The sequence below is a fragment of the Ctenopharyngodon idella genome, chromosome 11, assembly GCF_019924925.1.
Source record: "Ctenopharyngodon idella isolate HZGC_01 chromosome 11, HZGC01, whole genome shotgun sequence".
Classification (NCBI taxonomy): domain Eukaryota; kingdom Metazoa; phylum Chordata; class Actinopteri; order Cypriniformes; family Xenocyprididae; genus Ctenopharyngodon; species Ctenopharyngodon idella.
In genome coordinates this window covers 10493602-10781959 of record NC_067230.1, presented here as the reverse complement: position 1 = coordinate 10781959, position 288358 = coordinate 10493602, and the positions used below count along the sequence as shown (strand labels likewise).

General features: G+C 38.3%; 16 protein-coding genes and 1 long non-coding RNA gene across 27 annotated transcripts in view; 10 read left to right on the top strand and 7 right to left on the bottom strand.

Annotated features, from left to right (window-relative positions):
• The window catches only part of agtrap (angiotensin II receptor-associated protein), a 24405-nt gene extending 2760 nt beyond the window's left edge, over nt 1-21645 (top strand). The window contains exons 4-5 of one of the 2 annotated variants that reach the window (XM_051911560.1): nt 1-72; nt 20460-21645. The exon at nt 1-72 is cut by the window's left edge and continues 127 nt beyond it. In XM_051911560.1, the coding sequence (XP_051767520.1) occupies nt 1-72; nt 20460-20584 (197 nt within the window). In that variant the 3' untranslated portion in view covers nt 20585-21645. Of the gene's footprint in view, nt 73-8643; nt 10354-20459 lie in introns of those variants that run through there. The other variant, XM_051911561.1, reaches the window with a different exon arrangement.
• A 7492-nt stretch (nt 21646-29137) lies between these two features.
• On the top strand, nt 29138-46206 carry ctbs (chitobiase, di-N-acetyl-). 3 transcript variants are annotated; one of them, XM_051911548.1, is made up of 7 exons: nt 29138-29388; nt 29992-30130; nt 30736-30944; nt 31034-31205; nt 32950-33047; nt 44530-44691; nt 44860-46206. In XM_051911548.1, the coding sequence occupies exons 1-7, from the start codon at nt 29272-29274 to the stop codon at nt 45046-45048; spliced, it is 1086 nt and encodes a 361-aa protein (XP_051767508.1). In that variant the 5' UTR covers nt 29138-29271; the 3' UTR covers nt 45049-46206. The 3 variants fall into 3 exon arrangements, with proteins under 3 accessions (XP_051767508.1, XP_051767509.1, XP_051767510.1); XM_051911549.1 differs by lacking the exons at nt 32950-33047; nt 44860-46206 and having other exon boundaries at nt 44530-44671; XM_051911550.1 differs by lacking the exons at nt 32950-33047; nt 44530-44691; nt 44860-46206 and adding an exon at nt 31532-32943.
• spata1 (spermatogenesis associated 1) lies at nt 45086-52062 on the bottom strand. Of its 2 annotated transcripts, XM_051911542.1 has the most exons (11): nt 51890-52051; nt 51660-51766; nt 50859-50976; nt 50492-50545; nt 50095-50398; nt 48558-48654; nt 48371-48425; nt 47983-48079; nt 47784-47909; nt 46201-46385; nt 45086-46041 (listed from the first exon to the last, which is right to left on the bottom strand). In XM_051911542.1, the coding sequence occupies exons 1-11, from the start codon at nt 51926-51928 to the stop codon at nt 45856-45858; spliced, it is 1368 nt and encodes a 455-aa protein (XP_051767502.1). In that variant the 5' UTR covers nt 51929-52051; the 3' UTR covers nt 45086-45855. The 2 variants fall into 2 exon arrangements, with proteins under 2 accessions (XP_051767502.1, XP_051767503.1); XM_051911543.1 differs by lacking the exons at nt 45086-46041; nt 46201-46385; nt 47784-47909 and having other exon boundaries at nt 47986-48079; nt 48371-48654; nt 51890-52062.
• A 1309-nt stretch (nt 52063-53371) lies between these two features.
• On the bottom strand, nt 53372-69527 carry rpf1 (ribosome production factor 1 homolog). The gene is made up of 9 exons (XM_051911552.1): nt 69215-69527; nt 68410-68466; nt 61859-61939; nt 61667-61762; nt 61390-61543; nt 61175-61257; nt 58509-58690; nt 54019-54145; nt 53372-53902 (listed from the first exon to the last, which is right to left on the bottom strand). Exons 1-9 carry the CDS (start codon nt 69458-69460, stop codon nt 53861-53863), a joined length of 1068 nt encoding a protein of 355 aa, XP_051767512.1. The 5' UTR covers nt 69461-69527; the 3' UTR covers nt 53372-53860.
• A 132-nt stretch (nt 69528-69659) lies between these two features.
• Nucleotides 69660-72287, top strand: LOC127522039 (uncharacterized). Its single transcript, XR_007932515.1, has 2 exons — nt 69660-70419; nt 71516-72287. It is a non-coding gene; the product is annotated as an uncharacterized LOC127522039 (long non-coding RNA).
• A 10055-nt stretch (nt 72288-82342) lies between these two features.
• On the top strand, nt 82343-92812 carry tmem38a (transmembrane protein 38A). Its single transcript, XM_051911554.1, has 6 exons — nt 82343-82605; nt 85803-85959; nt 87274-87458; nt 87577-87664; nt 87936-88053; nt 92127-92812. Exons 1-6 carry the CDS (start codon nt 82482-82484, stop codon nt 92340-92342), a joined length of 888 nt encoding a protein of 295 aa, XP_051767514.1. The 5' UTR covers nt 82343-82481; the 3' UTR covers nt 92343-92812.
• Nucleotides 92813-96764: 3952 nt separating this feature from the next.
• On the top strand, nt 96765-112644 carry thop1 (thimet oligopeptidase 1). The gene is made up of 13 exons (XM_051911534.1): nt 96765-96905; nt 97600-97806; nt 99430-99578; nt 99885-99992; nt 100088-100190; nt 100750-100910; nt 101037-101172; nt 104482-104848; nt 108459-108660; nt 108749-108935; nt 109318-109446; nt 112054-112190; nt 112272-112644. Exons 1-13 carry the CDS (start codon nt 96893-96895, stop codon nt 112431-112433), a joined length of 2061 nt encoding a protein of 686 aa, XP_051767494.1. The 5' UTR covers nt 96765-96892; the 3' UTR covers nt 112434-112644.
• A 179-nt stretch (nt 112645-112823) lies between these two features.
• LOC127522028 (NACHT domain- and WD repeat-containing protein 1-like) lies at nt 112824-115312 on the top strand. The gene is made up of 3 exons (XM_051911556.1): nt 112824-114504; nt 114659-114775; nt 114918-115312. Exons 1-3 carry the CDS (start codon nt 114421-114423, stop codon nt 115284-115286), a joined length of 570 nt encoding a protein of 189 aa, XP_051767516.1. The 5' UTR covers nt 112824-114420; the 3' UTR covers nt 115287-115312.
• Nucleotides 115313-115646: 334 nt separating this feature from the next.
• nwd1 (NACHT and WD repeat domain containing 1) lies at nt 115647-132449 on the top strand. 2 transcript variants are annotated; one of them, XM_051911519.1, is made up of 15 exons: nt 115647-116954; nt 117481-117684; nt 118422-118581; nt 118678-118795; nt 121177-121341; nt 122398-122595; nt 122721-122843; nt 124590-124792; nt 125971-126231; nt 126309-126399; nt 129051-129199; nt 129290-129563; nt 130470-131023; nt 131878-131983; nt 132128-132449. In XM_051911519.1, exons 1-15 carry the CDS (start codon nt 115648-115650, stop codon nt 132436-132438), a joined length of 4224 nt encoding a protein of 1407 aa, XP_051767479.1. In that variant the 5' UTR covers nt 115647; the 3' UTR covers nt 132439-132449. The 2 variants fall into 2 exon arrangements, with proteins under 2 accessions (XP_051767479.1, XP_051767480.1); XM_051911520.1 differs by lacking the exons at nt 115647-116954; nt 117481-117684 and having other exon boundaries at nt 117691-118581.
• Nucleotides 132450-132596: 147 nt separating this feature from the next.
• Nucleotides 132597-142104, bottom strand: zgc:113223 (uncharacterized protein LOC541424 homolog). The gene is made up of 9 exons (XM_051911555.1): nt 141825-142104; nt 141619-141703; nt 141283-141340; nt 138363-138487; nt 138174-138248; nt 137970-138065; nt 136589-136717; nt 135839-136000; nt 132597-133020 (listed from the first exon to the last, which is right to left on the bottom strand). The coding sequence occupies exons 2-9, from the start codon at nt 141688-141690 to the stop codon at nt 132913-132915; spliced, it is 825 nt and encodes a 274-aa protein (XP_051767515.1). The 5' UTR covers nt 141691-141703; nt 141825-142104; the 3' UTR covers nt 132597-132912.
• Nucleotides 142105-144500: 2396 nt separating this feature from the next.
• On the top strand, nt 144501-157021 carry reep6 (receptor accessory protein 6). Of its 2 annotated transcripts, XM_051913482.1 has the most exons (7): nt 144501-145406; nt 146137-146230; nt 146391-146529; nt 154077-154245; nt 156180-156256; nt 156378-156401; nt 156479-157021. In XM_051913482.1, the coding sequence occupies exons 1-6, from the start codon at nt 145280-145282 to the stop codon at nt 156396-156398; spliced, it is 627 nt and encodes a 208-aa protein (XP_051769442.1). In that variant the 5' UTR covers nt 144501-145279; the 3' UTR covers nt 156399-156401; nt 156479-157021. The 2 variants fall into 2 exon arrangements, with proteins under 2 accessions (XP_051769442.1, XP_051769441.1); XM_051913481.1 differs by having other exon boundaries at nt 156180-157021.
• Nucleotides 157022-158164: 1143 nt separating this feature from the next.
• On the top strand, nt 158165-163024 carry c11h19orf25 (chromosome 11 C19orf25 homolog). 3 transcript variants are annotated; one of them, XR_007932641.1, is made up of 3 exons: nt 159957-159986; nt 160325-160381; nt 162357-162526. XR_007932641.1 is itself a non-coding variant. In XM_051912775.1 (2 exons), exons 1-2 carry the CDS (start codon nt 158354-158356, stop codon nt 162553-162555), a joined length of 327 nt encoding a protein of 108 aa, XP_051768735.1. In that variant the 5' UTR covers nt 158165-158353; the 3' UTR covers nt 162556-163024. The 3 variants fall into 3 exon arrangements, 1 of the variants encoding a protein (XP_051768735.1); XM_051912775.1 differs by lacking the exons at nt 159957-159986; nt 160325-160381 and adding an exon at nt 158165-158495 and having other exon boundaries at nt 162371-163024; XR_007932640.1 differs by lacking the exon at nt 160325-160381 and having other exon boundaries at nt 159951-159986; nt 162371-163024.
• Nucleotides 163025-163693: 669 nt separating this feature from the next.
• apc2 (APC regulator of WNT signaling pathway 2) lies at nt 163694-209633 on the bottom strand. 2 transcript variants are annotated; one of them, XM_051912774.1, is made up of 15 exons: nt 209510-209633; nt 197118-197276; nt 193109-193199; nt 186779-187043; nt 182217-182325; nt 180745-180858; nt 180275-180370; nt 175552-175641; nt 172478-172859; nt 172285-172383; nt 172049-172188; nt 171638-171715; nt 171371-171487; nt 171033-171247; nt 163694-170940 (listed from the first exon to the last, which is right to left on the bottom strand). In XM_051912774.1, the coding sequence occupies exons 2-15, from the start codon at nt 197259-197261 to the stop codon at nt 165369-165371; spliced, it is 7512 nt and encodes a 2503-aa protein (XP_051768734.1). In that variant the 5' UTR covers nt 197262-197276; nt 209510-209633; the 3' UTR covers nt 163694-165368. The 2 variants fall into 2 exon arrangements, with proteins under 2 accessions (XP_051768734.1, XP_051768733.1); XM_051912773.1 differs by lacking the exon at nt 209510-209633 and adding an exon at nt 205249-205371.
• Nucleotides 209634-212372: 2739 nt separating this feature from the next.
• Nucleotides 212373-220943, top strand: diras1a (DIRAS family, GTP-binding RAS-like 1a). Its single transcript, XM_051913178.1, has 2 exons — nt 212373-212603; nt 218524-220943. The coding sequence occupies exon 2, from the start codon at nt 218577-218579 to the stop codon at nt 219162-219164; it is 588 nt and encodes a 195-aa protein (XP_051769138.1). The 5' UTR covers nt 212373-212603; nt 218524-218576; the 3' UTR covers nt 219165-220943.
• A 10478-nt stretch (nt 220944-231421) lies between these two features.
• Nucleotides 231422-235871, bottom strand: ifi30b (IFI30 lysosomal thiol reductase b). 2 transcript variants are annotated; one of them, XM_051912572.1, is made up of 8 exons: nt 235767-235871; nt 235116-235210; nt 233708-233896; nt 233546-233614; nt 232143-232232; nt 231873-232025; nt 231691-231759; nt 231422-231587 (listed from the first exon to the last, which is right to left on the bottom strand). In XM_051912572.1, the coding sequence occupies exons 1-8, from the start codon at nt 235825-235827 to the stop codon at nt 231528-231530; spliced, it is 786 nt and encodes a 261-aa protein (XP_051768532.1). In that variant the 5' UTR covers nt 235828-235871; the 3' UTR covers nt 231422-231527. The 2 variants fall into 2 exon arrangements, with proteins under 2 accessions (XP_051768532.1, XP_051768531.1); XM_051912571.1 differs by having other exon boundaries at nt 235678-235813.
• A 1968-nt stretch (nt 235872-237839) lies between these two features.
• vtg3 (vitellogenin 3, phosvitinless) lies at nt 237840-256631 on the bottom strand. Its single transcript, XM_051913036.1, has 28 exons — nt 256472-256631; nt 256277-256297; nt 255968-256119; nt 255568-255819; nt 255299-255460; nt 249538-249686; nt 249304-249454; nt 249035-249192; nt 248793-248958; nt 248592-248717; nt 248240-248458; nt 244254-244471; nt 244067-244164; nt 243856-243977; nt 243674-243775; nt 243470-243589; nt 243171-243360; nt 242987-243074; nt 241447-241632; nt 241218-241356; nt 240966-241128; nt 240774-240880; nt 240615-240680; nt 239963-240172; nt 239744-239889; nt 239497-239635; nt 239302-239385; nt 237840-239214 (listed from the first exon to the last, which is right to left on the bottom strand). The coding sequence occupies exons 1-27, from the start codon at nt 256509-256511 to the stop codon at nt 239305-239307; spliced, it is 3771 nt and encodes a 1256-aa protein (XP_051768996.1). The 5' UTR covers nt 256512-256631; the 3' UTR covers nt 237840-239214; nt 239302-239304.
• Nucleotides 256632-258402: 1771 nt separating this feature from the next.
• Nucleotides 258403-279739, bottom strand: adgrl4 (adhesion G protein-coupled receptor L4). Its single transcript, XM_051913035.1, has 16 exons — nt 279617-279739; nt 278677-278817; nt 276719-276868; nt 276471-276620; nt 276209-276279; nt 272026-272193; nt 264965-265148; nt 264141-264257; nt 263844-264043; nt 263569-263745; nt 262841-263044; nt 262498-262718; nt 261980-262046; nt 261686-261777; nt 261297-261465; nt 258403-258777 (listed from the first exon to the last, which is right to left on the bottom strand). The coding sequence occupies exons 1-16, from the start codon at nt 279660-279662 to the stop codon at nt 258715-258717; spliced, it is 2220 nt and encodes a 739-aa protein (XP_051768995.1). The 5' UTR covers nt 279663-279739; the 3' UTR covers nt 258403-258714.
• Between the last annotated feature and the right edge of the window lie 8619 nt (nt 279740-288358).

The window sequence follows — 288358 nt, the reverse complement described above, 5'->3', positions numbered from 1 at the left end:
TCAAACCTGTTTCCTGTTTCTTTGTCTACCAGATGTACCGTGAGCGGGGTGGCGAATACAACATCAACTTTGGTAAGTTGGTGACTAAAGGCCCAAAGGATAAAGAGTAATGGGTGACTGATTAATTTTGGTCCAGAGTGCTTTGTGGTGCATGTGAAAGTATTTCCATGAAGTTAAAATGTCAGCATTGTTTGCTCTGGTTTGTTTAAAGCATTATTGAGCCTGTTTTAAGCATTCTGTGTGTCTGTGGACACTGACTGTGGAGCACAAGCAGAGTATTTCACTGAAAATGGCAAAATGAGTAAAAAGAGGTGTGGGTAATTGAGTTTTACAGCTAGTCACAAGACACATGCCTGACAGAGTGGCCCACAGAAAAGAAAAGAGACAGACAGCTTGACTGGTCTTTGAAGAACAGTGCGTGGGCCTAAAGGGATTAGGCCAGTTTTGACTGATTCCTCACTGTAAGATCTTTATGAACCTTGGGGCACATTCAAGCTCAAACCAGTGCGCAACGTTTTCCTACGGTTTCCGGGTTGAACGACATGTTTCCTGGAAACGGTGTGCAACGGGTTTGAGATACGTTTTCTCTTGTTTGGTGGGTGTGTCAAAAATGTCAGCCCAATCAGCATCAACATGCATATAAACCACGCAGTATTAAAGAAACAGCTCGTAAATGTAATTAACATCAAAATAAATTCACAAGAGCAAGTATATTGTTTGCACATGTTTATTTACATTAATGGCAAAATAACTTAAATAATAAGAGCACAAGTATAGATCTGGAACTTCTTTAAGTCTGTCTAAATATCATTTAGTAATTGCAATGTCTTCTGGTCCATATCCTTTCCTTAGGAAAGTGTGCTAGACACTGATTAATGTAACATAAAAATACTATACTTATATATTTTGCTATTGTATTGTGGAGTGATACTTTCATAAACTTTCATAAACATAAAGGCAAATGTTGGATCACAATAATTAGGAACCACAGGTTCCACAAATCCTTTCACTGGATTGGGATGTTCTCTTTTATTCTGGACGGCAAGGGCAGTGACTGTAACATCGAGCGTATTTTGCAGTATTAAACATGTATTTATACCGACTTCATCAGGCTCTGAAAATTCTTCGAAAAGAACACAAAGAATGGCCTTCTCAGCTGCCATAGTTGCAACTCTTGCGTCATCAGAACAAGGTGTTCAACGCACCATTGTTTCCGTTTAAAAAACGTTTTGCAAGGTTTTGTCAGGGCTGAATGCAGCCCAGATCTTAGCTGTTTTGATGAGGTCTGAATCCACTTCTATAGATTTAGAGGTCCCACTTTATATTAGGTGGCCTTAAATGTACTTACATCAAAAAATAAGTGCAATGTACTTATTGGGTTCATATTGAATTGCAAAACACTTTTGCTGCTATTGAGGTGGGATACGGGTAAGGTTAGGGAAAGCTTTGGTGGTATGGGTAGGTTTAAGGGTAGGGGTAAGGTGTAAGGGATGGGTCAACAGTGTAATTATAAATGTAATTACAGAAATTAATTACAGATGTAATTACATGCAGGTGTTTTTAAAATATAAGTACAATGTAAAAACATGTATGTACACAATAAGTGCATTGTATCAAATGATTAATTTAAATGTAAGTACATAGTAGTTAAGGCCACTTAATATAAAGTGGGACCGAAATTAGATTTATTTCATTAGGTCTGTTATTAACAATGTAAAGCTTGACACGACAGGAAGAGTATAGAAAACCTTTTAGACAAAACCTTTGAACCTTTAGACAAAATCTTAAAAAAAAAATCTTGTATATGTGTTTTTGTTAAGTATCTTATTTGATACATTAGGCTTTTTTAGCTCATAGAGTAAGAAATATGAAAATGTTGAGCTCATTCTTGAGGAGGAAATAAAATTAGCACAAATTTGCAATTTGGTGCAGCTGCTTTTTGTACAGAAAGTAAGATCACATTCTGCTAGCTTATAATGTAACAGTATAGCAGATGACTTGCATAAGATACATATAAATAGCCTTTTGTCATTTGTCACACTAAGATGTCACACTAAGATGACATTTAAACACTGTAAAAAACAATCAATGGAATTTAAGGTAAAAACCTGGCAGCTATGGTTGCCAGAAATTTAACATAAAACAAACACGGTAGCGACATTTTATTTTTACAGATTTAATTTAAATTTACAGTAAAAAAAAAAAATCATTAACTGATATAGCCTAATTTTAATATAACAACCTATACTAATATCTGTTTTGTAGCTTTATAATACACTGACAACCACCAAAAACAGGTGGTGATGAGAAAGTCACATGATGATTCAAAGCTCGTCACAAGCAGCTTTTCCACGAGCTGAGAAGGAAAATACTAAAATAGACTTTATGTAGCCCTGGCCCTTATTTGTGCTTGTTGTGTTCTGTCTTCTGGTTTGTATTTCCACAACATAAAGGTAAGATCTTACGAATTTATGAATGAACTGCTCGTTTTAAAAACTTCCCGGTCCACTGACCTTTATTATGACATCTGCTTTAAACATTACACTGCCCATGATAACTTTCGTTAACTCTATAATAAGTAAATCCACTTCAGCTAATTACTCTTTGACAGATTTTCAACCAGATGGAACTAGATTAAGTATTTTGAATATTTTGGCTCCGATCCCAGTCTGACTTCTGACTTGTGATGCTGCCTGAATCATAATCGTTTGTTGGCCAGAGGAGAACTGAACCCCGACTGAGCCTGGTTTCTCCCAAGGTTTTTTTCTCCATTCGGTCACCTGATGGAGTTTGGGTTCCTTGCCATTGTCGACCCTCTGGCTTGCTTAGTTGGGTACAGTTAATATTTAACAATGTTATTGATCTGACTGCATTGACACTATTGTATAAGAACTAAACTGAGCTTTATGAGCTGGATGACATCACTGTTTTCCCCACAGCTGCTGTATAGATAAATTAACTAAATTAATACTAATGATTTTTACAATGGAAATGAATCAACACTGAACTTACTTAAGCTGGACAATGACACTATTTTCTTCTAGAGCTACTGTACAGCCGAAACAAACATTGTTGCATAATTTTCCTGTTATCACTTTAAAGCTGCTTTGAAACAATCTGTATTGTAAAAAGCGCTATATAAATAAAGGTGACTTGACTTGACTTGACTTGACTTGACAGCTATGCCATACAGAGCTACCGCAAAAACGGAAGTTTAAACACAAAATCCTAAAGATGGCTGCATACTTGTCTATAGGGAAGGTGCACAGTGTCATTCATACAAATACTAAACACCATCATGGTAAAACACAACAATAAAAAATGCAATAAACATTATTTTAACAACATTAGATAATAACATAAAAGCCTAATGTACATAACTGTTTAGAAAAAACTAAGAAACATAGTTCCCTTTCTGATGGTCACTTTTGATGTTGTGTCGAAATACCGACACTAGGGGTTGCCCTTGAGAGCCCCATACGGGTATATAAGGCAGCTGGCATGCACACACACTTCAGCTTTATTCTTTAGAGCCTAAGCCAGCGTCTCTTGATTACTACGAGAAGCAATTTCCATTGACCTTTGCATAGAATGATTGCTGTTAGATTCTCAGCACAAATCAGCGGTCTCTCTGAACAGAGAGCGCCTCTGGGCGCATTAGCAGCATTCTAAAAGAGGCAATTTCCATTTCAAAATAGAAAATTCCTCTAAAAGAGCTGCGCAGCGTATCGTGTCTTTTTAAAGATGCCATTCCGGCTGTGTTCTTCTGGATGCAGGCAATTTCTCTCTCTATGGGCATGATCGCTGTCTGCACTTTTTGGCCATGCCCATACTGAAACAGCATTCATGGATGGTTCATGCTCTCACTGCGAGAACATGCCCACTGAGACGGTCACGACTCTCATACTTCTTCAAGAGGCCGAGAGCCTCCTCACCTGTTTCCTGTCCTGGTCCTTCTACCTCCAGGCACGAGACCTCGGTGGCGAAAGAAGAGTGCGATCTGGGAGCTAATATGAGAGACCTGCTGCCGGGTCAGTCCCCGTGCGCCTCTCATTCCTCAGCACGCTCGGTCCCCCTGATCGAGTTTCTGGATGAGTTTGGTGGATTTCTCATTCGGGGCTCACTTGGGTGGACTCCTTCGCCCTGTCCCGAGTGCTCAGGGCTGAACGATTGATTCCTGGGGTGGGACTGTGACGCTCACCTGAGCTCCACTCTGGTTCCATTTTCCCCGGAAGTACATAAGGAGATCTTGAAGTCCTGGAAGGCACCTTTCTTTGGCAGAACATGCTTTGCAGGCTCCTCCGTCCTCATTACCCTCGATGGTGGGGCGGCATGGGGGGTGCTTGGATGTTCCCCAGGTGGAGCATGTGATTGTGGTGCATTTATGCCCATAAAACGCCGCCACTTGGCGGAATCTCCTGAGGCTCCCATCCAAAGCACGTAACTTTACTTTGTTTCTCATGGTGAGGGGCTTACAATGCTGCTGGCCAGGCCGCCTCTGCCTTGCATGCGATGACCATCCTGCCAAAGCACTGAAAGATCTTAATGAAGGTAGTCCTTACCCGGAAGTAATGCAGGAACTGTGTTTGGCTATCAACTATGCCCTTCAGACAACTAAGGTGATGAGGCAGGCCCTGGGTCAGGCAATGTCCATGTTAGTAGTCCAAGAGCAGCACCTGTGGCTTTACCTTGCGGAGATGCGGGACACAGAGAAAGCGCACTTTCTCAATGCCCCAATCTCCCAAGGTTGCCTTTTCAGCAACACTATCGAGGACTTTGCGCAGTAGTTCTCGGCAGTGAAGAAGCAGACAAGGCAATCAAATACATTTTGCCTTGGCAGGGGTCTTCCCCGAGAGCCCAAGCTCCACCTGCTCATCGCCACAGCAACAGCCTGGGCCGTCAGTGCCTGCCCATCGACAGGCAACTAAGAACCCTCACAAGGAGTCAAAGCGTTCCTGAGATAGGTAACCCAGGAAAGGAAAGGCTGCGGACCTGTTCACCTCAGCTGGGGTGAGCCTCATTCCTGGTGGAGGAGGGAGTGAATTTTACACAGTCAATGTGTTCATGGCCCAAATTTTCACTATGGCCAGACATCAAGCACTTTCACCAGAGCCTAGGTGGACGCAAGCATGTTGCCTCCCCATGTTCTGTTGCAACAGGTCTGCACACAGCAGGTAAGTGTGATGAGTGTCGATGAGGCCTAGCCCAGTTGTGTGCACACAGGAACCTGGTCCTCGAGCACCTGGCCTGATTGGAACTTCGAGTCAACTGGGAAAAGAGCAAGCTCTTCCCTGTGCAGAGCATCTCTTTTCTCTGTGTGGAGGTGGATTTGATCACAATGACAGCGCGTCTTTCACAAGACTGTGCACAGTCAGTGCTGAACTGCTTGAGACTGTACAAGCACAAAACAGTGGCACCCATGAAGTATTTTCAGAGGCTCCTGAGTCTAATGGCTTCTTCTGCCAAGGTCAAGCTGCTGGGGCTGATGCATATGAGACCGCTTCAGCATTAGCTTCAGGCTTGAGTCCCAAGATGGGCATGGCACCATGGCACACATCAAGTGACCATCATACCGATCTGTTGCTGTTTATTCAGACCTTGATTTCTTTGGGCAGGAGTTCCCCTAGAACAAGTGTCCAGGTGTGTTGTTGTCACAACAGATGCCTCAGAGACAGGTATATATACAGGTACACAGCCTTGGGACCCTGGACGGGGCCCAAACTGCACTGGCACATCAACTGCCTCGAGTTGTTGGCCATGCTACTAGCCCTATGGAGGTTTCGACCGTTGATTCAGGGCCAGCATTTAATGATCCGGATGGACAACACAGCGACAGTGGTATATATAAATCTCCTGGGTGGCATCCACTTCCGTTGTGTGTCACAACTCACCTACTAGCTTCAGCAGACTGAAGCCGCTGCGAGCCACCTCAATCACACAGCCGATGCACTCTCGTGACAGGTTCCGCTCTGTGGAGAGTGAAGACTCCATTCCCAGGTGGTATGGAGTTGATTCTGGGAGGTACAGGTAGACCTGTCTGCAGTGGTCAGTATCTATAAAAAGTGGTCCAGGGAAGGAGCAGTTTTGAACCGGCGACAGGGTCATGGGCGGCCAACAGATGAGCAACTGTAGCTCAGATTGCTCAAGAATTTAATGCAGGTTCAGAGCAGACCAGTCAGGGTGCTCATGCTGACCCCTGTCCACCGGCAAACGTGCCAACAGTGGGCACATGAGCATCAGAACTGGACCACGGAGCAATGGAAGAAGGTGGCCTGGTCTGATGAGTCATGTTTTCTTTTACATCACGTGGATGGCCGGGTTCGTGTGCATTGCTTATCTGGGGAACACATGGCACCAGGATGCACTATGGGAAGAAGGCAAGCCGGCGGAGGCAGTGTGATGCTTTGGGTATTGTTCTGCTGGGAAACCTTAGGTCCTGCCATCCATGTGGATGTTACTTTGACACGTACCACCTACCTAAGCATTGTTGCAGACCATGCACACCCTTTCATGGAAACGGTATTCCCTGGTGGCTGTGGCCTCTTTCAGCAGGATAATGTGCCCTGCCACAAAGCAAAAATGGTTCAGGAATGGTTTGAGGAGCACAACAACGAGTTTGAGGTGTTGATTTGGCCTCCAAATTCCCCAGATCTTAATCCAATTGAGCATCTGTGGGATGCGCTGAACAAACAAGTCCGATCCATGGAGGCCCCACCTCACAACTTACAGGATTTAAAGGATCTGCTGTTAACATCTTGGTGCCAGATACCACAGCACACCTTCAGGGGTCTAGTGGAGTCCATACCTTGATGGGTCAGGGCTGCAAAAGGGGGACCAACACAATATTAGGAAGGTGGTTATAATGTTATGCCTGATCGGTGTATAAAGCCTATTAATATATTAATAATGTAGAGACTACAATATATTAACTATGAATTAACTATAAAAAACTGTTTGCAAATGAGTAAGTACTGTATACTTATAACAATTATATAGGACCCTATCGTACACCCTGCACATTGCGACGCCAGGCACAACACAAGTGCTTTTGCTAATTTCAGCCCAAAGCAGTACAGTATCATTTTCACGTCCAGCACCACGTTGTTTAAATAGCAAATGCACTCGTACTCATCTGTTCTGTCCCATGGGCGTGCTGGTCTGAAAAAGAGGTGTGTTCAGGCGCATTGTTGGCGCATTGCTATTTTGAGGCAACTGAAAATGACTGCACCATTGACCAACAAAAACCTGGTGTAAAGTCAATTTTTTTATTTTTTTTTAGTATTTTTTTATTTTTGGTTTATTGCATGTTACACCAAAAACACACCCATGACTCATTAAGAGACTAGGTTCAACCATTTTGGACCATGCGCCGACCATTTTTTTGTCGTTTAACTAGCAAAAGAGGATTCAGACACGCCCTAAGCTTCAGATTAGATCATTAAAATAAGGCCCATAGTGTAACAATTTTTTTATTATTTGTTGCAAAACATATAATGCAATGCAGTATAATGATGATTGAGAGATGTACAAATAAATGATCCTCAAAAGCCTTATGTATTTTATTTGATACTCACATTTTAACATGATTAAAAAGACACATGAAGGGGAATGTTTTTTTCAATATTACAATATAAACTTTCAATCATATGATAGAAAGCATGTAGAAGATTATGTACTACAGTCTTTAGTAAAGTTTTGGTCATGATGATAATTTTATTGGCCTTAGAAAATTGTGTATCAAATGTGATACAGTAGGCTTTATTTTTTTTTTTTTTTATTTTTTTTTTTTTTGTCCACACAGAAAACGAAATGTCGAGCAAAGCATCAAAATCTAAGCCATTCAGAATCATCATGCCCATATTTTAAAGAAAATTAAAATATGAATAATCATAACACAGGTCATTTACATATTTAAGACTTAAGAGTGTAGTGACAAAAACATCCTGTTTAATTCTGAAGGTCAGCGAGAAGGCAGAAATGGAAAATGGAAAACTAGATGTTTTTTGTGTGAGATACCTTGACATTGTAGTCATAATCATAAGTAAACTTTAGTGAAAAAATAAAATGTTACAAAACATTGGAATATTGCCCCTTTAAAGACCTCAGGATATCAAAGTTGGACAGTTTGTGTTCCCTGGTAATCAAACCCAAAATTTACATTTACATTTTACATTTACATTTGATCTTCAGGCAAAAAAATTGTCTAATAAAATCCTCTTTGGAATATAAACATTTCCTTTTCCCAAATTGTTAATTCCACCTGCTCCCTTTTCAGTTTGCCTAGGTTGCATTTATTTGTTGCGAAGAAAGAACGGAATAACTGCCCTCTGTCTCTCGAAATCAATATTTAATCTACATCTGTTTATTTGTAAGTAGTTATAGTGTATAATAAACACAATGATGTACTGTCAACTGGGGATTATTGTATACAGAACATATTATATACAGTAAATGAGTTCCTAAATAATTCCTTTACTTTAAGACACATTAATTATTTCAGTTCTAGATTCAGGCCTGTTTTTCATGTTCATTATTCATCTTTCTTTGTTGTTTTTGTTCCTGTTCTTCATGCTCTCTCTGTGACTTCCTGTCTTTATTCACTATCCTGCTTGCTGTCTCGCTGTATCTGTCTTTGTCTCTCAGACCTGGAAACATCCGTGGACAGTCGCTGCACCACAGACAGTGCTGATAGCACATTGCTCGGCCGTCGCTACTGAACCTTCGCTCCTTTTCCTCCTGCAGTCCTGTACAGCTTCCTCTAAAACAGGAAGTTTTCATCTCTGAGCTGCTGTAGTGAATTGTTGTGGACTCCTTGCTCTTCTTCAAATTATGTCTTGGTATTTATGTTTTGCAGCACTTCATATTACTAGTTCCTGTTAATATCCCTGCATTTGATTATCTCCTGCAAGTATTTCATTCTTTGTGCTTTCCTTTTGCTTGATGTTCATGACATTCTTTTACTCTTTCTCTTTCTCTCTCTTTCTGTGTGTGTGTGTGTGTATACTTGAGGTTTCAGAAAAATAATCAATTGTGTCAAGATTTTAATACAGAAAACACTGCTGTGTCAAGATTTTAATACAGCAGTACACAAAAGGTTTATAAATATATAATGGTTTAATATGAAATATTTGCTGCGATGGACTAACCACGCATCCAGGATGCCCAAGACACTGGGATAGGCTCCATGCATCCTGTGACTCTACATAGGAAAAGGACCTTAGAAAATGGATTGATAAAATATTTTGATTAAAATTCATTTCTTAATGTGCTTTATTTGTTCATTAACTTTTCTACTATTCTATTAAGTGTTTAACTATCATTAAACAGTGAGGAATCCAGCACATGGTAAAAGATGTAAAAGTAAAGTTAAAGGTGCACTCAGTCATTTTTATGGCCGATATAGTTGTCTTGTATTTGTACAGTAGCAAGTAGAATACAGCATTGTGCAAAAGGAAATATTTCCAGTTACTGATTGTAAAAATTCAGTCATTCAGTAATCCATGAGTGAAATTATCCAATAACAGAATGTTACCAAGAATAGACAAGTAGTATTCAGTTGGTCATGTTACACTGAAAAAATGGTAACCTAAAAATTGTGCTTCATGTGGTAACATCTGAATTAATTGGTTTTATTTAAATTTCTGAATCAACCTAAATATATTAGGTTACACCAACAAAACTAAATTTTAGGGTAAGATCAGGTAGAAATAGCTGTTTAACGTATCAATTGCAGGTTGCCACATTTTACAGCATTTTACAAAATTAGCCTACTATTAATATATTAAACATTTTTATTGGGATAAATAAAATAAAAAAAAATAAAAATAAAAAAAAGACTGAGAAACAAATTCATGTTGTTATTATTCTTTTTTAATGTTATAATTGAAGTTATTATAAATATAATTATTAATGCTGTCAATAGATTAAAAAAAAAAAAAAAGAATTAATCGCACATTTCTCTGTACTTAATTACGATTAATAGCACCTAACATTAAAGTTTTTAATATGTTTTTATATTGTCATACTTCCACATTGAATATCCAAAATGACGTAAACAACATTTGTATTGTGTTGGTTGAGGGTCTGGTTCTGTGTCTTTGTGCCTGTAAAATTTGAAACCTCCAAGAAGATCATTATAAACCACACCATGTTTAACACAAGGCTTTATCATCTAGCTGTTGGTAGTATTTTCTGCTTGAATGGTCACATAAAGTGCTGATGTACTGCACTGTAAGCAGTCAATATTTTCCTGAGTTTTTATTGCACAATATAAGGGAATTGTGTTATCTTAAATTATTTATCGACATAGGATTTCTTAGGTAGTGTTTTAATAAATGGATGCAATAGCAAATTGATCCTTTTTTCTTTAATGATGTTTTTGTTTTTTGCTTTGCCTGAATTGCCCACAATGCAGTGAAAAAGTAAGTGGCCATCTCCTAATTGGTATTCTGTTGATATGCAATGGGATTTCTTCAGTGAGTCTGTCATAAGGGAATCTTCGGGCTGAATAAAGAAGATTAGGATGGCATATTGCTCTAGTGCTACATGTGTAAATCACATAAGCTGCAGGGTTACAGTTTATTTCGATGGTCCACTTTAGAAATTGTACTAACTATAAGTAACTTTGCAACTACATGTCAACTAACATTTATTAGTAGATTAGGGTTAGGTGTTAGAGTTTGGGTGAGTAGAATAAGTTGACACAAGTTGAGTTGTAGTTGCAAAGTTACTTATAGTCAGACTCAGTAGAATGTCTGTTGGGGGAGCATCAAAATAAAGTGTTATCAGATATTACAGTTTTTCTCGATTGCTTAAACACATTTCTTGAAACTATGCCTCATATTCTCAAAACAGTAAACACGAACCCATAACTTCTAACCCAATTCCCCAAACATCCTATTTTCAGGTCAAAATGAAGCTCTACACTCAAAACCATTCACTCTTGCTGAAAAACCAAACTTTGGCCTCAGACATGACACACAAGCCCTAAAAACACACACACTACAACATAGTCTTACACACTAGTGAGATAAATTCAAAACAATACTACAAAAACCAAAAACAAAAACCAGTAATAAGTTATGTTGCTTGTGGTTCTCCCCCTCAAGGAACTTTTCACATGATGAACACATGTATACATTTGCAAATTTTTTATTCCTTAATGTACTGTACAGTACAATACACCAAACAACAACAAAAAATATTCTGCCCTAGCATCACATCTTTGGTCTGGGACAGGCCAGAGAATCTCATCAACATCACAGGCTATACTGGCCCTAGCCAGGCAGCGGGGGGAAAATCGTCTTGCATGCCTGATCCACCCCTGGCACGCATCAACTGAAATGTCTAGTCGGGCTTCTTCCATTTCATCGTCTATGTGCCCTACACTGTAAAAAACATTAAATAAAATTTACTTAATTTTTCTTTCGCAAGTTTTTGCACACATATTTTTTAAGTAATTTTTTTAATATGGAATTAAGTTATTCTACTTAACTAAGTTAAGTAAATATTAACAAAGAAAAGAAATAATTTTAACTTGGCCAGTAAAAGGTTGAGTAATTTTTACTTAGTTGAAGTTTCTTTTGTAATACATTTTACTCAAACAATATAAAACACCATATCTACATATTAGGAGTAACAAAGCATCTGAACACAAGAGACCTCAATACTTGGTACACAATACACAATGACGGTAACATTGTGGATCGTTTTTGAGTGTGAATGTGCCATTTTCAGTAGAAAATGAACTCCAAATGTCACAAAATGGCAAGCTACTAAACATAACCACAAAAGCAATGATAAAACAGTGTAAATACAGCTGGAAAACAGCAAAAAATCAACCTTATTAATTATTCAAGGCCCAGTGCATGATAGGAACACCAGTATCAGAAAAGTTGAGTAGTTTTACTTAATTTTTATAATGTTGATATTTAAGCTTTAATTTCTACAAGCTTAAATTGAATACTACTAGAATTTACTTAGTTTTTTTAATTCTTGCCTGAACTAACTTTTTCATGTAAAAATTACATTTGTTTTTTCTGTAGTATTTTTCTGTAGTATGTACACTGAGGTACACCTACCTGTTTTCCTCCCTGAAGGTTCTTATGATCGAGGCGATGGTGAAGCAACTTAAGTTTGGCTGAAATCTTTGCCCAGCCTCCCTCATAGTCATACAATGGACAAGGACATGGTCAATTAGTGGCACGAATTTCATCTGAGACTCCTTCTCTCCTTGCCCCTCATCCTCATCCTCCTCCTCTTCCTCCTCCTTCACTTCTTCCTCCACTCTTTACTGTTCTTGCTCATCCTCTTCCTCCTCCTCCTCCTCCTCCTCTTTCCTGGTGTCCTCGACCTTTTCAATCACATCTCTCTGGATCCATTGTTCCAGAACTGAATGAACTGACTTGGGCTCTTTTATCTCTCTATTGAAGGTTCTGATTGGTGTGTGATAAATTTTGACTCTTAGTGTTTCCAAGTGGGTAACTGTTTGCTAATTGAGCTCAAGCTATGCTGACTTGAGTGAACAATATTTAATGTTAGTGCTTTCTAAATGACAACATGGTGTAGGCAATGAGAAATGAAGGGATTTGTTTGTAGAGTTTTGCAGTGACAGTTCAACAAATCTGATTCATGTGACAAAAAGGGGAATAGTGTTTATAGTTTAGGGAAATGGGTGTGCTTTTTGATAAATGGCGTTATGGTTTTGAAATTTTAGTTCTAAAGCCTGGTTATAGTGTTCAAGTAATCGAGAAAAACTATACTATATACTATATTATACTATACTATAATACTATAATGAGAGTTAGATGACATAGTCTTGTGTAGCCAGACCTTCAGACTGACGGCAGAAGGTCTGGACTCCAGTGCATTGTCAGGACTGCCCAAGATGACATCTGACCGACATCTGACCAACACGTAAAGCAACCAATTACAGTTTTTTTTGTTCCACATCATGTTTAGGGGCATGAAAATGTGAGAAGGATCTGGCTGCAGCCTGTAGAATGGGGCAAGGCTACATACTTACTCTGATTGGCTTGGTCATATTTCATAGGCATACATGATAGGAAATATGTTCGGAGTTGTCTTCACTATAATGCACATACAATATAACATTAGCCTACATCCCGCAATGGCAAGATAAATTAATTATGAAAGGTTTATTCATGGTGGAATGTGTACACAAACCATGTACTGTAACATGTAAGTTACAGTACAGAGACACTAATAAAATATTTTCCCAGTAAAAGTAATGATGAGGTTTCTAATGTGACACAAGATAGACCTTATCTTATCTGCAAATTTAACTTTCTGGATCAGTCAATTTCAGAAATGAACCGCTAAATGTTATTTGTGAACCATTTGATTGAAAAGAATCATCTCAAAAGATTTGCTCACGAAATGGACATCACTATCAGGTCTTTGAGAAGATCTCGATTTCTTCACTTTAAAATAACAAGGAAAGTTATTGGGTGCCTACTGCACCCAACATGCCTTATAAAAACCAGTAACACCTTCTGTAACTATAAGTGTGTCTTGCCATGTTATTAAAATTAAACTGATACTGATACATCTTTTTACAACTGCTTACACACATTTTCAAAACTTTACCTCTTTTTTTTCTTCAAAACTTTACACACAAATCCAAGAATTACACACACAAAATCCAAAATGCCTCACATCTCTTGCAAAATGAAACACTGCATTCAAGATATCACAAACACATCTCAAAAGCAAACATCTGTCTTACATTGCAAACACCTTTGCCATAATAATCTATTTTTTGGATATATCATATACACACAGTTATTCAAAACCTAAAGCTCTTCTTTCATGAGCTCCTTTGTACATTTCTGTACAAGAATGAAAATAATTGGCAGAGAGATGTTGAAAAAATCATGGTAAACACGATTATTTACAGTTTTTTTTCAACTGCTTACACACATTTTCAAAACTTTGCCTCTTTTTTTAAAAACTTTACACACAAATCCAAGAATTACACACACAAAATGCAAAATGCCTCACATCTACGAAGCACTGCATTCAAAATATCACAAACACATCTCAAAAGCAAACATTTGTCTTTGCAAACACCTTTGCCATAATATTCTATTTTTGGATATATCATATACACACAGTTATTCAAAACCTAATGCTCTTCTTTCATGAGCTCCTGTGTACATTTCTGTACAAGATTGAAAGTAATTGGCAGAGAGATTTTGAAAAATTCACAGTAAACAGGAAAGAAAGATTGAAAACAAATTATTTATTTTTTTATTTTATTTTAATTTAAACCATAAGCATTTGTGGTTCTAAATACAGTATTGCACAGTACGTAAGAAAATAAATACATCAACCATGTGTAGTTGGAAAAAAAAAAAAAAAAAACTAGCAACCAAAAAAAATTTTTTTTTAATTTTGCATAATTTTGCAAAAGGTGAATATTTCAAAGGAATGTGTGTATGTGTGTCCTGGTAGGGGACCAAATGTCCTCACAAGTATAGTAATGCCAGTGCATTTTGACTTTGTGGGGACATGTATGTATGTAACCCTGGTTCCCTGAATAGGGAACGCAACGCTGCATCGAGACGCATTGGGAATGCTCTTGCATGATTGCGTCATGAAGCACTTGTGAAATTGAACCAATAGCGTGACGGAGCGTCAGAGGCGGGTGACGTCACAGACCAGGAAACTATAAAGCATACCCAGAACAAAGAACGCCAGCTTCTGATCGGCTGAAGCAATGCGCTCACAGGCACGCAGGGAGTATGGCAAGGCGACGCAGCGTCTCATTCCCTATTCAGGGAACCAGGGTTACATACGTAACCCGAGACGTTCTCTTTCATGGAACTTCGAGCTGCGTCGAGACACATTGGGAACCCTATCCCAACTACGCAATAATGCCAAGTGCCTGTCTGTTAGCTTATGACGAGAGCACAGCAGACCCCGGAGTGGAGCCTAAGTCAAGGTTATAGAACCTGATGAACGTATGCTGAGAGGACCACCCAGCCGCATCACATATATCATGGAGGGAACCCCCGAGATTAAAGCCTTTGAGGCAGCCATTCCCCTAGTAGAGTGTGCCCTGACAGCCAAAAAAGAGGGCTGTCCGGTAGATTTGTAAGCAAGTGAGATAGTCTCGACCACCCACTTGCTCATTCTCTGCTTAGACGCAGGGCCTCCCTTCTTAGGAGACCCGAAACAAATGAAAAGTTGTTCGGTTTTACGCCACAGGGCAGCTTTGTGGACATATGTGTCTAGTGCCCTAACCGGGCAAAGCAGTTTTTCCTGATGGAGGAGGACAAAAGGCCTGCAGTACAATCGGCCCTGGGACGTTGGTGGGGACCTTAGGTATGTAACCAGGTCTAGGATGAAGAAAAGCCTTAAACATACCAGGCGCAAATTCCAAACATGAAGGAGCAACCGAAAGTGCTTGAAGATCTCCAGTTCTCTTGAGAGATGAAATAGCTAGCAGGAAGATAGTTTTTAAAGTAAGGAACTTTTCCGAAACCTCCTGCAGAGGTTCAAAGGGAGCAGATGCTAACCCCTCCAAAAGGATAGTCAGGTCCCAGGCTGGAGTCCTTGTACGTAGAGAAGGCCTAAGCCTCAGAGTACCATGAAGAAAGTGTATGACTAGGGGGTCTCTTCCCACAGAAGAGTCACCCAAAGGAGCATGATAGGCGGATATAGCCGCTACATAAACTTTTAAGGTGGAAGGAGACAAACCTTCTGAGAACTTCTCTTGGAGAAACTGCAGCAGTAAGCTGACAGGACAATGGACAGGATCCAACTGACGTTGTCTACACCAGGTAGAAAACAACTTCCATTTATAAGCATACAACTTCCTCGTGGAGGGAGCTCTGGAGTGGAGTATGGTTGAGAGACCGGATTCTATGAGCCTAGCCCCCTCAGAGCCAAGGCCCACAGTTTCCCAAACTTCGGGTGGGGGTGAAGTATTGTGCCACCCGCTTGAGACAGGAGGTCCTGTCTGACAGGGATCTCCAGAGGAGAGCTGTCGAGAAGAGACACAAGGTCCGCAAACCAAACTCGGGTTGGCCAGAACGGGGCTACCAATATGAGAAGGACCCTGTCCCGGCGAACCCTCTCCAAAACTCCTGGGAGCAGAGCAATTGGGGGAAATGCGTACAGACGTAGCCTCGGCCATGTCTGTACCATGGCATCCAGACCCAGAGGGGCTGGATGTGTGAGAGAGAACCACATTGGGCAATGAGACGTTTCTTTCGAAGCAAATAGGTCGACTTCTGCTTGACTGAAGTTTTTCCATAGGAGCTCCACCACCTCCCAGAGACCCTGAGCCGAGCAACCACTCATGATTGCCCCCCAGCTGTGAGGGATGCATCCATCGTTAGCATTATGCGACGACAAGGAGCTCCCAACACAGACCCTAGGGACAGGAACTTTTTCCACATGACTATGGCACGAAGGCATCGCTACATGACCTTGATAATGCGAAACGGATTTCCCCCCAGAGAAAACCCCTTGGTCTTGAGCCACCACTGTAAGGATCTCATGTGCAGCAGGCCAAAAGGTATCACATTGGACGCAGCTGCCATTAGACCCAACAGTCTCTGAAACTGTTTTACAGTGAGTGACTGGCCTAGTTTCACCCATTCACGGCTGAGAGAATGGAATTCACACGAGCAGGAGATAGATGTTCCTGCATCGTAGTTGAATCCCAGACTACCCCTAGATAGCTGGTAGTTTGAGCTGGAAGAAGCACACTCTTCTTGGCATTGAGTCTCAGCCCTAACCTTCTCATGTGAGACAGAATGACATCTCGATGTTGAACTGCCATGCACCCGGATTGAGCTAAAATCAACCAATCATCGATGTAATTTAATATGCAAATGCCCTAGAGTCTCAAAGGAGCCAGAGCTGCATCCACGCATTTTGTAAAGGTGCGGGGTGAAAGTGCTAGGCCGAAAGTAAGAACCCGGTATTGATAAGCTTCGACCCCGAAAGCAAATCTGAGGAACTTCCTGTGCTGAGGATGGATGGATACATGAAAGTAAGCGTCTTTCAGATCTATTATCACAAACCAGTCCTCAGACCTGATCTGTGGGATGATCTGTTTGAGTGTAAACATCTTGAACTTGAGCTTCTGAACAGAGCGATTTAATACGCGTAAACCTGGAATCGGACGCAACCCTCCATCCTTCTTTGGAACAATGAAGTAACAGCTGTAAAACCCTGACAGCTTGCTGGGAGGAGGAACCCTTTCTATAGCTCCTTTTTCCAAGAGCGTCAGAACTTCCTGTTCCAATACCAGAGACTGCTTGGGGTCCACCACCGTAGGGAGGACCCCGTTGAACTGGGGCGGGTCAGACCCGAGCTGAATTCTGTAACAATTTTCTATTATAAGCAGTACCCATTGAGAAATATTTGGAAGAAGTTTCCATTCTGCCAGAAATTCTACTAAGGGAACCAGTCTCTCGAGACTGGCCTCTGGTGTTTTTTGAGCATTCGACTCGGGAACAACCAAATCAAAGCCTTCCTGGCGATGATGACAGTCCTCAGATCTGCCTTATCCTGAGAAGGCTTAGGCTATGTCGCCTATCCCTGTCCCCAAGCCTTTTGCGGGGGAGCACGGGTGGCGACACTCTGCTTTTGTTGCGCTCGGTGCGCTGAGGAGCTGGTTGACGACCGAGGCTGCTCCCGCCCAGCAGCCTCGGGGGGTTGAGAGCAGCGGGAAAGAAATCTTTGGAAGGCTGGGAGAAGGGGAAGGGGAAGAAACCGCAGCGCGTGCTTCCACCACCAGACGAGAGACACTGGGTCTGTCAGGTGAGGGCAGAGAAAGGGCTGGGCCCGTCTCTAACCCCTCTGTCAGATCCATTTGTAAACCCCACGAATGAAGCCGCCGCTCTGCCTTAGCAGAAGCGGGACCCGATCCACGGGGAACACTGGCCAAGGCGCCCTCCTTATCATCAAAGAGCACCCGGCGAGAACGGAGTTTAAGGACAGCTTTTTGCAATGCACACAGACAGCTCCCTCGGGAACAACACACATCTCGTGTGTATCCCCACCCGTAATAAAACGAGGGCAGGGATGAACATACTTAATGAACTGCTGTTTGCTCGCCATTATAGTGTCTTTTATATATATATATATATATATATATACATAAGACACACGAAAACACAGAGCGCTTGCTGAAGACACAGAAGCTGGCATTCTTTGTTCTGGGTATGCTTTATAGTTTCCTGGTCTGTGACGTCACCTGCCTCTGACATTCCGTCACGCCACTGGTTCGATTTCACAAGTGCTTCATGACGCAATCACGCAGGAGCATTCCCAATGCGTCTCGACACAGCTCGAAGTTCCCATGAAAGGGAACCATTACGCCTATGGAATGTCCTCATAGAACATGGAAACCCAACATGTGTGTTTTGTGTGTGAGTTTGTTGGCGGGCGAGATGGTTGGGTGTATCTAGGCTCCATCTCTCCTCCTGGCTGGGTCCGGCCACAATACTTCATCCACGTCACATGCTATGTTCTCTCTTGCGTATCCAACCTTGGATGGAGGCAGCGTCAGTGTCTCCACATGCCTCCTCCATTGCCTGGAGAAGTGTTATGTTGACTTAGGGACAACAATCATGGACTTTCCAACACCATGTGGAGAAAAATTCCTCAATAGGGTTTAGAAATGATGAATATGGAAGCAAGTAAACAACAGAAAAGTTATAAGTTAAAAACCTATAACTTGACCTTTGGCCTATTTATAGGCCTATTCTAAAGCCATGATCAGCTGGTGTTGAGTAAAGCAATGAGTGTTTGCACATGTGAGGAGTTAGTGTGAGGCACTGATGAATTAGTTTGGCATTTTGATTGGTTGTGTTTGAAAAAGGAACTCAAGATACTTCCTGTTAGATTTTTGTGGGTTACATAGAGAATAGTGTGTTGTGCTTTGCAAAAAGTGTTTTATGAAATTGAAAACTGAGTCGAAGGCCGAGAATTAGTATATGGTTTTGCAAATTTGGTGTGTGGTTCTGCTGTTCGAGTATCAGGTTTCAGAAATTGTGTGACAAGTAAAGATTTTGTGTGTAAGCAGTTGAAAAAAACTGTATTATATTACAACTATTATATTACAACTATTTATTTTTTTATTGTAGACATTTGTGGTTGTGAATACAGTATTACACAGTGCGAAAGAAAATAAATACATCAACCATGTGTAGTTGGACAGATAAAATGGTTGTGTTTGAAAAAGGAAATCAAAATACTTGCTGTTAGATTTTTGTGTATTACATAGAGAATTGTGTGTTGTGTTTTGCAAAAAGTGTTTTATGAAATTGAAAACTGAGTCGAAGGCTGAGAATTAGTGTATGGTTTTGCAGATTACTGTCATTTGCTTTCTCGTACTATGGTGATATGACATAATCACATTTCATGAGTCATTTAATTCATAATTCACTCTTCTACCTGAAGACCTGACCGTCCTGCTACGGATAATCAACCAATACATTTTTGTTTAAATGTTGTGGGGTTGTTCGTGTGTTAGCCTAAAGACCAGCGTAACACAATAATTTCAGGGACGCTGCGAGGTACTGGCTTTGTGAAACTGCACAGCTTTTCCAGTTCATATAGATTTGAATGACATATACTCCATCCTACACCGACTACGAACACATTTCCTATCATGTATGTCTATGAAAGATGATCGAGCCAATCAGACTAGGTATGGGGTGGAGCGACACGTGCAACCTCGTCCCAGGTGCAACCCCTCCTTGTTCTGCAGTCTGCTGTTGTTTTATTTTTTTCTGTACAGCACTTTGGTCAGCTTTGGTTGTTTTTAAATGTGCTTTATAAATAAATACTGTAAACACAACAGCTTTTCTCTTCCATGAGGGGGTTTGGCTCATGATGGCTTTGTTTCCAGGTGGACCGTTAAAGAACATGATTCCTGTAGAATCCAACCAATTAGATGACAATTTCGAAACTCCCTAAGTGTTTCCCATTTTGTGTGCCATATGCATTATATATTATATTATATTATATTATATTATATTATATTATATTATATTATATTATATTATATTATATTAAGCCACGTAACATGGGTTTAGTTAGAAAGGCATGCTAGTACCAGGTGTAAACTGTAATGCGTCTTGGATGACCACATTTTGATCAAGTTACTTCTCTTTCGCTTGCTCTATTTTTTCGGGATATAATAATTGCAGGCATCAGGGAGTCGCTATCATGCGTGAGCCTCCTGGAACTTCCGGGAGAGGTGGGATATCTGATAAAGTGTTACCCAATTAACTCATGTCTTTGTCTGAATATTCAACTTGATCTCACAGAAACAAAACTATTTTACAAGGTGGCGATTTCATATGAATTCGTACAATGTGAAAGTATGATTTTTAGAATGTTTTAGAGACTGCTGTTAAGTATGCACAGGTCCTGTAATTCAGAATTTTTCTGATCTTATCTTTTACTTTCAGGTATCCCAACAATAACTCGAAACAGAGATGCCTACCAGTCCATTGACCATCAGGATCAGTCTGGCAGCTCTGCCAGGCCCTTCAGCCAAACAGAAGATAGCAAAAATGGGCCACGTTCCTACTAAATAATGACCAAACCCAAAATATAACCAACCAGCTTTCTGTGCTGCCAAGGTCATAACGTATATGGACTTTTTGTTTTAGAATGGTAATTTTTGTAGGTCATGAATATACAGTACAAGCTCCAAAAGATTGAATGAAAATTTTGAACAAATTATACAAACAGTTTTACATTTGGTTATGCAGAAGATGTTTAGATGATGTGGTCTGGTAATTGAGAGGTCCATTAAGCCCCTCTTAAAAAATCCTAGTGTTCTTCATCCTGAGGTCCATGTTATGCTCTTTACAGCAGGTTATATATCTTTGTGCAAGATGTTAGCTGTTTCCAAAGGTTTTTAGTTTCTTAGAAAGGTCTCCTGAAGCTGTGATTTTGAGGTGTTTAGAAGCTCTCCTGCTAAGTGTCCATCTGTTACTGTTGGTGAGTTGCAAATTGCAATCACTTCTGGTCCAAAACAGTTTGATTTACTCAGCATATGTCAGTGTGGTTACACATGTATTTTTTTCATTTAATATTTGCAGCAGGACTCCAACATTTGTTTTTGTGACTCCTTCAAAGATTCAAAAGATTCTTGCTAATCCAAATTCTATGCAACCTGTTGTGTATTCATGTAGTATGATTTATTATATCATGCACACTGGATTATTTTTTGCTAATGGTAATGCTAAAGTTGGACATCTGCAATTGGGATTTCCTATCAAATATTCCTGAGCCTGTTTGAGGCTGTTTGCTTAAGATATACTGCTTTGTCTGTTAGCTGTTAGCAAACTAATCTGTTACATAACTATTTCAGTTCTGTTTAATCTAAATCTTCCTTTTGTTTAAATTCTCTTTATTTCCTCAGTGGTAAGAAGCCTGCAGAGCACCTCAAATATCTATTTCAGATTAGTTCCCACTGCTGGTTTTATATTCCTATTAGTGATATTATATGTTGTCATAGAAACACCACAGTGCTCATTTAAATTATCTTTTGGTTTGTTCCAGTTTTCATTGGCAAGAAGGATTATGTGGGTTGATTATATTGTAAATATATAATATTGTAAAATAAAATCAGGGTGGTAAAAGTTATTGCATATTATACCTATTGTATTTTTGGTCCATTTTAGGTCCATATATATAATTGAATTTTCCCCCCAAACCATTAAAAATCCATCCAACTGAAAGCTGATTTATACGTCTGCCTTAGCCTGACTTGCACCTCTACAAAATGTAAAGGGCCCAATATACTTCTGTTAGAATTTTACTGTAGACATTATATACACTGGTTTCTCCTAACCAAAGAATTAGTAGGTGTGTCCAAACATCTGAATGTAGTGTTTAATATATTTTGACCTCAGGAAGGCAGTATCTTGTCATAAATGTCACAAGAAAGGCATAATTATAGTTATTAAATCCCCAGAGAATAGTTAACTTCCCTGTTCTTGTATGAGGAAGTTCAGTGTGCTGAATGAACTGAAACCAATAGAATGGCTAATACAGCTATACAGAAGTGTGTTTCTCCTGCAGAGGGCGCACTGTGGCTCATAGTGCCCCATTCACACTATAGTGGGAGGATTACATTTTTTTTTTTTTTTTTTTTTTTTTACAATTGCTTACACACTAAAATTAAAAATAGCACACAGTTACTGAAACTCTACACTCAAGGAGCAAAACCTTAGCCCAGATCTGCAGAACTATAAGCACATTCTCAGTCTCACACTTTTTGCAAAACACTACACACATTGTTTTGCACAACACTAAACACACTTCTCTACATTAGACACAGAAATCTAACATAATGTCACTTCTTTGCCATTTCAAGACACTGCTTTCCAAAATATTTTGAATGTCCCAGGACAACGTGATGGTAACATCACAATGTATGTTGCAATCACGCAGAATGGGGTCCTCCACCAGCATGCCAACTTAGGCCCTTACGGCACGGCCCACATATTCACATTTTAGACAGACTACACAAAATTGTCACAGCAGAAGACCAAATGAATGCAGAGCAGATGAGATACATTGTCATGGTCCAAAACTGGTTTCATTAGCGTTCGCAATTTTCACTCCAATACATCCCACCATACTGTCCCTTCCTTAAACCCATTGAGGAGGGTTTTTGTTTTGTTTTGTTTTGTTTTGTTTTGTTTTGTTTGTTTTGTTTTGTTTTGTTTTGTTTTGTTTTGTTTTGTTTTTGACATGGAAGGTTTACAATCTCCAGCACTATGTCAGGATTTGCCTCCTTCAAGAGTAGGCCTGACCAAATTGATGCAGGGTCTGTGCAAGGATGGATTCGCCATTCAAGAAGATTCTTCCCTCGCTGTCTTGCGTGAGAGGACAACGCCTGTGATGTGGCCTGTGATGTGGCTATGGCCAGATCCAGATAGGCCAAGAGATGATGCTCAGGTGTTTTTTCTATTATTATTATTTTTTTTTTTTTCCATTTAAAATCATGCTTTTGTTTTGTCTCCACAAATGTTTTTGTTCGTGTAATTTATTGTATTTAGAATATGTTCTGATTTTCAGTGCAAAATGTAACCTTTGGAAAGGCATGGATGTATTGAATGGTTTTACAATGTGGTGAGAAATAAATATTTTCATCAATGTGCAGTACTGATCTTGTGTGTTTTTTTTTTATCAATATATTCATACTTTACTCTAACAATATCTCTGAAAAAATCAAACCCAGACTATATCATTAGAAAAGTATAAAAGTTACAAGTGTTTAAGATTGAGCACAGCAGTGTGTAAATGAATCAAACAGAATCAGAACATATGAACCGTGTTCCATACGGTGTCAAAGTTGGGTTTTGTTAAATGAATGTAAAGTTTTGAATGAAGTTTTTCATTTTGGAAAAAAACTGAAGTGTTCTGCTACTTGTCTGTGTGGATCTGTGAATTGTGTGTAGTGTTTTGACAAAATGAGCCTTGTTTTTAAAATTGTGCTTAAGCAATCGTAAAAAAACTGTAATAATCCTGTTCCTGGAGATCTACCTTCCTGCAAAGTTCAGCTCCAACCCTGATTACAGTAACTGAACCAGCTAATTAAGATCTTCAGGAGCACTTTATAATTACAACCATTAGTTCATGTTTTCCACTTGATCCACTTATTGGTTACTATAGAGATTCATTAATCATCACAGGTGTTTGTCATTATTTACCCTCATTTACCTCCATTCATGTTTACGTATAGCAGCTGTGTATATTTGCTTATCTTGTTTTGTATTACCTTCTGAGTGGATTATTAAAGACGTTATTCCTGATCTTCATCTTCATCTTGTGCTCCTTGCAACTGTTGCAAGGAGATGGCTGAAATGTTTTGAAATCACTTGTACCCTACCTGATTGAGAGAAAAAAAAATCCAGTCTTTCACGCGATCTGCCTGTGTCCGAGTCTTTTCAAATAGCACACTAGTCAGCTCGTTATCGTTGGCCGGCAGAACTCTTTTGAAGAGCTCTTTTGCAGTTGACTGAGTGTGCTCTGTTCCCTTATACTCAAACTGTTTAGTTTTTTAGTCTCTGACGCACCTCAGGCCAGCTCATCTCCACCTCTTCTCTGCTATCTCCCTGCATGTGTTTTAGCAGAATTAAATCCATGACTGCAAAATTCTTGAAGGAATTCTTTCACCACCCTGATTTCTTCCCTCACAGTCTCGACTGAAACTTTGGGGCTCTGCAGAATCTTACTCACTTTGTTTATCTGGAACAACACATTGTACCACACTATGGTGCTTACCATAAAAGGCCATCTCTGAAGCTCCTGGCAGATGCTTTCAGCTGTTGAGACAACATCTGCATCTCGTTTCTCTGCAGCATACTCCTTTAGAGCAGTTAATGCCTTCACGATTTCAGGCAGCTGGTAGCGAATAGCTTTCACAGCTTCAACTCTGCACTCCCACCTGGTTGTTGACAATGCTTTAAATGTAAAATTCTTGACGTGTTCTTTGAGAATGGTCCAACGGTGAACTGAGGAGCTGAAAAGAGTGTAAAGTCGCTGTAACAGCCCAAAGAAGCTGATGGACGACACAGAGGACTTGGCTGCATCACCAACAACAAGATTCAGTGTGTGACTTCCACAAGGAACATATAACGCTTTGTCGTTTAATTCCAGTACTCTATTTTGGACTCCCTGCTTTTTACCCTGCATGTTGCTCCCATTATCGTAAGACTGGCCTCGACAGTTGGAAAGATCCAATCCTAGCGTTTCTAGGTGGCCTAAAAATGTCTCGCAAATGCCTTTTCCTGTTGTGTCAAGTGCCTGAAGAAATCCAACAAAGTGCTCATGGATGGAAACACCCTTTGATAACTCACAATTTACAATTCGTAACACCACTGAGAGCTGCTCATTGTGACTGAGGTCTGGAGTGCAGTCCATGATTACAGCGTAGTATTTGGCTGTTTTACTCTCTCTACAATTGCATCAGTTGTACATTTCGCCACAAGGGAAATCAGTTCATTTTGAATATGCTTGCTTAAATAAGTGTCACTTAGCTGTTTTGCCTGAATTCTCCTCAAATGCTCTTGCATCACTGGGTCAAACTGAGCCATTAATTGTACTTGTCCAAGGACATTTATATTACCAGGCTCAAACAATCTGTCTGAGTGGCCACGAAATGCAAGATTGTGTCCTGCCAGATGGTTTACAATTGCAATTAGTCTTCTTAAAATCTCTTTCCAGCGGTTTACTTCAAAAGCAATTAAATCTTGGTTTACCTGATCTATAGCTGTGTTTGTTTGAAGTGTCTGTGAAAGATTGCGGCAAGTATCCATGTTTGTGATGTGTTCTACAGACCTCTCATTGCTGTTTCAAATGGGCTGAAAGATTTTTCCAGTTATTGAATCCATCCCCACTTAGCTGAGTGCCCTTTTCTTGGTTACCAAACAGACGGCAACAAAAGCACATTACACAGTCATTTTTTTCACTGTAAACGAGCCAGGAACTCTTTACCTTTTCTCCATTTTTCATTTGCAGATAATAGTTGCTGCTTGTAAATCTTCGCCCCTCTTGATTTTTAGGATAAATTCTGTCCTTGATCTGAACTGGGCCTCTCTGCACTATTGAGCAGCGCTCTTTGTCAGAGATGTTTTGGCCAGAGTGCTGGGTCATCCTTAAGAGTAACACATTTGTCAGAATTACTGCTAGTACTCACTAGTTAGTCGTCTTCTTCGTCATGGATGTCATCATCATTATCATTGAAAGTGAACGCAGAAGTTCTGTTACCTGCAGTTGAAGGATTTTCATCCTGTAAAGTTGACTTGCATGTAGCAGCAACATCGCTTGAGCAGCCTGGCCTGGCACTGTCGGCAATAACGGGTAACTCCTCCTCGCTAGCAGCAGCAGTGCAAACTCTCGTGGTAGCGTTAGCCTCATCAGCAGGCATCAAAAGGTTGTTACCTTCGGAAATTTTGCTAAAAACATTTTGCTTTCCTCCCACTTCCTCCTTTTTTCAGCACCGCTTGGGTAGTTTTGCTTCATTTTTGTTGTCTACTCTGTATATTCTGTCCGTCAATCGCATATATTCTTCTCCTACAAATTTTTTTGCCGTCTTGCAGCCTTGTCAATCACTTTTGCGGGTGCGCAGTAAGTGAGAGATAATGTAATAGTCCAATGTAGTGGGGTGGGGGCCCCCTTCTGTTTGCGCCTGTGCGCAACTAATGATTTAAGCATTCGGATGCAATTTTAGTGAATGGAGTTTTAGAATTATATAATTTTGCGGAAAGTAAAAAAAAAAAAAAAAAAACTTTAACCATAAGTTAAAGAGGCATTTTGGGGGTCCCTAGGTAGCTCGGGGCCCAAGGCAAATGCTGGCACCCCCATATCTCGTTTCATAACACCTCTGCGGAGATTCGACTGTGAGATTGGCATTCGAATCAGGCTCCTCCTATCGAAGCATCGAATCGTCGACTATTCAGGGTCACCCCTAATATATATATATATATATGGAAAGGGCTATACAGATATCTAGTGGCTATACAGTATGGTTTTACAGATTATTTTCTTAGTCATTTGATAAAGAAAGTGTTTTCGTAGCTGGAAGGCAGAGTTTGTACAACTGTACAACCATGTTGTTCACATTTTCTTCTTTGAAAAAAGAAAAAAAAATAGCAGCGGAAATTCCATGAATTGAAAGCGTTTTTCTCCGCGGGCATCATACTTTCAACTAGCAGTGATTCAATCTGCGTCTGAGGAGATTGTAGACAGGTGTTATTTGCGCATGCACCAGCGGGTGGCTCGCGTGAGTCATCAATGGCAACAAAACCAGGAACTACTGTATAATCAAGCAGCGCTTAATATAGTGTTATTATGGCAAAATAATGATTTATTTAGTTTTAAATGAAACCATTGTAATCCTGATAGTATTCCACCTTTTTTCAAAATATAACTGTAATCTGCTTACTACGTTTTTTGACGTAACTGTAACGAATTACAGTTACTGGATTTTTGTATCCTGATTATGTAACGCCGCTACATGTATTCCGTTACTCCCCAACCCTGGATGTACGAGTTAGGTGAGAGTAGACACCTTTCGTGGTTCAAACGAATAGGGCTAGGCAACAAACTCAAGCTCCTCCTTTCTTATGTCGAAATCATCTGACATTTCTCTTTAAAAATTCTCATTTTAGACTTATAATTCGTGACTGATGTTTTGTTGTGCTCTATCCCCTGCACTACCTCATTCGTCAATATACGTCATGCGTAGGGTCAGAAGTCACTCTTCCGCCAGAACTGGAATTGCGTACGGCCTTTACCGGAATCCTGTGATTATAGTTTATAACATTATAAATATGGATATTTTTCTTACAAAAACCAATTGCTTCGCTTCAGAAGGCCTTTATTAACCCCCTGGAGTCATTGCGAAATCTGCTTGGGGAAATCTTTCGTCCTCGCACAAAATTCCAGATTGCGTGGGTTCATATTGAAATGACTGGATTTTGTCTGCAAAAATTTGCTGAAAAAAAACGGTAAATGTGACAGCACCTTTATAGTTAAAACCAAATTGAATTGCAGGTGCAATATGTAAGAATTTTGCAGTAAAATATCCAAAAACCACTAGGCCAGTGTTATATATTTTGTTCAATTGAGTATTTACAATATCCCAAATGTTTCCAACTATTTGTAAATCATGAGACAATTGCAATTTTAACCAAGGCTCCGGGACGTGTGAGGAGTCGCCTGTCAATTGCACCATACCCGCGTTACACTCGGTTTCCGGTTTTATTTTGTAGAAACCATGGAAACACCAAAGACGCTTTAATACATGTTTTAATAGACAAGGGAACAACTGTTTGGTTACATTTATAGACAGAAAACTAATTGTTGTTATATAGCTCAACACGTTCAGTTTTATTGTTTAAATCTAATTTTCTTGATTTTTTGCGAGTACCATGCTTTACCATGCCTCAGAGAAAAACACTATTTTGTGAAGTAGCTAACATATCATAATCAGATGCAGCTTTATTTTTAGTAACAGTAATACAGAATTTTCTCCATCATACAATACGTTTTAAAATTATTTGCATGCCATTTATCAACACAAGCCACCCAGCATTTAATATGATATTCTTAAATCAATCTAGCTCACTGCAGTGTGTAATAGTGTCTCACAGCAGCCGCCGAGTGAACGTACAGAGTAACATTATAACATCATTTTCAACACACTCAAATGTATCTAATATGATCAACAGAGCTGCGTTACCTCATACTCATGACCGGAAAAGCAGAAGCGGCGCTGGTGACTGCAGCATAATAAAAGTTCCGCTGCTCATGGCGTGTGTTGCGCAATCGCTCCAGCGGCCTCATTCAGCTCCAACAACACTCGGACCTGCTCTGCTTCAGACTACAGTAACGTTAATAATCGCATCCATGAACATGATTTCTGCTGAGTCCTATCACCAATTGTTTTCCACCGGCTTTGAGATGAAGACCACATGTCCCAAGATTCTGCGCTCAAACTTGGTGTCATCAAGCTACGCCTTTGTTTTGAATAGGCCCCTGGCGACCTCTAGCGGACAGAAAATTTTACATATTGCACCTTTAAAATGGGTCAAACACTTTAGTATGGGGTACACATATTCACTATTAACTATGACTTTTCCCTCAGTAAACTCATAATTTACTGCATGTTCATAGTTAGGTAGTTGTTGTAGTGATTAAGTTCAGGTACTGGCTAGAATTAAGGTATGTAGAATATGGTCCTGCAGGATAAGGCATTAATATGTGTTTTATAAGTAGGCTACCAATAAACAGCCTATAAGCAGGCTAATAAGCAAATAGTTAAAAGTGATCATTGTTCCCCATACTGAAGTGTTACCAAAAATTTAACAGTTTTATTAATATGGCTTTATTTAATAATAATAATTTAACAGTATGATTTAATGATATCATCAGCTTAGAATAGCGGTGCATTTAGACGGTAAATAGATAATATTCAAAAAAAGTCACAACTAGAATTATCTATAAAACGATAAAAATCGTCTATTTATCACGTAACATTTCATGTCATGGGAATCGTGTTATCGAATATGGCCAATGAAAACAGTCCAATAGACAGTTTACCCCGCCCCCTTTGTGACTCGGTGTCTTATGTATTTCTCATCTATCGCTTTTATTTCTTTGGTGTCACATGTTAGTATTGTTTCTCTCTGTTTTGATGTGCAGACAGAAGTGATTTTCATTACAGTGTTTTAACATATAGTTTAGCATCAATAAACAATGTGGATTTCTGTGTCACTCTTCGTGCTGACTTTGTCCGCACAGGTGTGGTCCAACGTTTGTCCTTGTGCACGGGAAGAACTCTGTCAGCCCATTCGATCGCAGCCGGCGTTCGAGGTGAGTGACAGTCATTCTGAACACATTCAACGATCATCTGTTACCGTCGTACTATGTAATGTTAAATACGGACACTTAAAAATGTCTGAATTGTATTGATAGCAAAATATTAAACCATGTGGCATTTGCAAACAGAATATGCCAGATCATCACTCAAAAGTTTACTCACTGAGTCTTGTAATGATAATATTTTTTTCTTAAAATGAACGCCATTACATGCATTTTATGACACTGTGTCTACATCTGGGGGGTCTCTGTAGAGCTTCTCTGTGGCACATAAAAGTACCAAAGAAAGAAACTTAACTGCTGTATATCTTTAATTTTCCATCTTTTTTTGAGCTCAGTCACTCACAATACTTCACCGTGACCGATTACTGCTGCATTAGGTTTTACTCCGAATTTGATAAATAACTGAATTGAAAAGAATAATTTATAATCACAACCACATTAAATTTAATTTTAAACTTTAAACTCTTTTTTTTCTTTTTTTCTTTTGTCAGAGTAAAATACACTGTAACATTGTATCATGTGATAAAGACAACAATCTCTTATCAAATCACTTTATTCTAGAAAGCTGCCTAACACAAAAAGTATCTTTTCCAGGTTTTTGTATTTGATGTTGGGAAAAAGGCTTGGAAGTTTTATGACTGGACTAAAGTGACAACAGTTGCAGCTTTTGGACAATATGATGCTGAACTCATGTGTTACGCTCACTCTAAAGGAGCTCGATTGGTCCTGAAAGGTAGGGTTCGACTGGACATAATATCAAAGTTTTCAGTCTTTTATAAGCATGATGTAGCCTGCATTTCAAATCAAACAAGATTTTTACATTTTCTCAAAAACATGTGTTGTGCTTTTCCTGGCAAAACCCACTACCACAATGCTGGAGTATTGTGGATTATTGCCAGGGCTTTGCTATGTAGTTGTTATAGTTTTATAGGCTGCTCTGTTTGATTGCTTATTGCCTCAATTCAAAACAGCCACCCACTATTATCTATAATATTCTAGTCTGTAGATATGGCCTGGGTCCTTCCTTCAGTGTAAATCTATGGGATTATTTGTGCTTTTTTGTTCTTTTATGCCTAAATCAAAACCCTTAAAAATATTAAGACCCCTATTCTCAACTAGTCTCATGATTTGGGATATCATTCTTTGCCTTTAGCAGAAAGAGTGCTAGGCAATATATGTGCCAAAGTTCAATACTTAAGGTTGGGGGTTTCTTCAAATCACTAACCCAAAGTATGAGCAATAGTAATAGTGACTTGATCATTGATCAATTTTACATTCTTCCATTCAGTTGTTCTATTATGTGTGATGGATGAAATAATAAATGTAAATTCTTTACAGGAGATGTGCCACTCCCAGATATTGTGGATCCAGTAAATAGGACAGCTTGGGTCCAGGCAAAGGTCCAGTTGGCAAAGAGTCAGTTCATGGATGGAATAAACATAGACGTTGAGCAGGCGGTGGAGACCGGTTCCCCTGAATACTATGCTTTGACAGCCCTTGTCAAGGAAACCACTGAAAGTTTCCACACAGAGATCCCAGGCTCTCAGGTAAAACAGCATATCGCAGGAAATTATGTCATGTAGCATGTAGGCACTTTCAAAGGCCCTGACATACATCTTTTTATTTTTAATCACAGGTATCATTTGATGTGGCTTGGTCGCCCAAATGCATCGATAAGCGTTGCTATGACTACCTTGCCATTGCCGATTCATGCGATCTCTTGTTTGTTATGTCCTATGATGAGCAAAGCCAGATCTGGGAGGATTGTATAGCCATGGCCAATGCCCCCTTCAATCAGACATTGACAGGTAAGTGATTTAAAAAAAAAGGTAGTCCATTTGGTTTTCGAAAATTTGATCGTGCAAGGCATTAAAAAAATTCACTCTGCACTTCAGAACTTTTATAGATGTTGCAAAACCTGAACGAAACCCAATTTTTGTACTTGAGAGCACACTTTTCTAAAAACTGTTTTTCTAAATAGTTTGCCCACTGCCACAAATGTCAGATCTGACATTTCTTAGTCAAATATAACATTCCCTAAATATCCTTTCTCTGCACATCACTGCATATTTATGAGACTTTTGAAACACACTGTTTGTATTATATTCATTGAACAACAGTTCTCTATCTGCAGGTCACTTCGATGCTGTGTCGATGCACTGACACTAGGGGTCGCACTTGAGAGACCCAAACACCTCTAATACTTTGAGAAAAGGCCAATGAGAATTGGCGAGTGGAATTTGCATGAGCCACTCTCCCGAACATAAGAGCATAAAAGATGGTGGCGTGCATCCATTCATTCAGATTTATTCTTCGGAGCCGAGCGATTGTTGAATGTGGTCACTCAAACAGTCATTCACCACTGCAAGGGAATCTGCATGACTGGTGTTTACGGCACATTGCAGTGAGAGACTTCTTTCTCCAACACACGGATAAATGCAGAGAGCTCTCCTGGGTGCTTCAGTAAAAGGAAAAGGAATTTCCCCTAAAAGAGCAATTACAGATGGAGAGTGTCTTTTTAAAGATACCTTTCCGTCTGTGTGTTTCTGGGTGCGGTTGATATCTCTCATCCTCGGATGACAATCTCTGCCTTACGTGCTTGGGCCATGCCCATGCTGAGAAAGTGTTCGTAGATGGATCATGTCCTCATTGTGCATGAACATGAACATGACCATGGCCAGTGGCCACGTTGCGCTCGCAACTCTCTTTTCTAGTTAAAGAAGGAGTCACTTCAGTCACTCCTTGTCCCGGTCCTTTTGTGATGCACATGGCCACAGCAGAAAGTGCTGAGGGTGTAATGGGGGCAACAATGGGAACATTTCTGCTTTTGGGGGTCAGCAGAAGGGGAAGGCTGTCTTTAAACAGAGGATGGCCCACTGGATTGTGGATGCCATTGCCTTGGCATAGCAGACCCAAGGCATACTGTACCCCTTAGGATTGCAAGCACACTCCACAAGAAATATACCCGGTACAGTACGGTTTACGCGATGGTAGACCTGTTTCTTACCCTAAGCAGAGCGCTGCTCTGCCACCTGTTACTGTGTTTGTAAAGCTCCTCCCTTTTCAGGTACCTCAGAGTCTTCTTTCCAAATGTGGTACTTCCCGGTTGGTAAGTCCATGTGAAGTATTTTCCACATGTTAAGATTCCCATCAGGCAGGATGTGGCCTCTGTAGTGCCTTTTTCTCTACACAGAGGAAGAAGTGCTTCCCCAATGCTAACTTCCGGTCTGCGCAGCTGTGAATTAAATAAATAAATAAAAGAGAAAAGGTGAAGAAATAGCTGAAGCAACCTATTGTTGACTGTAAGTATGGTTCTTACCGCCTAGGTTAAGGTTTCTAGGTTACAACGTTGCGACAGAACTTGTTACCCGGCATGCGGTAGCTTGCTGACATCTCCATGGCCAAAACACTGACACAATGTCTCATTCCCTTCGTCAGGGAATGGAGGTTACAATAGTAACCAAGACGTTGGTTTGACCATAACATTATGAATTATGTTTTTATATTTCCGTTTAAAAATGCACACCTAAAGTTAAGAAATATGTCTTTCAGCCTATGATCAATACATCAGCATGAACATAGAGCCAAAGAAACTTGTGATGGGTGTTCCATGGTATGGTTATGACTACAGCTGCCTAAATTTCTCAAAGGTAAGAAATTATTTTTCAATATTTTCAGTACTTTATTGAAAATTACATGCAGCTTTTTGATATGGAAGAAAGTGCAATATGCAATGCAATAAACTAATAAATATGTCAAATCAATTGGTAGTTAAACACCAAAGAACTTACTTTGGCAAATATCTATACTATATATCTATACTTGCTGAGTTTTTTTTTTTTTTTTTTTTTTGGTCAAACACTGCTCAGCTTGTTGTGCTTGGATTGACCAGAGAGGTCTGTCATATTTTCTCTATGAGTAGCCACTGTGATTTGCATATCACTTCTCATTGAGGTTTTATGTTTGGCAACGGTTCTTTTAACCCTAATAGATGGAGTGTTTTTCATTTCTTAAACAAACATGTCTGAAGGTCTGTCACGGCCATATTCCAAGATGACAATGCCAATATTCATTAAAATTATGAAAGAATGGTTCAGAGAGCATGAAGAATCGTTTTCTCACATGAATTGGCACCTCTGAGTCCTGACCTTAACCTCAGTGTAAGTCTTTGGGATGTGCTATTTTGGCTGGGCAGTATATATGCGTGTATGTGTGTGTGTATACAGTCAAACCAAAAATTATTCAGACAGTAGATATAATTTATTATATTTTTTTTACTAGTGGGTGGAGGATACTATAGTTCATTTATGTAAGTGAGGATAGCAAAATAAAGTAAACTGACATATTATACCCAAAAATTCTTCATACAGTGGACTACCAGTAAAATTGATAAAAATTTGGGACCAAAAATTATTCAGACACTTTGACCTGAGTGTTATCTGACATAATTAAGATTAATGTTTTCTGACACAGTTTAACTCTGAGATCTTGTCATATTTTATTACCATTTTTTAAACTATAGTGAATAAACTGTAATAATGAATGAAATGTTCAAGGTGTCTGAATAAATTTTGGTTTGACTGTGTATGTGTGTGTGTATATATATAATATATATATATATATATATAATATACACTGATCAGGCATAACATTATGACCACCTTCCTAATATTGTGTTGGTCCCCCTTTTGCTGCCAAAACAGCCCTGACCCATCAAGGCATAGACTCCACTAGACCCCTGAAGGTGTACTGTGGTATCTAGCACCAAGATGTTAGCAGCAGATCCTTTAAATCCTGTAAGTTGTGAGGTGGGGCCTCCATGGATCAGACTTGTTTGTTCAGCACATTTCACAGATGCTCGATTGGATTGAGATTTGGGGAATTTGGAGGCCAAGTCAAAACCGCAAACTTGTTGTGCTTCTCAAACCATTCCTGAACCATTTTTGCTTTGTGGCAGGGAGCATTATCCTGCTGAAAGCGGCCACAGCCACCAGGGAATACCATTTCCATGAAAGGGTGTGCATGGTCTGCAACAATGCTTAGGTAGGTGGTACGTGGATGGTAGGACCCAAGGTTTCCCTGCAGAACATTGCCTAAAGCATCACACTGCCTCCGCCAGCTTGCCTTCTTCCCATAATGCATCCTGGTGCCATCTGTTCCCCGGGTAAGCGACACACACGCACCCGGCCTTCTACATGATGTAAAAGGAAATGTGATTCATCAGACCAGGCCACCTTCTTCCATTGCTCCGTGGTCCAGTTCTGATGCTCACGTACCCACTGTTGGCGCTTTCGGTGGTGGACAGGGGTCAGCATGGGCACCCTGACGGGTTAGCAGCTATGCAGCCCCATACGCAACAAACTGCGATGCACTGTGTATTCTGACACCTTTCTATCAGAACCAGTATTAACTTCTTGAGCAATTTAAGCTACAGTAGCTCGTCTGTTGGATCGGACCACATGGGCCAGCCTTCACTCCCCGCATGCATCAATAAACCTTAGCTGCCCATGACCCTGTCGCTGGTTCACCACTGTTCCTTCCTTGGACCACTTTTGATAGATACTGACCACTGACCAAGTCATCTAGCCATCACAATTTGGCCCTTGTCAAACTCGCTCAAATCTTTACGCATGCCCATTTTTCCTGCTTCTAACACATCAACTTTGAGGACAAAATGTTAACTTGCTGCTTAATATATCCCACCCACTAACAGGTGGCGTGATGAAGATATAATCAGTGTTATTCACTTCACCTGTCAGTGGTCATAATGTTATGCCTGACCGGTGTATACATACATGCATACACACACACACACACACACATATATATAATATATATATATATATATATATATACAGGTGCTGGTCATATAATTAGAATATCATCAAAAAGTTGATTTATTTCACTAATTCCATTCAAAAAGTGAAACTTGTATATTATATTCATTCATTACACACAGACTGATATATTTCAAATGTTTATTTCTTTTAATTTTGATGATTATAACTGGCAACTAAGGAAAATCCCAAATTCAGTATCTCAGAAAATTAGAATATTACTTAAGACCAATACAAAGAAAGGATTTTTAGAAATCTTGGCCAACTGAAAAGTATGAACATGAAAAGTATGAGCATGTACAGCACTCAATACTTAGTTGGGGCTCCTTTTGCCTGAATTACTGCAGCAATGTGGCGTGGCATGGAGTCGATCGGTCTGTGGCACTGCTCAGGTGTTATAAGAGCCCAAGTTGCTCTGATAGTGGCCTTCAGCTCTTCTGCATTGTTGGGTCTGGCATATCGCATCTTCCTCTTCACAATACCCCATAGATTTTCTGTGGGGTTAAGGTCAGGCGAGTTTGCTGGCCAATTAAGAACAGGGATACCATGGTCCTTTAAACCAGGTACTGGTAGCTTTGGCACTGTGTGCACGTGCCAAGTCCTGTTGGAAAATGAAATCTGCATTTCCATAAAGTTGGTCAGCAGCAGGAAGCATGAAGTGCTCTAAAACTTCCTGGTATACGGCTGCGTTGACCTTGGACCTCAGAAAACACAGTGACCAACACCAGCAGATGACATGGCACCCCAAACCATCACTGACTGTGGAAACTTTACACTGGACCTCAAGCAACGTGGATTGTGTGCCTCTTCTCTCTTCCTCCAGACTCTGGGACCCTGATTTCCAAAGGAAATGCAAAATTTACTTTCATCAGAGAACATAACTTTGGACCACTCAGCAGCAGTCCAGTCCTTTTTGCCTTTAGCCCAGGCGAGACGCTTCTGACGCTGTCTGTTGTTCAGGAGTGGCTTGACACAAGGAATGCGACAGCTGAAACCCATGTCTTGCATATGTCTGTGTGTAGTGGTTCTTGAAGCACTGACTCCAGCTGCAGTCCACTCTTTGTGAATCTCCCCCACATTTTTGAATGGGTTTTGTTTCACAATCCTCTCCAGGGTGCGGTTATCCCTATTGCTTGTACACTTTTTTTCTACCACATCTTTTCCTTCCCTTTGCCTCTCTATTAATGTGTTTGGACACAGAGCTCTGTGAACAGCCAGCCTCTTTTGCAATGACCTTTTGTGTCTTGCCCTCCTTGTGCAAGGTGTCAATGGTCGTCTTTTGGACAACTGTCAAGTCAGCAGTCTTCCCCATGATTGTGTAGCCTACAGAACTAGACTGAGAGACCATTTAAAGGCCTTTGCAGGTGTTTTGAGTTAATTAGCTGATTGAGTGTGGCACCAGGTGTCTTCAATATTGAACCTTTTCACAATATTCTAATTTTCTGAGATACTGAATTTGGGATTTTCCTTAGTTGTCAGTTATAATCATCAAAATTAAAAGAAATAAACATTTGAAATATATCAGTCTGTGTGTAATGAATGAATATGAATATATATAAGTTTCACTTTTTGAATGGAATTAGTGAAATAAATCAACTTTTTGATGATATTCTAATTATATGACCAGCACCTGTATATACAGTGCCCTCCACAAGTATTGGAACAGTAAAGACAAAATTGCTCTGTTAGCTGTGGTGTCAAGACATCTATAAATATGATTAAAAGATTAATATGAGGCAGAAGTACAGAATTTCACATTTTATTACTGGCTGTTTCAACACAAAATGTTTTACCAACTAAGAAGAACAGGACTTTTAGTGTTTCATCCCTCTGCCTAATGTGAGCATAAGTATTATGACGGTTTAACTTAAAGCAAATGTAAAAGTGTAAAAGCTAATATTTAATTTTAAATCCCTTGCAAGCAATCACTGGAGCGAGTCTGTGACCCTTAGACATCACCAGACTCTTGCTTTCACATTTGAAATGCTTATCCAGGCCTTTAATGCAGCCATTTTCAACGGTTGCTTGTTTTGGGGAGTTTCTGCCTTTAGTCTCCTCTTCAGCTGGTAAAATGCTTGTTCAATAGGATTTAAATCTGTATACTTGGCCAATCTAAGAACCAGAATTTCTTTACCATGATAATTTCCTTGATTGAGTTGGCAGTACTAGTGTTTTGGGCCATTGTCCTGTTGCCATATGAAGTACTTCCCAGTGAGTCTGGTGGCATTTTCTTGAACACTGGTAGGCAGGGCTTGACATTAACTTTTTTGCTCACCAGCCACTGTGGCTAGTGGTTTTCCAAAGTTACTAGCCATTCAGCATTTCCACTGTCCACAATTTTGCAAATCAAAACTACATTGTATATCAGATGGTATGTACAGTTGGGCAAGGGGTGGGCAATATAAGCATAATATGAGAAATTGTATATGTTATTTTTGTTAACATATAAAAAGAACAAAGAAGCAAATTACAAATAGTAAATTTAAAAAAATCTTTTTTCAGATACAGTAGGTTTATTAAACATGTATACATTTATTTAACATCTTTTGTTTTTGATTAACATTAATGACAGACTGGGCTGCTGAATGCATGGACATAATATACTGACACATATCCAGTTTTTACCCACCTGTTTACATCCGCTTAGGCCATAACCGGCTGTATTGTATTGTGTTTTTGCAAATTCAAATTGCCTTTCCTATTTTTGGTACTGATCAGATGTTTGATCTTACTGTGTATCTTCTGTAAATCTGTTGGTGAAGTCTCCTGTGAACAGCAGATTGTGAGAACATCACCCCAGCTTTCTGGAGGTTGCTGTTGATTTTGCTGACAGTTATTTTAGAGTTTTTTTTTTTTTCATAGCCCTTGTCATTTGTCTAGTGCTGTTGATTTTCTCAGCTGACCTGGTCGTTGTCGATTGCTGAAGCTTGCCAGTGGTATCTATCTTTTTCAGGACATTCCAAACTGGACATTCCAAGTCAATCCCCAGATTTAAATCCTGTTGAACAACCATTTTACCAGCTGAAGAGGAGACTAAAGGCAGAAACTCCCCAAAATGAGCAACCGTTGAAAATGGCTGATTAAAGGCCTGGAAAAGCATTTCAAAGTGTGAAAGCAAGAGTCTAGTGATGTCTATGGGTCACAGTTTCGCTCCTGCGATTGCTTACAAGGGATTTACAATTAAATATTAGTTCCCTTTCGAAAGGGAACTCGTACTGCATCTAGCGCTATGGGGACCGCCTCCGCGGGAACCGGTGTCTGAAACGCTATCAAATCACGACAATTGGTCCTGTGGGAAGAGGGACAATCTTTTGTGCTCTGCGCACAGAAGAAGTTGGACTGAAGTATTTGTACGTGTTTATTTCATATGCTTCAGTGGCTGACGAGAATGTTGTGCTGTTTGAGGATGAGTTGTCTTTTGCATCAATATCGGCAGACTGTGCTCTTTTATGTTCAAGTGATGTGTGGATTGGTTCAGGTTTTTGACACTTAATTGCACACATTACTTGTGTGTTGTTTGTTTGGGCAAGGAGCGTGCGCATTCAGATTTTGAGGAAACTGTTTGTTCGCGCTGTGTGTGTTTCCCATGGCAACCCCAGTCGTTTGTTGTTTATCTGCACCTGAGTATATGAGCCTTCCTTTCCCTTTTTGATCTCCACTTTGAGATCGACAGGGTGTGGAAGAATCTGTTTTTGTCCCACATCCGTTAACATCAGCATGTAATTTATGTAGATGTCGAGGGGTTGGGTGAGCTTAGATACGTTACATTTTTAGCGATCTCAGCTCCCTACAGAAAGGAATAAAAGGGGCATTTATTCATTTCAGGCACTTTTACATCAGGCCTGAGGCTGGACCGATGATGTGTTTTTTCCATCATTTGGAACGCTTCTGTGGTCCGGCACAGAGCTTGTTAGTGAGCGCATCCTTTCAGACTGCAGAGTATGGCAGGCCACTTTTACATTTTAGGCCTCTGCTCTTTAAGGTCTCAGGTTGAGCTTTTAGCTTACCTCTCCTTTCGTGAGAGCCGTTAAAAATTCAGTGACCTCAGCTCCCTGTAGAAGGAATGAAGGGGGTGTTTATTCTATATTATGTGTATAGATTACTGTGACGAGCAGGGCGGGCGAGAGCCGTGAGGGAACGGCGCGAGGAGCGACGACAGTGAAGGACGAGAGAAGTCCAGGCCTGGTCCTCTCTCGTCCTTCACTGTCGTCGCTCCTCCTTTTATGCTTCCGGAGCTCCTCCGTGAGAGACTCAAGGCCGGTGCGCCTCACAGGTGGAGCTCGTTAACCCTCGCGTCACCGGCCTCGCGCCGTTCCCTCACGGCTCTCGCCCGCCCTGCTCGTCACAATTACGATATATATATACTTATGTATTGGGGCACTTAACTGGGGCCCTGGAGCTCCCATGATTAGGGAAGGTTATCATGACACCCTTACTATGTGCTTCCTCTCTTTGTGAGGCTTTTATATAGTGGGTAACATTTAGAACGAAATATCACCTGTAGTGAATGTCATGGCCTCCTCTTGATCTGAGAGTCGGTTTTCTAGGCCACTGCTCATCTGAGCCTTCGGGGCCGCCCTGATAATCCTTCTGGTTGAGTGAGTTGGCTTCCTCTCGTTGAAGAGAGCCGTTTTGCTGAAGCCACCGCTCTGCTGAGCTCCAGGTAATGTCACGATTTGAGGTGTATGGCCTTTGTTAGGCCCCCTTGATACCTTCCCTAGGTCGAGTGGTTTCCTCTCGCTGAGAGAGTAAAAGGCAATATGCTGAAGCCTCCACTCCCCCGAGCTCCAGATAGATCATGACTGTAGGTGTCGGCCTTCTCTGGGCCGCCTTGACATTATCCTGTGGTGAGTGAGCTGGCTTCCTCTCGTTCGAAGCTACCGCTCCATTGAGCTCCAGGTGGTGAGTTCACCTGTGTGTTGTGAGCCGGCCTCCTTTCTTTAGAGTTGTTAGGCTGAAGTCTCCGCTCCATTGAGCTCCAGGAAGGTCATGAGTGCGTGTGTGTCGGCCCTTCTTTTTGGGCCGCCCCTATATCCGGCCTAGGTTAGTACTTTAGGAGTGTCTTTTAGACAGAGGCGGTTATGCTGCAGCTTTCCCGCCTCCTAGCATGCCATAGCTCAGAGTAGGCTACTCCTAGGAGAGCCTCTCCAGCTTAGGACTGGCAGCTAGTGATCCTAGTACGCCTCCTCTCATTGTGAGAGTCGTCCCCGGCCGGGGCCCGCCTTCTGCATTAGGCTGTTAATGCAAGCAGCAGGCTTTACGGCCTCCTTAATTTGCCTAGGTTGAGCTGAGACTCCTCTTGATATTAGAGTGAAAGCGATATGCTAAACTTCAGATCCCTAGAGGTGTTAAGGCACAGACGGATAGCCAGGTGTTGTAGGCTTTAGTAGAAAGTCTCCCCGGTGGTTATCCGTGAGCGTTGCTAGACCTCTTGTTTAGAGAGTGGAAAGCACTATGCTGAAGTCTCCGCTCTCTAGAGCTTTGGTAGTAGCTTTATCTGGCTCAAGCTTAGAGTAATCTCTCAGCCAAAAGCTCCTTGATTATTATCAAGTCACAGGGTCGAGTGTTGCAGGCCCCTCCTGTGGAATCTATTCCTACTGAGGCCTCCATTCCTCCAGAGCTGAGCTCAGACGGTCGTTCTTGTCTTGGAGCAAGAGTTTTTGCTCAGGCATTCACCCTTGAACCTTTTCTCAGGTTTGGCTCACTTTGCTTCCAGAGCTCTGTGCCCCATATGTGCCCATCACCAGTGATGCTCAGGTTGAGCGTATCGAGTACTCTCTCCTTTCAGGGTGAGTTGAGCACGCTCCCTTAGAGCTCGAGCATTAGCCCTGGTCCTCGTAAGCCCGGTCGCATAGATTTGTACTCCCCTTGTTTTAAGGGTAGAAAGCGTTATGCTGAGTACACGGCTCGTTATGGCAATGCAAATGAGTATTCCAAGCCTGCAGTACCTCTAGTGGCTGTTTCTGCTGGAGTTAGATTTGCTACCAAGTAGTTGGCCCTCCTTGGGTCTCCTTGAGAGCGATCCTCTGGGTTGAGCTAGGTTCCTGAGTGTCCTAGTTCCCTAGAGTTGAGCAGACGATTATCAGGTAGCTCAGGCTCCAGTGGAGCCTCCCTGATACTAGCCCTAGAATTCTAGATCTTCTAGCAAGTAGTTGGCCCTCGAGCGGGTTACCTTGAAGGCGATCCACTGGGTCAAGTAGGTCCTTAGCACTTCCAGCTAAGTTAGTATGCTGACTCCTTAGAGTTATATCAGAGTGTAGGCTCTTCAGGAGCTTCCCTGATACTTCCGTTGAGCTTGGTCAATACTCATCTTGGTTGAGTCTAGTTGGTACTCCCCTCGCATTGAGGGGCGTTCCTTAGAGTACAGTGCTCCCGAGTTCTGGTCGGAAGGTCGAAGGTCTCTCGTGAGACCTCCCTGGTAGATCAGTATTTTAGGCTGTAGGTACTCCCCTCTCTTGTGTGGGTCATCATATAGAGGACCTCGCTCCCTGAGTTGGTCTTAAAGGTTAAGAGCTTAAGAGATTCTTTTAGTAAGAACTCCCTTGGTAGATCAGCTCCTGTTGGTGCTGGAGGTATGCCTCTCATTAGGGACCCTATGTACAGTACTCAGCCTCCAAAGTGCCTTGGTTAAGAAGCACTCTGTAGATCCTAGGTTGAGCAGAGTAACTCCCCTTGAGTGCAAGGGTTTTAAGCGCTATGCTGAGTCCTGCTCCCCAGGATGCCCGTCTCTACAATCCGGTCTGAGTTGTTTACTGCCAGTTTGCAGACCCTCTTTCTGGACACCTCCTTTGGAGGCAAGTGCTTTAGAGACTCTGTTTAGGTAACAGACAGGTTGCTGGCCAGACTAGTTTACTAAATTAGGACCAAATCGGCCTCCCTGGTGGCATTAGGGGTAGACTATGCTCCCCTGAGAAGTGACCGGCTGGGGATCCTTTCGGCTCCCTGGCCATATTCCCTTAAATGGACTCCTTCTGTTTGAAGTTGTTGGTTCCAAGCCTTTGAGCAGCCTTGGTAGGCCTCTGGATATTTCTGGGGGCCTCTTTGAGGCTTATAGCTTGGGTGTTGGCCGTAGGGAATGCTGTCACTGACAGCCTATTAGACCCGTAGGAGGAGTGATTTTAACATTTCTGTTGAAATTGTCCATCTGTTTTTTGTCAGCCATTCTTTGGCATGAACTCAACCTCAGCATGGCGGCGTGGGTATTTTGTTCCCCATAGTGCTACACGCAGTGCGAGTTCCCTTTCAAAAGAGAACATCTCATGTTAAGCATGTAACCTTGGTTCCCTGAGAACAGGGAATGAGACACTGCGTCTCCCTGCCATGCCTCGGGGCCACCTGCTGAACAGTCCCTTCAGACGATAAGTGGATGACTTGTTCTCTAGGTGCCCCTTATGTGCGCAGTGTCTCGTTCCCTGTTCTTAGGGAACCATGGTTACATGCGTAACCTGAGATGCTTTTACACATTTACTTTAACTTAAACCGTCCCAATACTTATGCTCACATTAGGAAGAGGGATGAAACTCTAAAAGTGCTGTTCTTCTTAGTTTGTAAAACATTTTGTGTTAAAACAGTCAATAATGAAATGTGACATTCAGTACTTCTGTCTCATATTAATCTTTTATTCATATTTATAGATGTCTTGACACCACAGCTAACAGAGCAATTTTGTCTTTGCTGTTCCAATACTTTATGGAGGGCACTGTATATATTCATTTTCAAATTATTTATTTCTAATGTATTAAATATTAACTCAAATAAATATAAAGCATATACAGTGTATATATACATATGTATATATATATATGAATTGAATTAACATTTAATAAATTAGAAATAAATAATTTAAAAAAGAATTAAAAATAAATTATAAATTAAACAGACTGACTTTAGATGGCAAATTCTTGATTCTGTAATCATATTATAGTACTTTTCACAAATATAGAAATTGAAAAAATAGGAACAAAAAGGAAGTGAACACTTTAATCAACAGGGTACTCAGTAATCTGGTAAGTTTGTGCTCACTGGGAATCATATTTTTCAAAATAAACACAAGGTAACACTAATTTACAGCACACAGTGAAAATGACATGATTATATGACATAGTGGGCAATTGAATATAGCGCAGCAAAGGGTTTAAAGTTTGTCGATCGTGCGTCTCCAGTGAAGCTGAACAATGAGTAACACGTTCACGCAGGCAAATGCGCTCTTCAGAATATCTGACAGCTGGATTTGACTAAGTCTGCAAGGTTTGTGAAATTAAATGTTTATTATATTCAAAGATTTGTTTTATAAATGTGCATTTGCTGAAAGCTGACAGTAAATGATAAAGTATATTGTTTGCCTTTCTGTTTCTAATAATATAAAAGCAAACACTATAATACTTTTTTGTATAGTTTACTTTCTTTAATAGTTAAATAATAAAAATCCCGCTTCCAACTCATCGGCCAAACAAAAAATGTATCAGCCAATGCTGATATTAAAAAAATTTCAGTCATAAATATCAGTCGATTTGTCATAATCTACATAAAATTAAGTTATGTAAATTATGACACTATTTGATGAGAACTGAACTGAGCTGTACGATGACATCACTCTTTTGTACAGAGCTCCTTTATAGCCGAATTGAACTAATTTAATAATTGATGATCTTTTCAATGGAACTGAATCAACACTGAACTGACTTAATCTGAACAATGACACTTTTTTTCTTTTTAGAGCTGCTTTACAGCCGAAACTCTGTTTGCAACATTGAATCATTATTTCCCTGTTGACCACTGTAAAGCTGCTTTGAAACAAGCTGTATTGTATAAAGTGCTATAAAAATAAAGGTGATTTGCCATTAAATCTGTGAACGCATCTGTTAACACACTTTCTGGTCATATCGGTTTATTTTTTGATGGCCAAGATTTCAGCCTATTCATATAATACATCATAATACAATAGTTTATTTGTTTGCTTTCAATTGACCATATTTAAAATGTTTTACACATAAACAATTGACTTAAAGTGGACAAAAATAAGGAATTGACTATGATCCTAAACTGACCCTTGCCTAAACACAAATACACATCCATACAGAGGAGCAATGACACTGACATTTTTCAAAACATTTTTTTGCTATAGTATTTATATAGTAAATTGTTATAGAAATGTTGTTACACTTATAAGTACAACAAAAACTTTAATGTTATTAATGTTATGTAGATTACGATGAGTTGGGTAGACAGTAGAATAGAGAAGTTATAATTGCTTTATCTTATATTCTGTTTGGCACTCTCTTTGTTATTCTAACAGGATGGAATATGTACAATTCCAAAAGTGCCATTCAGAGGGGCTCCATGTAGTGATGCATCCGGCAAACAAATTCCATACAGCATCATGATGAAACAGATCAACAGCTCCATATCAGGAAGACTGTGGGATGAGAACCAGCGAGCTCCATATTATAATTACAAGGTACAGTATCAATTCTAAATGTCTTATCACAATATTTACTGTATAAAGTAAATACACTATAGAATACCTTTACAAACATTTCAGTGATCAGTTTTTTATTCATCTTAGTGTGAGGGATATTGAGTTTATATAAGGCAATGTATATTAGACAGACATGTTATATTACAGGACACAGAAGGCAGGGTCCATCAGGTGTGGTATGATGACCCAGAAAGCATTGCTCTGAAAGCTGTCTATGTGGCACAACATGGTCTGAAAGGAATCGGAATGTGGAATGGAAACCTCCTGGACTACAGCAGTGATCCAATCGCCCAGCAACAGACTATGGACATGTGGAACGCCCTTATACCCAAATGAACACAGGGAGTCTGCTGCTGTCTCATAGGATTCTCTGTTTCTTTTTGTCAATATTTGCATAAAAAATTTTATTGTTTTATTATAAACCGAATAAATGGCACATTACTTGTCAGCAACCCTACTAAAAGCTTAGATTTAATTGAACTTTAATTGACATTGGCACATTTATTACATGTAATCATTTGCATGAACATAATTTCCCTAATTCAGTACTGCGTATCATGATTCTAAATCGGAATTTTGTAGTTAATATGTTAAAGATGAAGAGTGTCATTTTTTTTGGATGTCGTAACCCATCTTAATGTCTGCAATCAATTATAAGTCAGACATTCATAGGTTGGTTTCCCCAAAATGTGTAAACACTGTGATGCTTTCAAACCATTGCTGTACATCCTGAGCTCAACCATCTCTTTAGCCGATCACTGGAGGAGAGAGGAAGTGTTCGGGAAACTAATTATTTTTGTACATTTGGTGATGTTAATGGTGCTGCAGATACTACATACTTCATTTTTAAACAGCCAGACTAAATCCAGGAAGCAGATTTACACATTACTCAAATTGCAAAACAATATCTGTCAAATCTCTTAAATACTATCTTTTGTGCTTTGTGTAAATGTAAAAAGTCTTTTATACATAATTTCATTATTTTCAGTGAAAGCTGAATCACAACTTTTGTCCACAAAGAAATTTAAATTCTAAGAAATCTAAGCACATAGATGTGTATTCTGTGTTTCCTTAAAACTGAGCTCTCTTTTGCATCAGTTCTGCTCTCAGGGATCGTAGTTCTGTGGCAGCTTGCTTTCTCAACTAGACAAATAAAGATTGATAAATAAATAAATAAAGTGCAGAAAGTAACAACAGAATTAACCAGGGCATGTCTGTTTGGTACAGTACCTTGATCTCTGTAGCCAGTTTCATTTTAGCATCATCCACATTTTTCCACAGATTATCAATTTCACTGCTCTCCATCATAATCTGGATTATCAACTCATTCTGTAAATGCAAAGCATTAAAGCAGTTTTTGCTTTAATTGATCAAAGTATTAAATTAAGAAAGAAACGGCAGTTTCTTCCCTGTTGAGGAGTTCTATAAATAAAGCATGATTGGGTCATTATTTTACTGAAATGAGAGTAATAAAATGAAAAAAACTACCTTCAACTTTGTGCTTGATTGTTTCCTTGCTTGCATTCGTCGTTTTGCACCATCTCTGGCTTGGAGTTGTTGTAGCATTTTACTGTAGAAGGTTTGTAGTTCCAGTTGTACACTCTTAAGTGCGTCCTCCAGAAGTGTTGTTGCCTTCTTAGTGTCAAAATATTGCCTCTTCCACCTGTTGCGTGCTTCAGAGGCAAACAAAAAAATAATCATTCATACACCCTAACCTCACTTAACACCCATTTCACAAACATGAAATCTGACAGATTTAAGAGAGACTAATCCTAAAATATCTTATATAAAGACAGACAGATCATTAAATATTTAAAATATTTTGGTTACAATTTATTTTAATGGCCCCCTTTAGACATTTTGTTGACTATAAGAAATGTTCATATATTAAGCAGACAGTCTACTAATACTCTGACTGGTAGTTGACATGTAGTAGCAAAGTTCTAGTAGAATTATAAAGTAGACTATCAAAATAAAGTGTTACTGACTGTCCAGCTCTCAGAATCAGAAAGTTTTAGTTTTTAAAGATTATATTCTTTGCATAACACTGACACATATAATGTGCAATTATAATGCCACAGTATGCCCAATTAAATCTGCACAAAAGCCTACTAGTGATGATCATGAAGATGTAACAGATGATTCACAACATGCAATAATGTATCATTTCTCCCACTTCCATGATAGATATAGAAGAGTGGTTTTCACTCGAGGCTGTCCATTGTTCACAACAATATTTAAATCACCCCCACCATCCCATCATCGGTTCGACTCCTACTTCCCCTTTCAACCCATCAGACGACCTTTTAATTATTAAGTATCCTAGATGATCCTTTTCAACTCTGGAACAGTGCTTCACGGGCAGATGAATCAAAAGTAGAACATTTTTTGAAGTAGAACATTTTTAAAGACATGGATTATGTTTGTTGAAAACTCCTGCATTTCATAAGAAGAACTTCACAGCAATAAACAAGCACATTGATGGTAGTGTGATGGTTTGGGGATGATTCAAAACAATATCAGGACAATTTGTAATTATTTTATGCTTGGTGAATTGGTGGATAATTTGTATGAATTTGTACATCTCATTCATACCTTTTACCATTCATACAATCTGCTTACGCCCCACTGTTGGTTAGGTTTAAGGGTGGTTAGAGGTGTACCTTTTTTCTTCTAAAAATCGTATGTTTTCTTATGAATCACATAGTACAAATTCATATGAAATTGCCACCTCATAAAATAGTTACATTTTCTCATGAGATCAGATTGGATGTTTTGCTGCATTAGGATGCCTTTTCATCTTTGAAAGAACTGTGAATTTAGCTCTAGTTCACAGAATTCTCTGAAGAACATTAGCCATCTGTCTGTGAACCGAAGCTGAGCAGAAAGACAATGATCCGTCTACCAGAATGGTTAAAACCTACAAAAATGTAGGGTTTATAAGTGCCTAGTCAAAGTCCAGACTTCAACCCCAGACTTAAACCCCAATGAAATGCCCTGAAAGGTACATTCTTGCACATTGCATATGGTAGTTGGGAAGTGTACATGTGTAATTGTAGAGGACATTATACCTTGGTTCCTGCGATGTCTGTTAAGAGCTAAAAGTTCTCTACCCTTTTTCAAAAGCTCTTGCCTTGTTTGTTCAAGCTCCTTCCTTTGCTCTTTGAGTAGCTTGAGTTCCTTTATCAGCTCATTGCCTAAAAGCATAAAATGTTGAATACAGTATTCAAGAACAAGAACATTTGTTAGTAACTGCTAATATTATCTTACTAGTGGTAGTTTGTTGTGTATAAATTTCCAGGGAATAGACAGACAGAGGAGAACTGCTCTCTGCTGGGAGTGGAGAGGTTGGTCTACTCATAAGAACCTGTGAAAACATATAAAACCTACACTGAAAGCAATGTCCAGAACACACTGTTCAACCGCCAGCTGCGTGAGGAATTTTACTCAACCAATAAACCACATGGTGTCTTAATGAGGGTAGGTTACTTCCTGTTTTGTCTGGACGATCTCTACTAAACCCTCAGAAACTCTCCACAGGATTGTGGGTCTGAGTGAAATTCTTAAACTACAACACTGTACTCTGTACAAACTTGAATGACTTGAAAGATGCACTATTGGATTTATCAAATATGAGACCAATAAGATTATGCCTTACCATATCATCTGTTTTTTCTTCACTTGATTTCAGTGTCAGAGAACTATTGAATTTCCTAGATGCATAAAATAGGGTTAGGCAACTAAATATTCCATTATAAAGCTAAACCTTTTCATATTTATTACCAATAAATAGTTAACTATTAACAGTCTTTTCACAATGGCAGAAGCCAAAAGAATCAGGTTACCTTGCCAGTCCTTGGGAATCCCCAAATGCCTCTGGAGCTCCAGAGTTTCTGTTGTTTCTTTTAAAACAATGTTCCTTTTTTGCAGTTGTATCCATTTCTATTTGAAAAAAGCCACCCTGTTTAGTAAGATGTCTGTCTACATTGAACATAAATGAATAACCTGACATAAGTACCCAATATTGTTGTATTACGTATTTAAGTAAAAATATAAGTATTTTGTACATTATATAAAATGTTTTGTCACAATCTCAAGGCAGTTCGTAACTATTTTATGTTTTTGTGTATTTGTGGCTAATTCGTATGAATTTGCTCATTTGTACGTTTTCATACGATCTGCTTATGCCCCATGTGATGGTATGAGGTGGACTTCATGCTTTCTTTTAATAATCATATTTTTTGTACGATTCATGTCATACGAATTCATGCGATATCGCCACCTCGTAACATAGTTTAGTTCCCCTGTGAGATCAGGTTGGTAATTAGCACTTCACATGAATGATCATTATAAACGATCATTATAAAAATGACAATTTTTTACATGTCTCCTTTACTGGACACAGCAGTTCTGCTTAGGCCATAGAGTATTTAGCTAATCAGCAGATGAGTTTATTCATCTGGGTTAAATAAGGGAGACTGGGGAATCTCCAGGAACAGTTTGAAAACTTTGGGTAGACGGTAGGGTTGCAACAGCCGTTGGTAAGTTCTTACTAAAATTGGAATGTAAAGTCCACACTAGATGCCTAGTAACTGCTAACTTAGTACTTTACTCGGCTGCACCATTTGTTCTTGAGGCAGAACATAGCTAGTAAAGTAAAATAAAGGTCTCCGTAATATAATGCATAGTCACATAATATGACGTTTATCCAATCTGCATATGCGATGGATATCGGCAATGTTCATCTTTGGTAGCTCCTTTGAAGTCATCCTAAGTAAAACAGTTTTATATTTAATTATTGATGCAATTCAATCAATCTGCTACTTGGTTCAAACCGTTAACTCCTGGTCTGAGACTTCTGTAAATATTAGAGTTAGGTGTAAATTTTAAGTTTTAGGTGCAATCCAAAAATATTTAGTAGTGCATAAGTTGTAACTTAGGGGGTGTTTACACAACACCGTTTAAAAAACAGAACTGAAAACGGAAAAGTTTTTTGTGCATTTTTGCGGTTAATTTACAATGGTGTTTTGTGGCCTGAAAACACGAAGTGTGGGTTTTAATGTACAAGTTTTTGAAAACGATACCATTATCGTTTCTGTGTAAACTACAAAAATGCAAATTTGCTGTGATGTCATCCACGTGTATTAGTGTTCAGTAGGTGCGTAGTGTTTCTTTACAAAGTGACATCGCCAACTACTGGCTTGGCATGCATAATACAGCATTTTTAGCCATTTGACAATGTTGTCATCTGTACCGCAAAACTTTTAAAAAAATGCAAAGGGCTGAGAAATTAGGCTAAGTTTTAACTTACGCACAGATGGTGTAACCATCCCCAGGTGTAGTTAGTTATCAAGAGTGCACCTGTTCTTAGTGTTTTCATACCGGGCTGTTTGTTTACAGGTTCCATCTGATCTCGTGAACTGTATGTTAGATGAGGAGTGTCAGTGAATTCTGCATCACTCTTGTTCTCCTCTGAATCCTGCATTAGGACAGATTGCTGAGGCCCTTTATTGATTGAGGGGAATTTAATAGGCTCTTTTATCTTTCCAGGTGCACATGATGGTCTTGGCAAATCGTGACTGTGATGGTCAGTGTTGCTTAATAAAGTATCAGGGGTCAGAGAGCTGGAGCAAAGGCCACTGTCATTCTCTACCACGGGTAAAACGTAGAGCTCAGGAAAAGGAGCCTAATGGGGGCATGGAAAGAAGACAGAAACCATGCATTAATCGGTTGATTACCACAAATAAAACTAGACTCTCTTTATATCACGAGTACTTACAAATGGTGGAGTGAATGATTTTACTGTCAGTTCTCCCTCTTGTCTGAATTTAACCTGAGATCAAATGACAGGAGTGGTGACAGTTTATTTTAGCTTTACATTTGCTTCTCAATAGTAATTATGCATCTGTCTACATATTCATAGCTCACATTTTGCACTTGTAGATTGCCTGTATTGAGAGTGAAGTATTGTATTTTTGTCCTGTGTTATTTGTACTTTCAAACTTTTAACCAGCACCATCATCATCTTTACACTTTGTGCTTGATGCGGTGTACTGTAAATAACTCCAACCTCTGGTTACATTAATTTTAGGTTACTAAAATCATTAATCTATTTCATTAATTATACTGGAATGGTAGCTACTCACCAGTGCCAAACTTCTGCCAACGCATTTTAAAAAAACATATCTCTCTGTGATCCTGTCCAGCCCAAGAAAGGATCCAAGATCAGATCTGAGATCAGACAGACTCACATCTGAATCCACTCTGAAACAAAAAGCACTGACATCAGACAGACTCACAACAATATGAATAAACTGAGTAGGGGAGATCAGCACTTGGTAAGAATTATTATAATCTTTTTATTTGTGGATCAAAATTTATTTAATTGGAAATATTAAACAATACTAACGCTATAGTTTAGAGCTTAGTTGTCACAATATCTGTATCTCAGTAACTATAAGATTTAGAGTCAAAATTACATAAATTCTTGTTTTTTGGGGTTTTATTTATTTATTTATTTATTTTTTTTCCCCAGCAGTGTTTTTTTTATGTTACTTTTAAACACAAGTTTAACACTGTCTTTAATTAGAACATTTGTGAATTTGGTCCTGCAATTGAAAATACAGTACAGATAATACAGACAAGAATCAAAATATGATGGTGGGAGATTTTAACAGAAGCTGAACTGTGTTCTAAGGACAAGGTTTTTTTTTTTTTTTTTTTTTTCATAAATATCAGGTCAAGGTAGGTTGTCACACATGGTTTATATTATTCTCGGAATTTTCTGCTTTGGTAATTTGGTATGTTGCCTTTTACTTTTTTTGCTGCTTAATGACTAGAGTTTATTTTGTGGTCAAGAGAAATTATAACTTCAAAAAATATTTACAAATGTATAACGTGACACCTAGCCGGCGTAGCCGCAGACTGCAATAGACAAAATAACTGACCTGATGAATCCAGCTGAGATGAAAGTGTCCATAGCTTCAGCTGAAACTTTATTCAACCTCCGATCAAACTGATCATCAGGTACAAAAAACACATGCAGCTCCACACGCTTCAGTAAAAATAAAAAAAAAATAAAAAAAAAATCGCACACTACAAAAAAAAAACTACATGCACGTGGAATTAGTTGCTGAAATTACATAAATCATACAGTCTAATGTTATTTAGAACATACCTCTGTGGTTTCAGTCCGCTTGCCAGTAAACCCGCTCATGGTCACCTGATTTCATTTGAGAGTGTATGGTGTATGGCGTGAAGTGCTAAGTAACGGTATCTCGAGTAATCAAACAGTACCAGGGTGAACAGAACACTCATAAAACCCCCAGAGCTTCAGTGTACAGGACATTGTGTGAGCGTTCCCATACATATGAACATGTGCAGCGTCTACACACGTTCATATTTATGGGGGCGTTCACACAATGTCCTGTACACTGAAGCTCTGGGGGTTTTATGAGTGTTCTGTTCAATGTTTACCCGTTATACCCATCCGAAAAACAAAATAATAATGATAGTAAATTAAAAAGTTTTATATTAAAAGCTGTTTTATATTTTATTATTTTTAATTATAGTAGAGACGGAACTTTATATCACTCGTCTTATATCGTCTTCAGTCAGTCTGCAGGTTATACTGTTACACCACTAGTTGGCGACAAGTGACTGCCAGAATGTATTGGTGTGATTGGTCTGTTTTCTAAGATTTTTTTTTTTTTACAGATACTGGATGAGAAAAAATATTGGTAAGAGACAAGTGAAAGCCAAGTATGGTAACCCATACTCGGAATTTGTCCTCTGCATTTAATCTTCCAAGTTAGGGCACACACATTAAGAGTAGTGAACACACACACAGAGCAGTGGGTATCCCTTTTGCTGTGGCACCCGGGGAGTGATTGGGGGTTAGGTGCCTTGCTCAAGGGCACCTCAGTCATTTTCTGTCAGTATTGAGAATCGAACCCACAACAAGTCTGACTCTCTTAACCATTAGGCCACGACTGCCCTGTGTCTTAAGAGTGCTCTGAAATGCTAATTGCATAAAAATGGGAGGAAAAAAGTGAAATAAAGACGTATATCTGGCCCATTGTTCATGACAGTATCCTATTATGTAAAACATGGGGCCAGCTGCATAAACAACCATTATGTTTATCCATTACTTACTTTTCAGTATCAAATCTACATTTTTTATATCTAACTCATAAAGGTTATGAACAATCTTAAAGAAAAAAGAAAAAAAAAAAAAGACTACATTTTAAGACTAGTCTTAGCAGTTTATACAACATGCCCCAGATTTGTTAATTCACACTGTGTCATACTTTCCTTAAATATCTTTTTATTTGTGATCTGTGAATCAAGGGCTATGTTGGTTTCCACAAAATTGCTTTATGTGTGCTGTACATTTGATTTGAACTTTTGTGGGGTTTTTGTGTATATAATGATTTTTTTGGTTTGTGTACATGCATGATCTTATATTCAAGTACATTACTTGAATAAGACATTTAGCAAAAAAATACATTGAGATTACTTCTGTGGCATAAACAAACCATGTTTTCGAATTACTTTATAACTATAACACCTAATCCCTCAACAACTCTGTCTTCACAAACTTGCATCCAATCTTTCATTTTTTTTTAAGTGCAAAACCTTGTAAAATAATAGTGACCACTGTGAGAAACCAGTTTTTATTTAAAATAAAAAAAAGTCTACAATGACAGTCTAGTTTTAAATCTTTCCAAGTTAATTTTTGCATTTTTGAAAGTATTTTGTATATGCCATAAGTTAAGTGTTGCAAAATTAAGACAAAGATATCATAGTCTTAATTACCAGAAATTTCATACAAACACACCCCAAATGACCCATCTTTATAACTCACCATTTACAATTCATACTCAATACTTGAGTAAAGGAATACAAGTATTTACTGAAGTATTTAAACATGCCTTGATTCATTTGTCATGCCTCCAGCCAAATCAAATATCTTTCTGTCCAGCCATGTTATAATATTCTTACGCAAATTAATACAAGATAATATAATACAGAAAATCCACAGCTTGTGTTTCTATAAACACTTTATATTTCATTTCATAACATAAGGTTTTTTTTTTTTTTTTTATGAAAACGTCAACACGGTTATCATGTGTTTCCAGTCTGTCCCTCAAAGATGGAATTTTCTTCTGCTGGAATCCATTTCATGGCGCTGAAACACAGTAAGAATCCGTTAAAAATGCATGACTGCCACAAATAACTGACAAATCACAGCACATTTAAACAACCTATGTTCTTCATAGGTGAGATGTCAGATTTAGAACTTACTTTGTGAACCCATTCATATTCCCCAAACTTTGAGTCAAAGGTTCCTTTCTGTAAGGAGCGAAGTTTAAGAGTGAAGCGAGGTCCTATTTCCTGTATGCCCACTTTCTTTTCATTCTTGAAGATGTACCTGAATGAGAGAGTTTATTCAGTCATGTAGAAACTATTTTTTTTAATTTATTTTTTTTAAATGTAACAATGTAAAATAGAATTCTGACAGTAGCTGTGTCCGAAACCGCTCACTCGTTCACTAATCCCTATATAGTGTATGGCATTTGAGTGCACTATATCTGCATGGAGTGAACGAAATGAAGTGAGTGAATTCGGACTCTGACGTATAGACTGTGCGTCGGACAGCAGGAACTGTCGCAGAAATGGTTCGACACGCGATAAAACTATTTTATCCTACATGTTACTTACATTGTAAAATAATGTTAATAACTGTAACAATCATAATGACTTTATTTTGTAATCATACATGCCCCCGTGCCAGCTTTGTAGTTTCATCGATTGTATAATTGGTTTGTCAAGCTTAATATGTGTTCATAGTCATTAAATACTATAAAATACTGCAAACGAAAATAAACACATTAACAAGTGTACATTATTTCATGTATTTATTCTTTTTAATAAAAGTTTTTTGGTTTGTTAGAAACTCTCATGCTCACAGATGACGTGGTCGTTGAGCACCCTCACGCGACCGTTATGATTTGAATACGCTACCTACAGATGAGATGATTAACGATTTTTTTTTTTTTTAAATCATCCACTAAATCATCATCTCTTAAAGTTTAATGAGTTGACAACGCCACAAATTATCAAAACACCTTGCTGTTAGTAAAACACGTTAAATTGATTTAATGCCTACATAATAAATTAATAATAAAATAATAGCCTATATTTTTACCTTATTAATATAATTTCATTTTTAAAATTCATCTAGTAGGTTTTATTTAAGTAATGATTAATTTTAAAAAAGGTTAAAAAAATAGAAATGACATGAAATAAATGTTAAAGCAGAAATAAGAAAGCTGTACAGTAATCTCTGGATTACACTCGCTCGCAATTCCGCTCTTTCACACGCATGCTCAGTCCTCTGCGCATTGGATTTTGGGAGATTGTACACTTGCTGAAGCACTTCGAATGTACACTCGAAATCAGAGAGAATTGTGGGTATAAAGTAGTGAACGAATGTAGGGAATGAAGTCGATCACTCAGAATTCGGACACCACTACAAAATGGCCAACACCCGATATAGTGGACTATATAGTGAATAGGGAGCAGTTTCGGACACAGCTAGTGTCACTACTCTTACTACAATGCATTCGTATGTCTCTATTCTGTAGATCATGTTCATATTTTAAACAAATTTGATCATAACAGGCAACATAACAGGTCTCCTCGTGAAAATACTTGCACTAACAAACCCTGATTGAGTGTATTTTTCAATTAATTGAATGGAAAATATTAGACTTTGTATATACAGCCATGGCCAAAAGTATTGGCAGTGACAAATTAAGTTTCGCAAAGTTTGCTGCTTCAGTATTCAGTATGCTTGATATCAGCTTGTGGGCCAAATCCAGACCGACAGATTTCCATTCTTGCCTTATTAGTGCTCAGAGTTGATCACAATTTGTGGACTTCTGTTTGTCCACTTGCCATTTGAGGATTGACCACAGGTTCTCTCTGGGATTAAGATTTGGGGAGTTGCCTGACCTCAGATCCAAAATTTTAATGTAATGATCTCCAAGCCACTTCATTATCATCCATGTCTTGTGACATGGTGCTCCATCATGCTGGAAAATGCACAGATCATCACCAAATAGATCATGGGTTGTTGGGAGAAATTGGACTTTTAGGACGTTTTGATAACATTCTTTATTCCTGGCAGTGTTTTTGGGCAGAATTGTGAGAGAGCCCACTCCCTTGAATGAAAAGCAACCCCACACATGGATGGCTCAGGATGCTTCACTGTCAGCATGACACAGGACTCATGGTAGCATTCACCTTTTCTTCTCCAGGCAAACAATTTTCCAGATGTCCCAAACACAGCGTTCGTACACATTTCTACCAATAAATTTACATGACTTTTGAGGCAAATATTCATTACCTAACATTCCATGGAACGTCTGTGTATACATGTAAAATAAGAATAAAAATCCATGTTAAAATTTCAAATCACAGCATATCTTAACTAATTAATGACAAACTATGTGGTTTAATAAAAAAAAAAAATAAACATTTATTTAAATAATGCTGACACACCAGTAAGACGGTTAGATAAAATACTGTGTCTGACCCTCAGAACTCCACTGTGTAGCAACGGATTAACATACATCAATGGGAGGCAACAATGTTATACTATATTTACAATAAGTAAATAAAAGTGTCCAGTAACACTGAGAGTAACTTTACAAGGTGGCAGTGCCAGAGACAAACTGTTGGAATAAAAAAATTGGTAACTAAGGGGTTGTTCATATATCGCATCTTTTGCACGTTCAAGTTTGTTATTTCAAATGTAATAAACAGTCGCAACACGCAGGCTGCTACCAATAAAATTTTATCATTAACAAAAGCCATCTTTACACTGCAAAGGTGGAACAGAAGCTCCATTTGGAATAGCATAAATGTTTATTTACACAGACAGTTTAATGTTACTCATGAATTATAAAAATTAACAGAAACTCATTACAGGGCCATTCATGTCAATTAATGCTCTAGATATTGTAATAATGATTATTAACACTGATTAACAGAATTCCTAAAAATGTTTTTGTGTTCGGGAAAAACTGCACGTAATATTCAAATCTAAGACAAATCTACAAATCTAAAACAATCTAAGAACCATTTATGAATTATTTTAATGCTTTTCACACAGTAAATAAAGGCTTCACATAATCTTATCAGCATGATGAATAAATTATATTGACTGGAATAAACTGTATACAGAAAGGGAACAGAGAATGTGACCGATTGTGAAGCTGTCCATAACTTGGGTCTAACGCGAATTTAAGCGCACTCACAAACACTCCCGCCGTTAAAATCGTGGAAGCGGACTATACTGCGACATGAATCTCATACATCGAATCTGCACTTTGTTGTTTATGATGGGAGAATTCAAAAGTTTCAGTTAGAATTCAGTCAGAGAGCGTGTGCACAAAACAAAACTCTTAATTTCAGCCATAACTAACCTGAATGCCTCTGATTGGCCATCACATTCATAAGCTCAATAGAAACGTGTGTGATTGGTTATAATGCCTAATGCTGCAAAACGAAATCTGTTGGATGGATTGAATGAAAGTTAAGTAGTAGCTTGTTTAACCAATATTATCACTTAAACATATATTCTATTATATAAATATTTTGGTACAAATTTCCATGACGTTTCCAAAACTTTCTGTTCTTATTTATTTTTCCAAAACTTTTCCAGGCCTGGAAATTGCCATTTTAAAATTCCATGACTTTTCCAGGTTTTTCATGACTGTAGAAACCATGCAAACAATAAGAAGGGGGCTTCATCAGAGAAAATAACTTGCACTAGTCTTCTGCTATCCAATCCTTGTACTTCCTGCAGAATTTTGGTCTGTCCTTGATGTTTTACTTGGAGAGAAGTGGCTCCTTTACTGCCCTTCTTGACTCCAGCTGTGCGTGCAGATGCACTCACACCTGCTGCCAATATTGAGCAAACTCTGCACTGGTGGTAACACGATTCTATAGCTGATACCTCAGAAGTAGATAGTTCTGGCACTTGCAGGATACTCTGGGACATCCTGAAGCCTTTTTCACTGCAGCTGAACCTCTCTCCTTTAAGTTCTTGGTGATCCGGTAAATTGTTCTTCAGGTGCAATATTCTTTGCAGTAATTTCCTCACATGCGAGATCATTTTGATACAAATTGATGATAGGTGCTTCTCAAATGGAAGGCTGCATCCTAGTGAGGCTGTGTCCTTCCTAGTCCAGTCCTTCAGAGGCTTGTAGGCTAGAGCCCTCCTTAGCATTAAACGCTAGAATAGCAGCTGAGATATGCAGCCTTACTAGGACGCAGCCTTCTGATTGAGAAGGACCCGATAGCTGCACATCTTTCTTTGGATGTAACCATTGCTAACACAATGTCTAGCACTCAGTCTGCTTTATAATCCAATCAGAATGATAGAGTGATTTCACCCGACTAGTACTTGTTGACACTTTCCCATGTGCTGATGATATGATTAGAGAAATGATGCTAGCTGGACATTTAAAATAAAGTTCCTTTTTTTTTTAATTAATTAAAAAATTTTTTTTTTTGGCCAATGAAGCTTTTTGCAATTATTTAAAATCCATCTGATCACTCTGCACAATAATCTAGAAACAATGTAATCAATGCATAAAAACTGAAGCAGAAAACTTTGCAAAATCACAAAATTAATGTCACTGCTAATACTTTTGCCACGGCTGTAAGCCGGATTACGCAGCCTCATTTATTACCTTCAAACTATTCAAATGAGGAACACTTACCTGTGAAACCTGAAAAAGATGAAGTCTCTCTGATTGTGAAATGTGGCAACCTGACGGCCCACAAACTGTGGATCATGAGGAAATAGAGCAGCAAACAGCCGGCCGATGGAGTGACCGAGTCTAGTAGTGAAGTTGTTGAGGATGACTTCTGGGACGTGTTCTGTTGGGTCCTTACCTCTTCTCTAGTGAGGAAAAACCGGAAAAGTTAAGGATAGGGTTGTGCGCCTTTCAGAACTGACAAATTCATATTAAACTGACCCAATTCCTGAATTTGAATTGATGTAGCAAATTAATTAAATCTTCAAATGAAATTTTGTGGTGCTATATGGCAAAATTTCTAATGGCTTTTAATCAGTTTGACACCACTGAACTTTAACTATAGACATGAGAAATAAAATTTTTCTTGGTCTTGGCATATAAGAGGTCTTTGTATCATTGTTACATCCTGCAAGTTCCATAACTTAAATGTCCTCATCATCAATAAAAAACAATCAAGCTGTAAAAAAAGCTTAATTTGGAACAGAGGTGGCATGTGACATCACAGGGGCACAATCATTTGCATACAACTGCCTCTGGAGCAAGACAACGCCTACTTTTACATCATTGCATTGCTGTCCCCGCCCAATGATGTTCAGTCAATGAGCAGCAAGTGGATCTAATGTAGGCCTAGTTGTTTACAATAAGATTGTGATAATATGCAATGCCACACAGACATTGTGCTGTTCCTGGCTGTGGTAAAATATCATCTTTGCATAAGCTGCCGAAGGATCCTGATGTCAGAGAAAAATGGATTCAGTTTATTTTTAACAAACGTCCTAGTCACGTCAGTGCTGACTTGCATGTTTGTACTGTACATTTTACCAGTGACTGTTTTGAGAACAAGTTGCAATACGATACTGGCTTTGCCCAAAAAGTTTTGCTCAAAAATCAGGAATAAACTGTTCTGGAATCAGCAAGGACCCTGCAAACTGCATTTCATTTTTAAACCGGTAATGACAGTTACATTCATAATTAATATTCAAAATGCTGTCTTTATAATGGCTGAAGCTGTCGATCACGCAGCGAGAGTTTATATGGACACTTGCCAAAACTCCCGTCATAGCGACACTCTTACACTACACAATGATTCTCATTGTATTTAAATCGTGTTTACATTGTTAGTTACATTGTTAGGGTGAAAGCATTTCGTGAGAGTGCAGAAATTGCATTGCAATGACGAGATCACTGCATTCACGAGATCAACAGACTGTCATCTGCTCAATGTTAATCACCGCAACCTTCCATGTGATAGGAATAGATTTAAAATATAATGCAAAAATTTGTTAATCTTGACGGCTATAATAGTAAAAAATAGAGGTGCACCGATATTAAATTTCTCTGCCGATACCCGATTATTCAGAATGATATCGGCCGATGCCGATACCAATACCGATAGTTTGGTTTTTCTTAAAGAAAAAAAAATATCTCCCAAATAATGTTACAAACTAAACAGGGAACCCTCTCATTTGGTACACTACATTATTAGAGGTTACAATTAACAACAGAAGTTTTATATTCAGCTGCTGTTTATTTTCAGATATAATAATTACACTCAAATAAAAACTGAAATGTTTGTATAAAACTTAGTATCACATAAGGTAGTTTTCATAAGCACTTGCTGTCTTCATGGCAAATTTAATTAACAGTAAATAAGCTCCTCTCTAGTGTTATATATATATAGCCGAGGAACTGTGAACATTGGAAAACATTCCTGAGGTAAATTTGACATGATGTGACATTGTTCACAAGCTGTTTTATTGACGTCTTTCCGCGGTTGAAGCACAAATAAAGCGATTACATGAGACGTGATACATTCTGGTAAGTTGTACTAGGCTATATCTTTCAACATACCTTTGATAATGATGCATGTTTTTCGAGATATAACTTGTATTGAATAGGAAGAAAAGACTCGCGCTCCGCGCTGCCGCCTGAACTAAGCATTACAGTGATCTGACACGTCACATTTAAGAGTGTCAAAACGCTATTTATTGTTTGAATTTAATGATAAAATGGACAGAATTTGAAAACTGAAACTTTTATTCGTATCAGAAGTAACAAAGCACAAAGCCTTTTGCGATTATTGGACGGGAAGCGCTACAAATAATATTTGATGTAGCAAACAATAAAAATAAAAACGCAGACCTGCAACCCTGGATTGAAATACGGGTGATTCAAAAGGTCAAGAAGAGCGTGCTTTGGCGTCACTATTTTTAAACTGTTAATGAGTGATTTTCTTCAGACACAGTATGTATGAGTTGCAGTCTGAACACGTTTTTTTGCACCCTTTTGATTGATAGGATATAATCGGCAGTGTTTAAACAATCGGCCGATGGCCCATAGTGATAATAATAGCTTTTATCGGCCGATACCGATTGTTGGCCGATACACCGGTGCATCTCTAGTAAAAAATGTGGTAAAAGTATTCAAAAAGGATTCCACATGCAATACTTATTTCAATTGCAAAGATGTCAGCCAATCACAGCAGTAGGTGTTTACAATGAAGTCATAATGATGGAAACATGTTGCCACATAAAACATGGACCAGCAAAATCCCTTGTGTGAACGTATTGAATTTCTTAGAATTACAAGCAAGCTTAAAAAAAAAAAAAAAAAAAAAAATCACTAACCTTCATTTCCTTGCGAAGACGAACACTACTGAGTTTGAAATGTGCAGTTGGCCCATCAGGAAGGTGACAGAGAACCAAACCATCTGTGGCACTTTAAGTGAGGGAAAATCCTTCATGTAGAATTCAGCGAGTGTTTCTAATTAATAAGCAGACAATTCAACCAAATCTCACATAACAAAGAAGTGGTTATATAATGAAGTCTGAACAAAGGATACTTGGCACCTTTCTGTCCTCATTGATCACCATCAGATAAGTGAAACCTCTAGATATACACTGTGGGATGACTCTCTTCAACGCCAGACCTCTTCTGTAGTAGACATGTGCATGTGGGATTACAGTTGCCAGCTGATCACAAAACCTCACTGTCCTCTGAAAACAGGCAGAAACAAACCCGTAAGAGCAAAATATTTGAAGGATATTACTACTCTTAAATTGTCAACTACAACAAGAGTGAATTAGAAAACAGAACTGTAAACAGAAACTTGAACTCACTCCTCTGGGCCTGTCTGAAGTGGTGATGAGAACTTTGGGGTTTGTCAGCCGATTGAAGTAAGCGGCGAACTCATCGGTTCCTTCATCAAAAGCCACCTGGATTTTAAAAACAAAATTAACAAAAGTTACTTTCGAAATGGTAAATGATGTCTACAGAAGCAGGCAGCAGGTGGAATAGGGTTCACAAATCACCTCCTCATCCTCTGGGTTGACTGTAGTTTCGTCGTATATTCTCTGGTTTTCTATTGTCTTGGGAACTTCTTTAGGTGGGGCCTGAAAATAGAAAATACAAGGAAACACCAATAAAAAACAAGAAACAAAATCGAAATTTTCTGACAGTGACTTGAAACAAACAGTTTAATTTGCCACAAATTAACTGCAAATGTAATGCATTTGAGGTGAGCAATATACCTGTTAAAAATGGTATATTGGTAGAAATGGGATAAAAAGATCATGTATAGCAAGAATGAACAGTTTCTTTTAATGAATCATTCAAAACAACTCAAAAGCTACTGTTTAAATCAGTCTGACAAATATTGAATGAATTCACTGAATCCGTCTTCAGAGTGGTTCCTGAATCAACATCTTACTCACTCAGCTCCAGCTTTTCATTTTTTCTAGTGATGTCCATCTTGAAATTAAGCCAGTTGTGTACTTGAGGTTTGTGAAACTTATATCAGTATCATTATTGTGTGATTCTTCATGAGACACTGTTAATTATCTCAGAGAGTATTGAGTAATGTAGGCATTAACCATTAAGAATTATCGTTTCCCATTCACTATTAGGGTTGCAAAATTCCGGGAATTTTCAAAGCTGGAAACTTTCCATGGGAATTAACGGGAATATATGGGAATTAACGGGAATATATGGGAATTAATGGGAATAAACAGGGAATTTGCAAAATTGCAGGTTAGCCTATAACAGGGTACTTAAATGTAGTTGAAAAAAAACATCTTGCAGCATAACTTTGGTTAAAACAACCAGTTGAATTTTTACCCTGACATTCACACAGCACACTACTTACAGCAGGGCTATTGAGGCCACACCCCCTGCATGCACTGTGCATTCCCCCAGTCCATAACATACACATTTGATCAAAAATATAGAAAAAAAAAAACGTAATATTGTGAAATATAACCACAATTTTCCATTTTAATAAACGTTAAAATATAAATTTATTTCTGTGATGCAAAGCTGAATTTTCAGCATAATTATTCCTGTCTTCAGTGTCAAATGATCCTTCAGAAGTTATTCTAATATGCTAATTTGATACTCAATTATCAATATTGGAAACAGTTGTGCTGCTTAATATTTTTTATAACCTGTGTTACTTTTTTTCAGGATTCTTTAATGAATAAAAATTTAAAGAACAGCATTTATTTAAAATAGAAATATTTTGTAGCAATATACACTACCGGTCAAAATTATGGGGTCAGTAATTTTTTTTTTTTTTTTTTTAAAGAAATTAATACTTTTATTCAGCAAGGATGTGTGAAATTGATAAGTGATATTAAAGTGATATTGTTAGAAAAAAAATTCTATTTTGAATAAATGCTGTTCTTTTTAACTTTTTATTCATCAATGAATCCTGAAAAAAGTATTACAGGTTCAAAAAAAAAAAAAAAAAACTTAAGCAGCACAACTGTTGACAATAACTGAGTATCAACTCAGCATATTAGAATGATTTCTGAAGGATCATGTGGCACTGAAATAAATAACATAATTGCTGCAATAAAAATATTTATTTTACATATTTACTAAATTAGAATTAATTGAATGCGAAAAAGAAATTTCATGTTTTGACCAAACAAAATGTTTATATTTATGTTTGTATATGATACATTTTATATAAATATTATACATTTATATAAATTTCCCAAAATTTCCAATAAATACCCATAAATTCCCGTAAATTCCTGTTAAGTTTCCAAACTGGAATATTTCCAAAATTCCCCAGGTTAAGTTCCTGTGGAAAGTTTCTGGAAATTTACCGGAAACTTTCCGCCCCTTTGCAACCCTATTCACTATAATACTAAAATACATTAGCTTTTCAGCAAATAGAGGAATGGAGCATATGAAATATGTTTTGAAATTAAAATAAACATTACATAAAACATTTAATTCATAGAGAAGGTATAAATGTATTTACACAGGAATTACAAAAACAGGAAACAGTTAATTTTTTTTACATAACATTTTTTCAGATATCCTAAATAATCTTGTGCTTTATGTGGGAACATCTAAATTTTTATACAAGTCAATTTAATCTGACCATACTGACCTCACAAATTACATAACCTTAAAGGGTTAGTGCACCCAAAAATGAAATTTCTGTCATTAAGTACTCATCCTCATGTCGTTCCACACCCGTAAGACTTTCATTCATCTTCGGAACACAAATTAAAGAGGTGGTTCACTGTTTTTTTTCTAGGCTTGATTGTGTTTATGGGGCGCAGTTTAACATGTCTTAATGCTTCGTTTAAAAAAAAAAAACAAAAAAAAAAAACAAAACGTATTTTTCATATATTTTACCTTCATTCTACACCGCTGTTTCCCTTCTAAAAATGCTCCGTTGAGTTCCTGGTCCTATGAAGCCCCTCCCTCAGAAATACACGAAGGGCTCAGATTGATTAGCTGGCCCTGTGTATTGTGATTCACTGTCCGGAATAAGTTGTCACGATTCACGTTGTCCGGAAACGCCACACCCCTTACCATTATGGGCAAACGTTGCATTTGCTTCAGTCAAAGACCAGTCTTTGCTTCGGTGGAAATGTAAATAATGGCGTCAATATTGCCGTACCAATTTGAGCCCGAATCAGACCCAGAGAGCAGTAATGATGAAGAGAGTCAAGCAGAACCTCTGCAAGCACGGCTTTTAATGGACATTTATGAATGTTAAGTATTTTTGTTTGTATTTGTGTCAAAGTGTTTAGATATGCTGTCACTTGTAAATGTTACTGCTGCCCCTTAGTGTTCTGATTAAAGCTTTACTGTAGCTGAATACATGACTGAGTAGTAGCATTTTTGTAAAGATATTGTTTAATTTATAGCATGAATGAGCACGTGGGTAAACACAACATAAAAGCCGTAATGAAACAATGCTGTACACTGATAACAGAAACGTCAACAAACACCAACAGAAGTTCGCTGGTGTGATCACATAGAAGTTTGTTGGTGTTTGTAGGAGTTTGTTGGAGAAGTATGCAATAGAACTTAGCTAACTGGCTAGCGAAGCCAAACCGTGTTGGTCTTTGTTTACATCCCAAAAACTATTATATACATTATATATATATATACACACACACACACACACACAGGTGCTGGTCATATAATTAGAATATCATCAAAAAGTTAATTTATTTCACTAATTCCATTCAAAAAGTGAAACTTGTATATTATATTCATTCATTACACACAGACTGATATATTTCAAATGTTTATTTCTTTTAATTTTGATGATTATAACTGACAACTATCCTGACTAACAAAATCCCAAATTCAGTATCTCAGAAAATTAGAATATTACTTAAGACCAATACAAAAAAAGGATTTTTAGAAATCTTGGCCAACTGAAAAGTATGAACATGAAAAGTATGAGCATGTACAGCACTCAATACTTAGTTGGGGCTCCTTTTGCCTGAATTACTGCAGCAATGCGGCGTAGCTTGGAGTCGATCAGTCTGTGGCACTGCTCAGGTGTTATAAGAGCCCAGGTTGCTCTGATAGTGGCCTTCAGCTCTTCTGCATTGTTGGGTCTGGCATCTCGCATCTTCCTCTTCACAATACCCCATAGATTTTCTATGGGGTTAAGGTCAGGCGAGTTTGCTGACCAATTAAGAACAGGGATACCATGGTCCTTAAACCAGGTACTGGTAGCTTTGGCACTGTGTGCACGTGCCAAGTCCTGTTGGAAAATGAAATTTGCATTTCCATAAAGTTGGTCAGCAGCAGGAAGCATGAAGTGCTTTAAAACTTCCTGGTATACGGCTGCGTTGACCTTGGACCTCAGAAAACACAGTGGACCAACACCAGCAGATGACATGGCACCCCAAACCATCACTGACTGTGGAAACTTTACACTGGACCTCAAGCAACGTGGATTGTGTGCCTCTCCTCTCTTCCTCCAGACTCTGGGACCCTGATTTCCAAAGGAAATGCAAAATTTACTTTCATCAGAGAACATAACTTTGGACCACTCAGCAGCAGTCCAGTCCTTTTTGTCTTTAGCCCAGGCGAGACGCTTCTGACGCTGTCTGTTGTTCAAGAGTGGCTTGACACAATAATGCGACAGCTGAAACCCATGTCTTGCATACGTCTGTGCGTAGTGGTTCTTGAAGCACTGACTCCAGCTGCAGTCCACTCTTTGTGAATCTCCCCCACATTTTTGAATGGGTTTTGTTTCACAATCCTCTCCAGGGTGCGGTTATCCCTATTGCTTGTACACTTTTTTCTACCACATCTTTTCCTTCCCTTCGCCTCTCTATTAATGTCCTTGGACACAGAGCTCTGTGAACAGCCAGCCTCTTTTGCAATGACCTTTTGTGTCTTGCCCTCCTTGTGCAAGGTGTCAATGGTCGTCTTTTGGACAACTGTCAAGTCAGCAGTCTTCCCCATGATTGTGTAGCCTACAGAACTAGACTGAGAGACCATTTAAAGGCCTTTGCAGGTGTTTTGAGTTAATTAGCTGATTAGAGTGTGGCACCAGGTGTCTTCAATATTGAACCTTTTCACAATATTCTAATTTTCTGAGATACTGAATTTGGGATTTTCCTTAGTTGTCAGTTGTAATCATCAAAATTAAAAGAAATAAACATTTGAAATATATCAGTCTGTGTGTAATGAATGAATATAATATACAAGTTTCACTTTTTGAATGGAATTAGTGAAATAAATCAACTTTTTGATGATATTCTAATTATATGACCAGCACCTGTATGTATATATATATATATATATATATATATATATATAAAAATGAAAAAAATTAAACAAATAAACATACTTGCAGGTTGGGGCCCATAAACAGCAGCTTCTGCTTTTAGAGTGGGAACTGCTCCATCTTTCAATAATAGCCTTTGTGCAAATCCAGCAATGAACTTGTGTAGATTCTGGAAGCTGTCTTCCGTAAAATGTGCAGCACAGACAGCTAAATTAGCATTATAATTGTCAGGAAGAGAATTAAGCATAAATTTTAAACATTGTTCCCGAAGTCCAGCGTCCCTAGGAAGACGACTTGTATGCACGCGACATGGCCTCGCCCACTTTTTTGAGTGTTCCTGGGGGCAGTGTTTATGTTAACTGCAGGGTTTATGATGTCACCAACCCGGGAAGAAGCTCGTTGTAGTCCAAACCAGTCGTTTTTGTAGGCATTAAACTGCCATAACTTTAAAAGACAATATCTCCGTTTGCATTGAACTTTCAGCGCTGTAACTTTACAGATACCGTTTATGCTCAAACAGCAACATTACACACACTAACTAAAGTTAAAAAAGTGAAATCACAATGAACCACCCCTTTAAGATATTTTTGATGAAATCTGAGAGGTTTTTTATTTTTATTTTATCCACTATAGAAAGCAAGTTTATTACCACATTCAAGGTTCAGAAAAGTAGTAAAGACATCGTTAAAATAGTCAACGTGACTACAGTGGTTCAACCTTAATGTTATGAAGCGATGACAATATTTTTTGTGCGCAAAAACAGAACAAAAATAACAACTTTATTCAACAATTTCTTCTCTACCCTGTCAGACTCCTATGCTTTTTACGTTGTATAGACAGCGCAGGCTTCCGGGTTCTACGTCAGAACGCTGACTCAGTATTGGCCGACACTGTACGCGTGAGCACCACGATGCATGCGTGTGATGCTGCAGGAGGCGGCCAGTACAGAGTCGGTGTTCTGACATAGAACCTGGAAGCACTGCACCGTGTTTACAATGTAAACAGCATAGGCGAGTGACAGTGTAGAGAAGAAATTGTTGAATAAAGTCATTATTTTAGCACACAAAAAGTATTCTCGGCGCTTCATAACATTAAGGTTGAACCACTGTAGTCACATTGACTATTTTAACAATGTCTTTTCTGGACCTTGAATATGGTAATTACGTTGCTTTCTATGGGGGACAAAAAAACCTCTTGGATTTCATCAAAAATATTTTAATTTGTGTTAAGATGATGAACAAAGGTCTTACAGGTGTGGAACGGCAAGAGGGTGAATAATTAATGACAGAAATTTTATTTTTGGGTGAACTAACCTTTTAAGTAATTTTGCAAGAATCTAAAAATAGAAAAGTCTCACTGCATGCAATGAAAAAATAATGTAAAACCGCATTATATTTATTTACTGTACATTGAAATGAAATAATTATTACATGACTGTTATAAAATATTTTTTTCAAAAGTTTTTAATCGCTTTTCTTTAAAAATGTTAAGTGTGGCAGCGGCAAAGGTCACATGGGCCACATCTGGGCCAAATACAGCAAGCCACAACTCACACTAAAACCGGCTTGATGTGTGTGGGCCAGATACGGCCCATATGACCTTTACTGCTGCCAGAACTGAGCCATATGTGCCATAGTTGGCCCTGATGAGCCCGGGTATGAATGCTATCTGGGAAGTTTTTAATTTAATGCCAATCCCTACATGCAAAGAAATCGTTTTTGCAAGGAAATGAGATTTACTTGATTATCTAATGTAGTTGACTGAGATAGACGGATGCTGTGAAATACAGTACACCAAACATACCTTATCACCAAGAGCTTTTCTCTCCTTTTTTCTTTTCTTTTTCAGTTCCAACTTTTGCTGAAAGACACAAATAATAGCTTTAACATATAATATAGAACATTTGGGAAATGCTTTTGATTCTATAGCTGACTCTGTCTCAGACCTTAGTGAACTACACACGTAAAAGTGGTGTTTTTAATTATTCTTTAAAGTGAACGAAAAGCACAAAAGGCGCTTTTGTCCTTTTTGGCCATTTTAGAAACATTCTGTCTTGATCATGATGCCCAAATGGCTGTATTTTCCTGGCAGCTCTTTAACCCAGGTGAAAAAAAAAAAAAAAAATTCAATAATGTACTTAAAGTGCTCTATTTTCGTACTTAATATACTAAAAATTCTTCTTTAGTACTTCTTAAGATAATCTTAAGGACATCTAAGTGTACTCAACAACTGTACTATTTTGAGACCATGAAATATGAACTAAAATGTGCTTTTAATATACTATCTCTGTATTTAAAAATATATATTTAGTTACCGCTTGTAGTACACTATGGGTTTAAATGTACTATAAGTAGTATCTAACTACATTTTTTAAATACAGAAAAGCACATTTTAGTTCATATTCCATGGTGTCTCAAAATAGTACACTTAGATGTTCTTAAGATTATCTTAAGAAGTACTAAAGAAGAATTTTTAATATATTAAGTACAAAATTAGTGCACGAAAATAGAGCACTTTAAGTACATTCTAGAATTTTTTGAAACACAGCCAAATTGTGCATTCATTAACGATTCAATAAGAGTGTAAAGTTATGTCAGTGAGATATCACCTTTCTTTTCTGCTCCTTAAGTTTAAGGAACATCGCATGTCTGCGCTGCTTGTTTTTGATCTCGGACATGCTGAATGTTGGAGGAAAACACGCTTCTGACACTGGTTTCTCGTCTGTTACTTCACCCTTCTCCGGATCCATCTTCTCCACTGGAGCTTCGTCAGGTTTCGCCTTTCGTTTCGGTTTTTTCGTTTTCCCCTTTTTCTTAGAAACACTTTCTGAAGTTGTTAACTCGGTAGAATCCATTTTCTGTTGCTTCTGTCTTCACCATAGACTTGTCTTCACGTGTGTGAGAAACTCTACTTCCGGTTCAACTGGAAGTTCTTTCTGCCACGTGAGTTGGTGTTGTGTTTAGCGTCTTCTAGCGGATAGTCATAATTGTTCAAAATACGAATAATATAATATAATAATAAATATAATATAATATAATATAATATAATATAATTTAATATAATATGTTATATTAATAAATATGTTGCTTCATTCATTAATGAATTGTTATTATATTTTGCCATTTCATATGGCGATGGCGCTAGTCATCACACTTCAGATAGAGAACTGCCTCTTGCTGTCACTTATGACAAGGTACTTAGCTATAATAAGTGGATTTGGAACACTACTCTAAATGCATCCCCCGAGGGCCTATATATTTAAAAACAAAACAAAACAAAACAAAAAAAAAAAAAAACATGAATGTAAAAAGAATAGTTTACTCTAAAAGAAAATTCGGTCATCATTTACTTTTTTTTCTCAATTTACATTACATTATAATTTACATTACTACTATTACCTAATATTAAAGGGAAAGTACAGCCTAAAATAAAAACCCATACAGTATTTACCCTGATTTCGTTCCAAACTGGTAGGCCTAAGACATTTTTTTGAAAATTTTTGAAAAAAAATCTTTTAATCAACATCATCATCATTATCATTATCATTATTATTATTATTATTATTATTGTCCATACAGTACATACATCAAAACTGTTTGGTTACCAACATTCTTCAAAGTATTTTCTTTAGTGTTATTTTGTGTTTCCTTTTAAGCAGCTATCACCGTCTAGCCCAAGACTGGTTTCCTGGTTCTGAAGCTAAGCAGGGTTGAGCCTGGTCAGTACGTGGATGGGAGACCTCCTGGGAAAACTGGGATGCTGCTAGAAGCACCACCAAATAGCACCGTCTTTCAGATGAGACGTTAAACCAAGGTCCTGACTCTCTATGGTCATAAAAAGTCCCAGAATGTCAATCGAAAAAGAGAAGGGGTGTAACCCCGGCATCCTGGCCAAATTTGCCCACTGGCCTCTGTCCATCATAGCCTCCTAATCGTCCCCATATACTGATTGGTTTCATCACTCTGTCTCTTCTCCACCAATAAGCTGGTGTTCTGGCATAATATGGCTGCCATCGCATCATCCAGGTGGATGACGCACATTGGTAGTGGTTGAGGAGATTCCCCCTTCCATATGTAAAGAGCTTTATGTACCCAGAAAAGCTCTATAAATGTAACAAATTATTATTAATAACAATAATAATAATAATAATCTAAAATCATCATGACTTATTTTATAATTTATGTTCCAATAACATAAGCCAGCTGGAAAACTTCCGGCGAAATGTCACTTATTGGTGTGGCGGTATCTTCGATGTCCTGAGGTAGCTTTAACAGCATCAATAGTCTAATACTTAGTATATAATCAGAATAGTCTCTTAAATAGTCAGGCCTAGCATTAAAAGGTTAGTTCACTCAAAAATGAAAATTCTGTCATTAATTACTCACCCTCATCTTATTCCAAACCAGTAAGACTTTTGTTCATCTTCGAAACACAAATGAAGATCTTTTTGATGAAATTTGAGATATTTCTGTCCCTCCATAGACAGCTACGCAACTGACACTTTGATGCTTCAAAAAGTTCATAAAGATATCGTAAAACTAATCCATATGAATTGAGTGGGTTAGTCCAAATTTTCTGAAGAGACACAATCGCTTTATATGATGAACACATTTAATTTAGGCTTTTAATTTAGGCAAACATACACAGAAGCTCAACCAAACCTGAATGACGCACAAGAACAAACCTCTTCTGGAAGCTCAAGCGTGCTGCGTAACCAATGAGTTTCATTCTCGTGTGTAATTGTCATGACCCCTGTTCTGTGTCTTTTGTTTTGTATGGACTTTTATGTTGAAATGTATTCTCTGTTCTCATTGTATCTGTGCACACTTCCTGTGTTTGGTATGTGTTTCTCCTTGGGTGCTTCTCAATTCTTATTTGTGCATCCTTGTTTCCTTTCCTCGCATCTTAGCTCCACCCCTTTAGGATGCAACGGAAGGACACAAGGAAAAGATGGGAGGACAGAGGAATTTAATCAAGTGAAATGATATCCTCGCTCCCTTTATCGTCACTTCAAAGCATCATCAGCTGCACTCGAGGGATCTACCCATATGTTGTTAAAGTTTGGTTATTTAAAAAATTATAATAAATATTAATAAGGAAAGATGCCCCATTAAAATATGTGAGATGTAAAGTTTATTTAAACTGCAAAAGTAAACCATACATTTAAATGATTGTGACAGATATGAAGGGGGAGGAGAATTTATACGTGCCTCACGTTTCTCGACGAGAAAGACTTCCGCAAAGGATACACCTGTGTGTCCTCGCTCATGACTCCTCAGGAAGCTTCCTCACTCCTCGTTCCTCGCCTCCTCGCGGTGCAATTAGAGAATTGAGATGTCCTACAAGATGGCTGAGCTTGATCGGTTTCCGGGTCATAGGATGGAGGACGGAGGAGCGAGGAAACAAGGAGGGATATTGAGAAGCACCCCTTGTCATATTAGTTACTATAGTTACCATTAGTGTTGTAGTACTCAAGACCGGTCTTTGTCTTGAGACCAGTCTTAAGACCATTTTTTGAAGGTCTTGGTCTCAGACTAAAAGGACTCTGGGTTTTATTTCAAGACCACTCAAGACCACAACTGCGGGGATATCGCTAACTTGCTGTTGCATTGTCTGATTTCTTTGTTAACATCATTAATTTGATTGGATATAAAACTTCCTGCTTCAAATGCAATCAATAACTTATTTCATTTATTTTGTTACTGTTGTGCTGGGTCAGAAATCAACAAGGGATTGTGTCAAAAATGTCACCAAAATTAATACAAATGGCCGCAAAATTCAAGATATGATTGCAGAAAAGTACTTGTATAAGGTCTTGGTATTTATATTATAACATATGATAATTAAGCAATATCACAAGAAAGACAGCTGTTTTACAAATATGAGCACAATTGCAAACATGATATTGATTTTTTACAAATGTTATATATATATATATATATATATATATATATTTTTTTTTTTTTTAAAACATTAATCTCAACAATATTTATGCATTTGTAATTGTATCAATTCAAATGTAACTTCTTTTCCACCTCTGCAGTGTAAAGATGAATTTTGTTGTTAGTGATTTCAATTGATTGGTAACAGCTCTATATAGTGTCTTATTATTCTTATGTAATTATTGATTAAAATAAGACATTTCTCAGGCAGTAAATGTGGATCTTTCAGATGAATTTGAGGAGTGCTTGTCTGGTCTTGGTCTCAACCGACTTGAGGGGTGGATGGAGCTGTCTGAGCCGCTCTCATTCACTCTGTACCCGTCACACCGGATTTTCCAATCATTATGGCAACCACGCCATTGTCTCCAGTTGTCATGGCTGCCACGCATGAGTCTTCAGCCAACATGTCCGCCACAACAGAGCCTGTTCACAACATGGCTACCACGCCGGAGCCACACCAGAACCTCCAGCCATCACGGACGCAATGCCAGAGTCTCTGGTCGCCACGGATGCCACGCCAGAGTCTTCAGCCATCATGGATGCCATGCCAACAAGGTCCATTCGCGATCACGTTCCAGGGAGAATGCTTAAAGGATTAGTTCACTTTCAAATGAAAATTAGCCCAAGCTTTACTCACCCTCAAACCATCCTTTCTTCTTTCTGATAAACACAATTGGAAAAATATTAATATATATCCTGATACATCTGAGGTTTATAATGGCAGTGAACGGGACCAACGAGTATGAGCTGAAGAAAGTGCTTCCATCCACATCCATCCATCATAAACGTGTACTCCACAGGGCTCCGGGGGGTTAATAAAGACCTTCTGAAGTGAAGCGATGCGTTTGTGTAAAAAAAAAAAAATCCATATTTAACAAGTTATGAAGTAAAATATCTAGCTTCCGCCAGACTGCCTTCCATATTCAATGTACGAAGAAAATGTAACTGGGATGCAGCATTGGTGAAATGTCACTTGTTGGTTTGTTGAGCATCAACAGTGTAATACTTAGTTTATAATCAGAATATAGTCACTTAAATAGTCAGGCCTAGCATTAATTTAGTTATTCAAACGTAAGATTACATTAAAAAAATAAATAAATAAAGAAGTACCTCGACCATCATTTTTCACACTTTTGTGTGAAAAAAAGTGTCAACACACTGTAAATTAAAGATTTATTGTGCACTTCAGTTAGATTCATTAAATAAAATGTGAGTTTTCACAAGTGTGCCAAAATCATTGAGCTTGCGCTGCACTGACGGATAGCTGCTGTGATTATAAAGGAAGAGTGCGGTGCTCGCTTTCTGTGTAATTCATTGACAAGAAAAGTTATTGTTTTTCATGAGATTTTGTGAGTACTTCACTTCACCTTGACAAAATGTATTTTTAAACCTAGTGATTTTATAAATGTTTAATATTAATTCAAAAGCTAAACTAAGCGAAAAATATTACAGGAAATGGCTAATATTTGCGCAAATAAATGCTACTCTGCCGCCATCTGCTGGTTATAGTGGTAATTCATGTCTTTTTATTTTCAAATAAAATAACTTTTCTATCAAATGTCATGTGCGTGTCCAATTACAAACACTGCATTTCTTATTCAAACGTTCCCATAGTGTCATCTTTAATGCAATCAATAAAAATTTGTTTGTCAAATTAGGCAAGTGTGATAACTGCATTAAAATATAAATACAACATTAAAAAGTCAAACATTGATGGTTTTGTGTCAATGTACAGCAAGTACAGAATGACAGCTAACAGTTCACCGGAAATGCCCAAGCTGGCTTAACGACAACCAGAAATCGTGCATATGGTCAATTATCCGTTCACTTCGTACAGCTTATAAAATCTCAGAATGCGCGATGTATACAATTAATAGTCTGATTCTAAGTTTCGGTGTGGGTGCGCAGAGTACCGGCAACATGAGAAGTTCCAGTATGCAAGAAAAAGTAAGGGTAGCCTATGCTACTAATTAAAATAGAGAAGTGCCGGTACCGGTGCGTACCGGCCCACTTCGAGCACTGGCTGTACCCTCAAATACCCCTATTTAAGGGCACAGGGGGCAAACAGCCCTAGTATCCTAATGTGTGCCAGTTTGTTTCCCTTTGGTTATGATTATGCTCCCCTGTTGTTCATTTAGTTTCCTCATTACCTCTCTTTAGCTGCGTCTCATTTTGGAGGCTGCGTCCTCCGGAGGTGGCATTTGAAGGCTGCATAAGGATGTCTTATTTAAGAAAAGTAACCGTAATAAAATTGTCTGTTATTCCTCGTGAGGTGTAAAATACTGTATTTTCTTTCTTTGCAATTTTGTCTATGTCAGTTTATTAAAGACTATGTCTATGTCAGTTTATTAAAGACTTTATCGTAGGGGCAGACCGGAGATGGTTTACAAATTTACAAGTTACAAATTTCACGAATGGACTTATTGCACAGGTGGCAACCTATTATGGTATCACACTTGAATTCACTGAGAGCGATCCATTCTTTCACAAATGTTTGTAGAAGCATTCTGCATGCCTAGGTGCTTGATTTTATACACATGTGGCCATGGAAGTGATTGGAACACCTGAATTCAATGATTTGGAGGGGTGTCCCAATACTTTTGGCAATATAGTGTATATAAAAATATCCTCTTTTATGCATTATAGCTTAATTTCACTGAAACTGACTGTCCAGTCTTCATTATATTGACCTTAACGGTTTTTTGCAACTTTTTGTTTGATTAATTATTAAATTGGCTAATTTATTATTATTTTTTTTAATTACAAAATAATATTTTATGTAGGTAAGTGTAGGCAAAGTGCAATTGACACGATCTGAAGACAATGATGACTAAACAAGCTTGTCTATAGAAATGCCTCAAATGTTTATAGCGTACATTTGATTGGAACTGATGATTAGCTGATCCATACAACAACAAAAAAATAGTTTAATTAATAATAATAATAATAATAATAATAATAATTATTATTATTATTATTATTGTTATTATTATTAGGCTTAATAATAAATAATAATAATGTTTACACAGTTATTAGTGTTACACTGTTTTGAAGTATTAGTGTATATATCTATGATGGAAACCAAACAGGAAAGGAACACAGACACAATGGAAACTCAGAATGCATTTCAACATAAAAGTCCTTTAACAAGACAGAACAAAAGACCCAGATCGTGACACTATGTAGCTTATAACAACACGTAGCTATATAAATAAATTATAAAAAATGAAAAGGGCCTTAAGATAAATAAGGTTTTGAGCTGCAAATTTTCTTCACATTAATTTGAAATTGTCCTGGTACATCCTTATTTAAGAGAAAAAGCTAAAAGGCACGAGAGAAAAAGCTAAAATGACGGTGTTGAAAAAGTCATTTCCACAATTCAAAACAATGTGCACATTTCACGTACATTAAATTATATTACATTAGGAACGTCTCCACAATTATTAACCAAGAAAAATAAACCAAATCCATGCTTGAGAAGAGTGGTTTTCACAATTCCCTATGACAATGAATAATTTTCACGTTCTAACTAGCGAGAGTAATTGGAGACAGAACCTTTTTCGTACTCCACGCAAATCATAAACCGTTGAAATTGGTTGAGAAATGTAAACTTTATTGTGATTTTGTCTATAAAAGCCGCAGCTCCCCATTTACTTATTTGTTTATAGAGCAGTTTTGTCTGGACTAATATGGTGGGACTCATTGACGTATCGCAGCAACGGTCCCTGAAGTCCTGGAGGTGACTGGCAAGTGAGCAGGGTGGTGCAGGCAGATAGGGAGCCTCCAGGGTGGCTCCGGGAGCTCAGGCGACCAGGGCGGATCCGGCAGTTCAGGGCGCCATGGTGGACAAAGACTGAATTGAAACTGAGGGCTTATATACAAAGGAAACAAGAGCAAACAAGACTAATTAACAAGAGACAGCTGGTACAAATGAACTAATGAAGAAGGTAACCATGGAAACAAACAAGTGGCGGGAAACAAAGGGAGACATGTGACAAATGAAAATGCAAACAGAAAGTCCAAACACGTTACACGCTGGGGGAGGTGGAGGATTTCAGAGGAGCTCTAACAGCGCACTGCAGGACCAGCTTACAGCTGGCACTGAACCAGACTATCAGCTGAGCCAATCAGCTTGTGCCATGTAGTAAATGTTGTATATTTTGTACGATAGACATGGTACTTTTACCATGGTACAAAAACGTTATGGTTACTCATGGAACCCTGGTTCCCTGAGATAATGGGTTAAAACAGAGGTGAAGAATATCAGAAAGCACTTAGCAGCCAAAAAATACAAGTGCTGACAGACAACTTTCTAAATAACACCTAAACGCACACCAATGAAGGTGTCAATCTTGCTGTCAGAGATATAAATTACATATTTGAAAAATCAGCAAAACAATCCAAATTGAAAAAAAAAAATGAAAAAAAAAAAAAAAAAAAATCAAATACCAAAAAATGACAAAGGACTGCCGAACTAACTAACTAACTAGAACATTGTCAAATCAGAAACACAAAGATCCAAATAATGTAGAGATCCGCCTTCTTTACAGTGAAACACTACAACAATACAAACATACACTCAGAACCAAAAAAGCACAATACACCCAAAAACAACTGACAATAATCGAGAAGTCAGTAAACACAAACTAATTTTGGGAAGATTGGAACAATCTGAAAAAAACTGATCATGAAGAATTAACAATCTAAATCCAAAAAGGAGAAATATGGGAAAGTCATTTCCAAACATTGTTTAATAAAGTACAAACAAACACAAACTGTAAGCAAATTCAAACAATCAACCAATTGGAAAAACTAGAATTAACAATCAAAGATAACCAAAACCCATTAGATTTCCCAATAACTGATAAAGAACTTAATGAAAAAACTCCAACACAAAAAAGCATCTGGACCTGATGGGATATTAAATTAAATGATAAAACACACAAGCAGTAAATTCCAATTGGCCATTCTAAAACTATTCAATGTGGTTCTAAGTGTAGGTTACTTCCCTGACATCTGGAATCAAGGCTTGATAACACCAATCTTTAAAAACGGAGATAAATTTGATCCTAACAACAACAAAGTGTGTGAGCCCTAACCTGGGAAAGTTATTGTGTAGCATAATAAATGCTTGACTATTAGACTTCATCATCACACACAATGTACTGAGCAGAAGTCAAATCGGATTTTTACCAAATTACTGTACATCTGATCACATCTATACATTACATACTCTAATTGAAAAACATGTTAACCAAGATAAAGGTAAAATATATGCATGCTTTATCGACTTCAAAAAGGCTTTTGACTCAATTTGGCACCAAGGACTATTTTACAAAATTATTGAAAGTGGCATAGGAGGTAAAACCTATGACCTTATCAAATCAATGTACACTCAAAGTAAATGTGATGTAAAAATCAGCACTAAACATACAAGGTATCTTTCCCAGGAGCATGGAGTGAGACAGGGCTGCTGCTTAAGTCCAACATTATTTAACATTTACATCAATGAACTGGCGAGCAGTCTGGAGCGATCTGCAGCCCCTGGCCTCACCCTACACAACTCACAGATCAGATGCCTACTGTATGCAGATTATCTGGTTCTGCTGTCTCCCACTCAACATGGTTTACAGCAGAACCTGGACCTGCTAGAGCAATACTGCCAGACCTGGGCCCTGACAGTCAACCTGAATAAAACCAAAATTATGGTATTTCAGAAAAGATCCAGATCTCAGGGAACACAACACACATTTACATTAGGCACTAACCAAATAACACACACACACACACACACTACAACTACCTGGGTTTGAAAATCACATCCACAGGAAACTTTAATAATGCTGTGACAGAACTGAGAGACAAAGCACGAGGGCCTTCTACACCCTATAGAAATCCCTATTAGAATTTGGCTGAAAATATTAGAATCAGTAATTGAGCCCATTGCACTCTATGGCAGTGAGGTGTGGGGTCCACTGAAAAATTCAAATCAAGATCTCACCAAACGGGAAAAACATCCAATTGAGATGCAGAACTCTGTAAAACTATATTACACGTGCACCGGCATACAACAAATAACACGTGCAGAGCAGAATTAGGCAAATACCCTCTAATCATAAAGATACAAAAAAGGGCAATTAAATTCTGGAAACATCTGAAACTAAGTGACCCCCAATCATATCATTATAAAGCCCTGAAATACCAATAGATGGGCAAAGAAAGCAACCCCTTTCCCTCAGCTGATCCAGAGCTTCAGTCCTGATGTTTCATGAACATCTACTGATGCTCTGAATCACAACATCAGAATCAATCAGATTACTGCACAAATGAAACAGAATTACATCACTCACCGGCAAACCCAAACACAACAACAGAGTAAAATGCAATGCTATTCGGCCCTAAAGAGAGAGTACAGTATGGCAGAGTATCTGTACACAGTGTCAGATAAGAAACTCAGAAGCACGTTGACCAGATACAGACTCAGCGGACACAAGCTGATGACAGAGACGGGCAGACACAGAAAAACATGGCTGCCCCCAGAGCAGAGATTGTGTTCACACTGTGATCTGAATCAGATGGAAACAGAACTGCACTTCCTAACAGAATGCTCCAAATACACGGACATACGGACAGTGTTCTATAATAAAATACAGCAGATCCATCTGACATTTAAAACTCTTTCAAACCAGGAGAAACTGCCATATCTGTTAGGAGAACGCAAGAACTGCTGTTTGTTTGCTGCTCAATATGTGTCTGCCTGTCACCATAGAAGAGAAAACATTCAATCTGCCCTGATCTGATGTTTCCAGCACATGTAGATTATATTAAACCGTATTACTCTGTTATATTACTTAGATGTACATCTTCTATGTTTGCTTCTGTAAACATGTCTAATCCCTCATTTTTTTTCTCTTTTCTAGTTTATATACTTACATACATTAGTAATTCATTTAGCACTACATGCTTAATACTTTTATATATTATTATTACTATTATTATTCTTTTTTTCTGTTAATACATATATGCACTATTTGTAAGCAGCCCAGCTGCAATTGCTTTGGCAATACAAATGTATAGTTTTTGTCATGCCAATAAAGCACACTTGAATTGAATTGAATTGAATTGAATTGAATTAATGGGAACGAGTATTGCATTTGCTGTTTAGCTGAAGCTTATGGGGAAAACTCCTTTTTTATCTGAAAAGAAAAAGTTGCACAGACAAATGGCGTTTCAGCCCGCCAGAATGGGCGGGGTTGACTGCTATAAAGGCACACAGAAACACCACTATTTCAGATCTTTCCACTGAGAAGTTGGTAGCATAACTCACTGGGCAGCGTAGTAGCACGTCAAGCTATGCAATGCTTGTTCACGTTATCTCAGGGAACCAGGGTTATGTAAGTAACGAGGGCCCCAAGACCTGTATAAGGAGAGACTCGGACCATGTTTTAAACTGACAACACCCGTGTTTAAAGAGCAGTGATGTCCAGGTTATAAAATCTGATAAAAGTGGACGCCGAGGACCACCCGGCTGTCGCTCGAATATCTGCGATGGAGACCACGCCCAAGAGGAGGCCATACCTCTAGTGGAGCGGGCATGACAGTCCACAGACTTATAAGCCAGTGCTATCGCATCCACAATCCATCTGGTTAGTCTTTGCTTCGAGACTGGAAGCCCTTTGCTGCGGCCTCCAAAGCAAAAAAACAGCTGCTCTGATTGCTGAAACTGGCCAGAATGCTTGATATACATTCTCAATGTTTTGGCACATAGCCTTTTTTCGGCCTAAGGACCACTTTAATGTTGTAGGGGCCGAATTCAAGGAAGGAAGTTTCCACAGATAGAGCCCGCAGATCACCAACATGCTTGACTGATGCTAGAACCAGCAAGAGGGCAGTCTTAAGCAAGAGGGACCGAAGGTTGGTCATCTCGAGCGGCTCAAAGGGAGGGCCTCAGAGTGCCCTAGGAACTGTGGAGAGTTCCCAAAGAGGGCGGGGAGGATTCATCCTCCTGGCCCCTCTGAGAAACCGAATGACCAGGTTGTGTTTCCCAATTGATTGACCAGACACCGGGGCATGGTTTGCCTTAATGGCTGCCACATACATTTTGAGTGTGTTTCGTGGGAACTCTCTCCACGGCACCTTTTGCCAGCAGAGCCTGAACCTCAGCTCTGAGGACATGAGAACTGCCATCTGAGACTAAAGTGTGAATCACGCCCATGGAGCGAGTGACCTCATTCTATTATCCCAAAAATCCAGTTCGCCACTCAGGGGATGGCCTGCCATGCCCAGAGTCAAGTAGAAAATACTACAGGCTGCATCTGACGCTGAAGTGGGAGAACAGCGCCTTTTACAGCATTGAGAGGAGGAGAAATGCTCTTTTCATGTAAAAATTTTGTTGGGGTCTTTATAACAGCAAGAAGGGGTCTGGGTATGCAGACTGATGGGATGGGCTGAGAAATGGCAACAAACACATCGTCTCCAGCGCCCTGAGCTGAAGAGGGGCTGGAAGAAGGCCTTAGTGGGACTTAACCATTTCCTCCTTAATCTTAGTGGAACTGAGCTATAAGTGGTGCTCCAGCACTACTAGACTGGCCATAGTGCAGCCGATGGCTTGGGCGGTGGCTTTGGCAAACACCAGTAAAAACAGCTCTTTGAACGTCGCAGGGTCAGGTTTAGACCTGTCCGTGTCATGGAGAAACTTGGCCTGATGAAGTTGAAGCACCGCCATTGTATGTAGTGCAGAGGTGTTCCTAGAGAAAGCAGTCGGCAAGTGCAGTGAGGCTAAACTTGCGCTCTTGCAGTGAAAGCATCCATCTTTGATAAACGCGGCTTTGTAAATGCCGTGCTTAAAGACGTCGCTGTTGGCCACTTTTGAGTTCCTATTCCCGGTGTGAATGCAACCAGGAACATGGCCTGGGGGAGAAATTAGTTCTCGGGGAACTATCCTAGTGGCTAGTTCCAATAACTGAGTTTCTAGAATTATTAGGTGCGAAAACCCCTAATGAGGCTCGTTTCCATGGCGAGAAGAGCGGCTTCAGTCTTCTTCGGAGCAGCAAGATGATCTTCGCGCTAAAAGAGAAAGATCTGAAATATAGGCGTTTCAGCGTGACTTTATAGGCGGTCAACCCCGCCCATTCTGGCAGGCTGAAGCCATTTGTCTGTGCAACTGCACTGACGTGAATCAATCAGGCTTTAGAATTCGAAGAAAGCAGGAGTTTTCCCCATAAGCGTCAACTAAAAAACACAATGCGAGTGAAACGTATCGAAATGGAACAGTGTAGCTATTACCATCGGGAAAGAAAGCACATGAATTTCCCATGTTTTCCATTCTAAATTGATATATCAATGTTCACCATGTTGCATGCCCAAAAATCATTTCACCATGCTACTGAGTGATTCACACAACATGGCACTTAATAGAATATCACTAACATGTCCAAAAGTATATATTCAAAGAATAGCATACGATCCATATCTAGCTAGCCTGCTTTCTCTAGGAATTTCAGTTTAATCAATTTATCCTGTTAGATTTACAAATGTTTGAAGCAAAATCATTTCGTTTGTCTCGTTTTGAGAAGAAATAGGTATAAACTAAAGTCTATTGCTGGTTTAAGATTTTTTTCAGCAGGGTAGGCTATAAAACGAGGTGATGACCATGCAAATTTGAAACCATTACAATATTTATTTATTTAGCTAGTTTTACGATCGAACAGGTTTAATTGATCATCGTTAGGCGAGCGAATGTCGCGGTCATCCAGTAAGTGGCAGTAGCCTACCACCTCAGCGTGAACAGCGTCCGTGTGTGTTGATTTCACCTCAATAGTGCGCCTGAGCTTGTGCTGTGTATTAATAGGCATCTGCATGTGAGTGGAGCCTTTCACTCGTGCATACGGCGAGTCTCTTGAAGATCTGTTCATGTGGTAGGGTCAGAACATCATGGACGTGCTAGATGTCCTTAATCTGGGCGAATTTGCCCAGTATTTCTCGAAAATGGCGATGTTTCCAGTTTTTGATCTCGCTTATTATATCGTGTCAATACTCTACCTCAAATACGAACCAGGTAAGTTGAATTGTTATTTAGGGATAACAGTAGAATGTTGCACTACAGCTTTATTTGGGTCAAAATAAAATTTTAAAATATTTATTATTCTTTGCATTTACGCGTGGATCAGTATGGCATGGGCAATAAATTAATCAACAGCGTTAAATATGAAACAATTCATTTTCAAATCATATGCTAATTATTGTTTTCAGTGAGTGTTATGTAATCTGTCTCAGGGTTCATTGTAACACATTGTTTTTGCAATAGAATGCAGAGTCCTGTTCGTGCGTAGCTACTCAATATTTTATCCACGTCTCAATCAGCATTTTCATTATTTTTTCGGGGGGGAGTGAAGAGTTGTCTCACTCTTGAAGACCCTACTCGAAACACGATAGAGTCCGTGCGCATTCCACTGCGAGTCTCACTGCAATAAATAGAAGCGCCCTAAATAGACAGCAGCAGAGGAGAGGACAAAACGAAGCCCAGTAAATTTGTTAAGCAAATTCATGTTGCTCAGGAACGTTTTACTACGACTCTGTAATTCCTATTATTCTCAATGATGATTCTCTACCTGGACACTTAAATGAAATAATCAAAAACAGAATAAATTTCGAAAAGTTCAACAAGAAATAGCATTATGTATATAAGTTTTTCCAGTTTAAGTAACATATTTTTGTAGGCCTAAAGAATTTCATTATGGTAATGAAAAGATGTTATGTCAAGAGGAATTAGCTTTTTGGCATTACAGTTATGAGAATGATATATATATATATATATATATATATATATATATATATATATACATATATATATATATATATATATATACATATATATATATATATATATATATATATATATATATATATATACATATATATATATATATATATATATACATATATATATATATATATATATATATATATATATATATATTTATTTGCATTTTAAATTTTAGTTTTAAATTTTAGTTTTTTGCATTATGGTAATGAGAATGAGAATGAATATTATACTGTGAATTGGGGGAAATGTGCTTAACTGTTATTAATTTTGTGGCAACGTTTGACTAGTGCAGTTCACACTTTGGTCGTCATCCAGTATTATAGTTTTAGGTGAGATTTATTTTTCCATGCTTTAATATAATGAGCTGTCTGATGTAAACAAAGTAATAATTGATCACCAAAACTTGCCATCACTTAAAATGGCATCAAGCTTTCATATACCAGTGCACAGTTATAATAGAATATAACTCTCACCATTTACACACCATTCACAAACTTGTGATAAAGCACACTGATGATGAAGAATGTGATATATATATATATATATATATATATATATATATATATATATATATAGACCACTTTGTCCAAACATTAGCCAGTTGCTAGCTGAAGCTCATCCTGTCAGCTGTTTGTGCGTGTTGGATATCGTGGTGTGAAACAGCCCTGCAGTTTGAGACGAACAAAAAGCTTTAGGCTTCTGTTTATTTTTAGGCCACATTTGAGAGGATCGTTTTTCATTCAAAATGCCTGTTAGATGCGTAACTACCCAAGCTACACCTGTTCTGTAAGATGTGTTCATCCCTGGAGGTGTCAGAAATCATTTGGTAAACCTACCACTGCTTTAGAGAGTAATGTTTTTGATGTTACACTGTACATTTTTTTTCTTTGTAATTTTAAAAGTAAAAGACTGTAGAAATTCAGCAGTAAATTAAAGGGATATTTCACCCAAAAATGAAAATTCTGTCATCATTTACACACCCTCAAGTTGTTCCAATTAAACCTGTATTAATTTCTTTCTTCTGCTGAACACAAAAGAAGATATTTTGAGGAATGTCGGTAACCAAACAGTTGATGGGCCACTTTGACTTCCATGGTATGGAAAAAAAAGAAAAAAGAAAAAAAAGTCAATGGGGCCCATCACCTGTTTGGTTACAGACATTCTTAATTTCTTCTTTTGTGTTCAGCAGAAGAAAGAAATTCATACAGGTTTGGAACAACTTGAGGGTGAAGAAATTATGACAATTTTCATTTTTGGGTGAATTATCCCTTTAATTAATTAACACTAAGTTCTCTTACTTTATACAGTGAAAATCTGTAATAGACCTAATGGAACATTTCATGTAATATACAGTTAAATGAGTTTTTGGAAGTGAAAAAGAACAAATCATCTTAAAACTTTCAGTGAAAAACTATAAATTGACATATAGAAAAGCTCACACTGAAATAAATATATTTCTTCTTAGTTATTTCTTATCAGTTGTGTACATAGGGTATTATGTTACATCTTATGTTGTTAAATTAATATTTATTGCATTATTTTAGTGTCACTGTGCACCTTCTGTATATAAGGATTTAGCTCAGCTTGAAGAAAAGCTACTTGTGATGAACTTTTACTTATCATGTGGCTTTCTCTTTACTACCTAAGGTGGTTGTCAGTATATTCTAAGTTTAAAAGCGAATTTTAGTAATTTGGTATATTAATATTAATTAAACAGTTTTTACTGTAAATTTAAGCTATAGCTAAATAACTTAAAATGTTGCTACTGTATTTTTTATGGTTAAGTTCTGGCAACCACAGCTGTAAATTTATAAACTTCACAGTGGGCTCCAAAAGTCCTCTGAAACACTAATTGCATATTACAGCATTTTATATACAAAACCGTATGTATTTAATATACATTATTAGATACTGTACACAATGAACTTAACAAGTTTATTCAAACCCGATGATCCATGTTATCCCAAATGAATTCGTTTTTTTTGTACAAACGAACATTTCCTCATTATTTACTCAGCCTCATGTTGTTGTTGTTTTTGGAATAGGTTGAACTTTACAATGAACAGGGTCTGAGACTTTCTGGCTGTAAAAATAACAAAATACCATCATAAAAGTACATGAGAAAAGTCAAATCATTTCAATAAATCAGTTAATGCAGTTTTTAGGTTCAACTGTTCCATTGATCCACTTCACTGCAAGAGAATATTTTCACTCACTGAATAATATTATAAATGTATCACTTGGCAAAGAAGTCATACAGACCCCTTTTATGTGTTTTGTGTTGGAAGAACAGAATTTAAATTTTTAAATTAAAGTCAATGGAGTTTTAGATCTTTGGGGTTCACTATATATAAAAATATATACACGTAAATGTTAAGTGTTGAAAAGTCAAAATGTTATTGTCATATGTAATGGTCTGTGTTGATCAGGTGCTGTGGAAGTGTCCCGTAGAAGCCCAGTGGCCTCATGGCTCTGTGCGATGCTCTACTGCTTTGGGAGCTACATACTAGCAGATATCATGCTTGGTGTGTCTCCCATCGACTATTTCCACAACAACAGTCACATCCTCCTGGCCTCAGCTGTGTGGTGAGGATCATTTAAATGGTTCAGTGCTTGTACACTTTGCATATGACACTGAAGTTACCCCAAAGATAATTCCAAGACCTTTAAGACAGACCATGATATGCTTTTGCATGATGAACCAGTTTATAACAAGATAATAGCTTGATTATAATGTCATTATAATGTCAACTCATTGTAATAAGTTATCTTATCTTATGTATGCATATTTTTGAATTGCAGTAATGTTATATATAATAAAATAGTTATTGTCGCTGGAAATGTAACAAAAAAAGTTAAAGTAAAAATAAAATTATAACAATTTTTGTTTTGTTGTTAAATTTCCAGCTAAAATAATTATTATTGATAGTTATGGTTTATTTTTTATTTTAATATCCATGTCTATTTTTGATAATCTAATGAATGAATTCTGATTTGATATTAACTCTTAACTTTTCAAAGTGCTGATAGTACAGTTAAACAATAATATTACTAAGAGGAAAACTAATATTATAAAAATATTATGTTCTCACTGTACATTCCGATTTGATTAGACACATCTGAAGCCATTATAAACAGCTAATATACCCACTTGTTAGCGCACATCAGTTGAACTCTATATTAATGTGGTAAGTTACTAAGAATATAATTGTTATCCTTTAATAACAACTTTGTCCTCATCTTGACATCGGATAAGTCCCACTCTGTATTTCCACATTTACTCCATGTTTCCTCATCAATTACATGTGCAAATAATGTAAAGCAGTTCTGCAGACTAATAGCTGCGTAAATATATCAAAATATATAGCAAAACATCGGCCAGTTAACACATTTCTTCCATGGCAAGGTATATACCATCATAGCCAAGTCAAGTCACCTTTTTTTATATAGCGCTTTTTACAATGCAGATTGTGTCAAAGCAGCTTTACATTGATAACTGGTAAATAATTTTGGCTGCACAGCAGCTCTTAAAGAAAATTGTCCAGTTTAAGTAAATTCAGTATTGATTCATTCCATTGTAAAACTCAATAGATATTAATGTAGTTTGCATACAATGGTGTCAATGCAGGCAGATCAAAAACATTGTTGAATATCAAGTGTCCCCAACTAAGCAAGCCAAAGGCGACAACGGCAAGGAACCCAAACTCCAACAGGTGACATCAGGTGATAAAAATGGAGAAAAAACCTTGGGAGAAACCAGGCTCAGTCGGGGGCCCAGTTCAGGCAGCTATCATACTACCCAACCTTAATGAAATCCTCTTACCAACATGTGAAACTGTAAACAACAGAGTTCTTGTGGGAATATCTATTTATAAGAATTTTTTTCCTCTCTTTTTTCAGGTATTTGATTTTCTTCTGCCCTCTTAACCTGTTTTACAAATGTGTGGCATTTCTGCCTGTGAAACTCGTGCTAGTGGCCTTGAAAGAAGTGGTCCGGACCCGTAAGATCGCTGCTGGAGTCCATCATGCTCATCATGCGTATCACCATGGCTGGCTGATCATGGTCATTACTGGTTATGTCAAGGGTAACTATATATCCAGAGGGATTTATTTTTGGGGGTCATGTAACACTTCCATAAGACCCTTTAAAAACTCTTGCTCGGGCGATCTGTGCCGCTCTGCTGATTGTCTCTCTTAATACAGGGTCTGGGGTCGCTCTAATGTCCAATTTCGAGCAGCTGTTGCGAGGAGTCTGGAAGCCAGAGACCAATGAAGTTCTCAACATGTCATTGTGAGTGGTCTGTTCACTGGTGAAAACCTTTAGTGGTAAACAAAACAGATTTTTTGGAAAGTCATCTCTTTCTACTGATATGTTATAGTGACCATATCTGTTTAAATTAAATTCTGTTTAAAAAAACAAAACACCATAAAGTAGCATAAAGGTAGTCCATATGACTCATGCCTTTCATTCCATCATTCCAAGCCATAGAAATTATGAGCTGTTCATGTTTTAGATGAAAGAATGATATAAATGTGTAGAATGTGATTCTTGTATTTCTCAGCCCTACCAAGGCCAGTCTGTATGGAGCCATTCTGTTCACACTTCAGGAGGCTCACTTGCTCCCTGTGTCAAAGAGCACGCTCATCTGTCTCTTCACACTCTTCATGGCCACATCCAAGGTAATATTCAGCCTCTTTAAGAGAAATTCATTCAATGAAACATAACACTGTCAATACCTGCACAGCTCATTTAATACGGTTAATTAGAACCAATAATGTAAATGTCAGTAAATACAACTGTAATTCAGTATATATACTGTATGCTATTGAAATCCATCTTCTAAAAAAGGAATTAAGAAAAGTAACACTTTTTTTGTTCTCTGAACAACTGTCTTAAAACACTACTTTGTTTTGCCTATCTGAATTACTTTATTATTTTAGAAACAATTTAAAGAATCTTGTAGCTCTTTGCCATACAATGAGGAAAACATTTTCTTTTTTTCTTTTATTTATTGATTTTCACTTATTAGCAAACAGAAACAAACCAGAACCCCCTCAAGCTCAAGTGAGGAAAAAAAAAAATACATATCAATACTTAGCATTATACATCATGTACTGCTCAGAGACGCAAAGGTTGAGGATCCAAATGCAGTAATTTATTAGGGTAATCCAGAATTGTAATCCATAAACAGGCAATAGGACAAGAACACAGGCGATATGTCAAGAACACATGCAAACCATCCAAACATAAAGCATGGTCAAAGGGGCACAGGCAGAAACAGAGAAATTCAAGAATAATGGGCAAAAGATAAAAAAAACAACAAAAAAAAACAAACAAGATACATGAAACCAGGATAATGCTCAGAATTGCAGTGTGACACTAGGCAATACTTCACAGAGAATGACTGAATAAACCAGATATATATAGACAGTTAACAAGGATAATGACAAACAGGTGGAAGAAATCAAACAATAACGAGTCTAGGAAATGGGTTATGGGAAGTGTAGTTCATGATGGTAAAGCCAAAGAGACAGGAGGAGTGCCCTCTAGTGGAAATCAAGGGCACTCCAGCTGATGGATGTAACATAGCCGCCCTAAAAGGAGCGGCTTCCAGACACTCCAAACACAACCATAAGTCCAGGAGGGAGGTGGAGCGGAGGCAGACCAAGGGGAGGGATGGAGGGCCAGGTCTGTGGAGTGAAAGTAGGACTAGGGACTGAGATGGATCAAGGAGACAGGGCAGAGCTGGCAGGACTGGTGGCCAGGGCAGAACTGACTGGGCAGTTGACAAGGGCGGAGCTGATTAGACTGAAGAGAAACTTAGCGGAGCTAGAGACCACCATGGTGCAGCAGATGACGACCACAGCAGGGCAGATGGTACTGATGACCACCACAGCGGAGCTGGCAGGGCTGAAGACCACCAAAGTATAGCCGAGGACCACCAAGACATAGCCGGCAGGGATGAAGTCCACCACAGCAGAGCAGAAGACCACCACAGCAGAGCGGATGGGTCTGAAGATCCCCACGGTGAAGCAGAAGACCACCACAGCAGATCAGGCAGAACTGGAACACAGAGCATAGAGAGGTTATGGTTGGCCTCAAGGGCCCTGTCAAAATAGGCAGAGAGTTCTGTTATGGCCTCAGTGGCCAAAACTGGGCCAGAAGGGTGTTCCAGGTTGCCCTCTGTGGTCATCTCAGTGCAAACAGAAAGTTCATGAATGACCTCCGAGGTCATGTCAGGGCAAACAGGAAGTTCATGGATGAACTCCATGGTTGTGTCAGGGCAGACAAGAAGCCCAGGGACGACCTCTGTGGTCATGTTAAGGCAGAAAGGAAGCTCAGGGACGACCTCCATGGTCATGTCAGGGCAGACAGGAAGCTCAGGGACAACCTCCGTGGTCAAATCAGGACAAGCAGAGAGTTAATTGACGACTTCTGTGGTTATGTCGAAGAAAACAGGAAGTTCATGGGCAGATGCCGCCACCTTAGGCAAAACTGGATAAGGTGCCACCACCTCTGGAGAAACTGGAGAAATGTACACGGCCCAGACACACAGAATGGCCATTACCGTAACGGAGTAAAATTGACAGTGGAAGAAACTCCAAGATCCCCTGACTTGCTACCACAACAAAGATGCCAGCTGCTCTCACCAACACCAGCTGTGTGTCCGTTAAACTGGAAGCCAGTCTCAAATGCCTAGGGACCACCTTGGAGACTATGGCGTGACAGCCATGACGGCTGGAGGCTCTGGCGTGGTGGCCATGATGTGAAGAGGCTCTGGCATGGTGGGTAGAGTGTGAATGTTACATTCATCCTCCACAACACCCACAGTAAATCAGAGCTGCTCAGCTGCAATCAAGATCTATATAATGTTCCAAAGTCCAGTGAGGATCATGCAAGGGCATGAGCGAACTGTGGGGCTCAGATAGCCCCCCTCGAAAAAATATCATGAGGCATACTGAGTCCAATGAGGTTAGATCTGCCAGTTTGATAAAGTCTTTAACATAGTCCTCAATTGGTCGATCTCCCTGTCGGAGACGCATAATTCTCACTGCTGGATCCATAGTGGGCGAAGTCTTCTGTCATGTACTGCTCAGAGACACAAAGGTTGAGGATCCAAATGCAGTAGTTTATTAGGGTAATCCAGAATCATAATCCATAAACAGGCAATAGGTCAAGAACACAGGCAAACCATCCAAACATAAAACACGGTCAAAGGGGCATAGACAGAAACAGAGAATGATCCAGAGATAACCCAAAGGTTCAAGTTCAACATTTTTTTGATAATTATTGATCTAGAGAGTCCAGAGAATTGTCCTGCACTGGTTTTGTTCCGATTGGACGAAAAACCTAGGACTAGTTCGCAAAAGTAGGTTTCTCAGATATTCCTGAATAATTAACGAACGATTTGATTGACAGCATTGGTTCTTGAGGCAAAGTTGTTCAGCATGAGGAGATCTATCAAATGATATGCATATTGTGTGGATCTGTGAAACTGCACGTGATTACAGAGGCGTAAAACTCATTAGCGCAAACTAGTGGCCAATTTCTTTCAAAATTCTTACAGACCTCTAGGAGCTTGAGTCGAACGTGGCCACCGAGTTTCGTTCCGATTAGCCTCCGTTAACCTTGTCTAATAGGTGCTCAAAATTCTTTGGTCGATGGCGGCCATGTTTTTTGAGATACGCCAATGTCCTCATAGACTATCATGCCCCCTTGGACCGAGACACTGCATGCCAAATTTCAAGTCGATAGGACTAACGGTTGCATAGTTACAGCTGTTTTTTTTTTTCAAGTTAAAGCACCACGTAGTGTCCAATCGACGCAATATTTTATCGTGACCAAAGATTGAGGCCCTACACATGTGTACCGAGTTTGGTGCAAATATCTCATTTCGTTCTTGAGTTAAAGGAATTTTAGTAAAAGTGGCTCCGCCCTCATCGTACATTTTGGCGCCCCTTGGTCTGCCTGATCACTTTTAGGGGAGAATGCTGATCCTCGGAAAATTTAACAATTACAATAGGGTTTCAGCGCTAAGTGCTTGAACCCCTAATAATAAAAACAGTAATGTTAAATTAAACAACCCTGCCCCAAACATTACCCCTACAGAGGCAGAGTATAATGAGGAGAATATTTTCAGCAAATTACATGTATTTTTTAACGTAAATTACGTATAATTTGTTCCTCACCCATCATGTACAAGCTTGAAATGACATTATTATGAGCAAATAATGACAACATTAAGCCTTTGATGTATGTTCTTTAGATTTATAAACATCATATATACAAAATTTTTGCTCCAACTTCCAACCCTACGTATTAAAATTCTTTTATTCCAAACTTGAACTTTGGAATGCAGCAAATTTTGCATTAGCTTTCCTTTCCTGTCTTCGCATGTGTATGAATTGAAGTCAGCGGAACAAAATGTGTGACCACCCCTTAACGTGTAATGTACACATACCCTAGTGTACGCATACCAAAAACTAAGTATACTTTGTGCTCTGGCAACCAAATAGCAGTGCCCTGGCAACCACCCCCAACCCCCATTAGGTCTTTGACTTTTTGCTCAGGCAAGCACCACTAAAATTTTATTGAGAAAATGTAGTAAATCTCAATAACTGAGACATTTCTACTGTCATTACTCAAGAACTATTACTTTTATTTTGTTTCATTTTTTTTTTCTTATTTGTATATTGTTACATCCACCAGCTGGAGTGCCCTTGACTATACTATTATTTTATTAATTATACAGGTGTTTATGACGGCCCAACACTCTCACGGATCGCCGTTTGCCCTCATTGAGTCCTGGGTGTGCCACTTGCTATTCGGCTCCCCCCTTGGTATTGAAGATGCCCATGATCACCATCACTCCGCACCAGCCGCTGCTGCTGCTCCGCTGTCTCCCGCCAAAACCAAGGAGGAACTGAGTGAAGGAACCCGCAAGAGGAAGTCGAAGAAAGCCGAGTAGAGTTACAACACAAAATCATCAACCCAACCTGTGATATGACAGAGCTGCCCGGCTCTGCTTGAGAAAGGAGGGAATATGATGTTAAACCAATGCAAGTTTCTCTTTCAATGGTGCTTTTAATGACAGACATGCCACATAGGGACTCTGTAAATAGCTTCCCCCTCTTTGCCAACATCCTTGTCTTTATTTATTTTTCGTAATGTTTTCCATCATTGAAGTCCCATTTACACTATGCATCTGATGATGTGCAGTATGTCAAGAACAGATGAATGAATGAAAGGCAGTGAGATGAGTTGTTTGAGTTCAGACTTCACTGAAGGGTCTGTCCAAATAACTTGATGAGACTCGTAGTCCACCGTTGGTTGACCCCATTTCCACAGCACACTGCTGCTTTTTACATCTAGTGGCACTGAAAAAAATATATTTTATCAAGAAATAAATTAAAATAAATTGTTTTTCAGCCAAAAGCACACATTGTTTCAAATTCTTCCAGATGTTTCTGCTGCTGCATTTTAAATATTTTTGGGTTCACATGACTTAAAGTCCCCCTGTAGTCAATAATTTTATCCATTATAACTCATCTTTAATTACCAAAATGACATATTTAAACGTTTTTTCCTGTGAGAAAAAAATTCTTCATGCCTTAAAATAGTTTGAATGTAACTCTACACCCTTGCTTCATTTAGTATATGCGGACTCATGAATATGCAAATTAGCCCTGCCTCCACTCACTCACACCAGCTCAGATTACCTGATCCACTCAACTTTACTGTAGTAAACGCTGAAAACTGGCAAGGAATGGCAATGGAAATACTGGTTTAATTCAGCCATATATGTTTGAACCAGAAACTAATTTAGAAGAAATGGAAGAGTAAATTATACAGGGTCATCTACAAAGTCGATGTATCAGAATGGTGATGCATTTTATGTATATCTACACTGTCGGACACATAACGGTAATTATTATATGATTATATATTATATGATTAGTCTTTTGCTTGACTACGTTATCAAACAGCTAATAATGTGTTACTAATGTTATGCAAACCATTGCCATCTCAGAGTCAGACAGCTGCCTTTTAAAAATCAGTATCCTTAGAAACGCTTTGAACAACTTAGAACATCAGTGGAGATATAGTTCATCATAACATCGTAATATAATATACATAATTCACCCCCTATATTGCCAAATGTATACGAAAAAATATTCTGGGACAACCTGGTCTCCAACGGTTGGAGTTAAAAATCATCATTTGTGTTCTACTGAAGAAACAAAGTCGCCTACATCTTGGATGCCCTGGGGGTAAGCAGATAAACATCAAATTTACATTTTTGGGTGAACTATCCCTTTAATGATATGCTAAAACCTGCCGGCACATTGACGTGATTGGTTACAAGGTAGTTTGTGACGTAAGATACACCAGCGATTTCAAACCGAGCAATGGTGCTGACTTATGAATTTGCACATGGTTTGTCTTAAAGCATATTAAAAACACCACATAGACATATAAACATTAGGGGACTTTAAATCCATGGTTAAATCGCACTGTGAAGTGGTCAAATAACTGCCTTGACGTCATTGCAAGCCAATTGCATGACAAATGAGAGTTTTGAGGATACAGACAAATAAAATTAACATCTTTTTGTTGATCACTTCAGAATTTAGTTTTTCACACATCAAACATAATGTATAATTTTTTACAAAAACCTATCTACTTTGTCAAGTTTATTTTAATGATGAAATTATTTGAATGATTTTCATGACATTTAATGGGTAGGCCGAGTTGAATAGGTTTCTTCCATATCATCAAACTGGTTTTTAATTATAGATTAATAACGTTAACCTGTCATCAAGATAACCATCATTTCCGAAAGTATTTTTGGTCATTACTCATTACCACAGACTATTTTAACATTAATAAACTTGTTTGTAAATGTTGTGGAAATTGAACAAATTGAAAATGAATAAATGACTACATAGAAAAAAAAGTGTGAATAATAAGGTTTAAATAGATTTGTGTGTAGGTGGAAAATCACTGAAAAAAAAATTCCAAAATGCCTGAAATTACAGTTATCACATATGACTTGATAATCAGTAAGAATAGGTAGGCTAATGTTAAAAATGAAATATTTGTTCACAAATTTTGAAGCTATGAGCACTAATATTGACTTTTATTGTCACAGCCTAGTTCTCAGTTTTTTTTGTTTTTTTGTTTTATCTGAGTGAATGGTAAGCCCACCCAATATATATAGGCCTATACCAGTCAAACATTGCTATTTTTAATGTTTTTAAAAGAAGTCTCTTCTGCTCATCAAGCCTACATTTATTTGATCAAAAATACAGAAAAAACAGTAATATTGTGAAATACTATTACATTTTAAAATAATGGTTTTCTATTTTAATATACTTTAAAATATAATTTATTTCTGTGATGCAAAGCTGAATTTTCATCAGCCATTACTCTTTAGTGTCACATGATCCTTCAGAAATCATTCAAATATTATCAATTTATTATCAATGTTGAATGAAAACAGTTGCTTAATATTTTTTTAATAACCTGTGATACCTTTTTCAGGATTCTTTGATGAATAAAAGGTTAAAAAGGAACAGTATTTATTTAAGATATAAATCTTTTGTAACAACATACACTACAAAAGTTCAAAAGTTTGTGGTCAGTCATTTTTTTTCTTTCTTTCTTTTTTTTTTTGGAGGAAATTAATACTTGTATTCAACAAGGATGTGTTAAACTGATAAACAGTGATAGCAAAGACTTATATTGTTAGAAAAGATTTCTATTTTGAATAAATGCTGTTCTTTTTATCTTTGTATCTTTTTATCTTTATTTAATATACAGTATATATGTAACTTGCATTACTTATTTGAAAAAGTAACTTAGATATTTTGTAGTAAATTGAAAAAGTAATGCGTTACCTTACTAGTTATTTGAAAAAAGTAATCTGATTACGTAATACAAGTTACTTGTAATGAGTTACCCCCAACACTGTTCATGTTATGTTGCTGAGCATTTGGAATAAATGTTTTTATGAAATGTCTTTACTCTATGCACATTAGGCAGATTAGGCCTATAGGCATCACTAGGGCCGGGGAAACATTACTGCAGAGATGATAGATCATTTATCAAAGAAACTATTAATATTAATAATAATAATAAAACACATATACTTGTCTTGCCAAGATTCATCACGATTAGCAGTAGCCTACTGATTTAAATTTTAAACTGTCGTGTCAGTCTTACATCATTCTTTCTGCGTGTTGTAGCCTGTCTGAAAAAAAAAAAAAAAAAAAATGTCTGTAAACATAGAAGGAGGTCCGGTGTTTATGAACAATTGCTGTTAAACTCTATGCATCAGTCAAGACCACACTGAGCTTGCTGTTGTTACACAAAACCTGTAAATAATGTGACCCATCTAGCGCTTTAACGGATTATTGTCCTTACATCTGAACTGACGCCTTAAATGGTTCAGCGAAACCAGTAAATTCTCACCTTGCCAGCAGATGGCCCCAGACCGCAGAGATTATAGTCAGTGTTATAATCAGGTCAAATCAGGGTTTTTTTTTAATTTTTTATAGAGCTTTTCATAATATCATTTTCAAAGCTTCACAGAGTCTCAAATAGGCTATGATGCATTGTCTTTAGACCCTACCGAACATCTAGGTCTTTATGTAGCCTACCCTGTTCCCGCTTTTATGGAAGTCAGCAACGTTTCCACGAATATTCAGTATTTTCTAGATTTGGTCCTTTTCATTATGTCCTTTTTTCCCTTTTAATTATAAATTTACAGTTTTCTGCAGGTAACACCCTCATGTTTAGGGCAGTTAGACTAATGACTATTGATTATCTGTTAATCTGTTGAGTAATTATTTAATTAATCGACTATTTCACATCTCGCTACTATATAATTCAAGTAGCCTAATGGACAAATGTACACAAACTTTTGGGGAAAAAAATAATTAAGAGAAATTGTTTGGTGTGGTGGAAAGGACAATTAAAAACAAATAAAATGATTTATTTTCACCGAAATATTGAAATAGCATAGTTTGTGTTTACTTCACTTTGTTTAATGAAATGCATATGAAAAGTAGCAAAATTAAATCATGATGGTATCTTCATATAGCCTATAAAAATAAATAAATAAATAAAGAGTAGAAATCTGTTAGGCCTAATAAAAAATCAACCTCTGCCTGAGCATAAAACCTGAAAAAGCCCATGAATCACTGGCACATAATTTAAAAAAAAAAAAAAAAAATGTCATTACAAAATGATGAATAATGTTTACAAATAACTACTTATTACTATAATTACTATAACACTATTATTTCCCCACAAATTAGTGCGGATCGAAAATTGTCACGAACGATATTATTATTATTATGAGGCTACGATATATAATTGTAAGGTTGCAGAAGTCTCCAACCAATCGCGGGTTCCACAAAGGGCCATGTGACCGGAGCAGGAAGAGTGACTGAGCGGCTATTATAGGTTCTTTGAATCGTCGTTGTTACACGCGGTGTTCTGACTGAGTGGAAAATGGCACCTACAGGTAAGAAATAGAAGAGCGCGTATTATGCCGCTAGAATATAAGAACATGAACATAATTGTCTGTTGTTTAAATAAAGCTTAAGTAGTATCGACGTGGTGTAGATCGTTAGCGCAGTGAGCTAATATTCGGTGGGTCAGCTGTGAAGTTCGGTCAGCTGGTGCCGCTCGACTCCACATCCGCCATCTGGTTCCGACAAGTGAAAACACAGGAGACTTCGCCGTTCGTCCCACAATGACAGGGCCCAAGTTTCATAATGCAGGAGACTCATTAATCTTCATGATTTCTCCATTTACAAAAACATTTCTTCAATATTCTTCTGATGCTGTTTTTCTATTCATAATGTTGGCTCAACTTAATTAGATTTGTCAAGTTCAAGTAGAGCAAGGTTGGCTGGTTAACCTTTAAGCTCTAAGATTTAATAGCAAACTCCTCGCACACCCTTAGCAATAGACTATCATTCACAATAAATGAAATGAGCAGATATCAGTTTTCATTTGGCGTTAAAGGGGATTGCGATAAAACCTATTTGTTACTTAAAGGTCTTCCTGAATGTACTACCAGGTAGTAGAGCAATCGTAAATTATGTGAATTATTAACAGAACACGTTTCTATATCCACATTTATGTTCAATGTGATACTCATACTATTGTATTATTCAATCTAAACATTCTAAGTTGTCATCTTCATTGTTCAGGTGAAGTTGTGTTTGGCTCTGGGGATCGGGTCTGTGATGACAACCGTTTGCGCTGGGACCTCACTCCTGACCAGATCCACCAGCTTACTGAAGAGCTTATTGCCAAGACCAAAAAGGTGTATGACACTGTCGGTGCCCTGGACTTGGCCAGTGTCAGCTATGAGAACACCCTGAAGGCCCTGGCTGATGTGGAAGTAGAGTACACAGGTAGAAATCAATTGAAACATTATTATCATGGTTTAGTTGTTATTATTATTAAATATTATTTTGCCTAAAGAAAATAAAGCCTAAGACAGTTAAAATTTAATGGTGGCAAATGTGTTGTACACAATGATTTAAATTTGATGTAACACTTATTTTACACAACATGATACTGATATTTCTGATATAATGATATTTCACTGATAAATAGAAATTTGTCACAACACTTCTGTTCTTTGGTTATTTGGTTATTGTTTGTTTCTGATTACTTTTAACCTAATATTTCAGCCCAGAGGTGAAACTTACAAAGTAACATGCCAGGTTTCTCTATCTATCTACATTTGTAAGGTCCATAGAAAAAAAAGTCTGAGTGTGCAGGAAAGCTGTGTGCAGTGGTATATACCATTCAGCACTTTTTGCATAATGACATGTTGACCAGCCTGTGCACTCCCCACTTTGGTTCATTGTTAAGGTGTTGAATTAGCTGTTTTTTTTATTTTTTTTATTCCATCTAAAGAAAAATTAAAAAAAAAAAAAATGCCCCTTTATTTTTCTTTACATTCTTCATAAATAAATGTGTTATATTGATGTTATGTTGAATTCAAAGAAACGCACATATAATTTAAAATAGGGATGATGAATCTGCCAAAAAAAGCAATATTTTTGCTATCCCTAATTATATCCTGTCATTTAAAAAAATGTGTCAGACTGCATTAACAGTTTAAAAAATAGCGATGTTAAAGCAGGCTCTTTTTAACCTTATGAATCGCCCATAGTTTAAGCCAGGTCCGCTTTTTTTCCCTACACCAAACATTATTTGTAGTGCTCCTCCCATCCAATAATCGCAAATAGCTTTGTGTTACTATTACTTTTATGTTACTAGCATGTTATAGGGTTAGTTCACCCCAAAATGGAAATTCTGTCATTATTACTCACCCTCATGTCCTGCTAAACCTGCAAGACTTTCGTTCATCTTCGGAACACAAATAAATCTTTTTGATGAAATCAGAGAGAAGTATGTCTCTCCATTGACTGCCTTGCAATGATCACTTTGACGCTTCAAAAAGTTTATAACGAGATTGTAAAACTAATCCATATGAATCGAGCGGTTTAGTCCAAATTTTTGAAGAGACTCGATCGCTTTTGATGATGAACAGATTTAATTTAGGTTTTTATTCACATGTAAATATTGAACAATGAACATAAGCAGAAGCTCACCCGAACCTGAATAATGCATAACAAACCTCTTCCGGAACTTCAGATGTGCTGATTATTCTCAAGCTGTTTTATTGATATCCTTCAGTAGATGAAACTGATTGAGAGATTGCATTTAAACATATCGATCAATCGTCTCTTCTTCTTCTGCACTTTTTACTGGCAGTGTTGCATTACCGCGCATATCCCCCTTCTGGATTGGAGTTTGGATCACTTGTGACTGACTGTATTCATTGTGTGACTGCATGAACCAAACTGTTACATCCGTATTGTATGGTTCAGACGAATACATGTACCGTTACACCCCTAGCTATTAATATCGAATAAACGTAGTATCAGTGCATCTCTAATCTAAAAGCCGATTATTTAAATTGATTCATGTTCGTTCAAATTTTTTTTTTTTTTTTTTTGCAGTTCAGAGGAACATGTTGGATTTCCCTCAGCATGTGTCCCCCTGTAAGGACGTCCGCACGGCCAGCACCGAAGCCGATAAGAAGCTGTCAGAGTTTGATGTGGAGATGAGTATGAGGGAGGATGTTTATCAGAGAATCGTGGCTCTGGAGGTGAGCAGGGACTGAGCACTAGCACATCTCTCTCAGGAACTAAACGCTAGTATCTCTCAGGGACTGAACTGAGCTTTGAGAAAGCTGAGGAAACCTGTTAACTGACTTTACCAAATAAGACACACATTAGTGTGTGGTTCCACCAGCATGTGCATAATTTTATTAGCCATGAATGATATAAAAACAGGTAAAGGTGATGTAAGTTTAAAACACCTTCTCTAAACATCTCATCCTCCCATAGTTTTTTTTTTATTTTTCATTTTTATAATTTTATTTTTATTGTCTTTTTTTCTTTTTTTTTAACAGGAGAAGCTGTCAGATGAGAGTTTGACACCCGAGGCCAAGCGATATATGGAAAGACTCATAAAGCTTGGGAAGAGAAATGGCCTTCATCTTTCCAAAGAGATGCAGGAGGTCAGATATTAAGATGTTCCTTTCAGTTTGCCGTGTAACAATAGCGCAAACACTCTTTTCTAGCCTGTAACTGAGTTTTGTCTTCACTGTAACAGGAGATCAAAAAGATCAAGAAAAAAATGAGCACTCTGTGTATCGATTTCAACAAACACCTGAATGAAGATACAACTTGCCTGTATTTCTCTCGAGAGGAGCTTGGTGGGTGGGCAGAGTACTTTCCTTTCAGAGACATTGAGGATTTGATTTAGTGCTTCCTTAAGTCAGTTATGATCATTTTAATATTATAATAAAGTGTAATGCAACTTTGGGTGAAGGATGGATTAGTTTACCCTAAATGCAAAACGCTGTATTTGCAATGTGCAACTAGGTCAAAGCTAGTCAATTTAATTTAATTTAAACACAGTAACTATGCCAACACTTAGAGACATGTATTAAAATCATACTTGTCAATGCAAAATGAAAGGGGGGATATTAGACTTTAGGAGTTTGTTTATTGCCTCAGCTTGATCAGCTGTGCACAATTCATTGACAAAAAAAAAAATCAACATCACACATAGTGTTTTGTCACACTACACTTCAACATGTTGAGGAAAAACTGCATTGATTTTAAAAATTCTGAGCATTTTTTTCAGTTACTAGCATTGCTACTTTTAGTTCCCTGATAAACAGTGCTCATGTAAACAGTTTTTTTTTTCTTTTTTTTTTTTTTTTTTCTCCCTGTTACATGTAGTTTTGATAAATAATACATGTTTTTTAGGTGGGCTTCCTGAAGATTTCCTCAACTCTCTGGAAAAGGATGAGTCTGGAAAACTAAAGCTCACTCTGAAGTATCCTCATTATTTCCCCACCATGAAGAAATGCTTTGTCCCAGAGACACGGAAGAAGTTAGAGGAGGCTTTCAACTCACGCTGCAAAGAGGTTAGACATCCCTGAAATCACCTGTAACCAGAATTAGAATGCTACCCGAAAACACTATGAGGAAGATGCTTTAAAATAATGCAAATGATAATTTTAATAATGTTATTGTATTGATTCCCCTGACAGGAGAACTCTGCTATTCTGAAGGAGCTTGTAGAGTTGCGCTCTAAGAAAAGCAGCCTGCTGGGCTTCAGCACTCATGCTGACTTTGTGCTTGAGATGAACATGGCCAAGGCCTCCAAGAAGGTTGCAACTTTCCTCGGTAATGACTGCTGTCTTTACATGGAAAGACGAGAGTCTCGTATATAAAAGAATAGAGCTGAGATTAGAGCTGAATCTCTTTTAAAATGCTGTTATAGTGAGTAAAAGCAAATATTTGAGAAAATCCTTTATTTATTTTAGTTTTTTTTTTTTTTTTTTTAAATAAATAAATACTTTTATTTAGCCAGGATGGATTAAATTCATTAAAGGTATGTATAATATTTCTATTAAAAAAAAAAAAAAAGCTGTTCTTTTGAACTGAAAAATGTCTCACAGTTTCCACAAAAATATTAAGCAGTACAACCATTTTCAACATAATAATAAATGTTTCTTGAGAACCAAATAAGCATATTATAATGATTTCTGAAGGATCATGTGACACTGAAGGCTGCTGAAAATTTACTATCACAGGAATAAAATTTTTAAACATATTAAAAACAGACAGTTTTAGTTCATGTTGGTTAATACATTAACTAACAATGGGTGATTAAATTATTACAGTATTTATTAATCTGTTAACTAGGGCTGCAACTAATGATTATTTTGATAAGCGATTGATCTGTTGATTTTTTTTTTTTTTTTTTTTTTTTTTTTTTTTTTATTAATCGGATGGAAAAATTGAAATATTATTCAATATTATTTTTAATTAAAAAATCATTTTAATCCATTATTTTAAACAATATTATTCCACATCTTGCCCCATGCTGTCCTCCAAACAATGTGTAATATAAAGACTATGAAAACAAATATAGTCAGTGTAGGCTATCCTGTACATTATAAGCAAAAAAGGGTAAAATTACAAACATTACATTCTAAACCTAAAAACAAGTGATTGCTTACTATTTTAAAGCAGAAATTAAAATGACTCAATTTAAAATGATAAGCACAATGTTAACTAAATAACGAGATCTAAAGAACACACACATTCACTCGTCTGAACATAATTATATTACATTAAAGGGATAGTTCACCCAAAAATGAAATTTCTGTCACTGGTGCTTAACCAGTGCTTAATGTCATTCCAAACCCGTAAGATCTTTGTTCGTCTTCGGAACACAAATTAAGAGATATTTGATGAAATCCAAAGTTTTTTTTATTTTTATTTTTTATCCCCAATAGAAAGCAATGTAATTACCATCCTTCAAGGTTCAGAAAAGTAGTAAAAACATTGTCAAAATAGTCAACGTGACTACAGTGGTTCAACCTTAAAGGGGTGGTTCACTGTTTTTTTTCTAGGCTTGATTGTGTTTATGGGGCGCAGCTTTACATATCTTAATGCTTAATTAAAAAAAAAAAAAAAAAAAAAAAAAAAAAAAAAGGTATTGTTTAATTTACAGCATGAATGAGCATGTGGGTAAACACAACATAAAAGCCGTAATGAAACAATGCTGTACACTGATAACAGAAACGCCAACAAACACCAACAGAAGTTCGCTGGTGTGATTACATAGAAGTTTGTTGGTGTTTGTAGGCATTTGTTGGAGAAGTATGAAATAGAATTTAGCTAACTGGCTAGCGAAGCCAAACCGCGTTGGTCTTTGTTTACGTCCCAGAAACTATTGAACTTTATAAAAACAAATAAAACATACTTACAGGTTGGGGCCCATAAACAGCAGCTTCTGCTTTTAAAGTGGGAACTGCTCCATCTTTCAGTAATAGCCTTTGTGCAAATCCAGCATTGAACTTGTGTAGATTCTGGAAGCTGTCTTCCGTGAAATGTGCAGCACATACAGCTAAATTAGCATTATAATTGTCAGGAACAGAATTAAACATAAATTTTAAACATTGTTCCCGAAGTCCAGCGTCCCTAGGAAGAAGACTTGCATGCACGCGACATGGCCTCGCCCACTTTTTTACGTGTTCCCGGGGGCAGTGTTTATGTTAATTGCAGGGTTTGTGATGTCACCAACCCGGAAAGAAGCTCGTTGTAGTCCAAACTGTTTGTTTTTGTAGGCATTAAACTGCCATAACTTTAAAAGACAATATGTCCGTTTGCATTGAACTTTCAGCGCTGTAACTTTGCAGATACTGTTTATGTTCAAGCAGCAACATTACACACTAATTAAAGGTAAAAAAGTGAAATCGCAATGAACCACCCCTTTAATGTTGTGAAGTGAGAATACAAAATACAAAACAAAACAAAAATAAATTTATTCAACAATTTTTTTCTTTTTTTTTTAACCCTGTCAGACTCGTACACGGTTGAACGCAGTTCAGCACTTCCGTGTTAACGTCCGAACGCCAGCTGTTCACATGAGCACCACGACGCATGCGTATACTCATCACTTCATAACATTAAGGTTGAACCACTGTAGTGACATTGACTATTTTAACGATGTCTTTAATATCTTTCTGGACCTTGAATGATGGAAATTACGTTGCTTTCTATGGCATAAATAAGATGAACGAAGGTCTCACGGGTTTGGAACGACATGAGGGTGAGTACTTAATGACAGAAATTTCGTTTTTGGGTGAACTAACCCTTTAATGGACTATTCCAACAATAGTGCCTTTACTGTTACTGCTCTCATAAATATGATTGTTACATTTATATTTTTAAACCTACACTTAATTTCTAACAAAACATATTTTAGCAAAATGTGTACGTCTGTTTGATGCACATGCGTGCACCGGCACTCGTTCGTTGAAGTCTGTAAGTTTAACAAGACTCTTGTTGTCAGAAAATGCAACATGGTTATACTTTGCATTAAACAGCATATGCATCTGTCAAAGCAAGACAGGCAAGATGTGATAAACGCTTATGCTTTTGTTTGAAGCACTTATAAATATAAAGCATTCTCATGTTTCGGACAACTTGGATCATGTACCTTCCCTGTGTGTCCTCTGCTATTTTTCATAAGCGTTTTGTCCATAGAAATGGGTTATTCTCTACTGTAAAGCGACGTGACTGGCTGATGGCTTCCCGGGCACAGCACGCAGATGCGACTAATCGATAATCAAATTCGTTGTTGATAATGAAAATAATCTTTAATAATCAATTTTATCGATTAGTTGTTGCAGCCCTACTGTTAACTTTATTTAATAAAAATACAACTGTTCATTGTTAGTTTGTTAGCTCAGGTCCATTAAATAATATTAACAGATACAACTTTTGTTTTTAATGTATTTGTAAATGTTGAAGTTAACAAATGTATAGAAGGTTTATTTAATAAATACTGTATTTTCATTGTTAGTTGATGTCAACTAATATATTTAACTAATGTTAACAAATTTAACCTTATTGTAAGGTGTTAATTTAGTATATCTTTGTGCTATTGTGTTTAACCCTTTGTTCTGCTTCCTCCTGTAGAGGATCTGGCCCATAAACTAAAGCCCCTGGGTGAGGAGGAGAGGGCTGTTATTCTGAAGCTGAAGGAGCAGGAGAGCCAGAAGAGAAATTTGCCCTTCACTGGAGAACTCCATGCCTGGGACACACGCTACTACATGACCCAGGTGGAGGAGACCCAGTATGCTGTGGATCAGAACCAGCTAAAGGAATATTTCCCAATGGAGGTGGTTACCAAGGGTCTTCTGGACATCTATCAGGAGCTGCTTAATCTCACCTTTCAGCAGGTGGAGGGAGCACCTGTCTGGCATGATGATGTGACGCTGTACTGTGTTAAAGACCGCTCTTCCGGCCAGGTGGTGGGCCAGTTTTATCTGGATCTTTTCCCCAGGTAAGCACTCATACCTGGTTTCTACAGAAATTGTTCTGGTGGGGATCTGAAAATCTTTATTTCTTAAGAATACAATTCTTCTTAACTGCTATCTTTTATCTTTTTTTTTTAATGTAAGAAAAAAAAATCAGAATATTTATTCCTAAAAGTACTTCTTAAGAATGTTCATTTTTTTTGTTTGTTCTTATGACAAAACTTAAGACGTATTCAGATTCTTAAAGAATCATAAATAACTTGTCTTAAAAGGTTAGTTCACCCAAAAATGAAAATTAATTATTAATTACTCACCCTCATGTCGTTCCAAACCTGTAAGCAGGGTTTTTCCTGGCTCAAAACGATGCAGAGGTGGTAAAATCCTTGGTCCCTCTAGGGGGTCCGGGCCCCCCTCCCGTAAGAAAATGTTGTACATTTTAAAGATAAATTCATTAATCTGGTGCACTTTGAGAGTTCAAAATAAAGACATCCAACCCATCTTCAGTGTGCAAATTGAACAAAGAAAAAGTCTGTGCATTGACTTGTACCTGAATCCACTGTTAAAAATAAATCATCCACCTGCCAACCGCCCGATGATATTCTCTGATTTTAGATATCTGCACCTGATCACATTACAATTATTCAAATTCCCAGTGTTAAGCATGATGATATGGTTACATATCACACTGAAGTAGGCTTCTTAAATAAATAAAATAAATTAACATATATTTAAAATAAAAGTTCTTCTTTGGCTAAATTACATTTTCTTAATATTCTAAGCACAGGCTGTGCTGCCTGTCTGAGTTTTGTTGACAGCCGGAGGCTGTTTTTGACGTAGGCGGCCGCCGGCTCGTAATTCTCTATGTAGAAAAAAACCTTGCCTGTAAGACTTTACTTCATCTTCGGAATGCAAATGAAGGTCATTTTGATGAAATCTGAGAGCTTTCTGTGCTTCCATTGACAGCCTGACAACTTTAAAGCTTCAAAAAGTTCATAAAGAGATCGGAGTACTAATCCATATGAATCGAGTGGTTTAGTCCAAATTTTCTGAAGAGACTCACTCGCTTTTTATGGTAAACAGATTTAATTTAGGCTTTTACTCACATATAAACATTGATCAGTGAACATACACAGAAGCTCAACCAAACTTGAATGATACGTGAGAACAAACCTCTTCTGGAAGCTCAAACGTGCTGCATAACCAGTGAGGTTCATTCTCGTGTGTTACGCAGCAGTTTGAGCTTCTGGAAGAGGTTTGTTCTTGTGCGTCATTCAGGTTCGGTTGAGCTTTTGTTAATGTTCGATGATCAAGGTTTATATGTGAATCAAAGCCTAAATTAAATCTGTTCATTATAAAAAGTGATCAAGTCTCTTTAGAAAATTTGGACTTAACCGCTCAAATCATATGAATTAGTTTTCCAATCTCTTTATGAACTTTTTGAAGTGTCAAAGATCAAGTTGCAAAGGCAGTCTATGGAGGGACAGAATACTGTCAGATTTCATCAAAAAGATATTCATTTGTGTTCCGAAGATGAACGAAAGTCTTACGGGTTTGGAATGACATGAGGGTGAGTAATTAATGACCGAATTTTCATTTTTGGGTGAACTAACCCTGTGTTTGTCCAATAATTATATTGGTAATCTGCAGGCAGCGGAAATAATAGACTGCCTTAGAAGTTAGTAATGCACCCAAAATATATATATATATATATATTTTTTTTTACCAAAGCACTGAAACCAAAATTGTTGAAATATAATCGTTTAAATGATGGCTGCAAAAAAAAAAAATTGTACTGTTTCTTTCTACATACCATCTGAAGTTGATGTTTATTTGGTTCTATAACTAGTAGTAAAGAGGAAGAGGGTTTGGTGGAACTGACGGAACGGCAGTTTCTTTCAGGTTTTTTTCCCCCTCTATCTGGCTTAAAATACTGTGTTCGTTGTCCATTATATTTAGTTCGTGGCATGAAAGGTTGCAGAGATGAACACTGTAGCTGATCACAGACATGTTGTTGAGCACATGAAAGCAGTGATCTCGTCATTGCAACTCAATTTCTGTACACTAAAAAATGGTTTCATCGTCATTAACAGTGCAAACGCAATATAACTAAGAGATTCATTGAATAAAACGGGAGTTTTGCCGTGTGTCCAGAACTCAGTTACTGATAAACTTGCACTGTTTGACAGCTCCAGCACGCGCTGTTTGATTGACAGCTCCAACGATTGCTAAGGGATCGTTCTTTGATCACTTTCTTTATATAATTTAATCGCCATTTAAATAACAGATTATTTTCATCCTCCTAAGAAAAAAAACGTGAAGTTGACCGTTCACTGCTTTGAATTACTGACAGAGAGAAAAATGTCAGTATGTACATGAATCATTACATATCAGATCAGGCATTAGAACAGTAGGAGTAACTCAGTTACTTACATGTTGTTGCATTACTGTCGAGTCCATATCATCTTTGCAGTCTGTTTGCAAAGCCTGTTTTGCAATGATGAAGTATTCATTGATTTCTTCTGTGGAGGTGGCGTTTCACCTATCTATAGATAGGCACAGTCGTTCAATGGGCCTGGTCTCAATAAAAGCTTTTATTGGACTAAAAAGGAAGTTTTCAGTTCTGAACAGGATATTCTTATAGTACGATGACCTTATATATCAAAAGCTCAAGGGAAAAGTTGATTTCTCAATTCATGACCCCTTTACATATGCAACTTCACTGGCTAATGAATTCATTAGTGACCCACTGAATATAAACTAATGCAAATAGATGGTAACAAGTGTGCCATTAAACATTTGGGTCAGATTTGTGTGTTTTTTTTGTCACATTGTGAGGTACTACTAACATTAGCGTCCTTTCAGCCTTGATGGCAAACAAAGACTACTGCTGTTCTTTTTCTGCTAATGCAGCATCTAGTCAGCAAATTAATTACTTTTTAATGATATGACAACATGTACTGTCGTGTTCTGTGTTCATACCGTTTCGCTGTCAGTGTTTTAAATGCGCATCTGGAGTGTCAACACTCTCCGCACAGCACTCAACCTCATGCGTAAAAATAAACAGCTGGAGGCATCAGTGATCCCACCTCTAGAGGCCTGCTCTCATACTGTATGATGACAGCAGACCCTTTTCAGCCGCTCCAGCCTCCCCATATAGCTATAGCAACGGACGCAACCCGGAACAACAAATCGCCATGGATTTTTTGCCAATAACCGATTGTTCCACCACTGATTAATCGGCAAAACCGATGAATAGGTTGACCTCTTGCCAACACCATTATGACTAAAAGTTTGCTAATAAGTAAGGCGGTATTTGACTCTGGTTAAGCGTATCCATAGCAGACTGGTCGGAGTGGCCTTGGATGGCAATAAGTTTTCCTACCTATTTGGCAAAAGGGAGGACGTTTCCTCTAGTTGGGTAGCACTGATTTCAAAAAGGTTTTTTTTGCCTTTCTACTGTATAGGCAGCCAAGCTTTATTGAAAGCCCATTTTGCCAGCTGTGAAGTACCCCTTTAAGGGTGGACAGGTATCTTCAGTGTAGGATTTCTGAGACCTAGAACCCATTCATATCCTGAGCACAGAGCCTCCGTGGCAGTTCAGCTGGATTAATCGCTAATTCTCCCTTATCTCTGTAGGGAGGGTAAGTATGGCCATGCTGCATGCTTTGGCCTGCAGCCCGGCTGTTTGCTCCCGGACGGAACCAGGCAAATGTCTGTGGCTGCCATGGTGGCTAATTTCAGCAAGCCCACCGCTGACGCGCCATCCCTGCTGCAGCACGACGAAGTGGAAACGTACTTTCATGAGTTTGGACATGTGATGCACCAGCTTTGTGCTCAGGTCTGAATGAAGGCTTTCATTGTCACTTAGGTTGCAGCTATTTTGCAGTGTGTGAAGATTGAATATGGATGTACTTTTGTTTGTTCAGGCTGACTTTGCAATGTTCAGTGGGACTCATGTTGAGAGGGATTTCGTGGAAGCTCCGTCTCAGATGTTGGAGAACTGGGTCTGGGAGAAGGAGCCACTGCAGCGCATGTCCAAGCACTACAAAACAGGAAACCCCATTCCAGAGGAGCTTCTGGACAAACTCATCAAATCCAGACTTGCTAACACAGGTGACCATAGACAAAACACAGTGGTCATTTTCACAAACAAAAACCTGAACTTATCACCTGCTAGCTACAAGTCAAAATGAAATAAAAGTTTACACTGTAATTACTAATTTGACACTCAATATCCTAGTCTTATTATGAATGATTCTGTCAATGTAAATCCAAGGGAAAATTGTCTTTGTAAGCTGTTTATTACAATGTATTAACACTCAAACAGTTTTCCTTTTTGGCTGACATATTTTTATTCAACCCCTCCCTTACAACCAACAACTCTATTTTGGTAGGAAATATGTCAGATTGCTGTGGAAAAATGTCCTCCAATATTCACAGATTTCAAGATCTAATAAGAAGTCTGGCTTTTTAAAGTATCCTTCCTGTTTTTCAGGGTTGTTTAACTTGAGGCAGATTGTTCTGGCTAAGGTGGACCAGGCTTTGCACACAAAGAATGGGGTTGACCCGGCTGAGGAGTATGCCAAACTCTGCTTGGACATTCTGGGAATTCCTGCTTCACCAGGTATTTGGGTCTCAGTAATAAAATAAAAATATTTTCACAAAATAAACAGTGAGGAATTACTAGTTAATTGTACATATAGTTACCACCGGGAATGAGAAGCACTTTGGTTTCATAATCTGTGCAATTGGACTTTTTTTTTTAACTTTTGAGTGACCGGCATAAAGGGATGATCACACAGAATGCATTTTTGTCCTTAAAAACATGAGACGCATAAAAGTTGATGTAGTACTGAAGTTATTGTAGTATGCAATAGTGAATGCAGAGCCCCAGCCCTGATGAATAGAAAAGGCTGGGTCTCGAGCTCGAGATGCATCTGTCTAGCACATGTTTACTTAGAAAATTAAAAGCAGCGAAGCTTACTGCAAACAGCTCCCACAGGACTTTATGATTGGCCCAAAGCAAACTTCTTACACCAGCATGTCCTGCCCTCATACATGCTCATGACTGTAATCTTATTCTTTGTTCACACATAGCATCATACCGGTAATGTACTGGTAATGGTAACCCTAACTTCTCATACCAGAAAATTGATTTACCAGTATTTTTGAAAAGGTCCTGTTCACGAAATGTCTCTAAATTTACCAGACATTTAAGGCTGTATGTGTGAAAAGGGGCTATTGTAATACAAAGCACTGTTTACTTTTGTATATATTTATGCCATGCACAGTAAATGTATAATGATTTTCAGTGTTGCTTAATTTTATTTCACCTACAGCAGTGGTTCCTAAACTGGCGTACGCGTACCCCAGGAGGTACGTAAGGTGACAGAATGAAATGCAGAGTTTTGCTGTTCATTAATTCTACCCCACCTTAAAATAACATTAAAACCCTGAATGGCAAAATGCCATAAATACATGACATCCAATCAAATGACCTATTTTTTCAGTCAAAACTGACTGCATCCACTCAAGCAGTGTGCAAATATGATGGGTTGCATGCAGGGTATGCTGCCTTAGCAATTCGTGCTACATTACTGCCATTCTCTGTAGCTTGCCTTTGTAAAACTGGGGATTTTGCACTTACTAGCATGAAGAACAAATATAGACACAGTCTTTGCATAGAGATCGATTTAAGGCTCAAACTCTTTGATACAAAAGCATACTCTGTGAGTTCTTGTTTTTAATGTTGATCATATATTACATGAGCAAGAATGCAATTTTTCCCAAAATATCCACGATTGCAAATGTGACATTGATTTTATACAACAGTTCAGTAAACAAAAGGGTAATATTAGGTGATGTACATTTCAAACTACTACTCTATTGAACTTTTTTTTTTTTTTTTTTTTTAAACATTTATTTTATTGTATTATAAAGGGGAAAAAATGCACTGGAAAATCAATTTAAGAGGGCAAATATTGTCCCTTAATGGAAAAAGTTTGACTGCAGTCTAAGTGGAAGAGAGAGGGGGAATGTAGAAGGATGTTAAATGCCTCAGGGGGTACGCCACTTTAAAATAGTTTGGGAACCACTGACCTACAGCTAAATTAGCACAAATCAGGGTTTTTCCTGGGTCAAAAATGGTCTTCGGTGGTGACAGATATGGTCATCCACACAAACAGTAAAAAGTGCCCTACCCACATGATCTGCGAGCCCAATACTGACAATAAAGTACCCGTCACTCACTGTAATTCTTTCTTGCCCTCTTTGCAAAAAAATCTGTGATTTCATAGCTTTGTAAGAGAAGATGCTTCTTTGCTAGACCTGACAATTATTTTGGTATGTATAATAATAATAATAATAATAATAATAATAATAATAATAATAATCAGTATTAAAAAGTAGCATTAAAAAGTTACATTAACTAATAATTTTCTACCATATACAATTGAATGCACCTAGCTAACAGCAACTTGCTTTGTTCTGGTTTCACCTCACTTCAGTCTAAACTAACTGGGTAGGCCTAATTTACTACACATTGTCATTTAAATAACCTGAAAATACTGTGGATTATTAAGGCTAATTTTACTAACCACTCTTGCTAAATGGGGTAAGCACACTTATGTTCTCATTTCAGAGTTGTTCGAGTAAATGATTCGTTATAGACCGTGTGGGCAGATCAGTTGTTTTCATGATTCATTAAAATAAATCTGTTCAAATGAGTCATTAGGTCGCGGACGTTGACGCATTGCGTGCAAATGGCGATTGTTATTAGGACATCGCAAAAGATTTGTCAACACAGAAAACACTTCATCACTGGATAGGATTTTCTTTTTGTTTACTGAAAGTGTGGTTTATGTCAGCTGCATGTGCGGGACGCCTGTGATGATGTTCTTTTGAGCACTATTCACACCCAGCGGTTGTTCAGGAAAAACATTCTTCGTGCGCACAATGGAGGAGCTCTCTGCTCGTTCTGTCCGTCAGCGCAGCAATCATCTGCATCACTAATAAACAACTCTCAATAACTGATCAAATAAGGCTTTGGCGGAACAAAAATTTGTTTTGGTGACTGCCAAAAAATTTTCAATGTAGGAAAAACCCTGCATATATATATAATGAATATTTGTAAACGTCAGCTCTATTAGCAGAATAACATTGCTAAAGTACTGAGTGCGATTTATTATTATTATTACCTCATCAATACCCCCCCCCCCCGCCGCTCTTACAGGGACAAACATGCCTGCCACCTTCGGTCACCTTGCAGGAGGATATGATGCTCAGTACTACGGTTACCTGTGGAGTGAAGTCTTTTCCATGGACATGTTCTTTGCCCGTTTCAAACAAGAAGGGATCATGGACCCTAAGGTTAGCTTAACCTAAAGTGCTTGTGGGTCATGTGCATAAATATGCCTTTTGTATGTCTACTCATGTGTCCATGTTAAACAGGTGGGTCTGGACTACAGGAAGTGCATTCTGAAGCCTGGAGGCTCTGAGGATGCTGCTGACATGCTGAAGAAGTTTTTGGGAAGAGAACCAAAGCAGGATGCGTTCCTCCTGAGCAAAGGACTCACGGTTGAGCTGGAGTCTGGCACGCCCTGTGCCTGCTGACTACCTGAATGTTAGGCTAAGCCGTTAGGCTAAGAGCTCAGACTGATACCTCCTAAGAAAAACCCCCAAAAGCTCATTAATTTATCACACATTCTCCCAAAACCCTGCACTTGTGTAAGGAGCTTTCACTATGGATGTTTGAAGCATTGTTTTAAAATTGAAAGTTGTATTGAAATTTGTCCAAAAAAAAAATATATATCTCCAAATGACACTTGTCAACTTGTTGTGTTTTAACTGTTTTCTACACAGCTTAATGAATTCCCTGTAGAAAATGCCAAGGAACTGCTTCAGTGCACTCATAACAGAAAATCTGGCTGATGTCACATATGGGATACCAGTTACATGATTCACAACAGGTCACTGGGAAAACATTAACTTAATATTGGATGAATTTCACCCCAAAATCTAAAGAAAGAAAAACAAGAAGTTATATTTTGCTTAAAGAAAATTAAGACACATTAAGCACATTTGTCTCCATAAATATATATATATATCATTCTTTAAAAAATGCCACTGTTAAAATGGCAGCTTAATCATTTTAGATCTTTTTCCACATTTAATGTAATATTGAAACCATAATTCTTGTAAGAAATAAAGTGTTTTTCATGTTAATATATTACATAAATTGCACAATTTTGCCTGGGGCAAAGTAAGTTTTGATCATGATTTAAAGCATCAACCTGACGCCTGATTCCTTGGTGAGCGTAGACTTAGGTTATTCTCTCTCGGGACTGAAGGGTTCTGAGCGCATTAGAGAGGCTAGAAACAAACAACACAGAGTAACAATGAACAGATGCAGAGGTTTAGTTAACGGCGCTATAAAATCACCTGCTCCTGTGGGGGCATTCTCAGTTTATTAAGTTAATGTGAATACTTGTCATTTACAATCATATTATAATTATTTGTAAAGAGGCAAAAATGATTCCAAGGATCTTTGACTCACAATCAGAAATGAAAAGCAACAGTAAATGCATTTATACTCGTCAGGTTAATTAAACGTGTGGCAGCTGCTCCTGGTCTCCAGGGTCTGATCTCTGCTGCAGGCGGTGGGTCGTAAACACTGTGTCTCTCTCGGCCTTCCTGATCTCAGTGGATAAAATGACGGGTACAGAGGAGAACAAACAATTGTGCTGGAGTGCTTCGCAACAGAGCTGTTTTCTTTTCTTTATAGTGGAATACTGTGGAAAACGTATTTTTCATCTAGGGGCTCAATTAATATTCGGCTTTTAGATCTTTCACTTCTCAAACTAAGCAGTGATGCTCAGTAGTTCTGCAGCTCAGTATTCAATGCTGTAGATTTTTTGGGGGGTCACTAAGATTTGAGTGGGTTATGAAGACAGGAGCGCAGGCGACTATATTCTGGATTTATTAAAGTGTGTTGGTCAGGATGGCTGTGGTGGAGATGAGCGAAGCTCTTAGATTGGAGGCATTACAGGGACAGAGCACTGATGCTCTACAACCTGTTTCCAGAATGGTGCGGTTGTTCATCAGCTCCACACACTCAGGTACGGCTTGCACTGCTTGTTTTAGTCCCCTTAACTGTTTTTTGCATGCATATATATGAGTTGTATAGACTTATTGATGAATTAATAAACCTCACATCTTATCCGCACATAATGTTTTTATATATATATATATATATATATATGTGTGTGTGTGTGTGTGTGTGTGTGTGTGGTAATTATATCTAGGCTGCAGTATTTCTACATTTAAGTTTTGTGAGTTAAGGAAAAGTTTGTTTTTGTAGTAATACTGAAATAGAATAATCCTGATCAAGCAAGATTGTATTTTTGAATAATGATGCAAAACCGTACAAATGACTGTTGTACCAGGCAATCGGTATCCTACATAATGCTACTGTTTTTAAAAAAAATCATATTAATAGTGTAATAACTGTGTAATAAGCGAGATGACATACAATATTAAATGGCACAAAATAAACTTCTTCAGGACCTGACATTATTAAACTACATTTTATTTGACAGACATGAAAAATGAGAGAAATGCATTCTGGGAGAAGGCCTATTCTGAGTTGCAGGCCCACTGCCAAAGTTTGGGTCTTGTCTTTGAGGTTTGTGTTGAAAATGTAGTCTTGTTTAATTCTGGTGGGAACGCTTTATTTAGAACTATTTTACATTTTATTTTACTAAACATATCACCTGGTCAAAGAGCATAATATATATTTTTGGTATGTTATTGTGAATTTTCTTTGGTTTTTCTCGCAGTTAGTGGATCTCAGATGCGGAGTGCGTGACCTTATCGCAGCGGATCATTTGACAACGGAACTGTGCATTAAAGAAATTGAAACCTGTCAGAGAATATCAGATGGACCGACTTTTATTGTAAGTGTCATCAGCGACATTATTACATTTCATTCAGTCTTTGCCATTTAACACCTTTAGGTCATCAGGCTTGTTTTAGTTCTCATTTAAAATTCCTAAGTGTAATGCTGTATCTCTGCTTTGCACTATTTATTTTTGTCAGGCTCTGCTCGGTAATCAGTACGGCCATCGCCCCATCCCACACCTTATACCAGAAACGGAGTTCAAGTCGCTGGTATCAAAACTTTCCAAAGATTCAGAGAGTTTAATGCTCCTTAACCAATGGTTCTCCAAAGACAGTAACTCAGTCCCACCCACATATATCCTCCAGCCAATCACAGCTCACTATCCTCATTACAATGACAGGAGTTCCGAGAGCGGACAGTTGCGTGATAATGATGTCATATCCTGGAATCTGACAGAGTCACGACTGCTGCAGGCTCTCCGCACTGCTGCCCAACAGGCTGAGAGAGATGGGGATATAAGTGTTGACCAAAAGCACAAGTTTTTCAAATCTGGTGAGAGATTATGAAACTTTCCATGAATATGGTGCAGAATTAGGCCATTTTTTTGTCATTCCAGACCTGTATGACTGACTGACTTCAGCAGAACAGACACAACAAAATACATTTTTGAATAATGTTTTTATCCAAACAGTCACTGGGTTCCAAAATGACACTGGGTTCCACTGACTTTCATTGTATAAACTTAAAGTAAAGTTTAAAGTGAGTAGTAAAAGATGTTAGATTATAGTTTATCTAACAATTCTTTAAAAAAAAAAAAAAAAAGGAGTGTTATTTCAACTTCTAAATATTAAAAAAATGTGACCCAATACCATATTTATGGAAAGTGTCTTCTAAGTTTATTGAGTCCTGTCCTAGATTTCCTTTTTAATGGTTATCAATGTTCTTTACATATGTTTCATAGTGTTAGAGTATGAAATGGAGCAAGGATTTCTCAAGACTCAAAGGGATGCGTCAGCTGTGCTGTTTATTCGTGAACTGCCTCGACTTAGTAAAAGAGACTGCAAGAAAAACTTCGCAAAGTTTCTTCTGGACGTCACAGCTGATGGCTTGCTTGACACAGAAGCCCGGGAGCTCTTGGCCGACCTGAAGCAACGCATCTGCAACACAGGTCTTCTCCAACCTCTCTGCATGGAGCTCAGCAAAGGAGCTATGGACCCGAGCCGCAAAGAACACAAGGAATACCTGGGAAAACTGTGTGAGCAGGTAACATCTCAAATAAAGGAACTGATCAGTAGGAACGCTCTGCAAACTTCAGGAGGTTGTAGCACAGTAGATCCAAGATGGTCTTGGTTGAAACAGGAGCTCTTCCATCATGCCATGCTGAGCGAGGAGAAGTGTTCTGTGTTTAAAGGGAGGGACAGCATTCTGGGAAAGATCTGCATCACCATATGGGAGTCCACTAATGCTTGCCATGAACCTCTTCTGGTTCATGGACCTTCAGGGGTTGGTAAAACAGCTCTGCTTTGCAAACTGGCACAGGAAATGCGAGGCGTTGTTGATCATCGGGGAGTTGTGGTGCTGAGGCTGCTGGGAACATCTCCACTCAGTTCGGATGTTAACTCTGTTCTCAGAGGTCTATGTCTTCAAGTGTGTGGAGCTTCAGGGTTGAAGTTCCCCCACCCGCATATTGCCAACACGCATGAAGAGCTAGTCCGGTTTTTCCATTCCATGCTGGAAGACGTGTCAAAACAAGGAGACACGCTCCTGCTCATTCTAGACTCAGTGGACCAGCTGTTAGAGGCAGACAAGCCCCATAAACTAGACTGGATACCAAAAGCAATCCCACCTAATGTACATATTGTGCTCTCCACGTCTGATGACTGTGTTGAGAAATGTAAATCTTTGGTTTCAGCAGAACAAAACATCTTTAGAGTGGAACTTCTCACAGACGATCAAGGGAAAGATGTCATTGATGCCTACATGAGCGCAGCTGGACGCAAGCTGACTTCAGAACAGCTTGACACCATCTTACACAGCTTCCAGCAAAGCGGAAGCCCTTTGCATCTGAAACTCATACTAGACATTGCCAAGCAGTGGTCTTCCTGGACCTCCATGTCTAGTGTTAACCTGGGCATCTCTGCACAAGAAGTGATGACACAGTTTGTGCAATCACTTGAGGAAAATCATGGGAAGAAGCTAGTTAGTCATGCTTTGAGCTTCATATTGTTATCAAGGTAAGTCATATTGTGTTATGTTGGTGTAGCAAGAACTTTTTGATGATGTTTCGTTAATTTAGTATAATGTGCTGTCTCTCCTCCAAATTATGTGTAAAAATGCATAAAAAAATGTACAAAAATATGCCAAAGTAGCCTCAGAACCACCTTAAATTCTATAGTTGTCATGACAGGCAGTCATTCTGTGGTTGTGCATGAGAATCAACACTGAGCTTGTCACCATCATGTCATAGATTGTTTCCTGTGTAAATACCAAGGTTGTGCATCATTCAGAATTGAACTGATAACACATTTTAAAAAGATTATTTTATTTCTAGTAATAATAGATTTTTTTTTTATGGTTAACATTTTATTAAGTAGCATCTGTGCCACATTAAGAAGTCTGCACAAATGCACTTGTGGTAAATTTGCCACTTTAGATGAGTCAAATACTAGCCTTCATAATTGGTAGGTCTAACTCTTACATTTCACACTGTAATGGAAGTCTACATTTTTAAATGAAATTATTTGTATACATATTCAACAGATATGGACTATCAGAGGCAGAGTTACAGGATGTCTTGTCATTAGATAATGATGTTCTGGCCGAGATCTATAAGTACTGGCTTCCTCCAAGCCACACACTCCTGCGATTCCCACGCCTTCATTGGTCACGTCTCCGGCATGACCTGAGAGCTCATCTGGTGGAGAGATGGGAGGGGGGTGTTATTCTACTGGGTTTTGCTCACAGGTAAAGGTTTGCTTGGACCTTTCTGTTTGCCACCGACATGTTCAGAATTCAGCACCCTGCTACTAAAATCTGTTTTTTACCTTTAAAATATGCTGACAACCACCATAATAATGCAGGTTGTAAAAGAGGAAGCCACACGAAGAATCATGAAGTTCATCACAAGTAGCTTTTCCACAGGCAGAAGCATGTGCTAGTATATAGAAGGTGCACAGAGTCATTCACGCAAACACAAAACACCATCATGGTAACACACGACACTTGAATAATGCAATAAACATTCATTAAACAACAGAAGATAACAAAAACTATTAAGAAATGATTATTTAAACAAATTACCTTCAAATGTGTAGTGTCACACAGGGAATTATTGGAATGCCAGTATACCTTTTTTTTTTTTTTTTTACTGTAATTTTTTACTTTTAAAAGCAGTACAATTAACAGAATTTTACTGTGAAATTAACAGTCCCCCCCCCCCCCCCCCCCATTTTTACAATATTGTACAGTTAAAATTATGTAATTTTTTTGCAGTGAAGCAGACAGAGAAAATTTAGATATCGAATATGAAACTACTTTTGAATGGGATCTACCAGCAGGGGCTAACTAACCAATGCTAACCAGTCGAAACTTGACCCCTTGACAGTCTCTAGTCTGGAAGTCAACAGCCCTCTAGGAAAAAATCCTAGTGCTCTATATGCCCATTCTGTCAGTGTTCTCATCTTAGCCTTTACTTTTCTTAGGCAGTTCAAAGAGCTGGTAAGGAAGAGATATTTGTCACGCAATGTGAAAGCTGACATGCACGCCATCCTCGCCGAGTATTTCTCAGGACAGTGGAGTCAAGGGCAGCTCAGGCCTATTCTTCTGCCCTCGCTAACCACACTGCTAAATGCTGACAGAAAGGTATTGTTCAAGGTCACAAAATCAGCATTTAGATGTAAGTAACTTATATATTTACAGTTTTTTTTTTTTGGTGGTAAAACATGCTATATTTTTAAGGTACCACCCCAGCCCTTGTGGTTCACTGGAGAAATTGCCAATTTACGGAAGCTTCATGAACTGCCCTATCACCTCGCTCATGCAGGCAAATGGGAGGAGCTACACAAATCAGTGCTTGGTGAGGTTTGGATAGGTTTACACTTTTTTCGATAGTCCAATTTAGACATTCTACTAACTATAAGTAACTTTGCAACTACATGTCATCTATCTCTCATTAGAGTATTGGCAGACTGAAGTAGACTGTTAGGTTAAGGTTAGGTGTTAGGGTTCAAGTTAGTAGAATAAGTTGCCATATAATTGCAAAGTTGCTTATAGCCAGTAGAATGTCTGTTGGGGGACCATCAAAAAAAGTGCTAGCAGATATTAAGCAGACAGTCTATTAATACTCTAATGACTGCTAGTTGACATGTATTTGCAAAGTTACTTCTAGTTAGTCAAATGTCTAAAGTGGACCATCAAAAAAAAGTGTTACCTTGGATAGCAATAGATAGGTTTTTCAAGGTGGTGGAGGAAAACAAATCCTGGTTACCAAAGTGAAACATTCATTCCTGTAGAGTAGATTTGGCTATTTATTTATTTTTCTTTCAAAGAAAACATTACAAAACTTTTTGGCACTTCAAATAAAGCAAAAAAAAAAAAAAAAAAAAAAAAAAAAAAAATCCAGAACCGGCTTTATCATAAAAAAATATTTTAATTGAATATCTAGTTCTACTCATGAAGCTCTAGATGGTGCAGATTGATAGGACATTTTTATGCAATCTGCTAGCATTACTACGTTACAAACTGATTGGCCTCTGCTGATTCTGCAGCCAATGAGCTTGCCTGCTTAACATTTACAGAGTCTGGTTCAGTGTTCGCTCTAAGCTGGTCTTCTGTAACCTTCCACCTCCTCCAGCTCCACCTGTCTAGATCTGCTATAGGATTTACTGTATGTATGTCTGTTCATGCAGAGGCATCATATCTTACATGACCACAGCAACATATCTGTGTTTCTGTTGGCGGTAGCAGCATAGATCTACTCCGCTGAGACCAAATACATGGATATTGTCATATCCATAAACATGCTAAAACTATTCAGAGTAGTCATAATTGAAATAACTTTAAATAAGTCAATCTAAAATAAGATGTGTACATGCAATTCATTGATGAACATGTAGACTTTACTTTGCATAAATAAATAAACATGTAATAAATAGTTAAATAAAAAGTTGAGCCAGATAATGACTTTTTTCCACTAAAAGAAGACAGCATAACACCATTTTGAGTTTTGCTAGGTTGTGTATTATCCAATGGGGCCAGTTGTTCAAATGTAATCTGATCGGATTTCACCTATCGGACTGGATCAAATCTTGAAAATGGGTTGTTCAAAAGGAAAAAAGGATTTTGAAATCAGATTAGATCACAAAATCCAATCTTGATTTTGATCTAGATAAAATTATCAGTTTGTGTTGATCAGAACTTTTTAGTAAGATTGGGATACCTTCCAGTAGAAGGTACTGGACCATCAGAAGATTACCCTTAGAAGATTTTAGGAACAAAAATGTAATAAAACATTCAAAACTGGTAAAAAAAAAAATACAACATTTTTATAATGTAATATACATACACATATTTTTTTATTTTGCTCTTGATTAGTTTAACTGTTGAAGTAGAAGCAGACATTAGGCTACATATTTAGTTTTTCGATAACCTACTGTAAAGTAAAAAAAGCCAAAAAATAATCCCCAAACAGCTGTAAATATCAAACAAAAATCTAATATTTAATTCAAAGTGTTTTTTTACCACTGTTTGCAAACTACATTGGCACATTAATTAGAGATAAAACAGTCAAAAGCAAAATTTCTCGGGTGAACGCTATGTTGATCTTTTCTGAGAGAACACAAAAGCAAACTCCACCCTCGTCTTGAGAGCAGCAGCTCATTTGCATTTAAAGGGACACACACAAAAACTGAGCATTTTTGCTCACCCTCAAAAAGTGACATTTAACATGCTATAAAAATGATCTGTGGGGTATTTTGAACTAAAACTTAACATACACACTCTGGGACATCAGAGACTTATTTTACATCTTATAAAAGAGGCATTGTATGACCCCTTTAAACTTTTTGAACAACTGGCCCCTGTATTATTTTAACAAAAGTGATCATATGGTCTGTTTGAACAGTTATTTTACTTGTAATAAAGTATGCAATTTACTTGTAATAAGATACAGACATGTAGATGATGTGAAATTCCACCGTCTCTTTTCATCTGATCACAGTATTGCTTGTAAACTGTCTAAATTTAGCATCCTTTTCTTAAAAAAAAAAAAAAAAAAAAAAAAAAGCCAAATATATTGTATATTCTCTCAATTTTACCTATAGAAATGAATGTTAACAGTATAGTAACCCTATACTGTGATCCCATCCGCACTACATGACCAACTGTTCTTTGTATTGTGTTTTATGTTTTTGTGAACTTTAAATATATGAAAACATATTTGTGCATTTATTCTCACAGGCAGTCTGGATTGGTTGTGTTGTAAAACTCTGCAGTGTGGCGTGAGCTGTGTTATTCAGGACCTGTCGCTTTGCACTGACCTCACCGACTGTCCTGAGATACAAATGCTGAAAGAGACATTTCTGCTGCTTAAGCCCTCATTAGATTTTAGCGATGGCAATGTGGGTAAGTATGGGGCTTCCGTAGGCTAATAATATTTATTTAATATATGGAAATAAGAATCTATTTGTAACACAATATTAAGCTTGTTTGTTTAAAAACATTAAAATCCACCATGACTCACAATTTAAATTTCTATCTCTAAATTATTTACAGGATTGGGTTTCATGTTTTTTATGAAATTGTAATTGGAGTTTTGTAGCTTTCAGATTACGTTAGCTTAGAGGTCATCTAGAGGAAAGAAAACTACACTTCACAAGCAATTTCATAGGGTCTTTGAAGGTGAAGTGTGTAATTTCTGTGCCATTACTGAACTGTCATTACACCCTTCATCTTAAAATTGAATAAGTCAAAAGTTTATTGGTTGCTTCTGCATGATCAACTTTATTTTGGGGGGAAAAAAAAAATCAAATTGATTTATTTGCTATTTTATTGTTAGTTAACTACATTTAAAAATATCGATTAAACACACAAGTTTAAATATGACTATTCACTTGTCAGTTTTTGGAGCACTCTTAAAGTTCACCAAAAAATGAAAATTCTGTCATCATTTACTCACCCTCAAGTTGTTCCAAACCTGTATGAATTTCTTTCTTCTGCTGAACACAAAAGAAGATAGTTTGAGGAATGTCGGTAACCAAAGAGTTGATGGGCCCCATTAATTTCCATAGTATTTTTTTTTTTTTCCCACACTATGGAAGCTAGTGGGGCCCCATGAACTGTTTGGTTACCCATATTCTTTAAAATATCTTCTTTTGTGTTCAGCTGAAGAAAGAAATTCATACAGGTTTGGAACAACACAAAATGATGACAGAATTTTAATTTTTGGGTGAACTATTCTTTTAAATCCTCTATAAGTATTAATGTGGGAATTTACATTCAAAGACATATTCCCTTTATATAGTCACAAGAAAACCAATCACACCAATTCATCATCCTTCCACGTTCCATTTAAATATTATGGGCAGCTCAAGAAACATTTAAAACATAATTTAAAGCAATGTAAACATTTTGTATTTTTCTTTTAACTTGATCTATTCTTTTATCTCACTCTTTTATAAGATCCCTCACTTTTGGTCACGGAGATCTTTGCCAGGCTGCAGGGCCTTGCTGATCTCTACCCCTCTATGATTGGTCAGCTATGTTCTCAGTGCGTGGACTGGTTTAGTTCCTGTACTGACCCAGTGCTTGTGCCCAAATGCAGCTTCTTTCAGGCCCCTGGGGGCCCACTGAAGAGCACCCTCACGGGGTTCACTAAAGGTGTAAAGGAGCTCAATCTTGCTTTTGTTAAAGTATTTCAAGTAAACAAATCTTTCCAGACATGCTACTGCTAATTGGCTCAATGTGATTTCATAGCATCATGTGTGTTTTCTTGCCTTTTGAAGGGGTAAAGGCTGTCGTGCTATGCTCAAAGAGGGAGCTGCTGGTAGCAGGTTCAGAGGATGGGCTGATCATAGTCTGGAGTCTAAGCCATCTACAGACTCTTCATACTCTTTCTGGACACACAGGTAGGTTTTTAGCAATGTAGAAAACAAGGGTGTAGCAAATCGGGGAATGTGGGAGAAATGCCTCGTCCACTTGATTCCAAGCAAAACCTGAAAGTGAAGAAATCTGGGCTCAACTTTTTTTTACTTGAAGTACCCCCTGAGATATTAAATTAATATTTCTATAATTTAATGACACATAGGTATATTCAAGATTCTATGATGTCAGTTAGTGGTCACACAACAACCATGCATTAGATTAAATATTTAAACTTTTTTTAATTGATTTATTTTGACTTTGTTGCTGGACTTTAAAGTGGACTCAAACCTGTTTAATTGTGATAGTTTACATTACATTCACACTGGTGTTTTAGGAATCATCATAATAATAATAATAATAACAACAATAACAATAACAATTATAATAATAATAATAATAATAATAATAATAATTGTTATTGTTATTGTTGTTATTATTATTATTATTATTATTATTATTATTATTAAAGGATTAGTTCACTTTAAAATGAAAATTACCCAAAGCTTTACTCACCCTCAAGCCATCCTAGGTGTATATGACTTTCTTCTTTCTGATGAACACAGTCATAGTTATATTAATAAATATCCTTGACGCATCTAAGCTTTATAATGGCAGTGAATGGAACTAACAAGTATGAAGCTGAAGAAAGTGCATCCATCCATTAAATGTACTCCACACGGCTCCAGGGGGTTAATAAAGACCTTCTGAATCGAAGCAATGCATTTGTGTAAGAAAAATATCCATATTTAACAAGTAAAATATCTAGCTTCCACCAGACCACCTTCCGTATTCAACTTACGAAAAAAGTGTAACTGAGGTCGCGTCAGTTATGCTTTTTTGAATATGGAAGGCGTAGGATGTAGCATAAGTGCTTTGAACTGCAAGAGGTGTTACACTTTCTTCGTAGGTTTAATACGGAAGGTGGTCTGCCGGAAGCTAGATATTTTACTTTATAACTTATATAATATGGATATTTTTCTTACACAAACGCATCACTTTGCTTCAGAAGGCCTTTATTAAAGGGATAGTTCACCCAAAAATGAAAATTTGATGTTTATCTGCTTACCCCCAGGGCATCCAAGATGTAGGTGACTTTGTTTCTTCAGTAGAACACAAATGATGATTTTTAACTCCAACCGCTGTGGTCTGTCAGTCATATAATGCTTGTCAATGGTAACTCCATTTAAGTCCATCAAAAAACATGCACAGACAAATCCAAATTAAACCCTGCGGCTCGTGACGACACATTGATGTCCTAAGACACAAAACGATCGATTTGTGCGAGAAACCGAACAGTATTTATATCATTTTTCACCTCTAAAACACCACTATGTCCAGCTGCCTTGCATATCCTGTTGGTGAGGTCTGAACGCGCTCTGACAACGGAAGTGATGTCTCGCACTCATTGAAGTATAAGGGCGAGACATCACTTCCATCAACAGAACGTGTTTTTAGACCTCACCAACCGGATGCGCAAGGCAGTTGGACACAGTGGTGTTTTATGGAGTACGTTTATGATGGATGGATGGCTTGAGTAAAGCTTGGGGTAATTTTCATTTTAAAGAGAACTAATCCTTTAACTCCAATTACAAAAATATATAGAACTAGAAACCAATATATTACTGTTGTAAATTACAATTGTACTATAAAAAAAAATGAATTTATAATTTATTTTTAACTACAAGTTACAGTCTTAAATTTTACTCTTTATTTTCTCTTTTTCTGTATAGCGGGGGTGCTGTCCCTGAAGATGGTGGATAAAACCAATAACTGTCTGTCTACTGCACTCGATGGCACACTGAGAAAATGGTGTCTGTTAAGTGGACAACAGCTTTTCTGCATCACTGATGCAGTGTCTGTCCAAACACACACCCCTGCACATGTCCATTTGATTGAAGAAAAGAAGATTATCATAACCAATCCAAGCAGCCTAGTATGAAAAAAATTTATATCCAATCTTTTTTTTTTTTTTTCTTAAAGGAACAGTTTATACTGTAATGAAAATTGTGACCCTGGACCACAAAACGTCATAAGTCGCACGGGTATATTTGTAGCAATAGCCAACAACACATTGTATGGGTCAAAATTATCGATTTTTCTTTTATGCCCAAAATCATTAGGATATTAAGTAAAGATCATGTTCCATGAAGATATTTTGTAAATTTCCTACTGTAAATATATCAATTTGTTTTTGGGATATTCATTGCTAAGGACTTCAGTTGGACAACTTTAAAGGCGATTTTCTCAATATTTAGATTTTTTTGCACCCTCAGATTCCAGATTTACAAATAGTCATATATTGTCATATCCTAACAAACCATACATCAATGGAAAGCTTATTTGTTCAGCTTTCAGATGACGTATAAATCGGAATTTCAAAATATTGACCCTTATGACTGGTTTTGTGGTCCAGGGTCACAATTATGTCATTATTTACTCACCCTCATATCGTACCAATCCTGTATGATGTTCTGTGTAATAGTAATAAAACATTTTGGGAAAGGAGATATTCAAAAGAATCTTTATGCTATGGAGCTCCTAAAAGGGACATGGTGGTGGAAAAAAAAATAGAGACTGGAGGAAAAATAAGTCGTCAATGCTTTTGCGTTCTCTTGCAAATGTTTTGCTTTCCCCCGAGAAACTTTGTGTTTGTTCACAAAACCTTTTGAGCTCTTTGCAATCAAACGCAAAGCTTCTTGGGGGAACGCAAAACATTTGCGAGAGAACGCAAAAGCATTGACAAATAATTTTTCCTCCATCTCATTTTTTTTTTTTTTTCCTTCACCATGTCCCTTTAGGGGCTCCATATCATGCAGATCTAGTCATATGAAATTATTTAAAAACAACAAAGACCAAAGAAAATTAACAGACTTTTTTATTTTATTTTATTCTATTGTGAGAAAATAGTCTCAGGAAACTTTTTTTCCACATTGTAATTTATTTACACCTTGCGTTCTTCTGTAGAAAACATATGTGAAAAGTTTATTTAAAAAATAAAAAAAAATAAATGTAATGTTACATTGTTACATTTTTGGGTTCCTTTAAAAATTTATATAACTATGTAGAATGCTGTTTGTTTATAGTTTCTCCTTCCCATCCTTTCATGTATAGGTTAAAGCTTGGCACTTGGACACTGCTGAGCCTCTGTATGAGGTGACAGCAGGGGTTTGTTCTGTTCTTGGTGTAGTGGGAGATGCCATAGCATGCATATGCAGTGAGGGGGTGCTCTGTTTTTATGACACATCCACTGGCATGCAGAATTCCCAGACCCCCCTACCCTGCTCTGCTGGACACCATAATATCACCTGCTCTCTGACACTCACCAAATACGCCAAGATACTCATTGCTTTTGGGGAAGGCCGTCTACATTCGGTATGTACCCTGTTTCAGTAAAGAGCAAGCAAAATGTAGAATTTCAGCTTTATTAGAAGGTGTTTGTGTGTGTGCAGGTATGGAGCCATGGAATTGAGTCTGTCGTTGATCTTCCTACTCCAGCTTTGTTCCTCAGAACATCTGAGGATGAAAAACTGCTGTTTGCAGGTGCCTTTACACATGTCATTGTCTGGTTATCTTTTCTCATTTATTAATTAGGGTACAATGGGGCTAAAGGCACAACCTTAAGAAAAAATGTGCTTTTCATTGCGCCCATAGTGTATGATTGCAGAACAAATATATATGTTTGTATTGAACCTTGATGGAGCAACAGATTTTGTGTGAAAATTAAATCTTATAAATGTTTGTTTAAAAATCTTTACAATAAGGTTTTATTAGTTAACATTAGTTAACTAACTTAGTTAACATGAATTAAGAATGAAAAATTCTTCTACACCATTTATTAATCTTAATGTAATTTCAACATTTACTCATACATTGTTAAAATCAAAGTTGTTCAGAAGCAGTTTTGATTGAGGCTCACCAGCATGTGACAAATGGCACAAAGTATTTAGTATTTATACAAATACTTGAGCTAAAACAATGTTTTTAAGAATGTCTGAGTTAATACTTGTTCAAAACAATCACTTTAGCAAAGTTTGTACTATTTCCTGTTTATTTTGATAAATAAAAGAATTATTTTTTGTTCAATATATAGATCACAAGATAATTTAACATAGCTTTACAGTAGTAACAACAAATAAGATATTTTATTATTATATGATATATTTTTAAATATGATGGTTTCTTAATAAATATGGTGACTATCTCTAAGGTGGACACCCAACTTAATATATATTTTCCATCTGAATCTAACCATGTCATGTCAACAAAAGAAAAAGTCAGCCAGCTGTTTATCATGTTAATTATTGTGCCCTTCTCCCCAACAGCAGGGGTGCCTTTTACCTCAAATACATATTCTTCCGTTATTGCAAAACTGTTTCTTTAATTACCTTGAAAACTGAAAATCATTAACAAGACCTTTGTCTCAAAATATTTTCAATAATTTTAGCTATTCTCATTTGATACTTAAATCTACAACAAATATTAGATCAAATTAGCACAGAATCAACTTTGCGCTGCTACCTGTGATCACGTCAAGGATCAGCCAAATTTCCATGTTCATCTTGATAAGCAGATGTTTAGGAAAGTGCTGTGGCAAGTTTTTGTGCAATCTAGTGGTTTAGAGAAGGAAAAATCAAATGCACTTATAGCCCGGTTGTACCCTACTCTTGAAGTGTACGTGCACCACTAACATCAAACTGCTTCCGAACACCACCCCCCAATTCCTCTACCATTAGTTACTGTTTGAGCAAGAGTGTTGGGTCGCTTAAACAATGGGTGCTTCTCAATATTCAAATTGATGCTTCCTCATTTCCTAATGATACACAGGTGTATCCTTCCCTCGCATCCTAATGGGGTGGAGCTAAGACACAAGGAAAGGAAGCGAGGAAAGGAAACGAAGATGCACAAATTACAAATGAGAAGCACTCAATAGCTGTGTCCCAACTGAGGGGCTGCGTCCTCCGGAGGTTGCATTTGAAGGCTGCATACGTCATCAAGTCGGTCTCATTTAAGAAAAGTAAGAAAACTTTTTTTTTTTAAATGAGACCGACTCGATGACGTATGCAGCCTTCAAATGAGACCTCCGGAGGACGCAGCCCCTGAATTGGGATACAGCTATTGTTTTGATTGCACCAAGGCCCTGTCCCAAATGGAGGCGGTCTTTATCCAAGTCCACATTTTCATGAAGTAATGCCGACTGTCGGGTAGAAGTCTGCCTCGGAGCTTGCGCATAACGACTCCAAAGGGGGCGCTCATGAGCACCCTTCGGAAACCTAAAATGACAAATGGGACACCCTACAGACTTGTGGACTTAACAGACTTGCGCACACGGTGGCCACTGTACGTCTGCGAGACTGCAGGACAGGGCTTAAAGACCATGTTTACTCTTGTCAGCGAATCATGATATGAATGGCTGAATTGTTCCTAAGATTAAAATACCCCTTCACATTAGGGGTACATTATCCCCTTCTCTCTGTTTATTTTGAGAACTTTCAGAGCTTGACGCTGCACCACATTATGAAAAATTAGTTTATATTTCTCTAATACTTGTCAAGAAAGCTATTGTTCACATGGCAATGGAAAAATAGCTGCCATAGCAAGAAAAAGCACTAGTGCCTATTTGGAAATGTGGTCCCCTTTTATAAGCTTTTTTGGAGTAAAGGAGTGAGTATCCTCCTGATAGTTACTTTTGTAAAAACCCTGTTCAAACGTATGTATCATTTAAATATTTTTAATAACCTTTTTTGTTTTTGTTTCCTTTTTTAAAATTTAATAAACTGAAGTACATTATATATCACTCAGCTATCTAGTTTAGTATGAAGTTTTGATATTTTTGGTATTTAGTCTGGACCAAATTATGGTATTTATCTTCTTATAAACAAAATTGTAATGCTTGTTTGATCATTTTTTGGCAACAGGGTTGAATAGCTGAGTTTGATTATTGTAGAATCAGAGCCCTCTTTGGGTTGCAACCTCCAAAAAATTAATATTACTTTTTTTGGTAATCTAAATTAATTAGAGTTAATTAGTGTAATAAATATAATAAGTTAAAAATGGCTGAGTATCATGATTTTCTGTTAAATAAGATTTTATCTTTTCAGAGAACATAAATTTGTGTCGATAAACCTCTTCGCTTATGTGAAATTCACTTTGTTGATGTACCTTTTTTTTTTTTTTTTTTTTTTCTGTTGAAGGATGTGACAGAACATTGTGCGTGTTCCTTGTGACACTGACTTCAATGCAGAAGGTTCTGAATCTTCACCATGATGCGTCTGTCCTATGTGCCGTCTCAAGCAGTGAAGGTAGCGAAATCATCACAAGTGCCCAGGATCGGATTATACGGGTCAGTTTAATCCCTTTCTTCCCAAACAGGTACGGTTTCATCTCACTGCTATTGTCTTGAATGGAAGTTGATCTTCTTGTACTATTCAAGGTGTGGAGTGTAACCACAGGAGCCCTGCTAGACTGGATCGGTGTGATGGATTCTGCTGTGTCCACTTTGGCTGTACATCAGCGCACTATTATATCTGCCTCTGTTATTGCCAACCAGCTTAAAGTATGGCAGCTGGACTACAACACCAAACACAGGAGCAAGAGTTTCATCCCAGCATACTGCCCGCTAGTGGTCCTGTCGAAAGACGGTGATACTGTATTCTATGTCAAAGAGGGAAATAAAACAGAAGTTTTCACCTGGAGCTGTTCGGAAGGTGAAACATGTAATAAGAGGATATTGGGTTTCATTGTTGTAATTATGTTCAAGATCTTAAAAGTATTAAATTCCAAAAAAGGTTCTCTATACTGTAAACTCTACACATTAGTTGGCAAAACTCAAAAAATTTGAGGTAATCAGCAACATGTTTCATCAACATGTTTTAAGTTAAGAAATTCAACGTTTTAGGAAGCAGAACTGGCAGATTATTATTTTGCACTTAAATTTTAATTGCTCTTAACTTGAAATTTAAGTAAAGTAATTCATTCATTTAACTTAGCTATCTTAACTAGCTGATTCAGTAAATGATAACTTGCTAATAACACAATGCTTTGATAGCATTAGCATAGCATAGCAAATTCTGAATGAGTATAGAACATTTAACACTATCTGTTCTCAAACTAAGCTCACGCTGCACTCATCACCATGATGTTACCTCCCCCCCAAAAAAATAAAAAATAAAAATAACCCAACATAGCGGTAACTCTTCTAAATTAGCTTAGCAAAACATTAAATGCTACTACTCCCACTACTTAAGTGCTACTTCTGCTCCCACTTGCACAAAAACAAACAAACAAACAAAAAAAAAAAACACTTAATTTTAGCATTTACTCTCCCTTTCGAGTGTCATGGCACAGCATGCTGGGAAATAGAAATCCAGTTTCAGTTAAATTTAAGTTTGTCTAAATTAAAAGAAACAAGCTCATAAAATTCAAAACAATGAAACTATTCAGATTACTTAAAATGTGTCCATTTTGTGAACTCAAAAGAAAAAAGTTGTAAATATAAGTTAATTTGACTGAACTAATTTGTTTAACTCAAGTTTACCCTACTCAAACCAATTAATTATTTTGAGCATTAGGGTTTACAGTGTAGTCAAAGTTCACATTCACATGTTTCACAGGTCTACAGACAGACAGTATGGACGTGTCCTCAGAAGTGTGCTGCATGGAATTAGCCCAGCAGAAACATCTACTCTTTTGTGGACTGCGGACTGGTACCATCCTTATTTACCCACTGGACTTTGCCCTAGAAACCCTGTGCCTGCCACCTCCAGAAAGCCTACCGACGGTGCGCAGCATGGCTATCAGCCCACGGGAGGATAGAATGGCCGTGGCATATGAGGATGCGGTCTGTCTGTTTGAGATTACAGCGAGGGACAGTTTCCCCTGTGTGGACGGCCCATTTGAGAGGTACTCCTTGTGCCTACTGCATTCCCCAATCTCCGCCATGGCTCTGTTGTCCGACTGCAGGCTGCTCTATGGGACCTTTGGTGGTGAAGTTGTAATCTATGACTTTAAGAGCGCCACAGCAGCTGAGCTGGATCACCACGGTGCAGCCATAACCTGCATCACCATGAGCAACTGGGACGCACAAGCTTTGATTGGCTCTCAAGACTGTGTCCAGAAGTTGTGGAATCTGAGTCCTGTCTTGTTGAATCACACCATGGAGTACAAGGTGAGGGTTCACCGTTGCTATAATTTATTGAGCTTTTTAAAATTAAGCCAGACCATTTAATTGGCTTATAGTTGGGTCTATTTTTATTCTGATAACAAATATTTTAAATAGTTTATTGTGACCAAGCTGCTAGGCTAACAATGTGATACCTGAATAAGCATTGGAAAATGCGTAATACTGACAAATACAAGGTAAAATAGTCTATTAAATTATAATTACCTGTATTTTGGTCTTTTTTTGGCTCTGCTCACAATTAGCTTTAATAGAGTTTTTTGTTAGCATGTTGCAAGCTAACAGTGTGATACTCGAATAAGCATAAAAATACAAACTACTCACAAATGCTAGGTAAAATAGTATATTTAACTATTTTTCAACTATAATTTGCCTGTGGTTGGGTCTATTTTAGCTCTATTCACTTTTTTTTTTTTTTTTTGGAATTTGTTATTAGCATGTTGCTACGTTAACAAAGTACATACTTCTCACAAATAGTTATTAAAAATATGTCAGGGTTATATTTAAGTCTGTTTAGTTTCATTGTGTTTTGGTTTTGTTTTCCCTGTTCCTGTTTTGCCTGTGTTCCTGGTCATTATTAGTTTCCATAGTTCCTCTCCTGTTCTTAGTTCTATGTATTTAAACCCTTAGTTTCCTCTATTCTTGGTTCTGTAACATTTTGGTTTATGTGGTTGTGTACTATATTACTCTGTGTTATTTCCTGTGTGATCCCTTTTGGATTAGAAATCAAGTCAACAAGAAGTTATTTTTTTAGTGTATCAAGCCTATCATGACATGCTGCCAATAAACAAATGCTGTGTGACATTAAAAGGGCATGTGTTGTTTTTTTTTCCATCCATAAGGGTTTCTATTTTGAAGGTGTCCTTTGTGCTGTCTTCTCGATAAATGATAAATATGTCTTCACTGGATCCCTGGACAAAACCATCAAAGTCTGGGATGTCTCTAGTGGTGAGGGCTGTTCAGTGTTGTACATGACAACTAAATGTTTATGACTAAAAAGTTTGTGGAAGATTCACTTTAATTTAAAATGTATGTCTTAATAATGTCTTTCATGTCTGATTCAGTTTCTTGACTTTGGTCATTTCATTACAGGTTGTTTGCTATACATCCAGTACGTCTACTCTCCAGTCATAAAGATGATGCCACACAAGGACGGGTTTGTAGCCATGTCCCAGCATGGATCTTTCATCAAGGAAGGCTTCCAGTGTCCAGACACTCTCAAACCTGGATACAACCCCCTCCGTAACTTCCAAGCACATTACCGAGTCACCTCTCGGGAGAAAAGCCTGAATGCTCCACACACCATGATCAACGAGCTGCCAGATTATAACCCTGCTCAGTTTAATTTCATTGGCATCGGTTTGATGAAAACCAAATCATCCAACACATGTGTTCTCCTGTAAGTACGTCCTACGTTCTCTTACGACCCAGCACCCCACAAATTTGTACAAAATTAGGCTTTACACTAGGATATCAGCTGTGTAATTGCATATATGTAATTACATAACAATAACTGTAATTACACAAAAAAATTATTTAAGAATAATAAAACAATTGACTATTTAGTCATTTTTATAGCAATTTAATCAATTTTACAATTGTTGTGTAAAAAGTAAACAGCGTGTAAAGGTCAGCATGTTGTAAAACATATTTTAATAACATTACAGATAATATAAACAAAGACAGGCACTGGAAAAATAGATTTTTTTTATGTTAGTGCTGGATTTAATCACAGCTTTTGGCTCACAGTATAATAAAGGTAATTATCACATTCTTTGCATCTAACTTGTAACGTGTTATAACTTGGTATTTCAATAGCAGTGCATCATTAAATTCCAATACAAGCACATGGTGAAAAGTGGTCGTAATAAAACCTGTCACGACTTTCTGTTGCAACAAAGGTTTTGGGTCCTGTTAGATTTCCTCTTCTGTTGAACGGTTCTGATTTGACAGAGCTGTACTGAAGCCAGTGACATCATACATATCTGAAGAACAGACAAATCATTTATCATCCTCAATGCAAAGACCTTGTTCGTTTTGTCTTTCTGCACATGCATTTAGTGTATCCTACACAGGTTATGAGCTGTAAGTCAGAGATAATGTTTCTATGGTTGTACTGTAGTGGCTCAATATTAGTGATCGACCGATATTGATTTTTTTTTTTTTTTTTTTTTTTTTTAGTACCGATTCCAATACTTTGTGTGTTTATGTGCCCGAGAACCGATATTTATTTATTTACTGTTATAATTCTGTTTTTGACACGATTACACCACCACTGAACTGAACAAACCATTTTATTTATAACAATCACTCCCTCCTTGCATAGAAAACAAAACAAACCTTATTTATACATCAATAAATAGAGGGGTCTGAAAGTGCAAAAAATAAAGTGCACTGTTACTAAACTGTTTTTGTTGAAAATTAGTAGTCTTTAATTTTAATTTTAATCTTCATATTACAAAAATAATTTCATTTATAAAAGGCATCAGCAGCAACACTAATGTTAACAATAAGCAAAATAAATGTCTAATGTTTTCAAATGGAGACAATAAATTAAAGACAGGAGTCATATCAACTTTGCAGAAATGTAATACTTCATTTTAAACTACTGTTTTAGTAGATTTATAAGCTGTTTAATAGGCTAAAGAGTGAAGAATAATTCACTGGATAATGTTAAATAACTGAATAATATTCTCTGGAATATTGGAATATAACGAACAAAACATCGTATTTTATTGCATTTCTCAACTGGTATGTTATATCAGAATTATTAGCCTAATAATGTTTTTGTCGTTCTAGATTATGAAATATCTGCTGAAAAAGCGCTGTTTATCATTATGCATTTACATAGAACTATACTCAAACTGCGATTGCTTGTGGAGATATTAAATAATTCATTTCCATAGAGTTGTGTTTACTTGGATGTTTATTAGCGAATTAATGGTTATATAGTAAATGTTTATATAATTACGGTGTTTTAAACAAGTGAATCTTGTTAAAAGTTACATGCGGTGGCTGTGCTGGAGCATTTCCTGAGCATCAACCTGCTGAGTGAACAGCAAAATGCAGATGACTTCACAAGACTAATGATGAGCATAGACAACAGAGAGAGAATAAAATTCAGCGCTTTTATTTCCAACATGTGCTCATTCATGGCTGTATTATTTATTTCATGCAAAGTTACATCTTTATTGGGACAGGACTTGACGGATTATCTTACGTGACTTCGTGAGCTTGTCTCTCTTAGAGCTGCAACTAGCTACATTTCAGGCATTTATGTAACACATCTGTGCATTAATGGCTGTTATGTTAAATCAAGTTTGCTAATTACAGCAAAGCAGGTAAGTATACTTTACCTGTGCACGCCGTTGTCTCGTCTCCCCTCAGATGCGCTGTAATGGCGTTCAATGGCGCACAATTCTCAAAACACCCACAAGATGGCGGCGTTTATTGGTAAATTCGATATTACAAAGCCGATATCCGATTATGGTAAAATGCTTAAATATCGGGGAAAATATCAGTAAATCAAATATATCGGTCGATCTCTACGGGTTTTACTGTGATGTGACATTGGGTGGCTGCTCATGTGTCATTAATTGATTAATTGTAATACGTTTAAGAGAGTCCTGAGTCCTGTATGAAGAGATCACTTTATTTTTTAACTGAAATAACAGTGGGATCCAAAAGACAGATGAAAATGTTTCTATTTTGCAGATTTTTTATTTATTTATTTTTTTAATGGTTACGCAAATTTTGGAGAGAATTTTTGATGTGTCATCCTTTTGCTGTACTGACAGCAGGCACTCAAGCTGTATGTACTCCACAATTTGGGGCAAAACCTGATGATCCACATCATCCTGATTTTAAGAATGTTCTAAGAAGCATCAATGGAAGCATGCAAATCTGACTTTTTGTACTAAGGGAATAGATTTTTTGGGTCCACTGTACTCTTTGTAGTAATGTAATTCATATCTAGAAAGAGGAAAAATAATATATTTATAGAATCTGTATTTTAAAAAAGCATTTGTTTCTTTGTAATTTATTTGTGTGAGGGAATTACATATAGTAAATTAATATAGTTATGTTAGTTATTAAATATGTTATATGATATTGATCAAATTTGTTATTGTTACAGATTAAAAATAAATAACAGTAGTAGATTTACCATCTATATGTTTTGCTGAAATTTATTCTCTCACATGCAGACAAACTCTCCCTAATATATTTAGAAAATTAATGATATGCTATAACTTAACATAGGAAATAAATGGAACAAATTAAATTACACAGTGCTGATATGTACAGACCAATATAAACTATTAATCAATGGAGAGCCCACATCTACTCACCTGAAGAACTTCATCCTTCACTCTTTCACTGTTGCACATTTCTATTTATCTATGGCTCTGCTGAATAGGCTTTGACTTCTTTCGAGATCCTTGAATAATTTACAAATTTAGCTAAGTTTGAAAGACTCTCTAGCTGTCTGTGTACAGTATATATGTATTTAAGTCTGTCTTTATACCTTTAACATTGACAATAAGCAGGCATGACATACTAAAGTGATACTGAAAGCTAATTAGTTGAAAAGGAACAACAGTGCATTGTAACTGATTTTAGATGATAAAATTAAGTATATGTTTATTTACAGTACATTTTTGAGGTGGCCGAAATTCCACTGCCTGCCCTAAACAAGACGCAACCAGACCTGATTTCATGAATTGAAAAATTACCAAAAGCCTACATATAATAGTGTTGAAAGGACTTTCTGTAAGAAAAATAAATGTGTGGTGTGCACCTCACCTCAAGGAACAGTAGGACGAGGGTCATCCCTCCGACCAGCAGAAGGTTCTGTTTTCCCCACCAGACGATCTCATCTAGACAACCACTGGTGTAGACGAGCTGTTTGGCCGCATTTTTCTTCATCTTCTGGGTCTCATAGCCACACATAGAGTTGAATACAGTCTACACATAAATGAATAAACAGTCATGTAGTGTAGAAAGCAGACAGCTTTTCAATTATTTGTCTAATTTATTAAAAAATGATTACAAATTTATTACACTAAGCTGGGTTGTCCTGCATGAAATCTCATTGCTTCTGCTCCACATAACTGTATATTAAATACAAAATATGCTTTTTGATTTACTGTGCTAATAATGCGGTAACACTTTACAATAAGGTTCAATTCGTTAACTACATTAGTTAACATGAACTAACAATGAGCAACATTTCTACAGCATTTATTAATCTCAATTAATGTTCATTTCAATATTTAATAATACATTATTAAAATTGAAAGTGTATCCATTAATATTATTTAATGTACCTGAGCTGACATGAACTAACAATGAACAGTTTGTATTTTTCTTAACAAAGATCTAATAAATGTATAGCTTATTGTTAGGTGAGGTTAGTTAATGCATTAACCAATGTCAACTAATGGACCCTTATTGTAAAGTGTTACCAATAATTCAGTATGCAAATATATATACAAAAGAAGACCAATCAAAATTCAGTATGCAAATTTTCAATTGTATTTGACACATTCTGACCTCATTCTTCTGCCGTTTACAGCAGGAGAAGGGCACTCCGTAGGCCTCCAGACTGGGATTTTGGTCTGATGAGTTGAAGTACATGTTTTTAGACCAGTCTAAAAAGGAATCCACCCCACAGCACTTGAACTACAGGACAGAGAGAGATCAACAGTGTGATCTTTGAGCTCTGCCATTTCATGCACCAGCCTATTATGCTTAACTACATAAATTACCGTTCAAATGTTTGGTGTCAGTATTTTATTTATTTATTTTTAAGAAATGAATAGGCTACTTTTATTTTAGGAAGGAGTGTAAAGACAAAATGTTACAAAAGATTTCTATGTCAAATATATGCAAAATTATTTTGAACGTTCTATTTATCAAAGAATCCTGAAAAAAGGACCATAGTTTCCACAAAAAGTATTAACCAGCTGTTTTCAACATTGATAATGATAAGAAATGACACTAACGGCTGCAGTAATGATACTGAAAATTCCGCTTTGTCATCGCAGGAACAAATTACATTTTAAAATAGATTACAATGGAAAACAGTTATTTTATTTTAAATCGTAACAATATTTCACAATATTACTGTATTTTTTGTACAAATAAATGCAGCCTTGGTGAGCAAAAGAGACTTCGGTAACACTTTATAATAACTGCACACTATGAAGCATTAGTTAAGCATTAGTAAACAGTCAATTCATCATTTATAAAGCATTAATAGACATTAATAAGCAGTTTATAAATACACCTATAAATGCTTTGTTCTTGATTTATAAGCATATCTATGTGTTTAATAATTGTATTTTCATACTTTATTAATGATCAATAAAAGCTGTATAAAAGCTTTACGAGGCATGAATAGTCCTCACTTTAGATGAGCTCACAAAAAGTTAACTGACAACTACTAAATGTTTTATAACTACCTGAATTAATCATGAATTACAGTAGGAATATGTATTAATAAAGCATTTATTAACACACTGAGTAACTATTACTATATGTCTAAATAATAAGATGCATAAATGTACATTTAAATTGTTTATTAATCATTTACTTACACTTTATAAATGATCTTATAAACCACTGACAACTCCTAAATAACTGGTTTGTAAATAACATACTTTTGAAATTATAAATTGATCATTAATAAAGTATGAAAATACATTTATTAAACACATTATATGCTTATAAATCAAGAACAAAGCATTTATAGGTGTATTTATAAACTGCTTACTAATGTCTATTAATGCTTTATAAATGATGAACTAACTATTTACTAATGCTTAACTAGTGCTTCAAAGCGTGAGTTATTCTAAAGTGTTACCGAGACTTCTTTCATAAAAAAATCTTAAAACTTTTGATCGGTAGTGTATATAAAATCAAGTTCTTTTACCTTTTTCTGTACAAAATCAATAACATTTTCCAAGTCCTGGTCATCACGATAGCGCACAATCGCCTTCATCATCAGCTTCTCTGTCCTCTCTTGAACCTACCAACAAGTTTTGAAAGTAATCGTAGTAAACATCATTTTATTTCTTCAAGAAGGGATTTGGTCCAAAGATAAAGTTTTTTGCTTGTACCTGTGTGAATTATTTACCTTTTCAGAGAACAAAAGGCCCAGAACAGCGGCTGTTACTTGCAGCAGCAGAATGACCAGCAAAATTCCTACAAACTGGACATATATGATTTATAAACACTGTATATTTAGAAATATTTAAAATACATTTCCATAGCTTCTGAGATACAGCCTTTGTGACAACTTCCTCATGTATGAACTATATCTGACCATGTTGAGCAGCAAGGAGATGTTGCGCAGAGCTCCGAAACAGCCAAAGAAAGTGATGGTGAACATGAGAGAACCCACAATGATCAACAACAGCGCTGGATCTGCCATCAGTGTGTCCACTACATCTGTCAAGCATTAGTAAAGAAAATATAAAGTAACAAAAATGTTTTTAAGCCAGTTATTTATATCTTTTTCAGTAGTGTGTCAGTAGGAAACATCAGTTTACATTTCTAAACATTCATTTTGCCATTAATTGTAATAATCCAGTGAGATTTTTGAATGCACAAGGAGTCTGACAACAGCCGGTGCTCCACACTGAGATCTGATCGAGTCTGTCTGTGATTACACATAGAAACAGATGAAACTGAAACAAACTAAATCCAGAAGAACTGTGGCCGTGTCTCCAAGACGCTTGAAGAAACCGACCTGCAAAGATACCTGAAAAACAATGTGCAAGTGTACGTGGACACACCCTGTTTAGTTCACCAAAAAATGAAAATAATTTCATTTATTACTCACCCTCATGTCGTTCTGCACCCGTAAGACCTTCGTTCATCTTCAGAACACAAATTAAGATATTGTTGATGAAATCCGATGGCTCAGTGAGGCCTCTATTGAGAGCGACTTATAACAAGTTTTCAGCAATATCTACAGGTGCTGGTCATATAATTAGAATATCATCAAAAAGTTGATTTATTTCACTAATTCCATTCAAAAAGTGAAACTTGTGTATTATATTCATTCATTACACACAGACTGATATATTTCAAATGTTTATTTCTTTTAATTTTGATGATTATAACTGACAACTAAGGAAAATCCCAAATTCAGTATCTCAGAAAATTAGAATATTACTTAAGACCAATACAAAGAAAGGATTTTTAGAAATCTTGGCCAACTGAAAAGTATGAACATGAAAAGTATGAGCATGTACAGCACTCAATACTTAGTTGGGGCTCCTTTTGCCTGAATTACTGCAGCAATGCGGCGTGGCATGGAGTCGATCAGTCTGTGGCACTGCTCAAGTGTTATAAGAGCCCAGGTTGCTCTGATAGTGGCCTTCAGCTCTTCTGCATTGTTGGGTCTGGCATATCGCATCTTCCTCTTCACAATACCCCATAGATTTTCTATGGGGTTAAGGTCAGGCGAGTTTGCTGGCCAATTAAGAACAGGGATACCATGGTCCTTAAACCAGGTACTGGTAGCTTTGGCACTGTGTGCAGGTGCCAAGTCCTGTTGGAAAATGAAATCTGCATCTCCATAAAGTTGGTCAGCAGCAGGAAGCATGAAGTGCTCTAAAACTTCCTGGTATACGGCTGCGTTGACCTTGGACCTCAGAAAACACAGTGGACCAACACCAGCAGATGACATGGCACCCCAAACCATCACTGACTGTGGAAACTTTACACTGGACCTCAAGCAACGTGGATTGTGTGCCTCTCCTCTCTTCCTCCAGACTCTGAGACCCTGATTTCCAAAGGAAATGCAAAATTTACTTTCAGCAGTCCAGTCCTTTTTGTCTTTAGCCCAGGCGAGACGCTTCTGACGCTGTCTATTGTTCAAGAGTGGTTTGACACAAGGAATGCGACAGCTGAAACCCATGTCTTGCATACGTTTGTGCGTAGTGGTTCTTGAAGCACTGACTCCAGCTGCAGTCCACTCTTTGTGAATCTCCCCCACATTTTTGAATGGGTTTTGTTTCACAATCCTCTCCAGGGTGCGGTTATCCCTATTGCTTGTACACTTTTTTCTACCACATCTTTTCCCTCCCTTCGCCTCTCTATTAATGTGCTTGGACACAGAGCTCTGTGAACAGCCAGCCTCTTTTGCAATGACCTTTTGTGTCTTGCCCTCCTTGTGCAAGGTGTCAATGGTCGTCTTTTGGACAACTGTCAAGTCAGCAGTCTTCCCCATGATTGTGTAGCCTACAGAACTAGACTGAGAGACCATTTAAAGGCCTTTGCAGGTGTTTTGAGTTAATTAGCTGATTAGAGTGTGACACCAGGTGTCTTCAATATTGAACCTTTTCACAATATTCTAATTTTCTGAGATAGTGAATTTGGGATTTTCCTTAGTTGTCAGTTATAATCATCAAAATTAAAAGAAATAAACATTTGAAATATATCAGTCTGTGTGTAATGAATGAATATAATATACAAGTTTCACTTTTTGAATGGAATTAGTGAAATAAATCAACTTTTTGATGATATTCTAATTATATGACCAGCACCTGTATATGGGCCGATTTCAAAACACTGCTTCAGAGCTTTACAAATCGAATCAGTGAAGTCACATGATTTCGGCAGTTTAGCCATTTGATAGGAGTTCCGAATCACTAATTCAAAACAAAAGATTTATAAAGCTCAGAAGCTTCATGAAGCAGTGTTTTAAAATCGGCCCATAGATATTGTTGAAAAGTCTTTTTTTTTTTTTTTTTTTGGCGCACAAAAAGTATTCTTACCGCTTTATAATATTAAGATAGAACCACATGAACTGTTTCAAATGTTTTTAGTACCTTAATGGACCTTGAGAGTTTGAATGGCTTTGCTTTCAATAGAGGCCTCACTGAGCCATCGGATTTCTTCAACAATATCTTAATTTGTGTTCCGAAGTTGAACGAAGGTCTTACGGGTGTAGAGCGACATTTAAGTTGGTTGTGCAATATGTAACATTACATTTAAAAATATAAATATTCCATTTAGTCTCAATTAATATGCCACTGTGGTCATGAAAACTATGATATTTATGCAACAGTTGGAAACGTGGATCTAAACTTGTTGGCATTTTATTTAGGCTACAAATAAATACTGATATGGTAAGCATCATTTAATGTAATATTTGTGAAAATGTTGCCATTTATAATCGTTTGCAAGCTTCTTTAACAAGAGATGAATAAATATGGTGAATGCTGTTTAAATACCTGACTCTTTGGCAACTTTGGCATAGATTCCAACAGCAATTAGGACAGCACTGAACACCTTTAACAACAACACTCATACATTTAAAATATCTGCAATACAAATACAGTTCCATTAAAGTATAAAACAAAGCCAAACACAGGATTTGGACAGATTTTATCAACAACATACAGTAAGCACACAGTTAAAATATAATTCAATATGTTTCACATGTAGACGTAATGTAAGCAATAATAATAATAATAATAAACCCCTTTTCCGCATATAAACAACACTATAGCTGGCATGTTTGCTCAATAAATCAGCAGAAATACATTGATTCAAAGGCATGCTCTTACCCAAAAGATGTAGCAAAACACAAATAACGTGTATTTCACGGCTCTGAATGATTTCTTCCTTTTGGTGTTCATGTTATCTGTGTCACTGAAAAGCAAAGACAGCTTTTACTCTTCCGCGGTAACTTCACATTAGTGCTTTAGGTTATATCACCTTGGTTTCGCCATAACGACGTGTTAGTGCTTGTCTGCTCAAGGTATTCACATACCTGTCTGTCTACGCTTTTCCAGGTCACCGTGATTTTTCCAAGTAAGACATGTTCCTGCATCAACATATTTTGTTGATCCTGGAACAACATTCCTATCCGAAAATTTAGTCCTAACCTTTTCCCAACCCCTAACGGTCCGTGTACCTTCGGATAATTTGTTTTCTCGTTTTTGTGTTCTAAACGGAAAAAAACGAAGAAACCATTCATCACATATTCGACCCTCCTCATGAGCATAAATAAACAAATCTCGAGTCGTTTTTTCATATTATATATAAATATTATAAATAGATAAACAGCTTAAATATTCGATCTATACATGGGCGGGAATAAAACGCCCCTTTCCGCTGATTGGTCAACCAAAGATCAAGTCGTGTCATCAGTTCTTAGCTCCAGAACTCAGCTCCGCTCAACAGAATATAGTAGTCTAGCCTATATCTATCCGATACATTTGTACGGATTATTACAGAGTTTATTGCAACTACATTTAATCTCGTTCTCATCAAACAGCCAGACTAAATAAATGGCTCGACACAACCCGTGCCAGGGCAGAGCCTAGACAGAGCTTTCCTCTGTGTAGGCTACGCATAAATTCAAGTGCCGTGAAATACTAATTTATCGTATTAAATAATAATTTACGTGGCATCTGCTCTCACAACTAGCCAACCTATTTGGCACACTTATTAGCCTTATTTAGCTGACCAATTCTCAAAATCTGTGTGCCGGAGGCTGCGCGCCGCACTTGACAGCGCAGAAAGAATGCATAAACCAGTGAAGCGCAGAGCAGAATCGATTCAAGGGTCAAGTCATCTTCATTTATATAGCGCTTTTAACAATACAGATTGTTTCAAAGCAGCTTCACAGTGATAATAGGAAAATTAATAGACAGAGTTTGTTTTGGCTTTACAGCAGCTCTAAGATAAAGTTTATCGAGCTAAAGATTTTGATTGAATCACTTTCGTTGTAAAAATCATTAATTATTATTAACTTAGGGGACGCTTAAATGACACCTTTTTTTAACTGAAAACAGAACAGAAACAGAAACTTTTAATGCGTTCTTGCCGTTCATTTACGTGTTTAAGGGTAGGCTATGAAATAACACTTTGAACAATAAAGCTAGAGATGAATATATATTTTTATATTTATTGCCTTATTAAAGTTACTTGTGATTTATATTTATTATCTTATTAAATATAGGCCTATGCCATATTTAAATTTAAAATCTTAAATTTAGTCAATAAAATTAGAGTTTGACACCATTTGTTTCAACCAAAGGCATCTTGCGCTGCAAGAGGTGGCATAGCAGCATCTGAAGTTGCTTTTAGATGTATTTACACAATTTAATGCTGCTCAGAGAGGTCCGTAAATACATTCACACAGCAAATACATAATGCAATGACATTAATTTTATGTTTTAAACAAAATGCTTTGAATACAGAAATATGAAATAAATTACAAGATGAAACGAATATGAAATATCGCCAGTAGGTGGCAGCAAGTCACTGTGTTAATGAATGAGTAATTTTATTCAATCGATTCGCTCGAAACGCTGATTCATTCAGTAATAAAAAGGCTGTATGGCTGGTAAATCACCGATTTTTTAAAAGACTCGGATTTATTCACGAATTAACTAGGCTACTCTGTGCGCCTTATGTTGCGAGTCGCACAATGACCTGTGACTTTGCTTTAGAAATTTAGCTGGCAGAAAAAATAAAACATTGTTTTGAGGGACATCAATTAATACTCAGTGTTAATTAAATAAACTCAGTGTATTGCTCAAAACATGTAACTACATTCTCTCTGCACAGTTCAGTGAGTCGCGCATTTTTGGCACACAGATTTCAAGAGTTGATCAGCTAAATAAAACAGGCGGTGTGCCAAATAGGTAGGCTAGGGGTAGTTGTGACAGCAGATGCAACGTAAATTAATTAATATTTAATATGATAAACTAATTCCACCGCACGCAAATTTATGTGTAGGCAGAAGAAGGCTAGGTGGCCCTGTAGGGTTTGTGTCGAGCCATTCTTTAATCTGGTTGTTTGATGAGAAATAGACCTAGATGAAATGTCCGAGTTAAGAATCCATACAACTGTAACTGATGAACAATTCTGTTGCGCGGAACTGAGAAAGAACTGCTGACAGCAACTTGATCTTCACTGTAAATACATTCTTAGCTCCAGCAGAGATTTTTAGAGTTGTTCAGCTAAATAAAACAGCGGTGTGCCAAATACTATATAGTTGCATAGGCTATATATAGTTTTGAGAGCAGATGCCACGTAAATTAATATTTAATACGATAAATTATTTCACAGCATTAGTATTACACAGAAGAAAGCTCTGTCTAGGCTCTGCCCTGGCACGGGTTGTGTCGAGCCATTTATTAGTCTGGCTGTTTGATGAGAACGAGATTAAATGTAGTTGCAATAAACTCTGTAATAATCCGTACAAATGTATCGGATAGATATAGGCTACTATATTCTGTTGCGCGGAGCTGAGTTCTGGAGCTAAGAACTGATGACGCGGATTGATATTTGATTGACCAATCAGCGGAAAGGGGCGTTTTATTCCCGCCCATGTATAGATCGAATATTCAAGCTGTTTATCCATTTTGGTTTTATTGTTTTTCCATTTGGCGGATTAGAACAAAGTGTGATGAAAACAAAAATATGAAAAAACGACTCGAGATTTGTTTATTTATGCTCATGAGGAGGGTCGAATATGTGATAAATTAATGGTTTCTTCGTTGTTCAGTTTAGAAGACAAAAACGAGAAAATAAATTATCCGAAGGCACACGGACCGTTCCAATATCAGATTTCTGTTGCAGAACTAACTGACACAATGCCAAGTGAGCAGCGACCCCTAGCGGTTACAACTGCTCAGTAACTCACATGCATAGGTTTACATATTATTTGCAGCCACATAATCAGTTGTAGGCTACGCACCTTCACCAAACTAACGTAAACATTAGCTCTTGATAGCATATTCTTTTTTTTTTTTTTTTTTTTTTTTAATTCACCACAGATATCATATTCTAAATTAATTTTAGTTAATTTTTAAAAGATACCCCCTATTTTCTCTGTCTTGTACCTAATTATGCTGCCTTCACGTGCTATCAGAAATTTATGCTGCCTTCACGTGCTATCGGAAATTTGATAATTTCCACTTCTGAAGTCGTGATTACGAGCTCGAAATGGGAGGGCGTTCATGTGCAGTTTTTACCTAGACAACTTGTATTTACGATAATTCCGACAGCATGTGAAGGCAGCATTAAGTCTCCTTGCTGTCAGTCAGGAGTCTTGATCCTCCCCACAGACACGTCACTAGTCTGACAGTCTGACAGTAAGCGGATTGAATCTGTTCAGTCAGCGAAACTACCTAGAGAAGACACAACCATCCATGTTATCAATCATACACCTTTATTTAATAGCATAACGTTACGCTTTCCTATTAAGCCACGATGTTTGCTATATTTACTAAGATAAAGGACCGCATTGAGGCTTTTTTGAACGAGAAGAATATAGTCACTGACTGTCTTAATAAAGTCGAAGAAAAAACAGGCATAAAGAAACGTTACTTAGTGCTCGGTAAGTCCTAATTTTATCTAAAGTCTGTTTCATGTTTTATATAAAGTGTTTTGTGCAAATATAGAGTAGGCTACCGGGGCCGTATAGCTACTCATATAGTGATGTAACAGGTGGACACGGGTCAGTCGAAGCTGCGTTGCTATGCTGGCGTGTAAAATGACAAATACCATTGCTAAAGAGAAATTAAAGGCGAAAACAATTCAGTTGGTTAGAACAACTTCAATAATAAATAGCATATGTAGCCTATATTTTATAATAGATCACACACAATGTGTGTGATTAAATATTTAAGGGCAATACACGGACTTGATGGCAGTTGTTTCCTTTTGTTTTTAATGGAAGAAAACTTTTTGTATTTAAAAAAAAAAAAAAACATTATTTATTTTATAATTTTTCTAAATGAAAACTTCCCCAAATTGAGATTTTGTCTGACGTTGGCTACTGTCTCTAGCTAATGTCTGTGGACAATTTTCTCCTTTAAGTATGTACACCTTCCTAAAACACACAGTAGGCTACTGGGAATTCACCTTCATTCCTCAACATCTAAATCGATTATACAGCTGTGATTTATAATGGTTTTGTTTCAAAAGCTGTCTACGTTAAAACATTGTGTTAAAGATTACATTTGAGGCCTCATTCAAACACAGTTGCCCCTGATTAGTGACTTAATTACAGTAATGTTACTTGTGATTCTGCAGTTTACACATCTTCAGTATTTTTCTCTCAACAGGTGCTGCAGGTGTGACTGGAGCATATTTATTATTTGGATACGGTGCTTCTCTGCTCTGTAATCTGATTGGTTTTGTTTATCCTGCATATTTCTCGTGAGTTATGTCCTTTTAAGATTTTTCACAAATCAATAGTTGTCTTAACTTAACTGATTGTTTATTATGTTTTTGAGTGTGGTTGTATTTGAGTTTGGTTGCAGTAAACTTGTCTTAACTGGCATATCTTTCAAATTCCTTTTCCATTTACATTTTTTAGTATCAAAGCCATAGAAAGTCCTGATAAGGAAGATGACACACAGTGGCTGACGTATTGGGTAATCTATGGCTTCTTCAGTGTGGGTGAATTCTTCTCTGACATATTTCTCCACTGGTTTCCTTTCTACTATATATGTAAGGTAGGTAGAACAATGCCAGATGCTTTCTCTGACTAATATCCGATTTAAGAGGATTAATTATTACCAGCTTCCTTCTGCTAATTGGCACAAAGACTTCTGCTTTCCTTAGTCATGCCCCATGTAAAAGGTTAAATAGTTGTTTGGCAAGCAGTTTATTTTAGAACAACTCTGTCTTTAGACATCGGTCAGTTTGTCAATAATGGTCATGGGCATAAGTTTTTAGAAGTTTTAACATTGTTTTTAACATCAATCAAAGATGCACAATGTTTTTTTTTAATTTATTTTTTATCTTTTTATTGGAATTATCTGTTACAGTTGGTGTTAAGGCCCATTCACACCAAGAAAAATAATGATATAGTTCTAAAAATCTTTCTAAATATAAAAGAATATCAGTACACATTACAACTATAATGATAATGGCACAGAGAAACAATATCGTTGGAATCACTTTCAGAATGATTTTTTCCCTAGTTGATAAACGATAAAAGAAGCTTACGACATAACTAACAACCCCACACTCTTAAAACAATACACACACACACACACACACACACATATGTAAAAATAAATAAATAAATAAATCTTTTTGCATTTCATCTGTTCTCGGGCTGATTTTCTAATCTAGTTGTCTAATAAACCTGGTATCGTGTACTACAACAAATGTAAATAAACAGAATGATATCATCCGCTGGTGTGGACGCTAATAAGTTTATCGTTATAGTTATCTTTATAGTTATCGTTCTTGCTGTGAATGGGCCTTTAATTCTTAACCAAATCTATTAAAAATTATTTTGTTAATTGAAATAAAGCTGGAATAAGATATAATATAATTAATTGATAAAAAAAAAAAAAAAAAAACTTAAAAATAGGAAATGTTGCCTTGGCAACTACTGAAATAAAACAAGTTTAAGATGAAGTAGTAAATTATTAAAACTAAACTTAATTAAGATAAATAGAAATAGTGTTTCTTATAAAAAATAAAAACACTAATAAGAATGACAAATATACATGCACGAAAATAGCATGCTTTTCCCTTCACTCACTTCCCTTCACTGTGTGTGTGTGTGTGTGTGTGTGTGTGTATTTATTATATTATTTTATTTTAATTAACTTGTTTATTTATAATGTGAACATAAATGTGTTTTAACTTGTTTAAATGCTAATATGGGTTCATAAAATACAAACCCGATTCCAAAAAAGTTGGGACACTGTACAAATTGTGAATAAAAAAGGAATGCAATAATTTACAAATCTCATAAACTTATATTGTATTCACAATAGAATATAGATAACATATCAAATGTTGAAAGTGAGACATTTTGAAATGTCATGCCAAATATTGGCTCATTTTGGATTTCATGAGAGCTACACATTCCAAAAAAGTTGGGACAGGTAGCAATAAGAGGCCGGAAAAGTTAAATGTACATATAAGGAACAGCTGGAGGACCAATTTGCAACTTATAAGGTCAATTGGCAAAAGGAGTTTGAAGTTATCATCATCTACAGTGCATAATATCATCCAAAGATTCAGAGAATCTGGATCAATCTCTGTACGTAAGGGTCAAGGCCGGAAAACCACACTGGATGCCCGTGATCTTCGGGCCCTTAGACGGCACTGCATCACATACAGGAATGCTACTGTAATGGAAATCACAACATGGGCTCAGGAATACTTCTAGAAAACATTGTCGGTGAACACAATCCACCGTGCCATTCGCCGTTGCTGGCTAAAACTCTATAGGTCAAAAAAGAAGCCATATCTAAACATGATCCAGAAGCGCAGACGTTTTCTGTGGGCCAAGGCTCATTTAAAATGGACTGTAGCAAAGTGGAAAACTGTTCTGTGGTCAGACGAATCAAAATTTGAAGTTCTTTTTGGAAAACTGGGACGCCATGTCATCCGGACTAAAGAGGACAAGGACAACCCAAGTTGTTATCAGCGCTCAGTTCAGAAGCCTGCATCTCTGATGGTATGGGGTTGCATGAGTGGGTGTGGCATGGGCAGCTTACACATCTGGAAAGGCACCATCAATGCTGAAAAGTATATCCAAGTTCCAGTACAACATATGCTCCCATCCAGACGTCTCTTCTCTTTCAGGGAAGACCTTGCATTTTTTAACATGACAATGCCAGACCACATACTGCATCAATTACAACATCATGGCTGCGTAGAAGAAGGATCCGGGTACTGAAATGGCCAGCCTGCAGTCCAGATATTTCACCCATAGAAAACATTTGGCGCATCATAAAGAGGAAGATGTGACAAAGAAGACCTAAGACAGTTGAGCAACTAGAAGCCTGTATTAGACAAGAATGGGACAACATTCCTATTCCTAAACTTGAGCAACTTGTCTCCTCAGTCCCCAGACGTTTGCAGACTATTATAAAAAGAAGAGGGGATGCCACACAGTGGTAAACATGGCCTTGTCCCAACTTTTTTGAGATGTGTTGATGCCATGAAATTTAAAATCAACTTATTTTTCCCTTAAAATGATACATTTTCTCAGTTTAAACATTTGATATGTCATCTATGTTGTTTTCTGAATAAAATATTGAAATTTGAAACTTACACATCATTGCATTCCTTTTTTATTCACAATTTGTACAGTGTCCCAACTTTTTTAGAATCGGGTTTGTAATTTTTAAGTGAACATTGTCACGTTTGATCTATGTTTGTGTTTAGATTTGCGCTGTTCCCAGTTCAGTTTCATTCGTCTTTGTTCATCAGTTGCCATGATTTTTGATTTGGCCTCATGTGTTACACCTGTGTCTTGTTGATCCTCTTGTTTGGTCCCTAGTGTGTCCCCGTGTATATATAGCCCTGTGTTCGTTTCAGTCTTTGTCAGATCTCGGGCCTGTACCATGATGGTAGTTGAACAAACTCAGGGTTATAGGATTAGTTTCAAGTTGACAAAACCAAACCACTCCAATCCGGCTTTGTTGGTACCATGATGCTGATCATCAACTTTCTCTGTCAACTCAGGCTTTGATCCTGAGTTGCACATGAATGCGTGACGTGATCTTGCTCTATCAGTGCAAGTGAAACTTGTGAAGTTAGTTTATATAGTTGATAAAATATAGTGATAGAGACTCAAACATGTAAGGTCACATGTAGTCATTTTTAAAGAGTTATCTATTGATTCTGCAGCTTATTTATATTACATATGATCTGTATATATTATTATTCATTTAAACTAAATGCTTAATAATAACTTAAACTAAAATTGCTTGTGTTTAATGGATTAATAATAATATAGATCATCTAATAATTATATAAAATGTCATTGTTAAATATTTGTTTTATTATATAGTGACCTTTAATTTGGAAGAAGAAAAACTGGGGGAGTGACTTTATTGCATTGAATGTGTCAGTGCTCACATTTAATTGGTCCAATTTTTGGTTTTGTTCTCTTACCCAGAACAAAACCTGCTCCAGAGCAGGTTAGCCATGGAGCGTAAGTTAACACCACTAAAAGCCAAGTCACTTTCATGGTACCTAAAAGCCAGGATTGGCGCAAACTAATCTGAAACTTACTTGGCTAGCCAGCTAATCCGGCTTCATGGTAAAAAAAAAAAAACCAGAGATAATACTGATAAACAAATGATAAAGCTTGGGTTGCTGAATATTAGATCCCTTTCTTCAAAAGCACTTATTGTAAATGATATTATCACAGACAATAATCTAGATTTGCTGTGTTTGACAGAAACCTGGCTAAAACCAGACGATTACATTACTTTAAATGAGTCTAGCCCTCAAGGTTACTATTATCGACATAATCCTTGTCAGAAAGGCAAAGGGGGAGGTGTTGCTGTAATTTATAGTAATGTCTTCAGTATTACTCAAAAGACTTTCAAATATAATTCCTTCGAAGTGATGGTGCTTTATGTAACGTTATGTAAGTTGACATTTGTGCTGGCTACTGTATACAGGCCACCAGGGCACCATACAGACTTTATCAAAGAATTTGCTGATTTCTATCAGAGTTAGTACTAGCTGCGGAAAAAATCCTTGTTGGTGATTTTAATATCCATGTAGATAATGATAAAGATGCATTGGGATTGGCATTTACAGACATTCTAAACTCTATTGGAGTTAGACAACACGTGTAAGGACCCACTCATTGTTGTAATCATACTTTAGATCTAATATTGTCACATGGAATCGATATTGATGCTGTTGAAATTCTGCAGCAGAGTGATGACATCTCAGATCATTATTTAGTCTCGTGTATACTACATTTAACCAAGCCTGCAAAACCACCACCCTGCCATAAATATGGTAGAACATCACTTCTACTACTAAAGATTGCTTTAAAATTTAATCTTACTGATCAGTTTCATCGCCTTAGCATACCAGATAGCTTAGAAGACCTTGATGTTGCAACAGAAACTATTGACTTTTCCAGCACATTAGACTCAGTTGCTCCTTTGCGCTTGAAGAAGATTAAGGAAATGAATCCAACGCCGTGGTACAATGAGCACACTCTGGCCCTTAAGAGAGCAGCCAGAAAAATGGAGCGCAGCTGGAAGAAAACAAAACTAGAAATTTTTCACATTTTGTGGAGAGAGAGAATGATTGAGTACAGAAAGGCCTTAAACAATGCTAGATCTACTTATTTTTCAAATCTCTTAGAAGAAAACAAACACAGCCCTAGGTATTTATTTGATACATTGGCTAAATTAACGAGAAATAGAGCTTCAACTTCTGATGTTTCCAAACAGCACAGCAGTAATGACTTTATGAACTTCTTTACTTGCAAGATTGACAATATTAGAGAGAGAACCATGCAACCGTCTACTACAGTATCACGTCAGACAGTGCACCGTAGTGTCCCTGAGGAAAAATTCAACTCATTCGCAGCTATAGGAGAGGAAGAATTCTCTAAACTTGTTAAATCATCAAAATCAACAACATGTATGTTAGTCCCTATACCGACTAAGCTACTGAAAGAGATGCTTCCAGAGGTCATAGATCCTCTTCTTAATATCATTAATTCATCTTTATCACTAGGATACGTACCGAAAACTTTTAAGCTGGCTATTATTAAACCTCTTATTAAAAAACCACAACTTGATCCTAGAGAATTAGTCAATTACAGGCCAATCTCAAATCTACCTTTTCTGTCAAAAATACTAGAAAAGGCAGTATCATCGCAACTACATTCCTTCTTGGAAAGAAATGGTATCTGTGAGGATTTCCAGTCAGGATTTAGACCATACCATAGTACTGAGACTGCTCTCATTAGAGTTGGCATTAGTGGAATTGCATTGGCATGGTTCAAATCATACTTATCTGACCGTTATCAGTTTGTAGTAATAAACGAAGAGATGTTATATCGATCACAAGTTCAATATGGAATACCGCAAGGCTCAGTACTAGGACCGTTGCTTTCCACTCTACATGCTACCCTTGGGAGATATCATTAGGAAGCATGGCGTTAGTTTTCACTGTTATGCTGATGATACTCAGCTCTATATTTCTTTAAGCCCTGACAAAACTTACCAATTCACAAAATTAATGGAATGCATAGCTGACATAAAAAATTGGATGACTTTCTTACTACTAAACTCAGAAAAAAACAGAGATTCTAATTTTCGGACCACAAACCTCTGCACGTAATAACCTAGAATACTGTCTAACACTTTGATGGCTGCTCTGTTAAGTCTTCGTCGTCATTTAGGAACCTGGGTGTGCTCTTTGATACCAATCTTTCATTTGAAAGCCATGTTTCTAGCATCTGTAAAACCGCATTCTTCCATCTTAAAAACATATCTAAACTACAACATATGCTCTCAATGACAAATGCGGAACAGTTAGTTCATGCGTTCATGACCTCAAGGCTAGATTACTGTAACGCTCTACTGGGTGGTTGTTCCGCTCGCCTGTTAAACAAACTACAGCTAGTCCAAAATGCAGCAGCTAGAGTTCTTACTAGAACCAGAAAGTATGACCATATTAGACCGGTTCTGTCAACACTGCATTGGCTCCCTATTAAACATTGTATAGATTTTAAAATCTTGCTACTTACTTGCAAAGCACTAAATGGTTTAGCTCCCCAGTACCTGAGCGAGGTACTGGGGATTATGCATTATAATGCATTATAGTCCTTCACGTCTATTGCGATCTCAGAATTCTGGACAGTTGATAATACCTAGAATATCAAAATCAACTGCAGGCGGTAGATCCTTTTCCTATTCAGCTCCTAAACTTTGAAACAGTCTTCCTATCACTGTTCGGGAAGCAGACACACTCTGTCAGTTTAAATCTAGACTAAAAACACATCTCTTTAACCTAGCATACACATAACTCATTATCTACCTCTATAATTCAAATCATGTAAATTGTTAGGCTGCATAGATTAGGTCAGCCAGAACTGGGAACACTTCCCATAACACCTGATGTACTTGCTACATCATAAGAAGAATGGCGTCTACGCTAATATTAGTCTCTCTCTGTTTATCCCGAGGTTTGCCACAGCCTGCCAGATCCAGGCCGTATCCAGATGAGATGAAGGATCTGCATCTAGACATGATGATAATGCAGCCCTGACGTTTCAACTAAACTACCCCCTGCGAAGGCCTCCTTCCCTTTCCTTTCCCTATGTATAGATAAAACGTTATCAAAATTATTCCAGTTCGCACAGATCCGCAGACACAACTAATATTTCTGTATTATGCGGACCAGACAAGTAATTTGGCAATATCACTTTTTAAAAAAGACCAAGCTTCTGCGCACATACACACTCAAACACGCAAACCTAGACTAAACACGTAAATGAACAGCAAGAATGCATTAAAGGTATTCGGTTTTCAGTAGGAAAGGTGTCATTTAAGCAGCCCCTAAAGTAATAATTACCAATTTTTACAACAGAAGTGATTCAATCAAAAACCAACTTTAGCTCGATAATATATATATATATATATATATATTGTTTCTTAGCGCTGCTGTAAATCCAAAACAATCTCTGTCAATTCATTTTCCAATTGTCACTGTGAAGCTGCTTTGAAACAATAAGTATTGTGAAAAGCGCTATATAAACGAAGATAACTTAACTGACTTGATGGTACAGACCTCTCATCTCAGGTGTTGTTCTGTTTCCTGTGTTTTTATTTCCAGATAACCTGAAGAAGTGTAATTTTGATATCATTATTAACAAAACTGCTTGCAACTAGATCCAGCACTTTTATTTAACTGACTCTAACCCATTATTCAACCCCTTGCTGACAGGCATACTAAGGCTCTAAAATATAAACTGTAAAAAAATACATAATTTAAGGTCAGTAAGCCAATCTAGATTGATTCTCTGGTTGTTATGTATGTATTTATTTTTTTGTTGTTTTATTGCATATAACAGTAAACTATTTAATTTTTTTTTTCTGGGAAGGTAATTGTAAAGTTCAACAAACTACTTTCTTAACTCATTGCCGCTTCAGTTTCTTAACTTTAATAGGAACAACTGTATGATCATATTAGTGATAATTTTTCACACTAGATAACCCGTTACTTACTCTAACTTGCCCTTTTTCATGTCTTTGTTGATGTTTAGTGCCTGTTCCTGTTATGGTGCATGGCTCCGGTCTCCTGGAATGGTTCTCAGATTCTGTACAGGCATGTGGTGCGGCCATTTTTCCTGAAGCATGAAGCCACAGTAGATGGGATGGTCAACGATATAAGCGGGAAGGCCATGACAGCAGCTGAGAAAGCCACAAGAGAGGGTATACAACATAAGACTGTCAGTTTTTTGAGGTTTTTCAAAACACCATTAATTTCCATAATTTTTATAAAGGGAAAGACATCTAAAGCTTGAAATATACTTCAGTTTTTATGTGTATGCTAGGGTATGGGTGCTGTGTGTGATGTAAATTTCATCATCAGCACAGTACTCATGTACTGTACTTGTGCAGCCAGATACTTTGTATGCTCAGCTCACACATGCACTTTAAAATTTTCTGTACTGATTATTAGTGTTGTAGTCAAGACCACCTAAACCAAGACCAAGACTTTGAGGGGCTGAGACCAAGACAAGACCAAGATCATATTCATGAAAACAGCTCTTTTGCTCTTATGATAATGCATAATTATATCATGTTTTATGATTTCATACAAGTACTTTTTTTTGCAATCATGTCTTGAATTTTGTGGGCATTTGTATTAATTTTGGTGACATTTGACATAATCCCTCATTTTTTGATAACAAGAGAAATCAAATTAGAAATTTATTAAAGTTATTGATTGCATTTGAAGCAGGAAGTTTTACATCCAATCACAGATGTCAACAAATAAATCAGAAAATGCACTGTCAATTTAGTAATATCCCCACAGTTGTGGTCTTGAGATAAAATCCCGAGTCCTGAGACCAAGACAAGACCGTGAACATTCATAGTTGTTTTGCAGTTGAAAAAGACAGAACAAAATGACAAACTACTGATGGCAACAACAATAGATGCCAATGTTGACGAGCACTTGTGTGAGGGGGTAAAGATATACCTACAACTCTAATTTAAAAGGCATTTTTATCAGTCGTAACTATTGGAGAGAAATAGCACAGACACGGAAAAAGATGAAACTTTCTAGTGCACATGTGTTGAGCATTTGTGTTCACATGCTATAAAATGGAGTATACTTGAAAATCTATTCGTTTATGACAAAACAGGCTAACAATGCCATTTGGCTGTCTACCTAATATTCAAATAAACTGTCAAAAATTTTAAGATGAAAAATACTACATTATGGTAGTCAACTGTAGTAAATTGGTAGTCAACCAATATTTTACAAAGGTCGATGCTGATACTTCCCTATAAAGTACATAATTCAATTTTATGACAGCAAATGCAAAATTGCTAAAATGAAACAAATTCTTATTTTATGCAATATTTAATCTAAATTCACACACACACACAAAAAATGAATTTTTATTAAAAGCAATACATAGATTTTGGAACTGACACAAGGAAACAGTAACACTCCTGTTAATCAGCTAAATGGACATAGTTATTGGCTATTGATCTCAAAAAGCACAAATATCAGCCATGGGATAATGGCTGATTGTGAAACATCTGTGAAACATCTGAAATTGTGAATCATCTGCATTTTTAGATCACACCTAATGAAAACTTCTGTCACACTAATAATAAAAAGTAAAATATTACATTCATTGAAACTTATTATAAATTGAAATAAAATATAAACAGCTTTTTTATGCCACTATTCATCTGTGATTGGCCAGCATTGTATTGAATAAGACAACACATGGATTAATTCTGTTCAGTGAGGTCACATTTCAGCAAGTGGACAATTACCAAGCTGCAGGTTACATTCCAAATAGAGACTGAGAAACAAACAGATTTAGATGGATCAAACCATCACCCAGACCAATTTAACACATTATGTAATATAAACATAATTGTTGAATCATTTTAACAAGCATTACTATATTATAAATGTTAGAGTAATGGAGCATTATTTATTCACACTGCAAAACTTAGTTTCAGTTCCAATTTAAAGGTGAATTAAATAGTTTTAATGACATCCCTGATTGAAGTTAGCTCATTGTTTGCCTAGATGAATATAAATGTTTAATTTTTTCATTATATTTTTTCTCATCTGTTCAAGTTTTCTCTTGTTCTATCCATCAATCTTTCTGTTGCAGTCCTTCACACTCTGGTGAGAAACCGGACTATTGGCCCAGCTGAGCCTGAAGCCAAAACACTGCCCAGTTCTGCTCCTGTATGTCATCATATAGCTAATAAACCAACATTTGCCAAGACACAAGTTTTTCCATTCTTTGGTTTTCTACACATTAATCTATCTCTCTATACTGTCTCTCCTTGCATGTCTCTGTGTGTAGACTGAACCTACTGTTGATTAAATGGTAAGTTTTTAGTTTGTGTTTGTGTGTGTATGTTTTTTTTTTTTTTTTTTTTAATATATGTATGTTTGTACATACAGAAATACAGGTGGCCAGAGTGGTCTGAGGAGACAAAACATGCAAGAGATGCAGCATCATGTAGAAGACTTGACATGACAGCAGTATCATAGTCTCAATGTAAAGGCCTCAGAGTAAATTGTAATTCATCTTCATCTGCATGATTTTCAGGCACTCGTTGTCAGGAGTGCTTGGACTTAGTTTAATAATCTGGTATATTTTATTTATATTTCTAAACTGTAATTGTGCTTAACACATTTATGTCTGTTATTCTTTGCTCACTGTTCATATAAAAATTCTACTAAATGTCTTTGGCATTTACAGTAAATGTAGCCAATTAGAAATGTATACAATTCAACAGAAATGATTGTATTTACAGTATTCTTTGTAGCAATAATTTATGTTGTATTTATGGCATTTGTCAGGGATTTTGTAATCTTAATATTATTATGAAAAAAAGTCTTCAAACTTTCAATAAATTTATTTTGTGTTCTACATTTGAAAAGACAGAATTGTGGGAATGATTCTTTTCTCATACCACCGACCTCATCAACTTAAAACCTAAAACTGAATGAAATATGTCCAACTATTGGGTTTAGAGAACGTTTAACATGTTAACTCAAATACTTGTCAAATGTACAATAACGAAATAGAAATTTTCATTGTCTTCATGCTCATTTTTTTTTCTAAGAAATAGAAAAATGCATATTCTACAAATAATTACGAGATACTGTGAAATTTTGATTAATAATTAAAAAGATGAAACTTTGTTTAAAATAAAATGCATGATTCATAAAAGCTGCATATTTATAAAATGGAACTGTCCAAGTATACAGAAAATGTTTCCGTATACATTACATTAAATATAATATTTCAAGACAGTAATAAGACAACAACACGGATAATCTTGTACCATATTGATATAAAAATACAAAAGGAAAGAAAATATATTCCATTCTTTGTTATCAAAAACATGTATTTTGTTTACCTGCATGTCATGTTGGGGAATCCCTGTATTGGTTGTAAATTTGTACATTTTAATGTGTTTGAAAGAAAGCCTTCCAAAGACAGTAATACATGGTTAAATGACTTACTGAGTGATAATTCAAATAATAATTAATGTGTTTGTCAGGAGCTGATTAGATATGCAATGTTGAGGAAAAAAAAAAAAAAAAAGTGAAATGATTTCTATAATTGCAGTGATCAAATGCTGTGTGGGCCTCAGTTTTCAGTGTGTGCGGTTCCACAAACCTGGAAGACCTGATAAATGTATTTAAGTAGTAGGCTTTTTTAGAAAGAAAAAATTAAAACATAAAAAAAATAAAAAATAAATAAGTAGTAGGAAAAATCAATTAACTATGAATAATTTACTGCCATTGTGAGAATAAAATGTAATCTTTGATTACAAGTGTTTTATAACATAATAGAATCAAATTACTAGTTTTTGGAATCTGATCACGTAATCCAGATTACATGTAGCCTAATAGACCCCTCTCATTTTATTTATTTCTAGTTGTGTGTGCATTATGGTTTATTTATATGTGTTGCTGTAAATTAATCTCAACCTGTAATGACATGTATTATTCTGAATTTTTGCTTTTGTGCTGTGTTATTTCAAATGTTAAAATGCAACAACCAACAATTCTCTTGAAATGCTGTTTTACTCCGAGTCAAAAGATGGCGACAATCATCACAAAGATCTTCGTTGAAACGTCATCCTCTGACGTGTCAGCACTGAGTGCCATAGTAAACACTTTACGTGTGTAATATGTTGTTCAGTCATTTACTAGAAGGTTTTGTTTCACAGTGTACAGATTCCCCATTAACATAAACACTAATGCTTTATAAAACGCATATCCTTGTTGTTTAAAACTAGAGCTGGTACGTTAACAATCAGGATGAATTTTAGTTCCAAAGGCAAGAAGCGGATGGTTCTTCCGACCCGACCCGATCCGCCGACAGTAGAACAGATCATGGAGGATGTGAACCGAGCCTATCCCAATGATCCAGTTTTCACTGTTTTACACGAATCTGCTGAAGGTAGGCTATCGGACAGACGAGAATATTTCAGCACAATATTAAACGCTGGTTGCTGAAGGCGCAGTTTAATACAGCAACAGAAAAGTTACTACAGTGAAAGTAACACATCTATCTTAACAAGTTAGTGTCATTAGTTTTTAAGACACTTCACATAAAACACATTTCGCGTCGCAAATGCAGTTAAAAAAAGTGACATATGGCCACCAGTCTCATGCTTACCTGATATATGATTTGTTTTCAGTCTTTCTTGCTTTTCGTTTGCGCTATTTTATTTTTTAGTGTATTAAATAAATAAATAAATAAATAATCCCTGATCCAAATTGTAAAAATGCAGATAGTTCTCTGTTAGGGTTAAGTTATGGGAAAAATTATTTTAATAATAGGCCTAGTTAACTATCTCTTATATCTTGACACTGGCATCATGCTTTATTTGATTTCATTCTTGTTCATCATTTATTCTTTTTTGATTATTTATTTTTATATATATATATATAAAAGAGAGTTTTTAGAACAATTTGTTTATCCTTAGAGATTGAGTGTGGGTTAGGGTTAGGCTATAGTAACTAGCTGCATATAAAAACAATAGAATGTACCTATTTAGATAGCTAAGTAAACGTGTGTGTGTGTTACCTTATTTGTGAATTTGTAGTCTGGACTGAATGTAATGAGATAAAACTGTGCCACAAAATAATGGCAGATCCTGACACAAAATATATTTCTGTATGTACGTAATTGTGCAGGAAATATTGAGCATTAACATTTTTCATGAAGATGTGAAGCGTGTATTTTATTTCCTGATGTCTTTTATTGACGAACGTCCACTTCAAACTCTAGGAGCACTTGGAAACAATTAAAGTTAAAGGGCAAATTCTCTGGCTTTTTACTAGCATGTCAGTTTGCAGGAATTAAGTGTTATATTTATATATTTTAATGTATTATATGTAAGCAATACAGTACTCGAGGCTGTGCTGAATCGTGAATAAGTCACGGCTGAAGGGCATTGTTAGGCACGACGCAAAGTGGAGTTCCTGCAACCCCTTCAGCTGTGACTTATTCACGATACAGCACTAGCCTCGAGAACCTTATTGCTTTTATAAAACGATTACCACACAATACAAATATTAAAGCCAAAAATATGTATCAATGCAACTTTCATGAAGTAAACTTTCACTAAAAACCTTCCTTCCGCCGGTAAAAAATAGTCCCTGACCATGAACAGCAACATAAGTTACATTATTACGCCTTTAGATGGCGGCAAAGACTGTCTTTATGAGTGTGTCAGTCAGTAGCAAAGACTTTTACATTGAAAAGACTGAATTGTTGTGAACACGGAAATAGACGCAACTGACAAATGCTTTGACTATAGTGCTGTCAGTCATGGGAAAACTCCTTAACTGTTAAAAGGACAAGATAATACGTCAGCCATTTAAACAGATTTTTTTGTCATGAACATAGGACTGACCTGAAGGAAAATGCTGAATCTGAATGCAGGTAATAAACTCGCTCACTCGATCTCTTTCTCACAATACTCTTCTACATAATACAGTAAGCTTCAATGAACAATATCAATTGAGAACATAGTGTTTACGTTGCTAAGAGTGGTTGCTAAGGGTGCTGTGTAGTGATACACAGAACCGTTGGGTGAAGCGGTCATAGCTGTGTTTATCGTGAATAAAACACAGCTATTGACCAATCAGAATCAAGGACAGGAACTAACCGTTTTATAAATTGACTTAAATCAGGGTTGCAAACATGCTCTTATGCTACAAATTGTAATTTAATAAAAATTAAATTAATCTCTCCCTCTCATCACCTTTTTCTCTGAACAGAAGCAGGTCAGTGAGTTATGATTACAGTGGCATTGTGTGAGTCTCCGCCGCATTTAGGTTAGTAACTAATATGCTGTGTGTAGCTTATAGAAACAAGAACGCATTAGAATAGTTTTTTGTTTTAAACTTACTGTTACCTAAACTTTTTTTTTTTTTTTTTATAACACAACTTTTTTAATAAGCACCACGCAGGGAAAATTCCCAACTTTAAATAAAAAAAAAAAAACCTTTTACATGTTTAGGACATTTGCGATGTAAGAATGTACAGGGAGACTTCATATATAAAAATTAAAAACACTAACTTGTTAGGTAATGTTTTCTCATTAAAATCAGATGATTTCCTATTAATTCAATAGAATGTGTGGGAATATAATATAGCGTGCGGTGGCTTCACTTATGAGCTCAAGAGCAATCCAGTTATTTATATAGATCAGTGGCTGGAATACACTTGACAACTTTTAAAATCTGAACAACGAATCCAACAATCCTCAAAATGGAATCCAACACAGCATGCCGCAGATACACAAACTGCGCGTGCTTACTGTTTTGAATGTCATTCATCCTGATTACTTTCTTTATTCCACTCGTCTCATGTTGATGTTAAAATATTCGCCCAGGAACACTCAGGTAAGATGACATAAAATTATAACAGCCTTCTGTCTGTACCGTCTTGAATCTTTGCTGGCTGTTTTGCTATTATTCCCGTTCACTGACTCGTTCACTAAACTAAACAGCCAATCAGAGTTCTCTCTCTCACCAACGGCCTGACACAGATTCTACATGCTGAATCGGCCCCCCAAAAAACCAGACGGCGTCCGACTAGGACGACGATTGGCCGTTGGGCCACGTTGGGCCGTTTTTGAGCGTTGGCCGACTTAGTTTTTTCGGTGTGTTCCGCACCGTTGGCTCTGGCTTGGTGTATCCCGGGCTTAAAATGTCCCACAATGTACTGTGAATACCAGGGAGCACAGATGTTTACAGTAGACCCTTTTCACATTTCCAGTAAGCTTGAGACTTGAATGATTTGTGCAAATAGCAAAAGAAAAACTCCACAATAGTATTTTCTTTTCAAAACACTTTTTGAAAGTGTTTTAACTTTCAAAAAGAGGAAAAAATAGCGATTGATAACGGCAATAAGAGAAAAAGATGTCATCACTCCCATAGCCGCTGTATTAGAAACACCTTCACAGCAGTGTTAACTAGTTTTTTGTACTTGGATGCAAAGGTAATATAATACTAAGTATAGTGTTATAAATGTACATACATTTTTTAAAAAATGGAAACTTTGCAGGATTTAAAATATTGATGACCATTAAAATGCGTCATCACAGTCTGTGAAAAGGGTCTATAGCTGCGTCTCATTTCGAAGGCTGTGCCCCATAATCACATCATAGAAATCCATACAAAATCGGCACCGTCTCATGAGACTGGGTTGGACGTTCGGGAATTGACATAGATTGCTCCAGACTGTGGTGTAATGTATTCCAGCCTTTACTGCAATTTATCATATCAAGTGATGTCAGTCTTGAAATGACACAAGTTTTGTGTACCATTTAAATAACAGAATCATGCAAGAAAATATTGTGCACACTAAAATGTACTGGGGAGCATATAGAGAACTTCTTGATTACATTTTCTTTTGACGAGAACATACTAATTTCCTTTCAATAGTGTTGTTTGTTCACCTGGTAATGTTAATGCCATTCATTATCTCATTGGTAACTTGAAGTTCTGTCCTTTTGTGGTTTGTTTGTTCACCTGGTAATGTTAGTCCCATTCATTTAGAGTGTTGTTAGAATGGTAAAGTTGTCTGTTTTTTTTAAGTTGCTGTCTTTGTTACTTGTTTCAAGAACTGCAATTTTTCCAAGAAAATAATAGTTGGGTAATTAAAGAATTAATGATTGATTACAGAATTGTGTTATTGAATACTGCCTCATTGCTACCCTTAGCAGTGTTGTACATGGGTATTAGCTAGTGTGACTACACCTTTGCATGCATGATGGTAACTTTTGGCCTTGACCACTGATTTTAGGTGTCATCTTTCAGATTTGAAGTCCAGTTCCAGCAACAGTGAAGTGGAGGTAAGATACCTGCAGAGCAGACGCTACATAAAGCTGCATGAGCGATTGCAAGAGGAACGTGGCAATCTTGCTCGGCGGAGAGACGAGCTGCGTGCAGCTGGGGAGTCTTTGGAACACAGTGTGACGGAGGTGAAGAGGAGTGCAATGTGACAACTCGCAGGGGCCTGCAGAACATTCACGCCCGCATCTTATGAACTTAAGATTTGCTTATTCAATAGTTGATTGTCGAGCATGGCACTTGTGAATATAACAAATTAAAATTAAATTCAGTAGAATACCGAGTGTTTTTCCTGTTGGATGTTTGATGCATTTATTTAATGATTTGTTTGTGATATTTTTGGCTGATTTTTTTTTTTTTGGTCAATGTTAATGTGTGTTATGTGTGTTTAAAAGAAGTACACAGTCCATTCAACAAGTTGTGCAGTCTTTAATGTATTTTATATTATTTAATGTCATTTATATCTAAATTTTCACAATACAAGATTCCTTGAGTTTATGATGAATGGAATTTTTCAGTGTTTACAGACAGTACAACTTGTTGAATATATTGATGATTGTACAGCTATTCTTCACTGGTTAATTTTCATTTGCATTAAATAATTTGTGTTAAACAGCCCAAGGTTAGTCCATTTTTTTTTTTTTTTTTAAATTTTAAAATATGTAGCATGATGTAAAGATCTCTCCACCCTCAAAGCTTAAGTGTGTAATTTCTTTGGCATTAGCACATTGGTTCTCAAGCTCTGGTCCATGATTGACTGATTAAAAAAATGGTTAATTTACTGAAAGCAGTAGCACTGAATCTGAACGAATTAACTATTAACTATTGTTAACACAATCAGTTGATTAATATTCATCAATCAACTGATTGTGTTAACAAATTTATGATATTTTTATTCTGTAACATTTAGCATAACATTTATTGGTCCACCTTTTTGTTACTGAACAGATATTTCATTTAGGTTCATTAGTCAGCAGTCTTGTTAATAACAATGAAATATGTAAGAATGAAGCAAATTATTGGCAAAGGTATGGCTATTTCACGAGAGAGGTAAGAGAATTTCATGATATTGTATATAAGGATCATTTAAACGCTGAAATTAGTTGGGATATAGCGTTCCACCTGTGTGCAATGGTTGGAAATAAGTAAATAAACTTGTGCTGTGTCAGAATGTTCAAACAGCAATAAAGGTAAGTACAAATGACTTGGATGTCTGTGCATATTAAGTTGGATGTAAGTATCTACCATTGAATAAATCACCGTTCCACTCAGAAAAATAAAATACATACACATTTTTATGAGATTGTTTATTTGAGGACCCCAACCCCTGGCCATAGCTGTTTGTCTGTAACTGTTAGTCTACACAATATTCTATCAACATTCTGAACCCAATTCATGCTTTGACCTCTCAAATATGCATAAAACTGTACCTAAATGTCAATTTGAGTTTAGCATTGCGTCATATTGCTTTATCCTGACCACCACTGTTATGGGTCATTAGACATTACACTGAGCTCTGTTACTAGTCAATTTCAATATCTTCAAATATAATCAGACATTAAGTCTTTATTCTGGGAAAACCAAATGGTATCAGCACTCAGCACATCTGAAATACAGTTCTCTATCATTTTCAGAATTTCCAAAGGCTGATGTGGGATCCATGACTTTACTTTTAAGAAAGAATGCATATTTTCTGACTAAAGAGACAGATTGAGTGAAGCCATTATATCACAGTAAAACTAAGTCCAAGTAAATACTGCACCTCACCAAATAAGACACACACTTTTTGTGCTGGCTAATTGGCCATAATCCAGCCTACGCTAATATTTGCAATATTTGCTTGTGTAGCTGCAGTTTTGGCAATGGGCTTTGGTTGAATGGAAGCCATTTTAAACATTCTACATTTAGAATTCAGCCCAATTTACTGTTAATGGCAAGTATTTATCTCAAACCACAGAGTTGCTACTCATTAGCTTGCTTTTAGATACTTAAAGCATAATGTGACTGTACACAAAATGACATTATGAAAGCATTCATTAAGCAGGAATATGTACAGCCACTTAATTGTATTACATACATTTGCTGAACACTCAACAGTTACAACAATCTTATATTCAAAAATGAAAATGTGTGGGTAGATTGATGGTTGTACTCCTAGTCTGTCATTTTCACTGAAAAAAGAAACTGCAAAGTCAACATCACATGTTTACAGTGGATAAGTGAGTATTTAGCATGCTATTTGTAGCAATGGCAGGATTACATTTTGCCTTCTGGGAAGCATTAAACTACAGTTTTAAATCAGTATTTACAACAGTATCACTAAATATCCATGACGATTACATAGACATTTTGTGCAGATTTTACCTATTGTAGCTATATTTACCTGCAGTAATAATAAGTGAAGGCAATAGGCTGTTTTAACCTGTCAGTGTGGCAAAAAGGCATGTGCATACATGGTTCTCATGTGAGAATACAACAGTCTTTTCCGGTTTGCAGGTGGCACATGGTCTTTTAAAGTATTTGTCACTGTTTTCAGAGAATAGTTTGCATATTGTTCTGAATGCGGGCCATAATTTTTACCAGTGGATGACACACTCCAAGACAGTCTTTCTCATGTTTGATTAATTGTCCAAGTAGCACAAGCAATGATTAATATCACTGTACAAAAATATAAAAAAAGAAAAAGAAAAGGTATACCCTCACTTGTGGTGTGGTTAGGTACAAGTTGTAAATACAGTGAGATTCCAGTACATGGCTAATTGTTCACATCCAGATTAAGTTTTTTATTTCTTTTTTCTTTTTTTCTTTTTTTTTTTCAAATAGGTAAATCTTCTGATGCATTGGCAAGCACAAGACTCATTAAATATCCGAGGTAAACAGAACGATATCCATTACCACCTGAGTTTTTACAGCATCAGGAGCATAGTACTTTGTCAAGCCTTGAACTGTGGACAGATCACAGGTTTTATGCTTCATGCTTTTCCCCTGTCTTTTCAGGCATTGTCGTTGCTTGACCCTGTGTCTGTGGAGAGCAACAGACCATGGGGCTGGGGATGTAGTTGAAAGGAGTAACTCTTACGGCTTTACTAGGAGAGCTTTGTCGGAAATGGCCAACGCCACCACTGTGGGTACTTTCCACTGACTGAAAGGTGGAGGATGATGCTGTGCTGTAGTTTTTTAGAGATCCATCTGAATCCCCATCTTGGAGGGTATTCCCAAAGGCCATGCTTATTTTTCTGGGGAGGGCCATCTTTGTGGCCTCCTCTGAAATGCTAAGACCTTTTTCAATTGTGGGAGAGGTGCTTGAGTTAATTTTGTTGGCTGAGTAGTCTTCAGTTTGAACAGTCGCGTCACTTGTTTTCCGTGATGCCAGTGTAATAGTAGGCAGTTTTCCTGGTAGTTGTGGTGGCATCTGTTTGTTGCCATCAGGTGAAGGTAACAGAGGCAATGCAGTGGAAGGAAGGGTGCTCTTTAATATCTGGGGAACATCCTCATCACGAATCCTTCTCCAGGTCACTTTGTCAGCATTACGTGATCCAACCCTCTGCTGCCTCTGATTTGTGTTCCTTTCACTTTTAGCTCGTCCACTTGAGTCAGAGGATGAAGAGCGAAGAGAGGAGCGGCTAGTGACACGACTCAAGACATTTATGCTTGGTGAGGACGAATATCTTTTGAAGGTATCATCCCTTTTTTCTCTTAGCTTTGGTCCAGGTGTACTTCTCTGTGAGGCCCTGCAAGGACTTTCTGAGCTTGTTCGTCTAGCTGGACGTTTCACAGTGACATCTCTATCAATGGAGGTGGCTCTTGATAGAGCTATGTCCTGTCTGAGAACCTGTTCCTGATCTTGTCTTTGTCCTTGAGTCACAGGCATTCTTCTTGGACCTTGAACTGCTTCCTTGAGCTCCTGACAACGAGAAGAACATAAGAAAACTGCTGGGGCCCCTGGACCTGCTCTTCGGGGTGAGGCATGCTGCGATGTTGGGACAGAACGTGAAAAAGGATCACGTCTTGAGACTTTTGACGATTCTTTGATGAATGTCAGTTGTCTGAGAAAGCCATTACGATCTGATTCACCACTACTTGAATGAGTAGATGTCATGCGAACCAAATCCAATCGGTTTGCTGGTAGGATTCTTTTCCCTGACATCTGTGTATTTTGTCTGCTAATGCTACTGGGCTGGTTGGTTACTAAAGGTGAAATGTTTCTTGTTTGCCTTGATGGATTCTGCATGAATGGTATTCTAACAGGGGATTTCTGTGTTTTCCTGTCAATTGGAGATTTTGAATTTTGATTGATGTTTGAAGTGCTTTTGTCTGGTGGACTGCATGGTGCTGATGCCACCTTCTCTGGACCTTGTTTAATGGTTTGGGTTGGGGAGGTTACTTTTTTCTGAGGATGCCTGGAAGGTGTTGAACTTTGAGATGATCCTGAAGATGAGCTCTTTGGTATCCTGGCAGGTGGTGTTGAGCTTCTTTTGGGCAATGACAACTGAGTGGAGTCCATGGGGTGACCCAGTCTGTGAAGGCTTCTTGACCTGTGTTGAGCTAGATTTGGATTTTTAGGAGCATCTGGTTTTGGTATAATTTTTTTAGGTGGTGGCCTTTGAGAGAGAGTTGTCTCCTTCTTGGGTGTGTATATGACCGTTCTACCCCTGAAGACCACAGGCAAGTTTGGAACAGGTTTACGAGGGGCAAAATCAAGTGGTTTATTAGCCTTTTTGTCATCTTTGTATACCTTCTTCTCTTTAGGAGTAAAGCTTGATCCAGACATAAATGACAGAACGGATTCAGACTCTGATGAGGGTTCTTGGGACTTTGAAGCTTGTAGCTTGGTAATGATTGTATTTGCTCCTTCTTGTATTGCTCTCCATTCAACACTATTGAGATCAGAGTCTTTGTCGGATGCCATTTCATCACTGTCTAGGTCAATTTCAGGGCTCCACTCCTCTGTTGTTTTCTGAAGAGTAGCTTTCTGTTTGTGCTTTTTCTCAGCTTTCCTTTTTCTGGCAGTTTGCTTTTTCTTGTGTTGAGGCATAGCAGATGTTATGCATTTTATCAACAGATCATCTTCTGAATCCATGCTGACTGAGCTTGGTGAGCTGTTCTCTTCAAACTGGTTAAGGTCTTGCTGTGATTTAGAAGGGCATTGAGTATTGGATTGTCTGTTCCTTATCCACGTATGGTGAGGTTTATCATGATGTTCCTCAAATTCTGCATCACTCAAAGAGCTAAGGGAGGAACTCAAAGAGTAACATGGAGGTGCTTCTTCTAAAATTAGATTTTGCTTGATTCTGTGAAAACCCTTTTGATGGGACTGGTAACTGTTTACTTGATCTTGTATATTAGCATTACGTATTACATTAGTCTTGCTTGATTCATAATGTTGTTTCCGTCCAGTCCTATTCATCAGTCCATCCTGTCTGTCTATTTTATGGCAAATGGCCCCTTCTGTAGTAGTTGGGTGGTGCCTGGACTGAAAGGATAAAGTGTTTTCCTGTGAATGACTCAGAGAGCAGGTTTTCTGATTTTGGTACACCTCTGTGCTTTGTTTTCTTATGGGAATATCTAACTGTGGCATGCTTTTTGACAGATTCTGTCCTTGCTTTTGAATTTGTCGAACTGGAGACTGGCTTTGAATCCTTTGCTGGGTCATTTTTGCTGCCATCTCTTTACTTTGTATAAGTAATCTCTGAGTGGGCACCATATGTCTGATTGTTCTGTTCAGTTGGTTTGCAACTGTATGAGACTGACATGTTATTTTAGTTGGTTTGTGGAAGCGAGAGAACATGCGTAGGTCTTCAATTCTCTTTGCCTCAATATCAACAAGCTCTTGTGTCTCTTTGTTTCTTCGCCAGTCTTTTATTCCTTTATTTCTGACTGGATATTGGAGTGTTTCATCGCTCAAGGAAGTGGTGCTTGAGAAATTGATGGGTGTACCTTCAGCCGAGTCAGTGTAAGAGGAATCATCATGATAGATGTCTTTTGAAGACATTCCAAGCTTTTGTCCAGTAAACATTTGACTGTTTTTATTCTGCAGCACCATATACACTGGTAATTGCACTGATTTTCGAGCCTGCATGTTGAGAACTTGGTTTGAGAGGTTGGGCATCACAGTGGGCCTTACCTTCTTAAACCTGGAAGGCATGGCAGAATTAATGCACTCTTTGAGAATTTCAATGTCATCATCTGAGTTGCCTTCACTGTATTGGTCTCGGTCATCCATATCCTCTTCCTTTTCAGAATCTTCTGGATCATTGTCTAGTTGGTTTAGCAAAGGAGTAAGTTTGAGCTCTACATCTTTCTGAACATAGTGTTCATGCAGAGGGAGGGCACTCAGACTAGAGGCACATGAGAAATTCTCAATTGGTTTTTCCACAGTGAAATAGATCATTGTGTCCAAATCTGGAGGTAGGTTAAACCTTTCTTTAAAGTCTGTGATTTCCATAATTTTGCGCAAACTGCTTTCCCACTGGCTTCCTACACCACTAAGCATCTGTGTCTCTGGTCCACTTGATTCTGCACAGCATGGAGTTTTGCTGCGACTCGGAGGCATTGTTTGTCCTGGGCTGTCTGGTAGGTCACTGGGGCTAACAGTTCCACTTATCATTTCACTACATGGATCACTCTGAATAGAGCTGGCAATTGAAGGAGATTCAAAACTGCCAAGTGAGCTCACTGAACTACAGCGGCTCATTACAAGAGGTGTTTCGTGAATGTAGTTTTCTGAAGAGCTGGATGGTGTCCTGTCCTCAAGAATGATTGGAGACACTCCTCTAAGGAACCTCTTCTCATTTTTGATTGTACAAGGGATCTCAGTTGGATCAGAGCTGCTTATTTTCTGATCAGTTACTAATAACTGACTGTCACTCAAGTCATCAAGTGTCTCATTCTCATCCTCTTCATCTTTTCTCTCAACATTCACATCTTCCACCTCTATGATTTCTAATGAGGAGTCACTCTCCAGCTCATTTTCAGTCTGACTCTGTCCATCAAGTGCTCCATCCCCAGAAGATAAAGAGGACAGAGAACTGCAGCGAGAAAAGCATATTGGAGTGTTCTCTACAGAATACTTCTGAGGGGTCTCCAGCTGTCCTATTGTGGGACTTCTTGCAGAGCATATTGGGGAAAACTTGCTAATACTTCCACCAGTCATCACTGTTGGAACCCAAGCTTGCCTACGCATTGCTTGAGCTGCCTGAACATTAATTGCAGTCTTTGCAACGCCAAACTTGGCAACACTCTGGATCAGTGGAACATGCTGATAGGAGGGAGACAACTTGACAGTTGGTATACTGGCATCCGAAGACACCTTGGTTGATACAGTTGCGGGTGTTGATATAAAAGGTTCTTGACTCTTCTCTGTATCTGTGGAACCTAAATCAGGCAAAATAGCATCTTTGTTTGTCTCAAAATCTCTTTCAGGGATCTCATTTTGACATATGACTCTTGAAATGTGTACACCACTGTTCAATGGTTCCTCGTGAGCTACCTTCAGGTCAAGTTTATTTGGACGTCGTTGTTCTGTTGGTCTTGCAGAGGTGTGAGTCTGTTCCTGACTGCCACAATAGCCATCACTGGTGCTTCCACTATTAAGGCTGTCATTGGATAAACTCGAGTTGGCTGTTTTAAGACGCAAGAAGGCATGCGCTCTACTGAGACGCTCTTTAGGTGAGAAAGAGCTGGTGTCAGAGAGATGACAAGGGGAACATGAAATAGCTCGTGCCTCATGAAGCTCATCTGGCCCATAATTCCAATCCACAAAATGATCTTCTGAACTGAGGCTGAAGCTGTCCTCTGAGGATGTATGCATGGTAATGTCTTCTACCAGTTTGTCAATTTTAGCCACTGTGTTGGTGATCTTCTTGGCTAATTTCTCAGCTGCCACAGTCACTTCATCATCAGGGGGTTGTGACCTTTTATTATCAGTTTGAAAGGTTTCAATGTCTTGTTCAGGCTCCCCCTCTCGCTTACGTGGCTGAGTATTCAGGAAGTTAGAATTGTTCAAGAACATGGACAGCATGGAGAAGGTTCCTGTGTCCAAGCTGGTTGATATATTAGGTGCCTCGTCATCATCAAAACAACCAGAATCTGAAGCATAGTCTTTTGCTAGGCTTTCAATGTGCCTCAATGGTTTGTTTATACTTTGATGCTTGAAACTTTGCTTCTCGATTGAATCAAATGTTTCTGCCAGATGCTTCGCATCTAATTCAGCCTCTAATGCTTTCTGTTTCCTCATGTAGAGGGATGGCATGCAGGATCCTGGGGATATAACAGCAGTATCTTTATATTTGTGTGGGCGATTTGTGAGGAGGTTTCGCAGAGCTGCAGCACTTCCCATGGCTATCATTTTGTGCTTTGAGTGGATGAGATTGCGCAGCATGCTTACAGCTCCCAGATCCCACAGCAATTCCTGGTCCTTCGGACTACGTGCAGACAGGTTCCAGAGGGTTCCACATGCATTACTCACAATGGTCAGACTGTGAGATCGCAAGTGCTGCAGCAGAGTCTGAAGGCAATTATGATCCCTGAGGATTTGCCTGAAATATGCAAACAGGAAGAAATTAAGTGATGTCATTGATACTTTGACCAAGACCTCTGCTTAATTTGTGAATGTGAATAAACATGATACCTGTAATCATCTCGGGTAGCAATAAGACTGGACACGTTTCGCAGGATGCCTCCACCGCTCTCAATAATGGCCAATGAGTTGGTTTGGCATCGATAAGTCAAAGTGCTAACCAAAAAGCCAAGAGCACCATCAACAGAACAAATTGCTACCTTATTCTCAGTGCTGTGTGCTGACAAATTCCACAATGCACTTAACACACTCTTTAAGGTGGATTCCTGTGGGAGAGACCATGTAAAATCACATTACTTACTGAGTGGTTTTGGAGCACAAATGTCACTAGATTAATGGGTACATCAGTTATCTTCACTTTTATGTAAGCAAGAGATATTTGATTGTACCTTTGTAGCCTGCAATGCACATGTCATAAGTGCTGACACACTGCCGACATCTCTCAAAGCCCTTTTACTGTTGATATCGGCACGCCATGACAAGTTTCTCAGTATACTTGACACTACCTAAAAGTAATGACATATAATAGAGCTGATGTGGGCCAAATAATTACAAATGAGAGAAGTAAAAAATACTATTAAAATGAGCTGCTGTTATATTTTTCTGTACTTAAAGTTCATCTAATGCTTTGCTCTTTCGAGAAGTAACTTATATACCTGCTGTAATTCCTCATTATCAGATGCAAGCTGTGCAACAATGGCTTGAAGACAGTTTTTCTTTGAGCAAAGAGTAGCCTGAAAAAGTAAATAAAGAGGATTTTGTTAACATCAAAAGAAGCATAACATCAGTTATACTTTTGCCTGGTAATGAATGTATGTATTATCAGAATTGCAAAATTAACTAACAATGATCACATTTATATTTTGTTTAATTATTTAAAAATATACATTTTGTATATATTTCAGTAAAAATATTTTTGGCCAGTGTGGCAATAACTTAATATTGAGCACTGATTATATAATTATAAATGAATAAAATGACTGTTCAAATAGAAATGTTGTTTAATAACCCGATGTCTTTTATTTATACATGATTCTACACTTGTATGCAATAATTTGAACATTTACCTTATTTACAACATCTCCATATGTAAGGTTAGTGAGTGCCATTCCTGCGTAACGCCGGAGGGCCATATTGATTGGCTCATTGTGCATGCCATACAGTTCTTGGTCCAGCTGCATTAGCTCTGCAATGGCTTGTAAGCCACCTAAAAGATACACAAACAAGTTTTCAGTGTTTTCACCTGCAGAATACACTATTGCTCTTAGTCTTTGGTCTATTTAGAGAAACTGCATTCACGTACCTAGTTCATTCATTGCCCTGCGGTACTCTTCCTCAAAAGATAACTTCATTATTGCGCACAAGGCCTGGCACATCTGGGGATCCACTGGCTCAGGGATTTCTGAGGACATCAAAGTAAATGTATATTTATATGAATAATTTTATATCATTGTATCAATATGTATGACAATTTTTTTTACTTAACTAGTGCTCACCTGTGGTTTTTCCACCACTAGGTGAAGGGGTACTTAAATGATTCTCAATCCAGTCCCAGCCATTCTCGCAGTGCGAGCGGATCTGCTCTAGCACATGAAGAACTCTCATCTCGCGTCGTGCTTGGCCCTCATCTGGCTGTGAGTACACAATGTTGTGAAGGGCAGCACTGGCTCTGGAACGGGCTTCTCGACTATAGCCTCCTGCCCCAGCTGCCTCCCCAGTGCCTCCCTCATGTAGTATTTGCACAAGCAGTGGGACGCAGCCAGACTTGCGCATAGCAATGCAGCTTTCCTGTGAGCTTGACATTGCCAGAAGGGTGCGGGACATCTCTTCCCGATCTCTAGAGGCTAGCATGGAAAGTAGCCAAAATACCATCTCCACCTGCAATCCAAACAGTATAACTATAGTTGACATATATTATCTTACAGTTCATTATTGCACTATTATTTTTGATGACAATATGTTCAAACTAAAACTATATGTATACCGCATATAAGGGTCAGAAATAAAATTGCGATGGTCATCAATAACATCAAAAGTCATGGGTTAATTTAGCAAATTAATTCACTGTAAAATAGGAACCAGACAATTATGTTATGATATTTTGTGTATTATTTATAGATATTTTGTGTTTGATGCTGATTTTAAAGGGGTCATGAATTGAGAATTCAATTTTTTTTGACATATAAGAGGTCATTGTACTATAAAAATATCCTTAAAGGGTTAGTACATTAAATCTGTTCAGTGTATAAAGTGATCAACTTTTCAGAAAATTTGGACTAAACCACTCAATTCATATGGATTAGTTTTATGATCTCTTTATGAACTTTTTGAAGTGTCGAAGTGGTTGTTGCGTGGACTGTCAATGGGGGGACAGAAATTAAAAAATATCTTCATCTGTGTTCCGAACATGAACGAAAGTCTTATGGGTTTGGAATGACATGAGGATGAGTAATTAAAGGATTAGTTCACTTTCAAATGAAAATTACCCCAACCTTTACTCACCCTCAAGCCATCCTTTCTTGTTTCTGATGAAGACAATCTGAGAAATATTAATAAATATCCTGACGCATCCGAGCTTTATAATGGCAGTAATGTGCTACCAAACGGGTATGACCTGAAGAAAGTGTCTCCATCCACATCCATCCATCATAAACATATTCGAAGCAGTTTCGGAGGGTTAATAAAGGCCTTCTGAAGCGAAGCGATGCGTTTGTGTAAAAAAAACATCCATATTTAACAAGTTATGAAGTAAAATATAAAGCTTCCGCCATACCGCCTTCCGTATTCAAATTACGGAAAAAACGGAACTGGCGTCGCGTTAAATAGGGAAGGTGAAGGACGTACAGCGTAAGCTTTTTGAAGAATATGGAAGGCGGTCTGGCAAATGCATCACTTCACTTCAAAAGGCCTTTATTAACCCTCCGGAGCCATGTGGAATATGTTTATGATGGATGGATAGAAGAGACAGTGGAGACACTTTCTTCAGCTCATACTCGTTTGGTAGCGCATTACTGCCATTATAAAGCTTGGATACATCAGGATATTTATTAATATTTCTCTGATTGTCTTCGTCAGAAACAAGAAAGTCATATACACCCAGGATGGCTTGAGGGTGAGTAAAGCTTGGGGTAATTTACATTTGAAAGTGAACTAATCCTTTAATAACAGAATTTTAATTTTTGGGTGAACAAACCCTTTCAGTTTCAGAGCTCAAAACTTCTTTGTTAGTCCAAAAATAGCTTTTATTGGAACCAAGCTGCCAAAATGCCTTGTTTCAGATTTTGTCTCAGTATGACATCATAGTGCGATGAAAGACCACCTCTGCAGAATATAATCAATGCCTACTTCTATATCATTTACTCTTTAGCCCCGCCCACCGATTCATGCATGCTTGTTTGTTGGCTTCATTTTACTGCTGTTTCCTTTTTTATCAAGACATAATTCGAAGCAGGATTTTCCAAGAGACTGAAAATAAAAGATGATGCAGGGCAGACTCTGGCTCAAACATGTATGGCTGAATTTGACCGGTTGCCATTTTTTAAAATCTTAAGTTTTCAAAACAATTCCACATGTGTAATGGCGGTGATGCAGATAATTATTTTAATATGCAAAACTGTTTCCCAATCATAGCAGGGGGTGTTTACTTCCAAGTTTTGAATGCGGCACGCCGATCAAAACGGAGTGCTTCAAAGAGAGGGCCAAAAACAGGATAGAAAATAACCTATTACTTATAAATTATGATGTTTTTGATATAAAAATCTTGCTAACATTATAAGTGGACATCAGAGATCTTTATAAAATGTTTTTAAAAAATGCAGTTCATGACCCCTTTAAAGGCAACTATCCATCCATTCTAAAAACTGCTTGTCCTATTTAGGGTCACAGAGTTTGACCCTAGAGCCTATTTCAGCGTCACGGGATGAAAGCAGGAAACATATATTCCAAATGGATGGCCAGTCCAAGACAGGGCTAACACTTATGGATATATTCACATTCACACCTATAGGCAATATATGGCCAGATTTACTAACAGCTTGAGGCATTAAAAAACTACTGTCAGGATTTACTACAGACATGCAGTGAAAAATTAGCGCTGAAAAGACGTGGACACAGTTATTTTTGTGGCTGACCTTATTGCATTCGTATTTGGAGTTTCCCTTTCAGACGCAAAATTTATGGGAGGAGAGTATTTAAATGAATCATGCAAGGTGATTAACTAAGGTTTGCGCTAGTCAGTGTACTGGTATTTGCACCATCCGGCTGCATCTGTTCTTTTAATTTGCGCATTGTCAGTAGATCATGCGCAGAACTTTCCACTCCCATCAGCGTTTTTTTTTTGTTTTTTTTTGGGAATTGCGCTCTCACGCTAATTTGCCCTGTTTAGTATCTGGCCCTTAGTGTCTCCAATTCACCTTTCCTGCAGTGAGGTGACAGTGCTACCTATTGAGCCACTGTGCTGCAACCATAAGCGCTCAAATTTATTTCAATGCATATATTCAAATATGAGGTACAAATGCATAGACCAGTATATATATATACACACACACATAAAACACAACAATGGTCTTACTTTGCTTCCTGCTTCTCCAGGAGCATCCAAGGTACCAGCATTTCCAGTATCCATGTCAGGGACAGATGTTTTTGAGAGGCACTCGGTGCTCTGTGAACACAGAGAATATGGTTTATTATTTGTTCCAATATTGTACAGCAGGTGCTTGGAAATTTGGTTTATATGACTTAACACATTAGTATTTTTCAAAGCAGCAAAATAAATCTATTGATAGGGTGTATATTCTTCAAAATAAAGTACCAAATACTTTTTGAAGCAATTAATTTGTAGACAATAGAAATATATTTTTATAAATATTACAAAATATATATTTTTGTTTAAAATCTGTTTCTGTTTGATTTAGCATTTGCACTCTATCTGCATGAGGAGAGTGAATCACCACCAGTGCCAAAGCACTTGATTCATTCTTGCATGGTCAAACCCATCACTATAGCAACGTTTGGCACCAGTGCAACAAATACAATCTCTAGACAGCTAGATTGCACAAAAAGAATACAGATATAACTCAAATTATCTTCTAGAGTTCTCAGAATATCATTTTGTAGATTTTAAGAGTTCAATATAAGTAGTATTCAGTTAAAAAAAAAAAAAATACCGAAAGGCTTAAAAACTTAAAGGGGTAGTTCGCCCCAAAATGAAAATTTAATGTTTATCTGCTTACCCCCCGGGCATCCAAGATGTAGGTGACTTTGTTTCTTCAGTAGAACACAAATAATGATTTTTAACTCCAACCATTGCAGTCTGTCAGTCGTATTATGCATGTCAATGGGAACACAATCTATAAGAGTCAAAAAAACTTGCACAGACAAATCCAAATTAAACCCTGCGGCTCATGACGACACATTGATGTCCTACGACACGAAACGATCGGTTTGTGTGAGAAACTGAACAGTATTTATATCATTTTTTTACCTCTATAACACCACTATGTCCAACTGCCTTGCGCACGGCATCCGGTGCGTGAGGTGTGTTATAGATTGTGTTCCCATTGACATGCATTATACGACTGACAGACTGCAACGGTTGGAGTTAAAAATCATCATTTGTGTTCTACTGAAGAAACAAAGTCACCTACATCTTAGATGCCCTGGGGGTAAGCAGATAAACATCAAATTTTCATTTTTGGGTGAACTATCCCTTTTAAACACAACCATTTATAACCATTAATTGTGAACATGTAAATTTATTTACAAAACATTTGATTTATTTATTTTTATAACAGGACAATGAAGGAAAAGCAGCTACCGAGAGTCACTGTGGTTTCACCAAGTAAGACATGTTCCTGGATCAACATATTTTGTTGATCCTAGAACAACATTTCTATCCGAAAATTTAGTGCTAACCCTATCTCTACCCCTAAACCTAACCCTACCCGTAACTTGTCCCTAAAATCAGAGGGAAATGATAGGTGAACAACACTGATTTAGAAGCATCTAACTAACCCCTTAAAGGGTTAGTTCACCCAAAAAATGAAAATTATCCCATAATGTACTCACCCTCAAGACATCCTAGGTGTATATGACTTTTTTCTTTCAGTCAAACACAATCACAGTTAGATTTAAAAATATTCTTGCTCTTCCAAGCTTTATAATGGGAGTGAAAAGTAACTGATATTTTGAAGCCCAAAAAAGGCACATCCATCCATTATAAAAGTATTCCACATGGCAGGGGGTTAATAAAGGCCTACTGAAGTGAAGTGATGCATTTATGTAAGACAAATATCCATAATTATAACTTTATTAACTGCAATCATTAGCTTCTGGTAACGTTCATCCATGCGTTCATGAGAGAGTCGAGTTCTGGCGAATGTCGTAGGATGTAGGAGTAGAATAAGCTTAAGTGAGAGAAACCGCCTCTCGCGGTTCAAACAAATAGGGCTGGGCAACAAACTCAAGCTCCTTTAAAAATTCTCATTTTAGACTTCTAATTTGTGACCAGTGTTTTGTTTTGCTCTATCCTCTGCACTTCTGTGTTCGTCAATACGTCATGCGTCAGGCCAAAGTTCACTCTTCCACTGTACTCACGTACGGAAGCCAGTGGTTCTAGTTTATAAAGTTATAAATATGAATATTCTTCATACAAAAAATGCATCTCTTCACTTCAGAAGGCCTTTATTAACCCCCTGGAGTCATATGGATTACTTTTTTGGGCTTCAAAATTCTGGTTACTATTCACTCCCATTATATAGCTTGGAAGAGCCAGAATATTTTTTAATATAACTGTTATTATGTTTGACTGAAAGTCAAAGGCGGGATTTCAGTCATATTTACCTAGGATGGCTTGAGTGTGAGTAAATTATGGGATCATTTTCATTTCTGGGTGAACTAACCCTTTAAGCCTCAACTTGACATAAACTGTAAACTTGTCCTTCAAATCTGATTGGTTGATTGGAATGTTGTTCCAGGATCAACAAAGATGCTGATCCAGGAACATGTTGTACTTGGTGAAATCACATTCACCAGAGTAAAACATACGGTATCCCAGGATACATCTCATGAAGGTTGAGAGAATGTCCAGTGTACAAAGCTTTAATCTAGACAAAGGGTGCCTAACATTATGCTATTTCTTTACATTATATTGTTTCTTAGTATATAGGTTTGATTTAGTTCACTGCATAATCCACATACTTCCACATCAATTCATAGTTTTGATGACTTTACTATTATTCTAAAATATGCAAAATAGTAAAAATGCAGAATGAGTTGAAAAGTGTAGTGTAGGTCCCTAAAAAAAGCTTTACTCATTGCACTCAAATTAAATGGCAAGTTTGGCAACCTTGTACTGCAGTTTTCATTATATCCTGACTTTATCATTTCAGATTTCTCAGCATCATTAAACAGTACGTAGTTCTCAAGAGCTCATTGTCAGTCTGGTGCAGTGTTGGGCAGACAGATGACTGTGCTGCGGTGGGAATCCCTTAGTCTCAGAGAGCTATGCTCCAAATTACAGCTTCACACTTGCCAAGCATCCCAGTTACGGAGCAGCCAATAGAAGGCAGCTTGCAGAGGGCATACCCTGTTTTCTGCATAGCAACATTCAGTGCCAGCCTGTGCTGTGAGACAGTGCCAGGTGAGATTGGGCAGTGCAGTTGTGCAGTAAAAAAAAGAAAAATCCTAGAAGAATAACGCCTCCGATTTTCATGAGCTGAGTAGCCATGGCAGAAATACAATATGTTACTGTAAAGACTACAACATAATTCCATCAGTAAAACACTGAATTACATGTTTTATTAAATTACCATAAATATTCAATATAATAAGTTATGTAACAGAGCAGTCATGATACACTACAGTGGAAACCACATACATTTCTAAATCATTAAGACAAATTCATGCTAAGTACAATTTATAATTTTCAAAAGCAGATTAAAATGAGCAACTACTGTACTAGCAACCCAAAAAGCAACTTTTACTTTTAGCCCAGTTATATAATGTAAATTGGCATGTATAATGTTATATAGTAATTCCTATTTACTACCTCAATCCATTACCTGTGCCATTAATGTCACATTTTTAATGTGACTTTTCCAGCACACTGGTTCAGTCAACATTGTTCTCTGTGGTTTTGTGTTGCCCCTGGTAATGGCAAACCCTCACTAGTTTACAGCATCTATAAATTGTTCTGTGAAAATGCCTCTACTGAGAGATAAAAAACAGTGGAGAAATGTATTTGTAGCATTTTTATGTTACCAAATAATTCACCAGAATTAAATCATAAAAATGCCATTTCTTTCTACCAATAATGACTGTGACTGTAAAAAGTTCCAGTCTTCACTAAACTATCATAAATTACAAATTATTATTGTTGTTGTTGTTGTGAAAGTTCATATATAAAAAAATATTTTTTAAGATTTGTAGTGTTAATATCAGGTGGTGTAACTATTAAATATAATGTAATATATTTAAAATGATCATAACTTTCTCTGGTGTGATATTTAATGCCTTGGGACACTGTTTTATGGTTACATGTTGGTTATGCCTCATTCGCTTGCCTTTGATTTAGCAGACAAAACATTTTTAAAATATTAATAAAGTTTTAAAGGGATAGTTAACAAAAAAAAAAATGAATATTTTGTCATCACTTACTCACTCTCATGTTGTTCCAAACCTGTATGAGTTTCTTTCTTCTGTTGAACACAAAAGAAGATATTTTAAAGAATATTGCTAACCAGAGAGTTGATGGTAGCCAGTGACTTCTATAGTATTTTTATTTTTTTTTCCTACTATGGAAGTCAATGGGGCTCATCAACTGTTTGATTACCAACATTCTTTAAAATACCTTATTTTGTGTTCAACAGAAGAAATAAACTCATACAGGTTTGAGGGTAAGTGATGACAATTTTTCCATTTTTGGGTGAGCTATCCGTTTAAAACCAAAGTGCTTCACTTATTTAAAGTTTACAAAAAAAAATCAGTAATTTCAGCCTTTAAAAAAAGATGCTTTTAAATTAAAAACTCCAGACAGTTATCTGATTTTTTTTAACACTCTGACTTTTAAAAAATATCAAAATGAATTTTATTTCAGAAAGTGAAAACATTCATTGTAGAAGAGGTCTTTTTATTGTGTGTCTCATTTGCCTTTTTTTTTTTTTTTTTTTTAAGTGTTTTTGAACATTTTAATATATCTGGACAAAAAAAAAAAAAAAACCCTGAGTGGCACATCATTAATCATTTAAGGCATTTTATGATTCAGGCTCAAATGGAGGACAGGGGAGTATTGTCACCTGAGTCTCTGGTAGAGCACTCTTCTCTTGAGGACCACGTGAGCTTTGGGCCTCATGAAGCTCTTTCTCTAGCTGCTCCAACCGAGCAACACGGATCTGTAGGCAGAAACACATACAGTGATTAATAATATCCTCAACATTCTAATGCCTTGATAGCGATTCTTTGAAGGCACATTTTCATACACCACTTTAACATACACCATATTATCTCTGCTACAAAGCCCAATTTAGCCATACAGTTCATACAACATGGTTTGACCAAGGATGTCTTGCTGGTTAGGAAGGTTAAGAAGCCTGGTTGGGACACCAGCATCCAAAACACAGCATAAACTGTCCTGAATGCTTGAGTGTTATATTTGCAGTTGATAAAAGCGTGATGTGATTGTGACTGACACGTGACACTTAAGCTGGATTTACAGCTGGATCTTTGTAGATGAAAACGTGGCATTTAATCTATAATCTGTTCTTACTTGTGTTCTCTGAACCATCTCGTCACTGGTGCCGAAGCGTTCCTCCATCACGGAACGCAATTGCTGAGCTTCAAACTCTAGCTGCTGACGAATAAAATCCACCTGCAAGGAGAACTGTGAAGCACAGAAAAATGCACAAATATCATTTGTACTGCACACATACCATTGTTCACCATTCAAGGAACAAGAACGAATTTCCAGAGACATGAAAGTATTTTAAAGACTAAACAAACTAATCTATACTATAAAAGCTATTCTATAAAAAGCTTATTTTATTCATATTTTATATAAAAGAGCTGCATAATATAAAATTCTGATAAACTTCCCCTTTTGTATTCAATAGAAAAAAGGCAGTCAATACTGTTTTGGAACGATGATGTTAGTGAGTTTTCGGTTACACTTTATTTTGTGTCCTTGTTACGGTAGCTATGTTTCCATTACCCTGTTTTTATGTTTTTGAAGTATCGCATCAGAAACGAGTAATGGAAACACCCAATTTCGAAAAAAAAAAAAACCCTTAATTCACAAAAAAGTTTTTTCGCTCCCTTGAGGTGGTTTTTGACTTGTGCGAAAAAGCGTTAATGCAAATAATGGCAGATGGAAACACATTTGCCGAATTAATTCTGATGTAGCGAACATTAAACCCTCGTGACTAATCATCTGTTTCCGCTGATGGTGTTGTAACAGACATGTTATACATTTATGTTTGATTCTGTTACGCATTAATTCTGGATGTACTGGAACTCGTTTTATATGTGTGTATGAAATGCATTTTCCCTTTGGTGCTTGCCATAGAAAGACAAGAGTCGTGCACTTTTGTACTGGCGTATCGTGGGTTTTTCGTTGTTGTCCTCTCATATGTGTGTGACGCTTAATAAAGTCGAGAAGAGTTCAGGCAACTCTTGTTTATTGTTTTCATATTCATCAAGTGTTTAGGCGAAGCTGTCACGAACGCTTGGTCACAGTGTTTTATTTACTGTTGGTTACTAGGTTACCATACCACCATCATCTGCTCGAACAACTTGATGGAAACGCACCTAATTCGCATTCGTTTTTCTTTCTTTTTTTGCGAACTTTGAAAAGATTCACTTCACGTTTGGATGTGAAGTGTAACTATATATTTAAGTACTGAGTAATATTAAATAACAACATGTACTTACTATATAATTAGGGCTAGGGTTAGGTTTAGGGTTAGTTGCTTGTAATTATGCATAATTTACTGTTATTACTACAATACGTACATGTAACACATGTAACAATGACAGTTTTCATTTTTGGCTGAACTATCCCTTTAAGAATCATAGCCGTTATTTCAAACTAGACAGTCAAGGGGATTACCTGACTCAAAAAAATCTACATTTAGGACAGTCTGTGGTCATTAGCAGCAAAACCAGGTGACCTCATTTTTGGCTACAGATGGCACACAGTCCTATCAGTGAGTAACTGGGGTGGAAGTTGTTTAGGCTGCTTACCGTATCGAGCCGTGGCAGTTCAGCCAGTCTCTGAGACAAACCCTGCAGCTGTGAGTAATACCATCGCCGCTCTCTCTCTTCTTTCTCTATTTCACTCAGCAACATGGACCTACAACACACAAATCACATTCCTGAAATTGCTGTACTCAACAAGAGTTGAGAAGAATTCAGAATTTAAGAACTGAATCACTTTAATGAGTGTGAATTTAAATGGAATAGGCCATAGCCCACAGGATGATGAATTAGCTGAACTGTATTTCATGTTCTTGCATGTTTTTTTAAAATAACAAAACATTTGGAAAACACATTGGGCATATAAAAGTTGTTGTTTGCTTCTTCCCTAGCATATTTTAGAAATTACACTCACTTGATTAGGTACACTTGATTAGGTACACCTGCTTATTAATATAAATATCTAATCAATCAATCACATGGCAGCAACTGAATGCTTATAGGAATGTAGACATGGTCAAGATGATCTACTGAAGTTCAAACCAAAGAGTATAAAACCCAAGAGGTGAAACTCTGATGCTTTTTGGGTAACAGCCATGAGGAGGCGCTTTGGTAGTGTGGCAGCCATTTTGGGGTGAAAATGCCAACTGGACAATAGAATCCATCACATCTTACGCACCCCAAATCGGTGAATCTCACAGCCAAATCAGAAACGCAATAGAAAATTTCTCAAATTCAGTAAATTTTATGACACCTACAGTAAATGTTGTATTGTCTTAACCTATATATGTTTCATGTGATCAGTTGTGGAATCCAACCATTACACATCTGAGGTAACGTAGTTAGCCTACTTTATTGAGTATTTCCATTTTATGCAACTTTACATATTTACTATTAATAGTAAATTAATAAATTAATAATTAATAAAGTTAAGATCATCATGTTTGTAGCGTGATCCAGGGGATTAAAATGTATATAGGCAGACCTAGTGGAGTAATATAGTAATAGTAAATTACTCCACTAGATCTGAAATACGTTTTAATCCCCTGGATCACGCTACAAACATGATGATCTTAATTAATGTATGTTTTTTTTTAACAATGCAGCTGATATTACCATAGAAACTAGTGGACTGCCGAGTCACTTTCACCCCAAAATGGCAGAAACGCAGGGTCTGCGTGGGACTGTTTTTTTCGTCCCACTCCCGCCCGCTCCCACAAGGTTCTATTCCGCATGCACCCGCTCCCGCCTAAAATTCACTCTGTGTTCACCTGCTATCCGCATATAATGATTTTCTTCCCGACCCGACGGGTCCCGCTAAATTTAGATTGTTTCCAGAATCTCGCATTTAAACTTCCCCTAAAGAAAGAGAGTGACTGGGGATAACAATGCAACATGCAAAATGTTGCATAGCATATACAAGGTTTTTATTTGTTATTTGTCTTATGATGCTGTCAACACCCTAAAAAATGTCAGAGAAAAAATGTCACAAAGAATAATAGGCTAAATATCACAGAGAAATATAGGCTAAATTAAATAGCCTACAACATGTCCCTCTAAACTATAGGCTAAGCCAAAAATACACATAAACGAAAACTGTTGGCTTACTAGCTATACTGCAGAATGAAATCTTTTTTAACATCCACGCAAGAACAGAATGGCGCTGACTGAAGACTGTTTCAGAACGTCTCTCCTCCAAAATCCAATCACAAAGGTTGAATGTTCTCTGAAGGTGCACTCGCGCAGACCTCTAATGCAAAGAACATATCTTGCCAGGTTTCTCAGGACAAGGAACTGGGGACTGTGTGAACGCCACCACTGCAGAAAGTTTTGTTCACTTCAAGTTCACTTCAAGCACAGATGCACTGATGTCAAAGCATCTCGGGAGTGACCGGGTTATTGTCAGACCGCCTGCTCCCGCCTAATGTACACTATAGTTACCGACCGCAATCCGCTTTTCATTCAAAATGTAAACCTGCGAGAGCCGCAGGAATGCAGACCTCTAACACAGGGCTGCTGCTGGGCGCCGGTGTTGCAATGGAACATTCTATTGAGTTTCGCTTCTTGTCAGTGTATATTCTTTGTTCAAACTGAGCATCAGAATGGGGAAGAAAGGTGATTTAAGTGAGTTTAAATGTGGCATGGTTGTAGGTGCTGCACAGGCTGGTCTGAGTATTTCAGAACCTGCAGATCTACTGGGATTTTCATGCACAACCATCACTAGGGTTTATAGAAAATGGTCCAAAAAAAAGAAAATATCCAGTGAGCAGCAGTTCTGTGGGCGAAAATGCCTTGTTGATGCCAGAGGTCAGAGAAGAATGGCCAGACTGGTTCTAGCTGATAGATGGGCTACAGCAGCAGAAGACCACACTTGGTGCCCAATGTATTTATAGAACACACTATATGTCCATTGTGTTTTCCAAATGTTTTGTAATTTTAGGCACCTAATCCCCAATTGCTCCACAGCAAAAAAATGGATGCCCACTGCTCTGGGTGTGTGTCCACAGTTTGCAGTGTGTGTTCACTACTCCTAATGTGTGTGCACTAACTGGATGGGTTAAATGCAGAGGATAAATTCTGAGTATGTGTTACCGTACTTGGCCTTCACATGTCGCTTTCACTTTCAAAACTATACAATAGAAGATTGGAAAAATGTTGCATGGTCTGATAAGTCTAGATTTCTGCTGTGACATTGAGATAGTAGGGTCAGAATTTGATGCAATCAACATGAAAGCATGGATCCATCTTGCCTTTTATCAACGGTTCAGGCTGGTGGTGGTGGAGTAATGGTGTGTGGCACATTTTCCTGGTACACTTTGGGCCCCTTAGTACTAACTAAGCATTTTTTAAATGCCACAGCCTACCTGAATATTGTTGCTGACCATGTCCATCCCTTTATGATCTTCTGATAGCTACTTCCAGCAGGATAATTTGTCATGTCACAATGCTCAAATCATCTCAAACTGGTTTCTTGAACATGACAATGAGTTCACTATGCTCAAATGGCCTACACAGTCACAAGATCTCAATCTAACAGAGCACCTTTGGGATGTAGAGTGGAATGGGAGATTTGTATAATGGATGTACAGCCGACGAATTTGCAGCAACTGTGTGATGGTATCATGTCAATATGGACCAAAGTCTCTGAGGAATATTTTTGACAACTTACAAAAGGGGGTCCAACTAGCAAGGTGTATCTAATAAAGTGGCAGTGAGTGTATATGCATTTGAAATGTCTTTCTCTTTAATTCTCTTATATTCAAGTAAAATCTTGCATTCACGGGTGAATTCCAACTGTTATCCAGTTAAATGCTCTCTGGGAGCACCAATTTCCTATATTACTACCTACTTTTGACTAGCAATAGCAAGTATTTATGGATCATGGATGTGACCTAAACTAAATGCCACTGGCTTTTAAAGGGGACTAACCCTCTAAGGCAGGGCTATTCAATTGGTGGCCCACGGGCCAGGTCCGGTCCACCAATCATCTACAACCAGCCTGTGGGCACCCACACCACTAATTCTACCCAAGGCTACCATATATTTTCTATGAGATTACACGCATGTACTATTGATACGCATTCTCATGTAATTGGGTTGGGTGGCCACAGTGGCACCTGCAGCTGCACTTTTCGTACCATGCACGCTCCTCCGAGTGACCTGAGAAATGTTTTCCGTGCGAATATTTCGGCAGTTATTATGTGTGTCCCGTATTTCTGTCGACTGAACCAGTGATACCAATCATTCCTGAATTAATCATTGTTTTGTCTCAATTCTTTCTTTTCAGTGAATTGGCCAAATGCGCTTGCATAACTATCTGAAACGATTTGGATTCGTCACCGCTCTGTCACTGAATCATCTGAAGTTGTTTCTCAGTCAGTAACAACAAATACAGAACAAATAGTGCTGTTTTCAGGTGTTTCACTAGTTTACTTTGAACTATGCAGCACGGCGCAGTGGATAATGGAACGAAAGCTTAAAAGAGTTGCGTTTATTCCCGGTCACCATTATTAAACAGCGTTGCGACATCCAGTAAGAAACGTTTCAATTCGACACACGCCTCTCGGTTACTAACCACAAAACACTAGATAATTAAACTAGTTTTAAATCGGATAAAACAGCCTCAACATTCCCAACAATGAGGAAAACAGGAGAAACGCGCCATGAATGAAGATAGAAGACTTTTAAATCCCAAAATCCCCACACTTACAAACATTTACCATGAATGAACTGTAGTAATTTACTATGGATTGTGGAAATGTGGAATATTTATTTTGAATACCATGTTGTAGCCATTTATATTGCTATATGTTTATTAGGTGGGTAGGGGAATATATAATTCATTTCTTTGTGAAGGTGTGTATAGTTTTTTATAGGCCTATATAACATATCATAATATAATATGGTAGTAGTGAGTAGCCATGTATGGTTTTACCTGCGGTTACCAAGTCTGTCTGAATATTTTCATTTAAGCCTATATTAATTATAGATAAAATAATTCTTACCAATAAGAACTCCTCCGGCCCTCCTCAACTTTTTGATTTGATAATCCAGCCCTCGAATGAAACCACTGATGAGTGATGATGAGTGTTTAGATGTGATGATCTTACCTCTCTTTACAGAGTTCCTCTAAGTGCTGGGCAGTGACACGGCCTTCTCCAGTCGCCGGATAAGGGTGTCCAGGGTGCATGGCTGTGCCCTCTCCAGATGCAGATGAAGACTGGCGGGACGGTGGACAGATGGGACTCCTGGCCCTGCCGATGCTTAGTCTCTCCTCGCCTTCCCCTACCTGGCTAGCCATCGTCTCCGGAAACACACGCAGGTTGTGAGGCTGGTACTTGAGCTCATAGTAGTTGGTCAAGTCCATATGCAGCTCTGTAAAAACAAGGAAAGTCAAACATTTTTTTAGGTCTTTTTATAGTTTTCTGCCAGGACTTTATCTGTAGTTTTACGGAATTTTCCATTCATCCTTAAAACACAACCTAATGCAAACCTTAATTCAAAATACAGGTAAATCACCTGTAAAATACCAATATGGAAAATTCCTTCATATTTATACAGTACATTGTGCCCTATTTTTACAGACTTTTTTTACAGTGTAGGTCTGGTTTGACAATATTGAAAAATCGTTTTGAATCGATCTTCATTTTAATGAATCAATATCGATTATTAAATCCCAATATCAATCTTTTAGCCTATGCTGTTTTCTGGTCATGTGTCAACAAAACTTTACTAAACATTATTTGTAGCGTGAATGCCATCTAATAATTGCAAACAGCCTTGTGCTTTCTTATTTTTAATAAAAAACTAAGTCTCAATTTTCAAATTCTGTCAATTTTATAATAAAATTCAATTTAATGTGGTCTGACAGATCGCTGTAGCCACCACAGTTCAACTGATCAACTCTTCCTCTTTACTATTAGTTATAGCACCAAATGATAAATAAACATCAGAAGGTATGTTGAAAGAAACAGTACAACTTAGTGAAATGTGTCATGTCTCATGTAATCAGTATTTAAACCATGGAAAAATGTCAACAGCTTGTTAATAATATGTCACGTAATGCTGGGTGTTGCCATAGCTCCACAAACATTTCCTCCATTGTAAAATCCCACCTAGCAGGAACGATACCATTGTCTCTCTTTCGTTTCAGCATGTTTGAAAGCATGTAGGAATGCGCTTCTGTGCTTCTATTGGCCAGTGTTACACATGTGACGGAACTCGAAAAAAAATGACCGAAAAAAAATTAAACATGCTAGTCTTTCATCGGTTGTCATCCACTATGACACACTACGTGAGCTGATGTAGCGATTACATAGGTTCGCACCTGCCCACTCTAAGCAGGACGCGAACCCGGGCCCTTCTGCATGGGAAGTGGGCGCTCTAACAAGGAGGCTAAAGCATCAGTTGCTAGAGCACCTCTTGAGTTCAGGGGAGTGAGGTTTACACGCACAGCACTTACCAGCCTATGTCTGTTACACTGAAACGATCGAATCTTGCGTCCCGACACTTACTTGACCTGTTAGCGATGTCTTTATTTAATGTATGCTTGAATAAATATGTAATGAAAAACATTTTTTATGATAGCCACAGTTGAAATAGGTAGTACACTGTTGTCGGAACGTCATAGGCGGGTGACGTCATGACCAGGAAACTATAAAGCACACCCGAACCAAACAGAGTTAGCTTCTGTATCTTCAGTAAGCGCTCTCTGTGAATTTGTCTGTCTTATTTACTGTTGTTTGTCTATCACGTTATTCAAGCACTCAGAAAAGATAGTTATATATATAGTTATATAATGGCGAGTAAGCAACAATTTAGACCGTGTGTCACTCCTTGCCCTTGTTACATCACGGGTGGGGATACACACGAGCTTTGTGTTGTGTGCTTGGGAGCGGAACATGCCCAGGCAGCCCTCGAGGGGGCTGGCTGTGAGAATTGCGAACAGCTGTCTCTTAAGACGCTCCGCTCCCGCCAGGTGCTTTTTGAGGAAAGCGGTTCGGCTCGCGTTACCCGCGGCTCGGGCACCACCCGAGTACGAGCTCCTCTCACAGGGCGCAACAGAAAGTGAGTGTTGCTTCCCGTGCTCCCCCACAGAAAGATTGGGGGGCGGGGCAGCACTCACAACCGAAGTCTTCTAAGGATAAGACGGATCTGAGGACCGTCATTATCCAACGGAAGGCTTCGGGAAAGAAGTCCCGACGCCAGTGGTGTCGGGTTTCTGAGGGCAGTCCCCTCCGGTGCGAGTCGGTTTCCACCTCATTATACGGTGCCCTCAGGGGGGCGTTCTGCCAACCCTGCCACCTCGTGTGCTTCAGGGCGCAGCGGTTCTCAGCAAACGCATATCTCAGTGTCCACCCAGCAACGTAGTAGCGCTGGGATGTTCGCTCCCTCCGAGGAGGGATCAAAAGTGGCCAGTTCAGTTGCTCCCTGCTGGTTTGCCGTTTCAGGGCACCGGGCTGGTCACACAGCAAACACCAGAGTTCAGTCTCGAAAGACTGATTCCCTTAGTAGACTTTCTGGCAGCGTGGAAACTTCTGTCAAATGTATCTCAATGGGTCCTGCACACAATAGAATTTGGGTTCAGAATTCAGTTCGGGTTGCGACTGCCCAGGTTCAACAGGGTTTTGTTCACCGAGGTGAGCCACGAGCAGGCTCTGGTTATGGAACAAGAAGTACAGACTCTCTTGCGAAAAGAAGCTATAGAACGGGTTCCTTCTCCCAGCAGGGAGTCAGGGTTTTACAGCCGGTACTTCATAGTTCCGAAGAAGGATGGAGGGTTGCGTCCTATTCTAGATCTGCGCCTACTAAATCGCTCTGTCAAGAAGCTCAAGTTCAGAATGCTCACTCTGAAACAGATCGTGTCACAAATCAGGTCCGAGGACTGATTTGTCACGAGAGATCTTAAAGACGCATACTTTCATATATCCATCCTTCCTCAACACAGGAAGTTCCTGAGATTCGCTTTCGGGGGCGAAGCGTACCAATATCGGGTTCTTCCCTTCAGCCTAGCTTTATCACACCGCACCTTCACAAAATGCGTGGATGCAGTTCTGGCTCCGTTGCGACTCCAGGGCATCCGCGTGTTGAATTACATAGACGATTGGCTGATCCTGGCACAGTCAGAGGAGTTGGTGGTTCAGCATCGAGATGGTGTTCTCGCCCACATGAAGTGTCTGGGGTTACGGATAAACGCAAAGAAAAGTGTGCTATCTCCAGCTCAAAGGACCTCTTTTCTGGGCGTAGTTTGGGATTCGGTCTCGATGCGAGCATGTCTATCTCTGGTTCGCATAGAGACGATTCTCACAGCCGTAAACAAGTTGAAGCTAGGCCAGTCACTCACTGTGAAACAGTTTCAGAGACTGTTAGGTCTGATGGCAGCTGCGTCCAACGTGATACCTTTTGGCCTGCTGTACATGAGACCTCTGCAGTTGTGGCTCAAAACCAAAGGGTTTTCCCAGAGGGGCAATTCGTTTCGCATGATCAAGATCACGTGGCGTTGCCTTCGTGCTTGTGTCATGTGGAAAAAACCTTGGTTTCCTTCCCAAGGGCCGGTGTTGGGAGCTCCTTGTCGTCGCGTAACGCTTACGACGGATGCGTCCCTCACCGGCTGGGGGCGATCATGAGTGGTTGCTTGGCTCAAAGTCTGTGGAGGGATCATTATCTTTCCTGGCACATAAACCAGTTGGAGATGATGGCTGTGTTCCTGGCACTCAAAAACTTCCTCCCAGATCTCAGGGGCCATCATGTGTTGGTCAATACAGTGGTGGTCTCTTATATAAATCATCAGGGGGGTCTGCGTTCGCGCCCCTTATGCAAGTTGGCACACCAGAGCCTCCTGTGGGCCCAAGGGAAGCTACTGTCAGTCAGGGCAGTATACATTCCGGGGCGTCTGAATCAGGAAGCAGACATCCTGTCGAGGCAGGGGCTGAGGCCCGGGGAGTGGAGACTTCACCCTGAGGTGGTGGAGCTCCTTTGGGAGCGCTTCGGGAAAGCAGAAGTGGATCAGTTTGAGTCTCGAGAGACGGCTCACTGTCCACTGTATTTCTCCCTCACGTATCCAGCTCCCCTGGGGTTGGATGCGATGGTGCAGACGTGGTCGAGGCTGCGTCTGTACGTCTTTCCCCTGATTGCCCTGCTTCCGGGAGTTTTGGAGAGAGTGCGCCGGGATGGGGTCCAGTTGCTGTTAATAGCCCCGTTCTGGTCGGGCCGAGTTTGGTTTTCGGACCTGATCTCTCTCCTCGACGGCTCTCCCTTCGAGATTCCGGTCAGGAGGGACCTACTCTCACAGGCGGGGGGCTCACTCCTTCACCCCCGCCCGGAGTTGTGGAAACTGTGGGCATGGCCTCTGAGGGGGCACAGCTTATAGATTCGGGTCTCCCTACCGAGGTAGTGGAGACCATGCTCCAGTCCAGAGCTCCCTCCACGAGGAGGCTATATTCCCTGAAATGGGACGTCTTCTCTTCTTGGTCTAAAGAGCGTATGTTTGACCCTGTTAACTGCCCGGTTGGTACAGTTCTTGAGTTTCTTCAAGACAACTTCTCTTCAGGTTAATCATCATCTACGCTAAAGGTCTATGTGGCGGCCATTGCGGCTTACCACATTCCTTTGGAGGGTGCTTCTTTGGGAAGACACCCGTGGGTTTCTCGCTTCCTACATGGTACTATGAGGCTGAGACCTGCGGCACGTCAGAGAGTTCTGACTTGGGATTTGGCCATAGTGTTGGAGGGCCTGTCCATGGCTCCGTTTGAGCCCATCGAAGAGGTTCATGAGAAGTTCCTCACTCTTAAGACTATCTCATCTCTTAAGAGAATTGGAGACCTTCAAGCCCTTTCGGTCTCTCCCTCTTGCCTGGACTTTGCGCCGGGCATGGTTAAAGCCTTCCTCTTCCCTCGGGAGGGCTAAGTTCCCAAGGTCCCCACTAATGTGGCGGGCCCCATTATGCTGCAGGCCTTCTGTCCTCCTCCTTTTCTAAGATCCAGACCAGGAGAAACTTAATCTGCTCTGTCCTGTCAGGGCTGCCCTGTGGCATAAGACTGATCAGTTATTTGTCTGTTTCAGGTCCCCACGTAAGGGGCACCCTGCATCTAAACATACACTAAGCAAGTGGATAGTTGAGGCTATCTCGCTGGCTTATGAGTCGGCCGGCCAACCGTCACCTCTCAAGGTCTGAGCCCACTCAGTATGGCTGCCTCTCTGGCATTACTCTCTGGAGTGTCCCTCCAGGAAGTTTGTGATGCGGCGGGGTGGTCCTCGCCTCACACTTTCGTTAGGCTTTATAACCTAGACTTGGCCTCGACCCCGGGGTCACGAGTGCTTGTGTCTTACTGTGCGCATCCAATTTCACACAGACAGGCACTTGGTTTTATGGCGGCATGGGTATTTCATTCCCAAAGCGCTTGACGCAGCACGAGTTCCCTTGAAAGGGAACGTCTCAGGTTACATATGTAACCATGGTTCCCTGAGAGGGAACGAGACGCTGCGTCACGTTGCCATATTCCCAGCATGCCTGTGACCGACTTACTTCAACTCTTCAGAAGCTAACTCTGTTTAGTTTGGGTGTGCTTTATAGTTTCCTGGTCATGACGTCACCCACCTATGACGTTCCATCACGCCATTGGACTGATTTCACATGTGCTTCACGACACAATCACGCAGAGGCGTTCCCAAAGCGCTTGACGCAGCGTCTCATTCCCTCTCAGGGAACCATGGTTACATACATAACCTGAGACGTTTTGATTTCTGCAGAAATTGGCCTTAATTGGTCGTTTGATCTTCAAATAAGTTGCAGTAACAGACAAATACAGTCTGCTTAAAAAAAAAAAAAAAAAAAAAAAAAAGAAAAAGAAGAAGAAAATAAAAAAGAAAGAACATGAACATGTCTAAACTGAACACACCCTCAGTGACCCAAAAGTACATCAACAACAGAATGGCTTCAACAGAAGAAAATAAACCTTGACTGAGATGCCGTGCTTGAACCAAGAACTGTGTTTTAACTGATGTTTTACTGAAATCGTTTGGAGGAACGTTGCAGAATTCCTCTTGACTGTTGTGCAGTTCTAATCCGCATTTACAGGACGTGTTTGGTGGAGGTTTATTGGTCCCAAAGAAGCATTAAAAAATTATTAAACCTATTGTGTTAAACTTGAAACTTAAGTTTTTTCATCAGATTTGTGTAACAGACTGTGTAACTTCAAATTAAATTTGACCAAAGACCAATTTATACAGAAATCAAGTGTACATTCAATTCCTGTTTAATTCTGTGATATTTTTATGGTAGTTATTAAAATAAATATTATGCAAAATATCTTGTACATTTATCAAAAACATGATTAAATAATTGAGAAATAAAAAAATATATATTACAGTTAAAAGACAAATGCTACAGATAAATGAACTGTGACAGCAATTTAGAGAAATGTATAAATTTCTTGCAGTACCTTTGAGCTGGTCCAGTACATCAGTTCTGCCTGAAGAGGCAAGAGTTCCGGCCTCCTGCTCCAGTTTGCTTTGCAGCTGCTTCAGAACCTCCTATTATGGCAAAATAAAAAATAAATGAGCAGTCATTGTTTGCCAGTGGAGCCCAGTTTAGTGAAAAAACAAACGTATATATTTTAAAGTAAAAAGAGATGCTTCTCTCATATTGTGTAACCGGATGACCTCATCTTTATAACGCATACATCAGCTCTGTTTGAGGAGAGAACAGACTGTGAGACTGAAAATCTTTGGCAAGGATTATGCTCAGCATGTGGGACACAGTGGAATCATGGGATACTGAATATGTATCACCTATAATCTCATGGAAGCAGTTGTTGAATCAGTTTCCATCAATGGTTTTGTGTAGAGAGCATTTCTACTGCATAATTAAATGAACCTTCAGAGTTAGGCTGTATTTTTAAGATGGATAGTTAAAGGGATAGTTCACCCAAAAATGAAAATTCAGTCATATATATATACTCATGTCCTTTTTAAAGGGCCCGAATATACTCATATTATTTTTCGTTCTTTGCTTGGGGTAAGATGAAGTTCGCAATACGTGACCAGCGATATACTGTTAGCGAACATCCCGATGCCGCCCACACTGCCGAGAGCTACGTTTAGATGAATATGTTAATATATGCTGCTCTCAATAACAAAATAAGCATACAACAAAAATGAGTGCACAGGAGTTAAGAAAGCATCCGATCATAGCAACTTTTGTTTACACAAGCTCTGGAGTTCGTCACTCTAGTCATGTCACGTTTATTTATATAGCACTTTATACAATAGATTGCTTAAAAGCAAGCAGCTTTACAGTATTAAACATGAAAAACAGTGTCAGTGTCTCATTTCATCAGAAGTACAACTTCATTTTCTACTAAGCAGCTCTCCAGATTTATGTATTTCTTGTTCTGCAGAACACAAAAGAAGATATTTTGAAAAATGCCTCTGTCAGGGTTCTTCAGACTGTTTATTCTTGGTTTGGTGACAGAGCTCTGACCCTCCTTTTTTTTCTTGTCGCTGTGAGCATGTGGTTTCGAGTTCGTGCATGTTGTGTTCTGTGTAGCATGCGGTTTGTGTTTTTATCAGCTGTGTGCTTTCTTGTTGTCTTGTACTGTGTAGCACGTCTCATGTTTTTCATCGGCTGTGTGCTTTCATGTTGCCATGTTTTGTGTGGACATGCAGTCAGTGAGAGCTCTCACTGGCTGCGTGTTCATGTCATGTTTTGTTTGAGCACATGGCTTGTAATTGTGTTCAATTACAATTACACAATTGTGTAACTGGCCATGTGCTCTTCTTTTTGTCATGTTTGGTGTGAGCACATGGTTTGTCATGCTTGTTTCTATGTGCCATGCCTATTTTACCCCACCCTACTTGTTATCTGATTATTGTTTTTTTTTTTTGTCCCACCTGCTCTCCCTTGTTACCCTCTTTATTTCCTTCCCTGTTTACACGACAACAATACACTAAAAGCAGAAAAGTTTTTCCCTTTTGTTGTTTGCATACACGACAACGTTGTCAAAATGATCCTCGCTCAACGGGATCCACAAAAACGAAAAAAAAAAAAAAGCAATATTATGCATGCCAGGCCAGTAGTTGGCGATGTTGGCATGATGTCAACATTATCACAAATTCTTGTGTGGTTTACACTGAGAAAATAACAGTATCGTTTTCAAAAAGGTGCACTTTGAAACCCGTTTTCGAAAGTTTACATTTCCAGGCACCCCAAAAGCTGTTGTCAACTAAATGAATGCATAAAAACGCATAAAAGTGTTGTGTAAACGGCCTCTCTTGTGTTTGCAGTCCTGTGCCATTTCGTTGTCATTATTTACCTTTCGTGTCCTGCCCTGCCTGATGCTGTTTACCTTGTCCAGTCTTGCCTTGTCCAGCTGCCAGTCCTGTTTTCCCCCACAGGGTAGTTTTTGTTTGTTTTTGTTTTATTGTTAAATAAAAGCCCATTTTCTCTCCATCTCTGAGTCATCCATTCACTCAAACCAGACAGTCTCAGTGTTTATCGTCCATGTTGTCTTTTCTGTTCAGCAGAAGAAATACATACATACAGTACAGGTTTGGAATGGTATGTTTGAGAGTAAATGATGATAAAATTATAATTTTTTGTGTGAACAATCCCTTTAAGTCTCTAAATTCTGACTCTTAAGTTCCTCAAACTGTACAACTTATTAATATGCTTAGCAACTGTAAACAGTCTAAAGACAAATAAACATGGCAAAATAGTTGTATATTCTGATTATTACTAATAATAAATAACTATTTGTTTAACAATGATGATTTGTATCAAAAACAGCATTTATTTGAAATAAATTTTTAATGAAATGTCTTTACTGTCACTTCTGATCAATTTAATGCATACTTTCTGAATCAAAGTATTAATTTCTTAAAAAAAAAAAAAAAATCTTACTGACCCCAAACTACTGAATGGTAGTCTAAATACAATGCACATTTGTAGATTTTTTTATATATTAATGTTGCAACTGTTTTTTACATAATTTAAATTAGTAGTATCTGTAAAACAAACTCAAACTGACAGAACAAAGCTACTGATTCCTAATGAGCTCTTCAGCAGTTTTACTTCCTACAGGATTAATGTCTCCAAAGCAGTTAAACTGACAAAACAGGCATGAATCTGCAGTATTTAACCCACACAACCTTTTAAGAGTATTTCTGATGAATTTCAATGCCATCTTCAGTGGATTTATGTGGTTTGTTGGTGTGATTTCATGAGCAGAATATGATAGGAAAAAGACACTCCCATTTTACTGGAACACGAAAGCTGAACCGACATCACTCTCATGTAACACATCAAACATTCTGCAATTTAAGACTCAGGGTCAATAATAAAATAAGCTCCATGGTCTAATGGTTGCCTTTTCTGCTCAACTGAGAGCTGTAATGGACAACAGTGATTTAAAATGTGCTCGGACATCATTCAGCTCAGAGATGCTGGGCATTCATCATTAGCGTCTCCAGACATTTTGTGGAAAGTAGGTCATGACTGATACAAATGCATGCAATGGAGACTTGCTCTTGCCAAGCAGATCTACAACACACTGCTCCACATGACCAACAGTATTACAAAATATTTATGTACTTCATATAGAAGATAACAAAACACAAATCACAAATACTGACCAGACAATATTCCAAATGATTAAACTTGAGTCACAATACTTTTTTGAGGTTTAGACTCAAAACTTATACAATGGGTTAAAAAAAACAAATATCCAAAGTCCAAAACCACATGTAGTGTCAACAAGAACCGACAAGAGACTGAACTAAACAGGTGGTACTACACACACACACACACACACACATATATATATATATATATATATATATATATATATACACACAGGACTACACAAGTAAAATACTATTTTTATACCCATTTTTATTTGCAAAACAACAAATTTAGCCATTCTTAGGTTGACTTTGAAAACTGTAACTATGTTTTTCTGTGGTGCTTTCAAAATACAGCTTTTTTTTTTTTTTTTTTTAACTATTCAAAATGTCAACTTATGCCAGGGGACTATAATATACCTATAATAAGTCTTTTACCAGAAAATTGGCTGGTTTGTTTTTAAAGCAATAAAAGATAAGAGCAGTACAGAGTTTATAGCAAACCTGCTTGGAAATTTTTGAAAATTGCTTATTTATTATTTTTGCAATTTCGTTTCGTGCCACTAATGGTCCACACACACTGCACCATTATGTTTATCATTCTCAAACATTACCCTGACGTTGTGTTTCCGTTTCCTGTTTCTGTTTTACGATCTGTTATGTAAATTCAGAATCAGATCCAACACATCTAGAATAAAAGTTCTAGTATCAGGTCTGACTCCAGTTTATGGGCCATGTTCATAATTGGGTGGACCAGTGACAGGCCCAAAGACAGCTGTGGAGCCAAGGCTGTCAGTTTAATAATGTTGTGATAATCTGAGCTTCACTTACCTTCATGTCAGAGGTTTCATTCTCCAGCTTGGACAGGTGGTGTGAGTTGTCCTGAAGCTCACGGCGCAGGTGAGAGTTCTCCTTACGGAGGTCCTCCACCTGCCGCACCAGCTGGTCATAGGAGGCCGTTGGGTATGACATCATCACTCGATTGGATCCCTGAAAAGGTCAGAGGGCAGGGGTCAGAGTCAATGCAATCACAGTTGGTTTGCAGTCAACCATACATTGCAGCATCCTTTGAGAACAATGTTGAAAAAGTAAGTCATATCAGTGTAAGGTACACTGTAAAAAAAAAAATGACCATGATTTTAACGGTAAAAGACTGTAAAAATGCTACGGTGAAAAACAGTTAATCAGTTTACAGAAAGTTTCCGTACTATATACGGTGTATAACTGTAATAGATCTAACAGTACATTTAATATAATTTTACGGTAAAATACCGTTAAATTTACCGTTTTTGGAAGTGAAAAATAACATGTCATTGTATAATTTACAGTGAAAAACCGTAAATTGACATTCCCACAATTCCCTGCGTGACACTTCACATTTTATGAATTTTTGTTGAAATAACTGTTTCTTTTTAGTTTTTCTTATGTACATTAGGGTTTTTTGTTACATCTAATGTTGTTAAATTAAAGTTTCTTGCATTTTTAAAATTTCATGTGTGTTACCATGATGGTGTTTAGTGTTTGTGTGAATGACACTGTGTGCACTTTTATATATTACTATTGTCCTTCTCAGCTTGTGGAAAAGCTGCTTGTGATGAACTTTGATTCATCTTGTGACTTTCATCACCACTGTGTTTGGTGGTTGTCAGTGTATTACAAAGGTACAAAACAGATATTAATACTTCAATAGGTTGGTAAATTAACATTATATCAGTTAATTAAAATACTGTAAAGTGGATTTTTTTTATATTGGTCTATATGAAAATCATGGTCTCTGTTTTGTTCAGTTTGTCTAAAAGCAAAAACACTTCCCATAAAATGTTTTGCCTAAAAGTATTTTCACTAGATTGCTTTACTGACTGCAGAAAATAATGTAGTCTTATTCACTGGTGTGCTGTCATTTGTCATTTTTTTTGGTTACATAACTGAAAATATGATGCATATTATAAAAAGACATCAGAATAAACACTGAAGTCTTTAAAGTCTTATTTATATTAAGTAAACTAAAATAAACACTGACTATAACAAAATGTTTTTAGTTTTATCTAAAGTAGAATTCTTTATTCTGCTTTCTCATTTTATAGCTAATTTATCTTTTGTTTTTAATGAAATTATTGGCATTAGTAACATTGTGGTTGTTGCTTAATATATTCTACTGCCCCCTTTATAATAAATAATCTTTTCCCTTTGTATGAATGTTTTTTGTTTTTTTTGGAAAATAAATATTTTAAATTCATTTTAAGTACAAATTTAAGGTTTGAAACAAATCAAATAATTTGAGAAAAACTAAATATTTTTGAATTGTTAATTTTAAAAGTATCTTTTCAGTGTATGCACCTCCCCATGACCAGCCTACCAGTTCTAATCACCTTGATCAAGATGGTCTACCAAGTTTAACGTAGGTCCAACATCAGATAACAATCAAAAAAATGGACCACTTTGGAGCAGCTAAAAAACATTTTTTAATCTGCCATTTATACAAAATAAAAACAGTGAGGAAATATGAAGGAAATACTATTTTTTGCCTTCTTTTCCTCCACAGAAGCATACATATATTCAGAACTGTAAATAAATTACCCACAAGCCAAAAACCCTCTCTAATAGCTGAGGTGTTGTCAGGACTCATGACCTCTCAGGAACATTTCATACTGCTGCCATCTAATGCCAAAAAGTAATCATCAGCCAAATTTAATTTAGATTGATTTCATATTTAATCAATGTTCGAACTTGGCCAGGCCTGAATGTATTTCCCGTGGGGCTTCCAGACAGATTGGCAACTATTAAAGAGAAAACCTAGATAAAGCCTAAAAGAACAACTGACATTTGTAACATTGGATCCAGAAATACATATACATTTTTTATTGGCCTTATTACAGTATCAAACATTACCTGGTGTATGTACAGTATACTATAATCTATATATAGATTATACTTTTAATGGAAACTCAGATGAGAAAATAATCAACAAAACAAATATTTCAAAAACTGCAATCAAATAGTTTGTAAATTAGTCATTTTTCTAAAGCAACACTGTCCAACAGTGATTCAAACAGTGATAAGTCACAGTGTATAGTGAAAGGTAGTGTAAGATAAATGGTGTGCATGTGCTTTTAACCAGGAAGCTGTGTAAACGTCAAATGGAACATGAAATGTTCCACAACTCTATATATAAAATTGAGTATATACTGTAGTATGTCCAACTTTATCCGCATGCATATATTCACCTAAAACAATTGCATATAGCAAATCTCAACTGCTTGATTGCTTGTATCGTCTCAATATGTAAACTATATTATCACCCAGCTCTAACCTGCAATGCAATGTGAAGATATTGAGATATTATAAACATTAACATCATGATTTTCTGTAAAGCTGAAACAATATGTATTGTGAAAAGCGCTATTCACATAAATTCAGCTTGACATTAATTTACATTCAACCTCAAAAAACAAATACTGCATTCTGTATACCATATTAGATTTGAAAAAAGCAAAGTCTGCCTTTAAGCTTTTGGATGACCAAATTCCAAAAAATCATCACCAAGCCATCTGTCTGTATGAACAGAGCCTCCTTGCGGTTGATATGACAGGTTTACATTATTCACGGCTGTGTTAATTCTCTCTGTGACTGGTGCCAGCAGCTCCTCCAACCCTTTTTGACCATCCCCCACTATAGACCAGATCAGGAACACATTAAACATTCTTATTTCCCCCACTCTCTCTCAGTCAGTAGTCTTCTCTGCTGTCTTTTCCTGGCTTTCTATCTTTTTTATATGCTCCTGTCCCTCCAGTAATAATATACATGCACATACCCTAAGCACTTCCACGTTTTAATGATGTGTGGTCATGTTTGTTGTTTAGTTCAGATTTACAGTATGGAGGAAGAAAACAGATGCTGGGGGATGGGGAAGCTTGAACCTCAAACATCTGAATCTATTTACTCTTTAAAGTGGGGTCTACACCAGTGTGATAATATAAACCTCAACCTGATACTGATAATAGAATGTCCTTACACATCTTAAAGCCTTACTTATACTTTTGCCTGGCGACGATGTTTGTTTTTATTACACTTCACCAAACTCACACCACAAAAGAACCAAACAATCCTGTAAAACCCAGTAAACCTTGAGATTCTTACTTGTGACATTAGAACCAAATACTGTATATGGATATGAGAATATTTGTATAAAATTATATTAAACATTAAATATTTAAATATTTCCTAATTTCATTAAACATTTTCATTTAATTTCGTGAACATTTCTTATTAAACATGGACCTTTATTTTTATTAAAAAAAGCTTGTTTCTGCTATTGTAGGCTCATTTTGTAAATGTAAGCAATTAATTTAGACAAAATAAGATGCTGGTACAGACATACCTGCCTGGCCAGAATCGCCTCAAAGTTCAAAGTGCATCTTCGGAAATGGAGCAGTGTGGAAAGTTACAAAAAAATCCTGTGCACATCGTTACGCGAAATGAGGTCTTGTGCAATCAACGTGCACGACTGCCCACACTGCGATGACGTCATTTTTGCTACGCACACCTTCGCGCTCATGCAGACGCGGCGAGTACAAACCAGCCTTAACATAACCCTAAACATTTGAACAGAGACTACAGCTCAACACCGCATACAGTAACAAACCAACACATCTTTAACCCATTTAAACACACTCTAACACATTTAAACACCATTTTAAATACAACTCAACACAGCTTAACACTCCCTAACACACCCTAAAACAGCTCATCTTAATACAGCCATGAAGCAGCCCAACACTATGCACAGCCCCTAAAACCACCCAATATTGTCAGGTTTATGTTCAGTTTGTTTGTGTTTTAGTTTTGGTTTTTCCAGCCCCACTCAGGACCCAGAGCACAGCCAGACTTCAGCCAAGCCCCCCATGGACCGAGAGCCTGTGCCCACGGCAGAGCCCGTAACTCCACCTCGGCCCGCCGAGCAGTCAGCTCTACCTTGGCTCCTTGCCCCCTCAGCTCCACCTGGGACCGTCGTCCTTGTGGCTCCACCAGGCTTCCCTCCTGGCCAACTCTGCCTTGGTCAGTAGTCACTCTGTCTACGCCATGGACTTCTGGGACTTTGTCTGAGCATTGTCCCTCCATTCCTTTGGCTCCATTGGGTTCCGCTTTCTGTTTGGCTCCGCCTTGGTCCTCAGTCACAGTGGCTCTGCCTCAATCCTCCAGCACCCTGGCTGCACCTCGGCTGCTCGTCACTGTGGTTCCACCTAGGCCTCCCTTTCGTGTTGGATTCTAAAAGACTGTTTGTTTGATACTCTCCTGCGTTGTGTGATAGGGTTGGGCAATGTCTACCAAATTGGCATCGGACGATGTTTACAGTGAAACATCGCAATGGACGATGACATCGGGGTGCACAGAGTGGAAGGGATGAATGAAGCGTGTTTGGCTTTAGATAAAACTACTAGAGGATATAGCGCTGAAATATCATTACCACAAATGATCCCGAGTGTTTGTGATGTGATCTGCACCGCTGTTTTGACGCACTGCTCACTTCAACTAGAAACAGTAAAATGGCGCTACTGTTCTGTCTCGTGGTCCAGATGGAAACATGCCGGGGCCGGATGCGGACTGTGGCTCGCCATTTGAATATCAGTGGTTTAGTTCGAATCACGTGGAATCACGATGCCGGCTCAACACGGACGATGGCATCGTCTATTGGCCCACAGCTTAAAGGACACTAATAGAACTCAACACATTTTAACAAACCCTACACAGCTTAACACAACCTAACACAGGCTAGAGGTCTGCATTCCCCGCTAAGATTTCTTGCTGCGCGGGATTAAATTTTGAATGAAAGGCGGATTGCGGTCGGTAACTATAGTGTACATTAGGTAGGAACCCAGTCGAGATGCTTTGACATCAGCGCATCTGTGCTTGAAGTGAACTTGAAGTGAACAAAACTTTCTGCAGTGGTGGCGTTCACACAGTCCCCAGTTCCTTGTCCTGAGAAACCTGGCAAGATATGTTCTTTGCATTAGAGGTCTGCGCGAGTGCACCTTCAGAGAACATTCAACCTTTGTGATTGGATTTTGGAGGAGAGACGTTCTGAAACAGTCTTCAGTCAGCGTCATTCTGTTCTTGCGTGGATGTTAAAAAAGATTTCATTTTGCAGTATAGCTAGTAAGCCAACAGTTTTCGTTTATATGTATTTTTGGCTTAGCCTATAGTTTAGAGGGACATGTTGTAGGCTATTTAATTTAGCCTATTTTTCTTTGTGACATTTTTTCTCTGACATTTTTTAGGGTGTTGACAGCATCATAAGACAAATAACAAATAAAAACCTTGTATATGCTATGCAAAATTTTATAATTGTTATCCCCAATCACTCTCTTTCTTTAGGGGAAGTTTAAATGCGAGATTCTGGAAACAATATAAATTTAGCAGGACTCGTCGGGTCGGGAAGAAAATCACTATATGCGGATAGCGGGTGAACACAGAGTGAACTTTAGGCGGGAGTGGGTGCGTGCGGAATAGAACCTTGCGGGATCGGGCGGGAGTGGGACGAAAAAAACAGTCCTGCGCAGACCTCTAACACAGGCCAATACAGTGTTACATTGTAACATTTACATAACACATCCACATACTACTGAATTATTTTTATCTACCTTATTTTTAACGTAAGTGTGGGCGCGGCCATTTTTAACTTGAATGCGCAAGGCTTCCGAACCGGTGTCATCCAGTTCCAGTTATTTAAGCCATTCAAAAACAGTCTGTTTCACAGCTTGAAATTGCAAACTGGTATTTGTTAACTTATTTTAATTTATAATCATAAACATACTTGTTTGTAGCGCAAATAGTTTAGCAGCACAGATACGAAATACCAAGGCATTCACTGCAATCACGACTATCCTCTAATTGTCTAAATTAAGTCTCTGTAATTCTGCTCTAATAGCCCTCCATTAGTCAAATAAAGATTTACTCACAAACAAACTGCTGTGTTCTCCAGAATGAACAGATCCCAGTTTTAGCCAGTGTTAAACTACATTACTAGAGCTGGCCAGACCCCAGGACACTCAATCAGACCTCTCTGGAGAGCCATGTGCCTTTATATCCTCGGGTGAGGTCCATCTAAGGACAGGCTGGATTATATAAAGATCATGCACAGCCCCAAAATCAATCAATTAAAATTCAGACTTACAGATCAATAGAGAAAACCAATTTACCAGGAACACGATGGCCAGAACAGTGGTTGAATTTGACGCAACTGCTTTTAGATTATGAGGACACAGTGAACACAGTATCTCTCTGTAATTTCAGCAGGGTTTGGACAGCATAAATTATTCTGGACAGCACAGGAGACCCTAAATTGAAAGTGTGTGTTTAGTAAGATATAAAATGAGAGGGGGAGAGAGCTAAAAAATGGAGAGATGTTTGATGATGAAGCATGTGTGACCGTCCACAGGGATTAAAGCACAGCTGGTTCATCTTTTTCATTTGGCTAGTCTTGTTCCAGATCTAATAGGCTGAATGCACGACCAATTGGGCGCCATGCAGAGACATTAGATGTTTCTGCATTTTAATTGGCTCCTGGAGGTGTTTCAATAACTGTTAAATTAATGATGCCAGGAGAGGAAATGGCGATTCCTCCTTTTTTTTTTTTTTTTTTTTTAATCTTTTGTGCTTTCTGTGCTCTGCTGTATATGCTGCAGTGGATGCTGGGTAATCTGCTCAAAGATCTATCCCTTGAGGAAAATAACTGAAAGAGTGTTAGAGAGCTACCAATGCGGGGCAGCAGTTCTCAATAGTTGCCATGGCAACACCCTATCCCTGCTCTCTTTAGAAGGGAATGCTCTAAAAATCACAGCCTCTGATTCTGCATTGTGACTAGACATAAAGTGATACCCAAACATACAGTTTGTCTCACTGTATGCTGTGATCCTCAGATCTACATTTGTACAGCACATCTTCCCTGGGTTACATGGGAAAGGCAGAGAGGACAGATACACAGGCTGAGGGTGTTTCTTTTTTTTTTTTTTAGAGGCAATGAAATAGTCTAATGATGCAGCTTTTGTTTAGAACAACCAGAACAAACAGAAGACATTAGTCAGAAATGAAGGAGCTGTTGTACTTTTGCTGTTTTTTTTTTTTTTTTTTTTTTTAATAATATATATTTAATGACGCCAGGCCATAAATTAACTTCTGATTTAGAGAATTGCAAATAAATAAATAAATAAATAAATTAATTAATTAATTAAAAAAAAAAAATAGTATAAGTGAGTCAGATATATTAATTATTGTTTTGGCACAGAAATGTTTCTGAAAACAATTCTGTACTGACTGAATTTTTAGAAGTTATCGGCAATACAACACATGGTTGAAAGTTTAACCGTATTTACTGTGTCAGGTGAAAAGAGAATCAGTGATGTTGTGTGAGTGGCTCACACATGTAGCTATGACTCTATGTCCTAAAGTCCTCCCTAACTGTGATATAACAACAGCCTGAGGCTCTTCATGCACACACAACAGTGGGCAAGCACATTAACAGCAAATGACGGGAAGGTCAGCAAACAGCCTCACTGAAACATAGTAATTTTTCAATCAACCATAATATAATATAATATAATATAATATCAGACTGTTCATTCTTTCAGTTTTAAAAATGGTATGAATATTCCATAACCAAAAGACATTGTAAATGCATTCATGTGCACCCAACACATGATTAGCAAACGCAAGGAATCTATATTACATTATATTATATTATATTATATTATATTATATTATATTATATTATATTAATAAGAGAGAGCAGAGATAAGCTAATTAGAAAAAAAAAAACAATTTAACATATCATTTATTAAACCCCATAATAATCAAGTGGTCTTATTCATTTTTAAAGAAACGTGTTGAGCAGAGGGTTTCTGATACGATGAACTAAAGTAGGCCACAAGCAGTAGGAATGAGAACAAAGAAGATGGAGGATGCTTACACTCCTCCCCCCTCCCTGACCACATCTCACAACAACCATTCACTCCTAGACCGTCTGGTTACCAAGGAAACAGCACCTGCAAAGGAAGGCACCATGCTTGAGAATCCCATATCTGATCCAGCAGGTCATGTGTTTGTTAAGAGACTATGTTAACCGGACTGTTATGCTGTACTGTGTGACAGTTTGTATAAAATGGTGGCTGCAAATTCAGGCAATTCATCCATCATACAAAAGGGGAATAGTCAGACATTTCATTGAGTGTATATTGTTTTGGAATGTTCCAAAACAAATACCCCTTTTTCCAGCCAGTAAAAACCGAATTGCCTGGATTACTTTAACATTTTAATAAAGGCATTTCTTATAAAGCTGATCCTATGTTAACGTCCTCTGCATTAGCACTGAAGTCTCCATGCCAAAGACCCATCAATCAACAGTGTGGTTATAAAGTAAGGTCATTGAATTATTCAGATGACCAAGGGTCTAGTAATATTAATGACTCATCACAATTTCATCTAATGGTAAGCAAAATTTAGCAGGACAGGAGAGATGCCAAAAGAAATATGCAACCATATTTTTTTATTTTTTTTACAAAAAAAAAAAAAAAAAAGCACTACAGTAACCTTCATAATATGTTCCATATCATTAATTCCAACATCCCTGAAGACTGGAAAATTGCACCGACTCTCTAAAAATGTGCAAGCACAGATGAATATTGTATTATGATCAGGTTTCAGATTCTAAGCTGAAGTTCTCGCATGTCTTTCAACAGATATACTGTATATTATATCTCATGGGACATATCAATCTATACTGACCACAACATGACTAAACCTTTATTAAAATCAGCTTTGACATATTATGCATGCTGAGGAAGAAAACAAAAAACAAAAAACAAATTACACATCAGACCTTCTATTTATAAACAACAGCAATTACATAAGCTTTCCAGCTGTTGGACCACACCTCTAAAAACAACAACAACAACAACAACAACAACAAAACATCTCAGGATAGGACTGTAACCACGGTTCCCTGAGTAGGGGAATGAGACATTGCATCTTGTATCAATGCTATTGGGAACGTCATCAGCGTGACCGGTGTCTGAAGCATGTATGTAAACACGACAATTTTACTGACTGACAACAGTCCATGACATCATTACCAGAGTGCCCTTGAGTATAAGAGGGAACCTGCAATGTACATCATCAACTTTGTCAGATGGAGACGTGCAGGAAAGCCAGAGGCATGGCAATGAGATGCAGTGTCCCATTCCCTTCTCATGGAACCATGATCACAGTCATAACCTGAGACATTCCCTTTCGAAGTGGAACTCAACACTGCATCTTGGATCTACGCAATGAGAACAAATATCCACTCTGCCATGCTGATGGAATGCCAGCCTTGTTAGCTGTGCCTATGCACAACCATAATGGGCATAGCATAAATTGACTCGACGGACTTACTTAGCCGGAATCAGATGCGTTTAAATAAATTGCAAAACCAAAACTTCCATCCGGTTGCAACCAAGTGTGAACAGAGCTTCCACATCGTGAATTACTCACAATCGGTGCATTCAGAACCTTTGAGAACTGAACACGCATGCTCCTCACCCAAACACCAAATGCACAAATTGTGTGTGTCCTCAAGTGTCAAACAGAGCCACATACTTCCTAAAATGCTTGTCTGAGTATTCCATACTAAATCGTCTTCACACATGCTACTACAAACAAATGGCTCCTGAAGACAAAAAAGCTGATGACGCACATTGCAGGCACCCTCTTATACTCGCAGGCACTCCGGTAATGAAATTATGGACACTCGTTGGCCGATAAATTTGTAAAATTGTTGTGTTTACACACGTGCTTCAACACTGATCACTCTGATGACATTCCCCATAGCATCAATCCAAGATTAAATGTTGAGTTCCACTTTGAAAGAGAACCCGATATATTAGTGCTAACAATCGAATAAAAAAAGTTAACTAATTAATCAGACATTTTTATGTAACTAATCTCAATTAATCGCACCTAACATTAAAGTTTTTAATATATTCACATTCACATTTTATCTCCAAATTAATGTAAAAACAACATGAAGACAGTATATTTTAAATATTTGATCTAACATATTCAGAATCAAACACTTCACAGTCTTCACTGCATAATTTAGATTAAAATATAGATTAATTTTTTATTAAAGCTACAAAAATTATTCAATTAAGAGCGGTGAGTGATTTTCTTTTTCTTTTGTTCTTTGATTAACATTAATGGCACACTGTATCAGGTTTATTACTGTCGCACATGACACGGATCTGCATCCTATTTTCTCACAACTCCTCGTGTTCATTTAAGACTTTATTTAACTAATTTAAGACTGTGCTTGTGAGGACAAAACGGACATTGTGTTTTTGTCCATTCGAGCGTGAAAGAGAACTCAATGTGGCTGACGCACTGTCTGATGCGGCTTTCTATGCGCATGAGTCGTGTGTGTCACACAGACAGAAGATTCGCAGACAGTGCGCACCAGTACAGCACTGCGTTCTCTTTTGTGTCTTGTTTTGTTTCAATGGTTTAAAAGCATTTGCATGACTAAGAGCGCGATCATATAAAGTAACGCTAGCAAAAATTTAATCGCATGTTAACGTGTTAATTTTGACATTTTAATATATAAAATGTTATATTAAAATTTCAAAACTGAACTGGCCTATATGTTGTTTTAAAGATTAACTGTCATTTTCATTAGAATATTTCCAAGGTGCCCCTGAGGAAACAACCTCTTATAGTTAGTTCATGAAGCACAACCATCTTCTTCTGTCTGAATAGCCAGCAAGGTTTTACTACTCAGTAATAACATTATGGGTGTCAGTTTCTATTATTCTCACATAACATTACATAACAAGTTCACATTTTTCGTTTTTTGGCAAACTAACGCATCACATCCATGTCCATGGGGACTAGGTTGAGTCATCAACCTGCACAGGGATGGTCCAGACATGGGTTTTCAAGGACAGTAACTCCCTGGTTATGGTCCCTGAAACATCTAGAATTAATGCTGGTTGAATTCAGCCTTTATGCTTTAGAAGATGTGGCCTCAATTTAATGAATTTGTTTTTTTAGGGGTAATAGTCTCACTATATAATAATGTAATTGGTAATAGTTTACATTATATATACAACACTATTACATCTTGTTGTACAATTTTTTTCCTATATATAAAAAATTATATATAGTATGCTAAATAGTTGTGCTCATGTTCTATCTCTTAATGCGCTCTACAAGTATGCTAATAAAACATTCTCTTAATGAAGCATTCTCCATGAAATCATGAAAGAACTGATCATCCACTTATCATACAATAATCATACAGTGCAAGATAATCATCCACTTATCATACAATAATTCTTAAAATATTGATTAACCATCCACCTCACTATGAATTTGTTTATTGCTATTACATTTCTCTATCAGTAAAGTAAGTATTTCAGGCAATAGTTCTATGCCATGAATAAATGTGTACCAAGGTATTTATGCATTCTTCATACAGAAATGAAGGGGACTATAATAATCTATCTATCTAACTATCTATCTAATAAAACGATTTTATGATAATAGTTTTCCTTAGCTCTGATGTTCATTGAGCCATGTTCAGAGTCTGGTCTAGGATAAAAAAAAAAAAAAAAGACTAGTCTACACACAATATTGTACATACGATAACATAAATCGTCACATTTTCTTTGTGCTCATGCAAAATTCAAGGTGATGGAGGCCGAAATACATTTTCACAAGATCATTTCCTTACTTCTATGGGCATCGAATGGCTTCAAATGACTGATAAGAAGCTTTTATCATAACTTGAACAAGAAAATGACCCTCGGATACGTGAATATCAAAGCCCATGACTCGGGTACAGCAGATATCTTTGATGTTTTATTGTTGACCTTGGTCGTGATATTTAGCTACGATATCGGACAGAGAAAATCGCTGTTTTTTTTAGATCCCTGAAACAATACGTGTTCTTTATCAGCCAGTTCAATTTAATCGTATTTAGGCATTAAACCTTAAGATTCGTGGGAAAACGCTTATGGTGTGCAGTCCTCTCTGGCGCCCTCATAAATATTCTCATCAGGACCTCATCACGTCTCACGGACACACATTTCATCGTTAAATTTAACGCGTAAATACCTGCAAACATGCATGTGTTGCGATCCATATGTTATCCATTTAACATATACGCTAATAGATTTAATTTGTGCAAATCTTACCTCATGTTCAGCAGCGTTGGTGGTGTTTACTGGGCGTGGAGGCGCTGCTGTCTTTCTCTGTGGGGATGATGCCCTGCATTCAGTGATGCTGCGCGCTCTGATGTCACGGCTCTCTCTCCCTCCCTCCCACACACACATTCGCTTTCTCCTTCTCTCTTTTTTTATTTTTATGTCGAACGTATATTTTGGCAGGAGAAAAATATGCAATTACCTGACCGTGCAGGCTTAGAGAAATGCTGTTGCAATATCATGTGAAATGTGAAAATGTTTTCACATGTATGTAAACATGTGGACACAAAACCACACAAGTATACTTACAGGTAAGTATTATCTATTTAATGAAGGTAAATTATGAATGAAAGGTTAGAATTAAAATTAAAATGGATTAATTTTGATTGATTAATAAAAACAATATTGGTAGGCTATTGGTCAACATGTGTTACACCATATACAGTATATTTCCCCTGGACAATAATACTGAATATGTTTAGCTGCTTTTTTTGAAAATACTTTAAGGTTTGTGTCTATAGGAATTGACTTTCAAAGATAAATCTGAAAAAAATAAAAAATAATAACAAAATAAAAAAAAATTATTAAAAAGTATATTGACAAGTAGCCCCTGTCTCTCAGTTGATTTTATAGTTTTACTTAAGTTTTTATATAGGTTTTCTTTGAAAATTCAGTCACTGTCTTAAAATTACAATTCAATTCTTGGCCACAAACAGAATTAAACATCATTGTAGTCTGGGGGAAAACGATTCACTTACAAACGTAACACACACTGATATTTTGTTACAGCACACTCCAATATATGACCCTAGACCACAAAGCCAGTCATAAGTCACATGGGTATATTTGTAGCACTAGCCAAAAATACATTGCATGGGTCAAAATGATTGATTTTTCTTTTATGCCCCAGATCATTAGGATATTAAGTAAAGATCATGTTCCATGAAGATATTTTGTAAATTTCCTACTGTAAATATATTAAAAATGTATTTTTGCAAGTGGATATTCATTGCTAAGGACTTCATTTGGACAACTTTAAAGGCAATTTTCTCAATATTTAGATTTGAGAAAACCCTCAGATTCCCTCAGATTCCAGATTTTCAAATAGTCGTATCTCGGCCAGATATTGTCATATCCTAATAAACCATACATCAATGGAAAGCTTATTTATTCAGGTAAAAAAAGACCCTTATGAGTGGTTTTGTGGTCCAGGTTCACATATTGAAACACAAATGTATTATAGAACAAACAGTTTTGGAGGATGACATGTAATGGTCATTAGTTCAAGTTCAAGAAAAAACACATGGTGATGAAGTGCATATAAGTCATTCTAGATAAAACTGTCTACCAAATGCATAAATATCACCCTATTGACTTTCACTATTCTCTTGGACTACGGCAACCTTGGAGTAAAAAAGGCTGTGTCTGGAAGACTATATGGGAAAATCGTCAAAGCTTGTTTAAAACAATGGAATAACACATCCATAGTGGTTAATGTGAAATTTTTTTTTTGTCTGTAATATCTGATGAGACAAAATCATAGTGCAGCACTCTCTTTGAAGCAAAAATTGTCGCTATCTCACAGGTAACATGGCTAATATTAAAAGAGGTTAGAATTTTACATTCAAACATCTTGGTCATCATTGAGTAAGCTACATTGTGATTTATATTATGTGAGAATTAAGATTAAGATTTTTAATTAGTCTTATAAAATGTCAGTATTCTTTTTCAGAATAGGCAAGTTTAAATGGCATGTCATTAAATAATTATATTCCAGTGTTATATTGATGACAATGGTTTCAAATTGAGTGTTAAGGGGCAGTGACCATTTGATGTGTGATGCCAATGAGTTTTTATTTATTTATTTTTTAGTAACATTAATACTTCATGTCAAACTCGAGTACTTGAGATATAGGCCTACATGTTACATGTGTTTTCATTACCTATATAAATAATAACATCTCTCCAACACTGCATGCTGTTTTGAAAGTTTTATATGAAGGCTTCACTTATACTGTGAAATGATTGCTTTGTCGATTCATCAGAAAACCATTGGAGGGAGACAAATACTAATACACCACTGAATATAAGTGGTCATCCTGACGCCAAGATGAGCACACCTTATAAGTGGTGTGGAAACGCTTAGGGAGTCTGTTGTTCTAAAATATTTATAGCTGATTGTTTATATATATATATATATATATATATATATATATATATATATACATATATATAATATAGTATAGTATAGTATATTATATATATATATATATATATATATATATATATATATATATATATATAGTATAATATATATATATATATATATATATATATATATACTAAATGCGTTAGGTAATGCTTAATTTATACAACCTGATTACATCGGCAGGTGCACACATGGCATCTGATCCACAATCTCAAAATAATGTGTTGTATAGTGATGATTCAACCATATATAACCGTTTGGACTCAACATATTCTTAACCATATAGTGCCATTTATAGAATAATATATTTCAGGTGCGTACTTAGCTCGTTTAAATAACCTATCTGAATTTTAATCCGTTTATTTCTTATATTTGATAAAGTAAGATATTTTCTTATAGCTATTTTAAAGTTTTATTCTATTTTTATATCATTCCAGTGCCTCCATCCATCCCCAGTGTGTGCCAACAGAGGACAAAATGGTGTTTTATTAATGTAACATCCCCCTTATAGTGACGGAACAATGTTGTATGATCAACATGGCGTAGATGGAGAACAGTTTAACGGTATAGAGCAGGTGGGGTTTTTGTTCTCGTCGTGTAACGGGACACAGGACGCGGGGGTGAGCCGCATATCGCGTGCTTGCGTGCGTCAGAGAGGACGTGGTAGGACAGCTGGAGCGCGCGCGCCCGCCCGCCCGAAGAGCAATAACAGCATTTTCAGCGACATCACTCGATTTACGCCATGCAAATAACACGAGAAAATGAAACGGGACTGGTACGGCAGAGAGTGTAAGACATTTGTCGTGTATCTGATCTCCTAATGCTTCCTGTAATTTATGACTAACAAGATTTGGGACGTTGCAACACAGTCGCCAGGTAAGAATACATCGCTTTCACTAGCTATATATACATAATTGTTTTAGTATGTAAAGCGTTTAGAGAAATGCGGCTTTCATGTATCGATACGCTCATGTCTTTGACGCGCGTCCTTGTAGAATTTCGTGTGACGGACCGCAATAGCATCTTTCGGCGCACAGCAACGTAATGACTTTGAGGAGCCTTTGCATTTTGTTATTCATCGCCTGTTTGGCGACAAAAAAAGCGATTAACGACTTCACGCGTAAAAAATCGTTCTCTTCCTTCCTAGAAATGACGCTTCGTTCAGTGCGAATTTGTGTGAATGAAGCTCTGATGATCTTATTTGTTTCCGTATGAATGTGAACGCGACATATGATTAAGTTAAACGAAATTTTAAATAGCATGTTCTGTTATCCACGGCCTCTCATTGCTTCGAAATGCTCATTCAGGTTTCATGGCCTATATGTGCTTTATTACCCAACTGGCTGAGAGAAAATAACAGGATGCTTGTTTTGTATGTTGCCTAATTACAGCTTTACGCGCAATATTAACGCCAGTTGTAACAGCAAACCCCGTTTATTAAGAGATGCGGACCATCTCAGATCTGCATTCCATCAGAGATTTCAAGGAGCTTGAGTAAGAATTGAGTTGGTGGGTTGTGGTATTTTTAGACATCACATGCTATAGACGTTTGCATGTCTCCTGCAGACCACCTCAGTTACACATTTCTTCACCTCAGGGGAAATAGCTGTAGATTTGAAGTTTTTTTTTTTTTTTTTTTTTTTTTTTAAATAATCAGTGTGGATCAGTAAATTATGTTGTGTATGAATATAAAAGAAAATCTAAACTTATCTGAGATTACATTTTTTCCTTTCACTATAAATAGTTTCTTTCACCTCAGTGTATGAATAGGCTGCAGTGACGTAAATTAAACCCACTGTTTGCCAGTTGGTTACTAGGGTAACTGACAGAAAGATGACATGCAACATTAGAAATCATTTTTTTCCCTCTTTCTTCAGTATCTCTGATGACATTCTCTCATTCTTGTTTTTGCTTATTCTCGCAATCACCCTATACATGCCCTCGAGGTCTGTTTCCACAGTAACCAAAGAATTCCCAGAGTCCCAAAAACGATGCACAACTGAGATGTCCCTAAGTGGCTCAAGGAGAATCTCTAATACAGCTTAGGTGTTCAAAGGCCTATTATATACTGACATCATGCAAACTGGTACAAACCAGCAGAAAACGAATGCGATATCATCTACTGCGGTGCCTCAGTGGGTACCGTGCACCATAACCAAGCAGACAGAGGCTGTGGAATATTAACCATGGTAAAATCACTGTAATCCACAGTTTCGAGTAGTTTGATGCTTTATGAAACAGAGCCAGCACCAATATGATAATATACACCAATGTGTGTGTATATATACACATTAATAAGAGACCCGTTTACACTAAGGACAATAACTATAACAATAACTATAAAGTTTCAATAATTGTTTTAATTCTATGAGAATGAACTGATGAACTATAAAAACATTTACAGCCAATGCTTCAATCAGAGCTTGACCATTAAAAATGGCAGATGACGCAACTGCTGCATATGCTTATAATAAATAGAATGTTAGTGTGCATTGGTGTGGATGCTGATGTAGTTATTGTAATAGTTATCTTTATAGTTAATGTTCTTGGTGTGAATGGCCCTTACTAATAAGGCACTTGTATGGAAGCCTGTTTCCGCCAAAATGCTTTGGTAAATCATAATTATGACATAAAGTTAAAAATTATAACATTCTTGGAAAAGTAAAAAATATGACATTAAAAGTCATAATTATGAAATTAAAAGCCATTATTATTACATAAAAACTTGAAATTATGACAGTCAATTTTTTCTATTATGACTTTTTATGTCATAATTTTGACTTTTTATGTTCTAATTTAAATTTTTTGTCATTTTGACTTTTTATCTCATAAGTAGTAGGGTTGGGTTGATAGACGATGTCATCATCCATCGGCGATGCTGACAGACATCACAATGTTAAAAAACTTTTTTTTTAATTCATGCATGCTGCATGAGTGGAGGCTACTGGCGAAACATGCACATAAATACAGTGAATACAGTAAGAGCTGCTGCAAGGAAAGTAGGGAGAACCCCTAGCAGATCTCGGCAGGTGGTGCTGGGGAAGGTGGAGGGCAAGGTAAATTCCCATGGCACGCTGCAGTTGGGTGAATAAATAGAACAAATAAATAGATTGGTCAAAAAGTGGTCAGCTTTAAGAGAATCAATCAGCTGCTCTGAAGAGTTTCTTGACTGAACTATTTATATATAGCTTGCAAAGAATTTATAGGAATACATGGCTACATTTTATGTTTATCGAATGGAGAAAGCGGTGTAGTTACTACAATCTACCAACAGGGTAGAACTGGCACAAAACAATTAAATTCTGATCTTTGGCTCATCAAATCAATATTTAAAGATGGTCTACTTTACAAAATGTTACATTGTAACTCTAAACTGTGCATATGTCTGAAATCTCGTAGCTTCATATTGATAGAGTATTTTAAAAATCAGAAAATTGGTTGTTGTGTCTGTGGAGAGGACAGAAATGGTACCTCACCCAGCCATTTATTTATCATTGATCTGGCATTTATCTTTCATATCCCTGTTCCATTGTTCTCAAACAGCATGTCACATCTCTCACAGTCCTGTGCATTACCTCTATTGGACATAATCTACTAAGCCTCTTCATAAAATGTCTGAAAATAAGAGAAAAATGATGGAATATAATATGTATGAGTCAGTTTTATAAAAGCTTGACTTTGGTTCCATGCACATAGAACAACAAAACATCTTAAATATTCAAAACTTGCTTTCCACTCATTTTATGCTGCCAGCAAACCAAAGAGGAAGTCTTTAGTATGGCTCATCTGGTCTCTGTTCATCTGAGTGATAGTAATCATTACCGCTAATTCAGATGTACTGCTGAAATTTCCTCTGGGGCTGAAGTAGATGTGTGACCCACAGAGCATTTTCAAGCTCTTAAAAACTCTCTGTTAATCAGACCGCATTGGTCTGGTGTGTGTATATTGATCTATCTTGTGAAAATTAGGCATTTAGATAAATTTCTTTTGAGGCTGTAAGGAAGTGGCCCCTGTCTCTGAATGCTGCAAATATTCAGTAAGGTGCCAGAAATATCTGGTGTGAACTTGCTTTCCACAGGAGACTGAGTCCAACGGCTGCTTCACAGCAAGATAAATGAGTCATTAATAGATGACCTTGATGCTGATGGCAGCAGAGACCGTACTACTCAATTCACAAAGGCACACAGACATACAGTGGCGTACACTAATGTACACACACACACACACACACACACACACGCACACACACACAGGTTTGTTTTTGTGAATTGTGGGGACATTCCATAGGCATAATGGTTTTTATACTGTACAAACCTACACTACCCCTACCCCTAAACCTACCCATCACAGGAAACTGTGCACATTTTTTCTTCTCAAAAAAACTCATTCTGTATGATTTATAAGCCTTTTGAAAAATGGGGACATGGGGCAATGTCCTCATAAGCCACCCTCTCCTTGTAATACCTATGTCATACCCATGTCATTATACAAATTTGTGTCCTGATATGTCACAAAAATGCACACACAAATCTATAGAGATTTCTCAGTGAAAATTGTTTCTACATCCTTTTCTTTGTCAGGCATCCCTGTTACCAATGATGTCATGTGTAGATCTCATGAAAAATGTCAAGCACTTCATATTTCAGCCCTAAATTAAGATAAAGAAATCAGAAATTATATTGTACTTTAAGATAATTAAGTCTATTTTTAAGACTTTTGTTTTAGTATTGCAATATTATGTCCTTACAAATTTGAGGTGAAATGTGTAGTTTCTGTGCCACTACCATCACTACCATCATTTCAGACACTTCCCCATCTACAGTATGTCCACAAATGCACAATATTGATTGTGTCGATGTTGCTATATTGTGCTAGTCTAGGTGCTCAAACAAACAGATCTATGCTTTGATAGTGCCACAGAGCCACAGTGTTTACATATTTGGTGGAATCAGCCTACAAGTGGTTTACTTTAAACCATTTCTGCAGGTTAAGCTGGGATAGGGGAAAAACCCAAATGACTTTTTAAAACATTTTTCCCCAAAATTCTCATTGCCCTAATGCAAAAACACATTGTGGTAGTACTTATTAGGATTTCCTTTCATTTTAGGGTAAAATGTGACATTCACATGAAAGGGACATGCGCATATTGATTTTTTTTAATGCTTTTTGGAATAGTACACTATAATTATAGTTAATAATGAGCCCCAAAAAATGTAAATGTGTAAAAAGTGAGAATGATAAAATATATAAATCTCAAACATAAGCACAGTATACTGTTTATGAGAAGCGCATAGATAAAATATATGATGCCGTTCTAAAATGACATTTAGATTTGATCTAAAATCCATTTTATATCATTAAATATATTTAAAATGACAATAAAATAAAAAATGAAATTAGTGTTTGAGTGATGAAACATAGTCATTTTGAATTTATTTTAATTTTTTATTTAATAATTATAAAACATTTTAATTAGTTAATAAAACTGTTAAAACAGTTTGGCACTATTATACACTGAGTGGATTTCGATTTATTCACTATTAACATTTTAATATATATTATTGATTTTAAAAACAATCACTGATCTATTGGTTATCTGCCCGTTTTCCTACCTTACTTGTCGGTATGGGCAAAATCCACTATTGGATGATATTCAAACAGGCATTGTAGTGGTGTTGTAGTACTCAAGACCGGTTTTGGTCTTGATACCGGTCTTAAGACCGTTTTTTTGAAGGTCTTGATCTTGTCTTGGTCTTGACTGCATTTGTACTTGGTCTTGTCTTGGTCTCAAACTAAGAAGACTCTGGATTTTATTTCATGACTGGTGAAGACCACAATTGTAAGGATTTCACTAAATTGTCAATGCATCGTCTGATTTATTAACATCATTAATGTTAATTATTAACATCATTAATTATTCAATTATTTTGAATTTGATTTATTTATACTGTTGTGCAGGGTCAGAAATTTTTGAGGGATTATACTAATGCTCACAAAAAAACAAAAACAAAAAAAACAAAAAACAAAAAAAAAAGATATTGCAAAAAGGTAGTGAGATCTGGATTTTTATATTATAACATATGATATAATTATTAAATATATATAAATACAACAAGAGAGCTGTTTTCACAAATTTAAGCACAATTGCAAATGTGATATCAATTTTATACAAACGTTCAATAAATAAAACATTGTTTAGACATTTGTAATTTTTTTTTACCAATTCAGATGCAACTTCTGTGCCACCTCTGCAGTACAACTGAATTTTGTTGTTAGTGATTTCATTGATTGTTAACAGCTCTATATAGTGTCTTATTATTCAAATTGTATTTATTGATTAAAAATAAAACATTAAGACATAAATGTGTGTCTTTAAGATGAATTTGAGTGCTGATCTGGTCTTGGGCTTGACTCAGTCTCGCATTTTCTTGGTCTTGGTCTTGGTCTTTTCTTGGTCTCCACCCCTCAAAGTCTTGGTCTTAACACACACTGGTCTTGGTATTGACTTGGTCTCGGATTAGGTGGTCTTGACTACAACACTATGGTGTATTAATGTAGAAGGTCACTTGGAGATGTACCAGTGCTGGTCTTCATTTCCTTGCTAATAGATTGATTGGAATAGACATAATAGATACATATAATAGATTTTTTTTTTTTTCTGGTTTGATGTTTGGCAATGAGAATGTTTTCAGAATCTCTATTATTTGTGTTTGAATGTTCACCTCAGAGGACAAATTTATATTGTATATGCTTCTTACGTGGATGTGTAGCAAATGAAACCCTTTTCTTTTTTCAGATCTCAGGGAATAATCTTCTTAACCGCCACATACCCCGATAAACCTGAGCAGCATGCCAGAGCAGAGTAATGATTACCGGGTGGTGGTCTTTGGAGCAGGGGGCGTGGGCAAGAGCTCCCTGGTTCTGCGCTTCGTTAAGGGCACCTTCAGGGACACCTACATCCCGACGGTGGAGGACACATACCGACAGGTCATCAGCTGCGACAAGAGCGTATGCACACTGGAGATCACCGACACCACTGGCAGCCACCAGTTCCCTGCTATGCAGCGTCTGTCCATCTCCAAGGGCCATGCCTTCATCCTGGTCTACTCCATCACCAGCAGACAGTCGCTGGAGGAGCTGAAGCCCATCTACCAGCAAGTGCTGGCCATCAAAGGTAACGTGGAGAACATCCCCATCATGCTTGTGGGCAACAAGAGCGACGAGACCCAGCGCGAGGTTGAGACCAAGGAGGGCGAAGCTCAGGCAAACATCTGGAAATGTGCATTCATGGAAACATCAGCCAAGACCAACTCCAACGTGAAGGAGCTTTTTCAGGAGCTCCTGAACCTGGATAAGAAGCGGGATATGAGTCTGAACATGCGCTCCAGCAAGCAGAGACGTGCAGACAAGCTGAAGGCGAAGTGCAGTGTGATGTAGGAAGCTGGATCCATGGTCGCACCACTCAACGCGTAACTGACTCCTTGATAATGTACATAAGTCCCTCACCTTAAAGGAACAGTATGCCCAAAAAATAAAACTTCTGTCATGATTTACTTATCATCCCGTTTTAAGACCCATATGACTTATTTCACCCAGGGAACACAAAAGGAGAATTTTTTTTAAAGAATTGTACTGACCAAACTTGTCCATGCAAACAAAAAATCTCATTGAAATTGTCAATTTGACTTCTGAGGTGTATTCCAAGTCTTATAAGGGAAGTCATATGAGATCATATATTAACTGTGTGAATTTTAGAATCATAACCATAAGTCGAACTCATGAATGAAACATTCGGACTGATTTTGTGGATCAACTAATTCTTCAAAAAGATTCAAGCAAACAATTTGTTTATGAATTAGATATCATTACATATTGCATTAACATGCCAAATATTCACCCAGGGTGAATGTAAAACTTTTCAGTAAAAAACAATGCAAATTTGAGCTATTTTTTTTTTCATACAAATCTATTGGATGGCTTTATAAGACTTGGAATTCAGTGCACTAGTCATATGGACCACATTTATGAAGCTTTTATGGTTCTTTTGCACGTTTATGATTCTTAAATTTCCTTTTTCGTGTTCAATGGAAGAAAGCCATGCATGTTTGGAACGACACAAGGGTGAGTAAAAGATGACAGAACTTTCATTTTTGGGTGAACTCTCCCTTTAACTATCGATTTCTCTCAGTCTTAATCAGGTAATCTTTAGTGTGCATCCAAACCTTCAATCGTCTCCCTTCCCCTGTATGATCTGGCTCCTGTAGTGACTTTGTGTACAGGACTATAAGCTGACACATGAAGCAGGGAGGACGTCCCACTATTCTCACACATGCTCTCTCTACTGCTTTCTGTGGACTTTTTATTGAATTCAAGACAGACCAAATCATCAATATGGCCATTTTTATGTCTGGCTGTGGCTTTAATGGTACAGTGTCGAAATGCAGACATAAATGTCTTGAACTGGTTATACATTGTACGGGATTCTCATCCAAAGAAGGAAAAGGCCTGGACACAGCTAAAGAGGCGACACTATCCGCTCTTCCAAATTACATAGCAGCACAAAAGCCTTTTACAAATCGGAAAACAATTCGGGACGAAGGACATTCATAGTTAACCGACTTGCCAGTGATGTAACCTGGTATAACAGAGTAAAGTGCATAATGCATGTCTGATGATATAAACTACCTTCATATTAAATGTGATTGAGATCTTTTCATCAAGAACAGAGCTATACCTTATTGAAGCACAGTGAATAAGTCCTAAATGTGATCATTTCTAAAAGCTATTTTTTTGTGAGGGGGGTGGGGGTTTGGGGGTGTCGATCGGTGCTTTGTTTTACTCTGTTTTGTTTTTCAAGTGTTGATGGCACTCGAAAACCTTAATATATGCATTTCATCATCTAACTGAAAACATATATCCTGTATGTAAAATCTATGTGTATTATCAGCACTAATGAAAGCCCCTGTACAGCCCTTGTTTTTCTGTCAGTGTCTATATTTCCTCTGATAATTTATTGCCATTTGCTTTAGCAATACATAATACTATAAAAGCACTTTTAGAATCTTGAGCACATTCAAAACACAGAGCATTAACCTTTACAAAAATGTTCTTGTCAAACACTCTGCGTTTACAACTTTACTGCAGATACAGTGTTTATTCAATAAATATTATGTGAGGGACCAGAAAAATAAAGAAGCACAAACAAAAGGGAATTAATTACTGCTTGTTTTCTTTTGTGGGTTTGAACATCTACATACAGTATACAGTGGCCCCAAAAGTATTTGGATACTTTTGGACACTCGAGTCACGTGTAAAAATGCCATTGCATGACAATGCAAATGCACTGAATTTATATACAAAATATTATCCAAGTGGTATCTGGAAACATATAATGCTAGAGCTCTCAGAACTAATGGCACTTTTCTGAGCAGTTTGTGAACAATTCTCAAGGTGATTTTTACAGGATGTATGAAGTCAGTTCATTATATAGAACAGCATTAATTGATTTATCATTTAATTAATCAAAAATGATTTTGACATGTTTTGCTTGAAAAAGCATGTTTGTGCTATACTCTATCTCTTTCCAGCAAATGCTTTGATATTTCTACATACTTTAAAACAAAAGACATTCCTACATTTTTAAGTCTGACTTAAATGTCAAAATACTTTCTGGGGCCACTGTAGATGAGATTGCAGGTACTCACCATAATTCTTTAAGGTGAGAAGTCTTTTTTAACAGAGATATGAACTTTAGGCCCTTATTACATTACTGTAGTTGATGATAGATAATAATGATAGATACTGAGGGGAATGAGTGTACCTGAAGATGCAACAAGAGCATCTGGTGGAACATCTGCTCAGTCAGCCATGATGTATCTCGGAAGATTCAACAGAAAGAGAAGCATGAATTAGTTGATGAAATAAAAGCATATATTTGTGTATGGGGATTTTACTCTGTTGAGTCTGGGTTGTGTGCTGTGCAGTGTTTTATAAGGAAAGTTGACATTTCCAACAGAACGTCACTGGATGTAAGACTTTCAACTTCCACAAATAAGGCTTTGCCAAGATGGGGCTCTATCATTTCACCACAAAAGACTGTAAAAGCACCATAAATGCATCATGAAAGTGGTCCATATGTCTTGTGCACTATATTCCAAGTCTTCTTAAATTCTGTAGTTCTTCTGAAGTTGCATAATAACAAGGATAGAAAAGCAGAGCATGCATAAAGATTAGTTCAATGTAAAGCCCAACATTTCACTCAAATGTACAGTTATTCACATCTTAACATGTTTGCAAAATACTCCTTACGTTGAAGCAATAATTTAAAATTTAATTTAAATATTCACCCAAAAATGAAAACTCTGTCATTGTTTACTCACCCTCATGTCGTTCCAAGGCTGTATGACTTATTCTCCTCTGTGGAACACAAAAGAAGATATTGAAGAATGTTGGTAACCAACTTTTTTTAGTGACAAAAGTTTTTCTTTTAATTTACTTCCTATGTATGGGCTAGATAAACAAACAAACAACACAAAATATTTCTCAAAATGTATTATTTTATGTTCCCAAGAATAAAGAAAGCTTGTTTTGTAACATCAATCGGGGTGAGTAAAATAGACGAACAATTGTAACAGTGGTTCCCTGAGAAGGAAACGAGTTCCTGAGTCTGATGTAGACACTGAAGGAGCCCCTCTGCCTGATTGCATAATAAAGCACATGTAAAATCAGTCCAAGTTTCAAGTTTAATTTATTTATATAGCACCATTAAAACAGCAGCAGCAGCTGACCAATGTGCTTTACAACATCGGATAAGATAAATACAAGCAGAACAATTAAATAATAATGTCACAGATAAAATCAGAGATAATTTAACCAACAAAATATCAAAAGAAAATCAAAACACCTACAGAAGTCAGAATACAAAAATAAAACATCAAGGCACATTAAAAGCAATGGAAAAATAATACGTTTTAAACAAAGATTTAAAAATCTGTAATGTAGGAGCAAATCTAATGTGAACTGGTAACCTGTTCCAAAGTTTATGCCCCGCAACAGCAAAGGCATGTTCTCCTCTTTGTTTTAGTCTGATCTGGGAACAGCGAGCAATCCAAGACTACTGGATCGAAGAGCTCAAGAAGAGTTATGTAAAGATAGAAGTTCAGACCAATATGAGGGGGCTAAGTTATTTAGGGACTTAAAAACAAAAACTAGGGTTTAAACTCCACTCTAAACCGCACAGGCAGCCAATGCGATGATGCTAACACAGGTGTAATGTGAGTGTATTTACGGAGGCCCAATAAAAATTTTGCTGACACATTTTGGACCAACTGGAGACGGGCCAAGGAAGTAATGTTTATTCCACAGTACAGTGAGTTACAGTAGTCTAAACGTGATGATATAAAAACATGAATTACTCTTTCAAAATCTTGAAAAGAAAGAAAAGGTTTTATTTTGGAAAGAAGACAGAGATGAAAAAAACAAGATCTAACAACAGAATTCACTTGTTTGTCAAGTTTCAGCTCACTTTCAAGCAAGACGAGTTGAGTTTTGGCTTGAGATGAGACATGATGATCATTAACAAATTTTGTGGGAATGCCACTAGATGGGCCAAAGAATATAATTTCAGTTTTCTTTTCATTTAGATTTAGAAAATTTAAGGAGCAAATAAATCTGGGTGTCATCGGTGTACCAATGAAAAGATACACCATGTTTATGGAAAATGAGCCCAAAGGGAGCATATATAAAGAAAAAAGGGTAGGAGCAAGTATAGATCCCTGCGGGACCCCCCATGGGAGATTGGCAGCTGATGACATGAGGGTACCAAGGTGTACAGAGAATCTTCTGTCCTTTAAATAGGAACTAAACCAGCTTAAAACTGTTCATGCCCACAGAGGTCTCGAGGCGGGCAATAAGAATCTCATGATCGATCATGTCAAATGCAGCAGTAAGATCTAATATCACCCTGGTCAGTTACCATACAGATTTCATTTAAAACCTTTAAAAAAGCCGACTCAGTGCTGTTCTAAAATGTTCTAAAACCTGACTGAAATGTTTCATAGATAGAATTTTGAAGCAGAAAAGAGTGTAACTGAAGTTGAACAACAAAGGCATGGCGGGATGTCATCACATAGCTTTTGATGCCTTGACCAGGAATCTGTAAAGCGCAATCAAGCACACCGAAGCATGTATGGCAGTACGGCAGGGCAACGCAGCATCTCGTTCACTTCTCAGGGAACCATGGTTACAGTTGTAATCTCCCATTTTGCATCTGATGTAGACACTATGGGAATGTTAATACCCACTACACCATACTGACCAATGCCTGTCCTAGTGTGAATCATGGTGACCACCTATGGCTGTCAGAAGGCTGACCACATGCCTCATAGGCAAGACAAATATCCTCGACTATCCACTTACTTATTGTTTGCTTAATCGCTAGGGAACCATTTTTGGATGATCCACAGCAGACAAACAGCTGATCAGATCTATGCCACAGGGCAGCTCTGAGGACAGTAATGTCCAGTGCTCTTGACTGGACAAAGCAAATTGATCTGTCTGAAACTTGTCTGATGTCTGAAGGTGAACAAAGAAGGTGGACAAAGGCCTGCAAGAGTATAGATCATGCAACATTGTTGGGTACCTTAGGCATGTAACCTGGTCTAGGATGCGGAAAGGGTTTTACCATGCCGGGAGCAAATTCTAGACATGAAGGGGATACCGAAAGAGCCCAAAGATCTCCTACTCTCTTTAAAGATGTGATAGCCAGCAAGAAAGCTGTTTTTAAAGTCAGAAACTTTTCTGAGATAAACTCAATAGGCTCAAAGGGCACCATAGACAGACCCTCTATTACTATGGCCAAGTCCCAAGCCAGGACCCTTACATGGCTTGCATGCCTCAGCCTCATAGCACCATGTAGGAAACAAGACAGCAGTGGGTTTCTCCACAATAACTCTCCACCCAAAGGTGCATAGTAAGCAGCTATGGCTGCCATGTACACCTTCAAAGTGGAGGGGGATAGTCCTGCAGAAAATCGGTTCTGAAGGACTCCAGCACTGAACCAACTGCACCATGAAGTGAAAACTCTCCACTTCAAGGCATATAGTTTCCTCGCAGAGGGAGCTCTACAGTTAAGGATGGTTCAACAACCTCAGTTGAGAGACCAGATTTCAGGACTTGGTCCCCATCAGTTTCCACAAGGTCCCTCTTGACGGGGAATCTTCCATGGAGAGCCGTTGAGGAGATATATCAAGTCCGAGAACCATATTCGGGCCGGCCAGAATGGGGCTACTAATATTAGATGGGCCCCATCCTGGCAAACCCTCTCTTGACCTCCCAGGAGCAAAGTGGTCAGTGGAAATGTGTACAGATATAGCCTCAGCCACGTCTAACGTCACTCTAGTGGGACTGGATATGCGAAGGAAAACCAGAGGTTTCTTAAGATACAAAAAGGTCCACGCCTGGCTGAACTTCCTCCAAATCAATTCCATCCCCTCGGAGTGGAGTCTCCACTCCCACCCCTTCCTTGACAGGATGTCTGCTTCCTGATTCAAGTGCCCAGGGATGTACACTGCTCTCACCTGAGCCCACAGGAGAATCTGGTGTACCAGTTTGTAAAGCAGGCGCGACCGCAGACCCCCCTGATGATTTATGTAGGATACCACTGATGTGTTGTCTGTTTGGACAAGCACATGATGGCCCCTGAGATCTAGGAGGGCAGCGTCTGTTGTAAGCGTCTTGCGATGACAACAAACCCCCAGCACAGGACCCTGGGACAAGAAACAAGGTCTCCTCTACATTACCAGGATACGAAGACGCTTGTGCATAACTCTGATCATGTGTAACCCTGTTTCACAGCGATGGTCTGGCTTAGCTTGATTTTGTCCATGGCTAAAAGAATCAACTCAACATGCGGAGACAGTCTTACCTGTATCATGGCCGAATCCCATACTACCCTTAGAAAAGTGGTTCTCTAAAATGGAGAGAGCACACTTTTCTTGGTGTTCAGTCTTAACCCCAATTCCTTCATATAAACGAGGACCATATCTTAATGCCGAACCGCCATTTGCTCCAACTGAGCTAAAATAGCCAATCGTTGATGTAATTGAGTACACAGATGCCCTGGAGTTGCAGAGGAGCCAGAGCTACATCTACGTACTTTTGGGGGCTAACTCAAATGCAAAGAGCAGGGTCAAGCTGGGGAGTTTGGACATGCTCATGAATGAGTTGCCAAAGTTTGACAAAAATAATGGTAGGGCAGTGAAGAGAATACCTAATTTTCTCTAGTTTCATTAAGAAAAGTACATCTCTTACCCATTGGGTGTGAGATGGAGGGTGAGGGCTCTTCCAGTTCAGTAGAATTAAACAGCTAGCCAAAAGAGTTAAAAAGACTACAAAATCTGAGAAATGAAAAGGCAAGGAGTGGCCAGGTGGGAGAACCCCAAACAAATCAGTTACTGGACAAGGTGGGATATCCACAGAGGTAATGGCAGACAATGAAACAAAAATTCACCTCCAAAGGAAGACAGGACAAAATTGGATTCTGTACCCTCTTTCTATAGTCTGCAAGACCCATTGAGACATGTTTGGAAGAATTTGCCATGCTGCCAGGAAGTCTACTAAGGAAACCAGCCTCTCTAAGCTGATCTCTATTATATTTTGAGTAGTGGAGTAGTATATTCCAGGTTCCACTGGCGTCAGGCCCTTTTAGCCTTCTTGGAGATAATAACTGTCCTCAGATCCGTCCTTCCTCGTGAAGTCAGTGCAAGAGGAGGCTTATGTATAGAGCCAACTTCTGTTCCACATTAATTTTTTTTTTTTAGGATTTGGTCTTGTCCAACTGCAACAATGCCTGAAATTTAACTCTTTCTGTCTGATGATGAACTTTCTGTCTTTCTGTCTTTTCTTTGTCAATCCGTCTCCCGGCGGCTGTGGGGGCATGGTGGGGGTGGGGGTAGTGCTCTAGGTTAGGGCCAAATTCCGAGCTCGGAGACCTCTCCTCGGACAGCATGCCATATATGCATATTATGCCATATCTGATTATATGTAAGTTTGAACTTGTGAATGTGTGGCCCAGGTGTGCTTTATAGCTTCCTCATGACATCATGTGCTATGGGATGATGTCCCGCCATGCCACTGGTCTGATTTCTTTCATGCTTCAAGATGCAATCACGCAAAGATGTTCCTTTGCGCCTCGAAAGGGAACATGCACAGCAAGCCAGCAAGCCTCAAGTTTATGAGTCATCAATTTCTGAAGTTTTTTTTTTGCAAAATATACATTTTGCATTTGTTACATGCAAAACCTAATAGGTTATAGGAAAATGTTACTTTACACATGTAATGGAGGCCAGCTAGTAGTTGCTGTGCAAGTAAACCTCACTCCTCTGATTTCAAGAGATGCTCTAGCAACTGACACTAGAGGTTGCAGCCGTTAGCCTCCATGTTGGGGCGTCTGACTCCCACGCCGGAGACCCAGGTTGGAGGCCCACACAGAGTGGGGCGAGTAGGACCTGGGTAGACCTTGCGATCCTATTGGACTTATGATAGCAACCTGAATTGTAACAAAGCACTGTTGGCCAGAGGAGAACTGGCACCCCGACTAAGCCTGGTTTCTCCCAAGGTTTTTTTCTCCATTTTAACACCAATTTGCCACTTGTCTGCCACCTGATGTCACCTGATGGAGTTTGGGTTCCTTGCCGCTGTCGCCTCTGGCTTGCTTAGTTGGGGACACTTGACTTGACATTTGATATTCAACAGTGCTTTTGATCTGCCTGCATTGACACTATTCTTTAAGAGCTGCTGTGCAGCCAAACAATGTACCAGTTATCAATGTAAAGCTGCTTTGACACAATCTACATTGTAAAAAGCGCTATATAAATAAAGGTGACTTGACTTGACTTGACTAGAGGGGTTACATTGGTGCCGTGACCTGGATGGGAGTGAGATTTAGGGGGGTGAGTGTAATGCAGGCCAGCTAGTAGTCACTGTGTGAGTAAGCCTCACTCCTCTGATCTCAAGAGTTGCTTTAGCGACTGACGCTAGAGGTTGCAGCCTTTAGCCTCCTTGTTAGAGTGTCCGACATATCACCTGAGGTACTGGTTAATGACATTAACTCAGAGAAACAAGATTTACTCAGAGAAACGAGATTCAGATGGCTTGAGTGAGTGCTTGAACTTTCTGAATGAGGACATGGTTAAATTTGTGCTTCATTAGGATATTTTTGTGTTTTGCAGAAAACAAACAATGCACACGTGTAAAATCAGGCTATTAGTGTTTGCATCTTTTAAGAGCTAATGGTTTGGAAATCGAGAGAGACAGAAAAATGCCAGCAGCCATATCACCCTGTAGTCTAGTTGCCCACTGAAGCTAATCAGGGCTGAGCCTGGCTAATACCTGGATGGGAGACCTCGTGGGAAAACTAGGTTGCTGCTGGAAGAGGTGTTAGTGAGGCCAGCAGGGGGTGCTCACCCTGTGGTCTGTGTGGGTCCTAACACCCAAGTATAGTGATGGGGACACTGTACTGTCAAAAAGCACCATCCTTCGGATGAGACGTTAAACCGAGGTCCTGACTCTCTGTGGTTGTTAAAAATCTCAGGATGTCCTTCGAAAAAGAGTAGGGGTTTACCCCGGCATCCTGGCCCAATTTGCCCATTGACCTTCATGGCCTCCTAATCATCCCCATATATACTGATTGGCTTCATCACTCTCTCTCCTCTCCACCAATAAGCTGGTGTGTGGTGGGCGTTCTGACGCAGTATGGCTGCCGTCGCATCATCCAGATGGATGCTGCACAGTGGTGGTGGTTGAGGAGATTCCCCCCTTCCAAGTAAAGTGCTTCGAGTACCCAGAAAAGCGCTATATAAATGTAACGAATTATTATTATTATTATTATTAAAAAAAATGTAAATAGGACATTACTGTCCTCTCACCGAAGTAATATTCAAAAAGTATAAAGCCATTGTCCACTTTTGATTTTTCTTCCCATTGGACACAGATGTTGAAGGCATGTTTTGTTGGAGAAAAACATCTATGGCATTGCCCAGTGATGGGAAAGAGAGCATTATTGAACATTTGACAATAGTCCAAAGACATTGTTATTGGTGTTACTTTCTGCTACTTTGAGCTTTACACACTAATATTGATGTCATTGCTTGTATAAACAGTTTTGAAAAACCCCGTTCAGCCACTTGATGCATTAGTTTTCTTTCTTGTGTTGACATTTTCTGTTAAAACAAGAAGTTGAGTATTAAAAGGCTCATCCTCTTCACAGCCACACACCACAATATGCTAGATGCTAGTCGGTTACAGATAGTTTTAGTGATTATTCTATAGAACATTTCATTGGCAAAAAAATAAAAAATAAATAAAGATAAATAAATGTACTTATGTGTTACCAAGGAACACAAAGTGTATACAGTAAACACTATTTACAATTATCATAAACGTAAGTGTTTATTGTTACCAGTAAGTACCAATGTTGGCAGGCCTCCTTCAAATACCATGTCCAATAAAAGTAGCCTAACATATTAGACAGCCAAAGATTTATTTTGTTTAATTTAATGAATCAAGAGCCCCATATACAGTTATGGTCAGAATTATTGGCACCCTTGGTAAATATGATCAAAGATGACTGTAAAAATCTGCATTGTTTATCCTTTTGATCTTTAATTCATAAAATTAGCAAAAATCTAACCTTTCATTGAAGGAAAAGAATTGAAAGTGGGGGGAAAATCACATTATGAAATAAATGTTTTTCTCCAAAACACGTTGGCCACAATTATTGGCACCTTTTTATTCAATACTTCTTGCAACCTCATTTTCCCAAGATAACAGCTCTGAGTCTTCACCTATAATGCTTGAAGAGTTTGGAGAACACCTGATAAGATATCAGAGACCATTCCTTCATACAGAATCTCTCCAGATCCTTCAGATTCCCAGCTCCATGTTGGTGCTTCTTCTTTTCAGTTCACCCCACTCATTTTCTTTAGGGTTCAGGTCAGGGGACTGGGATGGCCATGGCAGAAGCTTCATTTTGTGCTCAGTGGCACATTTTTGTGTTGGTTTTGATGTTTGTTTTGGATTGTTGTCCTGATGGAAGATCCAACCACGGCCCATTATTGGATTTCTAGCAGAAGCAGTCAGGTTTTGATTTTTTATCTGTTGGTATTTGATAGAATCCATGATACCATGTATCTGAACAAGATGTCCAGGACCTCCAGCAGAAAAATAGGCCCACAATATTAAAGATCCAACAGTATATTTAACTGTGGGCATAGGGTAATTTTTATCCATGTGTGCACCAAACCCATCTGGTGGTTTTGCTGCCAAAAAGCTCTTTTTTTAGTTTCACCTGACCTCAGAAGCCGATCCCGTTTGAAGTTCCAGTCTTGTCTGACAACTGAATATGCTGGAGATTGTTTCTGGATGAGAGCAGAGGATTTTTCTTGAAACCCTCCCGAACAACTTGTGGGGATGTAGGTGCTGTTTGATCATTTTTTTTAGGCTTTCTGAGACTCAAGACTCAACTAATCTCTGCAATTCTCCAGCTGTGATCCTTGGAGAGTCTTTGGCCACTCACCGCGCATTAAGAAGATTTAGACACATGTCCTCTTTCAGGCAGATTTGTAACATCTTTAGTTGATTGGAACTTCTTAATTATTGCCCTAATAGTGGAAATGGGGATTTTCAATGCTTTAGTTATTTTCTTACAGCCACTTTCTATTTTGTGAAGCTCAACTATCTTTTGCTGCACATCAGAGCTATATTCTTTGGTTTTACTCATGGTGATGAATGATTAAGGGAATTTGGCCTTTGTGTTTCCTCATGTTTATACTCCTGTGGAACAGGAAGTCATGGCTGGACAATGTCGTGTTCATGATTACCCTGGTGTGCTAAAAAAAAATGGAAATATGAATGGAAATATACTTCAGAGATATTTTACTCATAAAAAATTCTAATTGTGGCCAATGTGTTTTGGAGAAAAACATTTATTTCATAATGTGATTTTCCCCGCTCTTTCAATTCTTTTCCTTCAATGAAAGGTTAGATTTTTGCTAATTTTATAAATTAAAGATCAAAAGGATAAAAAATGCAGATTTATTTTTTACAGTCATCTTTGATCATATTTACAAAGGGTGCCAATAATTCTGACCACAACTGTATGTCAGAATTACAATGCATAAGGTCTTCATGATTAAAATAAATTAGTATTATAGGCCTATTGAATTTTATTAATAAGTTACTGCAGCCTTAAAAGCATTTGACTAATGTCTGTTAACCAAGAATAATTGTATATTTTTGTCAGAGAAATAAGGCTAAGACTTCCACTATTATTTTCGTTCTTCTTTGGACAAGCTTTTGAAGGTTTCTTTTTCTTGAGGAAAAAATGCTCCGACACTGCCCTCTGCTGGTTAAGAGCGGTATGTAGCAGTGATTGCAAACATTGGAAAAGAATGGCCCACAATGAGTCAATACAGGATATTTAGTAAGATCCTCATACTTTTGGGGGGCCATGTTTTTTGTGAATATGGTTCTATAGTGACGTTCAGCCACAGAGTTAAAGAAGTTGATTTCAACCTTAAGAATTAAAGAAATGTCTACATGCCTTTAGAGATAGAATGAGACATGATGTTATATAGATCATATTCTACCAAAATATGAAAAAAAAAAAAAAAAAGAAAAAGTGACTTCAGATATGGTTCAGATTGTCAACATTATAATATTTTATTTGACCTCAAACACACAAACAGAAAAAGCATCATATAGGCAATATAAATCTGTATTGTGTAACACTCCTCCTTTCAACTAGCAAAAGCTTCGGTCAAGTTTTTTTAGGGCTCCAGTGCAGACTGGTGGCACGATTCCCTGTAAGAGAAGTACACAACATTTTTAATTAAGCCCTGTTGGTGATCATGTGCAGTATTTCAGCAATCAGAAATGGTAAATGTCAAAAGACACATTAGCATACTTTGTACAAGCTGCATACAAGGTTGAAGAGAGTGGACATAGCCTTATCTTCCCATTCACTAGTGTATTCCTGAGGAAGAAAACATTTAGATATCAAAAACTCAACCCCAACATATTAACATCTTTTATTTCTAAATGACAGACACAGTCATAGCGCAAATGCTCTGCTCTAGAAGGCCTCACCCCATTGATGGTGATCCAGGGCACATGAGTATGTGCAGGTTTGAGCGCTTGCGTTTTCACTGCATTCTGATGCATCAAACTGCGGCCAAGTTCTCCTTTGGTACATGACTCTATGGTCCCCCATTTAACAAATGGCGCATAGAGCTCCAAACACTGGCAAAGAAAAAAAAAAAAAAAAAGAAGAAAAAAAAGACCATTATAAAGTGGCTCTCTATTGTTTAAAGAGAATGATGTAATGAGGGACAATAATGTTGGCTCAGAGATGCTTACAGGCTTAGCGGATTTTACTACATCTGCAGATGACTCCATGCAGTAAATGACAGGAAATGCTGCATGACTGGCTGCATACAACACACATGCCTATATGAAAAAGAGAAGAAATATTAACAATGTTGAAATTTTGAAATCTTTATTGACTCAAACAAAACCTAGCTTTGCTGTCTCTACTGCATGCCTTCACAGGGAGTATTCTTGATGTTAGTTTCTGAGCTAACAACACAATACTTCAAGCATAATACACAAAACACACACATATTGGGTAAAATAGTTCATTTTTATTAGACCAAAATCTTTTAATCAGTACTTTAGGAAGTGAAAGTTTTAGACTTGTGTGTGGACACCCATTTACAACATATTACAATATAAAGACCATCATGTAAACATTGTCATATTTTATCAACCATAGATCATGAGCATTCGCTTGGCATAAATGTGCGGTATTCATTAAAACTGCTCTGAAACCGTGCATTCTACAGGCTTGCAACAGTGTTTTGACTTTGAACATATTGCCATTCCTGTTTTTCCATCCCCAAATTTAACACCATTTAAAGTGATATTTAAAGCTTGTGTTATACAATTTATATTAAAGACTTTATGACATTAACATTGATTAAACTGAATTTAAGACTTTTTAAAGTCCCACTGGAACCTTATTTAAACCAAGCATGCCACGCAAGTCCTGAAAAGTGAAGCCAAAGTGTCTCGATCGCCCCCAGGTGGCTGGATGCAGTATAGGTCATAAACCCCACCCTCTCCATGTAATGTAATGGGAGATGAGACAAACTAAAGTCAAATTACACATTAAATATTTTTTTCCAAATATAGTTTCTGTCAATTTAGGCAGTTTTTAATAACGCTGATGTTAGTTAAAGTGTTTGTTATTTAAATACGTTTTTTTTTTTTTTATGCTATAAAAACGCTGGTTTTGATGTTATGATTGACAGATTCTCTGAGCAAAGTATTCACTGAAGCACCAAATGACATTTTTTTCTGGATATTCAGGAGGAGATTGGAGCATTAACTTTAATTTCTACATTTCCATGATTGTTTAACACAGACATAATGAGTTGTTCTGCGGTATTAACCGATTCTGTGGGAGTGTGGGTGGGACCTTGATATCACGGCTCCACTTCGCCCTCACTACTGCGCAGATTCTGGCTCCAAGTTCACTATGCCATATTGGCACACTGGTGGCTTCACTTACTACAATGGAAGAGAGTTTAGGTGCATCATCCATATTTTTTTACGGTCCATGTTTTAAACTGTATAGTCTTTTTTTTTTTTTTTTTTTTCTCCCCATTTCTGCCATAATACCATTTTTTTTTTTTTTTACTAAGCTTGTAGCAGCTCACAAGATTTGTAAACAGGGCATCTGTATTATCTCACAAACTGACCTCAACCATATTAGCGTAGCACTCTGGTTCTCCATGTTGACATGAGAATGAATTCTCTTCAGGAAGTTCCTAAAATGTCACGTTAACAATCATAAACATATACAAGTAACATCACAATATTTTCTTTATTACAACACACACACTGAAAGATCAAAATTTTACCTCAGCATTGCCGAAAGGCACCAGGTTGACTTTCATTATATCTTTCAGTAAAGTCCAAGTTGGGAAAAGTTGTTCTGTTAGGAACGCTCTACAGCCAGGACACAAGCTCTCGTAGTAGAGAGAGATCTCTACAGGAGAAACCATTGGGTCTGGCCGGGTCGCATTCAGTTCCATACATTGTTTCTGCACCTACCACAAACAATGCATTGCAAATCAGCTGCATGGAAAAGAAACATGGTGCAGCAACAATAAAGAAAAAGAAAAAATCTTATGGCAAGGCTACACTGCAATGTGACTTCAGTGTGAACAATCAAGTCATAAAACTGCATGCATTTTTTCAGTTAAACCCCTGATAGCACACAATTGTCATCCAGATTCACATCAGTCAATTTCAGTTTCCCAAACTGGGATTTCCCTCAGGGCTTCTTGAATTGATAAAAAGCTAATTAATAACTAAACAATTTAAAAAATAAATAAATAAAGTAGACATTTTAAAAAAACAAGTCATAAATAAAATTGTTTATCTGCATAAAATGTAGCCATTAACCAAAATCACAGAACCGTAAACATGTGTGTATTTTCATTTGAAAAATGTCACTCAAGTGTTCCCAGTTGGACAATATTCAGAATTTGTTTTCACAATGTGCTGTCAGGTAAAAACACTTGTCGTAAATGCATACTTGATTTACTCTTTGCATGAACCATAAATTGATTTAGGAGTTACACTAAATTTAGTGTTACATGCAAAGGTGGGAAAGAGTAAAAAGTGTTTTATGCATATGGGCCACATATAAAATGTCACATGAACAATGTCACATGCTTTAAAGTCACCAATTATGATCATAGCCTGTCACATTCCTGTATATATTCTATAAAGCCCACCTTTTAGACTGATTATTTACAGGATAAACTTCTGATACTGAACACCGAGTAGGAATATACAGTTTTAGAGGTTCATCAAATGATGTAAACCGGGAAAACTCATGGCCCGTTTAATTGGAAGCTGTTTGTGTTCAAAAGCATGACAGTAATTTACAGGCACAAAGAAGTCTTTGAAAGTGATGCTGAACACATGTTCTTTATAAGACCACTTTATTCTGTGCCATATTCTATAAAAGTCAATATTCTAAACAGTCAATAAAAAACTATGAACACCAGCAATTATGTTGCATAATGCAAATTAAAACAGATGTTTGTAAGAAAAATTTAAGTAAAAAGAGTACCATGTCTTGAGATGCATCAACATTATGTTCTGTAAAATTTGAGTATTTAACACGCCACAAATGATATTGGGGTGCAGAAATGTCTCTATCATTTAAAGTTGGCAATAAATACATAAATAAATAAATAAATAAATAAATAAATAATTTTTCCAAGACTTAAATCAACCTCTTGAACAGACACTTACCCCACATTCTATGGCGATCTCCAGAGACCTGCACCATTGGGATGGAGGATATCCACATGAAGGCTTTGGGTGAGATTTACACTGGATTTCATAAACTTTGAGGAAAATTACATGAAACACACAAAGAATCAGAGTGTTCATTTTGTGGGTATTTAGTCCCTGAGCTTTCTTTGAGTGGTATGAGAGCTTGTTTGCACTCTCCTCCCATCAAAATAACCTCAGAGCTCCAATCATCTGTGAGCAGCTGCAGCTGAACAGACACAATACTCACTGACCTCAGATCAGCAACGAGAAGCTGCTAAGTGAGCAAAGAGGTCTCAGAACTGAGATCAGTGATGTGGCTTTGTAAATATTTCAATAATAAATAACTATACTATCTAAATAAAATATCTGAATATCACTTAAATAATACCAAAATAAAAGCCTAAAAATCCAACAGTTAATTTTGTGTAAAATAGTATTTGACTAACAAATTATATTAAGATAAATTTAATATATGTGTTAATTTTTTTAACAATTTGAGCTACCTTAGCTCTTGTGTGATCGGAACAGACGGTCTAACCTTTGCTCCCAAGTGCATCAATGAGTCTTGGGTACCCATGAAACTGACACCACTTCTCCTTACTTGTACCACTTTTGGTAGGTACTAACCACTGCATATCGGGAACACCACACAAGACTTGCCCTTTTGGAGCTGCTCTGACCCACTCATCTAGCTCAGTGCTTCTCAAACCCACGCCACCACTGCACATTTTGTTTGTCTCACTCATCGGACACACCCAGTTTAAGTCTTGCAGTCTTGAATAATGAGCTGGTGAGTTGAATTAGGTGTGCTGGATGAGGAAGACATCCAAAATGTGCTGTGGTGGGGGTTCCCCAGGACAGGTTAGAGAAGGACTGGTCTAGTCATCACTATTTGGCCCTTGTCAAAGTCACTCAGAAATTTGTTTGCTTGCCCATTTTTTCCTGGTTCTTATACATAATATTCAAGAACTGATTGTTTACTTGCTGCCTAATACAGTTGTTGTATGTCACACCTGATTCAGATCATCAGCTCGTTAGAAAAGAGCTCCATAAACTGATCTGAGGGTACGTTTACACAATAACGATATGCTTAAAACGGAGATGTTTTTCTTTCGAGTTTTCCGCGTACAGACGACACCACTGTCAAAACGATCCCCATTCACACAAATTCATGAAAACGACTAAAAACGCTGTATTCTGCTGGCAGGCCATTAGATGGCGATGAAACACTATAGACTGAACATGTAATATGCATGTGCATGGCGTCATCGTTTTCACAGATTCGCGTTTTTGTTGTTATCTCGGAGACCGTTTTCAAAACCTTGCACTTTGAAACCCGTTTGCGTTTTCAAGCACCCAAAACGCCGTTGTCATGTAAATGAACGGCCAAAACGCATTAAAAGTTTTATGTTTTTTGTTGAAAATGGTGTTGTATAAACAAAAAGTGAACAAAAAGTACATACTTTTTAGTGTGTAGCAAAAGAGTAGACATTTGGGGGTAGGGATATACTATCACCTCATACAATTGCGTCTTTGCTCTCTGTCGTATCCTGACACGCATCCTGTCATCATACCCTGTTGAAAAAAACAGCATATACTAGTTAGATATGTTTTGAAGCATGGAAGCTGGTTTGAGCTGGTTTATGCTGTTCCTTAGCTGGTCATGAGCTGGTTTAAACTGGTCCTAACCAACTGGCTCCAGCTCAGGACCAGCACTTGACCAGCTTAAACCAGCTCATGACCAGCTAAGGACTAGCATAAACAAGCTCAAACCAGCTTCCATGCTTCAAAACACAACTAACCAGCATATGCTGTTTTTTTCAAACTGGCCTGTCAATCATCTTAAATCCTCCACTTTTTATTTAATTTCCTATTGTGTCTGAGAGAAATGCAGTAGCAACTCTCCATAATGATGCATTTAAAAGTTAATGGCCAAATGGATCTTTATAAAAGTCCACATTGTTATTGCAGATTGAAATATAACACGGATAACATTAAATAAATATTTTTTATCAGGTTTAACTGATTATTAGTCTCTCAAACCTTTATCTAAATCTCTCATTGTCGTAACTGTGCATATTCACCATGTTTTGTAGTTTTAAACACTTTTTACTCGTGTTTGTAGTTTGTAGAACTGAATATTCCTCCAAAGCACAATGGGTTGTGGACAATATAAGCCTTTGATGTTTGATATTACTGCCACATGATCTTACATGGTGCATTCCAAATGGGATATATCACCCTCCGAAGGGCACTACGGAGTGAAAACAATCATGGCCGCCATATTGAAGGGCCGTGTTAAACTGAAGTGCTCAAAACTGGCCACTTCAAAGGGCCCTTTGAAATGAAGGATTTCGAAGGGTACAACTTATGGACACTTCGGGCCCCCATGATCCTTTGCACAGGGAAGTTGTTTGGCATCACAGAATGGGTACAGGAGGCTCGGAGTTCGATTTTACCTATAAATGTATGTATAGTATTTTTCTATACTACTGTAATATTTATACAAGTTAGATTTGGTACATTATTATGGTCAAAATGACATTGTACTTCAACAAAAATACTTTACAGCTCCCTTTATCAGTCCATTCAAATGTTTAAAATACATAGACACAATATACAATATGGTGCGAAATAAATAAATAAATAAATAAATAAATAAATAAATAAACTAACGTTAAACAAAAGGTGCAGCTTGCATAATCTACTCATAGCTCAGAGCGTGTTTTTTGGGTGGTCAACCAGCGTACAAAATGTGTGATGAAGGCGCCTCCTTGATTGTCTCGTTAAAATGACACAGAAGTGTCTTCCAAAAAATAGTTTTTTGACGCCTACACCTTCATCCCTTCAAAGCTCTCACTCCAGCGGGTAAACCCTTTGAAGGGATTAGGGCATAGGGATGAACCCTTCCGAATGGAATGCATGGACAATGTGTGCAGTGCAATGTCAAGGTGGAACAAATCTAGCCAATCACAATGCAGATGGTATAAATGGAAAAATTTTGTAATAACTTCTTTTAATGTATGTGAGAAAATGTTTTTTTTTTTTTTCCCATTGTTGTTTGGGACTGGCTTTTGACCAAATGTCTTGTAGTTTGTGCACCTCGTCAGTGTTGTGTTGTGTTGTATGCTATGACAAGACAACGATAGATGGCAAGAAACCTGGTTGTGTGGTGTGAGCACCACTGCAATTCAGGTAGTCTTGAATTGCTTTAATTAACCCTTAGGGAGACAAAAATGTGCAGAATGGTGATCCCCAGGACTGGAGTGGAGAACCACTTACCTAATATATCCCACCCCTTGACAGGTACCATTTTACCAATATCAATGTTATTCACTTCACCTGTCAGTGGTTTTCATGTTGTGGCTAATTGGTGCATATCAGAGAAGAGTTTGGTAGAACTTAAGCTGACACAAACTTAAAACTTAACAAAAGATTAAATTGGTAAATCTTAAAACTTAGATTTTGCACTACACAAACATGTTAATTGCACTTTAATTGTAATAGTGTCTAAGCAACAATTTGTTAGCATTAACATCGTCAATCAACAATATCAACAGTTGCCTGCTAAATAACACACTTGCATGTATTAATGTAACTAGCAAAGACACTGTCACTATACATTTGCATGTACACAGTTGCAACATACAGCACATAAAGTCTTATAGGATTTAAATCCCATCTTTGACCAAATTACAAGCTGTTCTCTTCATCCTTCAGCCAAGATGTCCCTAGAAGCAATCCACAAATTCCCAGCTATACTGTCTTTTATGGTATAATTCATTCTGCAGATATTGCCAGTCGCCAATCCTTTGACATTCCCAACATAAAGAAGATGTTGCTGATGCTCTACAGGTAAATATAACACACTCTAGGCTGGAATATAATGATCAATCAGAAGATAATGAATTAATGTCACAGATGAACTCTTGATGGACACTGTATTCATTAGTGCATAATTTTAAAAGTATTGATTTTAGCATATATATTTGAATATCCAAATCAGTCAGTAATCAAATGTCCATTTTTTCCATGTTGTTGTTTTGGTCTTCCAGAGGTGCTCTTTGACATCAGCCTGTTAAGTGAAAAAAGAGTAAAATACTGGATTTACACTAATACACAATTACAGTACAGTTTTCTGATCTGTAGTTTATAAATTAACCTGTTAGGCTGACATGGTGAGGTTCACAGCTTCAAACCCTACAAGTTCGATTGGTGAGGGAATTGCCTTTTTGTAGATAGTTCGCTAGAGAGGATAATAATATTTTTTTCAGCCCACAGAAGCAGGAAGGCAATAAGACATTTTAAATTAAAAAGACATATGACAACATATGAAATGTGTTTATATGACAACAACCTCTGGAATTTTCACTTTCATGTCAAGGGTCTCTGGTGAGGATGCTACAACAGTGACAGCTGCCTGGCGTTCTGGATTTTTCTCATATTTCTGGCAGAAACCCATAAAATAAGACATGCCAGGAACGTACTCTTGAATTCTGAGGGAAATTCATGTGAAAATAGAAAAGTAACAGCCAGGCCTGAGATTTGAAATAGTATAATAAACAGTAATCTTAAGCTGTGCATTGGTATATCAAGAAATTTACCTTTGACCAATTGTTGTGAACATTGAGGGCAGAGCTCCCCAATTAATCTTGGTGTATATGGAAGTTTTAGACTCTGGCTGGCACGCTGAGGACACTCTCATAGATACATCATATGTCTGACACTCTGCTCCCCATCTGAGATGGGCCTAAAAACACAGGACAAAAATCAGTGAGGCAATATGGAAACCATTGAGAATAAGTTGCACCAGAAAACTTTACCTTTGCTGATGAATAACTCTTATCTACATTTGCATTGGCACACATTTTCCAGTTTGCTTCTTCACCAACTTCGGAGACTATCATTTCAATGTTGTCTCTTTGGGCTGTTGGCAGATAAAAGGCTACACCTTCATAGCCCAGTGGTTTTGCTGGCGGACTTAGACCAAGTGCTTTTACTGTGACTACAGGGTCTGGAGTAGAATCAAGGTCCTACAGCATGAAGAGAACGGCAGAACTTAAATAAGTTGACTAAGTAATTCCTAGATAGTTACTCTCTAGATATGTTCAGAATATTGAAGTGCTAGCATTAATCCTGTTCTTATAGTCATGTTACATTACTTTTGCACAGCAATATCACCGCTGCTCATTTTTTCTAATACAAATAAGGAGTACATCTGGATTCTTTGGAATCACTCAAATTTAAATGCATTTACCAGCAGTTACATAAATCTCTGGGTGGACTAAATGAAAAGTTTCTCACACACTGTATATCAGGCAGTACATTTACAGTATGTGCAGTTGTAATCAAGCTAGTCTTCCTCTGTCTGTCCAAGTATACACAACACAATACGTAATTGAACATTTGAAGGATTAAGTCCTCCTTTTTAAATATCTTCATTTGAATCAATGACTTTAGATGTTTGTATTGCACCTGATTTGCAGGGAAGGAACTGGATAGATTGTGTTCCCCACAGGAGGTGATCTCATCTCTTGTGTCCTACATAGAAGGAGCATAAAAAACAAAATGGCCACACATTTATTCTGAGTTCACTAATGGGAATGATGAAAAGTTATGGCTGAGTCATTGTACCTTGAAGACTCTGTGACTGAGATCCATCATTTCACTGACTCCTGGAGGGTGTTTCATGCCCGCAGTGACCTGAATCTGAATCTTTTCAATGGGTTTTGCACTCTTTGCTTCAGAAAAATCAACAAGTTATTGATAGGAATCCTTAAATATTCCCTTTGGATTATAGCAATAATTAATTCAAGCTTCTGGTACCTGGTTGTAGTTGATATGAAAAGCGGGTATGTCCCAGGAAATAATACAGAGGATATTCATGTAGGTATTCATGTGATCGTTTGGCTTCTGCCTCAATGCAAATCGCTGTTCCATAAATCTTGGCCTCAGCACATTGCCTGAATTTCACCTCAGAGTCCTCAGTCTGCCGCAGAAAAGCACAGCTGTTTAGACAGCAGGATTTGACAAACATCTCCATTTTGTTCTAGAGTTGTAAGGGCTACTGTACTGTACCTGTTCATCCCTTGAAGTGGGTAAAATTCTTCTGGCCAGTGGCAAACCCTGCTGGGAATCCTCTGTCTCAGGCATCATGGGAGTTATTTTGGATAAGGATGGATCTTCAATGTTTCTCAAAACAGTGAACACATTAGAACTGTTTGATGAAGAATAAGAAATCATCAGGATATTTGGTGGCACTTTATTGTGTATCGCAATGGTGCAGCTGAAATCTTGGAAAACGTACTTGACTGAAAATAACTCAGTGCCTGTTTTGCTCGGAGTCAAGTTCATTTCATACTTTTGCTCTTTTATGTTTATTTTCAAGCCAAATGCCCATGGCAGGCCAGTTACTATTTTACTCTTCATCTCAACACCACACTGGAAAAGATCTGTGTTGATTCCATGGAAGACAAAATGATCCTTTGTCACTCTGTAGGCAAAGGAAATTCAAATTTCAGCAAAGAAACCATAAATAGTAAAGAAATAGTTCCATCAAAAAATTAAAATTGTGTCATTATCTAATCACCCTCATGTGAATTTAACAACTTATTCTTATGGTGGACTTATGGCTTTTTTGTCATTTTGAAGATAACAATCCCTTTTCTGATTCATTATACAGAAAAGAGGGGCCAGGATATTATTCACAAAATGGCTAAGATATTCTTTTACAAAAGTAAAAGTCATACTAGTCAAAAATAACAATTGTTCATTTTTGGATATACTGTTTCTTTAACATGCTCAGTGATCCAGATGAGCATAGACATAAAGGTGCAGTCAGTAACTTTTCCATCATTAAAAACATTTTACACAAAGAACTCACTGAGATTGAATGCCATTTTATTTTACATTGAGGGGGTTGTCTCATGAAGTCTGCCAAGTTGAACACATGACCTCTGAATAAGTCTGAATATACTCACTTTATCTTAGTAACCATGGAATAAATTCATGGCTGACTGCAAATTACAAAATTCTACAATGGCATGGGTAAACGTCTTAGGGTTACGTATGTAACCCTGGTTCCCTGAGAAGGGAATTAGAAGCTGTGTCAGTGGCTGTTGCTGGGGGGACATATCCTCACGGAACCCAGTGTCTGAGTCATACCTGAAGCATGGCTACACAACGCAGTGTTCGTTCCTTTTTCAGGGGACCGGGGTTACATATGTAACTCAGTTGCTCATGCTATGGGTACGTTAATACCCACTATGCCATTCTGACCAATGCCTGCCAGTGTGCTGAGACACTAAGCACAACCCTGTTGGGCCTAGGCATTGAAGGGCTCAACAGGCCCTGACAAAGACGACGACCCCAGAGAGAGATAACTGGCTAAATTCTCTTCGAACTGAGGCATCCCCCATATCCCTGCTTGCACAGCCCCTTGAACTAGAGGGAACTATATGGGCTAACTATGGGTTCTTTCCAACCTGACCCCTCAGTGTGCAGATCCGGGAGAAAAGGAAAGCTCACCAGAGCTGACCTGACAGGAATCACTCATCCGAAAAACCACTAATGATTTCTTGTTTCGAACCCAACCAGTCTAGCCCTAATCTGGTGGTAGCCCGTCATAAACTCCACATGCTCATCATGTGCGGAGCTAGGAGCCATGAGGCCATCCAGCACCCTTTGAGTACTGAATGCGCGTGCTATTATTTTGATGTTGCTACATCCTCACCACTGGGTGTCAGTGTCCAAGTTCAAGATGACTGTCATTTCAGCCTGCATAACATAATCCAAAAACTACTAAGTGCACCTTTAAAGAATCATAGCTGAAAACATTTTATTATTACCCAGCAAAACCATCTGTTTGCAGGGAAATGTCTGATCTGAGCAGTTCATCCAGATGTTCCTTGGGAGGAGGATTAATTTCAGCTTTAGCTGTAGACATAGAATATATTATAATTTTATTGTTATCCCCATCTTTTCCAGTATTCACAGACGTTTAATGAGAAATGAAAGGGGGAAAAGTATCACCTTTCATAGTAACAGCATTTACTATGGAAAAATATTTGCTGATTTCAACTGGGAGACCCAGACAAGTTGGCTGTATGAATCGAGCTTCATACACAAGGTGCGGCTTGGTCCAGTGCCAGGAAGTCCCTTTTTGAACATCTTGAATCTTTTCCCAAACTTTACTCTCCTTCCCTGCAGAAGGACTAAGTGACTGAGGAGTAAAAAAAAATGCTTTATGTTTCTAAATCTACACAAATAAAGAATCAACAAGACAAACAAGTCTCTATCTCCTGTTAAAAAAAAGGCAGATGGTGGAATACCTTTGTGATACTCTGAATGAAATCTCCGCTTACATCCATTACAAAGGCTTCCTGTCCAAACAAGCGTACATATGCTGTCAGTAGAGGTCTGTCTTTCGGTAGGTTCTGCCAGTCTGAAAGCTTTAAAAGATCAGAGAATAGCCATTAACTTAACGCCTGGCATAAGTTGTACATTTCATAAATCCTGAGGCTGACGATGCTCACAATTTTCAATATAGTGGCAAAATCTGTGACTCCTAAATTTTTCTTGAGTTGAGGGATTTTTCCTGCAAACAGCTCTTTTATTCCATCTGCGTGGACACCAAGCTGGAAACATATTAAATATTACATATAAAAACATGGTATACATAAAATTACTCTGAATATTATAGCTTTGATTTGATTACCTCTAGAAATTGCAATATTCTGCCAATGAAATGAATTTTCCCCTTTAGCATAAGTTTTGAGGGTACGAGACTTTCATTTTGCAGCATATAAACATCAGTGGATGTCCCAAATAAAAAGTCATCTGAGGAGACAAGAAACTGCATCAGACCATCCCCAGCAGCACTAAAAAGCTATACTACAAAGCTAACAATTGAAGAGATGCAAACCCACCATGGAACCAGTCAAAATGCATGCTCTTGCTGTAGCGATAACTCAGGTGGCCAAGTTTGCGGGTAAGAATCTTCATGGCAATATTACAGGCAGTAGATCTTTTTAAAAGAAGTAAAGAGGAATAAGGACATTTCAGATGCTCTAAAAGGAGATGAAAAAAACACAGTACTCAATTTTGCATGCTTACAGATGTTGATTATCAGGGGTGTGGGACTTGGCAATGCCTTTGAGCAGAGAGTAGGAGAAGCTGGCAACCTGGAGGTCAATCTCCTCTAAGAGAACCTCAGTTATTACTGAGATCAGAGCTATGGATGGCTTGGTCTCGAGAAGCACCATGCAGGCCAGCATGCGGATTTCAGCAGGAAGATTCTTCTGTACAAAGAGGTTCAAGACAATATCCTGTACCTGCAAACATACAAGAGGTAGGGAGTTGGTCTGCATCTGCTGAAAGTGGTCCTTGCTAGTAGAGACCTTTGTGCTCATGATTTTATTAAGTAGCATGAGCTCCTGGATCAATATTTTTTCTTGGTCCTGGAACAACATTTCTGTCAAATCTAACTAATGTGGGAAATTAACACTCTCTACTAAATGTGGAAATGTTTTCACAGTGGAGGGTAATTTTATCATATCAACAAGCTACTGTGGTCAGAAATGTGTCTTGGATTGGCCTTTGACAAGAAATACTCTTGTTTAGTAGTAACAAATCACCAGAATAGTATGTGCACTGCCTGATTGTTGTACTTTGCATGCGCAGATCACACATGCACTGATTTGCACTAATAAGTTGTTCCACAAGGTGGCAACACTGGCCTAGGCTGAATACAAAGACATTTTATTGGTCATAACTCCTGAAGAAAAATACTGTAGCGCAGACACTGGACAAAGATGAAACTTTCTAGAGCGCATGTGTGGACTGTTTGCGTTCGTGCATGCTATCAAATGGACTACACTTTGAAAAGCTACGTGTTCGACTGTACGCATACACTAGTGTACGCATAAAAAAAAATGAAGTAGCTTTACAGTGCATTCAAAAAATATTCAGACCTTTTGAGTTTTCACATTTTATGCTGTTCTATTATTTTCTCCTCAATGTACACTCAATACCCCATGAGGATAAAATGGATCTGTGAAAATATTGCAAATCTATTAAACAAACAAACAAAAGCCCTGAAATATCACAATTACATGACATATTCACACCATTAACTCAGTACTTTGCTGAAGCACCATTGACAGTGATTACAAACTCAAGTCTTTTTGGTTATGATATGTCAAGCTTTGCACACCTGGATTTGGATATTTTCTGCCATTCATGCAGATCTTCTTAACTCTTTCCTCACCAGCGTTTTATTTTTTAATTGCCAGCCAGAGCCATTTTATTCTATGGTATTTAATTCTTTTTATTTTTTTAATTAATTAATTAATTAATTTTCATTAATTAATTAATTAATTAATCAAAGCTTGCACAGTCATATGCCACTTTGTGGGTTTGAAATTGTTTTTGGTAGCTTTAGGCAATTTTTTGATGCCATTGAATTCTTGGTTATCACATTAGCTCACTTGTTTTTGGATCCAGAGATTCTGTACTATTTCAGAAGATCTGTAACAGAGCCCCTACCATGTACAGTAATAGTCAAAACATGGATTGACGAGAATATTCATCAATGGCGGTAAAGCACTTTGTCATAAATGACAGAAAATCTTGTCAATGGTGGGGAAAGAGTTAACCTATGTGAGGATGGATGGGAACCATCTGTGGGAAGCCATTTTCAGGTATCTCCAGAGAGGTTTGCCTGGGTTCAGGTCTGGGCATTGGCTGGGTTACCCAAGGACAATTATGAGTTATAGTGGATATAAAAAGTCTACAAACCACTGTATATGTGTGCACACTAGGGGTTGAACGACTTCAGATTTTATAAAGTCGACATTTATGTGATTAAAATCGTTGCCTTGTGCACAGTTATGGCATATGACACAGCGCTGCAGATAAGGCTATTGCTCCTACATAACAGCTTATTTTTATCAGTTCTTTTGTCTTTAGGTCATTATATTTCTCACTGATTCCTGCTTGTTCTAAATCAGATACAGATAAAGTCGCACAGTAAAGATTACATTTATATGAATGCATTAATGAGAGAGTGTTTGCGTGAGTGAATTAATTCTATCTGACACCATCACTCTGCTAATAGTGAAGCTGTGGGTTTTAATTACTAAGAAATATATGCTAGAATATTTCAGTTTCTAAGCTAATTTATTGATAACTCACAGAACAGTGTTGACAATATATTTCTGAGCTACTGAATGTGTCTCTGTGCGTGCGATCTGTATGTGATGTGCGCCATACTGTCTGTATGTGTATGTTACAATGCAGCAGTGCATTCGTTTAGAACAGCAATTAACTTGCATCTACAATAAGCTGTTTAAAACGATGTGCATTCACATGATCAACATTGAGTATCCAGATGGTATAATCAAACATATCTTGTGGAGTGCTCTCAGAGTATGCATTTATTTGTTGGATCCAGAGCATAAATGTGGACTTCAAAGATTTCTTATCCTGTAGCACCCTCTATAGGCCATGATCAGCGACTAGTCAACATCAAGCTCAAAGCATCATGGCAGAGCATTAAAGTCGATTGCACACCAATTTATATTTGGGTATGTGGCTGTGTTCAGAATTAACTAATCATCAAGCTCTTGTGAAATAGTACACACCTCTCTTAACTTGAAGTGACTCTGATTAACTTAATCTCATCTTAAATCTCTTGAAGGGTTTTTCTGACATCTTCTTGGATCATTGCTTCACAATAACCACGGACCACAAAAGGCTTACAAAGCATGAACAGGATCGCATTGTTGAAAGGTATCGCTCAGGTGAAGGCTACGAAACAAATTCCAAGGCATTAGATATACCATGGAACACAGTGATGACAGTCATCAACAAGTGGAAAATGTATGGCACAACAGGGCATCCCTCCAAAATTGATAAGAAGTCAAATAGAAACTGGTAAGGGAAGCTGGCAAGAGGCCTATTGTAACATTAAAAGAGTGGCGGCTCTTTTTGGCAAGTACTGGTTGCTCCCTACATGTGACAACTGTCTCCCGTATTCTCCATCAGTCTGGGCTATGGGGCAGAGTGTCAAGACAAAAGGCTTTTCTGACTAAAACAACAACAATAACAAACAAACAAACAAACAATCAAACAAACATCCCACCCCAGCTAAACTCTGCAAAAGCAAATATCCAGTCTCCCAAAACCATGTGGAAAAATGGTCGGATGAGACTAAGAATTTTATTGCCAAATTTTTTAAAGGTATTTTTGGCACAAAAACAACACAACACATCAGTAAAAGAACACTATACTCATGGTGAAGCATGGTGGTGGTAGCATCATGCTTTGGAGCTACTTTTCATCAGCTGGAACTGGGGCTTTAGTGAAGGTGGAGAGAATCATGAATATCTCATTTCTGTATTTCACTGCATTCAGCTTTTCTTTTGCCTTGACCAGTACGCAGTCCCTCCTGCTGAGAAACGCACCCACAGCATGACGCTACCACCACCATGCATCACCTGTGGGATGATATTGCACAGCTTATGAGAGGTGTCTGGTTTCCTGTAGACATGGTGCTTGTAACTGAGATTCATTAGACCAGAGAAAGTTATTTCTCACAGTCTGAGAGTCCTTTAGATGTTTTTTTTTTTTTTCTTTTTTCAACCAATTCCATGCACGGTTCTGTCTCACCAACCATATTGTCTTTCTACAAGTTTCTTCCATCTCCACACATTGATATTTGGAGTTCAACCAGAGTCACTACTGGGTTCTTGGTCACCTCTCTTACCCAACCCTTCTACCCCAATTGCTCAGTTTCGCCAGATGGCTAACTCTAGGAAGAGTGCTGGTTGTTCCAAACTTCTTACATTTAAGAATTATGGAGGCCACTCTGCTTTTGGGAACCTTTAATGCCCTAGAATTTTTTGTAGCATTTCAACACAGAACTGACCTCAGCTGAACAATGACACTATTTTCTTTTTAGAGCTGCTTTACACAGAATTAAACTTGTTTGCATCATTGAATCAATATTTTCCTGTTTATCACTGTAAAGCTGTTTTGAAACAATCCCTTGTATAAACAATATCGCTATGTAAAAAAGTTGACTTGACTTAAGTACTTACAGTATGGGGGTCCCTGCCTGCAAGCAGTCTGAATGCCTGGACTGCAGCACCCTGTACTCTGGTTGGAAGTTTTTCAGCTCCAGCTGAGTAGCCTGGAAGGAACTTTAGGAGAGTCTTGGTGCTGGAGGGATGAGCTGCATTTCCCAAGGCCTTTAGTGTAAGGACCATGTCCTCCTCAGAGTTTTTACTTAGGCTACTTGCAGCCATATCCAGTAATGGCTGAACAACATTATTTACAGAAGACAGGTAAAGGTAAATAGCAGATAAACAAGTTCTACATAAAACTAGCAGATTATAAAATATGGTATTTGTATAAATCATTCGACATACGGAAGTGGGAGACCACAAATACCTGCACTACAGTGACAGGGCAGGGATCAGTATACACACAGTATCTGTATAGAAGTGATCCATATGCCAAAACTACGGTGTTCCACAGGAGAGGTTGGGATTTACTGAAAGGAATTGTCAGGAACTCCTGGAAAGCAGAACAGAGCATCAGAAGGCAGCCATTAATAATTGTAAAATATGTTTAACTAGGTCACTGACTCACCTGAGCTAATGCCACTGACACAGGCTCAGCAGACAAGTGGTTAAATGCCACTACAAGTGCCTGTCCTGCCTCATTCGCTGTAATGTCTCCTACTTTGAATCTGGTCTCAAGGAATTTGAGGATCCTCTCATCTGTTACCTCCACAACCAAGTCCAGGAACCACCTCCTGAAGACCGAAAAAGAACAGTCAGTGGGAGAAGATCTTGGATTGCATAGTATTTACTTACATGTAGAGAAAATACCTGTGCTCATCATTTCCTGAGACCTGCTTCCATAACTGCTCTAGATTTTCAAGCGTTTCCACACGTAGCAACTGAATTAGATCCAGAATATCTGTGCTGCTTGCGCTGTCCACGTGATATATGTTAGCCTGAGCCAAGCGCTTAATTAAATCTAAAATCTGTGGAGTACAGAATAATAATAATAATAATAATAATAAAAACATTCATGAGTTAATGTACACATCTGTACATGTTTAAATATTTATGGGTATATGATCTTGGAGGTTTGCCTTTGGTGCTGGATTGTTCAGGTTGATCATCACAACAGGAATTGGTTTGAGGTCCTTCTCTGTCTTGTACATTAGGTTGCCTCTACTTTGCACCTGTCCGGTCACTATTTTGTCCGCTGTGTCTGAAACTTTGAGAAGCTCAATGTCCCGTCTGCAAAAGGGAACACAACAATGTCATGCACAATCAGCAGTCTTGCAACCATTTTTTAGCTGATGACTATTTAAAGCACTTACAATGCCAACATTCGAGAGTTTCCTCCCTTTACATTGAATGGAGAGAAATATTGGCGCTCCTGAGCAAATGCTTTAGTGATCAGACCGCCATCTGCCGTGGACTTCACTGTGTAGGTGTGTTTCACTGTGGAAACAACATTCTCACCCCTCTGTAAGTTTGAATAGCATTCAGATCAGTTCAAGGTTGAACTTCAGACTTTTCATTTTCAAGATTTTAACTGAACTTTACAGTTTTTTTTTTTTTTTTTTTTTTTTTTTTTACAATCGCTAGGACCCATTTCTCAATACTTGGGTCACTTTTTCAAAACTCTTCACACAATGAGCACAACAGAAATCTATGTGGGCTAAACTCTGGATCATTTATCATTGCTTTGGCACAAAATACATTCAATGACTAGATCTTTCAAATTACATTAATTATTTTCTTACTTTGACACTACAAATGGCAAAACTCAGTGTACCTACTGTTAAACTTAAGTTCAAAACAATAACATAATACAAAACTAAATAAGACAGAAATATGCTACATTTCTACAGTAATACTGTAATGAAGTATATTCTGAATCTAAAAAATCAAATACTATCAAAGCAATTAGATGAAACTTAGCACCTACACAAGCATTAGTCTTTCAATTTCATTATCATCCATTCAAAGGGGAAACTTTGGAATAATTTTGTACTGTTATGTAAACGTGGCTCATGTAACATAAACTGCAATAAATTATAAACAATAGAGAGTGTTATTCTTGTTTTGTTAAGAAATTTTACAAAAGAAAACATTGTATAATGCTAACGTCTCGGTTACAAAGGTAACCCTCGTTCCCTGAAGGAGGGAACAGAGACGTACGTCGGACAGACCGACGAATAGGAATCTCGCTAGAGAGGCCAATCTACTTCGAGTGTAACTACAACGAGCCAATGCACATTGACATGCAATCATATGCATCAGCTGCTCGCCTCGCAGCGCGGGTATATAATGAGCAGCAGGTGCGTTGCATCTTCAGGTTTTTGCTGAGGAGCTGAACCGGATAGGCGGCAGCATCAGCGGGGTACAGCGACTGTGGCGACGGGACGTACGTCTCCGTTCCCTCCTTCAGGGAACGAGGGTTACCTTTGTAACCGAGACGTTCCCATTCAGTCTGTCACGTTCGACGTACATCGGACAGACAGACGAATAGGAATCCCTACCAAAGCGCCACAGGAGCTGCTCCCTTCCAGCGCTCTGTTGTAAGCCACCTGAACCCCCTTGCCTAAGGATGGTGGGACAGGGCTAACACAGAGAGTGTCGATCACTGCCGTTCCCCAAAACCCATTCAGTGAGACTATTGGATAATGCTGGGAAAGCGTACCCCTTCACTGGGAAAGGAATGCTGCGGAAGCCACATCCTTCCCCGAAGGAGTTATGTGGAGAAGTACATATGGACTAACCCATAGGGCTGTACTGCATATGGAAGAACTGGGGTGACTCCAACTCGATGAGAGGTGGGTTCTCCCAGAGGGAAAGACACGGGCTTCGTTTAGGAGCAACCGTGGAACTAGACATATGGGATCCCTGTAGGGTCACACATATGGTACCCAGCCTAAACCCGGGTCTCAAGGATATAACGGAGTATAGGCCTAGCGCCAGACGCTCCGCCACGTCGGCTGCCAAAGGGAGATCGGAGGACTCAACAGGGTCTGCCTTGTAGGGACTCTCTGGAGTAACAGTGCATGTAAGCGCAGCAAGCCGACACTAAGCCGGGGCCTCTCCATGCCTCTGACCTGAGGTGAGAACACGGGAGGAGACTGGCTCGACACGAAGGCTATAGAACCTAGCGAACGTGGTAGGTGTCGCCCAGCCCGCAGCTCTACAGATGTCTGTTAGTGAGGCGCCACAAGCCAGCGCCCAGGAAGATGCGACACCTCTCGTGGAGTGCGCATGCAACCTGAGTGGGCAGGGCACGCCTTAAGCTTGGTAAGCCAGGGCGATGGCATCCACTATCCAGTGGGCCATCCTCTGCTTGGAGACAGCCTTTCCCTTCTGCTGGCCTCCGTAACAGACAAAGAGCTGGTCTGAGGTCCTGAAGCTTTGAGTTCTGTCTATGTACAGTCGCAAAGCGAGAACTGGACAGAGCAAAGACAAAGCTGGGTCTGCCTCCTCCGAGGGCAGCGCTTGCAGGCTCACTACCTGGTCCCTGAAGGGAGTGGTAGGAACCTTGGGCACATAGCCAGGCCGGGGTCTCAGTACCACGTGGCTGTCACCCGGCCCGAACTCTAGGCACGATTCATCGACCGAAAATGACTGCAGGTCCCCTACCCTTTTGATAGAGGCCAATGCAACCAGCAGCAAAGTCTTCATAGACAGAATCTTTAAGTCTGCTGATTGCAAGGGCTCAAAGGGAGCAATCTGAAGTGCTCTCAGCACCAGAGCAAGGTCCCAAGAGGGTATGGAGGGAGGACGAGGAGGATTCAACCGTCTCGCCCCCCTAAGGAACCTGACGACCAGGTCGTGCTGACCAACAGACTTGCCATCTATGTGGTCGTGGTATGCGGAGATAGCAGCAGTATGGACTTACAGTTTTCCACTTCTAGGCGTAAGCCCGTCTCGTAGACGGTGCACGTGCCGAAGTGATGGTGTTAAGTACCTCGGGGGGGTAAGTCACCTAGAACCTCCGCGTCCCGTCCAGGGACCAGACATGGAGTTTCCAGAGGTCTGGACGTAGGTGCCACAGAGTGCCCCGTCTCTGAGAAAGTAGGTCCTTCCTCAGAGGAATGGGCCAGGGAGGGGCTGTCGCGAGGAGTGAGAGTTCTGGGAACCAGGTCCGGTTGGGCCAATAGGGTGCAACTAGCAGGACCTGCTCCTCGTCCTCCCTGACTTTGCACAGGGTCTGTGCAAGTAGGCTCACTGGGGGAAACGCATATTTGCGAAGGCCCCGGGGCCAGCTGTGTGCCAGTGCATCTGTTCCGAGCGTTCCCTCGGACAGGGAGTAAAATAACTGGCAATGGGAGGTTTCTGGTGAGGCAAACAGGTCTACCTGAGCCTCTCCGAACTCTCTCCAGATCAGCTGGACCACCTGGGGGTGGAGTCGCCACTCTCCTGGCAGCGCAGCTTGTGATAGCTCGTCGGCCACACGGTTGAGCACACCGGGGACATGAATGGCACGAAGCGACCTCAGATGCTTCTGACTCCAGAGAAGGAGATGGCGGGCGAGTTGCGACATGCGACGGGAGCGTAGACCACCTTGACGGTTGATGTACGCAATGGTCGCAGTGTTGTCCGTGCGTTTCTGCGTGAGCATTTTGAACGGTAGCTTGTGAAGGCTCCGATTCAAAACTCGCAGGTCCAAGATCGGTCGTAACCCACCGCTTTTCTTGGGTACAATGAAGTAGGGACTGTAGAACCCTGACCTCATATCGGCTGAAGGGACCGGCTCTATCGCGTCCTTCACCAGTAGGACCGCGATCTCCGCACGCAAGACATGGGCATCAACAGCCTTCACTGCAGTGAAGTGGACGCCCCTGAACTTGGGGGGACGCGGGGCGAACTGAATCGCATAGCCGAATGAGCCAGCGAGACGGACTGGGGAGCGCTAACCAGGCTCTCAGAGACCATACAAGCGGGACCAAAGGGACCGCAGGCGTACCCGCAGTGGGGCAGCGAGGTGGAACACAGGGACGCGGCCCGGGGGGCTCTCTTTGCGAGGCGGCCTGAAGCGCCGTCACAGTGTGGTGTGCAACACTTACCTGGTTCCACGGATGGACAGAGGGAGCAGTCAAGGCTTTGGTTGCCCGCTGCTCGCTGCTGTCCGCTGGCGACAGAAGAGGGGGATGAGAGTGGTGAGGTTCTTGCCCTCCCACTGCTCTCCGAGCCCTCTTCGGACCCGGAGATGGAGGAAACTGCTCTTTTATTGAGAATTTGGGTACCGCTGGCTGTGGGGCCAGCGGCGGAACAGAAACAAAAGGAAACAAAAGATTCTCCACCCGGCCCTCCTCCGGGGGAAGGAGTGGTGCGGTCACCATCTACCGAAGTGCAGGCCCTTCAGTGCCTTGGCCTGATGGACCTGCAGCAACGCCATAGTGTGCAGGGCAGAGGCGGCTTCCCCACAGGCCTGATAAGCCTTGCCGGTAAGATCCGACGAGTACTTACAGGCCCGGGAAGGGAGAGACGGCTCCCCCCGCCAGGTGGAGTTAGGGCACAGTTGCATAGCAACGGCCCGTTCCTCAGGGGGTATGCGCGTATAACCCTTAGCCGCCCCGCCATCAAGGGTGGTGAAGGAGGAGGACCCACCAACACGGTTTCGGGCAGTAAAAGGTGCCGTCCACGTGCCAGTGAGCTCTTCATGCACCTCCGGGAAGAGAGGAACTGGGGTGGGGGGCTGAGAACCAGCCCTGGCCACCCCGAGAAACCAATCATCCAGCCTTGAGGGTTCAGGACACGGTGGAGGATTCCACACGAGCCCAACCCTGTTGGCGGCCCGGGCAAGCATAGCCATCATTTCCGGGTCCGAATCGGGCACAGTTGTCACCCCAAAGGAGGCAGCTGCGCTGAATCATCATCCCCCGAAGTGTCAGGCTCACCCTCCGATGCAGCGATCGACATCCTATCATCTTGGGGAGCTCCGAAGAATACGGATGGTACACACCTCTGGGGTGGTCCACCGCGCTCCCCCGGCAGCTCTACTGGCTGCGGAGTGCAGGAGGGATGAGGGTTCCTAGGGGGTTGGTTCCTCGAAGGAAGCGCGCTCACTGTGATCCTCAGATCACCAGCACCGCTGCCCGAAGCAACCCTCTGAGGAGGATTAGAGCGAGGCAGCGGCACCGGGACTCCGCCCCTTTGCAGGAACTGGAGTCTAGATCGCAACTCCGAGACGGTCATCTTCCCACATGGGTACAGCGTTGGTGACCATCCCGCGGTGACAGGTAACGACCGCATCCAGAAACACACAAGTAGAACGACATCTTTAAAAAGACGCGAATCTACTTGTGTAAGCTCTTTTAGGGACTGAACTCTTTTAAGTGCCGAAGCACGCAGGGGAATGGCCGCTGCAGCACAGACAGGGAAAAGTGCAGCCTGTCGTGTGCACTCTCTCCTTGAAGCCATTCTCTTACCAGCTGTCAAAACAGCTTTTCAGCGCTCAACAGCGCACCGTTTACCAGCTGTGAGAACGGCTTTTCCAGCTGGAAGCATTGCTCAATGAAAGGCAAACAAAAAATGAAAGAGAGATATCGACCCCGCTGCAGTGCTGTCCGCCTGCACCAACAAAGAGCAGTTTCAAAAAGGCTTGTTTTGTCACACACTCCGTAAACACCATGAAGGTTCGGCTCTGAAGCGAAAAGCTGAAGATGCAATGCACCTGCTGCTCATTATATACCCGCACTGCGAGGCGAGCAGCTGATGCATATGATTGCATGCCAATGTGCATTGGCTCGTTGTAGTTACACTCGAAGTAGATTGGCCTCTCTAGCGAGATTCCTATTCGTCGAACGTGACCGACTGAATGGGAACTGATGTAAGCGTTTTTTTTTTAGGTCTATGTTTTATGACTGACAAAGTGTGTTTGCTGGGTGAAAACCTTTGCTAGTGTTCTGGAAGAATGAGTTGGTTTGAGACTTGTATGAAGTGTTTTGGTAGATTTAGTGCATTTTGAATGTGAAATTAACTGCTGTGCCAAGATGAAAGTTGGTTAGGAGAACTGTATGAAAACGTTTTGAAAAAGTGACCTAAGTATTGAAAAATGGGTCCTAGCGATTGTAAAAAACTGTAATGAAATTTAACACACACCTGTTTGCTAAGTTTGTCTTCAGGGGCGAGAGCCATACCGCTGTACAAAGCAGCTGGTTGTTGACAGTTGGTGATATCAACCATTTGGGTCACTATCAACTCTTTGGCGTTGGAGTCTTCTTCAACAGTATAACTACTCTGACATACACCATGAATTCCCAACTAAAGACATACAAGAATCATATTTTCATGTTATATGTATTCCCCATAGAATCATTCTCTTATTAATGACAGTTTTGTTCTAATAACATGTAGATTTCATACTGTACCTCCACCAGTTCGTAAAAACTTTGTGTGGTTTTGACTGTGACTTGTAGAAATCCAAGGATCCCTCTCACAATATTTACAACTGAGTTTGAGACCCCAGGTGCTGTCCGAATGTCAGTAATTTGTCCTTTGGAGAATTCAAAAACGATTGGCTGGCTGAACTCGGCAGACAGACGCTTAGTGAGCTTTTGGGAAGGGCTAAAGACACTTTTCCCAGGTGTGCCATTAAAGTCTTCAAAGTCTACATTTGAGATCTTCAAAGGAAAAGCACATTTTATTGCATGATTAGACATTATATAGTTATTCTTAATATCTGCTGAGTCAAGAATATATCATGTTTCTTAGTTCAGAATAAATTGAAAATATAAATATATAATGAAATTGGAGCAATAGTGTTAGTACCTGAAGGACAAAGGTTTGTGGCGATTCACCGATGATTTTAAAAGTGCACCTCAGCTTCAGCGCTGACTCAACCAGGCCTGGCAGTTCCCGTCCCACTCGTACCAGTCCCTCATATTTATACTCGTATGTTTTTTTAGAGTTCAAGAAAGGCTCTAAAATGTTGGCCATTGAGAAATAATGAACCAGTATTATCTAATATGTATCCGAATCCTAATTAACTTATTATTGACATATACGTCACATACAATAATAAAAATAATAATATAGTAAATCTTAAAATAAGGAGGCACTCTCTATAGGTTTACATACCATAATTGACAGTCTCGCTGGCTAATGGAGGGGAAAGAAAAACATTACTATTCTCCTTTCAGCATTAAAGTACAACTTTTATGGGAACTTTCTAAATAATAACCAGGAATTATCATGACCACACTCTGCATGCAGTTGAATCGGGCTTTACTGTTTGTTATTATTTTATTATTATTAATATTATTATGTACTCACCAGCCAGGGCAACCAGGAGACAGAGATACAACCTCCACATGATTAAGTCCAGAGGTGATATCAGTCACTTGGACATCATCTTTTATAACAGAGAAAAGTCTTTCCCTCCTACTCCCTTATCTGATGCAGTTAGTGAGGTAAAGTGACCCTGTGGCACCACATTTCTGCTGTATTCTAAAACTACAATTTGTATTTTCATTTTTGCTAAAAATATAAATATACAATGGAAAGTATATGTTACATCTTATGCTTGGTTGCTAAAGATTTTGTGTAATTGCATGATTAAATTCTGACTATTTCACAACATAAAAAGTAGAAATTGTTCATTACATTGGCAGTATGCACATATGTATGTTAAGTACATTGTTAAATATAACAGAATATAATGTAAAATGTTACGTAATAGAAAATTATTCTCTAAATGCTAGTCTATAAGAATGAAACATTGGTTTGTGTTGTAGAAATAGTTTGTGTAAACAGAACTAGGGGACAAAGGTGTGAGACAGGTCAGCATGATCACAGACAGTGTCATCACAACCTATTAGGAGAGCATGTGACCTGCTGAAAACAAATAACAAGATCAAACTTCTACATATCATTTGAACTTGAACATATCATCACTAAATATAAATAAATACATAAAACAAATATCTAATTATGATTAGGGGTCATTTCACATTCTAAAATCTTAAAACTATTGTAATAACACATTTTGTTTTCTTGATTAACTGTGACAGAAATACTTAAGGGATTAGTTCACCCATTTACAGATCCTCATGTCATTCCAAATCATTATGAAGACTTTTGGATATCTTCACTAATAAACATATTTTTATTTTTATTTGTTTTTTATTTAAAATTATGACATAATTTTCAAAATCTCTGAGGTTAGTCTAAAATTGTAGCATTCCTAATAAATAGAAAAATTCAATTCTTTGAAAATCCTGGGATTCTTTAAGGATTCTATTCTGGCTACTCTCTCCTTATTGTGTCTTTTTCTTGTCTTTGCATCTGAAAGCTGAAAAATGGAAATATGGAAGTAGAAAGGTAACAAGGCATGTCCAAATCCAACAATCATGTCACATCCTGTCTATTGAGATACCTTCATCTGATCGATTTTTGAAGGTAGCATAGATGTATCCTTCGCTCCGCTGCCTATATCCCGCTATCATGTGCATTTGATTCTGTGACATTTGAGCAAAAAATAAAAGTGGTGTCTGTTTGTTTGTGTAAATGTATAATTTTGACCAACTTTTTCCACTTTTAATGTCATTTCTAGCAATAAATTAGTATTATAGCAATTAAATATTTGCTTAGTTATCACCAATCCTCCCTCTATTTTATTGTAGATGCTTAAACCATTATGCTTCTTCCGAAGTCTGTTCAAAATCAGTTTTATGTGCAAACACTGCCTGTAATATCATTGCCTGATAGGGCAGCAATGTAAAATATTAGCTGCCCAAGCTTTCGAATGCAGCCTATTTTTTATGTCTGCCATGTGCTCCCCTTGTCCCGCCCACTTTCCTTCTGCCAAGCACCCTCATTTAGCCCTTAATTAATAATAATTAATAATTAATTCTCCCTTAATTGATTAATAATTGCCATCACCTGTTCCTCATGTTTTTCCCTCTCTATTTGTTGTGTTTTTTTTGCTGTCCAAGGGATTATTTTGTGCCATATGCCAGTAGTGGTTGTGCCCTTTGCTCTATAGTGCTTGTATTTCTCTTTTTCAGTGTTTTTCTAAACCTGTTCTGTGTTTTGCCCCAGTTCTCTACCTAACCCAGCCATCCTTTATGACTCCCCCCCCCCTGACTTTTTGTCTCAGGGTTAGCGGCCTGCCTGCTTGTTCTTACCGGCTTTGTTTACCGTTACTATATATTAAATATAGATATTAACTCTGCACTTAGGTTGACATAACATAACACATCAAAGGAGGAAAATGTTTTTTTTATTAGTATGGAATACATTACATATAAAATCATCTTAGTCAATCAATTGTCAGAAATAAAGAAATATTTTGCTATTGACTGTCAAACTTTTAGCTGCTGAATGCAATTGGTTATAAAACTTCTATATCATAGTGTTCAGTAACATTTTAGCTTTTATTACATTTTAATACATTTCTCTCAAAAAATAAATATATTGGAACTTTTGCACAAATTTTCATAAGTACATCTTTATAGTGCTTAGATTTAAAAGCATTTGCAGACTGGCGCTGAAGTTAATCTCTTTTGTGATAAAGTTCATCGCAGACACTCAAAACAACATGGAACATTCTTGAATAATCTGTAGTACTCCTCTTGAATCTGATGATAAAAGTGAAAGCATTTGCAGTTAAAGGTGTAAAATGGTAAACATTAATACTGAATGGGAATTAATTAAATGTATGTCTCTGGTTACATATGTAAGACAGTTTTTTTTTTTTTAATTAGGGAATGAGATGCTGCGTCGTGACATTGACTATGGGAACGCCCCATGTAAGCCGGTGTCTAAAACATGTGGACACAGCAATTTCATTGGCCAAAGGCGAGGTCAGGTGACCAGCATAATCGCATCATCAATATATAAATAGGTGCCTGAAATAAATGTCATCAGATTCTTATTGCCTGAAGGAAGATGCTCAGGCATGCATAAAGTATGGCAAAGGGACGCTGCATCTCGTTCCCTTCTCAGAAAACTGGGTTACATACGTAAACAGAGATATTCACATTCGAGGGAACTCACCGCTGATTTTGACGCAATGGGAATGTTAATACCCACATCCCCATACTAAAAATCGCTGACCAGCAAGGTTGAAAAGTATGCATACACACAAATCCTGTAGCCCAGAGAACAGATTAACCCAGAAGGACTTGAGAGCCTGGGGTTGAATCCATGTTCACTGTTAAACATTATAAATGTCTGTGGTGAGGGCCAATCTGCCACAGCACAATCATCTTGTAAAGGTGCAGGATTAGATAATGCCTTAAAGGAATAGTTCCTGGGATAGTGCCCTGGGGGTAAGCAGATAAACATCAAATATTCATTTTTGGGTGAACTATCCCTTTAAAAGAGGCCACACTCTAGTGGAGTGGCCTCTGATGCCTAGAGGCGAAGCCATTCCACACACCTCATAGTCAATCTAAAAAATGCCTGACTAGCATGGTTGTGAAGTACGCTATGCACAAACCCTATGGTCCACTGAAAAGATTAACCCAAAAGGACTTGAGAGCCTGGGTTTGAATCTATGTACAAACTGTAAAACCTTATGAATGTGTGTGTAGAGGACCAGCCTACCGCAGCACAAACATCTTGTAAAGGCGCACCCTTAGATAATGATTTAGGAAAGGCAACACTCCAAGTTGAGTATGCTTTAATGCCTAGAGGCGAAGCCATTCCATGCACGTCATAGGCAAAAGAAATCACATCAACAATTTAATGCAACAAACACTGCTTGGTGGCAAGGGAACTTTTGCTGCGTCCCCCAAACCAGACCAACAGTTGTTCATGCCACAAGCCTGAGTGGTCAACGTAAATCTTTAATGCCCTGACTGGATATAAGAGGTGAAGACTCTCCTGCTCCAGCAAGTCAAGCGGCGGAGAGGAGAAGGCTTGAAGAGTGACTGGAGGAACTGTTGAGAAAGACCTTTGGAACATAACCCAGCCTCGGGTGCAGTATAACTTTGACCTGTCTAGAGGCAAAATCTAAGCATGGCGAGGCTATTGAGAGGACCTGCAAATATCCTACTCTTTTAAGCAAAATAACACCACTCCAAGGCTGACTCCATAGGCTCAAACGGAGCCTCTGACAAACCTCCCAGGACTATGGGAAGATCCCAGAAAGGAATTTGCAGTCTGCAGATAGGCCTCAGCCATCTGCCATTGCACAGAAAACAAGTTTCTATCTGGCACCACACAGAAACAAGATACTTGGGGTTGCCTCCCTACTGAAGCTCCATCAATGCGAACGTAAACTCAAGTGTATCAGGGGATAGCCCTGCTGAAAGACACTCCTGCAAGAACTCGAGCACTGAACCAACTGGGTAGTGGACTGGGTCAACGAGGTTCACCATGGGTTCACCATAATGCGAAGAGATGCCACTTTAGGGCATCCAGTTTCTTCTTGGAGGGAGCTCTAGCATGTAGGATGGTCTCAACAACCTCAGTTGAGAGACTGGAATCTGTGAGTTGGTACCGTTCTTGGCCAAACCACAGCTTCCAAATCTCGGGGCAGAGGTGGAGAATCAAACCCCGAGCCTGAGACAGAAGGTACCTCCTGGTCAGAATCTCCCATGGAGAGACACTGATATATTGTCCATCTGGACCAACACATGGTAGCCCCTCAGATGTGAGAGAAGCATTTCCATGTTAGAAATACAGCCCTCACCTCTAGCCAATTTATATGCCATATGAGATGACAGCCTTCTCAGAGAATGTGAGCTGGAAGGCCACCCAAGACTGCACTCCAGCCTGTGAGAGAGGCATCTGATAGGCAGTAGTCTTGCGACGGCAACACACCATAAGAGTAGGACCCTAGGTAACACCGAGGTCTTTCACAGAGAAAGGTAAGAAACATCTGCCCGTAACCCTTATGACTCACAGAGGGTCGCACAAACATCTGGCTTCCTAAAGACAAAGAAGCTGATGACATTTATTTCAGGTGCCTATTTATGGTCTTGATGATGCACTTATGCTACATCATCTGGCCTCTCCTTTGGCCAATAAAATTGACATTTCCACACATGCTTCAGAGACCTGCTTATGCAGGGGCATTCCCATAGTGTCAAAGTCACAATGCAGCGTCGAGTTCCCTTATAAGGGAATTGTAGAATAGTGTGCACCTTACCCTTCTGGATAGAACGCAAAGGAATATGAAAATGAACATCCCCTGGAACACATTGGCGAAGGTAAAGAGATACGCTGTGAGGGTGGTCTCATATAATATGTGCATGACACCAAATGTCCAGGTAACTCCCAGAACAAACAGAAGAGCAATAGCTCCTCTTGCACAAGACCTGTGGAATAATTATTGAATAGCAAATGTTAAAAATATGTTTGTAATATTTTTCAGGCTGCCGTTTGATTAGTAATTTTAGTATTTAGCTATGATGACATGCCCTAGGAAGAGAATTCAAATTTACTCAGAACCTGAAAATTGGGATATAAAGGACGGAGTCCAAGTTAAGTCACATGTAATGTCCACATGTACATGGAAATGATGTAAGATTTATTTACCTGATATTTTCATAGTGACTGATTTCAGGTTTCTTTACTGCAGTGTGACGATAAACCTTAAAGATGATCACAGCAAATGCCAGCAAATTAACCTGTGAGGGAGAGAGAAAATTGGCTTCAATGTAATATTTTGCTGTATTAAAACATCATAGTTCTAATGAAAATGGTTGTGTTAGAGTAACTGAGATGTATTGCTGAGTGTACATGAGCCCAGAAGAGTATTCATGGGTTATAGACTGTCTATATTACAGTGTTGTTACTGGATGTTACACTAACATAAGAGGAGATACTCACCAGAATGATCAGACAGGCTGGTCCTATGAAACTCCAGATGAAGTTATTTTCAGTGCTCAGCCAACACCTTAATAAGATATTAATAATATGAAATAATTACAATTATTGTAAAACCAGATTTACATTGTTTGAAGAAAATATGTTTTATACTATCCACCTTATTTTACAACACGGAAGTAAGCTATTTTTTTTGTGAATGTGTGAGAATTTGTTAGCCAATTTGTTAGCCACTAGAGGTACAGTAAATAACTAGAAGAATAATAAAGCGACTATGGTGACTATTTGCACTACAAACCAGTGTGTTTATGATTACAACAGGATAAAAATATATAATATGAAAACAAATACCAGTTTGCAATATCAAGCAGCATTACAAACAATTTTTGTACAGCTAAAATAACTGGAAGATACCGGAAGCTTTGCAAGTTAATATTGGCCATGTAGAAAAAAAAAATGCTCATAGTAATAGTGATGCTTTTCTTAGCAAATACCACTTCATTTAAATTCTAATAACTTACACAGTACTGGTGCCATAATATTTATAGCCAAGTGTTGCAGATATTGCGACGACCACTGCAGGGCTCCCATAACCAAATATGTAGAAGTTCCGGTGGAGGAAACCTTTGTTATAGATGACACCAACAACGATGAGATATAAATGGATCCCCTCTATACACATCCAAGCAAATGCAGCCAAGAAGAAATAGTGCAGCAGACCAGCAATAAGAGAACAGAACCACTGAAACACACAGTGAACAAACATGAATCAACACTACATTGCACTACATTACTTAATATAGGCTACTTTTGTACAGGGTTTATGTTGTCATCTGACACATTAATAAAGTCGGAGGAGTGAACCTTGTGTGCAATCTTGTTAATCCCGATGAGGAAGATGAACTGAGCCATGAAAAGGCTGCAGCAGAGGTTCTTGTGGATCGTGGTTCTGGTGTTCTGAATGTCTCGGAAGAACCAGAATGTGAAGATACACAGCGACAGGCATATTAAGGAGATCACCATTCCCAGCTGCGTTATCCTCGTCAGAACATTATAATGCGCAAGCAACTACATAAAACAGAGCAGGAAAAGGCATTTAGGATTGTTTAAAACCAAATTGTGAATTCTTCTCTGAATTCTTCTCTAATTGTCTTCTCTAAATGTTTACAAATTCATGGACAACTGAGTCAGTTGGATTTACAATGTAATAACAGCATACATTGAAGAAAAGGTGTGTGAGGCTTCTGGGTGGTTTTATAGCACATTGTTATGTGGCTGTTATGATGCCCAAAGTGACTATGATATTTTAGATTCCTAGCTATAGTTTGGGTTCCTGCTTCAATGCCAGCTATTTCTTATTGTCAATGCTGAAAACAGTTGTGTTGCTTAATATTTTTACTGTAACTTTTGATCAATCTTTGCTGAATAAAAGTATTAATTTCTCCAAAAAAAGAAAAAAAAAAAGAAAGAAAAGAAATCGTACTGACCCCAAACCTTTAAACAGTAATGCAAAATTGTTTAAAGGGTCAGATCATGTAAAAATAACTATTTTGTGAGGAGGACAGTTGAGGACAGCACCAGTTCAGACTTACATTGGCTTGAGCAGAGGACATGAGAATAGCAAAGTGTGTCAGGTGATTGCAGGAACACGAAGTATGAGTGGAATTCACATGAATGCGTGTGCAGCCATCCAAACTCCAGTGTCCCATCATACTCTGGGAATACTCCCAGAATGTACACTTAGTCTCGTCATGGGCAGGATCTATCTCCTTTATGAAAAAGCAAAACTTGTTCAATCCATATTAAAATGACATTCAAAGCACACCACAACTATTTCAAGCTACTTAATCAATCTGTCACACTGCACCTGTGTGTGTTTGAGAGTGAAGGTCACATTGCTCAGTGCAAATGTATTTGGGTTGCTGATGGCTGCTGCTATTACTGGAGAATTAACTGTAATTTCACCCGCTGCTGCATAGCGAGAGTAATCGGCCACACCAGGGTCATCAGTTGGCTTTAAAAGATCCCCAATACTGTTATAGATCAGAAATACAATGGAGGTGCTGCCTACAGCAGAGACAGATAAAAAAAAAGACATGCATTTGAATAATTCTGTGCATTTGTATTTGTTGCTATAAACTTTTAAGAAAGAACGTCTACAAACCATTATTGCTTTTGTTTTTTGCATTCTTAGGGGTCAGTGAAATGGAGTTTCCTTGGATGTTGGTTGAAACTGGATGCTTATGTGCTTGGTGGGGTTCAAAAGTGTATAGTTTCATTTCTGGAAATCATTCAACACAATGATTAGCACATTTTCATCAAAAGCAGTTTCAACAAAACAAACAAACAAACAAACAAACAAAAACACTCTTAAATTCAATGTACAACATGACAATGTTTCAGGTATTATGGAATCACAAGAAAAAAAAAACAATCAAATGTGATTCATCATGCACGGACCTCTATAACATGACTTTAATAATAACAATAAATATATATTTTTTACAATAATGTACAATGATTTTATTGTTAAATATAATATAAAACTTTATTCAATTATTATTTTCTGAATATTGTCATACTTTTTATTTCCAAAAGCTATTAATCTTGTTGTATTTGAGTACAAATTACATTTTCCCATTCAACAGATACAGTTTTACTAATTAGGAGGTTTTTACATTATTTTTCAGTTTTCATTTTTTAAATAGTGTAGCCTGTAATTGTTCTGTCAGAAAGATTAAGATTTACAGTATATAAAAATAATTTATGCACTAAGGAATAAAAATTTTAAAATTTACTGGTAATTTTAATTTTATATAGAATAACTATTGGGACCTTTATTTTTAAGAGTGTTAAATACAACACAATAAAAAAGGCATAATTTAATCTATGGGTTAAACCCCTGTGAAAAAAACAATATGGAAAATTCCCTCATATTAACATTGGGCCCTGTTTTTATAGTCTCTTCTTAGGCCACAAAAATCTCACCTACTTCACCGGCATCCACCTGCATCTGCGTAGTGTGTGTGTATCCAGCAGACAGGGCCAGTGTTTCCTTCTCTGCTGTGTGAAGGAGTGTGGTGATGTAATACTTCTTCAAATCCTCATTAATCCTGTCCCATTCCACCTTTTCATCCTTCTCGACTAAGTTATTCACGCTAAAAACCAAATTCTACAAGAAAATTACAGAAAACAAAATGTCTCAGGTTACGACTGTAACCATGGTTCCCTGAGAAGTCTGATGTCAATGCTATGGGGGAACACCTCAGCATGATCATGTCTGAAGCACGTGTGCAACTATCCAGTCCTGATTGGTTCAATATCACCCTGTGATGTGTGATGGCATACCGCGGAAGCTATAAAGGTTACCCAGAGCAAAGCAGCACTATCTTCTGATTGGCTGAAGCAGGCTGCTCACAGGCACTCCGCCATACTGACAAATTCCTGTCCAAGTGTGAAGCTCTCCAGGCACAACTTAGAATGAAAGCACTTGAAACCCTGGTATATAGTCCAGGTCCAGGCTGGGGAACCCCGCCTGGGTGAACTGAAGCAAACCAGCAGCTGGTCAGTCTTTGGCCTTCAGAACAGAAGGCCAAAAGGAATTATGTTGGATGCAGCTGCCATGAGTCCCAACAACTTTTGAAACTGTTTCACAGTGACGACTTGGCCTAGCCTGATTTTGCTTACTACTAAGAGGAACCAACTAAGAGAATCAACTCGAAACAAGCAGGAGACAGACGTGCCTGCATGGTAACCAAGTCCCAAACTACTCCTAGAAAAGTTGTCCTCTGAACTGGAGAAAGCATACTCTTCTTTGAGTTTAGACTTATTCCCAAGCAACTTATGTGAGCGAGGACAACATCTCGATGCCAAATTGCCATCTCCTAAGACTGGGCTAGAATGGGCCAGTCATCGATGTAATTGATTACATGGATGCCCAGGAGTCTCAGCAGAGCCAGAGCTTTGTGAAGGTGCAAGCGGACAGTGCTAGGCCAAAAGGAAGGACCTGATACTGGTAAGCTTAGCCCCCAAAAGCAAACCTGAGGAACTTCCTGCATTGTGGAAGGATGGAAATATATAAGTAAGTGTCCTTTAGATCTATCATAACAAATAAAAATGTAAAATATTGTTGCTGTTGGGCAGAAGCCTTGTTTCCCTTTTCGAAAGGGAACTCGCGCTGTGTCAGAGTGCTAGGGGAACCGCCTCCGCAGGAACCGGTGTCTGAAACACATATCCAATCTCGGCAATATCATATTGACCGGCGACAGCCCATGACATCATAATGCGACCCAAAAGTAAATAAGGGGTGCCCAGATAACATGTCTTCAGTGACTGTTATGTTTGAAACACTATCGTGGCAATTATGAAATGCACAGAGAAACTAGAAGGTTTACTAGGTGTGTGGATCCGTGTCCTCGTTATCTGACACTAGATGACACACGAGCTGTGCATTCTCTGTCTGGAGGGATGAGCATGCTCGGGAAGATCTCGAGGGAACTGCCTGTGCAAACTGTGAGCGTTTTCCTTTAAGAACGCTCTGTTCTTGTCTGGGTTTCTTCTCAAGGGAAGAGAGTTCAGCATTTGGGCCTGGTGGTTTGGGTCCCGCTCGGGCTGAGGCGGAGCGGAGGCTCAGATCATGGGGCGTTCAGATGGAGCCCGCCGAACAGTTTGAGAGGGGTGTGACCGCTCGCGAGAGTGAGTTGCTGGAAGAGAATGCGTTGTCATCTGCATCTGCATCTACAAGTCCAGCAGCGAGTGCTCTTCCAGCCGAGCAGGAGATGGCTGAGGAGGATAGAGAGGATGACTAAATGACCAATCCTCACAGCCACCCTGTCCCACTTATGCTGAGCTGTTGGAGTTTATGGAACACGCTGCTGGCAGATTACAGTTGCCATGGCAGCGTGTAAAGAGAGAGACCGCACACTTTCAAAAAGAATGATGATCGGTTTCTCTCTGGCCATAATACTACAGCTCTAGTGAGCCTTCTATCCCTCCCCTGCATACTGAGGTTGAGGGAGCATGGAAGAACCCATATTCTGCAAAAAAAAAAAAAAAAAAAAAAAATCTGTTCCCGGTGTAGGGTTTGTGGAAGGAATATGGGTATGTGTTGATGCCACCGACTGATAATAATAATTATAATAATAAACTTTATTATTTAGCACTTTTCTTGCATAAGATACAGTTCAGAGTGATTTACATAGAAAAGAGGGTTTGCTACCATCTCGTGTTCGACACTGAAAGCTCAGACTCTGCCATCTAAGCCCCTTAAAGTGACATCTCGCTTAAATAACAGGGTAACGATGGCTGTGTGGCAGGCGCACCAGGCTGACCTGCTGAGTGACTTAGACCAGCAGCATGCAAGACACGCATGCCGCTGAGGTCTGAGTCCTCAACCAGACAGGTTGGGCATGGCCTGTCCCAACCCGACCCAAGGGCCACGGACAGGGCCAGAACGCTAGTGTCACCTCTCGTGTGCCCCTCCGCAGAGGAATAGGACACAGAGAAGGTGAGACTCTAGGAAGAAGAAGGATCGTTGATGGATCTCCTCACTCTGAGGATGATCAGAACTACCCTCTCCGTTCTTCTTTAACCCCAGGCGCTTCTTACATCAGGCCTGTGGCTGGGCTGATAATGAGTATAATGATACTGATGGTCTGCCTTTGGCTTTGACAGTGAGAAGACCCTTTCAGGCTTGGAAGGGTGGAAGGGTGGACACATTGTTTATGGTGGTAGGTCGCCACCCTGTGGCCGCAGGTGGAACTGTGACTAGGTCTTTTTAATTTTAAATACTAAAGTATTTCTTTATAGACCAATGTTCCCTGTGTAAGATACACTCTTTTTAGGCTTTATAGGGTGGTGGACTTCATGGTTTACATGGTGATAGGTTGCCACCCTGTGGCCGCAGGTTGAATTGTTTTTGTGTTTAAATACTAATGTATTTCTTAGACCGCTGTTACCTGTTTAGGATGTGCTCCTTTTGGGCCTTATAGGGTGGAAGACCTCACGTTTTTCATCATGGTAGGTCGCCACCTTGTGGCCGCAGGGTGAACTGTTCTAGGTTTTTTAAATTAATTAAATACTTCTGTATTTTTTAGACCACTTTTCCCTGTGTAGGAAGCGTTTGGGCATTCATCTGAATCTAGGAAAGGATTTTTGTTCATAGTGATGTCACAATTAGGGCCCTGAAGTCCCTGCAGGTTGGCTAGATCAATTTTAGAGAGAAGAAGTACTATTAATAGGTCTTCTTTGAGCATGCTGGGATTTGCTTATTGTATGTTTTCTGGCGAGACCACTACTCTTTTTAGCTCTCTTATTATTTCTGACTCTGCTGGCCCCCCTCCCACTTGGGAGTGGTTTGGAGGCCGCCGCTTTGTTGTAGGCTGGCCCTTGAGAGCCTTGAGAGCCACCTCAGAGTAGAGTAGTTTGTCTCCTCTCCTCATGGTTTGGAGAGTTTTATGTGTCAAAGAGATGAGCCCTTTTACTTCAGATAGATTTAATGTCTAGCGTCGGCCCACAGGGCCGCCTGACAGTGTTACCTGGTTAGTGTCACTCATCCTAAAATTAATTTAGAATAGCTAAGGCTTTCATGGTATTTTTAGGCCATTTTAGCGGTGTCAGTTTGAGTGATTATGCCTCCTCTCAGCTGAGAGTTGTTCCGTAGAGGCTGCTGCTCTGAGAAGCGCCAGGTAGATCTATGCTTTGTAGGCTGGCCCTCACCCGGGCCGCCCTGACAGCTGGCCTAGGCTAAGCGCTAGGGATGTGAAGGCGGTCTTGTTAAGCATTCCGCCTCTGACCCCTCATTAGGTGAGTGTAGGTTCCCTTTGGCATCCCTAGTGCTGGCCTCCTCTCCATAGAGAGTTGTCCGGCCAAGGCCCACCCTCTTCTGCATTGGAGCATAATGCAGGTTGGTGAGGAGCCAGAATAGGCGGTTTAGACCCCTTTCACTTTGCGAATATTATGCTCTTTGCTGTGGCCCTGCATGTCAGAAGCTAGTTACTGTTAGGCCCTAGCTAGACTCGCCTAAGCCCACTGAACGGACGTTCAAGTGTTGGGTTGATTATGGGTGGCTTTTTTCGATGAAAGGCCCCCATTCCCCTAGGGCTGAGTGCAGAAGCGTGTTTCTGTCGTGACTGAGTCTCTCTGGTAGGCCTTCACCCTGTAGCATTTTCAGGGTCATGCAGATTGTACTCCTTTGTTAATACATGGTGTTATTTGAGTGCTTCGCTTATAGCTCTGTTTTTTATCTGCCCTTCACCATTGTGGCTCAGGTCGAGCAGTATTTTAACCTTGACTTTGAGCTGGTCATTTAGTACGCTCCCTTGTAGCCCGAGCATTGCCATGAGCTGATGCCCGTGCTCGTCTGAAGTAGTAGGCCCAGGTAGGCCTCCTCCAGGGCATGTTGGCGTATGTTTGTACTCCCCTTGCTTAAAGGGTAAAAGGTGCTTTTACTGAGTACACTGCTTGTTGGCAATGTGATAGGTCCCAGGCTTAGGCGCTGTTTAAACAGTCTATCTCTGTTACTAGACTCGCTTTAAGGTAGTTGGTTTTAACAGGCCTCCCTTCAGTGTGAGTCCACACCATGTTGGGCTCTTGGCAGCCAGCACATGCGCTGTCAGGTAGCTGGCCTTAGTAGACCTCCCTGTGAGCAGCCCCCAGTAAATTGGTTCTTGGTAGCTATTATATTTTTAATCAGATAGTAGGCCTTAGCAGGCCTCTTTGTGGTGAGTCCCCATCAGTGTGGATGTTGTAGCAACAAGACACGCTCTGAGTAGCTGGCCTTAGCAGGCCTCCCTGTGAGTGAGTCCCCAGCCCTTTGGGTATGTGACAGCTAGCAGAGGTTTGCTGTCAGGTAGCAGGCCTTGGTGAGCCTCCCTGTGGGCGAACCCCCAATGTTTTTGGGGCTCTTAGCAGCTAGCAATGACTTGCTGTTGGATAAGTAGGCCCTAGCAGGCCTCTCTATGAGCAAATCCCTAATAGTGTAGGTACTTTTTAGCCCCATCCTGCTGGAACTTGGTAGCCAGAAGATTTGCTCGGGTTGTTGGCCTTAGCAGGCCTCCCTGTGGGCAAATCCCCAGTATTTGAGCACTTGGCAGCTAGCAATGGCTTGCTATCAGATCGTAGGCCTCAGCAGGCCTCTCTGAAGGTGAGTCCCCAGCAGTGTGGGTTTCTGGCAGCTAGTGAATGCTTGTTTCAATTGTTGGCCTTAGCAGGCCTCTCTGAGAATTAGCAGTCCTCCCTGTGGGCGAGCCCCAGTGTTGCAGGCTTTGACAGCTAGCTAGACCAGCTATGAGGTAGCTGGACTCAGCAGGCCTCCCTGAGTATTGGCAGGCCTCCCTGTGGGTGAGCTCAAGTGTTGTAGGCCCTAGAAAGCTAGCTAGCAGGTAGTTGGCCTTAGCAGGCTTCCCTGAGAGCCAGCCCCTAATAAGTGGGTGCATGGTGGTTAGCAATGCTACTTCAGCCAGTCCATTTTTTGCTATTGAGGTGTTTGGTCTTACTGGCCCCCTCTGATGGCGAATTCCCCACAGCACGGGTACTTCTCTACCAGTTAAGACTCAATATCAGGTAGTTGGCCACTGTAGGCCTCCCTGTTGCAAGTCCCCAGCAGTTGGGTATTGGTCAGCAAGGTCATGTTGTCAGCAGGTAGTTGGCATTTCTGGCCCTCCTAAGACCTCACGTTACATGTAGCTGGCTTGGCTATCTAGTTCACCTTTGTATTCTAGCCTATAGCCTGGTTGACCTAATAGGTCAAGCTTTTGACTCCCCTTACTCTGGGGTAGATTTGAGTACGCTGGGAACACTGTCACTGACAGCCCAGTTGTGACCTGTAGGGTGAGTGGGTCTGGCATTTCATTTGAATTTGCCTGATTCTGACAGTTGTCACTGCCATACGTTGGCATGCACTCCCCTCAGCATGGCGGCATGGGTATATCGTTCTCCCAGCGCTCTGATGCAGCGCGAGTTCCCTTTTGAAAGGGAACATCTCAGGTTACGCATGTAACCATGTTTCCCTGAGAACAGGAAACGAGACGCTGCATTTCTTAGCCATGCCTCAGGGCCTGCCTGCATACAGTCCCTTCAGACGATAAGCAGATGACATGTTATCTGGGTGCCCCTTATATACTTTCGGGTCACATTATGATGTCATGGGCTGTCGCCGGTCAATATGATATTGCCAAGATTGGATATGTGTTTCAGTGCTCTGACCCAGCATCTCGTTCCCTGTTCTCAGGGAACCATGTTTACATCCATTTACATACACAATCTCAATTTTTCGTCATTTAAAAAAAAAAATTGACAAAACCTCTTAACTCCATCGGATCCTTAAACTGTCAGTTAAACCTCATAACTCCGCCAAGCCTCTATTATGAATGAAGTGTCGCACACAATTTGGACAGTCTCTGCTTATTTGCAATGTAAGGGTAAATGAAGAAATGGCCCATGAATCGTCCCATAGCCATGCTCCTTCATCCCCACGATCGAAGAGTAGTTGGAGATTGTGGGGCTGGAGATGTGGGAGGAGAACGACTTATTCCAGAACCTCAACATCTCAGTGTACAGGTCTGGAAAGAATGGTGAGCGCCAACGTGGAGGTTGCGTTTTACTGGGCAGGAAGTGCTCACCCAGCTTGCTTTTACGATGTACCTCCTGCTTCTGTACAAATGACAACCTCCACCAGCTCCTCATAATCAGGGGATAGAGGTGGTGAATCCAACAAATCCCCTGCCTCGATGCTCATGTTATCCACCTCCTCGGAGCTGGATAACGCTAACATCAGGGCAATTCACTATACTTAAGTATTATTTTGGGGGAAAAATATATATTATATAAAAATATATATTTTTATAATCTGTATATATATATATATATATATATATATGATTTGTTTAATACAATATAGGACATTTTGACCTCATTTATGGTTTTTCTTGTAGTTGGGGTTAAGTTTTCTATTTTAAACTTTTCGTTGTAAACCATTCAGGCTTATTAAAACTGTCAGGTGTGTTTCTCTCTTACACCATGCCCTGTGTGTGGAATGGCATATAATTTACCGTGATGGTTTCATTGATGTATTCCTCAGGATGTTCAGACTCATCTCCAGCGCCTAGTTTATGGTTGGCCATGGCCTCAATGTATGATATGAGGAGAACAGGGGAGAGTTCAGTTGATGTTTGATGTCTTATCTCTTTCAGACGCTCTGGAGTTGACAAATTAATCATCTACAACCAAGAGAGAGGAAAAGAGTTTTAATATTCAATCAAAGAAGGTATATGATACAATATTAATGACAGTATTTGAAAGATCATACATTACAGGGAAAACGCAGACAATACACAGATGCTCTAACATGCTTATATCATAGGCTTTAATCAGCAAGCACTTTCGAACATTTCTGATTATGTATAAACTTCCTCAGGCAAATTTGTTTATAACATGATTAGTCTTTTGTAGTTTATAAAGTCAAATAAGCTTCTAACAAGGCTAGTACCAACCAGAAAATAAGAAAATGGAATTAGTTTAAATGGTGCTGAAATGAGATGAGTCATTTTTTATATTTGCCATAAGAGGAACTGCAGATCTGCAACTTTGCCAGCAGAGGACGCCATTCTCTCACACTTACATTACGATTAATGACTGAAAGCTGTGAGGACCTAAAGAGCACCTGTGTTTTGTCCTGAGATTTTTGTCATATAACAATCAGAATTTAAGGAATGTCATCAATATTTCAGGAATGGTGTGAGAGGCCACACAGGAATATTCACAGATTAATTTAATATAATTTAATTTAAAAAAATAAAAAAAAATGTAAAAAGGGCAAACTAATTTTCACATCATGCTTCACATTTTTATACATGTATTACAATTTTATACATGTATTAAAACTAACAAGCATAATACTAGGATATAAAACTAAGCTAATATACAATAGTATTATAGTATTATACTATAATTTATGGTATATTAGCCTATATAACTTAGTTATATGAAGTATTATAGTATATAGTTTAATATTTTCATACATTTCCTGAATATGAAGCACAATGTAATAATTGATTTGCCCTTTTTACAAAAATAAAATAAATATTTATGAATGTGTGGCCTCTCACACCATTACTGAAATATTGATGACAGTTCCTAAAACATTCTGTCCATCCTGATTGCTACATGACAAAAATATCATGACAAAACCTCCAGAACAGCTGTTTCCTGAGCAAAAGCTGTTCTCAGCAAGGTGAGAGGAAAAACATTTGAAAGAGACGTGACTAAATTCTGGTCACAAGATTTCCAGTTATCACTGAGTGTACAAGCTACTGACCTATTACACACACTTTTAAAATTAAGATGCTGTCACATTGTTAAATTTCTATTTAAAACTTTCTATTCTGTATATGTACATAATTAATCAAATGTTGTCTTAATGTTCCCATTTTATATTTTTGTAGACACAGTTACATTACAGTAAACCACAAAATATTTGGACACTGATGTCACATTTAAAAATCAATCCACAAAAATACAGTCATGCCAGTTGGTAAAAATGACTCATACTGTAAAAGTGAAGTTAGTTATGAGATATGCACTAAAATTTTGTGATCATTACATTCATGCATTTTTAAGTGTGCTTAGGAATCTAAATTCAAAAAAAGGCCACTTTATATTATAATTCATACATTATTACACATAATATTGCACACTGATTATGGGTTTAAAGTGCATTATACCCATAAAAGATAACTATTACAATTGTGTGTACTATTATTCACGTAACTGATGATTCACATGATTGATTGAATATGATTATAAATAAGATTATATATATATATATATATATATATATATATAAGTCATTATGAATGCATTAACATCATTATAATTCATAATATATATAGGTTTTACAGTAAATTTTCGTACTTTTCTTGTAAGGCCATAAGTTAGCAGAAAATTGATATGATCCAAAATACAGCTAAACGTCTTGGTTACGTATGTAACCCTCGTTGCCTGAAGGAGGGAACGGAGACGTATGTCAGTATTGGCATAGCAAGCCGACACAAGAACGGGTTCTTCGCATTACCGGCTACTGGAAGCGAGTACATGGGAAGATACCGGTTCCACACGAAGGCTATAGAATCTAGCGAACGTGTTGGGTGTCTCCCAGCCCGCAGCTCTACAGATATCTGTCAGCGAGGCACCATGCGCCAGCGCCCAGGAAGAGGCAACTCCTCTAGTGGAGTGAGATCTTAACCCGAGCGGGCAAGGCACGCCTTGGGACTGATAAGCCAACTGATGGCCCACTATCCAGTTGGCCATCCTCTGCTTGGAGACAGCCTTTCCCTCCTGCTGGCCTCCGTAACAGACAAAGAGCTGATCTGAGGTCCTAAAGCCTCGCGTTCTATCCACGTACAGGCGCAGAGTGCGGACGGGACAGAGCAAAGCCAGGGCTGGGTCTGCCTCCTCCGAAGGTAGCGCTTGCAGGTTCACTACCTGATCTCTGAAGGGAGTGGTAGGAACCTTGGGCATATATCCAGGCCGGGGTCTCAGGATAACGTGAGAGTCACCGGGCCCGAATTTCAGGCACGATTCGTCGAGCGAAAATGCGTGCAGGTCCCCTACCCTCTTAACCGAGGCCAATGCAACCAGGAGGATGGTCTTAAGAGACAGTACTTTTAACTCTACTGACTGCAAAGGCTCGAAGGGATGACCCCAGAGAGATGTAAGTACCAGGGAGGGATCCCAAGAGGGTATAGAGGAAGGGCGAGGCAGATTCAGTCTCCTCGCCCCCCTCAGGAACCTGATGACCGTGCTTCCCCAAAGACTTGCCATCGACAGCATCGTGATGTACGGCAATAGAGGCAACATACACCTTGAGGGTGGAGGGAGACAGCCTTTGCTCCAAGCCCTCTTGCAGGAAGGAAAGCACAGACCTGACAGAACATGATCGGGGGTCCTCTCGGTGAGAGGAACACCATTCGACGAACAGGTTCCACTTCAACGCATAGAGGTTCCTAGTAAGAAGGAGCTCTAGCGGAAGTGATAGTGTCTACAACCGACTGGGGGAGATCACTTAGAACCTCCGCGTCCCGTCCAGGGACCAGACATGGAGTTTCCAGAGGTCGGGACGTGGGTGCCAGCAGGTGCCCCATCTCTGAGTCAGAAGGTCCTTTCTCAGAGGAATGGGCCAAGGAGGTGCTGTCGCGAGGAGTGTCAGTTCCGAAAACCAGGTCCGAGTGGGCCAATACGGAGTCACTAGCAAGACCTGTTCCTCGTCCTCCCTGACTTTGCACAGGAGCTGTGCGAGAAGGCTCACTGGGGGAAACGCATATTTGCGTAGGCCCCGGGGCCAGCTGTGTGCCAGAGCATCTATGCCGAGAGTGCCCTCGGTCAGGGAATAAAACAACTGGCAATGGGCTGTGTCCGGAGAGGCAAACAGATCTATCTGTGTGGCCCCAAAACGCTGCCAGATCAGCTGGACCACCTGGGGATGGAGTCTCCATTCGCCCGGAAGCGGAGGCTGCCGTGAGAGCTTGTTGCCTGCACGGTTGAGCACGCCTGGGACGTGAATGGCATTAAAGAGACCTCAGATGCTTCTGACTCCATAGCAAGAGATGACGGACAAGTTGCGACATGCGACGGGAACGTAGACCACCCTGATGGTTGATGTATGCAACGGTCGCAGTGCTGTCCGAGCGGACCAGTACGTGCTTGTCTGACAACAGCTCCTTGAAGCGGCCCAGTGCAAGACGTACTGCTAGCAACTCGAGGCAATTGATATGCCAATGCAGTTGGGGCCCCGTCCACAGACCCGAGACTGCATGCCTGCTGTACGTGGCTCCCCACCCGGTGGCAGAGGCATCTGTGGAGACCACAGCATGCCTGGACACTTGTTCGAAGGGGACCTCCTGCCCGCAGGAATGAAGGGTCTGACCACTGATTGAGGGTACAACGGCAGTTTGGTGTCACGGGTACACGGAACGTACTGCATTGCCACTCCCATCTCGGGACCTGGCTGTGAAGCCAGTGCTGGTTCCCGCCTCCTTCTTCCCGTATCAACAAACATTACTACAATGTTAATATTTAGTAGTTAAAGACACTTATTTATATTTCTCTGTATAATGGCAAAACACTTGTCAAGTAGCTGCCATTTATTGTTTCCCTAGCAATATAATAATATAAAAAATGTTTAGAATGTGGAATTATTTTGTGAAACCAATACTTCATGTAAATAATGTAACTCACTTTTTGCAGTGTGTTGTTAACAGCCTCTTTAATACATTTGTGGTCCTGATGGCAGTTCTTCTTTGGGTTTTCTGACATAAACACAGGAAAACATAAATGCAAATATATGGAAAATGTATATTATTCAAAAGTTTACATTTTATTCAGAGTTAAAAGGCTTTTTAAATGTCCAAATATACAAACAAGCATGTGGGAGAAAATAAAATGTATTCACAGCAAGATTATCCACTTTAAACTGAGAGCAGAATGTAACTTTTCTCACCTGTGCAGTCTGTCCCGCTGTTAGGCATGAACCAGGGCCCTGCTGGGGACGTATAACCTCTCAGACATGAGCAGATGAATGAACCGTTTGTGTTGTGGCATTTAGAAGAGGGTCCACATCTATCAGCGGCATCCTTACACTCATCAATATCTACAATTCAAATAATAGCCTTGCTCATATTCATTATAGAGAGTCAATAGTGTACTCTTCTCGGCATTCATACAAATACCTTTAGGAGCCATTCATACCTGTGCAGTTGGTCCCATCATTAGTTTGAAATTGCTCCTTTCCATTTGATTTGAATCCAGACAAACAGGTACAGTGGTAATGTCCAATAGTGTTGGTGCAGTTGGCATGTGGGCCACATATTCCAGTTACATTATCACACTCATTGTCATCTGTGAGGGGTCAGATAAGCAGATTCATTAAACTAAGTAGCAGTTATTGTTTATTGTTTCAGCAAGACCGGGGAATATTTAAAAGAGAGTAAATGAAATAAATAAAAATTCCAATATATTAGGAATAAATAGGATAGGAAATTTTGAATGTCGTCTTAACAAAGCCTTTTCTGAAAGTGTCTTTTGTAGTTTGAATACTTGGGAATTTGAAGTCTGAAAGGTTTTCAAACCTTGCTATTACTAAGCTGCTGTGTGGTTGCTAAGCAGTTGCTAGGATGATGTGGGTAGTTTTTTAGGGCATTCTGACTGATTGCTACAGGTGGTTGCTGCTAGATGCTAGATTTTGTCTCAGAAGGCAGGTTAGCCATTTTGAAAAAAAAAAAAAAAGAAAGAAAAAGAAAAGAATAAAACCATGATTGTTAGTGATATTGCTTTTATACAGCTGCTCAATAAACAAGAAGTTAGGGTAACACTTTACAATATGGGTGCACTAACATGCATTAATTCATGCCTAACTAATGCACAGATAATCATGTGTTAATGTATGACTCATGAAGAACTAAACCATTAATTAATGATTACTGCATCAGCAACTAATAAATAGTCTATATGATTAATAGATTAGGTAATATATGAACTGTTATTAATTAAATGTGTCATATTGTATTAATTCCTTAATAACATATTTTATTAACTAGTAGTCTAATAGTAGTAGTACTGCTATTTCGTAAAACTATGTCAAGACCGGATAAAGACAATAGAACCCATTATAATCAGTGATAGTGATGCTACACTGGATGCGGGACGACGCTACATGACACAACAAAATGCTGCTTCTGTTATGAAGGACAAATGGACTTGCAATGGTCTGTCACATGACTTGATAATGGTTGCGTCCAGTTTAAACACATTGTAACAGTGGTCAGTAGTTCAGATTCTGGTGTGCTGATATTTGTGAGCAGCCCAACTTATCCATCCTTCAAACACATTCTCTGACATTACATTCACTTCATGTGCAACTTTCAAAACCCATAAATGACATATTACTTAACCGTTAGTTAATCGTCATGTGCCTCAACAAGTAAAGTCATAACATAATGATACATTTTCAAATCATTAGATAATGATTAATTAAAGCAGACACCTGGAAGCTGAAATACATGGCTTCAACCCATTGTGGTAATTAACACATTAATTTACACTTTTAATTAATAAAATATGTTATTAGGGAATTAATACATTATGCCACATTTAATTAATAACAATTCATATATTACATATATTACTATTAATCATATAGACTCTTTATTAGTTCCTGATGCAGCAATCATTAATTAATGGTTTAGTTCTTCATGAGTCATACATTAAAACATAATTATCTGTGCATTAGTTAAGCATGAATTAATGCATATTAGTGCACCCGTATTGTAAAGTGTTACCGAAGTTACTAACATTGCAGACTAATATTGGCAGTTATTTTAAGCATGTTCTCCACCAACAAAAATCACAGCGATTAATTACAGCTGTAATTACATGCAAATATATTTTTTTAAATATAAGTACAATGTAAAACATGTATGTTCACAATAAGTGCATTGTATCAAAATTATTAATTTAAATATTAGTACATAGTCATTAAAGACTATGCATAATATAAAGTGGGACCCACATATTGTTCCAAGATTTATAAACTACTCATATAGCACAGTCACACTACAGTCTTTTCTGATTGAATTTGTTACACTAATAACAAAAGCACCAAAGTGTGTTTAGCATTTTGTTTTAATGTAATAAAATAAATGGCAAACCCTGGCAATTGCTGATTCCATCACCAGTGAACCCTTGTTTGCAGTAGCAGGCAGTTTTTGAATCAGTGCAGGTGGCATTCTGGTGACAGGACTGGCAAATGTCAGCAAATCTGCATGGTTCCAGCACACTTGAAAACCAAGCTATAAAAAAAAAGAAAAAAAAAAAGAAAGAAGATATATATAGATATAAATATATAATACAAATAGAAATAGAATAATAGAAATTATTTTCAAAAATGGATGCAAATATAGACCTTATATATCTGTCATCTAGATTTAAAAAAAAAAAAAAAAAAAAACCTTTACCGTCATGTTTCTGCATTAACTGTTGTGTAATCAATTGAACACAGAAAATGAACACAATAAAATCACAGTGACATACATTAGCTTAACCAGTATAACGAAGGCAGATTTTTACTGAAAGATTAAACTAACTTTCAGAACAAAAGCTTAGTACAAGGGTAATTTTCATAAATGTCAAAAAAGTTAAAACATTGTACATTTACATAATAAACAAATATGTATTATTTTTTACCTTATTTCTTTTTTTAAGTTTTTTTCTCAAACAGCAGGTCCCCATTTTGACAACTTACACCATATAGCGTGACAACATGCTCCACTACAGGCGTCAACATGTGATCAATATACTGTATATTTTTCCTGACCAGTAACAGTGGAAAAAAGCTTACAGCCAATACTTTAAGGTATGTACAGAAACTTAATGTCAAAAATAAAGATATCTTGAAAAATAGTATTCACTGGAGTAAAAAGTGTGAGAAATAGTGACAAATATTTTTTTGAATGTATTTAACCTCATTTGACTTATTTATCAAGATTTCTTATGCTCTGAGTCTTTCCAACATAAATAAAAAAGTAAAGCATCATTGAGCAAAGTAAGTGTATTTAGATCATAGAAGGTTAGGTGATCAAAGTGACTTACCAGCGAAAAGCAAGAGTTTCATTGGAGAACTGTGAAAAAACTCCATTTCGGAGGTGAGGCTAGAATGTCTTTAAGCAGTAAGTGAATATCTGTGTGACGCACAACACTTCCTTATGTCAGCTTCCTGTTTCTCTAATCCTGACCCTTCCTGTCCGGCTCAATCAACTCACAAAAACACAGAGGGATACAACAGCTCATCCTCACACACACAATGCTATACTGTACACAATAATACAGACAATTTACTGAAGATTCAAGCATTTCTGAAGTCTAAATGTTTTGAACAACTAGAAAATGAGTTTGTGCAAAACCTGAAGATTAATGTCTTCCAGTATGATTTGAGAATATTCCAATCTGTGTGCTTCAATGAAAGCAAGAACAAAAGGGTCCACATAGTCAGTTTCACATATTTGCTTATTTGATGATGTCATTGAAGTGTTATTGCTTATATTATTTGGTTACAAAATAGCACACACTTCTTGCAGCCAAAAAATTTACACTTTATAGAAATTTCAGTAACACTTTATTTTAGGGTCTTTTAGTTGCATGCATATTACAAGGATATTGGCTATTTATTAATACTTATTAAGCATATATTAATGCCTTATTCTGCATGACCTTATTCTACATTCTTAATCCTACCCAGTACCTAAACTTAACAACTACCTTACTAACTATTAATAAGCAGTAAATTAAGAGTTTTTTGAGGGAAAAGTCGTAGTTAATAGTTTATATGTGTTCCCTATACTAAAGTGTATCAACGGAGTGTAGGTATCAGAATTGGGTGGAGGTATTTTTAACCACAGACCTCTTTGTTGTAGACGTCTGCAAGAAGTGTGTGTTTGAAGATAAGAAACAAAACCACTGAGGACTGGCTGAACCATAACACCCACTAGTTGAACCCACTAGGGGAAGCTGAAGACAAACTTTGACCTTTGTTCCAGGATTGCTTAATACTGTCCCTTTATGTCTTGGTCACTAGATGCCAGAAGTCTCAAAGAGTATTTTGACACTTAAACAGTCTGAATATCATTGCATTAGATAACAAAATGTCAAACCAAGCGGCATCAGCAAACAAATGACTTTAGAGATTTTCTCTCACTATATGCATCACTTTTATTGATGCAATTTCTTTGAACTGATTTTTTTTTTTTTTACCAACTGGTCTGTAAGTGAAGTTTTTATTATGAAGTTTTCTCAAGTTTACACAGGTGTCCTAGCAGAGTAACCACAGGTGTAGTTCATCTCGTTAACTGACATTTTCCACTAATGCTTGATAACCAGAAAGTGTCTAAATATATATATTTTTTTTTATCATTAAAACCTAACAAGATTTATTTTTATTTTTTTTGTGAAGTGTGGTACTTAAAAAGTGTGCTTGTGAAAAGGTCTAAAATTCTAGAATTTCAGTGTGGCTCAGAAGAATATTTCTTGCATTTTAAATAATCTCAGACTGCTAATGACTGTCTTCAACAAATGCACAGATAGATCAGACATTTATAGATTTTTCATTTCTGACAGTTGAGTTCTTCGAAGTACTTGCCACTTATTAAAATAGATAGACTAAATAAAGATGACTGTAACATGAACACAGATCCCTCACAGTGTTCTGTAACTTTTATCCCAGTGTGACCCGTGACAGCAAGACGGAGGGTGCGGCTTTTCCTTCTGCCTTCAAACAATAAGACGGGACCTTCTGCCCCCAACACTTCCGCTCTGTACTGGGATGGTGTTTACTGTAAGTAATGAATAAGTTGTCACACGGTTTATCCTGACTGCCCCCTTGTGGCTAATTTTGTATAAGACAACACAGTTTGTTAAAAAGGGTTAAAGGTGCAATATGGAAGAATTATGCAGTAAAATATCCAAAAAACACTAGGCCAGTGTTATATATTTTGTTCACTTGAGTACTTACAATATCCCAAATGTTTCCAACTATTTGTAAATCATGAGAAAATTGCAATTTTAACCAAGGCTCCGGGACTTGTGAGGAGTCGCCTGTCAATTGCGTCATACCCGCGTTACCCTCGGTTTCCGGTTTTATTTTGTAGAAACCATGGAAACACCAAAGACACTTTAATATATTACATGTTTTAATAGACAAGAGAACAACTGTTTGGTTACATTTAAAGACAGAAAACTAATTGTTGTTATATAGCTCAACACGTTTAGTTTTATTGTTTAAATCTAATTTTCTTGATTTTTTGCGAGTACCATGCTTTACCATGCTTCAGAGAAAAACACTATTTTGTGTAGTAACTAACATAGCATAATCAGATGCAGCTTTATTTTTATTAACAGTAATACAGAATTTTCTCCATCATACGATACGTTTTAAAATTAATTGCATGCCATTTTTCAACACAAGCCATCCAGCATTTAATATGATATTCTAAAATCGATCTAGTTTACTGCAGTGTGCAACAAGTGTCTCATAGCAGCCACTGAGCGAACGCACAGAGTAATGTTATAACATTATTTTAAACACACTCAAATATATCTAATATGATAAACAGAGCTGCGTTACCTCATACCATTCTTTGCTCATACTCATGACCAGAAAAGCGGAAGCAGCGCCGGCGACTGTGGCAAGTTCTGCTGCTCACGGCGTATGTTGCACAATCACTCCAGCAGCCTCGTTCATCTCCCATAACACTCGGTCCTGCTCTACTTCATACTACAGTAACGTTAATAATCGCATCCATGAACATGATTTCTTCCGAAGTCCTATCGCGATTATTTCCACCGGCTGTGAGGTGAAGACCACATGTCCCAAGATTCCGCGCTCAAACTTGGCGTCATCAAGTTGAGCGCGTTTGTTTTGAATAGGCCTCAAAATGCGATTTCCTTCGTGTTATTCTGTCATGTTTTCTCCCTTTCTTTCCATTCTTCTTCTCTGCAGAATGCGATATATCCGCTCAACCAATCACACCGCACCATTCCACGCATTGTAAACAGTAATGGCAGCGTTCTGAATACACCCGGCATCCTAGTTTTCCTTATACTTTGTACTTTGTGATCAACAAAAACAGAAAAATGAATAATTTTGACGGCATTGATGAACGTGTGGTGGTTTCTGCGGTGGGGAAGAAACGTAAGTCATTGAAATGTAATCATTTACGTGAGGAGATTAAGAAGGTGAGGCACTCGAGTTGGGTGGAGGAAAAATGCCGGCTGTTGCTTGTTCCATGACAGCATCAAACTTCTGTCACGGTCCCCAAAACTGAATCATTTTTTAATGATTTTTTAAGTTTTTAAAAGCAGTTTTTAATACCAATGTACTCGGCAAATGTGTTTATTTTAACCGTGCGGTGGCGCCAGATACTCTTTAATCGGTAATGACAAAAGGAGACATAATTAATTTATAACATTAACAAGATGACTCGTTGAATTCATTTTGGGAGCGACGACTGAATGTATTTTTAGTCAAATGCCTGTATATAAGATTAGTATTGACAAAGTTCAGAGGCTGTCATATATGTGAATCAACTTACTTTGTTGTGTATTTTCAATATGAAAAATAACTTTTATATTGATGGATTAATTGCATTTTGGAAAAAAAAAAAAAAAAAAAACGTGTCATGGATTTATTGCATTTTAGGGAAGAAAAAAATAATCCGTTTTTATAATAAACCTTTGAAAATCAAAATCTAGATTTGAATTTTTAATGTTTTTATAACCAAAAGATGCTATGTAAAAGTTTGAAACAGAAAATAGTTTTCATCTTGCCGCTTTAAAGGTAAAGAAAAACACATTTTTACTAAAATTAATCAAAATGGATTTATAGCGTTTGAACAAACTCTTCATATATATATATATATATATATATCTCAAATAAATGTTGTTCTTTTCTTTCTATTTATCAAAAAATTCAGCACAACTTTTTACAACATTGATAATAATATGTCTTGAGCTCCAAATAAGTAATGATTTCTGAAGGAGTAATGGCTGCTGAAAATTCAGCTTTGCCATTGCTGGAATAAATTACATTTTAAAATATATTAAAGTAAAAAACAATTGTAATATTATTATTAAATTGTAATAATATTTCACAATATTACGGTTTTACTGTATTTTGATCAAATCAGTGTAGCCTTGGTATTGATAATGTACTGTATATATTGATATTGGTAATGTACTGTATATATGGACACACTGCGTTATTGAGTCAAATGTCCAAACATCAACTTCAAATTGTCCCCTCTAAACTAAAATTTCAGTGTCATCGTATTTTTGCAACTGGGTAATGAATGTATAATGAATGTAGATTTTAACCAGAACATTGAAACACGTTGTGTAGACACTAATTTTTAGGGCAGATCAGGTTGTGACATTTTAATTCAGGCAGGTTTTCACAGCAGACAAAACAATGATTTGACATTTTTGCATGTTACCTTTAGTTTTTCCCCTTATCCCAAACCTGGACTTCAAATATTATACTAGGAAAAGCCATTACAAAATATGTTTGTTACATGTTTAAAATAAAATAATAATAATAATAATAATAAAAGAGTAGAATAAACAAACCATTTCAATGTTTTTTCCTTTATGGCAGTGTGGTTTGGTAAGTCAGTATTCATGGCTGTTTTTGTTCATGTCCTCTATCTCGCCTTCACAAATAAAGCTGCACCTAGATCCTTTTAACTTTGGCGTGTGAGCCTACATTATACAGCCACAGCAAAATAGTCTGCTGGCGCTGTAGTGAAGTCTGGACCATCTTTGAGGATAAAATTGATGGTTGCGAAACTCTAAACAAATTAAACTGTATATTGCGATTTTCTCTGGGACTGAAGTTTCAAGATGAGTAAGCACTCAAAGACCAGTCCTTATAAAGCACTGCCCCTCCTGCCTCAAAGCCTCATAAATATATTTGTCTTGCCTGTCTTTGCCTGAGATTCACCACAGTTGACTGAACTAATCCATATTCCCTGCAGTTTAAGGGCAGTATTTCCATTTTGAGAACCACTTTTCTTGCGAATTTGCACATGCCTCATGGGCAGCAAGTGTGGACAAATGCATCATTTGCTCTTCTGTGACGTGTAGCTCATTTTAAACCTGAAAGCAAGAAGCGAGGAAGACACTTTTTGTGCCCGCAAGACGATGCGTTCCACTTGCCAATGTGCTCCTGTGTGCACATACATACGTATGAGACAGACGGCAAATTCTGATGAAAAGATAGCCGAAATGTTGGAGGGCAAAGGAATTGTTTTTGGTGAATTTTAAAGCTCTGTTCTGTATTTGGGGTTGAGAGTTTATTCAAGTAAAACAGGGACTACTTATTTGACTTTTTGCTTTGAGTTATCAGATACTGATACAAAAGACTATTCTAATACTAACCTAATTTTCTTTTTATTTATGTTATATAAATTACTTTCAATTTAAGACATTTAAATGAAACATACTCTACTCAACTATAAGCTCGATTTCATGTATAATTGCATTCTAATGTCACGTCACACAAAACTGAGCATTTTGAGAAAATTTCTACAGATACTCCAACGGTTGTAATATGAAATCTTTTTTTTTTTTAAACAATACTCAACATATAATACGTACAAAATATACAAATATTCAGTCTGCTCCAAGTTTTGCAACATTGCAATCCTGCGGATTTTAATTCAGCTAAGAGGTCACAGAGGTATCAATCTTCTATTGGTTACATGTCTTCTCGTGATACAAATTCACAGGTCACCAAACTTGAACTTTGGAACGCAGTGAAATTTGCATGAGCTTGTGTTTCCTGTATCCTGTATGCATATGAATAGATGTCAATGGAACGTAAAGTGAACTGTGACTGCACCTTAATTCGTTATAGCAGACATAAGCAAACATTTTCTATAATGATTTCTATCTTTCAGGTCAACTATTGTCATGGTGACAACAACAATTTGACAGTCAATGGTCAATTAAGTTAAAGTTAACTAAGCAGGCAAAATGTTTAATGCTAGCTACATGATCTGGTTTAATAATACAGCTGAAGTTACTCCAACTCTATTGGCCTCATGAGTACTGAGGTTTACATGGAGAATGCTATCAACTACCATTCATCTCAATGGCACTTGCTTCACTGGTGGAGTAAGTGATTAGAAATCTGCCATCTTTGCTCATGGCATCTCAGTTCTGCAGCTAGATTTTTATGTAGTCAACTGCCTGAACCACAATTGTCATGTGACAAATAACTACAGTAAAATGACACCACAATGCTGATTGGCTGATGGTGTTACAAGAACACACTGTCTCAAGCACTTCACTAGTGACTATCCCATGCTGTGTCATCAAAGTCAGCAGACAGGGCAAAAAAAAAAAAAAAAAAGTCCATTCCATGCTTTTGGGCCTTCCAACAACATTATTTATTTATTTTTTATTTTTTTTTTATTTACAATACACAAACACTTTTGAATGGGCATCATTAAGGGAAAGATACTTTTTTTTTGCAGCCATTAGCAAAAGCTAATGAATAATGGGGACTAATAAAGTCCCAGTGAAATTTATGAGCAGTTTGGTAACACTTTATTTCGACAGTCCACATTCTCTTTGCTCAACTACAACTTAATGCCACCTCTGTCAAGAGCCCCAGCAGGAGAAGCCAAGTTGATGTCCCAGAAGAATATCACCCCTTCCTCAATGTATTGAACCCTCATCATGCCTCAGAACTACTACATCATAGACCATGGGACTGTGCCATTGACCTGTTGCCGGGATCGCCTACACCCAGAGGATAAATCTATCCACTTTCCCATCCAGCCATGGAGGAGTATGTAGAAGAGGTTTTAAAACAGGTTCACATTTGCCCATCTACTGTACGTCCCGTCACTACAAGCTTTTCTTCATGGCCAAAAAGGACAGAGGCTTGAGGCCTTGTATTGACTATAGAGCTCTCAACAAAGTGACTGTCAAATTTAGTTATCCTCTTCCCCAAGTCCCAGCAGACTGATGAAGTTGCTTTGTTTACATTGAGAATGGGGGCATTTACAGGATTGCATGGATGATTAAGGTATGAATTGCGGTGGGAATGGCACATTAAATATAATTAGTTCAGATGGGAAAGAATGTACCTCTCGCTGGTTTCATATGGATTACATAAAGAGAGAACCTTTGTTTTCAAGTTGACTTATGTAATTAAAAGTAGACATTCTAAGCTTTCTAGAGACAAGTTTCTCATGTATATGTGACAACTATTCGGATTGTTTTTGAAGCGCATTTCAGAAAGAAATCCACAGAGACTTAAACAGCAGACAGCACACCCTGTTTATTTTCTTTATTTTACAAAAGAACATCATTTTGCTGTTATTATGAGTGCACACAAATAAAAGTAGACTGTATTTTGTATTTTCAATTGATGTATTACTTTCATATGTATGACAAAAAAAATGATGCAGTATTTTAAATGATTTTGCTGCTATGTGGTGAAAATCCAGCAAAACGTGCTGGCGCGTTTGCCAACCCCAGAGTGTTAAGCTGGTGCTTGAGGATTGGTTCCACTGGCTGGAGGGTTCTCAACATCCCTTCCTCATTATCACAGATCAGAGATACCTGGAGTACTTTCGAGAAGCACGCAGGCTGAACCCTTGTCAGGCCCGGTGGGCCATGTTCTTTACAAGATTTTACTTTTTAGTCTCTTATTGTCCAGGGTTGAAAAACACCAAGGCTAATGCAATGTCCTGACTGTTCACTCCCAAAACTTCCAAAACTGGCCCGAGACAATTCATCCTCCTGCACACTTTGTTAGCCACATGATATGGGCCCTGGATGAACAAAATACAGAAGCCACCAGAACTGAACCTACTCTGCCAGTATGCACAAAAGGACACATCTATGTACCATTCCCTCTTCAACACACACTGATAGATTCTGTCTACTCCTCTCTGGGCTCAGGTCAGCCTGGCAACTATCAGATTTTCTTGCTTCTGCAGAACCGATAGTGGTGGCCCCATATTTCCCAGGAAGTCACAACATTTATCCAATGATGTCAAGAATGTGCCATGTCCAAGTCTCCATGCCATCTCCCTGCAGGTAAGCTCAGGTCACTGCCTGTTCCCCATCAGCCCTGGTCACACCAAGAGCTGATTTCATCACAGACCTACTGGCAACAGACAGCTTCACCCGTATCCTGGTTGCTGTGGACTGCTTTTCTGGAGGCCTGACATTTGGAGCCATTGAAGGGCTTCCCTACGTCTCTGGAGACCACAGAGAAACTTTTCCAGCATGTCTTCCAAAACTTCGGTATAGTGGAAGATATAATATCTGACCGCAGTCCCCAGTTCCTATCAGGAATCTGGAGGTCCTTCTTTTCCCACCTGATTGTGTCAGTGAGCTTGTCTTCTGGTTATCACCCACAGACAAATGGGCAGACTGAGCAGAGGATCCAGGATATTAGACACTGTCTGTGGACATACAGCCATGAACATCAGCATATCTGAAGTTGTTGCCTTCCCTGGGCTGAGTATGCCCAGAATTAACACTTCTTTATCACTCTCTCCATCAGAGTTCGGTGTGGTCCATGATCCTCCAGCAAATTCTGACATCGTAGGGGTCATTTCAAATATCTGGTTGACTGAGAGGGTTATAGCCTGGAAGAACGTTCTTGGGTTCCTTGAGATGACATCCTGGTAGAACCCTGCATTTCAGCCCGAGCCCGACGGGCCCCGACTTATTTACGCCCCTAGGGCCAGGCTTTGGGCGAATTTTCATTTAATAGCTCACACATGGACCGGGCTTTGGGCTTGTTTTAGGCTTCTCCTT

Excerpts from the sequence above, each read along its gene's own strand:
- vtg3 (XM_051913036.1), bottom strand. The coding sequence starts at position 256,511 with ATGTGGAGGTTGTATCTCTGTCTCCTGGTTGCCCTGGCTG. Across the intron at positions 243,361-243,469 it reads TCATTCAGAGTATCACAAAG|TCACTTAGTCCTTCTGCAGG; the intron begins GTATTCCACCAT and ends TTTACTCCTCAG. Across the intron at positions 241,633-242,986 it reads CAAACAGATGGTTTTGCTGG|AGTGACAAAGGATCATTTTG; the intron begins GTAATAATAAAA and ends CTTTGCCTACAG.
- thop1 (XM_051911534.1), top strand. Across the intron at positions 97,807-99,429 it reads TGTGGAAGTAGAGTACACAG|TTCAGAGGAACATGTTGGAT; the intron begins GTAGAAATCAAT and ends TTTTTTTTGCAG. Across the intron at positions 99,579-99,884 it reads AGAGAATCGTGGCTCTGGAG|GAGAAGCTGTCAGATGAGAG; the intron begins GTGAGCAGGGAC and ends TTTTTTTAACAG.
- tmem38a (XM_051911554.1), top strand. The coding sequence starts at position 82,482 with ATGGACGTGCTAGATGTCCTTAATCTGGGCGAATTTGCCCAGTATTTC. Across the intron at positions 87,665-87,935 it reads GAAGTTCTCAACATGTCATT|CCCTACCAAGGCCAGTCTGT; the intron begins GTGAGTGGTCTG and ends TGTATTTCTCAG. Across the intron at positions 88,054-92,126 it reads TCTTCATGGCCACATCCAAG|GTGTTTATGACGGCCCAACA; the intron begins GTAATATTCAGC and ends TTAATTATACAG.
- adgrl4 (XM_051913035.1), bottom strand. The coding sequence starts at position 279,662 with ATGGAGTTTTTTCACAGTTCTCCAATGAAACTCTTGCTTTTCGCTG. Across the intron at positions 272,194-276,208 it reads TTAACAACACACTGCAAAAA|ATGATTAATTTGTCAACTCC; the intron begins GTGAGTTACATT and ends TCTTGGTTGTAG. Across the intron at positions 263,045-263,568 it reads TGTCCTCTGCTCAAGCCAAT|TTGCTTGCGCATTATAATGT; the intron begins GTAAGTCTGAAC and ends TGTTTTATGTAG.
- rpf1 (XM_051911552.1), bottom strand. The coding sequence starts at position 69,460 with ATGGATTCTACCGAGTTAACAACTTCAGAAAGTGTTTCTAAGAAAAAG. Across the intron at positions 61,544-61,666 it reads CTTCAGACAGGCCCAGAGGA|AGGACAGTGAGGTTTTGTGA; the intron begins GTGAGTTCAAGT and ends GCCTGTTTTCAG. Across the intron at positions 58,691-61,174 it reads GTCTTCGCAAGGAAATGAAG|AGAAGAGGTAAGGACCCAAC; the intron begins GTTAGTGATTTT and ends TTTCCTCACTAG.
- c11h19orf25 (XM_051912775.1), top strand. The coding sequence starts at position 158,354 with ATGAATTTTAGTTCCAAAGGCAAGAAGCGGATGGTTCTTCCGACCCGA. Across the intron at positions 158,496-162,370 it reads TTTACACGAATCTGCTGAAG|ATTTGAAGTCCAGTTCCAGC; the intron begins GTAGGCTATCGG and ends GTCATCTTTCAG.
- spata1 (XM_051911542.1), bottom strand. The coding sequence starts at position 51,928 with ATGAGCGGGTTTACTGGCAAGCGGACTGAAACCACAGAG. Across the intron at positions 48,426-48,557 it reads GATTCCCAAGGACTGGCAAG|GAAATTCAATAGTTCTCTGA; the intron begins GTAACCTGATTC and ends TTATGCATCTAG. Across the intron at positions 47,910-47,982 it reads TACACAACAAACTACCACTA|GCAATGAGCTGATAAAGGAA; the intron begins GTAAGATAATAT and ends TTATGCTTTTAG.
- nwd1 (XM_051911519.1), top strand. The coding sequence starts at position 115,648 with ATGGTTATCAATGTTCTTTACATATGTTTCATAGTGTTAGAGTATGAA. Across the intron at positions 117,685-118,421 it reads CTACTGGGTTTTGCTCACAG|GCAGTTCAAAGAGCTGGTAA; the intron begins GTAAAGGTTTGC and ends TACTTTTCTTAG. Across the intron at positions 118,582-118,677 it reads TGCTAAATGCTGACAGAAAG|GTACCACCCCAGCCCTTGTG; the intron begins GTATTGTTCAAG and ends TATATTTTTAAG.
- apc2 (XM_051912773.1), bottom strand. The coding sequence starts at position 205,287 with ATGGTTGTTGTGAGATGTGGTCAGGGAGGGGGGAGGAGT. Across the intron at positions 175,642-180,274 it reads GTGCTCTACCAGAGACTCAG|AGCACCGAGTGCCTCTCAAA; the intron begins GTGACAATACTC and ends CTGTGTTCACAG. Across the intron at positions 172,189-172,284 it reads CAGGGCAATGAATGAACTAG|GTGGCTTACAAGCCATTGCA; the intron begins GTACGTGAATGC and ends TGTATCTTTTAG.
- reep6 (XM_051913481.1), top strand. The coding sequence starts at position 145,280 with ATGTTTGCTATATTTACTAAGATAAAGGACCGCATTGAGGCTTTTTTG. Across the intron at positions 146,231-146,390 it reads GTTTATCCTGCATATTTCTC|TATCAAAGCCATAGAAAGTC; the intron begins GTGAGTTATGTC and ends TACATTTTTTAG. Across the intron at positions 146,530-154,076 it reads CTTTCTACTATATATGTAAG|TGCCTGTTCCTGTTATGGTG; the intron begins GTAGGTAGAACA and ends GTTGATGTTTAG.
- ctbs (XM_051911548.1), top strand. The coding sequence starts at position 29,272 with ATGTGGATTTCTGTGTCACTCTTCGTGCTGACTTTGTCCGCACAGGTG. Across the intron at positions 30,945-31,033 it reads CAGAGATCCCAGGCTCTCAG|GTATCATTTGATGTGGCTTG; the intron begins GTAAAACAGCAT and ends TTTTAATCACAG. Across the intron at positions 44,692-44,859 it reads CTCCATATTATAATTACAAG|GACACAGAAGGCAGGGTCCA; the intron begins GTACAGTATCAA and ends GTTATATTACAG.
- ifi30b (XM_051912571.1), bottom strand. The coding sequence starts at position 235,774 with ATGCAGTGGTTAGTACCTACCAAAAGTGGTACAAGTAAGGAGAAGTGG. Across the intron at positions 233,615-233,707 it reads TGCCTTTCGGCAATGCTGAG|GAACTTCCTGAAGAGAATTC; the intron begins GTAAAATTTTGA and ends GTGACATTTTAG. Across the intron at positions 232,233-233,545 it reads GCTACGCTAATATGGTTGAG|GCATGTGTGTTGTATGCAGC; the intron begins GTCAGTTTGTGA and ends TTTTTCATATAG.
- LOC127522028 (XM_051911556.1), top strand. The coding sequence starts at position 114,421 with ATGAAAAATGAGAGAAATGCATTCTGGGAGAAGGCCTATTCTGAGTTG. Across the intron at positions 114,505-114,658 it reads GTTTGGGTCTTGTCTTTGAG|TTAGTGGATCTCAGATGCGG; the intron begins GTTTGTGTTGAA and ends TTTTTCTCGCAG. Across the intron at positions 114,776-114,917 it reads CAGATGGACCGACTTTTATT|GCTCTGCTCGGTAATCAGTA; the intron begins GTAAGTGTCATC and ends TATTTTTGTCAG.
- diras1a (XM_051913178.1), top strand. The coding sequence starts at position 218,577 with ATGCCAGAGCAGAGTAATGATTACCGGGTGGTGGTCTTTGGAGCAGGG.
- zgc:113223 (XM_051911555.1), bottom strand. The coding sequence starts at position 141,690 with ATGAACACCAAAAGGAAGAAATCATTCAGAGCCGTGAAATACACGTTA. Across the intron at positions 138,249-138,362 it reads TCTCCTTGCTGCTCAACATG|TTTGTAGGAATTTTGCTGGT; the intron begins GTCAGATATAGT and ends ATATATGTCCAG. Across the intron at positions 136,718-137,969 it reads TTGATTTTGTACAGAAAAAG|TTCAAGTGCTGTGGGGTGGA; the intron begins GTAAAAGAACTT and ends TCTGTCCTGTAG.